General features: G+C 44.1%; 3 protein-coding genes, 1 long non-coding RNA gene and 1 pseudogene across 27 annotated transcripts; 2 read left to right on the forward strand and 3 right to left on the reverse strand.

Moving 5' to 3' along the window:
• Positions 1–13708: 13708 nt before the first annotated feature.
• LOC125096853 (uncharacterized) lies at positions 13709–20278 on the reverse strand. Its single transcript, XR_007126415.1, has 3 exons — positions 19920–20278; positions 18022–18115; positions 13709–13965 (listed from the first exon to the last, which is right to left on the reverse strand). It is a non-coding gene; the product is annotated as an uncharacterized LOC125096853 (long non-coding RNA).
• A 110-nt stretch (positions 20279–20388) lies between these two features.
• On the forward strand, positions 20389–194709 carry SCMH1 (Scm polycomb group protein homolog 1). Of its 19 annotated transcripts, none has more exons than XM_047723925.1 (16): positions 20393–20590; positions 54810–54890; positions 56716–56769; positions 72324–72392; positions 72820–72843; positions 81957–82027; positions 92266–92500; positions 110951–111039; positions 115488–115731; positions 151482–151714; positions 155249–155375; positions 174283–174483; positions 176192–176383; positions 185487–185681; positions 192429–192571; positions 193521–194709. In XM_047723925.1, exons 2-16 carry the CDS (start codon positions 54866–54868, stop codon positions 193644–193646), a joined length of 2028 nt encoding a protein of 675 aa, XP_047579881.1. In that variant the 5' UTR covers positions 20393–20590; positions 54810–54865; the 3' UTR covers positions 193647–194709. The 19 variants fall into 19 exon arrangements, 18 of the variants coding, with proteins under 18 accessions (XP_047579898.1, XP_047579892.1, XP_047579896.1 ...); XM_047723929.1 differs by lacking the exon at positions 20393–20590 and adding an exon at positions 62897–63026 and having other exon boundaries at positions 54808–54890; XR_007126414.1 differs by lacking the exons at positions 192429–192571; positions 193521–194709 and adding an exon at positions 185193–185411 and having other exon boundaries at positions 20389–20590; positions 176192–176372; positions 185487–185588.
• LOC125099166 (protein-associating with the carboxyl-terminal domain of ezrin-like) lies at positions 156382–158268 on the reverse strand (annotated as a pseudogene).
• A 4163-nt stretch (positions 194710–198872) lies between the features above and the next one.
• On the forward strand, positions 198873–208052 carry SLFNL1 (schlafen like 1). Of its 4 annotated transcripts, XR_007126746.1 has the most exons (6): positions 198875–200605; positions 202351–202821; positions 203050–203193; positions 203790–203919; positions 204840–206383; positions 207193–208052. XR_007126746.1 is itself a non-coding variant. In XM_047726665.1 (5 exons), exons 1-4 carry the CDS (start codon positions 200234–200236, stop codon positions 203910–203912), a joined length of 1110 nt encoding a protein of 369 aa, XP_047582621.1. In that variant the 5' UTR covers positions 198875–200233; the 3' UTR covers positions 203913–203919; positions 206685–208052. The 4 variants fall into 4 exon arrangements, 3 of the variants coding, with proteins under 3 accessions (XP_047582622.1, XP_047582621.1, XP_047582623.1); XM_047726665.1 differs by lacking the exon at positions 204840–206383 and having other exon boundaries at positions 206685–208052; XM_047726667.1 differs by lacking the exons at positions 198875–200605; positions 204840–206383; positions 207193–208052 and adding an exon at positions 201740–202008 and having other exon boundaries at positions 203790–204581.
• Positions 207261–239329, reverse strand: CTPS1 (CTP synthase 1). Of its 3 annotated transcripts, none has more exons than XM_047726662.1 (19): positions 239187–239329; positions 234369–234547; positions 233345–233515; positions 230612–230712; positions 229787–229903; positions 227121–227204; positions 226224–226304; positions 221458–221609; positions 220037–220169; positions 217064–217152; positions 216232–216326; positions 215488–215550; positions 213494–213537; positions 211949–212045; positions 210899–210954; positions 210702–210798; positions 209886–210030; positions 209295–209386; positions 207261–208153 (listed from the first exon to the last, which is right to left on the reverse strand). In XM_047726662.1, the coding sequence occupies exons 1-18, from the start codon at positions 239279–239281 to the stop codon at positions 209302–209304; spliced, it is 1884 nt and encodes a 627-aa protein (XP_047582618.1). In that variant the 5' UTR covers positions 239282–239329; the 3' UTR covers positions 207261–208153; positions 209295–209301. The 3 variants fall into 3 exon arrangements, with proteins under 3 accessions (XP_047582618.1, XP_047582617.1, XP_047582619.1); XM_047726661.1 differs by having other exon boundaries at positions 209291–209386; XM_047726663.1 differs by having other exon boundaries at positions 209291–209386; positions 239066–239319.
• Positions 239330–287672: the final 48343 nt, after the last annotated feature.

The following is a 287672-nucleotide window of genomic DNA, read 5'->3' on the forward strand; positions in this document are numbered from 1 at the left end:
GCAAGTTCCGACACATGGTCGCGCACGTACACCACAGATAAAGCAACACTAACGGTCATACTCCTGACATATGGTCTCCTCATAAGATCACTTGGATTACTGCTTAAATGATGCCTAGGACAAAATGAGATCCTAAGACCATTAAAGTACACTTAGTCTCATCCTTCCAGAGAGCTCGATGAAATCCCCTTTTATGGGCCAGGTGCTATGAGAGGTTTTCACACAGCTTAATCAGAACATAGTGTGTATTGACAAATGTTCTTGGGCTGGGTCATTGTGGGACAGGAGCCAGGGCTGGGCACTGGAATGATATGTCCACTCTATCCTATTCTGGGGGATCTCCTTCTGAACAGGCAGATGGGGAGGCTGGAGAGTTTGCTCTATGACAAGACAGATCCCTTCCCTTCTCAGAATCACAGGCCTCTGGAGCAGCACCAACCAACAGAACTTGCTGACACGAGAGGGCTATTCCATACCTGCGCTGTCCGGGATGGTGGTCCCTCGCCAACAGTGCATTTTGAGTACTTGAAATGTGGAACTAAATTTTAAATTTGATTTAATTTTAATGAATTTAAATTTAAATAGTACCCTGTGGTGGGGCACCTGGGTGGCTCAGTCGGTTAGGCATCTGCCTTCAGCTCGGATCATGATCCCAGGGTCCTGGGATCGAGCCCTGCATCGGGCTCTCTTTTCAGCGGGAAGCCTGCCTTTCCCACTCCCCCTGCTTGTGTTTCCTCTCTCACCGTCTCTCTCCTTGTCAAATAAGTAAATAAAATCTTTAAAAATAAATAAATAAACAGTGCCCTATGGCTCATGGCTACCATATTGGCTAGAGCAGCTCTATAGCCATAAGGCCTATGGCCATCTTCCTGGAGAGAAGAGGAGGTCATTGAGACACAAAGAGACTAAGTGATTTGCTTAAAGGCATCCAGTAACTCCACAACAGCATTGAAACCAGAACCCAAGTTTTTTATTATTCTAGGGCCATTTTTTCCCTGCATCCCCACTGCGTACCTGGAGACTTCCGCCATGCTTTCCAATGGCTGCACGCCTTCCTGTAGGTTAAGTAGCTACCCATGACTGCGATGCTCTTTTGCCCCACATCCTCGCTCTGAATGGTAAACTCCTACCCATTCTTCAAGATCCAATTCAAACATTGTGACCTTCTCTCCATTTTCTGCCACTTCCTGCCCTCTCCCCATCTTCCTGCAGTATTTTGTCTCCTGAGCTTCCAGAGCACTTATGATGTAAGTAGCTATTTATCTGTCTCCCCACTTGACTAGAATTCCCTAAAGGCACAGGCAGTGTTTTATTCTTCTCCTTGTCTCCAGAATCCAGCACAGGAGACTGCTCACCCAACATGTATGGGATCAGCATCCTGAATGTGCAACAACTGGCCGTCTTCAGATAAAACCCAGACGTTTTCCCAGAAGATAAAGAGGTGGAACTAGGAATCAGGATGCCTGGGTTCAGCTTGTGACTCATGCTTAATTGCGAGGTGACTCCGGGTAAAGTGTGCCCCCCTCTCTGGGCCCGAGGGCATTGGACTGGGTCATCTCTAGGGCAGGACCCAGTCCTCTCTAAAGGTCTGAGTCTGTGGGACTCTGGGCTCATAACTTGGGCAGAGCTGGAGGGGGTTGTAGGAAGCAGGGGTCGGACCTGGCTGCAGACTCTGGCAGGAGCTGCTGGAAATGAGGGCTGAGGTCAGTGAGACTGACGGGCTGCCAGGAGACACGGCCATGTCAGCACCTGCTGCTGGGCCACTGGGCTGGGGGAGGACGACAGAACCCTAGACAGGGCGGAGGGAGGACTGGGACAGCAGCAGAGGTTGGAACCGTCCAGACCAGAAAGAGGAGAAAGAACGAAACAAAACACTGACTGTAGAAAATCCATGTCTGGTCAGTCTCTCCTCCCTCCCTTCCTTCTTTCTTTCCTTCATATCACTCATTTACTCACTGTGAGCTCCGGAGCTCTTAGATCATTACACAAAGAAGCTGAGGCCCAAGGTCAGGAGGTGACTTACTCCAGGTCACATGGGGAATTACTGGTGAGTCTGGGACCAACAGCACAGGTGCCTGACTTCTTAGCTATACCAAACCACTGCAGGACTGACAGCAAATTGTGCATCTCGCTGGCCTGCCCAGGACTCCCTTTGAGCTGTCCCCTCCCTCGTGGGGGACGTGGAGTGCCCGTCAGTCCTACCAGGAACAGCATTCTCTTTCAGGGAGCACAAGAGGACTAGGGTGGTCCTTGGCCTCCTTGGGATCTGTGGAGTGGCTTGATTGGATGAGCCCTTGGACTTGGAGCCAAATGGTTCTGAGTTCAAGTGCCTAGAGATTATCTTTTTTTTTTTTTCCTGGATGAATTTAGAAAGTCACTCATCTTTCAGAATCAGCTTCTTCATCTATAAAATGGAGATAATTATCCATCCCAGGATTACGTGGTGAGGTTTAAAAGAGATGGTATGTGCCTAAGAGACTGCCTCCGTAAAGGTTCTATGAATGAATACAATGAGAAGAGAACTGGCAGCTCGGTCCGCAGCCTGTGGGCTTGGCACTCCCAATGAGGCGTGGCGTTCTCCTGAACCCCAGAGAGTTCACAGGACACCAACACCAGACAAGGTCACTGTAATCGTGACATGGCAAGGCAAAAATATAACACTCCATAATCATGTCTGAATACAGACAAAAACAAGAGCGCTGTGCAAAATCATAAAAATGACCCACATCCCCCTCTCTAAGGAGCATGAGAGATGGTGGTGGTTTCCTGACCAATTAGAGACTTAGTTCTCCTCCATTCTTCCCTGTCATAGATAAAAAGATACTTAATCCCTGGATTGCCTCTGCCTTCTGACAACACGTTAAGGCAGAGCTAACTCCTGCTTAAGGCCAGCCCTCCTAGCCCCGCCTCCTCTACCCCAACGCTGCCTCCCAGAGTGGGGAGCACCGTGTCCTTCAGGCAGCAAGTGACAAACCCAGGCTTGTCTCACTATGTGTGTATTCCTAGTGGTCTTTGCTGTGGGGCATTAACAAAGATTTAGGAGTTCAGCCCCCGTGGTAGCACAGTGGAGGGACATACACACACACATACCGTGTATGTACATGTTAATATATATACATTATAGATATCAATTTTTTGTCTGAGTGATCTTTCCCTCGAATCATACAGTATGGGTGACTTCCTATTCTGCTTATAAGTGAAATTGGCCATTTGATCTAACCAGGCTCTGGTAAAATTTGGAAAATAACCATCATAGGCAAGGGAAGAGACAGAGACAAGGAGAGAGATTAATATTCCTGGAAATCTTAGGACATGCCAGACTTTATCGCAGTTAGTCCTGCGATAGGTATAGTGTTATTTCCTGCAGTCTGCAGATAGGGAAACTAAGACTTACAGAAGCTTGGTAAGTGTTTGGCCAGGATTTAAAGCCCGTGGTCCATACACCCATCCTGTGAGCTCCTCTACCCTCCCAAGGAAGAAGGGATAAGCAGAGCTGGGTCCATTCTGTGCCCTTGTCCCTGAGCATCCTGGCAAAACAGGCCTCCTAAATGTGGCTTCTCTAAACCCACAGGCCCGAGTAAAACCTAACAATTAGTCATGAGTAAAGCATAAACCATCAGAGATCAGAAGCCCTTCTTGCCTTCTCATTTTATAAGTGGGCGAACGGAGGCCCAGGAAGTAATTCCCCTGCCCTACCTGGGCTTCCTCCCAACAGTTGCTGGAGCTGATTCCTACCAGCTTGCAAGGGGCAATGTCATGTTGTAACTCCTCCCAACTCAACGTCCGGTGACATCCCTTCCGGAGCTCACTATCAGCCCTGTATGAGTATTTACACCGTGGGTATTGGCGAACACTATAAATCAGAGTTTCTGTTTGTGTGTTTTTATTCCTTCTGAAGAAAGCCTGTTAAAACATTTACTAGCACACCCCTGGCTTCCTCCCTCCTATAAAGAAAAGGAACTCTGAACAGGAGTGGAGATGTGTTTGGGAACAGCTCCCACCAGAGCTCCCCACTGAACCTCCCCCTGGTGTGGCTGTGATTTTATCACTAATATCCATATGCCCCGTGATTTATTTGTGTCAGAATAATCTGAGGGTCTTGATAAGAATGTCTTCTGGGCCCCAATGAGTCAGACGCTGTGGAGGTAGGGCTCTGAGATCTGCATTTCGATAGGTCTCTTCAGGTGACATTTTTGGCTCCTGAGTTTGAGTATCACAGCCCTACATCCTCACAGCTATACCACACCCTGCCTCAGACACACTGGTCAGGGTTTAGGCTCACAAAAATACACAAGTCAGCCTCCATTCTTTTTATTGTTATTTATTATCATTATTATATATTTTATTACATGTTATTATATTATTATTATTATTTTATTATTTCTTCATCAGAGAGTGCACATAAGCAGGGGGAGGGGCAGAGGGAGAAGCAGGCACCCTGCTGAGCAAGGAGCCTGATCATGACCTGAGCTTAACTGAGACTGAGCCACCCAGGCGCCCGTTTCCCCAGCCTCCATCCTTGAATGCTCGCCATGTGCCAGCTGAGAGTGGATGAAGACAGGCCTGGGTCTGCTTCTGGCTCCTTTCCCCTGTCTCTGAGGTAACGTGGAGAGCTCATGGGCATGATGACACTGGAATCAGGCAGAATTCCACTCATATCACCTCCCAGAAAGTTCCACATAAGTCTGCCTGCTGGGAAGTTCCAGTAGAATCTAGAAAATGTATAGCTAATTTTCAATTATCCAGACAATTTGAAGCAGAAGAATTGGGTGAGAGTCCTGGATATGTTCCCCGTTAGGTGTGAGATCTAAGGCAAATCCCTTAACCTTTCTGGGGTTCAGCTGCCTCCTCTGTAAAATTAGCATCTTCCCTCAAGGTTTATAAGACTCAAATTTCATGGGGTGCCTGGGTGGCTTAGTGGGTTAAGCTTCTGCCTTCAGCTCAGGTCATGATCTCAGGGTCCTGGGATCAAGCCCCGCATCGGGCTCTCTGCTCTGCGGGGAGCCTGCTTCTCTCTCTCTCTCTCTCTCTCTGCCTGCCTCTCTGCCTACTTGTGATCTTTCTCTGTCAAATAAATAAATAAAATCTTAAAAAAAAAAAAGACTCAAATTTCGAAATTACTCTGGGAAGGCCGACTCATCCAGACAGTGCTAGACGCACATTTATCTCCTTAGCTCCCTCACCTTTGCAGGTGGCCCCTCCTCCACTCTGACACCATGGGACTGTCTCTCTCACCAGGCTGTGAGCACCTCAGCGAGGGCCCTGGGCTTCTGTGCATGTCCGTCTGTGCATGTCCTGCACATAATAAATACTTCCTGAAGGTCTGTGATTGAGTATGAATCTATGACTACTTGTAGATGTAGACAGATAAAGTCACCCACACACAGATGCACATAGATCCTGGTATGGGATTATTCACAGAGAGGGGACATGGAATTGTAAATAGAGCACAGGGCTTGGGGTCAGGAGTTTCAAGTATTAGGGTGGGAAACTGTATCTACTGCTGTATAATAGATTATCACTGACACAGAGGCTGAAAACCACATCTTGATGAGCTCACAGATTCTACAAAGCAGGAATCTGGTGTAGCTTAGTTGAGCCCTTTTCCTAGAGTCTCATAGATCTGCAGCCAAGGACCTGGCCAGGGCTGCGGTGTCATCTGAGGCCCGACTAGGGAAGGGTCTGTTTCCACACTGAGGTCATTAACAGAATTCAGTTCCTTCTGGCTGTTAAGACTGAGACCCTCACTTTCTTGTGGGCTGTCAGTCAGAGGCGGCCCCAACAACTAGAGTTGCCCACAGTTCCTTGCCACGTGATCCTCCCAATATAGGCATCCCATAAGATGGCAGCCCGCTTCTTCGGAGCCAACTAGGGACTTAGAGAGAGTTGCTAGCAAGATGGACCCTATAATTGTAAGTCATGTAACCATGTAACCATTTATGTAATAACGTACACACCCTCCATTCCACCACCTTTGTCATACTCGATGTTAGCAGCAAGTCCCAGACTCATTGCACACTCAATGGAAGAACTTACACAAAGCTGTGAAGGCCAGCACATCTGTCCATTGCAGGGACTCTGACGAACCCTCATGAAGGATCTGCCTTGTAAAGCTGGTGGAGAGATTTGGGGAATGGTAGAGGTCTGAGAGATCTTCTAACCATTTCACTTTCCACAGGAGAAAGCAGAAGCCCAGAGAGACTGAGTCAGCAATCAGTATGTGGCAGAATCAGACAGGACTCTAGACACCCCCCAGCCCCAACTTCCAATTTTCACTATACTGCTTCTTCCTCTGCTTATTGTCAAAACTTTGGGGCTAATAGACAAAAATTTAGGTGACACTTTGAGGATGTAGCTCAGTGGACATTGGAAGGTCTTAGAATAGCTACAGAGTTCATCCAAATTCTTCTCATGACATTCAAGGCCATTTGACTGCCTGGTCCAACTAAGCTCTCTTGTCTCAACTTTTACTATCTCCCCCTGGTTTGTCCCATCCCGGAGAACAGCTTTTCCACCAGGAATGACCTTCTCTTTCTATGCCTAGAAGATAAACAAACAAAACAGATCAACAAATAAATAAACCTATTTATCCTTTGATACCCGGCTCAGATGCCACCATCTCTGTGAAACCCACCCTAATTCTTGTAGGCAGAACTAATTCCTCCCTTCAATCCACTTTCTTGGATTTTGTTCAGTCTCCTGTATACCCCTTTTTATATGTATGATAGTTGCTTTCGAGTTGTTTCTCCTGTGAAACTAGGACCTTAGAGCGGGGTTATTAGAAGGATGTGAAACTAATTTGGCTTAAGCGAGTCTATCCTGCCAACTGGCCTTGTCAAGAGACCACCGCAGCCTCTCCTGCTGAGCTGAGACACCGGCAAGGTTAATGAGAGTGTTTATTTCAAAGTACATGTCTCCACCAGAAGCTCACTGCAAGTCGAGAAAAGGCTAGCGAGATCCCCACCCAATTACCTTCTCCTTGATAGTTCCTCTAGCCCTTTGCTCTGATCAGTAAATCTTAACTGACTGATTGAACGGAATTGGACTGTCATTCAACAATCGTAATTGATGTCTATCAAAGGCCAGGCCTATTCTAAGAGTTCAGGTCACAGAGACAAATAAGACAAGAAAAAAATCATAAAAAATCTAAAGCACATGGGCTTTAGAACCAAAGAAGTTTGATTCAAAGCCAGACTCAGCTACTTAAGATTTCTATGACCTTGAACAAGTCGTTTAACTTCTCTGACCTCAGATTCCTCAGCTAAACAGGGGATAATGAGATCCACTTCCTAAACACAGCTTCCTGAACATTGCTGTGTGGGTTACGTGAAAGGATATATGTGCCGGGCCCATGGCAGGTACTCTGCCCTTGACCCTAGTTAAGAATCACTAGTCACGCAGCAATACCTCTCATCCTCTATGATGAAAGCTGTCACAGACAGGAAACACAGGCTGAATGGAGGGACTCCTTCTATCATAGAGAAAAGGAGGAAAGGAAAGGCTTCAAACAGGATGTTCAGGAATGGCCAGGAGAACATTCCAGGCAGAGGGACCAGAAAGCATAAAAGCAAGCCATCTTCATACCTAGTCCTTATTTTGTCTGCTTCCTGCTTAGGTAGCATCTAGGCCCTGAGGTTAACAGAGAGATAGGACAGCATCTTCCCTCTGTGACAGATGACTGACATTTATATTTCTTTGCCATTCTGGAGAAAGCGTCTTCTTTCTCAACCAGAAATATGAAATAATCCAATTTGCAGCTAAGTTAATGCTGAGAATTGAAGTGCACTGGGTTTTGAAATTCTGATTCTAAGAAGAATATCAAGTAAGTCTCATTCCCAATACATGTGATACATTTTAAAATATGTTTTACGGAGCATGAGGCTATCAAATTGAGACATATTATGACCTGTGGGTGACAGAGTTGCTGCGGGAGCTCTTAGAACCTTCTAAGATTTTACATCCGTGATTTCATGATCTTAATATCTTCAACTCCCCAAGCCTAGAATGTTAGCTATGAAAGACCCCACAGAGTTCAACCTCTGCATCTTCCTGATGGAGAAACTGAGGCCAAGACACGGAGAATGAACTGCCTAAGACCATAATTTCTGACCCTGGGAAATAAACCTGTTAACGTCAAGTCCAGGACCCTTTCTGCTGTATGACAGTTACATACTCCCAAGGGACTGTTAAAAAGTTTGCGGTGGGTCTTCTCAAATTGTGTACGTCTGTACATTTTGAGGAGGATTCATTTCCTTTGCGTCCAATCGGCTGTTCAATACTAAAAGATTTTATCAAACCTCAGGCTCTTGACCATGCCCTTAGTACTTAGGTCCCAGAGGTGATAAAACCTTAAAGTAGGAAAGGATTTTGGAGGTTTATGTTGTTCATATGTTGTTCCCTTCCACCAGAGAAATATCCTCCCTGAACGTATCCAGTAATGCATTCATTTCTCCCAAGGGGATTTAGCCCACCGTGTGGCCAGGACTCCACATCTCAGTGAGCAGAATTGTTTTTCTGTCTACTCTGTCCATTAAGAGAAAAGGAAGGAGGGAAAGTGTGCTAACTTACTGGGCACCATTCAGGTACCAGGCACTTGGATGTATCACCTCATTTGGTTCTTAAAACATCTCTCTAAAGTGCATGTGATCATCCCAATATATGACCAGAAAAAAACAAAACAAAACAAAACAAAACAAAACCAGACTCAGAGAGTTTCAATAATGTGCTCAAGTTCATCCACAATAAGTGGAAGATTCAAGCCCATGTGTAACTCTTTGGAATGTCCCGCCTCCCCTGCCTTCTGTCTCTCTTCATAAAGCCTTTCGGCACACCGCACTACAGCATCCTTTCCAAATAAAAAATCCCCCGCTTAAATGCCTATGAGGACCCTTCAATGCCCACTCGAGGTAAATAGTCCGAGCTCTTTACCTTAATACCCAAGGCCCTTGACAATCTGGCTCCTGCCGGACTTTGCAGGCTCACTTCCCTCTGCTCTGCCAGGGCATCTGAGGTTTTCCAGGAGGCTGCCTTTCTGTCTGAACCTGCCGCACTTGCCGCCTGAATGCCCTTCCTTCTTTTTCTATCCAGAGCTCCATAATGGATGTCACCTCCTCGGTGGGGCCCTCCAGGATCTCTGCAGAATTCATTCTTCTCTGCCTTCCCCCAGCACATCCTACACACCCCCTTTTGCACTGTTCTGGTCCTGCATAGTCTAAGACCCTCTGGGGGCAGGGATTGCATTTTACTTTGCTTTGCACTCTAAGTTCTTGATGCGTAATAGTAAATACCATAAATATTTATGGACTAGAACAAAGCTTAATCTTTTTCTGGGTGAGAATCCTGCCATTGCTTGAAGACCTCTCTGAGGCCTGCCTATGCCATTCTTTTCCTAGTTATTTCTTCCCCAGGCCAGAGAGTCCCAGCTCCTCCAGCTGTTTCTTCTAAAGTCTGATTTCCAGATTCTCGGGGCACCTGGGTGCCTCAGTCAGTTAAGCATCTGTCTTCAGCTCGGGTCATGATCCTGGGATTGAGCCCCACAGCGGCAGACTCCCTGATCAGCAGGGAGTCTGCTTCTCTTCTCCCTCTGCCCCTCCTGCCCTGCTCCTGCTCACTCTCTCTCTCTTTCAAATAAATAAAATCTTAAAAAAAAAACTGATTTCAAGATTTTTATCATCTTGGGTCATTCGCTTCGGGGTGACACTTTGTCAATATCCCTCTTTTAAAATATGATGCCTAGGATGAAACTTAGGAGCATGGATAAAGTCTGGCTACAGCAGAAGAGAGTTAAGAGGACTCTGCTGCTGTCTGCTAGAGAGGTAACATTTTTTTAACCATGTCCGCGTGCCAGGTACCTCTGCCTACTTTGTCTTCTTTCACTACTGCAACAAACCAGCAAGGTAGGTGCTATTTTTCCTGCCTTATAGATGAGGACACTGGCCATCTGGTAAGGTCCTTTGAGAGCTAATCAACTTGAAGTCACAGCCCAGGGCACAAAGTGAGCTTGTCACCAACCAATACCTCAAGCTCATTTTGATGTCAGCAGCCAACCGATACCTAAGCTCATTTTGATGTCAACTGCTGTCAAGTTTTTTTTTTTTTTTTCCTGTTACCATCTAGTAACAGGCTTAAGAGTAACTAAGGACAAAAAAAAAAAAAAAAAAAAAAAAAAAAAATCTGTGCCCTTAGAAGGGTGTGGAGCCAGAGCACAAAGAAAAGGCAGGTGGGGTTAATGACAACTTCCTAACAATAATGGCCTTTATCTGGGACCTCAGACAGGGTCTGGAATTTCTCCGCCACATAGGTTCCTGGAACCATTTTTATTTGGCATTTTACAGAAGGAAAAAGAGCAGAAGTGTCTTAATAAACAGTGAGATTTGGGTTCAGCAATGCTCTGCAAAGCCCTCAGACCATCAGAATCTGAGCAGCCCGTCCAGGTAGGGCCTTGTGAGTTACAGAGTAGGCAAAAAGAGAGGAGACTGTCCCTCTTGCTATGCCTGGGCCTCCCAGGACCCCACTGCACACATCATCCCATAAATATCTACCAAGCATCAATGTGTTCCAGGTATGGAGTGAGGTGCTGGGCACATAATGAAGATTCTAGAGTCAGTTCCAACCTTCTGGAGCATATCATCAGCTGGAAGACAGGTGCAGAAGCAAATGATATACACGTGACCTGGGAAGTGTAATGATGAAAGGAAGCATGCAGGCTGCTAAGAGAGCAAGAGAAAGGACATTTAACCGGTCTTTGCCAAGGCTGGACGACCGAGGGATCTGGGGAAGATTCACGGATGAGTGAGAGTTAACCTGCTGAGGGTAGGAGGAAGAGACAGAAAAAAGAAGAAATTCCAGGTATGAGTAGAGGCTCGTAGGCATCAAGTTCCCATAAAGTGTGGAAAAAATTACAGGCAGTTTGGTACTTAATCACACTTCAAGAGGCTGGGGAGGTAGACAGGATTATCAAGTGTGTTGTGTGTTAGGTGCTGTGATACAACTCACATACAAAACAACTTACTTCAGATCATCAACTCACTGTGTGACCTTGAGTGAGTGACTGCAATTCTCTGGGCCTGAGTAAAATGAGGATGAGATGAATTCCAAGGCCCCACCTAATCTCAGCTCTGGCATAACAGAGGGGAAGGCATTCTCATCTACGGTCTGTCTACCATGTTTACAGGAATGCTAGTCAGAATGATGGAGCACCATGGCTCTGCTTCTCCAAGTTACAGGCTGAGTATTCCAGAGGAGGCGAATTCCGTTAGACTTGAAAATGTTTACCAAGCATCTAATGTGCACAGGATTCCAAAAAGACACAGATTCAAATTGCCACCTAGCAGGGCGGGTGATGAGAAATGCCATCGGCAAGGGTGGATGGTGAGCTGTGGGGAGCTCAGGGTTGGGAGAGATCCGAGCCAGCTTGGAAGACTGGAGCAAGGCTTCCTGGAGGAGAAGGCGTTTGCGATGGGCACAGGCTACACAGAATGTCAAGGAAGAGGCTGAGCAGAGGCATTCCAGGCAAAGGAAGCAGCAAGAACCTGGCAAACCAGTCCAAACTGTACTTCTGCTCCCCGACTGAGGCCCCATTCCCCCCTGCACGTCCTCTGCTCACCCCACCCTGCCTGCTCTCAGGATTCTTAGCTGACAGCTGAGACTCTCCAGAACTAAGCCTCCTTCTCTCTGCCCAGCTCGCTGACCCACGACACTCCTATGCGGACCTCTGCTCCAGCCACACAAAGCTCCTCGCCATTCCTTCCACGTCCCCTCAGTTTTCTGTCCCTATCTCACTCCACCTTCTCCAGACAATGCCCCATTCCCCTGATACTTCCTCGCCCCCCCCTCTAACTTTCCTACCCATCATTCAAGGTCCACCTGAAATACCACCTCCTCTATAAATCCCTCCCTGAATCTCTTCCAAACACGGCAACATTTTGACTTCCTTTCCCTCCTGGCACTTAGGACTTCCTGCCTTGCATAGGAATATGCTTCCTCATGGACTGTAAGCTCCGTAAGCAGAATGTCGTGCTACGTGAGCATCTCTCCCAAGGGTCTTGTACGGGGGCCCTCAGTAAAAGAGCAGATGGTTAGCTCCCCCAGTAAACATCAGCCAGAAGCAAAGTTGTCAGAGGGGAGAGGGTGAACAAACCCGCCCTTGGACCGTCATGGAAGGAGAAGGGGAGTTCTGTTGTCATGGGCTATCCAGAATCATTGCCCTAAACTCAGGAGAGGCATGGAGCTCACCTCTAGCTCCTGCAGCGCACCCTGTTGGCCCATCCTTGTAATTGCTGCTAGGAGGTTCGCCACTCCTGGCGAATCCAATCACAATATTTCCCACTGTTCTTCTGATGACAAACTTAGTATACAGATGAAATCTGTTCTGGGTGCCTGGGTGGCTGTCATTAAGTGTCTGCCTTCAGCTCAGGTCATGATCCCAGGGTCCTGGGATTGAGCCCCATATCGGGCTCCCTGCTCAGTGGGAAGCCTGGTTCTCCCTCTCCCACTTCCTCTGCTTCTGTTCCTTCTCTTGCTGTGTCTCTCTCTCAAATAAATAAATAAAATCTTAAAAAAAAAAAGGAAGAAATCTGTTTACACTGCCCATTTAATAATCTTAGGCAGCCTCGAAGCTGAAAAGGAGTCACAAAAGGCCAACAACCAGAAGGAGGTGTGAAAGGACAAATGACCACATCAGGACGGAGATGAAGGGTGTGAGAAGCTTCAGGTGCCCCACCCCACAGCAGCCCCACTGATTTTAAGTTCCAGAAGCCATCTTTTCTGTTTCCTACGCCAATTCTCCCTTGGTTTCCCTGTCCACCCAAAAGTGAAAATGAAACGTTGGACTATAAAAGTAAACTACTGTTTCCTTGATGATCAGTCCCCAAATAATCATTCTTTCTAGCTGTCCCTTATGATGGGCTCTGCCCGGTTTATTCCTTAATGTAATACGTAAAACAGCAGGCCTGGGGTTTACTGGTATTCCTTTTTAAACTTTATTTATTTATTTATTTATTTATTGCCTATTTTTTTCCCCTCTCTGTTCCCTCTGCACTTGTGAGCTGCCGTCCCTCTGCAATCCTTTCCAAGGGTTGCTTACACCCCATGTCCACATTCCATGTGCTTCTTGGCTTTAGAACTCCTTATGCCTCCTTTTTAGAAATTCGAGCATTAAATATTGCCATCTAGGATGGCCTGCGCTCTGGGACACTAAGTGGAAGAAACAGGAAGTGCTCTCCTCAAGGTAGAGACAGACTAAGCAAAGATGCTACCATGTGATATACATCATACAGAGATATGTACCAAGTGACAGCCCAGAGGAGGGAGCAAGGAACTCTTCCTAAGAAATGGCAGAGACTTTCTGACCTGGGGATGAAAGAGAAGCAGGAATTCAAAAGACAACATATACCCTTGTCTATTTTCTTAGCAAACCTGGAGGAATATGTCCTTCAGAAGAATGCCTTGTCTAAGACATTGGAGCTACAGGTGTGACCAAGGTTCCTGATTCCAAGAAACTTTCAGCCTAGAAAAGAAGTTTAAAAATGTACCCTAATAATGGCAGGGCAACACATAGCGAGCCATGGAGTTACAGAGCAAGAGATTGGGAAAGAGAACGTTTCTCCCTGGGTGTAGTAGGCAGAATTCTAAGAAGGTCCCCAAGATCCCTGGCCCCTGGTCTACGAATCCTGCATAATCCCTGAGACAGTGCAGATGATGAATTTTATTCTTGACATTAGATTTATGTAACATGGTACAGTTGCCCTCGAGGAGGGAGGTTACCTGGCTTGACTGGACCTAATTACAAGTTCTGTAAAAGTTCAGAGTTTTCTCTGACAGTTGAAGGGTCTTCAGAAAGATTCAAAGAGTGAGCAGGATTTGATGTGAGAGATTCTCTGTGGATGAGACGGAAGGCAGGGCATGAGGCAAGGACCTGAAAGTCGTTCCTGATTGATAGCCAGCAAGGCAATGGGGGTCTCAGTCCTAGAACCAAAGAGAAAAGAATTCTGTCAAGAAGCTAAAGGAGCTGGGAGCAGACATTTTCCTAGTCATGCCTCCAGATAAGAAGGTAGCTGGCCAACACGTTGACTTCAGCCATCTGATACCCTGGGTGGAGAACCCAGTCGTGCCTTGCCAGACTTCAGACCCACAGAACTAATCAATGGGGGTACTAAATTTGCAGTGATTTGTGGTAATTTGTTACAAAGCAATCAGCACTTACAACACTGTCCTCTTGTTGGCTATTAACATACCAACTTCCCCAACTGTGTGCTCCTTGGATTCAGGCCATATCTAATTATCCTCGTAACCTTAGGCCACTCGTAAGACAGGAACTCCCTGAAATTCCATCAAATAAATGTTTAAAGGAGACTCAGGGATGCAGACGAGGACCTGGAAGCAGATCAGGATCTGAATACACTCTGCCCATTCCCGCCTGGCAAAGGCAGGGAGACTGACACGGAGCCCAGCGCTCAGACAAAAGGAGGAGGCCTGGGATCAGTCCAGCGCCCTGAGGCCAATATATTCCACAGACAAAGCAAGTAGCCTGGACTTAGCTGTTCCAGCTGCGGCCCCAAACTTGGCTTAGGTGGACTTGCCTTCAAGGAGCGCTGTTCACAGAGACAATCCTTAATCAGGAGTCCCTGTGTGACCTGAGAATTACCATGTTCTAAATAATACCCATTACCATCTCAGTAGGGTTCTAGGGATTTATAGGTCATGGAAGATCTTAGCTATGGGTGAAAGCCGAGTGTATTTCAACCAGTCAAAGTAAAAGTAAACAAATTCTTGAATCTCATCTATTCATTTCTTGTGAAACATTGTTGTTTCTAATACGAGATTAAAAAAAAAAAAACACACAATGAACACGTGTACCCTCCACCTTGCTTGCAAAGAGTTAAAATCCCCTGTGTGCTCTCCCTGATGGCATTCCTACCTCCAGCCCCCTAGAGATAACCACTCCCCTGAACTTGTTGTTTCCATGTTGGTTCTTTATGTTTTCCTACATATGTATGTGTGTCCCGGAACCAAAGTTATAAAGATTTGCTTATTCTTAAACTTTATATAAGTGGCAACATGCTGCTTATCCTTTTCGGTTCAGTGCTACTTCTAAGATATTTTCATGTTATTACTTGTGGCTCTAGATCAGGGTTTGGCAAATTTTTCTATAAATGGCCAGATAGTCAATAATTTAGGCTTTGTAGGTCCTACGGCCCATTGTAACACAAAAGCAGCCATAGATAACCTGACTGGGTTCCAATAGACAGTTATTTTCATATAAGTTTCATCTGTCATTGAAATATTGTTCTTTTTTTAATTTTTTTTCAACCCTTTAAAATGTAAAAACCATGCTTAGCTTCTGGGCCATACACAAATGAGAGTTGGGGTAGATGTGATCCAAGGACTCATAATTTGTCAATCTTGCTTTAGATCACTTGTTCTTATTGCTGTAGAATATTCTGTTCATTTTACATCTTTTAAAAACATTCCTAAATATTTAAGGGCTCAAGAAATTTAGCTGACACTGTTTTAGATCAGATACTGGTCCTGCTCTTAAGAAATTTACTCTGGGGGCGCCTGGGTGGCTCAGTGGGTTAAGCTGCTGCCTTCGGCTCGGGTCATGATCTCAGGGTCCTGGGATCGAGCCCCGCATCGGGCTCTCTGCTCGGCGGGGAGCCTGCTTCCTCCTCTCTCTCTGCCTGCCTCTCTGCCTGCTTGTGATCTCTCTCTGTCAAATAGATGAATAAAATCTTTAAAAAAAAAAAAAAAGAAATTTACTCTGTAAGTAGACAAGATAAAACATGTTAACCGATAATGACATAGGAAGTGATAAAGACCCGAACAGACGTTTGAATGGCCTGCCATGAGAGCTAAGAGGAGTGGAGACAGGAGAGCTCATTTCATTTTGGCTCAGTGGTTGAAAAATGGGCTGTAGAGCCAGGATACCAGGGTTCCTATTCTGACTCCTCTATTTACTCGCTGTGTGACCTTGGACAAGTTACTTTACCTTCCTGTACCTTGGTTTCCTCATCTGTAAAATGCAGACCATAGTCATGCTTACTGCATAAATGTTATGAAAATAAAATTATCACAAGAATTAATTAAGATAGTACATGCAAAGTGTGTAGAAAAGTGTCTGGTTCAAAGTAAGCATTATATAAACGTTGGTTTTTATTGTTCGATCTGGAAGGAAGATCATGGAAGGCTTTGTGGAGGCAATATGAAATCAGAGTTTTAAAGGATTGGTGGGATTAGGACATATAGAAAGAGAGAAGAAGGAATTCTAGAAGACTCTGGAAAAGCCCAGAGTAGCAAAGGAGAAATGTAGAAAGGTACAAGCGAACCAAGTAAAGGGGAATAGAGAGAAACGAATTTAGAAAGGAAAGTTATGACCAGACCATGGAGAGCCTTGAGTTCAATACTAAGGCAATGGACTTTGTCCTGTAGGTACTGAGGACTTATTAAGTTTTAGGAACTGGGGACTCTTATGATGCTTTCAGCTCCTGGCAGCTGAGGGAGGCAAATTTGAGAGAAGAGTCAGAATTAGGTTACAAATCCAACAGTCCAGGGAATGGGGCCTGAAAAGGCAGAGTGCTTTGGAAATAGACAAGATGTGGAGGATAGGGAGGCATTTTAAAAAGCACACCATAGGGCACCTAGGTAGCTCAGTGGGTTAAGACTCTGCCTTCAGTTCAGGTCATGATCCCAGGGTCCTGGAATCGAGCCCCACAGGGAGTCTGCTTCCCCCCTCTCTCTGCCTGCCTCTCTGCCTACTTGTGATCTCTCTCTGTCAAATAAATAAAATCTTTAAAAATAAGATAAAAAGCACACCATAGAGTAAAGACTGGATGACTGGGAGGATGGCAGTGCCATTGTCTGAAATGGGGAACACAGCTAGAAAGAGAAGATTTAGGATGGAAAGTCATGATTTTGGTTTGTAACACATGAAGTTTAAGGACTCAGTATGGAATTATCTTATGGATTGGAGCTAAGAACAAAAAGGGTTGGGGAGGGGGTTGGTGACCTAGATTACATGCTTCGAGTTAATCCTTTCAACAACTTGATGAGATAGGTATGTGATTAGCCTCCCTCTATTCTAGAGAGGAAGAAACTGAAACCAGAATAGCCAAGGCTAACCCCACAGCTCATAATCAACCACCCCACTCTACTGCCTCTGCAGCTGGCTTCCTTAGGACTTTCCCTAGGACGGTCCTTCAGATCCTTACTCCCATTATCTGACACTCTGGGGAGCTTGGACTATTTATCTTCTTGGCTTTAGCAAGAAGCAGGTGTGAAGGGGATGGGCCTAATGACAGCAAGGTAAGTGGCAGGGAACAACCAGAAACTTGAAGAAACCATCATGAGAACCCCAAGCCATAGCATCCCGAGGACATTTGTTAAAGCGGAATACAGTCCTTCACTCTTCAGCAGCCCGAGAGGATTTCTTCATAATAAAGCCCAATATTGCTACCAGTTCGTATTTATAATGCATCAAGAAAATAATAAATCTATTTCCAGAAGTTCCAGATAGCTTGGAAGTTCCTAATACACCTTTGACAGATTTTCACCTGGTGTGGATAATTTATTTTAATGTTGAAGGAACAGACTCTCAGCACTCTGGGGGGAACTTCTCTTTAAAAGCAGCTTTCCAGACAGCAGTGATTTTACTCTGGTGTTCACCCCTCGCTGCCTGAAGAGCCCTAGAAGGACGTGGAGGCTAGCCTGGGCTGTGTAGCTTCAGAGGACGCTCTGCCAGGATTCCCAGGCCCACTCAGGCTGTCACTGGTAACTTCTTCCCTTCCTCTCATCTACTTCCTTGACTTGCTTCTCAGAAAAGAGGCAATAAGGGGGAACAGTGTGCTGGGGTCAGAAGAAGAAACAGCACCTACAGCAAACATGGGCACGATCCTCCGTACATGGGGCCCAGTGGAGATAAAGGAATAAAACACTCGCCCTGGTGCTGACCTGTCAGGTGGCCAGGCCACATCAAATTAGGAATAAAAAGACCAACATCATCTGTGTCATAGCTCTGTTGCTTACCTGTCCTGCACCTTCTGGTTTCTACCCCTCTGCCTGGAATGCCAGTGCCTTGTGAACATATCCCTCGTCCTGGCTTGGGTCTTAAGAGCGCCTTCTGAAATGTGAATCTGATTAAGTTACTCCCCCATTTAACTCTTCAGTAGCTTTTTAATGCCCAAGCAAGTGCATTCATAAATCCTTTTTTTAAAAAAATTAACATATAATGTATTATTTGCCCCAGGGGTACAGGTCTGTGAATCATCAGGCTTACACATTTCACAGCACTTACAGTAGCACATACCTTCCCCAATGTCCATCACCGAGCCACCCCATCCCTAACCCCCCACCCCCAGCAACCCTCAGTTTGTTTCCTGAGATTAAGAGTCTCTTATGGTTTGTCTCCCTCTGGATTCCATCTTGTTTCATGTTTTCCTTCCCTACCCACCCACAACCTTGCCTCTCAAATTCCTCATATCAGAGAGATCATATGATAATTGTCTAGTTCCAACCATGTTGTTGCAAATTCATAAACCCTTTGGTCTTAAGACCCCTTTCCAGGGGGGCACCTGGGTGGCTCAGTGGGTTAAAGCCTCTGCCTTCAGCTCAGGTCATGATCCCAGAGTCCTGCGATCGAGCCCCATATCGGGCTCTCTGCTCAGTGGGGAGCCTGCTTCCTCCTCCTCCTCTCTCTCTCTCTGCCTGCCTCTCTGCCTACTTGTGATCTCTCTCTCTGTCACATAAATAAAATCTTTAAAAAAAAAAAAAGACCCCTTTCCATGCAGTTTGTTCCTTCCATCAATATTTACCATATTAGAAATTAAAAACTGAGAGAGTTCTAAATTTTTATTCATTTAAAATTACGACAATAAACTCATTACATGTTATCATAAATACATCTTCAATGAAAAATATCTGTATTTTCTACAACAAAATGTGAAAGAGTAGCGTTTTATACATTTGTGCAAATCTCTTTAATACCTGGTATAAGAGAAGACAACTGGATCCTAAAATCTGTTTCTGTATTTAAGCTGTTGCAATATCATATGTCCTATATCCTATGGAAAACATCACTGTACGCTCGTGAGAGAATGGGTTAAAAAAAAAAAAGCAAAACACGTTTAGCATTATTCTGAAAATAATTCGGAGCTCACTGACCCCTGAAAAGATCGGAGGGACATCCAACAGTCCCAGGACCACTTGATGAAAACCGCTGGCCTACAAGGTGAATTCTAAGGTAGACATACAAGGACATTCAATGTCATTCTAGACCCTACAATACCTCCTCCCAGGTTCTGGCTTCCTTTCCCTGTCTAGCGTCAGCGGCATCATCACCATATCCATATGTCTCCCATACTCCCGCCACACCACTCACACCAGCCAGCCATACGGTATCACGTCTTTACACCTTTGCATCCATCCTTCTCTCTGCCTGAAATTAGCTTTCCCCTTGCAGGCTCTTTCAAGAGCCAGCTTGAATGCGTTGGACTCTCGGGTGCCTCCTTTGATCCAGGCTAACCAGAGATGACCGCTCCTTGCAGGCATGAGACCGGGCTTTTGAAGTCAAACAGGCTGGAGACTCAATCAGTCATTCCTGGCTGGGCGACCTTGGACAAGTGGTTTCACCCCCCTGCTGGGGATTATCACGGGGATGGGACGGTTAATCCAGGGGAGTGCTAGCGAGCACTGAAAGAATGGTCTTGTGTATAGTGCCTGGCACAGAGGGCTCAATGCGTACTTGTTGAATGGGTGAGCCATGAAGGGACCACGGGAGCTTGTACTTAACTGAGCATTTACTTACTAACTCCCTGCACTGTCCAGTCAGTTTTGCAAGCATTAACTTAGCCTCACAGTAGTCCCTTGGGTAAAGTACTATCACGTGAGAGAGGAGGGCCCTGGAGGAGAGGAACGAGGTCACTTACTCAAGGTCATCCATCACACAGCTGGTCAGCAGTGGGGCGGGGACTCGAGCCCCAGAGCGCCGGCTCTGAGCCCGAGGCGGCGTCCTGCGTCAGTCGGTCTGCAGGGCCGAGAGCTGACCGCTCTTGGCATCGCTGTCTCGCCCCCCGGTCCCTGCGCCTCCTCGGAGTGGGTGACTGGCGGCGGGACTCGAACCCTAGCCCCGAGCCCTCTCCAGGCCTCAGTTTACCCGTCCGGGAGACGAGGCGCAGAGAGCGGGTTTGGGGCGCGGGTCTGGACCCGGGCGGGAGGCGTTGGGGCTGACCCAACAGGGCCCGCTCGGTGGCGCCCCTCCCCGAGCAGCCCCGCCCCGCCCCCCGCGCGCGGGCCCAACGGCCGAGGCGCGCGCCACCCCCGCGGCTGGAGGAGGAGGAGACGGAGGAGGCCGCGGAGGCGGTAGGAGGGGGGGCGGGGCGGGGAGCCGCCGCTGCCGCTGCCGCTGCCGCCGCCGCCGCCGCCGCCCCCGCTGCCGCCGCGGTCTAGCCCCCAGCCGCCAGCCCCGCCGGCCAGCCCTCCCGCCGCCCTCCGGAGCCGCCCCCGCCCGCCCCCTTCGCGCGTCCGCTCGGGCTCCCTGCGCAGCGGAAACATGGCGGCGGGAAGGAGTGAGCCGCCCCGCGCCGCCGCCAGCCCGCAGGTAAGCGCCTCGGCTGCGCCTCCACTCCCGGGGCAAGCCCGCGCCCTGAGGGGCCTGGGCCGGCGGGGACGCCGCAAGCGAGGCGGCGGCGGAGGGACCTTGGCCGGCGGCCACCCCCCGCCCCTCGGGGCCCGCCGTCCGGCCGTCTGCCGGCTGTCGGGCCGGGGGCCTGTCTGCGGTCCGAGCGCGGCCGCGGCCCTTCGCGGCCGTGTCAGCCCGGCCCCCAGCCCCGGCGGCCCGCTGTGCGTCCGCGGCCGTGCCGGTGCGGCCCAGTGACCGGCGCGCGGCCCTGACGCGATAGGGGCGCCCCGGGGGAACCCTGCGGTGCCAGCCCGAGGGCGGGGGCGCGTCTGGAGGGTCGGCGTCGCGGCGGGTCCGAGCGGCGTCCGCCCTGTCCCGGCCGGCGGGGCTGGGGGCGGCCGGGAGGGTGGGCTTGGCGCGGAGGGCCGGGAGTCGTAGCGGCTGTCAGTGTGCGGCGGGTCTGTCGCTCCGCTCGGACGCGAGAACTGAGGGATGCCTGCGGGTCGGGGGCGTTTCGGACCGAGGCCGGCGGGCGTGCGGAGGGCCGGGAGCTGTCAGCCGCGGTCCTTGGGCTGGCTCCGGCGGCGAGAGCTGCGCCGGGACCACTCACGTGGGCCGCGGGAAACGGGCGGGGAGAGCCGCTTTCAAACCTCGGAGCCTCGGGGCACCGCGGAGGGCAAGCGGCCAGGCGGGATCCCGCGGCACAGCTGAGCGCCAGCCGGAGAGGAGTAAAAGGGGCTTCCGGGAGACGGGCGAACCCCAGAACATCTCCAGACTATGAATTTAAAGTCATCGAGGGCTCCTTTCTCCCACCGCACACGGAAGTCCCTTTGAAAATCCCAAATCCACCCTAATCATTTGAACTATCCGTACTGAACACGCCTCCAGTGGATGGGAAACCCATTTCTCCCCAAGGAAAACACATTCTGTTCTGGACGGCTTTGGGTTTAGAAATATTTTTGGTTCAGAGAAACCGCTGCTTCCCATTCTTCCTGGTTACGGAACAGCTGTTGAGAATCGGAAGATAGAATCATGTCCCCGAGTCTTGTCATCTCCTCGATAATTCCAGTTCCTTCAGTTGTTTCTTGCATGCTGAAGTATCTGATCCTTCTCAGAATGGCTTGCCATTATCCTCTTTAAAGCAGAGCTTCTTAATCTATTAAGTTTCTCCAAGAAGTTCCTTGGTCCCAAAGATTGACCTGCTTAAATGAAAAGTATTCCCTTCCTCCTTTCTGTGCTGTGTTTTGAACTTTAAAAAAAAGTCCAGTACTGTGTTCAAACGAACTAAGAGAGATCCTGTTTCGTGAAGATGTTTGGGTTTCCCCTCATTAAAAAAAAAAAAAAAAAAAAAAAAAAAAAAGTCTATAAACACGTAATCAGATGAGCTGATGTATATCATAGTGTGGCAATGCACCATGCACATAGGAGAGCTTATTATTTTTACTCTGAAAAAGGATTGAGACTCAGTTTGGGGCCGACTGCAATTTAATATTTAGTTGGAGAGGGAAATGCTTATTATATTGAACTCTTTGCTCTAACTGCCAGTAGAAGGCTCAAAGTTACTATGAAAAAGAACACTTTTTGTTGCTCACTTACCAGCATTATTTTTTGCTTGCTTTTTCATCACTTAGCCTTGGTATGTGAGGATTGAGTTTTTAAAAAGTGTCTTTTACCAACATCCTAAACTACCCTAAGCAACCCTGCAGGTTAGTAATTTTAAGCCCAGCAGAGAGGCTATGGCCTTATAGATAAAATGCCAAATTTTTGTATCTGGGACCCTGTTCAAATTCTAAGTAAAGTTTCACTGCTTTTATAACATAGGCAAGCACATGCCAGCAGTCAAAATTGGTTCTTTATCTTTGTTCTTGTGTCTTTACTTTTTAAAGTGGTCAGTGGTTTTGAAGATAGCAGCACACATGTCAAGTTTTGATTTCTGGTTTGTTTGTGCAAATGCTATTTCCCTTTTACATAAGTTGGGGTAAAAATTTGTATAGAACCATTCTGTGCAGAACCTGTACAGGCTCAGGAAAGGCTCTGGTTCCTTCCCTTCAAAGAACTTGAGGTTAATGATTGGAAATTACTGAAAACTCTGTGAGAAAGAACTGTGTGATTTAACCACTGCAGATTTAAACTCAGCATGTTCTAAGCTTTACTTTAAGCCTATCCATCTACGTTTTGTCAGGCACTATGCTTACGTACTGTGTTTAGCTGGGTATACAGAGATGAATAAGATACATTTTCAGTCCTGTGTGGAGCTGGTAAATTAAATTGCCCAAATAAGTCATCTCAGAATAAAGGTGAGAGGGATGCAGTTGATGCTGTGGTTGTCCCAAGGTAGGGCGTTTAGACTAGCCGAGGACTTGAGGGAAGGCTTTGGGAAGAGGTGACAACTGACCCAAATAATAAATGGTAAGAAGAAGACAGTCAAGCAGAGAATGGTAATAAGTGTGCTTCCAACAGAGAAAACAGCTAAAGGAAAGGCATCGATGTGAGAGAAGGAATGGCTTGCATAAAAAAATCACAAGTGGGGGACACCTGAGTGGCTCAGTTGGTTAAGTGCTGCCTTCAGCTCAGGTCATGATCTCAGGGTCCTGGGATCGAGTCCCACATCAGACTCCTTGCTCAGCCAGGAGCTTGCTTCTCTTTCTGCCTGCTGCTCTCTCTTTCTCCCTGACAATAAAAGTCTTAAAAAAAAAAAAAAAAAAAGAAAGAAAGAAAACCACAGGCAGTTTGAAACTGCAAAGAATATAACAATAAAGACATAGGGTACCTGAGTGGCTCAGTCACCTAAGGGTCTGCTTTCAGCTCAGATCATGATCCCAGGGTCCTGGGATGGAGTCCCAACTCAGGCTTTCTGCTTCAGTGGGGAGTCTGCTCCTCCTTTTCATTCTCCCTCTTTGTTCTTCCTCTCTTCTGTCTCTATCAACTAAATAAAATCTTTTTAAAAAAAGTCATAAATGTGAAGTTGTAAGACTGCAATATAGGCAGAGGACCATATCATAGTAGACTTTGTACTTGAAATTAATTCAGGGGTGATTTTTTTTTTACTCACTGAAAAGTTTTTATCAGACATGGTGGAAACATTTTTAAAATGTGGTCATAGGGATGAGAAGAAAGGGATAAAGTTGCGAGAATCTGGATGTGGAGCTTTATGATTGATTGGATGTGCAGATGAGATGGCCAGGAGTCCAGCATGACGCTCAGATTTTGGTTTGGGTGACTAGAGGGATGGCGGTGACATTAAACTGAGACAGGGAACACTGGATGATGAATTTGGTTTTGGACTTGAAGATTTTTCAGTAGCTTGAGTTAAATCAATAAACAAATGTAGTGGAAGTAAGCTAGAAAAGAGGAAGATTGTGCTCAGAAAGTGGAATATTGGAATTAACTTGTGTGGTATGGAGCTCTTCTAGGTGATAACTAGGCCTCTGTGTGTGGGTAGCTGAGGTGCCGCAGAGGTGAAGGTCAGTGAAGTGGGTGTGACAGAACTTTGAGGCTGTTGTATTGAATGGGCCATCTGTGTGGATAGAGAAGTGATTTAGGATGCTTGGGTGTGGGGAAGAGAGGATGATTGTGACCCAGGTGCGGCGAGTGGAGGGGATTAATCGGAAGGTTGGCAGATGACAGATGAGGAGGAGGGGTAGAGAGTGACATAGCCAGATGGCAGACACCTCAAAGAAGGAGTAGTTTTAAATGGAAGAGTGGAAAAGTAGTGTTTTGTTTTGTTTTTTTTTTTTACTTTTCCTTCTTGGGAGCAGGGTTCTGATCTCTTCCTCTTTATTCAGGACTCAGAGTAATCACTTTTGGCTCTGGAGAGTCTGTTCTTTCTTGTAAAGTAGGAGGGCAGGGGTGCCTGGGTGGCTCAGTAGGTTAAAGCCTCTGCCTTCGGCTCAGGTCATGCTTCCCCCCTCTCTCTGCCTGCCTCTCTGCCTACTTGTGATCTCTGTCAAATAAATAAATAAAATCTTAAAAAAAAAAAAGTAGGAGGGCAAGTACTGTCTATCACATCCTTTCTGCTGATACTTAACAAAGAAAAGTCAGTGGAGGGATGCCTGGGCTGGCTCGGTTGGGTAAGCCTCTGCCTTCGGCTCAGGTCATGGTCCTGGGGTCCTGGATTCGAGCCCCGCATCGGGCTCCTGCTTGGCAGGGAGCCTGCTTCCTCCTCTCTCTCTGCCCTGCTTGTGTGTACTCTCTCTCTCTGACAAATAAATAAAATCTTAAAAAAAAACAAAGCAAAGTCAGCGGAGGTTCCCCCCTGAGGATTGGTAGGTGGATCTGAAGCAGTCAGATGAAGCAGTGAGGTTACACCCATGGCTTCTGGGAAGAGCCTACATTTTGAGCTACAAAGACCAAGATTCAAATTTAGGCTCTGTCGCTGACTAACCTTAGGACTATAAGCAATTTATCTAACTAGTGTGATTTTCGGTGTCCTTACCTGTAAAAAAACAAATTCCTTTTACATAGGGTGTCACAAAGATTACATGAAATTATGTGTATAAAATCACTAGGAAGGAATTTAAAGGAAATGTTAGTTCTCTTCAGGACTCTTTTATGTGTATAAAATCACTAGGAAAGGAATTTAAAGGAAATGTTAGTTCTCTTTCAGGACTTAAGCTCTGCTGGCTGAACTTTTCTCATGCTTACTTAAATTATAAGGCAATAAGTACTCTTAAGAGAGGAAAAAGCAAAGGGATGCAGAGTTCAGAGGAGGGAGCCATCATTTTCAATATTTGGAAGCAAGGTTAGACTTAACACTCAAAATAAGTTTCATTTGGGCCTTGGAGAACAAATTTCAGTACATTAAATAATTTTGGTGGAGATACAAAGGGAGAAAACTATAGGGTATGTTTGTTAAAAATGTGTAATTGCCAGGGTCTGAGTATTGTGTAAGTCAGCAGTGAGCAATATGGCCAGAGAAATGGGCTGGGGCCATGGTATTAAAGACCTGGAATTATGGAGTTTGGACTTGATGCTAGATAGACTAGGGAACCATGGATTGTATATCCTCTTTCCCTACCTCAGTTTCCTATGTAGAATTTATAGTTTGAGAACTTGGGGTTTTTGTTTGAAGTAAACCAAGTAAGAAATTCCACGTTTGAAAACAAGGCCAGTTTTAGCTTAAAACAAAACAAAACAACAAAAAAACCCCCAACTGTTAAGATTTGTTTTATAGTTGTAGTTTAATCTCTGAGATAACCTTGTTTGGTAGATAAGAAACTTATAAGATCTCACTGGTAGAAAGTGACTAAAGATGCTCTGATTTCAAAATCTGTCTTTTTTATACTAAATGTCACTAAATATTAACTGTACAAGCCTAAGCTGGTCACTTTGCCTCGCTGGTCCTCAGTTCCCTCATTTTTGTTAGGTGTAAGGTTTAACTAAGATAGGAAGTTTAAAGTACTTTACATAATGTCAGTTACATAATAGGCACTCAGATCTTGCCCCTCCCCTCAAACCATTGCCAAGGCCTTAGTGCTAACTCTCTAGCCACCAGGGCACTGCTAGAACTAATTATTTTGATAACCTTATGGCCATATAAAGCCAGCAAGTCTTATCATCTTTTATCTTTGTCCTATCCCTTCCACTTACCTGTCTTCTCTACTGCTTTTCCCATGCTGACTTGGCTTCTACCTCCTCTCTGCCAACCCTGCTTGTTTGTTCCCTCTCATACCTTGCCATTTGCTCTCTGAAACCCCTATTTCATACCCTGTTAACCATCTTACTATCTTTTTGTGTGTGTTCTGGCCTTAAATGGAAGTCAGGCTCTCACCTGAGGAGTAATGGAGAGCACTATCACTTGCTCTGTAGTTCTTTTAAATGGGGACATCCCGTTCTCCCACAGTCTGTGCAAAATGAGAGAGACGAGGATGACCATGACTTTATGTGCACCACGATTTCCAGACCATTACTTGTTCATCTCCTTAAAATTGCTGTGTTTGGTGGTGCAGGGGCTATACCACTCTTGTCTTCTTGTATGTAGATCTTCTCCATCACTTAGGACCTAGCATGTACACTCTTCCTTTCTACCTCGGTTTCTGTCCTCACTGTTAGTAACTTCAGTATTCACACAGATGATTGTTTCAACAACACAATAGCTTCTTCAACTCAAGTGATCATAATAGTCATACCATAGGTCTTATCCCCCAGAGATGGCCTGTAAATGAAGACAGGTAGCATTGTTGAGAATGTCTTCTACCTGATCTTCGACAGTCCTCATCAGCTCTGTTGTGTCATCTCATTGAAGCCTGTCTTCACTTCCTTCCCTATCCAGCTTAGTTTCCTTAGTCTATAATTTATTTCATTCACTCTCTTGCCATTACCCCTTATCCCCTTGCTCCACTGTTCTTTTGTCCTTGTCTGGGCAAAATCTCAAACCTTGCTGAATCAAGCCTGTTTCTTCTTGGTGGTAGTACCTCTGAGCCCTGCTGGAGAAAATCATACACTTACACAGATTACTGCCATTGAACGTTTAGTAGCTAATCATTTCTTTGCCCTAGTCTCTATGAGGTCTTATGTCAAACCTGTTTCTTAAAACTATACCTATATTTTCTTGTTTCTTCTTCTTTCCCAAGGCTACATCTCTGACCTCCATCTTTTCATTGCCTTCAACCTCTTTCTCTCTTCCATCTCCTTTTTTTATTTAAATCTGCTAAGAAGTCTCCTATCTTTAAGTAAATCTCATAAATAAAATCTTAAGTCCATGTTTCCCTCCAGGTACCATCTAGTCTCCTACACTTTACTCAAATTTCTTGAGCTCTATACATTTAGTATATAAACTTTCTCATTCTTACCTCTACATTGCATTCTGGTTTTAGTCTCCAACGCTTAATAAGTTTCAGTTTCCTTATCTGAAGAGGAGAATGATAATAGTCCCTATTAAGTACTATTGTACCTTAAGATTTTTGTGATTTTGTGTGTGTGATTTTTTTTAAGTGAGGGAAACCTGTATGAAAGAGCCCTGCACAGTGTCCAGCACATTGTAACAATGCTGTGTCTGTTATGTTCATCTATGTTACTTTGTTATTGCTTTTATTTAATCTTCCAAACACTCATGAGGAGATAAGTCTTCTAATTTTGCAAAGAAAGGAAACTGAAATTTAAAGCTTCATCCCAAGTGTTTTTTGAATGAGAGCTTCCCTTCTCTTACCTGCCTCTGTACATTCCCTTAGCAATCTCATCCACTCGCTTGGCTTACAATAACACCTATATGCTCATGACTCAAATTTGTATTACAGTCAAGAGAATCTCTTCTGAGCGTTAGAACTATGTATTTAGCTACCTATAGTCAGCTTTACAAGTAGCTAGGTACCATATTTACTTTAAAATCAGTATATCCCATCACTCCAGATCTCAATATACTATGCGAAAACCTTCTGAAATTGAAATGGACCTAATAAAAAGGTATTTCATAAGAGATATTTCTTAAAACAAAGTCAGTATGTCCCAAACTGGGAAATCAGTGGCAAGATCCTTGCCACTTTTCTTGCCCCACCTCCTTGGTTTAAGAAAATTTCTCTTCCTCAAGAGTGATTGTGGTTTAGAGAAATTTATGTTTATTCATATTTAAACATTTTATTCATTTAGACGTATCAATATTATGTTTATTCAGTAAATAGTGATTGTTGGTCACTCAGAGATATTTAAGGCATAGTTGTTTCTCTCAGGGAGCTCACTGTTTATGAGGGGAAGGTAAGACACATACTTAGCTACCTCTAATACGTAACTCTGTAAACACCCCAGAAATTCAGTGGAGTGGAGGAGAGGTCACTGACTTCTGCGGTGGTCATATAAAGTCTCCAGGTTCATTACTTAAGGAAAGCTGAGCACATGTAATCCAAGAATAGAACCTGCGATGGAAAGGATGAGAATAGGGGAACAGAGTTGCTTTTAGAAATATAAAAGTGAAAAATTTGTTCTTTCTCTTAAATCATTTGTCCTGTTACAAATTCCATTTAAAAAAAATTCTCATAGGATAGATTAGTTCTAATTGTTCCTTCACAGAAAGTATCATAGGTTCAGTTATCAGCAGTTTATTGAAGCATTCTATTGAACATATACTCTGTGTTAGACACATGAAAGATAGAGATTAATAAGAAATACTCAAGGGTTGGGGTGCCTGGGTGGCTCAGTGGGTTAAGCCTCTGCGTTTGGCTCAGGTCATGATCTCAGGGTCCTGGGATTGAATCCTGCATTGGGCTCTCTGCTCAGCAGGGAGCCTGCTTCCCCCCTCTCTCTGCCCGCCTCTCTGCCTACTTGTGATCTCTCTCTCTGTCAAATAAATAAAATCTTTAAAAAAAAAAAAAAAAAAATATATATATATATATATATATATATATATATATATTTAAGAAATACTCAAGGGCAACTGGGTGGCTCAGTGGTTGAGCATCTGACTCTTGATTTTGGCTCAGGTCATGATCTCAGGGTCATGAAATCAAGCCCTACATTGGGCTCTGCCCTCAGGGGAAGTCTACTTCTCTCTCTCCTTCTGCTCCCCCCCCCCCCAATAAATAAATAAACAAAATCTTTTTTAAAAAGAAATATGCTGTGCAAGCATTCATAGTCCACTAGAGGAGACAAAAATGATAATTATATTACAGTACAGCAAGTGCTAAAGTAGTGGCAGATACGGTATGGTAGGATTTCTTATATCTCTGTTGGGCTGAATTATGTCGCTTATTCCCCTCCTCCTCAAAATTGTATTTGAAGTCCTAACCCCCAGTATTTCAGAATGTTACTGTATTTGGAGATAGGGCCTTTAAAGGTAATTAAGATAAAATGAGGTCATATGGATGGGCCCTCATCCGTTATGACTTGTGTCATAGTTTAAGAGGAGGTTAGGACACAGATACACACAAAGGAAAGACTGTGAAGAGAGATGGAGAAAACAGCTATTTATATAAGCAGGTGAGAGGCTTCAGAAGAAATCAACCCTGCTGACACCTTGATCTTGAACTTCTAGCCTGTGAAACCCTGAGGAAATGCATTTCTTGTTTCAGCCATCCAGTCTGTGGTCTTTGTTATGGCAGCCTGAGCACACAAATTTACAGTATCCATTCCGGAGGACTTTATATCTCCTTCTGCCTGGGAGTTTCAGGGATGATATAGATGACGCTGGGATGATGGGGAGGTGAGGAAGGATGGATAATGACTGTTGCATATTATTGAGGGATGTTACACACATTTTCTTACTTAATTTGAAGTACATAATAACCCTGTTAGGTAGGATTCTGGATCATTATAAACTCTATATACTGATAAGAAACTGAGGTGTACGTGGAGTAATGGAAAACACAAGAGCCAGTATACTTGTTCTTGGAGAGATTTAAGAATAGAGCAGACAACCATTTCACTTAGAGGATTTAGAATTTTAGACTTCCAACCTTGATATTTTGGTGTTCTGTCTTATCTCCAGTGACCTCCAGTTACCAAGGACTATCAGAAAGTCTTCAAACCAGATTAAATTTTTTTCTTTAAAAATAAATGAATTTTAAAGATGAATTTGGGAGTGTAAAAGTTTATTTTTTTTTTAAGATTTTATTATTTGAGAGAGAGTGAGAGAGCGTGAGTGGGGTTGGGGAGGGTCAGAGGGAGAGGTAGAAACAGACTTCCTGCTGAGCAGGGAGCCCTACAGAGGGCTCATTCCCAGGGCCTGGAGATCATTACCCAAGCCGAAGGCAGACACTTAACTGACTGAGCCACCCAAGTATCCTGGGAGTATAAAAGTTTACAAGGCCTAACAAGCATAGAGTCATAATTCCAAGTTAAGGGAATAGTTAAAACATATTATTTCTTTATGTATTTGTTCAATTTTTCATTCATTGATTCAACAAATATTTATTAATGTCTACTGACATTAATGTCAGTATTAATGTGCACTGACTGTGCTACATACAGTGACAAAGATGAATGCCATCATTTTTCTTAATATCATAATTTTTAAAATGCAAAGGCAAGCCACAGAATTAAACAATATATATGTGGTACATGTGTCAGCTAAATATCCTATCTGTAATAATAAAGGATTCCTACAAATAGGTTAGAAAAAGATAAGTTCATAGAAAAATAACGAAGCTTAAAGGAGGCAATCTAAATATTTATTAGTCATCGACCAATAATTAAAGGCAAATTACAGCTCTAATGAGATGTCATTTCAAACCTATTAGATTGGCAAACTTTAAGAAGTCTGAGAATATCAAATATTGTTAGGATGTGGAGTTAAGGGAATTCTTGGACACTATTGATGGGAATAGAAATTGTACAATCATGGCGAAGAACAATTTGGCAGTATCTATTAAAACTAAAGTACATATAACCTATAGTCCAACAATTCTAGGTCCAGAGTCATAAAACTGGAATCTCATTCTTTTGAGTCTTGGCCCAAGAAGTCTGTGGAGGAATCACTAAACATTTGAGTGGCTTCTCTATGTCAGGCACTGAATAGGTACCTGAAAAAACATGAAGGCATGTGAAATTGTTTCAGAATTTATTTATCCAATATAAAAAGTAACAACCACAACCAACATCTTCTGTGTTTCTTTATACATATCCCACTTTTTTCCAGAATGTATTTAAAGCATACCAACCCTGTGTCACATACCACACTAACAAAGGGAATAACTCTTTTCGAGTATCTTTCAGACACATTGCAACATGCAGATGTGTTGTTCTCACCCACCTGCAAAAAGGTATTACTAGTTCCTCTTTATGCATAAGCAAATGGAGACTGAAAGATACCTGGCCAAAATCATACAGTTTATAAGTGATGGGACTCCATTTCAAACCCAGACCAGTCTGACTTCAACCTTAGACCCCTTCACATGTCACCTTATGCACTCCCCACAAGCAGTGTTACAGAGTTCTGAGACTGTGTACAACAGGAGGCAAGGTTAACTTGTAAGAATTGGGTTTGTTTGTTTGTTTGTTTGGGAATTGAAACCCCGGTTAAGGGAGGACTACTGTATATTTTAAGCCTCCTGTGTGCACTTCCAGGATTATTTCCAGTCTTTTCTCCCCCACCTTCGGAGATGCCACTGTCCATATAAACTTTTTCACCTGAGTGCCTCACATAGGTAGATGACAAAAATATGCCAAATGCTACTCAACAGGACCTAGACAAATGTAAAAGATTCATACAACTTAATATTGCATGTTAATTGAAAGCATGATGCCATTATCTGGTAGGATTTTTATAGCCAAGTTCTCATATTTGCTTCTGAACAGAAGTGATGCCATTTATACAGAAATGTTATTTTAGGAGCGCCTTTGTGGCTGAGTGGGTTAAGCCTCTGCCTTCGGCTCAGGTCATGATCTCAGGGTCCTGGAATCGAGCCCCACATCGGGCTCTCTGCTCAGCAGGGAGCCTGCTTCCTCCTCCCTCTCTGCCTACCTCTCTGCCTACTCTCTCTCTGCCAAATAAATAAAATCTTTTAAAAAAAGTATAAAAAATGTTATTTTAGATGAGCTACTTGTGTGACACTAAAATAGTGCTAATACCTATTGCCATTACATATGAGTTGCTTACTTATATTTTCTGCAAATGCTTTATAAGGTTGATACGATTCTTGGCATGATGCTAATTTAGTAGTACTGGACTGAGTTTTTAAGAAAAAACTTTTTGGGAAGTCTCTTAATCACGGAGTTTATAGTACTTCTACTAAGTATATTTTCATTGTCAGTTGTAGTTGTACCTACATTTAAAGGAAACCATTCTTTGAAATCTATCTTCAAAGACATATTCTATGAATAATTATTAATGACCCTAGCTATCCTCTCTCTATATGGAAATCTTTGAAAATATTACTAAACAAATACCAGCAGAGCCAGCAGTTCTCTTGCTTCTGTCTTGCTCCAGAACTTACTCTCCAAATGATCCAGCTGTTACCCCTCTGACTTAATTACTTAATACAACGTTACCTAGTGAATAAACAAGGATTGTTTGGTAGGGTTGAATACGATTCAGTGCCTTAACAATGAGTAGATTTTTTTTATGCTGACCTGAACACTTAGGTGTCAAAGTTGTCTTTTTGAGAACTGCTATTTGAATTTGGTAAAATCTTAAGTAATGTTTTTGTTGACTTCTTTATTCTCAACACTAACAATTTTCTTTTGATATGTTAAACTCCTTAATGATGGTATTAAATAAACCATTAGGCTGAAAAGAGAAATGTCAATTCTGACAATTTACTATTTTGCTGGTGTTTCTGAATATTAGTCACCCACGAAAACCCGTATTTAGGTGTCCAATACACTAAATGTTTACATAGTAAGTGCTCAAATACATGTCGGTTAAATCCAAATTTGAATTAATGGGCTATTTTCATGATATATATTTTTTTCTTTTTCGTGCTCCTTCACCTTATATTAAGAGGGAAATGTATTTTACACTGATGAATAGATTTGTTGTCTGATGGAAAGGGATTTAAATCTTAGGTCTTTCACACCTAACGTACCATAATGGTACTCAGTTTATTCCATTGACTCCCGGATATATTTGTAGGTCTTGCCTTTTCCATGAATTAAAGGCCACAAGATCCTTGTAGGCAAGGCAGTGTCTTACACTGTCCATGCCCTGCTATATGCCTACTGTGGTGGATTCTGATATGGTGGTGGGCTCTTGGTATGTTTTCAATAAATATTGTTATAATTTTTTCCTCTGTATTGCTGGGAAATAATAATTTCCTCTTCATCAGCATGGGAGGAGACAACCAGACTTTTCCAGTTTTCCCAGTTTGTTTGACCCTCTGGAACACACACTGAGAATAAGATACCTGGACTTAGAGATTCAATTTTAATAGATTTGGGGTAGTGCCTCTGGTGATCCTTTTGGAAAAAAAACCAGAGCTCTAGCTTTTTTAAAATGTTGGTAGTGTATTAACACTTTTTGGTTATAAAGAACAGAAACCCAGCATAAATGGATTGAAGCAAAAAAGGAATGTATTGGCTCACTTAATTTGAAATAGGGCCTGGTGAAGGGAGTTATTAGTAAACTTCTTGCTTCTAGATTGTATCCCAACTTTATCAGGCAAGGAGTGCATAACAGAGGTGCTTAAAAGGACCCTAGCAGAATAAAGACTCTGTTATGTCTGTCTTATCCATGGTTGTAGGTCCTGCCTTTCTGCTTTTACTTGTACCATTTTTAGCCCTGGGTAATTTTGCAGTTCAGCAAGCCGCCTGTGCAGGCTCTAGGCAGCATGAAACTTCTTTAGAAAAGCCTTATTTCCTACCCAGTGTTTTCAGATTGACCAGCTTAACTCAGGAGTTTATATTCCCCATTATGCACTGGTATGGCCTTACAAGCTATTCAATATTTTTAATATCTGCCCTATTTCATATTAAGCAATTTCTTTTTTATAGGAACTGATTGAAGTCCACCTATATAGGCAATACACGTCACATCCTGCATTTTCCTTACCATGGCTCTGCAGTGTACCTCAGTAGTAGTGACTTCTGATACAAAACAGACCACAGTGGGATCAGCTTTCTCATACCACATATGGATGGCCAACCTCTCAGCATGAGTTAGAGGTCTGCACTCTTCTGTTCCTAACCTAAATCCAGTCAATTCTACATTTTAGGGACCCTTCTTCCAAATACCAGTTTCAGTATCATATGGATACTTGGGGTTGCAAGCAGTAGAAACCAACTCTGGTTAACTTTGTCTACAGCGGTGACTCCCAACCCTTACTGATTATCAAAAATACCTGGAGAGATTTTTAAATTAAAAATCCCATGGACACCAACCCACCCTCTCAAAAAAATTAAATTAGGTTATCCAAGGGAATGGAACACAGAAATTAGTATTTTTAAAAAGTCCTCCAGGTGACTATGATGCCCACTGTTACCTATTTCAGTGAACAACCTCCAAATTCATCTATTTGTCTTGGCCTAAAAACTTGATTATTTTTTTCCATTTTCGGTCCATTACTAATACCCATTAGGTCTGTATCCTAAATACCTAATGAGTCTTTCCACCTATATCTTTTGTTCTAGCCTAAGGCATCATAATTCTTTTGGACTGTCATATTAACCCCTACATGGTTTTCCTGCTTCTACTTTTGCATTTTACCCTCCCCCTTCACCACCATCAATATAGACAGATCCTGCCACCTCTTTGCCTAAAATCTTTCAGTGGCTTCCCCTTGTGCTGACAATACAAACAATATTTGTCCTGTGGTCTGCATGATACAGAGCCCGCTCTCTTTGCCTGTCTCACATGGTGCTTCCGTCCCCTGGCTACCCTCCAGTCACACTGGTACCCTTTTTGTTCCTTAAATATGTGAAGCTCATTCCTGTCTCTGAGACTTTGCACACACTGTTTTCTCTGCCTGGGAAGTCTTCTCCTGATGCTTTGTTAGCTCTTTCTCAGCTTGAAATCACATCCCCATAGAGGTCTTCCTGACTGCCCTGTTAAATAAACAGTCACTGTTTATTTGTTTTAGCACTGAATCACAAAAGGTAATTATTTATTTATTTGCTTGTAAGTTCCATGGGGGTGGAATTTTGCCAGTCTTTTATATTCAACATCTATCACAGTGCTTGGCATATAATAGCGTTCATTAAATATTTGTTGAATGTACAAGTGAATCTTCATTGCTACCATCCTGGTCCAAGCTTCTGTCCTCTTTCTCCTGAATTACTACAATTGCATCCTAACTACTCTGCCTACAGCTGTGCTGGCTCCCTTTAATACATTTTCCATGTTGTTTTCTAGGGTTAACTTTTTAAAGACTTGAAGTCTGAAAAAAAAAGTCTCGATTACACTAAAATTTTTCACATGCTTCCTGTTGATCTTAATGTAGCTTATAGAACTTTAAAAAATAATATTTTGGAAATTGTGGTAAGATATACATACCAAAAATTATCATTTTAACCATTTTTAAGTGTACAGTTCATTGGCATTAAGTATATTCAGACTGTGTGACCTTTACCACCATCCATCTCCAGAACTTTTTTCATCTGGCAGAACTGAAACCTGGTACCCATTAAAGAATAACTGCCCACTTCTCCCTCCCTCCTGCCCCTCCAACTACCATTCTGCTTTCTGTCTCTGAGACATCACATATTTTGACTCTTCCATGTGCCTCGTATGAGTGAAATACAGTCCTTTTGTGACTGGCTTATTTCTTTTAGCATGATGTCTTTAAGATTCATCTATGTTCTTGCTTATAGAACTTTCAGTGACCTAGCCCATCTATCTTTGTGACCTCTCTTCACTTTGCTCCTTGGTTTCTGTGCATTAGTGATACTTCCTTTCTTTCTGTTCTGTGGGCTGTCAACGCCCCATCTCACCTCACAATTTTTTCTCATGCCTTTTCCCTCTGCCATGAATGCTCTTCTCCCTTCCTTGACTGGTTAATTTACACTGATTCTTCAGAGTTCAACTAAGATTTCACTTCTTTAGGGTATATTGCCTTCATTTCCCAGAATCTCTTTAATCTCTTATGTTACAAGATTTCATAGTGCCACGTGACTTTTGTACTACTTATAATAGTTTGTTTTGTTTTGTTTTGAGAGAGTGAGAGAGCATGCAAGTGGGGGGAGGGATGAAGGGCAGAGGAGAGGGCAAGAGAGAATCCCAAGTAGGCTCCACACTCAGCACCAAGCCATGTGGGGCTCAGTCTCACAATCCTGAGATCATGACCTGAGCCAAAATCAAGTTAGATGCTTAACCAACTGAGTCACCCAGGCAACTCTGTTGTACTTATAATAGTTTTAAATGACACATTGGTTTGTATGTTTTGGTGGACTAATGTCTGTCATGATGGGGTTGCAAGCAGTAGAAACCAACTCTGGTTAACTTTGTCTACAGCGGTGACTCCCAACCCTTACTTATGTTCAGTAATGTATCCCCAGCACCTAGTATCTAGCAGGTGTTTCAGTAGACATATAGATATGTAATAAGGAATATTAAAATCATTGGCTTAATGAATTTAAGTCTGGAAATTGATGGCTTAAGGTTTTTCTAACCTCTAAAAATCTACTACCATGTCTAAGCCTTCCTTGACTACTATAGCTTGCAGAGATCTTCCTTTTCTGTGAACTTAAATATCCTTATTCATTTGCCAGATGCTTGACATTTACACAGGTAATCCTGGGTAATCATCTGGGCTGTTTTGTTTTGTTTTATATTTATTTATGCTTTATATTTACCAATTGATCTTCCTCTTCTAAACAGCCACTGGAGTTTTTTTTTTTTTCTTTCTCAGTTACAGAGCTGGTAAGTTGTGGAACCTCTAGGGCATGCTTCTTAAACTACACGTGTTGAAGGAGCCATCTTTTTTTTTTTTTTTTCAACTTTTTATTTAAATTCCAGCTAGTTGGGATGCCTGGGTGGCTCAGTCAGGTAAGCGTGGGACTCTTGATTTCAGCTCAGGTCATGGTCTCAGGTTTGTGAGATGGAGCCCCAGTGTGGAGGGATGGAGCCCTCCCTCCTCAGGGCTCTGCGCTCTGTAGGGGGTCTGCTTCCCTCCCTCTTCCCCTGCCCCTTCACCAGCTGGCACACTTTTGGGCACACTCTCTCTCTCAAATAAGTAAATCTTTTAAAAATAAATAAAAAATAAATAAATTCCAGCTAGTTAACATACAGGATAATATTAGTTTCAAGTGTATAATTTAGAAATTCAACATTTACATACAACACCCTGATACAACACAGACAATAACTGAAGGAGCAGTATTTTTCATTCATCTTAGACTAATAATTTTATAAATAAAAATAGATTATTAGATAAAAATTTTTGAAGTCCAAGTATGAACTTCAAAATTTTATTAGGTTGAAAAACATAAAATTATTCTGTTAAATTGTAGTACAAAGTTTCAGAGTGCTTACTCTCAATTTCTTTGCTTACTACAAACTGGGAACCTTTTGCTGATGAGGACTACACACTGAATACTAACTAGCATCACTTCAGATCTCTCTGATGGTGTGTCAAGGTAAGGCAGAATGTGTAGACTCATTCCTTGCTTCCCTTCTATCTGATAAGCTCTGTAGTTATCATATATTGTTGTGTTTTGCATAAAAAATGTGTCTGAAGATAGTTCTTTGACTAAAAAGGGTCTGAAAACTTCTAGGCTGCAGAATATAGTCCTGGATCTTTATCTAATTCTAACCTGGTTTTCTAATTAAGTCACTGCCTTATATCAATCCTCTGCTTGAGCTACCTATCATTTTCCATAGGACATCATACAAGCCCTTTGACTACTTACTACTTTTCTACTTCTCTTTGCTTAGTTAGAATTTCCTAAACTTCCTTCTCTGCCTGGAATAAGATGCATTCTCCAAATTCTCGTTCAGAAGTCACTTCTTCTATGAAGACTTCTATGAAGTCTTTCAATGCCTTTAGAGAAAATTGGTCTCTACTTCCACATACCCATAATAACTACATGTTACATTCCTTTGTAATGCATTTTGCTTATCTCTCCATTTCTAAATTAACATGGTTCAAGTCTTACCCATCCTTATATCTCTAGCCCAGGGACTGATAGAGTATTCAGTAAGTATTGATTGGATAGATTGGGAAAGTCATCAATATTTGGTACATAAGTCAGATAGAGAAGCTTTTTATTTGGTCTTGGACAAGCTGGATGATTTTCTTCTCACTAGGGAACCTATCCTGTATGTTGAGTATGACATATATAATAAAGGTTGAAATATTTGTCTTAGAAAATACACTTGATCTCAGCTCAGGTTTTGATCTCAGGGTAATGAGTTGAAGCTCTGCGTTGGGCTCCACCACCTAAAAAAAAAAAAAAAAAAAAAAAAAAAAAAAAAGATACAAATAAAAACCTCCTGGCCAGATATCCTGTATGGATATGCCTTGAATCCCCAGGGCAGAATGTGGGAGGTGTACAGAGGAGGAGGTTGTAGCTGAATTAGCCTTGAAATTGGTTTAATTGAAAAGTTTGGAATCTGAATTTTTATTTATTTTTTATTTTTTTAAAGATTTTATTTATTTGACACAGAGAGAGATCAGAAGTAGGCAGAGAAGCAGGCAGAGAGAGAGGAGGAAGCAGGCTCCCTGCTGAGCAGAGAGCCCGATGCGGGGCTTGATCCCAGGACTCCGAGATCATGACCTGAGCCGAAGGCAGCGGCTTAACCCACTGAGCCACCCAGGCACCCGGAATCTGACTTTTTAAATGGCACTCTTGTTTTATTGTATCTTAATTGTGTTTGTCTGTTCTTACAGTTTTATGAGTGACTTTTAAGTGATCTCTTACTGGCAAGAAAGACTGGCCTGTGGAAAAAGTACAAGATTTGAAGTCACGTGACCTAGATATTGTAATCCTGGATTTTGCAATTACTAGCTATGTAACTGTCACCAGTTATTTAAACTCTCTAAGTCTTGTTTTCATTTCTAAAGTACAGATAGTAGTATTTTCCATTTGTACCTCACAAGCTTTTAAGGACCATATGAGGCAGACAGTATGAAAGTGCAGGTAAACCCCAGCACATTTGCTGTTTGTTATCAGCTTCTTGACTTCAGGGAAGGTAAAATCTTTGTACCTCAAAACCTACTGACTGAAGTATGGGACCCCTATAAAATGAAACCCAATGACAGAGGTATGGGGCACAGTTAATACCATAACTCAATTATGGTATTCTGTTTTAACCCAATTCTTCTGACACCGGCTGGTATAATCCAATTCAATTCTGACACCAACCACCCAGTGCTAGTGTCAGGTTGCACAGGTTTAAGGGAACACGGTTCCCAAACAGACTGTCCCAACTTCACATGCCAGCCTCAATGAGGTCCTCAGGCCATCTACACTTCTAACTGACTGGCTGCAAATCTGATGGTTCCTATGACCTCCCTCTCAGGTTCAGTAATTCACTAGCACGACTCAGAACTCAGGAAACCGCCATATTTACGATTATAGTTGTATTATAAATGATACAAATCAGGTACAGCCAAATGGAGAGACATATAGGGTGCGGTCTGGATGAGTCCCAAACACAGAGCTTCCGTGTCTTCTCTCCATGGAATCAGGGCATCCTCCTGGCGCATTGATGTGTTTACCAATTAGGAAGCTGCACTGAGCTTCTGTGTCTAGAGTATTGATTGGGGCTTTATTAGATAGGCCCTGAAGGTGGGCTGACCCAAAGCCCCAATCGTCTAACCCCGTGATCGGTCTTTCTCGCAACTGGCCCCCATCCTGAGCCATCTTATTAGCAAAAACTCGTGTGATCCACGGGGCTTATGAATAACAAAGATATTCCTGTCACTTGGAAAATTCCAAGGATTTTGGAAGCTCTATGCCAGGAACCTGGGACAAAGTCAGGCAGATTATTATACAACAGATGGTACATGGGAGAAAATTTAGTATAGTGTTTAGAACAAGTATAATGGAAAGTTATTTTATTTCTTTTCCCCACAAGGTTTAAGGCACTTAACACAGTACCTGGTACGTAGTAATTCTTGAATATATATTAGTATTAAGGAGTATTTTAGTTTCCTAGGACTGCTGTAACAAAGTACCACACATGCGTGGTTGAGAACAATGGAAATTTATTCTCTCACAGTGTGGAGGGCAGAACTCTCAAATCAAGGTGTCAGCTGGGCCATGCTCTGTCTGGGACTGAGTAGAATCTCTTCCGAGCTTGCGGTGGCTGTCAATCCTTGACATTCCTTGGCCTGCAGCTGCATCACTCCAGTCTCTGCCTGTCATCTTGTGGTGTTCTCCCTGTTTGTGTTTATCTTCACCTGTTTTCCTCTTCTCAGGACACCAGACAGATTGGATGAAGGCTCACCCTGTGACCTCATTTAGCTTGACTATGTCTACAAAGACCATTTTCCAAATAAGGTCACATTCAGAGGTACCAGGAGTACGTAATTTTTGTGAACACAACCCATAACTTGATGAATAGTGAATTCAACACGTAACAATCCACCCTCTGGCCCCCCAAAATTTATGAACTTCCATTGTGTAGAATACATTTATCTCCTTCCAACATCCCCCCAACATCATAACCCATTTCTAGCATTAACTCTTAAGTCCAGAATCTCACCTAAATATAATCAGCTCAGAAAGTCTCAGGTATCATTTTCTTTTTTTTTTTTTTAAGATTTTATTTATTTATTTGACAGAGAGAGATCACAAGTAGACGGAGAGGCAGGCAGAGAGAGAGAGGGAAGCAGGCTTCTTGCTGAGCAGAGAGCCCGATGTGGGACTCGATCCCAGGACCCTGAGATCATGACCTGAGCCGAAGGCAGCGGCTTAACCCACTGAGCCACCCAGGCGCCCCTCAGGTATCATTTTCTAAATCAAGTATGGGTGAGACTGTGGTATGGTCCATCCTGGCACAAAACTCTCCATCTGTGGGCCTGTGAAACCTAGAATACAAGTTATCTGCTTCCAAGGTACAGGGAAGGACAGGCATAGGAAAGACATTTCCATTACAAAGAGAAAATGGAGGGAATAAAAAGGTCACCAGTCTAAAGCAAATTCACAACATCTCAAGGCCTGAGAGAATTCTCTGTGACTTGATGCTCTGGCCTGATAGGACACCTCCACCCTTTTACACCTAGAGGGACCCATTGGTCCAGGCCTCTACATGTGTGGTTTTGCCCTTCCTTCCTTTTATTACATCTTTGTTCCCTTCAGTCCAGACCAACAGCACTTCTGTTGGTATGAAATTCTCAAAAACCTCATCAGTCTTTCATGTCGTTCTTGGGGATCCAGACCTTCTGACAAGAGGCTCCAAATCTTTCTGGATAACCATATCTCTATTCCTAGCTTCTGAGATGGTTGACTGTATCCATGAGTCACAGGCAAACGATTGTCCAGCCACACCCTTGGCCCTATTTCCAGAGCATGTAGTCTGGTTAGGCAGCGAATTTTCCAAATCATCAAGTGCTGATTCCTTCTTGCTTAACAGTTCATTCCTCAATTTATCTTTGCTCATATTTTACTGTAAGCACCACGGAGAAACTAGGCCAGACTTCAACACTTTGGAAATTTTTTCAGCTGAATATGCAAGTTCACCCAATGACCAAACACAATTCAGACAAGTTTTCTGCCACTTTATGACAAGAATTGCTTTTTCTCCAGTGTCTAATAATGTGTTCATTGTTTCCTTCCAATACCTCACCGGAAACATCTTTAAGGTTCCTTTTTATACCAAACATCTCTTCAGGGCAATCTAGGTTTTTGAGATTAAGCCTCTACCCACTATCCAATTCCAAAGGCACTTCCCCATTTTTAACTATTTGTTAGAGCAACACCCCACTCCCATCAGTACCAAAATCTATTGGTTTCCTGAGGCTACCAGAAACTGAAAGAGGCAGGAAGGTATCTTCCCCTTCAAGGTTCAGAGAGAGCATTGACTCTGCCGAAACCCTGATTTCAGACATCTAGCCACTAGAACTGTGAGAGAGTAAATTTCCTTTGTTTATTACATCCAGTTGGTGGTACTCTGTTGTAGCAGGTTAAGAAGCCAAAACAGGGGCATTACTTGGCGGTATCATAGTCATTAGTGAAAGACAGTGAGTGAGTAGTATCTGCCTGTATCCACAAGATTTCTTGCTATTTCCTTCTCCTTTTTAAACCATATTTATGTCTAGTTGCACTTAAAGTTTATTTTTATATGTTAATAGCTTAAGATTTGCCTTTGTTCTGCCTCAGGAGAGCAACTTTAAATCATTGGTAGGAATGCTGTGATACTAAGAAGCCTTCAAACTTTTGGAGGAGTGGTAGCTTTAGTTTTACAGACCTGCCTTCTGCCAGAATGCCTAGTACCAGTTCTTGGCTCTCATGCATACTGCCTCCATCAGGGTGGAGAAAGAGGAACCCCAGTGGTGTTTCAGTTAACCCTTGGATAGGTAATTGACCCTTTAAAGTGATGAATTACATAATGATTCCTTTACCATCACTCTAATGAGCATCTGTGTTTTTCAGTTTTGAGTTATTTTTCCGAAACATTTTTTGCCTATGGTAGTAAGGACCGATACTTTTTTTGGATTCCCCTTAGTACCAATCACAGTGTTTGTAGGTTTCTTAGAAGATACTCTATAATTGTTTTGCATTGAAGAAGGCTTATCCATGGCACTGCTACTGAGAGACTAGCTCCAGTGATAAATAAGAGATGTTAGTTGCCAGGGCTGTCATTTCAATTTGTCTTGCTAGTGTTGAGCTCATTAATAAATTGCCACAGTGATAATATGAAAGTAATGAACCTTCTGGAGGCCCAGCTGGGGCACAGAGTGCTAGCAGGGACCTTCAGGGCAATTGCCATTGTTATACACAATTCTATTAAAGAGTTTTAGGCTCTTTTTTTCCTTTGAAACATTTATATTTTGGAAAATCCAAATCCTGTTTTAACACTTTTAAACTTTCTAAGTAAGTTTATTTGAATTCAGCTCAACAAACTTATATGTATCTGGTGCCTGCTACTTTCAGGCACTGTATTAGACCCTAGGGAAGGGTAAAGAAGTAAAGATGACCAAGACATCCCTTAGGGCTTTGCTGTCAAACAAGCAGGAGAGGTATGCAAACAAATAATTGTAATACAGTATTGAAATGCCGTAAGTATGAACCAGATGTAAACATAGAATAGAATAGGAAATTATTACCTAGGGAAAAGAGCTAAGAGGGCTGAGGAAGAGGAAATTCATTGATTTCTGAGTTAAATTTTGAAGGATGAGTTAAGTTGACAAGTTGAGTGCATTATGGGAAGAGGAACTTACAGATGAGTTGAGGGAGTACAGCTCATTTAGAATAAGTTAAGGAAAGAGGCTAAAGAAAAGAAGATGGGTAGATGAGGCTAGAGAAGTAGTCAAATCTCAAAGAATTTTGGCTTTGAGGGGCAATGTATGCAATGCCAAGGACTTTGGTAGATTTCATACCACAGGCTACATGGATCCATTAAAGGATTTTTTTTTAAAGATTTTATTTATTTATTTGACAGAGGGAGATCAGTAGGCAGAGAGGCAGGCAGAGAGAGATGGAGAAGCAGGCTTCTTGCTTCTCACATCAGGGCTCGATCCCAGGACCCTGAGATCATGACCTGAGCCGAAGGCAGAGGTTTAACCCACTGAGCCACCCAGGCACCCCCATTAAAGGATTTTAAGCAGAGAAGCAACATGATGGAATTTTTATTTTAGAAGGATTATTCCAGTTGCCATACATATGATAGAGTGAAGTAGAGAGAAACCATTTAGAAGGCCATTGACTAGTTGCGTGCAAGCAAATAACAACATAGGATACTGCAAAGAGCATGACTGAAGTTGTTTTAAATCCCAGTTCAACTACTTACTAAGTTTCCCAGCTCTGAAAGTTCCTCATCGGTGAAATGAGAATTATAGAAATCTCTCACTGAGTATTATGGAAAATCATATGAAATAACCTGTATATGTGGAATTGGTGCGAAGAGCTAAGTATGAATGTTAGCTGTTATATATCAGCTTCTGGTTTTGTTGAGTTTTAGGTAACCTGTAACAAAGTTTAGGATTTTCAAGAAGCATTTTCATTTTCTTTCATCACTCTCCTAATAGAAAGAAATCAAGAGGTTTACAAACCTTTTTATTTACATTAGGATCCATCTTTCAGGATTTCTCGAGCATTTAAAAAAATAACATACCTAAAGCTTTTTCCTTTGGATACTCTGCCAGACTCTGAGTTGGAGAATCAGGCTTAATGTCCTTTTTGAGTCAGTGGTGCAATAGGAAAAGACTGGAGCCCTAGTTCAACAAGTGAGCTTTTTCACGAAGAAATAGCATCAGAGTTTACTCTGCTTCTGTTTCTTCAAGTATTTAATATGTGAACAGGTGTCCTAGCTACTGTGTATATCTATTATGAAGATCATGTTTACTTCCTTTCCATAGGTAAACATTCACTAACTACTTGTATCTAATACAAGATGCTATTACAAAGAATGTAGAAATGAATCAGATATGGATCCTAATTTCGAGGAAATTATAGCATTAAAAGGACTCCAAAAGATATTTACAAATGACTTTAATACAAAGAAGATAATATGTGAGTCAGTTAGCATTGAACATTAAAAAGGATTTTGAAACTAGAAGTCATTTATATTTTATATAATACATTGTAAGAAGTATTGTTTTATAAAGTAAAACATTTTATGTGTTCTCACTATTTGTAAAGTGCTTCTCCAAGCAAAGGTCACTTTCTTGGAAACCTGTGGAAAATAAATGATAAGGGATCGATTAAGATTTTAGGTAGGTTTTTAAGCATATGTGTATATTTTGATATTCACGGATAATCCAAATAACTTTGTTAAAGTACTCTTTGAGCCTCGGGTGTTTGTGTGTGTGTGTGTGTATGTGTGTGTGTGTGTAGTGTGTGTAATGGAGATAATGTCATGTACCTCTCAGGTTTGTTGTGACGAATGATCATTATATGTAAGAGTGCTAAAAAAACAACATTCATTCCTTCCATTACATTACCCATCTTTTCACTATTGCCTGCTGTTAAGCTTTGAGACAGCAGTTTCTTTGGGATATTTTCAAGTTTATTTTTACTTAGGAAAAATTTCAAACATACAACAAAATCAGAAAGGTTTTGCAATGAAAAGCCTCATGTCCACCACCTAAATTTTGCCATTACTTGTAAATGTCACATATCTATTTATCTGTCCCTCCAACCCACCACGTTTCTCTGGTGATTCTTTAGGACTTTTCTGAAGGAGGTTTTTTAAAAGAGGTATTTTAACTAATTTGGAAGCCAGGAGTGCAAATACATTTCAGATATTTTTAATTAAATTACAGTTTTCTTATTTATATTGTTTTGCCCCTGTGAAGAATTTTATTTAGTTATTTGTTATTTGAATCTCTCTGTACTATTTGTGCTCCTACATTATCGTTTCCAACCTTACATAGTCCCATGGCATTTTCTAGAGAATGCCTTTTGTTCATCTTTTTCTCAGTGTCTGATTTAGAGTAGGCTCTTTGAAGTCCTCCTTGTTGTCTCTTTCCCTTTGAAAGTATCTTTAAAAATTTGTTAGAAACAATAGCATGCATTTAGTGCCTCTAGAAGCTTTTTTGCATGGAGTGGGGTGCCTGCGCAGGTCTATAGAGTTCGGGTATCTCAGCACTTCCCATCAAACTCCCACATTTTGTTTTAAAGCGTGGGCTTTTTCGCAGGACAGTTGGTCTATTTAGTGTGCCCTGCCAGGAAATACCCTTTACCTGTGTTGGTTATAGGCTCTCAGCATTGATTGATTTTCTCCAGTATGCAGCTGTATTTAGATTATATATGATAGAAACTCCTCAAAGTTTCTGATGCTCTGATGGTACTTTTACCTATTTTCCAGTGCTGCCAAGTGTTAGATGGATTTCCTTAATGAGCTATGAGGACTGTATTCAGAAAAGTCTTTGAAAAGCTAAGTTGTATTCACAATTATGTCTCTCAACTCCTTTCAGCCTCTCATTACTTGTTTGTAATGATCCTGTCAGATTTGAGGCTGACTTATAGTACCGAAGGACCCAGCTTGTTTTGTTCCATTTTGAGAGATTTGTCTTAAACTCTCATAAATCACCTGTAAGTTCTACTTACAAATCACCCACATATTTTTTAAATTCAGAAAGTAGTCACCATGTTCTGCTTATGTAATCTTAAAATTATATGCCTTTTTTTTTTCCTTAATGATTAGGACTCATTCATTTCATTCAAAAATACTTACTGAGTGCCTCTTCTGTATAGGCACCATTCCAAGGACGACTGTACATGATGCTAACTGTTGGGCAGAACTCAGAGCAGTATCATAGAGGGCATCTGGGTGACTACTTTAGATAGAGTGGTCAGGAAAGGGTGCTCTGGAGAGGGGATATTTAAGCTGGGACCCAAATGATAAGAAGTGAGCCATATGAATATGGGGTGGAACATTCTCAGCAGTGCAGGGGCCTCAGGTAGTGAGGAGTTTGGCCTGCATCTGGAGGAAAAAAGGAAGCATGGCTGGAGCGCGGGAATGACGAGGGCTGTAGGAGAGGAGGGGTCAGATCATGGAGGATGAGTGGGTAAGGGTGATAAAGGACTTGGATTTAATTGTAAGAGCTATGGGAACCTTTGGAAGATTTTAAGGAGGGGAGGGACATTATCTAACTTAACAAATAACCAGGATAGGGCCATCTGATGGAGAAAATCACCCAGTGCTGGGAGCCTCTAACCAGAGGCAGAAGATTGTTTATTCCTAGGGCATACTAGTCTACTTTTCCTGGAAAAACCCCCAAACCTCAGAGGCAAGAGATCAGCCAATTTACCTTGCTCTGAATCCCAGCTCCATCATTTACTAACTGTGTAATTTTGGGCAAATTCTAAGACAGCTCCCTGTATGGATTTTCTCTATATCTTCATATAGATATAATAATAGTACCCACCTGGGGTGCCTGGGTGGCTCAGTTGGTTAAGCATCTAACTCTTGATTTTGGCTCAGGTCATGATCTCAGGGTCATGGGATCAAATCCAGCATGAGCTGAGTGCAGAGCCTGTTTGAGATTCTCTCTCTCCCTCTCCCCCTACCTCCTGCTCACGTGCTTTCTCTCAATAAATAAATTAATAAAATACTAAATAAAATAATAGTACCTGCCTTACTGGGCTGTGAGAATTGAACAACTTAATGCAAGTAAAGTGGTTAGAACACATTAAGTACTTACTATTTATTTATTTTTTTTAAAGATTTTATTTATTTATTTGAGAGAGAGAGATCACAAGTAGACAGAGAGGCAGGCAGAGAGAGAGAGAGGGAAGCAGGCTCCCTGCTGAGCAGAGAGCCCGATGTGGGACTTGATCCCAGGACCCTGAGATCATGACCTGAGCTGAAGGCAGTGACTTAACCCACTGAGCCACCCAGGCGCCCAAGTACTTACTATTTAAATTTATAATTTATTTCCTCTAGATATGGATGGTCTAACATATAGCCATGTGGTTAGTGAACTAAAATACTGAACTGTAAATTTTAATTAATCTTAACTACATGTAATTTTTTTTTTCTTGAGAGAGAAAGTGAGGGAGTGTGGTGGGGAGAGGGAGAGGAAGAAAGAGAATCTTTTTTTTTTTTAAGATTTTATTTATTTATTTGACAGAGAAAGAGATCACAAATAGGCAGAGAGGAAGGCAGAGAGAGAGGCAGAAGCAGGCTCCTTGCAGAGCAGAGATCCCAATGCGGGGCTCAATCCCAGAACCCTGAGACTATGACCTGAGCCAAAGGCAGAGGCCTAACCCACTGAGCCACCCAGGCACCCCAAGGAGAAAGAGAATCTTAAACAGGCTCCACACTGAGTGTGGAGCCCAGTGTGGGGCTTGATCTCACAACCCTGACATTATGACCTGAGCCAAAATCAAGAGTTCGACTCTTAGCCACATGAACCACCCAGGCTCCCCTTGAATTATGTTTCTTTTGGGCGACACTGCTCTAGACTCTCTGTCAGAGGTGGGAGGGTGGTAGAAGAAGCATGTGGACTGAGGGAGGTGCTTTTCCTAATTACACCAATACCCTTGGAGATTCCAAAACACCTTCATCCCATGGAGCTTCTCTCTCCATCAGATAAGTCCGCTGTCCTACCCTGTTCTGGAAAACCAGTGTGTTTAATGAGCTGCTGTCACTGATAGCGTTTTGTATTCTTCAGATGTGTCAGAATGGGAAAAAAAAAGTAACGAATCACTGCCCTGTATTAGAGTGTTGTGCAGGCTTTACATCTGTCAGTGATTTTGATGAAATAAATTTCTGGGGTTCTCTGAACTATTATCACCATATAAAATTGTTCTCTGAAATAAAATCCACCACAAATCCTGGCCCAGTGAACCCCAGAGACTTAGAATGAAGAAAAATTAAAGTAGATCTTAATTAAGGAATGAATTGCTGGGTCAAAAGATGAGGAAGTTGAGAAAAGCATCTTGTGTCCCCAAAGCTAAATTTCCAGGATTTAAAAAAACAAAACAAAACAAAACAAAAAAAACACTCAAAAAGCTAAGCAAGCAGAAACTTATCTCTGAAGTGAAACTGGACATAAATTTTTTTCTTCTCATGCCTCTTGGTTCCTGCTGGCTCTCTGATTCTGTAGAAAGGTTTTCTGATTTGTTAGCATAAAGAAGGTTCCTAGTAAATATGGAATGACTTAGCAAATGGCACCACTCTTCTGCCTTTGCTGTTTGGAATGCGTATATTCTTCATCATACTCAAATAATTTTTAAAAATTTATGATATGAAAAAAATCTATGATATGCCTAAGCTTAATACCACATCTCAAATATTATCCATGCCCTCTCAGTCATCTTCTAGAGAAGAGAGCCTTTTCTTGAGATTGCTGTACTGTTTCAGACTCACACGGGACACATTTCACTGGAAGCCTCTTGGTCGTCTCTGGCCTGCCTGATGCAGAGAAGAAGGAGGTAGTCTCAAAGACTCCTAACCAGAAATAGGTGTCAGGGCAATTGCCTGAGTAGCTTGCAAGAAGACAACTGATATCACTTGATAAAGTTCCCATATTTCAATAACAGTGGGATTTTCCATGAAGCCATAAAATCAGACACTTGTGGAGGTGTATGATGAGGAAACAGGCATGCAGCTTGTTTCTAGTAAACATGGGACCTGCCTAGAAATGTACTATAGAGTTCTCACCTCCTAGTTTTCTGGAGAAGAATTTGAAGCCCTGAGGAAATGACTCTTTGGTGACCTGGAATGAACTAGCCCAAGTTTAGGCCTAAGTTGCAGCTCAGTTTCTTCTTATAAAGAAACCATAATTACCCCAAGTTTGTAATTCTGTTAAGATTCATGCAGGACCCTGGATAATGCCAGGGAGTCATAACTCACTTCTTTTAGGCTAAGAACCCGAGACTTGGGGGGATTTATAGAATGGTTTCTAGATGCCACTCTGTCGATGAGCCCAAATTACTTTATGTACCTGTCGTAGTGACTTAAGCAGGTGAGGATTTAATTTACTCTCAGGGCTCTATGTCTGAGGAGGTAGTTTTCTATACAGGACTCCATCTTATTAGATTCTAATTTTACTAACTTGGTTCTAAGTTGATCTTGAGATCTCTGGTACCTGGTAGCATAGACATTTTTCAAAGGTCTGCTTGGGCAGTCTGAACAGATAAAAGGTGGTAAATGGGTTAATAGTCTTACTGGTCCCCAAAGCCATATGAGGCTGACCTCAGATTTTAATTCTGTCACCATGAAAAGCTTTTATTAAGTGGTTCTTGTCCGCAGATGGTGACATGCATTCAAATCTTCACTCCAGGAAACCTTGGGGAAATAAGTCACTCTTAGAAGCTTAATGTTCTGGGTAACTACAGGTTTGTTCGATTATACATTAAATCTTTATTTTTAAGAATCGTTTTAGTTGGAAATTACTCTAAAATGAATTGTGCTGCCCTTCTTTTTAATTTAGTTTGTTGAGCCTAATTTAACCTTTTCTTAATGACCCAGATCCTTATGGGGGTGTGTGTGTGTGTGTGTGTGTGTGTGTGTGTGTGTGTAAAGAATACAAAGTTCCATAAGCTTTTTAGTCTATTCCTAACTCTGTTTTTCCCCCAAGACCATTTTTAGTGCATAATTTTTACAAAGTGCAAGGTTTTCAGGACTGCGTATTATTGTATATAAATGTCTGGTGTCGAGTCTATGGGTCACAGTCATAAAAGTTTTAAAAGCCATTGCACTAGGTAACTCTTTCCTCCTGCTGACAATACTTTCTTAATTTGCATGGTCTTTGACTGTTTGCCAAGCCTCCACACATAAACCAGGAAAGGGATTAATTTTTTGTTGTTTTAAAATACAGTTAGCAAGCATAATGGAACCAGAAAGAGCATGGACTTTCAAATTAGACAGTCTTTAATTTTAGCCTTTCTATTTAGTAGCTATGTGACCTTGAATGCCTTAATTAATCTCTCTCAGTTAACGTCAGAATCTCAGCTTTTTTTTTTTTAAACTAAATGGGAGTAAAGCTTGAAATCAGAACACACAGACTTCCCCGCTGCAATCTCCACTGAGCACTGCAGCTTCCCACAGGCGGTGCGCGCTCCCAGCCACCGTGTCAGTGGTCGCCCGAGGTCCCCGCTTGTCTCTGCCCCCCTGAGCCAAAGGCAGATGTTTAACTGACTGAGCCACCCAGGCTCCCCAGTTTCTGCATCTTTAATGTGGGAATAATAGTGTCTACTCCAAAGGGTTTGTGAGCGTTGAATAGCATTATCTATTTTAATGAATGGATATAAGTAAGTATGTGATAGGTAGGGGGTTCTCCTCCCACCTCCTTAGCTTTTTGTCACAGTACTAATCCCTAACAACGTCGGCCAGGTCCTCTTCGCTTCACTGGCATTCACAGAATCACCACCACAGCTCTCTGTGGATTAAAGGCCTTCCTAGTATCTCTGTCAGAAACCTTCTCTTTCAAAGTCCAAGTCCAAGTCTTCTCTCCAAAAGCAACAACATCCAAAAGACCAAAAGTAAATGTAGAAAAATTCATTTTCTGCCTTGATCACAAATCTCTCCTACAGGAAATCTATCCTCCCTGAGAACAGAGACTGTCATAGGCTTATTTTATATCCCACACACTGCCTATATTAGAAAAAAATAAATGAGTTTTTTTTAATTGGCTTTTCAACAAGTCTAAGTTTTTTTATAACAGGACCTTGCATAAATTTCCAACTACCTAAGTTCTGTTTTTATACTTGTAGTACAAAGCAATAAGGTAAAAACAATACCTACGGTTCTCTTTCAGTGATGAGAACCCAAGCAAAATATATGAGGTGTCACAGGGTGTGACCATTACTATTTCAAAGCCTACTATACTAAAACTGGTGTGTATTAAAAGTGCCAGAAATAAGAGAATAGGTCCAATGTTCCACCATTAAAAAACTCAATAATGAAGCTGATCTGAAATCAGGCAAAATTTAAAAATCACTTAATCGCCACTTAAAAAGCAAAATATCAAATCAAGTAATCGTCAGAGAATAACACCAAATCAGAATTCGTATTGCTGATTTACTCCTAAATCAGCGGTAGGACATTGAATTTTACCTTATCTGACTGATCTGAACTCTTTCAGGTATACCAGTTGGGATTACCACCATATATGTTTATTAAACATGCCCAGGTATAAGACTGGGACCAGGAGACAGAGAACCGTACCAGAAAAAAAGAAACTGAGAGGTTACAAAGAAAAGAGGCTAGAATCGTTTTGTTAAATAGACTTTCATACTGTTAACTTATGAAACCATGATAGGGGAAGGGAATCAACTACGTGCTAGTTTCTGTACTATGCACTTTAAAAATGACTTTGTAATAAAGTATAACATACTGAAAAGTGCACAAATCCTAAGTACAAAGCTCAATGAGCTTTTACAATGTGTCTCTAAACCAAGAAAGACATTGTTACCAGCACCCAAAGAAGCACTCCTTTGTGTCCTCTCCCAGTCACCACTCCACCCATGAGTAAACACTGTCTTGACTTTTGTCATTGTAGAACAGTTTTGCTTGTTTGGAACTTCATATAAACAAAATTTACCTCATGTACTCTTTCATGTCTGCTTCCCTCCACTCAAAATTTTGTTTGTGGGGTTCATCCATGTTGCCCCTAGCCCACTTCTACCTTCATTACTCGATTTAAAGAACCCAACAATTCTAGTATCGCAACAGCTGCCAGGATCAGGCTTCCCCCGACCAACATCGCTTGCAGGTCATGATCCCAGGATCCTGGGATCAAGTCCCACATCAGGCTCCTTGCTCAAAAAGGGGCTGCTTCTCCCTCTGCCTGCCGCTCCCCCTGCTTGTGCTCTTTCTCTGATAAATAAATAAAATCTTAAAAAAAAAAAAGATACAGGAACTGTGGCTCAGAGACATTTAGTAACTTGTCTAAGTTTACAAAGCTAGTGACAGAATTGGTATTCAGACTCAAAGCCCATCTCTACCACATGCTTTATATAGATAATAATGTTATCCAAAGAAAGGATGTATTTATCAGAGGATAGCTTGGAAGCCTGCAGAATGGGACATCGTAGAGAAAATTGATAGCTGGTTTCATCTAGGATTACTCAGGAAAGAGAATGTTATAACTCCAGAACTTAGTTTCTTTTAAATCCCTGTGAAACTTTGTCTGTTTCTCTTGTGAGATGGTTGAATGGGACTGTGATGCAGACCCACCTGTTACCTGTTCTTTTCTTTCTTTCTTTTTTTTTTTTGGTGGTAAAATATATGTAATATAAAATTTACCATTTTAACCACTTAAAGGCATTAAGTACATTTACAGTGTTGCGTAGCCTTACTATTATCTCCAGAACTTTTTCATCATCCCAAGCAGAAACTCTGTACCTATTAAATCATAACTCTCCATTCCCTCCTCCGCCCTGCCCCTAGTACTTTTAATTTCCATCTCTTGAGTTTGCTTATTCTAGTTACCGAGTATAAGTGGAATCATACAATATTTGTCCTTTTGTGTTTGGCTTATTTCATTTAGAGTAATGTTTTCAAGATGTGTCTCTGTTGTAGCAAGTATCAGAATTATATCCTTTTTATGGAATAAATATTCTATTGTGTGTATAAAGGACATTTATTTATCCATTCAATTACTGATAGACACTCGGATTGTTCCTCTCCTTTGGCTATTATGAATGATGTTGCCATGAAAATTAGTGTATAAGTATCTGTTTTAGTCCCTGCTTTCGGTTCTTTTGGATATATACCCAGGAGTGGAGTTGCTGGATCATATGGTAATTTTATGTTTATGATTTTGAGAATATCCACAGCAGCTGCATCACTTCTCGTTCCTACTACCTGTTCGCAAGGATTCTAATTTCTTCACATCATGGCAACACTTGTTATTTTTTTTGTTTGTTTTCTTTTTTTATGATAGCTATTTGAATGGGTGTGGTGTCTCATTCTCATGTTGATTGCATTTCTGTTATTGATTAATGATCCTGAGTAGCTTTTCGTGTGCTTATTGGTATCTGTATAGATAAACAGAGAAATGTCTATTCAGGTCCCTTGCCTGTTTTTTAATTGAGTTGTTTGAGGGTTTTTTGTTGTTGAATTGTTGGAGTTCTTTATATATTCTAGATATATATTCTAGATATATTTATATATTCTAGATATTCTAGATATTAGAATTTCCAATATATATTCTAGATATTAATCCCTTGTTGGATATATAATTTGGCAGTATTTTCTCCTACTCTGTATAGGTTGTCTTTCACACTCAGATAGTGTCCTCTGATACACAAATGTTTTTCATTTTGATGAAATCTAATTTATCTGTTTTTCTTTCATTGCCTGTGGTTTAGATGTTATATGCAAGAATCATTGTCAAATCCAGTGTCATGAAGATGTCCTTTGTGTTTTCTTGTAAGAGTTTTATAATCTTAGCTCTTGTGTTTAGGTCTTTGATGCATTTTGAATTAATTTTTGTATATAGTATAAGGTAAAAGTTCAACTTCATTCTTTTGCATATGGGTATTCAGTTTTCCCAACATTACTTGTTGAAAAGAATATCCTTTTCCCATGAATGGTCTTGGCACCTTTCCCAAAAATCATCTGACCATATATAGTAGGGTTTATTTCTGGGCCCTCAATTCTGTTCCATTAGGGTGTGTGTCTGTCCTTAAAAGCCAGTACAACACTGCTCTAATTACTCTAGCTTTGTAGTAAGTTTTGAAATCAGGAAATGTGAATCTTCCAACTTTAGACTTGATTTTCAAGATTGTCTAAGCTATTTGGGGTCCTTTGAAATTCCATATGAATTTTAGGATGACTTTTTATATTTCTGCAAAAGACATCATTGGGATTTTGAGAGGGATTGCATTGAGTCTGTAAATCTCTTTGGGTAGTATTGTCCCCTTAACAGTGTTAGTCTTCCAATTCATGAGCACAGAATGTCTTTTCCATTTATGTCTTTTTAAATTTCTTTCAGCAGTATTTTGTAGTTTTCAGCAGATAGTGTTTTACGTCACGTGACTGTTACATTTCTCACAATAAATTAGTAAGTTAACATTCTTATTTATCCATCATTGTTTGATGATCTGTAGAACTACCCTCAAGAATATATTCTGTTTTTAACAGAATCAGTGTTCTGAACCCACAAAACTGAGGGAAGGATCCTGGAAATCGAAAACTTACCTGAATCGCTGCCCTTGGGAACCCCGTTTGGGTGTCCAGACTGTTGGCTTCCTCTGATAAAAGCCTAATTTCACTGCAGTCTTCTTTGATCTACAGTAGTTCACGTTTCTAATTTTTTCTGTCTTTTGCTTCCAGATTTCTCCATCTTGCTAAGGAGGAACGCTTTCTTCTTTGATATAGCTGATGGTACCATGCAAAAATCGGATCCTCGAAAAGGTCAGAACCTGTATTTATATGTAATAGAAATAGAGAATCTTCCTCTATTAGGTTGTATATGAATCTGTGTCAGAAAAAGCGATTAGAATGAATAAAAGAATCTCACCGTCTCATGCCAACTTAACCCTGCAATTTTAACAAATCTTGAGTGTCGTTTATACAGCTCTTTATAGGTTGCGAAGTACTCTTCACATAATTGTCTTACCTCGTTTTTACAGTAGTCTTGTGGTGTATGTACTGTTTGCTATTCCTGTTTTATGGCAGCAATGAGGGGTTAAGAGACTTACTCAGAATCATGTACTATGGGCTGTGCAATTTAATTCTAGATCTTTTGCCTTTAAATCTTTTTCTTCTCACTGTATCACAAGTTGATGATCAGTATCAGAATTTAGAAGGCATGTAAGTATTAAATATGGCAGCTGTATGAACATTGGAAATTATGTAAAAGTCTGTTAAAAATGCTAAAATCCCTTTATGGATATAAAATATTAATGTCAGATCTTGATATGGAACATAATCTTTGAGATGATACGAAGTGCCTCAATATATAATATACCATTGTCTTGGTGTGGCAAATGAGGCTCTTTATTCGCAGCTTACCTACTTTTCTGTTCTCATCTCCCTTGATCTTTATAGCTTACCCTATGCTTTCCTATCTATAATAAACTGCTGGCTGTTGTCCAAATATGCTGTCCATTTTCATGTCTTAGTACCTTTGTACTATATTCCCTTTGCTTAAAATGTCTATTTATCTTTCTTCTGACAGTCCTAGCTCAACTTCATCTCTGCGAAGCTTTCCTCACTTCCCCAAATATAGTTAATTATTCCTTTCTGTTTTCCCAGAGCACTTTGTATAGGAAATCTCTGTGAGAGCAAAAATCACATTATGTTATGATTTTCTATTTGAATTGCTATCTGTCGTACTAATTTATGAGTTCTTTGTGAGCACAGGCTAGGACTTTGTCTTTGTGTCCTTAATGCCCCACGTTACTCCTAGGCTTAGATACATTCATTTAAAGAATTCAAGACTAGCTCTCCTTAAAGGATGTGTACACCAATCTTAGTAGGAGACTGACCACATACAGATACTTAGAAGCTTGTGAATAAATTTGGTACATGCTTGAAGTAGAACAGAGGGATGGTCATACCCAAGCAGAATTTAGGGAAGAATTCCTCTATATCAGGGATTAACAAACTGTGACTCGTGGGTCAAATCCTGTTGGCTGCCTGTTTTGTAAATAAAGGTGTTTTGGAACAAAGCCTTGTTTATTGTTAATGTGTTACCTATGGCTTCTTTCATGCTGGAGTGGTGGAGTTGTTGCAACAGAAACTGTGTGTCCCATAAAACTGAAATTATTTACTCTCTGGCTTTTTACAGAGGTTTTCCAAACCGTGTTTTAGGAGATGGGTTTTGAATAGAGGTATGAAAAAAAAAAAGGAACGTGAATTGGTGAGGCGTGAGTGTGTATCATAACGTAATGAAAACAGGCTGTAGTAGTGGGTACGCTAAGTGAGTTGGTTTCACTTCAAACAGGTTTGTCAGAGGGAGCTATATTGGAGTGTCAAGAATGTTTCGGATTGATAAAGAGGGAACATAAAAATTCAATAGAAATTACCAAGTAAACGCTTTGGGTGTGTAGTAAGACAGTTTCCTAATTAATAGCAGGGCATGAGGATGATGATGACAGAGAAGAAGGAATCAACAATGCACCTTAACATTGTTTGAGTGTCTACAATGGCCAGGTACTGGTCTAAGTGCTTCCTGTGTATCCTATTTATTCTCCTAGCACCTCAGCTAATTGCTGTTATTGTCTTTATTTTGCAGATGAGAAAACCAAAGCAAAGAGGCTTAAGTTACTTGGCCAAGGTTATACAACTAGTAAGTGATAGAACCAGATCCGAACCCTGGCAGTATTGCTGCAGAAGAGAGAAATCTAGGGATATTTGGTAAAAATACCCTTGAGCTTGGACTAAGATAATTAGTCTGAATAATTAGGACGTGTGCTAACCCATCACCATAAAGAGAAAATAACCAGACAGTAGAGGTGTAATGTTGGAAGGCAAAGTGTCCAGTCAGAATAGTATACTATGGATTAGGTGGAATGGGAGGGAATAAGAAGCAGATACATTTTACAGTGAGACATGTTACATAGCATTGAGTTTCACCTTGATAAGACCAGAAAGCAGCTAACTTTCCCTGCACACGTGAAAGCTGCCCCCAAATGCCTACAGAGCAGGCATACTCAATTGAGGTAGAGATGAGCAGTGATTTTCAAGGAGCTAGGTGACATTCAGCACCCACCCCTCCCACCCCGAAGTATGTTAGAATCCGTGGAGGTGTCACATCAAACACATGCCATTCTCTCCCTTTCTGTGTTGTTTCCCTGAGGGACCTTGTTCCTCTGTAACTCCCTGCCACTGCTGTGATAAAGATTTACTGCGTTGGACCACTTTCTTTTTAATGTATGTATGTGTTAAAATGATTTATATGCACTGTGAAAAAATTTGGCAACAGAAGAATACCGAATAAAAAGGGAAGGTATCTTGCTGTCTTAAGATATCTCTTTTAGGGGCGCCTGGGTGGCTCAGTGGGTTAAAGCCTCCGCCTTCGGCTCAGGTCATGATCCCAGGGTCCTGGGATCCAGCCCCACATCGAGCCCTGCATCAGGCTCTCTGCTCAGCAGGGAGCCTGCTTCCCCATCTCCCTCTCTCTGCCTGCCTCTCTGCCTACTTGTGCTCTCTGTCTGTCAAATAAATAAATAAAATCTTTAAAAACAAACAAAAAAAGATATCTCTTTTAAAAGTTCAAATGTAGATGAAACTACTGTTACTAATGGACGTATGATGGGATTCCCTCGTGGTTATTGAGATGGAAAAAATACTGAGAATCACTTTCCTAAGGCCAAGATCCACAGCCAAGAATGGAAAGAACTTCCTAGGGAGGTGCAGGATCTTTATCAGTGGAGGTCTAAGCTGGACTCTGTAGGGATGCTAGAAAGAAGATTCAGACTCTGGCTGGGGTTGGTGGAATTGGAGGCAGGGAAAGAGGAGACATTGAACTAAATGGCTTTTACTGTGTCTTCTAAACCTGTAGTTCTGTGTTATAACTTCTGACCCAATTACCAACCACAAAGGAGAAGATGCCGATTTGACTGGCATGGATGACTTGAGTAGACAACAAAATAATATAAGAGAAAAATCCAATGTATAAAATCCAAATTTATAGAACAGGTTATTTTGCAGTAAAACATTGAACTTATTTTAATAAAGGTTTCTTTAACCATCTTGGTGTGCTCAAAATAGACTTCATTTTTTTATTAAAAATTCCACGTACACTAAATTTTGTATTTATTGCATAAAATAAAAGCATCACACATTGTTCATTATTTCTTTTCTTTTCTTTCTTTTTTTAAAAATTTTATTTGACAGCAAGAGAGGGAACACAAGCAGGGGGGAGTGGGAGAGGGAGAAGCAGGCTTCCCACTAAGCAGGGAGCCTGACATGGGGCTCTATCCCAGGACCCTGGGATCATGACCTGAGCCAAAGGCAGCTGCTTAATGACTGAGCCACCCAAGCACCCCTTTGTTCATTACTTCAAAGAAAGAAGTTATCCCAGGTTATCCCACCTGGTTTTAAGTTGTAATGGATAAGGAGGAAATAATTGGCCTGGTACCTTGATGTTGCTTCCCATAGACTCACAATGTGATAGAACTTAAAAGGGATCTTACAGATCATGAATGAAGTTCAGCCTCTTTATTTTACAAATGAGGAAAGTAAAAACCAAAGATGATGTTTTCCTGGCTCAGTCTCACTGTAGCCTAGTTGGAACTTGCCTCTCAAAGACTAGTGAGAAGGTATGTAAAGTGCCTTTAGTGGTGCCAGTTCACAGTAGCTGCAGAAATAGAAGGGAAAGAAGATGATGCTGCTGTTATTTCTTCTGCTCACATCACATTTCTGCAAGCCTTCAGAGGAAAAGTCGGTATTGTAGAAATATATGCCGTCCGTGCTGTAAACCTAAAGTTGTGCAGTGTTGAAATGATGAAATCAGGAGGTCCATACCCCGATAAAATTGCAGGATATCATATTTGGAACCTTTTAAGGTTACCAAGTCCAACTTCCCTCTTCCTTCTCATGATTTAATACTTCCACCAAGAATTTATCTTACCTTTGCTTCCATACCCTCCATGATGGCAGATTCATACTTTTCCTTCTCAGAATTTATCTGATGGTTGGATACCTCTGGCTGCCAGAAGGTTCTTCTAGTAATGAGCTGAAACCTGTCTACCTGTATCTTCCACTCACTAGTCCCTAGTTCTGTCCCTCAGCATACTATTGAACAAGTACAGTGAGTCTCATCTCTCCTCTACATGAGGACATGCTGGGTATTTGCAAACAACTCTCCTGTTTCCCGAGTCGTCTTTTCTCCTGGTTAAGCCTCCACAGTTTCTTGAACCTTTACTCTCCTCATTGCTTTCCTTTGAATAGATTGTGTGCCTATATCTCATTCAGAGTGTAAGGTCTAGACTTGAACATAAAACTCCACCTCCAAAGTGTTCTGACTGGCAGAGTAGATCAGCCAGTACTGTTAGGTCCTTTTCTCTGGATAGTGACAGGAATGATGGTGCATTACTTAGTTCATGACATCAGATCCATGTAAGTCTGCCAGAAAGTATGATGTGATACCACTGGTTCACTAAATGTCTTCCTTGTTCAGGAAACAGGAGCCAGAAGATTTGTAGAAAGCATTAGCCTCGCTTATGCTCTGGATCCCACCTCTGTAAGCCTCTGGAAAGGGTACACATTATACATAGTTGAAGTCTTCTAGGACTGCCTGCAAGACAAAGGGAGTTATAGCCTTTCTGCATTTTCATTAGCCATTGCGTGCTGCTTTGCTTAAAGGAAATACTGATGTTATGTGGGGGTTCTTCTCTCTGTGTGCACGTGCAGAGATGGATAATTGCTACAGAGGGAGTGGGGGAGGGATGATTGCCAAGGAGAGATCTGTTCCATCTTCTTTGTTCACATCTGCTGCATGCACAAGACAGGATTTATTGCTCTCTTCGAGAAGGGGATTGCCTAGCTTGCTTCCCCTTCCCCCTCTTCTGGCAGATCATCCCAGAGGAATATTATCTCATCACACCTCTCTCTGAACAGAGTAAAAGTCAGTGAAGGAGAGCTGGAGGCAGAGAATCAGCTAAAAGGCACTAGGAATAGTTGCTAATAAGAGAGAGTGGCTAATCAGTGGTACATTCCAGACTAGTCCCTTGTCCTGCCTCCTCTGTAGGTTGTCCTCCGTGGCCACAGTGGGGCAGGTGTTCTCCTCCCAGCTTTTCCTTTTTGATCTCTGTGCTTATCGGCATAGGATTATGGTTTATTAAAATCACAACTGCTATCTAACATTGAAAGAGTTCTGTCTCAGTGGGTTTTCAGAAGTACATTTGATGTGTCTTTTTTCTATTTTCCAGTTTCTGAGAAAAACATCCCTTCTCTTCTGTCCCTTCTTCCCTTCCTCCTCACCCCCCCCCTCATTGATATGTGCATGTAAGCCTGCATTACTTCTTTTGTGTTTTCCAAGCTCTATGAATATTTAAAACATGGTACCTTTGGACATCCTCCATTTAATCTAGTTTTGCCTCATTAAATCCCAGACTGTGCTTAATATTAATTTGGTGTCCAGATCAAGCTAATAAGCCTCAGTGCTTCAGTTTTTACCTTAGTAAGGTGGGTAGAATATCTAAGTTAGGCTATTTTATGTTAGAAGCATTCGTAAGACTTCTTTCTTGTATTTTTGTCTTTTTTTTTTTTTTTTGGAGAGAGGCAGTGTAGTTAAGAGCATAGTTTAGTTTCAGATACTGGCTTTTCTACTCGCTATACCCTTTTAGAATGTTACTCAACCTTTCTGGGTATTATTTCCTCATTAGGTAAAAAGGAATAATGATACCATACTAAGTGGTATCACACTGATGATGACTTAACAAGACGGTTTTATTGAAATAATTAGTACAATATCTGGTACATAGTAAACACTTAAAAATAATAGCTATATAATGTTAATAATAAATCTTGTTACTATATAAGTAATAGTTTATAACTAAATTTTTTTCTTAACATATGAAGAATTTCTTTTACTTTTCCTTGCTTCAGGGGATGGACTATTATGATTGTTTTACCATGTGTTGAAAGGATACTTCCATTGACTTGTAAATTTTCTGCTACATATTTTTTTTCTCTCAAGGGTTTCTAGAAATACCAGAATCTTTACATCCTCTAGATCTTGTATTATCCACTGTAGTCACCACCAGTCACATATGTTCATTTAAATTTAATAAAAATTAAATACAAACAAAAATGGAAGTGTTCAGACACACTGGCCACATTTGAGGTGCGCAAGAGCCACATGTAGCTAATGGCTGCCCATTAGATGATACAGAACATTTCTGGCATCAAAGAAAGTTCTATGGGAAAGCACTGCTTTATTTTACTGGTCTGTTAAGTTGTAATCTTTTCTCAGAAATCAAAGAGGCTATATTTTTTAGGATGTTCCACAGATTTCCCTCTTAATGTTTCAGGGCTCCAGACATGCGTTTTGAGGATTCAGGTTACTCTTCTTATTCCAGAACCTTTTAATGTCATTACAGTCTTTTGGAATAAATAAATACACTTCTACTTCCCCCAAGAAGATTGCATTATGGTAATTTTTTAAAGGTTCCAGTCCACAGTACGAGGAAGCCAGGGGGAGAAAAGGAAAAGTAGAAGTAATTCTAGCAGATATTCCTTAGAGTCAATACTCAAAAACTAAGTATTTGAATCCTTAGAGACTAACTAGTAATAGGAGGCTCTAATGTCCTGTGTCCTCTTTGTAAATACATTGTATGACTTCAGGATCTTAGTTTTCCCTCTGAGAAAGCTAGCAAACAGCAAGTTTTTCCTTAATGCCTATTAACTGTATTATGTGCTTTTAAAGCCATTTTTTTCATTTATTCTTCACAAAAACCTAATAAAGCAAGCAGTTGGGATTATCATCCCTATTTTACTGATAAGAAAACTGAGGCTCTGTGCAATTACGTTAGTTGCCTAAACTTTTTAAGAGAACATAGTCTTTAAGGGAAAATACATTTGACATTCAAAACAGGGTAGAATTTTAACTTCCAATTTGGTATTTGTTTTGTTTTGTTTTAATTTTGTTTTGCTTTATTTTACTACCAGTCAGACTATGGTAAAAGAAAGAGTAAAGATTCTTTAGGGCAATGTGGAAACTGAATAGTGTCACATGAAGCAGGCCCTAAAAGAATGACTAAAGCCTCATTTGTCCTATGACTGTGTGTGTGTTAGGGCTAGGTAGCTTAAACAACAGAAATTAATTTTCTCACAGTTTCTAGTCTGGAAGTCCAAGATCAAGATGCTAGCAGGGTTTGTTTCTGGTCAGGCCTCTTCTCAGCTTATGGACAAGCACTTTTTCAGCCACGCCCTCACCTGGCCTTTTACTCTGTGGAGAGAGAAGGAGAGGGAGGAAAGAGAGAGATCTCTGATGTCTCTTTCTCATCTTATAAGGACAGGTTAGGGCCCCACCCTTATGACCTCATTTAACCTTAGTTACCTCCTTGCAAGTCCTATCTCCAAATACAGTCTCATTGGGAGTTAGGACTTTAACATAGAAATTGTGGGGGAGCACATTCAGTCCATAATACCATGTTAATGGATTTTTAGTATCTTTTGAGTTTTTGGCTTAACCTGGTTAGTTGGAAATTATATTTATATGCAGTGTTTGCATGGGACCAAATGTAGCAGATATCCGTATTCTTGACTTCTGTGAATATTGGGGCTTAGTTAAATTAAACCAGTGGTCCTTGGTATAAGGTACTGTCTAACCCTGAGATACTCTAATAACCAAGTAAGATTTATCTAAATGTCCTACTTTTTAAATAATGTAGCCAGTTTTTAACACTTACATCTCAGTACTTTAAGGGGTAATAAGTGTCCTCCTTCCTCCCACCCCCATTTTACAGATGGAGAAATTAACATACAGAGAAACTGACTTGTCAGAGGTCAGAGTAAGGTATTGGTGGATCCAGGGATAAATCCAAAACTTCTTAATTCCCTGACCAGTTTTAAGTCCATTGACTATGCAGCCTAGTGGTAAGTATCTTTTTACCCTATTCTGGAATTAAGAGGGATTAAGAGATTTAGTAAAGATTGGTTCTAAGGAATTCCTCACTACTAATTATATCATTCATTATCCATTTCTTTTAGCCACGATGTCTTTTGTCATTTTGTCATCAATTTTTCAGGTCATAGAAGGAATTGAAGTTTTGCGTTTTAAATTCCTAAGGATACTCCTGTAACAGCTCAGCCACACATGAGATTATTAAGAAAATAAAGAAAACTATTATTTAATGAATTTGTTCTCTACCATGTTAGACACTTTGTCTAGCGTTTAAGTATTTAAATGTCATTAAAACTTAAACATTTCACGAAGGTACGTATTCTTGCTATTTTTATAGTGATAGTTTTAATAGTATTAGTTAATAAATTTAATTTAATAAAAATAATTTAATAAAAACAACTTATAAATTTCAGAGTTTAGATTCTAAAGAAAATTTAGAAGAAACTAAGAACCTTATTGAGAATCTTTAAATACAGAAACTAAGAACCTTATCAAGAATCTTTAAATATAAAAATCTCTATTTTAGGCATAAGTTTCTGTTTTATTATATCTTATCCCTTTTTTGTCCTTTGCTTGGGATTTTCTGAGGTGGGATGATTTGTCTTATCTGAGATTAAGTTAAATTTGCTCTTCTACTCGCCACTAAAATCACAAGAGTTTCTCTAAAGCCTTTTCTTCTATCCCTACATCTAAATAGTTAGGATTCTTTTAATTACTAGAGAGGTTGAAAAACTAAGCCATGTGAAAAGCAAGGGTGTATTGAGCCTTCAGAGCTAAGGTCCCATAAGCCACTAGTATATTCTCTCCTCTGTTGCTCACCTCTACTTCTCTGCCGGTTGGCTTCTTTTTGCTCATTGTAGATCTACTTTCTCTATTATAGTAAAAAAAAAAAAATACAGTCACTGACATTGACCACATTTTACTTTTCTTAGCATACCCCCCAACATGCCTTCCGCTCCAGCCACATTGGACTACAGTTGCCCAGCATGGCACTGTCCAACAGAAATAGAACGCAAGTCACATATGTAATTCTAAATTTTCTAGTAGCCACATTGAAAAAGGTAAAGAAGAAACAGAGAAGTTAATTTTAATAATATACTTTATTTAACTTAGTGTATCCAAAATACTATTTTGACACATAACCAATATAAAAATACTTGATGAGCTATTCTACATTCCTTTTTTTCATACTCAGTCTTCAGAATCTGGTGTATGTTTTGCAGTTATAGCACATCTCAATTTGGACACCAAGTTATGTCAGAAATACTTGATCTGCATTTAGATTTCAACAATTTTCAATTGAAAAAGTAGATACTCATACCCAGTTTTATTCCAGACAAGGTAGGGGGTTGGGGTAACTGGGTGATGGGCATTAAGTAGGGCACGTGATATAATGAGCACTAGGTGTTATATGCAGCTGATGAATCACTAAATTCTACCTATGAAACTAATAAAAAAAAACTTCCCTATAACTGTATTGAGTGTCAGTTATGAATTTAAATTAATAAAAAATGAAAACAAAATTAAATATTCACTTCCTTAGTCATACTAACTACATTCAGGTGCTGCATATGGCTAGTGGCTACCATATTGGACAGAGCAGATCTAACATAATGCTTCATTGCGCCATTTCTTTCTTTACATTATTCCCTCTCTATGATATACTTTTCTTATTACTCCATCCCCAAGACTCAGTTCCTTTTCCATGGCCTTAATTTCTTCTCCCACCCTCTCCCCAGATAGAACTGGCTCCGCCCCTCTCCTTTATCTTCTTAGCCCCTGTATACTTTTAATGTAGCACCTATAATTCTTTATCACACTTACTTAGGTATCTTTCTCCCTCTTCTAGACTGAAGGGAGAGTACCTTGTTATTTTTTGAATCCCCCATTACCTGGCACAGGGCTGGAACCTATGTGTAGTCAAAGAGTTTTTGTTTAAAGAGTGAATGAATATAATTTCAATCTGGAAGTAGGAAAGGCCTTAGAGGGTTATTTTGAAAATAGCAAATTGGAGGGGCACCTGGGTGGCTCAGTCAGTCAGTGAAGCATATGCCTTTGGCTCAGGTCGTCATCCCAGGGTTCTGGGATCAAGCCCTGAACTGTCAGGTTCCCTGCTCATCAGGGAGCCTTCTTCTCCCTCTCCCTCACTTGTGTTTTCTCTCTCTCTCTCTAATAAATAAATAAAATCTTAAAAAAATAAAGTAGTAAATTGGAAATAGAATTTAAATGTCAAATTGAACAAGATTTAATTGGAAGCAATTCACTGTCTTTTAAATCTATGACATTATATTCATTCATTCATTTCATGGACTGAAACACATGAGATGTAAAGGAGAATGAGACATAATTTATACTGCTAAATAGTTCATAGTTGGGATGTTTGCATGTGCTCAAACACACATACACAAGGTGTGGATGCATTGCTATCTCATAATATTGTTTGTTCCTTAGTGAAATAGAACTCCAGGATTGAATAGGATCTTAGAAGTTTATGTAATTAATCCCTTTCCAACCCATAAATTCCTTCTCAGCTTGGAAAAGTTTCAGCATCTTTGGTGATAAGTGGCCATCTAGCCTTCTGCCTATACTCTTTAGAGAATGAGTAACTCGTCCTCTGCAGGATAGTTCTCACTGCCAGGAAGTCTCATTCTGAAATCTGCTTCCCTGCAATGAATGCTGTTTCAGATGCCTCCAGTCAAAAGATCACATTTTTGGAACCTCTGGTTTAGAATGTCAACTTCATGAGTAGGAGGAGTTTTTATCTGTTTAGTGATCTATCTTCGGTGCCTACAATAGTGCCTGACAAATAACAGATAATACATGTTTGTTGAATTAATAAGTTTATAGAAACAGGATTCAGGCATTAATTCAATTCAGTTTTTTATCTGTGAACTATTACTGCGTATCTTTCATTGCTGTTGCCTGACCAACCATTTCCCCCCATGGCACTGTTAAACTTTCTGAGCCCCAGAGTCTTATTCTTCACCTGCAAATAGATACTGCTAATACCTGAGATGATCTGTATGAAAATGCCTGGTGCTGGGCCTTGTATGTGGTAATGATAGGTGTTAGTTGAATCTGAGATGGATTTGGTATGGTAACCTCTGAGCCTCCTGACATCCCAGAAATGCAAGTCCATTTTTTTATTAATTGAGTTTTTAAAATTGTGATAAAAGGGGCACCTGGGTGGCTCAGTCAGTTAAGCATCTGCCTTCAGCTCAGAGCATGACCCCGGGGTCCTGGGATCGAGCCCCACTTTGCAGGCTCCCTGCTCAATGGGGGCAGAGATCTGCTTCTCCCTCTCCCTCTGCCCTTCCCTACCACTCATGCTCTCTCTCTTGCTCTTTTTCTCTCTCTCAAATAAATAAATAAAATCTTTTAAAAAATTGTGATAGAAGACATAAACTTGAAATATACCATTTTAACCATTTTTAATTGTAGTGGAATTGAGTACATTCACATAGATGTGCAGCCATTTCCACCACCCATCTGCAGAACTTCTTTCATCCCGCAACACTGAAACTGAAACTCTGTACTTATTTAATGATAGCAAACACATTTTTAATATTAGCCTAGGTATTGAAATAGTAAATCTGAATGGAAAAAATTCCAAAATCAATATGTAAATGACTACTCTATTATCTGAAATTTTCAGTGATCTATTTTAAATTATTCTTTATTTAGTATAAATAATTGATATCTAATTATAATGAATTCTGTATCTAAGTATCCATTTATGTGTCAAAATTGTCTTGGTGAAAGCGTGCATTTAAACATTGACTTCTTAATATGTGTGATTTTCTCACATTGCATAACTGTTTCTGAGTTTGGTAAAAAGACACTGTTCTTTTCCTGTTGTTTTTTTCCCCCCCTTTTTTCTTTTTTTGAGTGCTTGCTGTGTACCAAGCCCCAGGAATACTGACTAGGTTAGTAGCATTTAGCTCTAACACTGTGGAGCAGGTATAAAAGTGGGAGATAGAGATGGTGCTCTGCTTAGGGATGTTGCCAGAAAGCCATTAGAAGTAACATTTATCCTGGACCATGGTGAATAAATAGGAATCTTCCAAGTAGAGAAGTGGGGTGGGGGGTAAAGTCCAGATACAGAAAGTGGTATGGCATGTCTGTTATGGAGACAGTTTGGGGTTTGATCTTTGAAGACTTTTAAAGGAATAGTGACAAGTTTAATCTGTATTTTAGAAAATGAGTGCTTGAGTATGGATTAGAGAGGGGTGGGGTCCCACATGGGACTGAAGTAATTGTTTCTGTCAGGCAGGTGAAAGAGAATGAAATCTTAAACTCAGAATAGGAGCAGAGCAGACGGTAATTTCAGAGGGAGAACTGACAGATTTTGATAGCTGGTTGGATCCAGAGGACGAGAGAAGACAATTAAGGAGGACTCCAGGTTTCTGATTTGTTGCTGTTAACTGGGAGAAGGATGACCAGAGAAGAAATAAGAGAGAGCATATGCCTGAGGAGAGAAAATAAAACTGGTTATTTAAAAATAGTAGCTGCATATCATAATGTATTTTGAAACATGGCCATTAATCTTAAAATGTTTTGGGGGGAAAAAAAACGAGCTCCTTTTCTTTTATGTGTGGAATTCTATCAGAGGCAGCATTCTGTTCATTTAAGAATTTCATTCATTTAAGAATTGATTGAAGAATTGAATTTAAGAATTGATCGATTCATTTAATTCATTTAAGAATTGATACAGGAATGATTGCCTAATCTACTGAGTAATTTATGGTGATGCTTAAAAATTAAGTCATTTGTATTGAATGTAGTTGTTGTCTCCTTTTCTTCTCTGGGGGACTGCTTTCCAGGTTCCACTTGTTTGTGTGAGGAGTTTCAAATATTTTTTCTCAGAAGTTCCTTTTTCATTGTCTTGTGGGGCCTTATTTGATGCCTTTATGCCAGTTAAGTTTTTTAATTATTCTGTTCATTTTGCTTCATCATTGAGTCTGGTTTCTTTTTTCTCTTTACTAGAATGTTTTTTTCCTAAATTGTATTGGTTGCTTTTGAATTGTTTTATTAGTTTTATTAGTGATCTTGTAGCCTGCTTTCTATTTATTGTGGCTCCTAAATCTGTTTTGTGTATACCAGTAGCTCATCTTTACATAAGGAATAGAAGAGTGAAAACTTGTACATAAATGAAATATATATTGTATATTTAATTTTTAAGACTATGTTCTAATTATTAAAATAATTTTTGAAAATTTAAATATAAATTCAGTTATACCCTAATATCTTTTGTCTCTGTCAGCAATTTTTTAGCCTGATCAAGTTTGCAATCTTTATTCATGATTTAGAGAACAAACGTGGCAGTTACTAGAAAGACAGGGGACATCCAACTAGGAGAGAAGGCAAACACTTAGGGTGGAACACTAGCCAATGTGACTGGAGTGTAGTGGAAAAGGGAAAAATCTTATGGGCAAGATCAGCCAAATACTGCATAGCTGGGCAAGGCACCCTTAGCTCATTGGGGAGCTGTTGGGAAGCCATGCTTAAGCAGATGTTTTGTGTTTTTAAATGCTCACTCTGGGGCGCCTGGGTGGCTCAGTGGGTTAAGCCTCTGCCTTCGGCTCAGGTCATGATCTCAGGGTCCTGGGATCGAGTCCCGCATCGGGCTCTCTGCTCAGCAGGGAGTCTGCTTCCTCCTCTCTCTCTGCCTGCCTCTCGGCCTACTTGTGATCTCTCTCTCTGTCAAATAAATAAATAAAAATCTTAAAAAAAAAATGCTCACTCTGTGGGGATGTGGGTGACTCAGTCCATTAAGCATATGACTTGATTTTGGCTCCTCATGACGTCAGGGTCCTGAGATCGAGCCTTCCTTCCCCCTCCCAACTGGACTCCGCACTCAGTGGGGAGTCTGCTTGAGGTTCTCTCCCACTTCTTCTCCCCCTCCCTTCACTCTCTCTCTAAAATAAATAAATAAATCTTTAAAGATAAATAAATAAAATGTTCACTCTGAGCCCTGTATGGTGAATAGGTTGGAGTAGGCCAAGAGTGGAAGCAGGAATTCTAGTTAGCAGGCTGTCCTAATGGTCCAGGTAAGAGGGACAGTGCCCAGAACTGGAATGTGAGCCATGGGATGAGAGTGGTAAATGGGTTGGGGACATGGTCCAGCAGAGCTTACTGAGTGGATGTGAGTGTGAAGGAAGTAGAGGCATCAAGGATAATCTCAGGGATTTTTGGCTTGAGCAACTCAGTGATGGAGATGCTGTTCACTGGTTTGGAGAAAACAAAAAGAGGAACAGTCTTCCCCAAACCGATAAATGGCATCTCCAGCACATATAATTTCACTCATATGTGGAATTTAAGAAACAAAACAAATAAGCAAAAAGGAAAAAAAGAGAGAGAGACAAACCAATAACAGACTCTTAAATGTAGAGAACAAGGTGATGGTTACCAGAGGGGAGGTAGGTGGGGGATGGGTGAAAAAGATGATGGGGGTTTAGGAAGACACTTGTGATAAGCACTGCGTGATGTATGGAAGAGTTGAATCACTATACTGCACACCTGAAATTAATGTTACACTGTATGTTAACTAACTGGAATCTAAATAAAAACTAAAGAAAAAAGAAGAACAGATTGGCAAGAGATAGCATTCTGTTTTAGCCACGTTAAGTTTGAAGTGTCTGATTTGATAACCTTGTAGAGACAGCCTGTAGGTGGTCATATACATAAGCATGGAATTCCAAGAGGAGGCCAATATATGAATGATCTCAGAGGAGTAGTAAACAGAAAAACCCTGTTTGAATGAGGAGATAACGTGAGGAAGTGAGGAAGCAATGAGTATAGACAAATAAAATAAATTTCCCTGAGAAATTGAAGGATAAAGCAGGAGGGATATATGTGGGATTAAGAGAGGGGAGGTGTTCTTTTGTTTTGTGTGTTTGGTTTTTGTTTTGTTTTGTTTTTTATGTTTTTATTTTTTATTATGTCTAATTAGCCAACATATAGTACGTCATTAGTTTTTGATGTAGTGTTTAACGATTCATTAGTTGTGCGTAATGCCCAGTACTCATCACATCACGTGCCCTCCTTAATACGCATTCCTGGTTACCCCATACCTGTACCCCACTCCCTTCTGTAACCCTCAATTTTTTTCACGGAGTCCAGAGTCTCTCATGGTTTGTCTCCGTCTCTGAATCCTTCCCATTCAGCCTTCCCTCCCTTCCCCTGTGGTCCTCTGCACTATACCTTATATTCCACATGGGAGTGAAACCATATAGTGATTGTCTTTCTCTGCTTGACTTATTTCACTTAGCATGATACTCTTCAGTTTGTCTATAGATGATGGAGCAGTAAGGATGCAGGTGCAAATGGTCTATTAGAAAAGAAATACTTACAAAGTCCTTGAGAGGATGAGAGGAAATGAGAACTGGAGCATTCCCTTTTGATAAAAACTAGGCACTTCAATAAAAAACAAAATAAAATAAAATAAAATAAAAAAAAAAAAACTAGGCACTTCATCCACAGCAATAGGAGAGCAGTCAGATAGAATGATGGTGAGTAGATTTATTCATTCACTAAACACTAACTGAGGACCTGCTCCTATACGGTACACGGGGGATATAGGACTAAACATGATCAGGTCTGTACCTTCCTGAAAATAGTGGCATATAGAAGGTTCCTATCCCTTATTTCTGTTTTCTCAATGAACACTGAATTAACATCATCCCTAAGAGTAAAGGTGAGGGGGGGAATATTTGGAGTATGAGGTGAGGGAAAAATATATGAATTTTTTTTGAAGGTGGAAAAGCAAACACAGTAGGGAAATGTGGTATGATTTCTAGATGGTGTTAAGTGGCATTTGAGAATTATGGCCATGAGTTTAAAGTGAGACCAGCAAGCTTGCATTTGTTTGTCTTTAGTACTTGTGAGCAGTTGGGGTAGGCGTGGTATATAGGTGGATAAGTGGCTTTAATCAGAGTTAAGACTGAGGCTTTGCTAGGCAAATATGACCCTCCCCTTCCCCCCCCCCAAAAAAGAAGTAGTGGAAGGGAGTTAAGAGTGTTTGCCCAGGAGTGTTTTTAATGAGGGACGATGGGATCTAAGTTGGTTAAGAAGGGAAGTAAAAACGTGATAGGTAATTGATGGTGAGAAAGTGGTAGGGTCAGTAGATTAAAGTTTCAAACAAGGAAAATGTATTTACATTATATAAGTAACTTATCCTCTTTATAGAAAATGCAAAAATAAATGAGATTAGAAGATGGGGGGGGGACAAGACCATCCCCTAACGATAACCAGATGTTTATATTTGCTATGTTTGCTTCTTTTTTTTTTTTTCTAGTGATAACTTTGTAGGGTTGTATTAATTTGCTAGGGCTACAAAGATTACAGACCTGGTGATTTAAACAGAAATTTATTTTCTCATGATTCTGGAGGCTAGAAGTCAGAGATGAAGTTATAGGCAGGATTGTTTTTTTCTGAGGCCTCTCTCCTTGGTTTGTAGATGTCAGTCTTCTCCCTGTCTTCACGTGGTCTTTTCTTTGTCCCTGTATGTGTCCAAATTTCCTCTTCTTTTAAGGACACTAGTTTTATCAGATTAGGGCTCACCCCAATGATATCATTTTAATGTAATTACTTCTTTATAGGCTCTGTCTCCAAATACAGTTACATTAGAATGTCGGGGGGTGGTTGGACACAATTCAATCCATAGCAGGGGTGTACTTTGTTTTCATAACTACGATTATTTCATGAATATAATTTTTTTTTTAAGATTTTATTTATTTGTCAGAGAGAGAGGGAGAGAGAGCGAGTGCAGGCAGACAGAATGGCAGGCAGAGGCAGAGGGAGAAGCAGGCTCCCTGCTGAGCAAGGAGCCCGATGCGGGACTCGATCCCAGGACTTGGGATCATGACCTGAGCCGAAGGCAGCTGCTTAACCAACTGAGCCACCCAGGCGTCCCATGAATATAATTTTTGACCTGATATTTTATCAGATAACATCATATCTTAAACATTTTCCTATTTTGTTATGTCGCCTTTGTAAAAATTTAATAGCTGCAAAATATTTTGTCATGTGATTGATGTGATATCTTAATCAGTCTTCTGAACATTTAGTTGCCCCCCTTTTTGTTATTACTAAACAAAAATGAAGCTTTATAAATAAAACCTTTTTTTTCTGTATTTTGGAGCATTTTCTTAGTATACAATCTCAGAAGTGGATTACTTTATCAAAAACTATGAAGACCTACTCTTAACTTAGAGAATTATTGAATCTTGCATTTCCTTTTCACATGACTGTCTTCTCTCTTCCTGCAGAAATAGACTGGAATGATGTTAGAAAACACAAATATGGTCACCTTTCAGAGTCTGCATCCCAATATCAAGGTAAGGAAATAAAAACCTCTGTGTACATGGAAAAATTTAATCTGACATCTCTTACCATGAAACCTTTGTTGTTAGAGGTCTGTGGTACAAAACACTCACTGGCTAACACACAAGCAAATATTATAGTTTGTAGAGGTATCTGCCCAAAGCAGTTTGCTTTGTTTTAAACCAGAAGTCAGGAAACTTAGACTCTGAGTACAGATAATTCCAAATTATCTAAGACTTTAGCCTTGGGAGTGAGGCAGAATTGGGTGATATATTCCACAACTACTGTAACGCACTAATAACACACTCAGTATCTTTTAAAATGAGAGGGTTGGATTACACAAACTCTCAAGTCTTCATTTTACCCCAGAACGTCACCTTTTTATCCTTTTGGTATGTTTGTCACAATGACTTATGCTGTAACGTTTTTTTTCTTTAATAGAAGCTACTGACGTCTTGGAACTAGGTAAGATTTCTTTCTTGTATTTCTGTTGAATATGGGTACTAACCAAACCAGAGATTAGAGTGTGACTAGGAAAAGAATGCGGTGCTGTCTGTCCTCTGCTCGGCTGCTTCTGGAGCCCATGCAGCCAGTCCTCTCAGCTGTCAGGCCAAACCCTCCTTATCAGGAGGCGCAGAACAAGCGAACAAAGATGGGGAGGGGAGAGTAGTCAGTTACACAGAGTCCAAGGAGGCCCATACGGGAAGCTTCTCTTCACTCACCAAATCCACAGCTAATGCAAACCCTGACTGTCCGTAAATTAGAACTTGGAGGGATTTTCCCAAGAGAAATTATTCATGAGATATATTGCACTGAAGTTTAACCTAAAGATTTTCTAAATTTTTTAACTAAATACAATCAGAAATATTAACAGTTGAAATAACAAGAGTCAAACTGCTACTACATTTAATTTCATCCCTACAGGGTGTACCTCAGGACTAGGATTTGAGAAATAATGTTAATCATTCTTAATCAGCCTTCAGGATTTCTGCATAAACAAATGTCGGTCTTCTTAGTCCCTTAAAGTCTTTCTATATGTAACATAAGTATGACTATCCTAATGCCTTTATTGGTTTTTGTTCAGATATTTTTGTATATTTTGTTACTGCAACTTCACATGTTCAGCTCTATTATTATCAGTGTCTTTATGCTCCCTCTTGCCTTTTCTTCCAAGAACATTACTTTTATTGCCCACTGACAAAGAAGATAGCGCAGAACACTAGACTAGGAGTGAGAACTCCTGGATCTTTTGAAAGCCAGCTGCACTTTGGAACTTTGTGATGTTCATCCTTAGTTTTCTAGCTTGGAAAATGGGGATAATAATCCCATTCTCCCTACTTCACAGGGTTTTTAAGAAGATTACGTGAGCTAATGGATGTGAAAGCATCTTAAAATACTCTCAAATACTTTCCAACTTTGGAGGATTGTTATTTTCATTCTGTTGAGGGATTAGCCTCAGATACAACTCTAAGTCAAATCTTGGAATATTCTTGGAATATTCAGCTATGAATATGAGCTGAAGAAATGAATGAAATTAAATAATGCAGGTAAAGGGCTTAGCACTTGATAAGCAATAAATGAGAATCACTTTTTAACGACTTCAAACTTGCCTCAAGCTTTCTGAGGCACTGGTGTGTGGTAGAAAAAGCATAGACATGAGAATAAGATAGACCTTGGTTCAAATCCCTATTCCCCACTTACCAGTTTTGTGACTTTGGGAAAATTAGTCTTTCTGAGCCTAGTTCTTCGTCTTTAAACTGGGAATAAAACCTACTTTTCAGGTTATAATGAACGTGAGAGATAGTGAACATTGTATGGCATGGTGTAGGCATATGGAAGGTACTCAGTGAGAGCTGCCGCTGGTTTGGGTTCTGTTGCTAATATGAATGGTGACAATTCCATACGGTTCAGTGACAGGGGATGCTGTGAACAGTCTCTTTTGTTGATAGGGGATTGTGAAAAGTGGGTACCATAAAATTTGAAAGTATATTTTCCCTTGTGCAAGGAGTAGAGGCTGTGCTAACATAGCACAGGCGTAGGTAGGCATAGCTGCTGTCAAGTTAATCCTACATATTTCATTTCCCCATCAAGCATGGAGAGCAACCCCAAATATCAAATTGAAATGAAATTCAGTAGATTTCTAGAATTTCAGAGATTGGAAGAGGCCTCAAAATAATCTAACTTGGCTCAGCATTTCAAAATTGGACATTTTGAGTATCTTATAAAAATGCCTTGTCTCGAACTCCTCAAATTTGTTGGGGACTTATAGCCTCCTCAGGAACTTGCTTCATATTCAGAAAAATATTTATTGGGCCAAAATCTGTTTCTTTGTAAATTCTGTCTATCATACTTACAACTTTTAGGGAAATATAGAATAGTTTAGCCAATTTTTCACTCACCAGCCTCTAGTTATTAGAAAGTGTTAGGGACTGCCTTCTCCCTGCCATTCTTACCTTCCTAGTTGAAGTACCACCATCTCATACCTAGATTATTAGAATAGCTTCCTAACTAGTCTTCCTGCCTCCAGCCTTGTCTCCCTCTAATCCGTCCTTCACACTGCAGACAGAATGCCTCCTCCCCCAGAACCTTCCATGCTTCCTCTTCTCATTAATGTGGTGTAGGAGGTTCTCTGGTCCCTGAACACCACTTTGATCTAAAGCCTCTTTTCTAAACTACTGTTTTTTTTAACTCTACCCATTAGCCATACTAAAATACTCAGTTTTTAAAACTACCTTTCCTTACTTCTGGCCCTTTATACATGCTTTTCTTTTAGTCTGAAAAAAAATTCTTTTTTTTTTTTTTTTTTTTTTTAATATTCCCTCAGGGTGCCTGGGTGGCTCAGTCAGTGATAAGTTGGGGCGCTTGGGTGGCTCGGTCAGTTAAGTATCTACCTTCTGCTCAGGTGATGAGCTCAGGGTCGTGAGATTGAGTCCCACAGCAAGCTCCTTGCTCTGGAGAGTCTGCTTCTCTCTCTGCCCCTATCCCCTGCTTGTATTCTCTCTCTCTCTCAAATAAGTAAATAAATAAATCTTTTTTAAAAAAGAAAGGATTTTCTTTCTCCTTGACTGACTTCTGCTTATCCTTCTACACTTTAACTTAGAAGAGGAGAGGTTGCTTCCTCTGGGGATCCTTCCACAAGTCCTCCTGTAGCACCCTCCTAGCCAACCACAGCACTTAGCATAATTTATTACAGTTGGTAGTTTAGTTTCTGCCCCTCACTGAAGCTCTGTGAGGGCAAGAACAATACTTTGATCACAGTTGTATCTCTAGCACCCAGCACAGTGCTTTGATACATACGATAAATATATTTGCTGTATGGATAGATGGAAAAATGGCTCCAAGACTTTGCTTTTTTTCTTCATGCTGAATGTTCATCATTCTTTCAGCTGCTCCGTAGGTGATGGGGTTTTGTGTCCCTTCACCACTTAGGTCACCATTTAGGGTTTGGTTTATTCTGTCCTCTCAAAGTATAGCTCCCAGAACTAAATGTAATATCCTGGGTATGATTTCACTAGTCCAGAACAGAGTAGCACTGTGGCATACCTCCTTCTTCTTTTCACTCACTTTATTCACTGTACTTTTATGGAGCCTGTGTTAAGTGTCAGGCACTAATGAATCAGTGAAGATTTAAAAAACAGTAATAAAGATAGCTGCTATCTGTAAAGAACTTAAATAATAATGATGGTATGATGTGAAGAGTATGAAAATAAAAGGTGTGAATAGGATGTTACAGGAGCTGGGAAATGGTGGGATTTGTTCTGAGAAACAGGGAGAGTCAGAGGTTTTTTTTTTTTTTTGGCTTGGTGTTTTATCTTTAGTTGATTCATTAAAAATTATCAAATTCCTGATCTAAAAGGCTTATGGACACTGTTGTTTTTTTTTAAGATTTTATTTATTTATTTGACAGAGAGAGATCACAAGTAGATGGAGAGGCAGGCAGAGAGAGAGAGAGAGGGAAGCAGGATCTCTGCCGAGCAGAGAACCCGATGCGAGACTCGATCCCAGGACCCTGAGATCATGACCTGAGCCGAAGGCAGCGGCTTAACCCACTGAGCCACCCAGGCGCCCTGGACACTGTTTTGATAATGAACAGCACTGTGTATCTCATAAACTTAAACTTTGGACATTTTAAAATAACTTGGTTTTGTTAGTGCTGGCTATGCCATAACTTATTAATCATTTGAAAGTGCCAAGAAAGCATGGTTGAGGGTATGCCTTATGAAAAGTACTTGCTCTGTTTAGATTGGTTTTGAAATTACGTGAAACAAAGTGCTCCTCATGCTGGAATGGACTGATGAGAGGGACAGAACACAAATGTATATAAGAAATCAATATGCGACCAAAGTGACATTTCAAATCAATGGGGAGAAGGTGATTTATTCAATAAATGGCAGTGAGCACATTTATTGAATAGAGGTGAAGAGGAAATCAACATCTTTGTCTTATCTGTCTAACAAACTAAATTCAAAATAGAACAAACATTTAAATGAAACCTGAGAAATCCTAGAAGAAAACCTGGGTTAATATTTCTTATAAATTGAAGTAAAGAAAGCATGATATGAAAGCCAGAAGTCATAAAGAACAAGACTGAGAAATTGAAGGGCAAATCCTAGCAGACTGAGACAGATGTCTGCAACATACGTGACAGGCAAAGGACTAATATCTTTAATCTACATGGAACTTTTAGAATCTGAGAAAACTAAAGAATACCTCAGTGAAAAATGATTAAATAAAATACAAATAGACTAATAAGCCTAAGAAGATCTTTAACTTTATTAGTAATCAAAGAATTGCATATAGAAGTATAACAGCATTTTTTTTTCTTCTCTGGTAAGGTTTATCACAAGTGTAGAGAATGTTAAAGCAGTTTTAGCAAGAACGTAAGAAACAGGGGCTCCTTGGTGGCTCAGTCGGTTAAGCATTTGCCTTCAGCTTAGGTCGTGATCCCAGGGTCCTGCTTCTCCTTCTCCCTCTGCCTACTTGTACTCTCTAGTAAATAAATAAAAAAAATAAAAAAAATCTAGTAAATAAAAAAAAATTAAAGAAAAAGACTATAAGAAACATATTCTTATGCACTACTGGTAGGAATTATATTGTATCAAAATATGTCTGCTCTTTGTTCATTAATCCCCCCTTAGGAATTTGCCCTAAAGTGGTAATCTTAAAAGTGTTAAAAGATGTGTGTACAAAAATACTCATCAAAAATTAGAAAACACTCAAATAACCACTGAGATTATTTAATAAATATTTTTGTTAACTAATGTGAATTATGGCACATATAAACAATGGAAAGTTTTCAGACAGTAATCTTGGAGTAGGATTTCTGATCTAAAGACTATGATTGTCTTTATTTCTCTTAGGAATTTGGGTTCTGCACTTAAGGTGGAATGGGGTGGAGTCATTGTAGAGAAATGTGGACAGATAGTAACCAGCGCGGGTGAAGGTGCCTCATGTAACCAGATCAGATCAGCAGCATTTGAGGGGTTTGGGACATCTTTAGAAAGAGAGATTGTACGTATTATGCCCGGGACCAATGGGTAGAGGTTAGAAGAAGGCAGACTTCGCCCAACTCTAAAGGGTAAAGTCTATCCATTTGTACTGTTGAATAATAACTGAATAAGGGGGTTTTCAGCCTTGGAAGTATTCAAGCAAAGGCTGGAGGGAGCTTCAGGTCTCAACTTTTATACCGCTTCATCAAGATGCCTTTCTTAACCATCTGCCTAAAATAGTACACACACCCCTATTGGCACTCTTTCCCTCTTACCTTGCTTTCTTCTTTATTTGAAAAAGGCCATATAAAAAGTATTTCTGTTGCCCGCTAAACCAACTGACATATATTTATTTGTTTATTTATTGTTTTTCTTCCCCCTTAGAGAGTAAGCTCCCTGTGGACAGAGACTTTGGCTATTTTATTCTTTGCTATATATCACCAGTGCCTGGAACTAGGGTTGGTACATGGTAGGTGTGCAATAACTATTTGTTGAATGAATAAGTATTAGAGAAGAGGATTCATGCATTCACCTTGGTGGATCGTTGTGCTTTACATTTTGGGGAATTTCAGTTTTGGGGAATTTTACTTTTCTGTAGTGTGTAATTCTCTTCACGGCAGGGATTTTACTTCCTAATAATAACTATCAAGTGGTACGGATTAGAGTTTAAAGAAAACTTACATAAACATTATTCAGTAATATAAATGAGATGACTGGCTTTTTCTTACCTGTAACGTTTCAGTTCCATTGTTTCCTGTGTAGAGCATCTGTCCATAACTTCACCATTTAAGATAGTTACCAGCCTCTGTCTAGTACTATTTCTTTCAAATACTTATTACTCATTACTTTATTTATTTGGTTATATGTTAATTGTGCCTCATCATGCACCAGAATGTAAATTCCATAAGGGCAGGAACCTCCTGTCTTACCCCAGCACTGAGAATACTGCCTGGCACATAGAGAAATATTCAAACATCAATTGAATGAATAATTGAAATCACTCTGTAAACGATAAAACATTATACTTAAATGAGTTAATAATATTAATCTTCATAGTAATCCTTGACCCCTGTAGCAGATTAGATTTTTCCCATTCTGCATTCTCAAGGCAACCTGTACCACCTCATTAACTTACATTGGTCATAATTGTACCAGATTATTTGTGTTATTATTTATTTAATATTGCTGCTTATTACTAAACTGCAAGCTTTATGAATTTTAGGAGCCATGTCTATCTTGTTCCTCTTACATTTAACACAGTGCCTTTGTACTTGGAAGTTTAATATTTATTGAATGAGTGAGTACATGTACAATTTTGCATGATAGGTATTATCTCCATCCTGATGAGTAAACTAATGCTTGGAAGGATTAAATAACTTATCCAAGATGGTTATAGAAATAAGACTTTAGGGGCGCCTGGGTGGCTCAGTTGGTTAAGTGTCTGCCTTCAGCTCAGGTCATGCATGATCCTGGGGTCCTGGTGTCTAGCCTTGCATTGGGCTCCCTACTCAGCAGGGGTCTGCTTCTCCCTCTTCTTCTGCCCCTCCTCCCTGCTTATGTTTTCTCTTTCTCTCTCTCTCACCTGTAAATAAATAAGGTCTTAAAAAAAAACACAAGACTTTATCCAGCATCTTCTGACTCTGAATATTACATACTTCTAACTACACCAGTAATCTCGAGACACAGATGTGAATCAGAATTACTTAGGGAACCTTTGAAAATACAGATTTTTCAGACCACACTCAAAAGCCTACTGAATGAGAACCTCTGAAGCTGGGGGCTAAAACTCTATTTAAAGAAATGAGAAAAATTATTTAGGAGAGTCTGATGATAAGTAACATTTGGGAATCAATAATAATATGCCAGGGGTTGGCGAATCCAGCCCACTGCCTATTTTTATAAATAAAGTATTAGTGTACACAACCCTGTTCATTCATATATATACTGCCTGTGGCCATTTTCAGGCTACAGTACACAGTTGAGTATTTATGACAGAGACTGTGTGGCCCAACAGAAGTAACATTTTTACTGTCTTGTCCTTTACAGAAAGTTTGACAACCCCTCCCTGATCTGCACCTTGCTGCCCGTCCTGTTTGTGTGTATGTGTGTGTATAGTTGGAGATGTGGTAGATATGATGGCATTATGGGCATTACAGCAGGTGCTCAGGCATTCTTATGTGTCAGAAAAAGTCAGTTTATCTCAATTTACCTGAAATTAAGAGACAAAGCCTTAGGATGCCTAAGCAGTAAAATTTAAGAAAAATGCTTATCTAGGTGTGGTTCAATCACAGTGGGTGAACTGCTTTTAACAGGGAGATTCCTTTTCATTCTGTTGGTAATAGGGTGTTCTCTATAGGGAGAAAGATGTGAGGTTTCTTGCCTATATAACAGGGATTGATTACCATAATTGATGTGTAATAGAGAACTGTATTTAATATCCTAATTATTTTGGTACCCCTGATGCTGCCATTAATTTTTAAAACCAAAGTCTCTTGGGTGCTTGTGGTCAAAGCTCAAGCTACTACAAGTAATTACCCAGGACTGACCAAACCTCTAGACCTGCACTAATACAGTAGCTGTTACTCAGATGTAGGAATATAAATTAAATCAAATTAATTTAAACTTAAATTCCTCATTCACATTTCAAGTGTTCAGTAGTTACATGTGGCCGGTGGCTGCCTTAACTGGACAATACAGACACAAAACATTTCTATCATTACAGAAAGTTTTAGTGGACAGTGTTGCCATAGATGCCGGACTTTCAAGAATTACAGTTCACTCAAATCCCAGACTTGCTATTGGACTTAATCCTTTATTTGTAAGCATGGAATAGTAATTTGTAGTGTTTTACTTTTCCTAACAGCAAATAGTAATGAACTGTATTCATTCCTTGCTTTATGGATGTTTCAGCTAAGAGCATATACTCTTTATTACATTCTGATAAGCTCCTCAAATCTTGATTCCAGGGAATATCCATCTCATTTACCCTATGGACTCTATATTTTAGATAGTTAATCACCGGCGAGTTCATGAGGTGGTTCAGAACTGACTGTGAGCCAGCCAAATCTGTTGGGCTTGCTTAAGGATGGCGGGAAAGCTACCAGTTTTAAGATAGAAGCTATAAAGTCAATAGAGTATGAAGTCGTGGCAGCATCTTTGAAGTGATTTAGATTTCATCATTCAGCGAATCATTTTTATTCCCAGTGTCTACTGCTTTTTGTATGGTCCAAAGTGGCCCTGTGCTGCTCCACTGCAGAGGAAACTTCAAGAAATGTTGGTTTGCTATGGTGTTTTAGCTTGTGAGAGTCTCTGGGATCTTCCCTGCACCCTCATGGGGTCACCTCTAGGTGGGTATTAGTGTTCCTCAAACTTTGAGAGGCTCTAAAGCCCACTTCAAGAGGCTAAAAGATCCTGTAGACTCCCTTACTTATTCTTAGTTACTCTCAGAAATGCTACAAGGACCTACTTTTCTGTAAATTACCACATCTTTGTCATTTTGCAGCTCAGAGCAATGCAGTTGTGGCAAGAATGGGAGTGGTTTAGGGGTGCGTGAGAGAGAGCAAGGATTCAAGTATAATCTCACTCATTCCAGTTTTTGCTGCCATCCAACCATCTTACCCTATATCTCTCCTCCATTCTCTCTAAGCTGAGAGGGTGGGATCCAACCGTACTGGGTGTTAAAAGCTATCATTTGATGGTATTAAGGGATCTCTTCGACAGGAGACAGGGTGTTCAGAAGGATTCTCCTCACCCACTCTCTGTGTCTTCTGTTCAGCTGTCCAAAGCTTCCTGGACACTTGTGTGAGATATTGGTATATCTCACTCTGGCATTTTGGATCCCTTTAGGGACTAACATGAAAACCATGTGAAGGTCATCTTCAGACCATGATTTTAAAACGTTGATCTAAAATGATCCACTCAGGTTACCTAGATTTCTACCCCTAATACTCTTTTGAGCCCAATAGGGGAAAATAAGTTTTTTCTTACACTCAGAGCAAGTCCAAAAATGTCCCATGTTTAGAGTAGATTACATCCCAAAAGCACTTTTTAGGAAGTTGACTGTGATAGAGATTTCTATTTCCTTTACAGGTCATTTTACCTGGGACAAATACCTAAAAGAAACATGTTCAGTCCCAGCGCCTGTCCATTGCTTCAAGCAGGTAATTGATTCTCAACATCTTTAGTAGGTGGGAGGCAAGTAGGTTTGTTCTGATCCTGAAACAAGCAAAACAAGCGCTTGGACTTCTCACCTGAAGGCCCCAGAATAAACTTCTGTGAGAAGAAAACAGCTCAAGGCTCAAAATTCATGAATTTTGGGGCGCCTGGGTGGCTCAGAGGGTTAAGCCGCTGCCTTCGGCTCAGGTCATGATCTCAGAGTCCTGGGATCGAGCCCCGCATCGGGCTCTCTGCTCAGCAGGGAGCCTGCTTCCTCCTCTCTCTCTGCCTGCCTCTCTGCCTGCTTGTGATCTCTCTCTGTCAAATAAATAAATAAATAAATCTTAAAAAAAAAAAAATTCATGAATTTTGGCAGTAGACAGTCTCTCCAACTTCATCCCAAGTAACACCTTTTCCTTTCTTAACCTCTTTGAAGCTATGTTTTGTTCCTGGGAACAATACCTAATTTTTATGAAAGCTCTTAATTCAGACAGATAGGAAGCAGAGTTACAGCCTGTAGACAGTGTTTGAAAGTGGAGCAATATTCATTTCTCTTTATGCAACACCCCGGCCACAGTCTTCCCTTCCCATAAGAATACTGGTACAAGTTCCATTGGAGAGTATGTTAGGACCTTATTAGAGGTTTCTCAGACCTTCCCATATAGGGGTAAGTGTCCCACAGAATGCACAGATAATGTTGCCTATCTCAGCACATGATAAGCTGGTAAACAAAGTATACTGGTGCTAGGCAGAGCTAAACATCAGGAAGTTAATTTATACCTTTCTTCCTTTGTTAGTCAAGTGTTTATTTCCTCAAGTTGTCAGCATTTCACTTTGAATTGTGTCTGTGTTTTAAATAAAAATACAAATCCAGGACTTCTGCTCATTTGAAATAACAGGGACTAAATTCATATTTCCACCAGAAATAATGATAAAAGACAGTATATTATACAGTAGTTTTCAAGTTACTGAAGATCAGGCAGCCACGTACAGTGATATCTGAGCAATGAAAAACAATGAGTTAAGCCCCTTCTGACTTCCTAGCTTACAGCCTTAAGAGAGTTTTGAGACTGTGGCCCATAGAAGAGGAGCCCAGGTTGGGCCAGTGGCTCCCTAATTTGAAGAGACAGAACTGAGAGGAGAAACCAAGAAGGCTAGAATTTAGAGGACAGAGTGCCTAAGAGGAGAGAGCTGCACAGAAAGAAAAGCACAGAGATCTGCAGAAAACCCTCTTAAAGTGTTCAGCACTTTAAAAAAAAAAAAAAAAAAAAGTGTTCAGCAAAGTGATGTTGTTTCATGTATGCAGATGAGGAAACTACCCAAAGCCAGAGAAAAACCATCTGACAGGATTGGTATTGTAAGGAATAGAGCCTCACACTCCCACAGGACTGGGGATAATGCCTGATTCCACCAGCTAGACTGGAAAACCTCATAATTCATGTGTCATGGGTCAGAAAACTTAGAACAGTCTTACTCTGCAGTGGGAAATAATTAGCCTTAGAATGAGCACTTCTCTGGACCTGCCTAACAAATCATAAAAGCAAGACTCAAAATGATCAAAGTGTTTTCAGGTAACTTAAGTGCATGTAAGAACAGAGCACAAGAAGAAATGCAAAAATAACCAGCAACCAACAGGTAAAAGTCAAATGTCTGAGGCAGGAAAACATAATCAGTCATGAGCAGAATAATGTATCAACCAATTGAAACAGACCCAGAATCTATATAGATCTTAGAATAGCAGACAAAAACATTAAAATGTGTATTTTAATTGTATTCCATGTGTTTGAAAGTTAAGCAGAGATGTGAAAAATATAAAAAGACTCATATTGAACTGCTAAGTGCAAAATGAAAAGTATACTGGATGGGAGTAATGGCAGAAGAGATCAGTAAACTTGAAGGCATAGCAGTAGAAACTATCCAAAATGAAACACAAAGAGAGAAAAGAATCTTAAAAAGATGAAAAATAACATCAGTGAGCCAAAGGATGACTTCAGTTTCCGTGGGGTAACTTCATAGGCCGTGTAATTAGAGTGCCCAAAGGAGAAGAGATGAGGGACAGAAAAAAATATTTGAAGATAAAATAGCTAGAAAATTTCCAAAATTGAGGAAAACTGTAAATGCACAGATTGAAGAAGCTCTATGAATCCCCCCCAAATAAAAGACAAGAAGAAAACTACATTAATTCATATCATAAATGCTCAAAGTTAGCAATTGAGAACATCTTAAAAGCAGCCAGACAAAAAAAAGACACTTTACATAAAGGTTAACTAAGATAAGAATAACATTATATTTTCTTGTCAGAAACAATGCAATCAAGGAAGTTGAGTAACATGTTCAAAATACCAAAAGCAAAAACTCTCAACCTGGAATTCTATACCCAGTCAAAAGACCTTCCAAAAATAATACCTGGTGGAATTACAGATCTGTAAAAAAGAATGAGAGTCCCTGGTAATTGTTATGACAAGGGCAAATACATCAGGTGTTTATCCTTATTATTTAAATCTCTACAAAGATAATCATGTAAATAGTAATAATCATATTGTATTGTACAGGTGATAACAGATGAATAAGTAAAATGTATAACAAATAAATGCCCAGGAGAGGAGACATCTTAAAGATACTGTTGTAAGATTCTTATAAGATTCTTATTATACTTTTTACTTGAAGATAGACTGATAAGTTAAACTTGTTTACTATAAACAGCAGAGCAACCACTAAAATAATAGAAAATAAATAACAGATGTTAGACTTAAATCCAGTCATATCAGTAATCAAATTAATTATAAATGGTCTAAATGCCCTAGCTCAAAGGTTGAGATTGTCACATTAAATAAAAAAACAAAATTTAATTTCTTGCAAGAAATTATGCTTTAACTATAAAGACACAAACACGTTAAAAGTAAAAGGATAGAAAATGGTATACCTTGCTGACATTAGCCACAATAAACTAAAATGACAATGTTAATATCAAAGTTTATTTCAGAGTAGAGAATACTGCCAAAGATAAAAAAAGGTAATTTCATCATGAAAATGTTTCAGACATTTTTTTTTAAAGATTTTTTTACTTATTTATTTGACAGACAGAGATCTCAAGTAGGCAGAGAGGCAGGAAGAGAGAGAGAAAGGGAGGCAGGCTCCCTGCCAAGCAGAGAGCCCGATGCGGGGCTCGATCCCAGGACCCCGGGATCATGACCTGAGCCGAAGGCAGAGGCTTTAACCCACTGAGCCACCAGGCGCCCCTGTTTCAGACATTTTTACATGAAGCAAAAAATGATAGAAATGTAAGGAGAGGGGCGCCTGGGTGGCTCAGAGGGTTAAGCCACTGCCTTTGGCTTAGGTCATGATCTCAGGGTCCCAGGATTGAGTACCACATTGGGCTCTCTGCTCAGCAGGGAGCCTGCTTCCCCTCTCTCTCTGCCTGCCTCTCTGATTACTTGTGATCTCTCTCTGTGTCAAATAAATAAATTAAATCTTTTTTTTAAAGTTAAAAAAAAAAGGAAATGTAAGGAGAAATGAATAAACCTAAATTTACTTATGGATGGGGTTCTAATACTCCCGTCTATAAGTAAAGAACACATAGTAGGAAATCAGCAAGTGAACAGTAGTAGACGTTAATAACACTGTCAACCAACTGGACCTAACTGACATGTATAGAGCACCCTCAGCAACAGTAGAATGTACATTCTTACCAAGTGCACACAGAATATTTGCCAAGTTAGACCATATTCTGGACCATAAAGTAAGTTTTGATCAATTTAAAAGGATATAAGTAATAAAAAGTATGTTCTTGGGTTATACTGAATATAAATGAAAAATTAATAGCAAAAAGTTACTTGGAAAAATTAAAAATAGAGCTACCCTATGATCCTGCATTTGCACTGCTGGGTATTTCCCCAAAGATACAGATGTAGTGAAAAGAAGGGCTATGTGCACCCCAATGTTCATAGCAGCAATGTCCACAATCACCAAACTGTGGAAAGAGCCAAGATGCCCTTCAATGGATGAATGGATAAAGAAGATATGCTCCATATATACAGTGGAATATTACTCAGCCATCAGAAAGGATGAATACCCAACTTTTGTATGAACATGGACGGGACTGGAGGAGTTTATGGTGAGTGAAATAAGTCAAGCAGAGAGAGTCAATTATCATATGTTTCACTTACTTGTGGAGCATAAGGAGTAACATGGAGGACATTAGGAGAAGGAAAGGAAAAGTGAGTTGGGGAAATCGGAGGGGGAGACTGTGGACTTTGAGAAACAAACTGTGGGTTTTAGAGGGGAAGGGGGTGGGGGGAATGGGTGAGCCTGGTGGTGGGTATTAAAAAGGGCACGTATTGCGTGGAGCACTGGGTATAGTACATAAACAACAAATCTTGGAACACTGAAAAAATTTAAATTTTTTTTTTAAGTTATCTGGAAAATAATACCTCCAAATATTTGGAAACTAAGTAACACATTTCTAAATACCCTTTGGGTATGGAGAAATAAAAAGGGACATTAGAAAATATTTTCAACTAAATGGAAATGAAAATTTCAAAATTGTGGATTGCTGCTAAGCAGTCCTTACAATGAACTTACAGCACTGATACCAAAAAGAATTTCATCTAGTGACCTCAGCTTCCATTTTAAATAATGAGGGGGAGAAAAAGGGCACATTAACCCTAAAGTAAGCAGAGGAAAGGAAATAATAAAGATCAGAGCATAAAACAATAATAGAAGAAACAGAAAAATAATAGAGAAAATCATTGAGGCCAAAAGCTGATTCTTTGCAAATATCAATAGAAATGATAAACCTCTAGCCAGATTAATCAATAATAAAAGAGAGAAAACACAGATTACTAATGTCAGAACTGGAAGGGGTAACATCACTATTGATTGCACAAATATTTAAAGACTAATAAAGGAATATTATGAACAAATTTATGCCTTTAAATTTGACAACTTCATTGAAATGGATAATTTTCATGAATAACACAGATTACCAAAGTTCTGAATAACACTATTGCTGTTACAGAAGTTGAATTCATAGCTAAGAAATTTCTCATAAAGAAAATTTCAGGCCTAGGCCTAGATGACTTCACTGGTGAATTATTGCAAACGTTTAAGGAAAAGGTAATGCAAGTTCTATACAGACTCTTCCGGAAAGTTTAAGGGAAGGGAATACATTCCAGCTTATTCTATGAGGCAAGTATTACTCTGATACCAAAATCAGGTAAAGATACTGCAAAAAAAGAACCACAAGGCAACATCTCACATGAAAATACTTGTAAAAATTCTAAGGAAAATTCTAGGAAATTGATTCTAGCAATATGTAATCATGACCAAGTGGAACTTAATTCCAAGAATGCTAGGTTGATTAAACATTCAAAAGTCAATCAGTGTTTTACCATATGAACACACTAATGAAGAAAAACTGTGATCAACTCAGTAGATGCAAAAAAGCACTGACAAAATCCAATGTCCATTACTAATAAAAACTCTCAACAAACAAGAAATGGAAGGAAGGGCATTTTGGTGCCTGGGTGGCTCAGTTATTAAGCATCTGCCTTTGGCTCAGGTCATGATCCCAGGGTCCTGGGATCCAGCCCCACCTCAGGCTCCCTGCTCAGCAGGAAGCCTGCTTCTCCCTCTCCCACTCCCCCTGCTTGTGTTCCCTCTCTTGCTATGTTTTTCTCAGTCAAATAAATAAAATTTTAAAAAGAAAGAAAGAAAGAAATAGAAGGGCATTTCCTAAATCCTAACCCCTAAAAGGCAGCTATGTAAATCTTAAAGCTATCATACTTAATGGTAAAAGTTTAAATGCTTTTCCCTTAATGTCAGGAACAAGACAAGGATGTCTGTTCTTGCCATTTCCATTCAACATTGTACTACCAATGTGACCAGGCCAAAAAAAAAAAGGGGGAAAGGAGGAAGGGAGGCTTTTAGGGAGAGAAGAAGGAAAAGGATTCAGATTGAAAGATTAGAGCAACCGCCAAAGAAAATATGTGGGTGACAAATAAGTACATAAATTGACGGTTAACATTGTTTCATTATGGAAATACAAAGAAAAATGATAATGAGATATCTCTATCCATTTATTTAAATGTCTCTGACAAAAAGGACTCACCAAACTTAACAGTGGCAAGGATGTGGAGTAAAATGGAACTTTCATAAGCTACTGGTGAAAACATAAAATGATTCAATTACTTTAAAATATAGTTTGGCAAAAAACGTCAACAAACTACTCAGCCAAAAAAAAAATCACTAAATTAGGAATTGAATAATACATCTTTAACTTGGAAAAAAAATGTTTTTATATCTCAGTACTATGGTTAAAAGTAACTCAATAGAAGACAAAATGGAAGAGAAACTCTCATTTACAATAGCAGCAATATATGTATATTTTCCATACAAAGATTCATACATGGGTGTTCATAGATTAATTTGTAATAATCAAAAACTAGAAACACACCAAATGTTTATCAACATGAACTCAGCAATAAAAAGAAATGAATTATTGATTAATTCAACAATATGGATAAATATCAGTAAATATCAGAATAGTTATGCAGACTGATAATTTCTACAAAAATCCTATAGCCAACATCATACTTAATGGTGAGAAATGAGAAGCTTTCCTGCTAAGATCAGGAATAAGACAAGGACATCTCTTCTCACCACTCCTTTTCAATATCATAGTGGAAGTTTTGGATACTGTAATAAGACAAGAAAATTAAAGATATACAGATTGGGAGGGAAAAAATAAAACTCTCTTTGTTTTCAGATGACATAATCGTCTCTGTAGCAAACTTGAATTGACAAAAAACCCTCCTAGAACTAATAAGCAGTTATAGCAAGTTCATAAGATACAAGGCTAATATATAAAAGTCAATTACTTTCCTTTATAGTATAATGAACAAGTGGAATTTGCAATTAAAAACACAATTCCACTTAGCACCTCCAAAAATGAAATACTTAGATATTTATCTAACAGAATATATACAAGATTCGTATGAGGAAAACTATAAAACTCTGGTAAATGAAATTAAGAAACTTTTAAAAAACTGGAGCAATAGTGATGTTCAAGAATAGGAAGGCTTGGTGTACCTGGGTGGCTCAGTCAGTTAAGCATCCAACTCTTGATTTTGGCTCATGTCATAAACTCAGGGTCATGTGATTGAGCCCCACATTAGGCTCCACGGCTCAGTGTGGAGTCTACTTGAGATTCTCTCTCTCCACCTGCCCATCCTCCTGCTTGCATGTGCTCTCTCTCTCTCAAATAAATAAAATCTTTTAAAAAAAAGGATAGGTGTTAGTTTTATTACCAAGATGACAGTTCTTCCCAATGTGATCTATAGATTCAGTCCAAGCCTAATCAAAATTACAGCCAGTTATTTTGTAGAAAAAAATTGATTCTAAAGTTTATGTAGCGAGATGAGATCTAGAATAGCCAACATAATATTGAAGGAGAACAGAGTTGGAGGATTGGTTCTACCCAACTTAAAGGCTCGCTATAAAGAAACAGGAGTCAAGACAGTGTGGTATTTGCAAAAGAAGAGCCACATGAATCAGTGGAACAGAAAAGAGAGCCAAGAAATAGTCCCTCAAAATAAAGGCAACTGATCTTTGACAAAGGAGCAAAGGCAATACAATGGAGCTAAGATAGTTTTTTTTTTTTTTTCCCCAATGGATAGTGCTTAAACAACAATAGCCACACACACGAAAAAAAGGAATCTAGAGAGAAACCTTACACCCTTCACAAAAACTAATTCAAAGCTGATCACGGACTAAATGTATAACTTAAAACTATAAACTCCTAGAAGATAACATAGGAGAAAAACAAGATGACGTTGGGTGTGGTGATGACTGTTTAAATATAACACCAAAGGCATGATCCATGAAGGAAATAATGGAGAAGCTGGACTTCATTAAGATTAAAACCTGCTCTGGGAATGACACTGTCAGAAGAATAAGGAGACAAGCCACAGACTGGGAGAATATATTTGCAAAAGGCATATCTGATAAAGGAATGTTGTCTAAAATATACAAAGAACACTTAAAAGTCTCAAAAATAAGAAAGAAGACGACTTGATTTAAAAAAATGGGCCAAAGATGTCAATAAACACCTCACCAAAGACATACAGATGACAAAAAAGCATGTGAAAAGATGTCCCACATCGTGTATCATCAGAGAAATAGGAATTAACAGTAGTGAGATACCACAACACACTAATTAGAGTGGCCAAAATCCAGAAGAGTGACATAACCAAAAGCTGACAAGGATGTAGAACAAAAGAAGCTCTCATTCATTGCTGGGGGGAGTGCAAAATTATATGGCCATATTGAAGGATAGTTTGTCGATTTCTTACAAAACTGAACATACTCTTTCTATACAATCTAGCAATCATATTCCTTGGTATTTACCCAAAGGATTTTAAAACTTACATCTTCACAAAAACCTGTGCATAGAAGTTTATTGCACTTCTATTCATAACTGCCAAAACTTGGAAGCAAAAAAGATGTCCTTCAGTGGGCAAATGAAAAAACTGTGGTATAGCCAATAAATGGGACATAATCCAGCTGTAAAAAGAAATGAGCTATTGGGCCATGAACAGACACGGAGGAAACTTAACTTGCATATACTGAGGGGAAGAAGCCGGTCTGAAAAGGCTGCCTACTATATGATTCCACCTATATGACATCCTGGAAAAGGCAAAACTATGGAGACCCTAAAAAGATCAGCGGTTGAGTGGGTGAGGGATGAATAGGCAGAGCACAGAGAATTTTTTTTTTTTTAATCTCAAACAACATTTTATTTTTTTTTTCAGCATAACAGTATTCATTATTTTTGCACCACACCCAGTGCTCCATGCAATCCGTGCCCTCTACAATACCCACCACCTGGTGCCCCCAACCTCCCACCCCCCACCCCTTCAAAATTCTCAGATCGTTTTTCAGAGTCCATAGTCTCTCATGGTTCACCTCCCCTTCCAATTTCCCTCAACTCCCTTCTCCTCTCCATCTCCCCTTGTCCTCCATGCTATTTGTTATGCTCCACAAATAAGTGAAACCATATGATAATTGACTCAGCACAGAGAATTTTTAAGGCAGTTAAACTATTTTGTATGATCCTATAATCATGAATACCTGTCATTATACATTTGATGGAAACCACAAAACGTACACCAAGAGAGAACCCTAGTGTAAAATGTGGACTTTGGGTAATTATTGTGTGTCCAGATAGGTTCATCAGTTGTAACAAATGTACTGCTGTGGTGGGAGGTGTTGGTAATAGGGGAGACTGCACATGTATTCGGGGCAGGGTGTATATGGAAGATCTCTTCACCTTCTGGTCAGTTTTCTTCTGAACCTAAAACTGCTGTAAAAAACAAGATTCTTAGAAAAAAGAAATGAATTATTGATATATCCAACAATATGGGTGACTATCAGATTATGCTGAGTGAAAGGAGCTAGACACACACAAAAAGAGTTTATTCTCTGTGACTCCACTTAGAACTGGAAAATGCAGCCAATCAGTGTACAGTGATAGAAGGTGATCAGTGTTTACCTGGGAGCAGTGGTCTGGGAAGGGCTAGACAGAGGGATTATAAAGGGACCTGAGAAAACTTTGGGAATGTGTCCATGTTCATTATCTTTATTGTGGTTATGGTTCCTAGGGTGTTGTGCTGTGTATGGTGTCATGGGTATATATATATGTCAAGATTTAACAAAGGGTATAGTTTATAGTATGTCAACTTAAAATTGTTTTTAAATATGAATTGATTTGTAAGGTAATGGCAAAATAAGAAAACTTTTAACCCCCAATAGTGTGTGTGGTGAATATACAAACCAATACACTGAAATGCTCCATGAAGAGATACTGAGGATATGCAAGTTTAATAGGATGATTTCTAAGAAGAAAATGTTATGAATACCTGGAGATTTAGGATGTTGGAGAAGACAGGATAAGCAAGCATTTAAATCAGGACCATTTGAGACACTGCTGTGCTTTTCTTACTGGTATGAGTCAATATTTGATGCCTCTGTGGAAAGTAATTTTATCCCCTTCATCTTACCTTCCAACATTTCTTTTATATGAAACCCTTCCTAAGAATTAGGGAATAGTTCAAGGCAGTTGTCTTAGGCCCAGCTATAACCAATTTCAGTCCAAAGCATAAATTGTCAGGTTCCAGCTCAACATCCGTACAGAAAATGCCATTCACTCTTAGTCTTCCTAATCCCCATGGCTTGTTTTTCTCAGTCCTACACACCTCCAAGCAACGAGTTCAAGATCAGCATGAAATTGGAAGCGCAGGACCCCAGGAACACCACATCCACGTGTATTGCCACAGTGGTTGGACTGACAGGTGCCCGCCTCCGCCTTCGCCTTGATGGCAGCGACAACAAGAATGACTTCTGGCGGCTGGTTGACTCAGCTGAAATCCAGCCTATTGGGAACTGTGAGAAGAATGGGGGTATGCTGCAGCCCCCTCTGGGTGAGTAACTAGACCTAAGCTCTCCTTAGCCAATTAGTTATCTTTCCAAAATTGTACATCCTATTATGAAAAAGCCTAGGGTCCCCTGCCTATTCCTTCTTTTTCATATGGCTAAAAGAAAGGGCCCACCCAAAATGAAATGAGCTGTAAAATCTGGACAGATCCGCCTCTCCATTAACTTATAATATCCAGGCTTCTCTTAAGGTCTCTCTTTTTTTTTTTTTTTAAAGATTTTATTTATTTATTTGACAGAGAGATCACAAGCAGGCAGAGAGGCAGGCAGAGAGAGAGGAGGAAGCAGGCTCCCTGCTGAGCGGAGAGCCCGATGCGGGGCTCGATCCCAGGACCCTGAGACCATGACCTGAGCCGAAGGCAGCGGCTTAACCCACTGAGCCACCCAGGCGCCCCAAGGTCTCTTTTTTTTTTTTAGCTAGAAACCACACCTTTCATCCTTCCTTGTCAGTTCTCATTTACCCTGAAAGAGAGAATAGAAGGAGATCTTACCATTTAATCTGCCTCAAAAACCACAGAGCTTTTACCAAATCCTACAATGGTAACAAGAGGTGAGAGAAAATTTCCCAGTGGAGTTATGACTGTTGTAGGGATTCCTTCTTTCCTTTCTCCCAAATTCTCACCTGGTCCTTGTAATTTTCTCACTTTGAATTAATTTGCATTATTTTATTTAAACCAATAACCCCATTACATTTTTCTTCTCAAGATCAGACTTACCTTTTTTCTTCCCCCCTCGATATACCTCGGTGATGTAGCCCATCTCATCAATAGCTGTTAGTCACTGTTGCAGTGAGTCTCAACAGAGAAGAGACAGGTTATGAGCTATGGGCTGTGTTCCCCTCAGAAGATTATACTGAATTAACTGAGCATTACATAACAGGTATCATTTGCAAGATCTCCAAAAGTGGTTACTGAACATTATCCTCCAACTAAAAACTTTATTTGTAATGTAAAATTCCAAACATATACAAAAGTAGAAGGAATAGCACAGTTGAGGTCCTTGTATTCTTTATCCTTGATAATTACCAACACATAGTCTTGTTTTATTTGTTATCCGCATGTATTCCCTCACTCATCCTGCCCAACTGCCCAAACATTATGTCATTCTGTCCTTAAATATTTAGTATCTATGTCGCATAGATAATATTTTTAAAACATAATCATAATAACGTTATCACATATAAATTAATGATAATTCATTAATATCAACAAATATTTACTCAGTGTTTAAATTTTCCCTGTTGTCTGTCTGTTTCTCTCTCTCTGTTAGTTTCTTTGAATCAGGATCCAAATATCCACATATTGCAGTTGGTTGATATGTCCTTTAAGTCTCTTTTAACCTGTGGGTTCTCCTTCTCTCTTATTTTTGTCTTACAATTTATTTGTTGAAAAACCTAAATAATTTGTCTTTAATATCCCCCACAATTAGATTTTTCCAATTGTATCTCTGTGGTATCATTTGACAGGTTTCTCTGTTCTCTCTCTCCTAGAAATTGGCAGCTAGGTCTAGAGGCTTGATCAGGTTCAGGTTCAGTTTTTTATAAGAATATCTCATAGATGATGGTGTTTACTTCTATTAGGAAGCATATATGGTCTCGTTGTCTCTTATTTTATAACGTAGCAGCCATTACTGTTTGCGGCCTAGATCAAAGGTTGACAGATTTTCTTAAAGGGTTAGACAGCAAAACTTTCAGGCTTATTGGCCATACATTCTCGGTTACAACTAGTCAGCTTTGTCATTGTAATACAAAAGCAGCCAGAGACAATACATAAACAAATGAGCAATGCTGTGTTCCAATAAAATCTTACATCTATAAAAACAGATGACCAGCTTGCTGGCTATAATTTGCTGACCCCTGATTTAGATCAATCAATTCATTATGGTTGCAGAATGGGAAATTTTAATCTTATAAATAATTCTATCCACATAAATTAAATGGAATATGTCTATTAAAATAAATTTCCATAAATTATTTGGCTATTGTGAGGATATCATTCATGGAAGAAAGCTTAAATGCTTGATTCTTTTCTTTATTTACCAATTTACAAAATGATGAATTGGTTTACTACCATCCTCCAAAAATATTTAAGGATAGTTTTTTTTTTGTTACTGTAGTTTACTGTCGTAAGCCCAAGAATTCATACATACTTGACATGTTTCATTCCATTGCATTAATTATCCTTATAATTCCTAATTTGTCCATTCGTTGGCTATATAGGAGCCGCATCAATGGTCTCTTGACTCTTTATTGCTTGATAGCTCTCTTGGACTTTTGAAATTTCAAAATGTTCCAGGTTTATCTTATATATTATCTGCCCCAAATACGACTTCAGCTATTTCTTTTAGGTGCGTGGGTTCCTTTTAGTGGGAAATGATAGAGACTATAATCTGAACGCTAGAGCGCTCAGAGCTTCTGGGTTGGTTGTTCTTTCTATGTCTTTTTGGCAGAAATAGGAACTGCCTTACTACTATTATTAAAGATAAAATTGTTAGTTCTTATTGATACTTCCTACTAAAATTCAGGACAAATGGTGTTTTTATTTACTTTATCTTGGCTATCTTAAATTTGTATCTCCTTTGTACTACAACAAAACCCTAGTTCTCCATATCACTAACAAAATAACTCATTTGTTCTATTGTGTAGACACATACAATAGTCTCAGAATAACAGTAACACTTTACCACCATCCTCATTACTGACAGTGTTTGAGTTACTTGCATCTCTTTTTTTCTTACCCTCAAGTGAAGGATAGTCAATAATATGATATAAGGTTGTTTGTGTTAGTTTCTCTCTGGGTTGCAGTGCCACCAACTTGATATAAACTTAGGTTCATTTGTTGTAATTTTTAAAGATTTATTTATTTATTTATTTATTTGAGAGAGAGGGAGAGAGAGAGAGAGAATGTATATGAATGGGGGGAGGGGTAGAGGGAGAGGGAGAGAATCCTCAAGCAGACTCCCTGCTGAGCACGGAGCCCAGTATGGCACTCAATCCCAGGACCCTGAGATCACAGCCTGAGCCAAAATCAGGAGTCAGATGCTCAATTGACTGAGCCACCCAGGCACCCCTGTATTTTTTTTTTTTTATTTTTAGAGATTGCTTTTTAGAAATGTTCCTTTTTAAATATATATGTGATATAAATCATTCTTAAAGTCAAATCTATAGAGCAAGGTATATTGAGAGAAATTCCCTTCACCTTATTGCTTTCTTCTGCCATAGGTGCTGCTTTCTTTTAATTTTATAGTTTGTACTTCATTTTTTAAAAATACAAATATATTTGTGTGTGTGTGTGTGTACATATATACATATGTATTTCCCACTTTCTTATATAAATGACAGCATACTATGCATAATTGTCTTAACCTTGCTTTTTTCCATTTAATGAAAGATCCTTAAGTTGATTTCTTAGTAGTATGGAGATATTTCTCATTCCTTTTTATAGCTGCATTAAACGGTGTAGTTCTCAACCTGCTTTATGAATCACTATTTAGAATCATCTTGATAGGCTATTAAAAAGCACAATTGACCCTTGAACAACCCAGGTTTGCACTGCATAGCGCCATTGTACACAGATTTATTTCGATAAGTACAGTACACTATTATAAATGTATTTTCCCTTCCTTATTTTCTTAATAACATTTCCTTTGTTTTTTTAAAGATTTTTTTATATTTCTTTGATAGTGAGAGCACAAGTAGACAAAGCAGCAGACAGAGGGGCAGGCAGAGGGAGAGGAGAGGCAGGCTCCACGCTGAGCAGAGAGCCCGATGTGGGACTTGATCCCAGGACCCTGGGATCATGACCTAAGTCAAAAGCAGACGCTTAACTGACTGAGCCACCCAGGCACTTAATAACATTTTCTTTTCTCTAGCCTATTTTAAGAATACTCTATATAATACATAAAACATACAAAATATGTGTTAGTCAGGTCTTTACATTATCGTTAAGGTTTCAGGTCAACAGTAGGTTATTAGTAGTTAAGTTTTGAGGGAGTCAAAAGTTACACACAATTTTTTGAGTGCATGCGGTTGGGAGGGGTTCGTACTCCCAACCTCTGCATCATTCAGGGCTCAACTATATAAGGTCCCAAGGATAATGGTGACAATTTAAATCACAGTCTTTCAATAAATTCTCTAGAAAAGTGTGGATCAAAAAGGAAACCAAACCAATTTAAACATTACTGGGAGTCAAGAATACCACAGATTTCAATCACATATTGTCTACATGTTCAGGTATAAAGATCTGAAATCATTAGAGCTAGTACCTGACCCCCTGACCCAAACCAGAATGAATAGTTTTATGTAGGTAGAAATGGCATTTAGAAAGGTGAGGGCAGTGGGGGCCTAACACAGTCAAAATCACCTCCAGGAAAAGAGAGTTCAATTTAGAGTGGGAAATACTGAGAACAGAGCTAAGATCTACTTGATTAGAACATTGGCTACTGGAGAATCCAAAGGAAGAGAGTGGATTGAAAGTGTGAGGGACTAGAGATAGCACTCTTGAGAAGATAACTACCTTTGGGGGAGGACAGACATATGTTGAAGGAAAAGAAAGAAGCAGGGGTGTTGTAATTCAGAATTCTACAGAAACAGAAGAGAATCAGTCAAAAGACACACCAGTCTTCCCATTCCATCTCAACAGTCTCATCTACTAAAGAAACTGTGTTTCACTATATCAACAGAAATTCATAACCCAAGATTCCTGCCAAAACAGAACCTCCTGTATTTGTTGGTATAGGAAAATATAAGATATTTCACATGATTAAGAAATAGCAGTCAGTATCTACAAAAAGTTTCTGTATGATGAGAAACCAAAGATGAGGATAAAACCATTTTAACTACTGAAAATTCTGCCAAAATCAGTGACTAACCAGAAGAAAACTATTACACAACAGCACAACTTGAATTAAACAAGTATTGACAGATATGAAAAAAAAAACCCTTTAATCATAAATTTTAAAAGTCAGACTGGAAATGCGGAAGAGACAGGAAGGTGTGAAAATAGAATTGTCCAAACTCAAGAAAAAAAAATTGAAGAAAAACAAAATAATTGCAATTGCAGACTGAATTCCAGGGTGCCCAATGGATAATAGGCTTAACCGAAAATATAATAAGGGATATTGAGAAGAGAAAACAGCCAAGAGAATAAAAGTAAATATTAGGAAAGGTTAAAAAGTATCATAAAGGAACCATTAGATATAGAACATAATCAATAAAGATTGAATGTGTATATGTAAATATATGTATGCATGTATAATTGGAGTCCCTGAAGAAGATGAACAAAATAATGAAACAGTTGATACTTAAAATTATAAGAAAGCTTTCCAAAAATTAAAGAAGACATGAACCTACATATTGAAGAGGGCTTTTTCCTGGAAAGATTGTTTCAGATTGGTTACGCTAAGATGTATCCTAGTAAAACTATTACACTCTAAGAATAAAGAAAAATCCCTCTAAGCCTTCAGAAAAAAAGGCCAAGTTATTTACAAGGGAAAGAAAGTGAACTTTGCATCATACTTCTCTACAGCAAAGTACAAAGAAATAAAATAAGAACAGGGTATTTTATATCTATACAAGCTGTTTTTTCAGGTACTGAGCTTATACTGAAACCGTGTTCAGTGTGCAAGAACTCGGGAAGTACTATAACCCAAGCCCTACCTGAGGAATCAGTTACAGAAAGAGCTTCGTCCAAACGAGGAATGATCAATGATCAAGCTAAGAAAAACACAGGTGGAGATAAGAGTAGAATAGTATGGTATCAGTATGGATCCCATGAAGGGAAAGAACCCACACAGTAATTTGAACACAGAAAGTGTAATATAATTATTAGCTGTAACACAGGATTGAGGGATTGGCTAATCAAAAGGAAAGAACTTTAAAGAATATAAGAGCAGACTTAAGGAGAAGTCTCTACACTGGAGCTGAGATAGAGACCCCAAGGAAGGACCTCCCCTCCCCCACCCTCAGGGCAGAGAAGTCAATCTTGATGGAGGGGGCACAGCTGTGGCTCACTGGATGAGAGAAGTCACTGTGGTGCTACAGCAGGGAACTTGCTAGAAATTTGCCTTTTAGGGTACCTCTAAGGAAAGCGGTTCACGGAGAGCTGTCTCTCTGGAGTGCTACAAAACCATCTGGGGGAGGGTGGTGGCCGCGCTAACTACTGATACTGCTGGCTGTCAGGCACTGCAGGATATGGGCAATGGAGAAGGTGGGTGTACCGCAGGAACCCGCCACACAAACACGCTGTAACCAGGAAGCAAACCCCCTTCCTCCTGTAATATCCTTAGATGGGATCAAAGGATATCACCTGAAACTGATAAGCCAAATAGTAGAAACCAAAATGAGGAAAAGGTAAATTAAGGACATTAGAAAATATGTTAGTATAAAGGTAACCACAAAAACAAAATTCCAAAATTTCCTGCATAACAAAGGAACAAAAAGATCAAGGAACAGACCATACAGAGAAAGAAATGAACTAAATGTGGAAAGCACTGTAAACAAAACATAATGTGAGAGAGTTGAGACCAAATGTGTAATTTACATCAATAAATGTAAATGGTTTTAATTCACCTATTGAAAAAAAAATTTTCAGATTGGTGCTTAAAGTCAAGCCCAGCTTTATACTGTATACAGGAGACATACCTATAGTAAAGTGAAGGAGAAAGACCAAAAACAAAAGGATGGACAAGGGTATACAAAGGAAAGTCAAACAATATAATACCGGAGATTACAGTTTTGATATTAGACAAGGTAGAATTCAGACCAAGATGCATTAAACAAGAGAAGCCACTTTGTAATGACACAATTCACAATGAAAATATAATAGTTAAAAATATTTCAGAACCAGATCACAAAGCATCTGTCTTCACAAAATAGAAATGATGGTAGGTGCAAAGACGTAGAGAGACAAACACACTAATAGATTTAACACACCTCTCAGGGCAAGGCAGCCCAAGAGGACAAAAAGTAAAGGTATTAAAGACTTTCTTTTCTATAAGTTGAAACAAAACATCTACTTCTTTCATTTGTACCATTCCTCCAAATAAAGTAATTTGGTACCAAAAAAATAAATAGAAAGACTTTAATGAATAAGGCAGATCATATATGTGTATGCATATGAAACTTTATACCTGCTAAATGCCCTTCTACACTGAAATCTAAAACTCTAAACAGCTCTTATTTGAAATATAAACTAAAATTGCAAGATTTCTAAAAAGTAATGATAATAAACATCACATATCAGAATTTTGAGATCAATTAAAGCAGTAATTGGAAGAAAACTGATAGCCTTAACTGCTTGACAACAAAAATGAAAAGGGTAAAAATTAAGAATTTAAATTCCCAATTCAAAAGACTAGAAAAAAAGTCACAGTACAAAGAAGATAAAAAGGAAGAAGAAGGGGCGCCTGGGTGGCTCAGTGGGTTAAAGCCTCTGCCTTCGGCTCAGGTCATGATCTCAGGGTCCTGGGATTGAGCCCCGCATCAGGCTCTCTGCTCAGCAGTGAGCCTGCTTCCCCCTCCCTCTCTCTCTCTCTGTCTACTTGTAATCTCTGTCAGATAAATAAATAAAATCTTTAAAAAAAAAAAAGGGGGGGGAAGAAGAAAAATAAAGATAAAACAGAAGCTAATGAGGTAGAAAGTAAAAAAGCAATAAATCAAAATACTGGTCTTTGGGGAGAAAAGTACACAAAGTACACAAACCACTAGTTAGCCTATGAAAGAAAAAAAAGGAGTAAGTGCAGATACACATAGAGATGACAAAGGGAGGAAATAACTCATGTAAATAAAATAGAAAAGTGAGATAAAATAAGATAATACTATTGTCAAAATTGACCCGAATAACATTGTAATATTTAAACAGTTACATAGAAAACATATAAAAGATTTCAACAAATTGTACCTATAGCAGAGCACTATGTGCAGGTTATTTAACAGGAATCCTGCAAAACCTCTAAGACCAGATTTTCTCCTTCTACTTAAGTTGTTGTAAGTCAGTGATAGCCAAAAGAGCTTTCTGTGATGATGTTAATGTTTTGCATCTGTGCTGTCCAGTATGGTAGTCAGCAGCCACATGTGGTTACAGAATACTTGAAATGTGGCTACTACAACTAAAGACCTAAATGTTTAATTTTGCTTAATTATAGTTTAAAGTTAAAAAGCCTGTGTGGCTGGTGGCTACTCTACTGGACAGTGCAGTTCTAGATCATAGAAAAGTAGGAAGACATGCAGGTTCTTTTTATGAAGCAGGTAGAATTTGGATACCTAAGCCTGATTTATATCACACACACACACACACACACACACACACACACACACACAATTTCATGTATGAATATTGTTATAAAAATCTTAAAATATTAGGAATTAGAATTCAACATATTTAAAAACAATTTGTCAAAGCAAAGTAATGGGTTTTTTTCTGGGAATGAAAAGAAGATTTAACTTTAGAAAAATCGCTAGTGAAATTCATCATATTACGATAGCTAAGGAAGAAAGTCATCTGACCTTTGACAAAAATTAGCATTCTACCTAGGACTCACATTTTCTGATTTCACAACTTATTATACAGCAACAAAACTCAAGACATGTGTTACTGGTATAAAGATAGACATAGATCAGTGGATTTAGGTTTGAGAGTCCAGAAATGAACTCATACTTTTATGCTCGATTGATTTTCAACAGCAGTACCGAGATAGTTCAGTGGATTCCCAACAGTTGGTGCAGGGCCAACTGGGTATGCACATACAGAAGAATGACGCCGGACCTTACCTCCACACTAGGTACAAAAATTAACTCCAACCAGATGATAGTCCTAAATGTAGAAGCTATAAGTATAAAACTCCTAGGAGAAAATATAGGGGAAAAGCTTCATGACATTGGAATTGGCAATGATTTCTTGGAAATGACACCAAAAGCCCATGCAACAAAAAGAAAGAAAAAGTTAAATTGGACTACATCGCATTAAAAACTTTTGTTCATCAATGGACAATATCAGCAGAGTGAAAAGGGAACTCACAGGATGGGAGAAAATATTTGCAAATCCTGTATCTGATAAGAGGTTAATATCCAGAATATTTTTAAAAATTCTTTCAACTCAACAACAATAAAAAACAACCAACCTGATTTAAAAATGAGCAAAGGACTTGAATAGACATTTTTCTAAATGGCCAGTAAGCACATGAAAAGATGCCCAGCCTCACTAATCATTAGGAAAATACAAATCAAAGTACACTGAGATAATATTTCACACCTATTGAGATGGCTATTATCAAGTAGAAAAAAGTGTTGGTGACGATGTGGAGAAATTGGAATCTTTGTGCACTACTGATGAAGATATAAAATGGTGCAGCCACTCTGGAAAACAATATGGTGTTCCTTCAAAAAATGGAACATAGAATTACCATATGATTTAGCACTTCCACTTCTGGCTATATAGACAAAACAATTAAAAGCAGGGACTCCAGCAGATACTTGTATACCTATGTTTAGAAGCATTATTCACAGTAGCCAAAAGGTCAGAGACACCCAAATGCATGTCAGTAGAAGAAAGGCTAAACAAAATGTGACATATTCATACAATGGATTATTGTTGAACTTTAAAAAGGAAAGAGATTCTGACCCATGCTACAATATAGATGTTGTGGTAAGTGAAATAAGCCAGTCACAAAAGGACAAATACTGTATGATCCCACTGAGACAAGATACCTAATTTAGGTAAATTCAGAGACAGAAAATAGAATGGTGGTTGCTAGGAGCTGGTGGGGAGGAAAGAATAGCAAATTATTGATTAATGGCTACAGAGTTCCCTTGGGGAAGGTGAAGTTCTGGAGATGCATGGTGGTGATGGTTGCACAGCAGTGTGAATGTGCTTAATGCCTCTTTTGAGAAAGAGAAGGGGAAATATGTATACACACACATGCACATTTTATGCACAAAATTCCATATTTCGTATATTTTTATAAGAAGAAACATGGGAGTGTTAAACCAGAAAAAATGAAAAGGTCACCTACGGGGAGTATCTGAGAATAGGGTAGAAAGTATAGCAATGGGAGTGAGACTTCTCTGAGAATACTCTTATATTCTCTGAACTTTTGTGTTATGTAACTATTTTACTCAAATAAAATGAAACCAGAAAAAAAGAACAAATCGTAACCTAAAATGGATTACAAACAGAAACAAACTGAACTGTGTTATCAAATGGATATCATAACAACCTTGAAAAAAAGTTAATTCAAATAACTTCAACACAGAACCTTCACAGTATACCCTTAATGGGACATATTTCAAAGAAAAAAAAATGGAACTTCAAATAAATTCTGATGTTTTCTTAATCTTAGTGGTTTTACCTTAATCATCTGAAGCTATTTTACATTCCTTGAAGATAGAACCATTGAGTAAATAAGATAAAAATATGGGACAGGAGAAGATGAAGAACCCTGTAGTACAGAATTTGAGTTGCAGGTATCTATATGAACTGTTAATTCAAAAAAATTTATATAATTTTATATATACTTGTACTATAATTCTATAAGCTCTGTTCATTGAAAAGGTCTAGAAGGAAAGACACCTCAGTAGCAATGTGGTTTCTAAATCCCACTCTTCATAAGAAGGAATCATGGCTCCATGAAGAAATGGCTGATTTCAAGGCTGAGCAGAAGAGAAAACATGTAAGGTGAATTTGGAACATTCCGTCATTCCAGAAAGAAAAGAATTCTCAAAAGAATGATGGGGACCTAATAGAAGGACACAGGAGCCAGCTGGAAGGGGTTCTGACTCACCAAAATTAGAGTAATATGATCAGAAAGAATAATGAAAACAAAAGAACAATGGTATTGGCTTCCATGGGTCCCTAGTGTACAAAAACAAAAAAAAATTTACATTTGCAGGAAAAGGTCTAATTACAGAATGCCAGCTAATAAATATAGAAAGAATGATAGAAAATTACCATTTTGCAACCACCATTTTAATTGATTCAGTCAGGGATAATCAATGAATGCTAAAACGATTGAGTAAAAAAAAAAAAGCTTATCGGAGAATAGGATATTCACATAATCTCAGTGTTTTTCCCCACTGATTACCTATTAATTACAAAGGGAAATTATAATGAAGAAATCTGTCAGTCACTCCTTTACAAGTGATCAAATTTAGTATCATCAGTGATTAGATAAACAGACATTATGTGCTTCTTAAAGTAATGAAGTGAGAGGTATTCAACATCACTTGTATTTTTATCAAAACTGGTTAGTATGAGTGTAATCATAAGGAAACAATCAGAAATCCAAGTTGTGGGGTATTCTATTAAACAGCTAGCCCACACTTTTCAAAAATCTGTTTCATGGAAAACAAAGGCAATAGGACTGTTCTAGATTAAAGGAGACTAAAGGAACATGACATCTAAATGCAATATGTAATTCTCCATCAGTTCTTGTATTTAAGAATTAAACAGCTATAAAGGACATTTTGGGGACAATTAATATTTTTAATTAAATTTCTTGGGTATGACAGTATTGCAGTTTTAAAGGAGAGTGTCCTTGTTCTAAGGACAAGTGTACTGATGTATTTAGGGGTGAAATGTCACTGTGTCTCTGACTTTCTCATAGTTCAGAGGAAAAAGTGTGTGTAGATAGATGGAAAGCAAATATAGTGAAATGTTGCTAGTTGTTGAATCTAGGTAAAGGGTACGTAGTTGTTCATGTACTGTTTTGCTCCTTTAATCTAGGTTTAAGATTTTTCAAAATAAAAAGTTTTAAATAAATTATGTATATAATTATACATATATATGTGTGTGTGTTCATGTTCCCCAGGCCTCCTCTGGACTTCTCCCCAGAGTTGCTGAATCAGAATCTCTAGGTAATGGGGCTTGGGATTCTGCATGGTAAAATGACTCTCCCGAGACTCTACCGAAATTGCTCTTTATTTGGGAAACATTGCTCTAGAAGAGCATTCTTCTCCTGTAAAATCTTGTATGATTTGTGTGTGTATGTGTGTGTGTTCTGTTCACAAAGGAAATATTCATACTCCCTTGCAGAGTCCTCCAGGGGAAAGGTGGAAAGGTAGAATGATCCTCAGGTGACACTATTAAGTCAATGCTGCCAACCTTTTCCTCACACTCCCCTTGTTTCACTGACCTATTCTACTACTCAGAACTGTGATTATTTCTTACAAACAGGACTGTTTGGATCACTAGTTCTCAAACTTGGCCGCCAGTTAGAATCACCCAGAGAGCTCTTAAGAATTTCAGTGCCTAGGCCTTACCTCAGATCAGTTAAATCAGAATTTCTGATTCTCGGTGAGACCAGTGTAATCTTTAATGTTCCCTCAGGGGATTCCAATGTCTACTTTTGAGAATCTAAAACAGAAGCTGGCTTCTGGTGAGGCCCCTAGTCGAGTATGTCAGGATCCCAGTACAAAGTGCCTAGTCAGCAAACTTAGTCACATGGCCTGGGGTATATGTAGGTACCTTGACTTGAAAGGAACCCTTTGTATATTCCTATCACTGATCAGTCTTTCCACTTGCTATAGCTTCCCGGGCCTGTCAATAGAAAGGAGGTTTTAAAAAGATACACATCTCATTTTGTGATCACAGAATTTGAACTCTATAAAAACCTCTGGGGGTGGTCAACCCCAAAATTTGGAAGTCACTTTAACCATGGTGTCTTAAAAATATTCACTAAACTCCCTCTTCTCTACAGCAAGGACCCTGCCAGACCCAGGTATACCTATACTTATCTCAAGATAAGTCACGACCTCCACCCCCAATTAAATCAATCTGAGGTAACTTGTGTTTGTAAGTGTATATGGGAATGGAACAGCGATGTGGGGATGGAGTCCTATCAGAACTAAAAGGAATACAGTCTTCCCAAATAGGCCGGATATTCACTTCTTCCTCAGGGAAGACAGTGCGGTTGACATTTCTCTGCCAGTTTCACTTCTCCTTTCTATCATGCGCGGGGTAAAATTGAGCTCATCCACTCAACTCAGTTTGGAAGCATGGCTTTAGTTCTGTGTCATCATCTGACAAATACAGAAACAGGGAAAGGGAAGTAAGTTGTCCAGGGTTGTACGTTGAGTTAGTGGCATCTTTCTGTACATGACTTTGTAGATGTACATGTATGTAAAGCTCCTCTTGGAGAAGAAAAGGAGTTGGGAATCGTCTTGACAGCCATAGAGTCTAATAATTTCACAAAGCTTGGAATTATTAGATGGGACCATGGCTGGGTAGGGAGAGGAGCCCACTACCAGCTGGTTCCTGGTGTGCATGCGGTTCTGTTACTCGCCACCAGAGGGCATGAACTTTGGTTAAATCCTAGACCTGCTGATCCGCATCTAAGTCCAGAGCTTCCTCAGGTCAAGGTTCGTTTAAACAGCTGGATCCTAACTTATTCAGTAGTCCCCTGTCTTGGGAATATCAGGAAGCTCCTTATAATCGGTTCTTTATAAATATTTTTTTAAAAGAAATCCTAGGTAAGCACAGAACACTTGCAGCATGCCTGTGTTTAGAATTAAAGAGACCTGGCTTTGTCATATTAGCTCAGCTACTTAAAAGCTTAGTTATGTGGGCACTGGTGAGTTCCTCTTCCTTGACTTTTAACCTTGAATTTCAGTTGCCTCACCTGCCAGATCGTTCCTAAACTCTGCCACACCTGGTTTTCGTAAGTAGTTAATGGGATAACATGATAAAGTGTCCATCGATTCTTGGTATCTGTTTACTAAGTGGAGATTTTTCCTTTGTCCAGTAAAAACTCATGGAGTTTATATCATAGCTGGAAAAGACATACATATTACAAGGAAAAGAGAAAGAAAATTCAGACAATGATAAGGGCTAAGGACCAAAAGGAGCAGGATTTAAGAAGCTGTTTTAAGTAAGATGGCCTAGGAATGCCTCTCTGAGGAGATGATAGTTTGGCAAAGAATTAATAAACATTTGAGAAAGGGAAGGGTGTTTGAGGAAGAAGGATACAGCTTGGTGTGTCTGAGAAACAGAAAGATCAGTAAAAGGGGGCAGAGGAGTAACAGGAGGTGAGTTATGAGAAGTAAGCAAGTTCCAGACCATTTAAGCCTTGTTAACATACCTGAAGACCATAAATTTATTTTGTGTTATGGGATGTAAGCATAACAGTAATGTGATCTGATTTATATTTAAAAACACACACACAAACATACCATTCTGGCTGTTATGTGGAGTAGTAGGGAGGCAAAAGTAGAGGCAGAGAGTCTAGGTAGAGAGCTGATGGAGCATTCTAGGCAGAGTGTGACTGGGCCTTAGATTGGGGCAGTCATTGGCGGGTGAGAAATCTTGAATGGCGAGAAATGGTTTGAAGATGCACATGCTGTCAAGCCTTGCTGACTAAATGTATTTGAAGGGTGCTAGAAGGAAGGCATCAGAGGTGACTTTTAGGCCTTTTGGTCTGAGCCAGCTGGGTTTAAATAAATGGTACCAGTGAGCTGAGATGACTGGACAAGTTGGGGGCGGGCAGCAAATCCAGAGTTCTGCTTGAAACTTACTCATTTTGAGATCTCTTAGCATCCAAGTAGACTTACAGAACAAATTGGAAATATGAGCATGAAACTCAGGGCAGAGGTTTGAGCTGGGGATATAAATTGGCAGTCCTATTTTCCAGGAGGAGACGAGATCAAGAAGAGGACGAGTGGCCAAGCGCTAAGGTGCTCCCGCTTTCAGAGGTTGGGATTTCTGACCCACCTGTTCTTTTCTTCATAAGCACCCCAGGCCATTGTTTAATTCGGGGAGATCCTCAAATTACTATTTTTATTCTTCTTCTCTTCCCTCTTATACAAATTCATGACCCAAACTCCTTTTACCAGCAAAAACGTTACAATAGGGTTGAGTGATGAAATATTTGAAGACATTAATATTTGAAGATAATGAAGGTTCTGGAGACAGAAGAATTGGGCTGAAGTCCTACCTCTGCTATTGACTAGTTAGTGTAGTTCCCTCAGATTGTACTTCATTTCCCTAAGCTCAGTCTTTCCATCTGTAATGGCCAGCATTTATCTAACACCAGTCATATACCAGGCTGAGTTTTAAGTCCTTCACTTGTCTTTACCTATTTTAATCCTTAGAACAACCCACTAAGGTGGTTACCATTTCTTTTCCACTTTATTGTTAAAGAAACCAAAGCCAGAGAGAGTTTTTGTAATTTGCCATAGGTTGCGCATCAGGTAAATGGCAGAGCCAGATTTGAATCGAAGCACCTGGTTCCTGAACCAGTGCTACTATTCTCATACCTAATTCACAGAGTTGTAGTGATTAAATGAGGAAACCCACTTAGAGTGCACAGCACATAGAGCCTAGCGTTTCATATGTGCATAATATATGTTCTCTTTAGAAGGTGGCATAGTATGAAAGAGAACTTTCATGGAAGAGAACCCAGATGAAGGGTCCTAGGGCTCCAGGCTGATTCTACAAGAGCAATTTGTGTGACCACAGTTAAGTTTTGTAGCCTCCCTGGACTTCAGTTGTAGACTTCAGTTCAACCTGCAACATAAAATCTTTGTACTGTATGGTCTCTGGGGGCCCTTTCCATGGTAAAATGCTATCTGTGACTGCCCAAGACAGAATTGGGATACCTTTGAATTTGGAGGGGGGTCCCACATCACCGTAAGCATTGGGGAATAATGTACCTTGGTAATTCCTTGGGTTGGTAACATTTCTGTGTTACTTCTGTGCTGTTCTTGAAGGAGCTTGCTAGGAGGTAGAGAAACAGAATAGTTAAGAGCCTGAGGTCTAGAGTGGCACCATCATATATGGCAATCTTCATCACTTACTACCCTGGACAAGATACTTATTTTGAGTTTCCATTTCATCGTCTACAAACTAAGGGTAGTAACAGTGCATACCTTGTGGTATTATTTCAGATACCCAGAAGGAAATTGCATGTGAAAAATTTTATGCATAATAAGCAATCAATATGAATTAGCTATTATAATATTATTATAGTGTTCCCAGAGCTGAGAGGACTTTTTTTTTTTTTTTTTGGTTTTCAAGTTCCAGATGAGCTAGGAGCTCCAGAGTAACCTATTTCTAAAAAAATGGAATTGGTAATTACATGGCAAGGCACTCCTTGGGAACTGAGGACATGAATCTGAATGTTCTGATCATGCAGTCATTCCTCCTACTCCTCTTTTATCAAGGTATAGCAAGCATCTCCCTAGAACAGTTTTGCCTTGTCTCGCCTTGCCCAAAAGTGTGAACAATCCACGGCACATCTGCTCTAAGTTTGACTTGCCTCAGCCCTTGCCTGACCTGAGGAGAGTTGTTTTTCTCACACACAGACCAGGCCCGAATTTCTGAAGAAATTTATTTATTTTACTCTGATCAAAGGAAAAGTGTAGTCAAGACTCCTTTGAATGTGAGTAACAAAACTCCACTCAAACCAGGTGAAAGGAGGAAACAGGAATTACCGACTCTGTATGACCAAGAAGTTAAGGCCTGAAGCCAAGTGTATTTGGACACAGGGTTTTAAACACTCTCATGGCTCCCCATCTCTTGCTCTACCATGGCTTTATTCTCAGTTATGTTCTCCATGTAGTAGTGCCAAACCTACAGACATCCTTCTAGCCATGATCTCAGGGAAAGACAGACACTCCTCCAACATGCCTATCTTGTCAGAACACAGTTGACCCAACTTGGGACATACATACGCATTCTCAGTGGGGGGAGTCTGATGCCTTCACCTGGCATTATTTTCTGTTCCATAGCCGGGTTGGTACAGTCATGCGATAGGCATCCCCGCCAAATCACACAGAATTTTTCCAGAAGGAAAAAATACTAGGCAGGCAAAAAAGTAAACAGTAGCAGTTCTGGACAAAGGTATAGGAACATCCGCATCGCTGTCACCACTGCTGATATAAATGAGTGGCCTCAGGACCTCGCCTGACCTGGGGGAGCTTGGCTTAGCCCAGCCCGCTTTGAGACGAAACGTTTACATCATGTGGGGCGGTAACTCTCTAATCTTCACATTCTTCTCTCTTTTCACTTCCTCCCCCTTAACTACAGTTATTAATTAATACTTAATCCCCAGGGGCACCTGGGTGGCTCAGTGGGTTAAAGCCTCTGTCTTTGGCTCAGGTCATGATCTCAGGGTCCTGGGATCGAGCCCCGAGGGCTCTCTGCTCAGCGGGGAGCCTGCTTCCCCCTCTCTGTGCCTGCCTCTCTGCCTACTTGTGATCTCTGCCTGTCAAATAAATAAATAAAATCTTTAAAAAAAAAATACTTAATCCCCAAAGTTGATTCTTCGTTTTTCATTTTGCTTGCGCATTGATAGTCTAGCATACGTAGTACACAGTGTGGGCTGAAGGGTCCTACTGCCTGGGTTTCAATTCTGTCCTTCTCATTTGCTTACTTCGAGATCTTAAGTTTACTTTTTACCTCTCTTCTCTATAAAATGGAGATAATACCTACCTCCCTGGGTTGTCTTGAGTAGTAGATGGTCTGTGGAAAGCAATCGGCACAGTGTCACATACACAGTAAAGTTCTCAATAATAACAGTTGATATTTCCAGCTCTGCAGCTTTGATGCAGTCTGTGTTTTGTGAGGAATGGGAAAGCTGAGGTCGATGGGGAGACTTATCAAAAAGCACTAGTTTTGAATATCTCAGGTTAGAGAGTTGAAGCCAAATAAAGGGAAACATTCAGAGTTCTATTTGGAAGACCTAACTACGATAACAATCTTATTTTTACAATTTATTAATTAAGTGGCACATTTTTTCTGCTTTTACTTGCTGAATGACAATGGACAGTTAATCTCTCTAGGCTTCTTTCTACTCTCTGGGGAAAATGTGTATTTTGGGATAGGATTATCCCTTCCATCTTCATCATTGTCTCATCCTTAATTGTTTAAGGAAAAATGAGTATCAGAAAGTGTTTTGTGTGTGTGTATGTGTGTGAAAGGAAGAGAAAGTGAGACACAGAGAGAGAAATAATGAGTTAGTTTAATATGGAAAGAAACCAAAAAGATTTATGTGTATATTGGGTGTATCAGTTGACATATTTGGTTTCTTCTTAAGAGATTATCCTATCCCCTCTCACACTCTGCTGTCTAGATCATTTCTAAGAATTGGTTAATCCTATCACACGTCTATTTTGGACTTTTCAAGGAAAGCTTTTTAAACACTATAATATGTATTTTCTAATACTTGTTACAGAGTCAGAAAAGGTGGTTGGGGACTTTGTTCCACTTCTTATTCGGCAACATTACCTTGGGCAAGTTCCGTGTCCTCTCCCGTGCCTCATTTCCTCGGCTTCTAATGAGGCATTTCTTCTATTTCACCTTTAAGTCCTTTCCTAACAGCCTGTGGTTCTATAACTGCCACAGCATATAGGTTGTGGCAGGAGTAGCTGGATTCCCAAGGGAAAACTTGATCTCACCACTCCCTTTTGAAACACATTTTTTATCTGTTGCCCATTATGTTTGCTGCAGGATTTCGGCTGAATGCCTCCTCTTGGCCCATGTTCCTTTTGAAGACACTAAATGGAGCAGAGATGGCTCCCATCAGGATTTTCCACAAGGTATGGTGTCCTTCAGATATCACCACTTGCCTAAGGTCAGATGCTCACGTTCTTTCATTTACTAAGCCCCTAGTGTCTACTTTATGACGTGAGGATGCCTTCTCAGAAACTGGTTCAGAGGGAGGATTTTTTAGTACCTTAGGAAGCAGCGCCTGTCCCTGGAGGAAATTTCACTCTAAGTCAGGATTCCTAGGTTTGGGGTCCCCACTCTGCCAATAATAAGCACTGTCCTTTTGTCCTTATCTGTAAGTGGGGTTCTGTCTCACAGGGTCGTTAAGTTAAAATGTGTTTAACAGTAAAACACATAAAATATATTATAAATCTAAAGGAGCTGTTGTCATCCTAGATCTTGGAATTCCCGAAGGTCCATATGCTAAACAAAGAGAAAGAAGACTCTTTTTTGAATGTCTGCAGTGTGTTTGGAGTTGCTATACACCATCTCATTTAATATCCACAGTTAACTTTCTGAAGCAAGAATTACAATTTCCATTTCATAGTTAAGGAAACAAATACTTTTGAATAAAGAACTTGCCCAAGATCACATGGCTAGTAAGTGGTGGAAAAGGGATATAAAACCTGTACCCATTCTTACATGTTTCTTAAGGCAGGAAACTATCAGTCTGTGCTCAGCTGAATTCTTTAATGAGGTAAAGGAGACTAAATTAGTTTTGCCTATCCTGCTAGTTAAGTCTAAACCCAAAGAGCACTATATGGTTCCCAGAATATAGTGTACTGGGCAACTTAAAAACCCTTTCACTACAGCATATATCAAAATGGTGGGGTGGTGGGGAGGGAGACCAACAAATATTCTTTTACAGGCTTTGCCGAGCTACCAGAAAGTTAGAAACTCTGCAGAGGCCAGAATGAGGAAGGAGAACCAGTGGCAAGTGTATGTGGTGCACCTGTAGATGCCTTAAGGGGCATTCCCAGTCTTACTTTATAAGAACCTTATATTTTAACAGCCACAGTAGGATAGATGAGCACTTGTGGGCTTGCGCAAGGCAGGGAAACAGGCCTGAGACTGCAAGGTAGATGACCAGATCAGCTGGTTACTCCTTTGTGGAAAGGCTGTTAACGCTGATAAGGAAAGACTCTGCGTGGGTTCTAGGGAGGGGTGAAAATGGAGTCACTTCCTCCGATAAAGCGGTCTTGACCCCTGCAGGTCCACGGTTCAGATAGAGTGCCTGGAGATATTTCTGAGTGCCCGCAGAGGCAAACCCAAAGCCTTTCCAGGTGGTTTGGTTGCTTTCAATCCAAGGTCATAGATGTCCCAAAAGTGAAGCACCATTTCAGAATTCCAGAGTCCTCAAAAACTCTGAAAACAAATCCAACATGATGGGACATCGGTAGATCCAACAAACAGGCTATATGCCAAGGGCTTTCAGATAATAGAAACACCAGATAGAGATTATAAATGAAGTATTTTAAAATGATTAAAGAATGAAAAGAAGGACTTTAAAAATTGAGAAGATACAAAACCCTATTTCTAAAAATATTTGAAAAAAACAAGCTGAACATTCAGAAATGAAACTTAATGATTAAAAGAACAAATTAATGGGTAGGTATATAAGAAACTAGGACTTATAGAATTAACTGAAAGACATGTCTAAGGACTGTCCCCAGAACACAGTGCAAAGAGATAAAGAGATGGAAAATATTAAAGAGAAGAGACAGGAGAATAATATTAGAAGGCCTGATATGTGCTGATCATGAATTTCAGAAAGATTAATTAGAAAGAACAGAGAATAACGGTATTCAGGAAGATATTAACAGAATTTTCCAGAGTGTATAATAAAGACGAATACATACCTTAAAATGTCACGATATGACTGAAGTCCAAAGGAGAGATCTGAAGAAGTAATCACGCAGAACACCTTCCAAAGGATTACAGGTAGGCCGGCAGCACATTTCCAGACAGCAGCAGTACAAGCCAAAAGACAATAGAACAGTTACCTTCCAAGTATCGAGAAAAAATTGTTGTCCACTTAAAATTTTATATCTAGCCATATTATTATTTCAGAATGAATGTAAAATCAAGACATTTCCAAACAATTTATACAAGTAGTTACCAATATAGACACTGAAAGAACAGCTGAAAATTTATTTCATGAGGGAGAAAACTGAATTCAGAAAGGAAGAATGGAAGAAGTAGTGGTGAGGAAAAATTGTTTAACATGGGGATAAAGCTAATCAAGCAGTGCCTATAACTATATAAACTAAGTATAATAACAACGTGGAGCTAAATTACCAAACGCCTGTTAACTCAGAAGTAGTAAAACAGTCTAAGGTCCTTATATTGCTTGGGACTGTACATAAAGATGAGTTTAGATTTAATTATGTCAGCTGTACAGTTATAATCTTCAGGGATGATCCACTGGAAGATTATAAAGAAAACGGTTAACATCTGAATCAATGGAGCAGTGGAAAGGGAAGAAAATTCAATTAATTATAAAGGAGAAGAGGAAACCTGGAAAAATCAAGTTACATAGAAAGTCGGCAATATGATAATTGTAATAAATTTAAGTACACCAGTTATCACAAAAATGAGCTTAAACTCATCAGTTCAGACATACAATTAGATTGTTTTTAAATTTGACTACATGTTGTTTACAAGAGACACTGCTGAAATATGACACTAAAATATTGTAAGGAAAAGCAAAGACAACACTAGGCAAATCTTCATCATAATGAAGCCAGCGCTAATCATACTGATACTAGGCAAGGAGACTTTGTTGCTGAAAGACATTCTAAAGAGCCCTCTATCTACCAGTAAAAGAGTACACACCACTGAAAAACAGTGCCTCAGATATAAAAGCAAAATTTGACAGAATTTGGACAAATTGGAAAATCCACAATTGCTATGAGATATTTTAGTACATGTCTCTCAGTAATTGATAAATCAAGCACTCAAGGAAATTGACATATGAATCATCATAAGCTACTCAGTATTAAATCAGCTGATCAGTTTTAAAAAATCAGTTGCATTTCTATTTAATAGCAACAAGTGGCTTGAAAATAAAATTTTAAAAGATAGCACTTACTGGGGCGCCTGGGTGGCTCAGTGGGTTAAGCCGCTGCCTTCGGCTCAGGTCATGATCTCAGAGTCCTGGGATCGAGCCCCGCATCGGGCTCTCTGCTCAGCGGGGAGCCTGCTTCCTCCTCCTCCTCTCTTTCTGCCTGCCTCTCTGCCTGCTTGTGATCTCTCTGTCAAATAAATAAATAAAAAATCTTAAAAAAAAAAAAAGATAGCACTTACCATAGCAATGAAATTATAATATGCCTAGAAAAGTGTTAGTAAGCATGAGATATTTATAGAGAAAATTTGAAAATTCATATTAGAGAAGGAATCTACATTAAAGAATGCTTAATAAATGGAAAATACTATCATGTTCATGGATGAGAAGGCTAAATATCGTTTATACAAAGGTTATTTCTTCCTAAATTAATCTATAAATTCATTGGGATTCCAGTCAAAATCCAAATAGGGGTTTTCTGTAGACTTGAAAAGCTGATTCTATGAAATTAGCTTTCATATGAAAGATCATACGAAATTCATGTGAAAGATCAAGGAGAAAGAACACCCAAAGCCATACCAAAAAATGACAAACTAGGGGACTTTTTCTACCAGATATCCATTTAATAAGATGGTGTTATTGGTGCAGGATCAAAGTGTAAGGCCAGGGAAAGAACAGAGTGTACAGCACTTTTGGGGAATTTTATCCTTGCAACTGCATTGCAGATCCACACTGTTGGAGAAAGTGTATGCAATGCTACAACCACTTAGGAGGGCAATTTGAGAGTATTTAATAAAGCATAAGATGCATACATCTCTCCTATAGCCCAGAAATTCTACTCTTGCACACGCCCCCAAAAGTAACCCTCCCACATGTGTGCAAAGGAACAGGTACAAGAATGGTCATTAAAACTCTTGAAATAGTGGACAGTTAGAAACGATCATAAATGTCCGTCAAAGGGAAATGAGTAAGTAGTGAAATATACATATAATGGAATACTATTAGCACTTGAAATGGATTGGAGCCGGAGTTATCAATATAGGTAAATTTCAAGAACACAATGTTAATAACAAAATTGTAGAATATGTACAGTATGATATCATTTATATAAAATTTTAAAGTATGCAAATGGATGTGTGTATATATAGTAAAATACGAAAACGTGGAATGGGCGCAAAAGGGATTTACCTTTATCTGTTACCTTTTATTTCTTAAAAAAAAAAAAGTCTGAATCAAAAATGGTAAAATGTTAGGACTTAAGAAGTAATACTTTGGTACCCTTTGAAATTCATTCAAAACAAAGACTAAATCTTCCATTTAAATCTTATAGAGCAGCCGGTCACTTTGTCATCATCCAAATTTGGTAGCGGTCTTTTGGCGCACAGATGCCTCTGTCTTTGCATCTAGGTCTGCATATTTCTGTTTCTCATCTAGGAACCACCATCACCTTCCCACAACTTCTTCAAAATGGGAATGAAGCTAGAAGCTGTGGACAGGAAGAACCCTCATTTCATTTGCCCAGCCACTATTGGGGAGGTGCGGGGCTCAGAGGTGCTTGTCACCTTTGACGGGTGGCGAGGGGCCTTTGACTACTGGTGCCGCTTCGACTCCCGGGACATCTTCCCTGTGGGCTGGTGCTCCTTGACTGGAGACAACCTACAGCCACCTGGCACAAAAGGTAAAGGCTCATCTGTGAGCTCTTGAACTCAGGGCCCAAGTCGGGAAGGGGCATTGCTTATCTCCCATGGGTGGCGTCTCTTCACTCAGCCTCACTAGGAGGCACCTGAGATGAAGACCAAGGTCTACCTGAGAGTAATCAGAAACAAGAATTAAATGTCAAAGGGAGCTAGATGCAGAGGTTGGGATAAAGTAAAATTTCCTCACTCCAAATATCCTGGTTTATCCTCAGCACCTAGCCTCTCCTCTCTGTCAGTTTGGTTCCTGGCCTGTTTCAGAGTTTGAGGGGTATCTGTCAGGATGCCCCTCTGTCTCAGGACTCGGGCTTTGCACGTGAGCCGGACTAGCACCGTGTCACTGGAACAGTGGAGATGCGCTGTAGCTCAATGGGAAGAGCGTGAGCTCTACAGTAAGACAGACATAGGCTTGAGTCCCAGCTCTGCCTCTTTTACCAGCCACGTGGCTTTGGGCAGTTAGTTCACCTTTCTGAATCCCAAATTCCTTGTCCGTAAGAGAACACCTGCTTCATAAAGTTATTGTGAGGAATAAATGAGATGACGTGGGTTAAATGCTTCCCTAGTATGTGCTAAATACCCAGTGCTAAACAAATGTTTTTTTTCTATTACTGCTGCTATTATTATAGTTATTATATGCTATTACCGTATTTGTTAAAATTACTATATAATGTATATTATGCCATATACTTATGATTGTGCTATTATTATAAAAATAACCACTCCCGGTGGGAGAGTATATATAAAATACTGAAAGAGTACCACAGAGCAGTTGAACAATAAATTATATTTCTATTGACGATGATCTTGGGTGTCACCCAGGAATAGAGTTTGAGATAGCTGTGTCTCATCCCTGAAGTCTAAAAGTACTAGTGAATCTGAGGGAATAGAAAGCCGCCCTTCCTGTTGTCTGTCAGTCTCTCCTAAGCCTCCGTCAATTTCACTCATTCAGGGCGCCCGATATTTATTGAGCACTTAATCGTGAGCTAAGCTGAGGATATAGCAGTTACAAAGATGAAAAACATTTCTGCCCTCCTGGAACTACTGTTCTAGTGGGATGAGATGGTTGATAAGCATCAAAATCAAGAAATTAACAAGGTGGCTTCAGATTGTCAGTTTCTCCTCAGGAATAAAGTATGATGAGGCAGTGGCAGTGGAGGAGTGATCGTGAAGGGAGTTTTTGCTTAACAGCTTTATCGAAGTGTAACTGAAGTGAAACAAATGGCACATACTTAAAGTATGCCATTTGAAAAGTTTTGACACTTAATGTACGTATAGGAAACCGTAGCCATAGTCAAGATAATGAACATATCCATCATGGCCAAAAGTTTCCTTGTTCCTCTTGGTGGAGAGGGAAGATTCTTTAGATGCAATTTCTTTTCAGAAAAATATGTCTGAAAAGTGACATCCAAATTGAATGACAAGAAAGAGAATTCCAAGCAGGGAGGGGACATGCATGTCCTGGGACTGACACACAAATGAGCGTGTGTTTCAGGGGCAGAGAGAAGCCTGCTTCTACTGGAATGCACTGTGCAAGGAGGAAAGTGGCAAAACCTGCTAGGACCCCAAAAGCCAGAGTGAGAATTTGGACTTTATTCTAAACATAGTGGGGAGTCATTAGAGGGCACTGTCTGTAGGGGAGTGACAAGATCTGGTTTACTTTTAAAAAGTCACTTGGACACTTCTCTCCAGAATTCAACTCAACAATGAAAAAGATGACCCAGTTAAAAAATGGGCAAAGAGTTTGAATAGACATTTCTCCAAAAAGGATACATATAAAAGGCCAATAAGCACTTGAAAAGATACTCTACATCATTAGCCCTTAGAGAAATGCAAATCGAAGCCACAAGGAGATACCATTCACACCCGTGGGTATATCATCAAAAGGCAGTAACAAGTGTTGGTGAGAGTGTGGAGGAATTAGAGCTCACATTTCTAGTGAGATGGTGAAATGGTGCAGCCCCTTTGGAAACAGTTTGGAAGTTACTCAAAATGTTAAACATGGAGTTACCTGTGACCTAGCAATACCGCTCGTGGGTATACACCCAAGAGAGCAGAAAGCCTTTCCACACAAAACCGTGTCATGAATGTTCATGGCAACATTATTCACAGTAGCCAAAAAGTCGAAGTAGTCCATGTGTCCACCATGTGCCCAGAAGACAAATAAATTGTGGTATCTCCATATGAAATACAGTTTGGCATTAAAAAGGAATGAAGTCCCAAAATATGCTGTACCACAGATGTACCCTGAAAAACCTTATTCTAAGAGAAAACAAGCCAGTCACAAAAGACCACACACAGCATGACTGCATCCGTATGGGGTGTCCAGAAGAGGCGGAATCACAGAGAAAAAAGTCAGGTAGTGGTTGCCAGCAGCCTGGGGGAGAGGGGAAATGGGACGTGCCTTTGATGAGCGCAGGGATGATAAAGATGCTCTAAAATTAGATAGGGATGATGTTTGCCATTCTGTGTATCTACTAAAAACACTGATTGGTGCTCTTTAAAAGGGCGAATCTTATGGTATGTGAAGTACCTATCGATAAAGCTGTTCTTTAAAAAAAAAAAAAAAAATCACGCGGGCCGCTTATGGAGAATGGGTGGCGCCAGGGTAACTGACAAGGAAGAGGTAAGGGTTGTTGGGATGAGGTTGGTGGCACTGAGGTGGAGAGCCCTTGAGATGGGGGCAGGGCAGCGGGGAGACATACTTCCTGCCTCAGGAAAGTGCTCCTCCTCTCTGCTTCAAGGAACAAGTGCCAGGCAGTTGCTGTGAGAAATCCATCGCTGTGCACGCTGTAAGCCCCGTGAGGCAGTTATCTCTGGGGAGGCAGCAGGAAGAGATGTGCGGCGGAGGTGGTAGCAGAGTCATTTTTATTTATTTGAGACGAACAAGGTAACCCTCGGTGCTCCCGGCTGTGTTCAGTGAGTAGGCTGATTTTCTCACTTTCTTGCCTAGAGAATTGTGTTTGGATTGGTAAATCTCTTAGAGCCGTTAGGCCGTTCCAGTCCGTTCCAGTCCGTTAGGCCGTTCTCAAGAGCCAGGAGAGCTGGGAGTCTTCGTGCCCAGGAGTCGCAGGGCGGGTGTTCCTTTCTGACTGTGCACCCTGCGGATAAGAAATATGACTCACTCTGTGGTTCTTCCAGAGGTGTTTGCTGACTGTTTTTCATGCCCTTCTGCATGTCCATGGATAGCTTCGATTTGTAACAGAAGGTGACCAGAAGGACCAGGCTCAGAAGGTAGAGAGAGACCTTCTTCCAGTTGGCATTTCCAGAGCAGGTCATTCGGTCACCATTCCAACAGCCAGTGCTCCTCCAGTGACTCCCCCGCCCCCCTCCTCATACCCTCAGTAGGTTCTGTAATGTAGCTCTCAGAAACAGCAGAACGTCAGCCACCTCAGTGGCCTGGCTAGGGAGCAAGTGATCCAATGTGGAAAAAATGCAGTTACTCAATTCATTTCTCAAAACAAGATGTTCTCTCTGTGTAAGCCTGTTCTCTTTCTAATCGTACTGTCTCCTCCTCCCTTCCTACCTTCTTGGTAGGATAAGTTTTCTTGTTCACAATGAGTAGGAAAAGAAAAATAACAATTTTATTTAATGTTCTTTTATGTGCATTTATTTCATTTTATATTCCTGGTAACTCTGAACTAGGTATAATTATTCTCGGATACATTTTATTTATGAGAAAAGTGAAGTCCAGAGGGTTAAGTGACTTAGTTTTCTTGATATCTGAGTCTAGGGGACGAAGTCATGGAGATCTTCCAGGAGGGCCAGCTGTCAGGGCCATTTCGAGCCATATTGCCTTCACATGTCTCCCCTGTACTCTCCCCTTTCTTCTTCAGGCTTTCTTCAACGCTTCATTTGGGACCCTGGATTTTGGCTTCTGGATCCTGATATGAAATAGGAAAGAAGCCATGTTGTATACGATGAGAGCTTTGAAGTGGGGTCTTGTCACATCTGGGCCACAAACTTGTTTTATGTCTTTGAGCAAGTGATTCCTAACGTGAGAGGTTGAACAGGTGACCCTTGAGGGCCCTCCCACTGTGATATTGTCTCTTCCTCCTCTTGGGGATGGGTAACAAGTGACTCCTGCGACCGTCTCCAGCTTGATTCCTGGTCCAGCTCACCACCTTGCTGTGCCCTCCACCTGCCTAGGGCTCTATCTCTCTCAGACTCCTGCATGCCGGTGTTTCTCCTTTGCTAAGAAGTAGTAGAGCTAAGGAGTAGAGCTCCTGAACTCCTGGGGTCCAGCCAACTTTCATAAGCAGCAAATCCAGCTTGTAACTAATTCAGGGTACTTGGTTATAAAAGATAGAAGCTTTTTTTTTTTTTAACTCAATTGCTTTTGTGTGTGTGTGACTTAACATAAAACTGAAATAAAGGCAAGCTTTACTTTTTAAGTTTAAAAAAAACAAAGAGTGCAGTCCACTCAGCATGACAATAATGCTTAATTGGGCTTTCACCATCATAACCATCCACCTAACTCCCCCTTGCCCTGATTTCAGGCTGGGTGAGCCCATTTTAGATTATAGGCTATCTTCCTATGCAGTTTTACAATAGGAAGAGAACATGAGATACAAGCTATTTCATCTTTACATTTTTATTATAAATTAATGTATTGCTATCTGGATTATACTTCAGTCTGCTGTGACTTCACAGACTGTAAAACCGGGTCTGGCTGTTCTCTATATGCTGATACTGATATGGGAGTCCAGGAGAGGTTCTGCCTTTGAACACACCTGTTGGAGTAAAAGGTCAGCCAGGCCTCTTCTGCCCTTTCATCCCACTCTTTCTACCTGTGGCATCATACAAAGAGAAAACTTCAAAAGCTGACTCAGGGCTGGGGTTGAGGTGCAGGAATATTACTCTGGTCTAGAGAGTAAGAATTTGATGCTTAAAAACAAAACTTTCAGAATGTCTCTTCCAATTGTTTCTGTGAAACATTTAAAAGTATTTCCCGTACTTCATAGATGGCGTCTTCCTCTTGTAAAACTATGTTGGAAACTATACTATAGTCACTTTAGGATTCTGGGTTAGAAAAGGGGTTGGTTAAATTGTAATCCTAAACTATGCAGGGAAAAACTAGGGTAGAGGCAGGAATAACACAACCCAGGCCATACTGTTGGTAACAGGATGTAGGTCAGCTGATAGGCTGGTTTTCTTCAGCCATCCATCCATTCATTCAAGCTCTTCCAGGTCACAGCTGAGTGCTGGTCTGTGGCCTGATGGAGCTTCTCCCTTTAGAGTTTACAGTTTGGGGAGCATACAGACAAATAGAGAATTATAGCTTTTAAGTAATAAAGTATGGAAGGGCCAATAACCTAGTTTGGAGGATGGAAGGTAGAGGCCAGAAGAGGCTTCCAAAGGAGGTGACATCTGAGCTGAAACTGGAAGAGTGGGGAGATGGAGGGAAAATTCTAGCTAGCAGTAGGGGAGGCCCAAGACTGGAGGAAAAAAAAAAAGGTAATTAAAAAATTTTAAAAACAGTGTGCTGAGGACCTAAAAAATGTTTACACAACTAGATTGCAGAGTGTAAAGAGAGGACTAGAAAGAGGAAAGGCTGGGCAAGTAACACAGGAAGTACACAGCTCCCCTTTTACACTGTTTTAAAGATCGAGGTAGTTGTCCTAAAAGCAATGAGAGCCATTGAATGGGCTTTCATTGGGAGATTACAGGTCAGATTTGTGTTCTAGAAGAATCATTCTGGTAGCAGTGAGAGGACTGGTGGCTTCCAGAAGCTGGAGGCAGAGATGTCCGTTAACAAGCTGTTGTAATATTCCAGTGAAAGAACTGAAGGAGTGACATTGTGGTGAAAAGGACAGAAAGATTGGGGGGGCATATTCTTTGAATAAAGAAGCCAAAATATGAGTTCTTACAGTTCAACACCTATTTTATTTATGTAATGAATAATTACCCCTGCAATATGTAAAATATCACTAGTTTTTCAGTATAAGCATTAGTGAGAGAGCTAAAATTTTTCTTTTTGTTTTGTCTAGGAAGTTAGGATTCATTACTGCCTAGAGTCCTGGAGTTCCAAAATTACTTGGAACTAATTTATAATTTCATCTTTATATCCCCAGCACTTGACTCGGTAATAATTTGTTGAGTAAAATAGGTCATGCTGTGTTTTCTGATTCAATTTCTATTCATCAACTATAAAGCTACTATTCACTTAATTACAAAAGTGAGAGTACTACTCTCATTTTAACAGCAGACTAAAATCTATTTAAACTAATGTTCTGTTTTTTAAATTTGGGAAACTTTATGACCAAAAGTGAGAGTGGCAAGGGGCAGCTCAGTCAGTTAAGCGACCAGCTCTTGATTTCAGCTCAGGTCATGATCTCAGGGTTGTGGGATGGAGCCCCCTATCAGACTCTGCGCTGGGTGTGGAACCTGCTTAAGATTCTCTCTCTCCCTCTCTCCCTCCCTGCCCCCACTTGCTCACTCTCTCTGTCTCTCTAAAAGATAAATAAATAAATAAGAGTGGCAAAGGGCACTCATCTCCAGAAACATTTGTACGTCTGTCCACCTGCCCTTCTGGCCAACTTCCTTTGCTACTAAGCCACAGCAAACAGGAGAATGTCCTCTCTCTAGAGATTTCTGGCAACTAATATGCCCTGCTTGTCCCATGAGAAGGTGTATTCACTAACCATGTCAGAAAAGGTACAGGCACACAGATTAATAAGTGAAACAAATTCTTTGGTACCTTTAATGAGGACAGCCTCTTGGCTTTTTGGCTATTTTCCTTTTTACCCTCTCAGATATCGTAGTCCCAGGCCTTGCCTTTCTTTAATATACCATTTCCTCCCTAACACACTCACATGCGTGTACACATAATTTCTCATTATTCCAGCTTTGACCTTGTACTCGACTCACACTGGGCTCTGGCCTGTATCCATCCATGTGTCTGACACTTGTCGAGCGGCCTCCTCGCAGTAATGCTAGGCTCAGTGGAGGTGATAGAGAATCGCCCACTTCCCAGTTTGATAGAGTAATTGAAATGGGACAATGGGCGTGCACTCGCACAGCACCGAGCAGCACATGGCAGATGCCCACTAGATGTTAGTTCTATCTGAATTGAGATGCCTGGACATCCCAAGAAGGGGGAGCTTTGCACAGAAGCATTTAAATGCTCTATTTTGGTCAGAAAAGATACACATACTTAGGAGATGAGGTTTGTGCAATGAACCAGTACTCCCGTAACTGGCTTTCTCGTGATTGTGTGTTTACAGTACGCAAATAGAAATAGGCAAAGGGGGAAATGACTTGAGTGACACTAGATTAGGAAGCGGGGATCTGGGTTTTTCCTCTGATTCTCATTATATCTGCCTATGGGACAGAAATGTCCTGTCCCATGCCCCTCTTCCAGCTTCCTGGAGCTGCCCCTTGGCCTGCCCACTTCCCTGGCCTTCAGCAGCCGCAGATGCCTGGGAATGGTAGCCGTGTTCTGGCACATACAGTGAAACAGCTGGAGTCCCTCAAACTCCTGGAAAAAATGAGATGTTCATAGATTTGACCACACTTGCTGTTGTCTTCAGATTTCTTAGACCCATGTAGTTTTCTCTGGCTTTTATGACAGCACCTGCTGTGTGCCAGCATCAGTACACATCAGCTTGCAGAAGCCCCTCTTCTAAATCAGTGTCTGTGGTTTTTAGGAAAGCCATACTGGAAACCAGTAATATGAACATGAACTCTCTCTAGTTACATTCTCTCCCTTAATTAAAGAGATGATTTTTTGAGGAAATATTATAGTTATAATCTCACTAATGACTTACTAAGTAGGAAAAGCATAAACATTATTCACGTATACGAAGGAGATGAGGAAAACTTGGAAAACTCTTATACAGAGCAAAGAAAAACAAGATTTTGAGGGTGCAACGGCAAGAAGGCAGGAGTTTGACGATAAGCTCTTGGGACTCATTGTCTCACACTAAGAACAGCTGGAATATGCTAGCGCGACCGCGTGGCTGAGCGGCATCTGCTTCAGCACAGTGCACTCTCACGCTGCCTCCCAGAGGGCCCTGGGTCTCACCAGACCCATTCACAGGTCATCTTCTCAAAACACACAGAAACTCCACTCACAGAAACTGCTCCCAAATCCCTTTACCTGCTGCCCTACACAGCTACTGATACTGAATATCAGTAGTAGAAGGTTTTTAAATTTGGCTTGTGGTCCCACCATGCATGATTTTGTTATCCTCTCTTTTCCCCACTCTATAGATTTATCAGCCCAAAAGGTCCCCAAGAAAACACGAAAAGTCGTTATAGTTGCAGAGGTCTTCTCTCCATGCTATAGGAATTAGAGTCAGGAGGGAAACAAGGAGCTAGATCTGAAGAACTGGAAGTGTTAACTGAGCTAGATCAGAGCAAGAGGCAACCCATGCTTTATTAAGTGAACTTGAATTTAGAGGAGTGGAGTTTTAGCCTTGGCATCAACCCAGCTGGCAGCACACAGCTGAACCCAGCCAAGTTGAGCAAAGCTAATAAAGAATACATCCTCTAAGTAACTATGCCAAGGCCAATGATAGACTGCAGTGAATGGAAACAAGATCCCAGGCTAGGAAACTGATAAACCAAATGGGCTTCCCCCTGTTCCTTTTTTCTTTTCCATTGTTCCTGTCCTATGTTATGTAGACACACATACCCACATACACACACAAGCTGGACTTACTTACATTTTACAGATCAGGTTCCAATTCCATATAGTACATTTTGTTGGAGGGAGAAGAGAGCTGATAATGAATTCTTTTGGGCAGCTAAGACTCCTTACTAAGGATCATTGGAGAAACCTAGAAATCACCAAGACTCCGATGCCCTTCATTATTACAACTCGGCATGTTTTGTTCATTATCCTCTGTCCTTTCTTTGGGGATACACTCTTGTTTTGTTTATTGGTTCCAGGGTAAAATAGTAGAAGACCATGAACTTTAAAAACCAAAAGATCTACATTCAAATCCTAGCTTTAGCGGTGTGTGTTCTGGAAACTTCTGTGAGTTCGGTTTCTCCCGCTTTAAGATATCCAGGTGTAATGGTTGTCTCAGGAAGAGGCACTTGTGGGCTTGTTTGAGCTGCAAGCTCAAGTAGCCACTTTTTCACAGAACATCATCTTTAATTAAAAGAACAACTGACTTGTGCATTTGGCAGACTCTTTCTTCCAAATTAAGTGAGCTGGTCACTTCAAGGAAGACCACCTGTAAGCATTTGCTATAAATGAGAAATTTAAACTTTCAAGTGAAAATCAGATTTGGAAGAAACTTGTAGCCACCAACATGAGCTTATCTTCCCAATATGTGAAGACTTCACAGTCACCCTCACAGGGAGTAAAAAGGCATAGAATCCTAGGATCGCAGGATTAGAGGGAATTCAGAAGTCATAATTCAACTTCCACCTGATTCAGGATTCGAGATCATCCCCTGTAACTATGTGTCTAACCCTTACTTCAGTTCTTCCAGATACAGGGAAATTGTAACCTCCCAGAGAGGAACCTTTTCTATTTGTGATAGCTCTCATGACTAAAAACATTTTTTTTTTTTTTAATTTTGAACTGAAATCTGCTTTTCCCCAATATCTATCTTTTGGTCCTAATTTTATTTCTTATTTCACCTGAAGCCTTTTTCAGATAGCTCTTGATACTCTTTTTTTTTTTTTTTAAGATTTTATTTATTTATCTGACAGACAAAGATCACAAGTAGGCAGAGAGGCAGGCAGAGGGGGAGGGGGAAGCAGGCTCGGAGCAGAGAGCCCGACGCAGGGATCAATCCCAGGATCCCGGGATCATGACCTGAGCCAAAGGCAGAGGCTTTAACCCACTGAGCCACCCAGGTTCCCCAGCTCTTGATACTCTTGTTCCTCCAGGCCTTTTTTCTCCAGATATCTCTGAAATTGGATAGTTTTTAAGCCCCTCATCAGCTTAGAGTTCCTTCTGAACCCATTTCGGCTTACATTGTTGTGCCCAGAGCCAGCTCCACACATCAGGGATGGTCTGACTAGTGCAAAATGGAGTGGTACTCTCAGTTCCCTTAAAGGAGGACTATACTGTCTAGCTTCTTGAAGATAAGGGCTTGCATTGTCTTTCTTTTTATGTTCTTAAAATGGCTATAGTCAGTGCTTAATGTTACTCCTTATCTAGTCTCAGCACAAGTTGAAGCAAACTTCAGGACACAATGGCCATCTTGCAGAAGGGGATTTTCTGGTAGTTTGGTTTTTGTTTTTGTTTTTGTTTTTGTTTTTTCTTTACCACTAAAGGATAAGGATGGTAAGATTTGGAATGTGCTTTTATAATTCTTTTTTATCACACTATCCAGGTTGTGATATACCCAAGTATTTTCCTCAGGAAAAGTTTCCATCAGTTAAAAGGATTCCACTTCTTTCCCTAGGAGAACTTTTCTTCTTTCAAACCAGTAGGGATCATATAGTATCAGCTGTGTAGAAACATGGAAGCCAGTCTTAGAGCTGAATTCACTCATGTACCCATGGCCAATAGAATATACTTTAAAGCAGTCTTATTTGTAACTTTCCATAGAAAAGAATGTAGATCACAAAAATGCTTAACTTTTTGTGTATCTGCTATTTTAGTACTCCATTAAACTAACCACCTTTTTAATGTTGCTTGGAAGAATATTTAGTGAGCACCATTTTAATAAGAAAGAAAATTAACGGGGCACCTCGATGGCTCAGTGGGTTAAGCCTCTGCCTTCGGCTCAGGTCATAATCTCAGGGTCCTGGGATCCAGCCCCGTATGGGCTCTCTGCTCAGCAGGGAGTCTGCTTCCCCCTCTCTCTGCCTGCTTCTCTGCCTACTTGTGATCTCTCTCTCTCTCTGTCAAATAAATAAATAAAATATTTTTAAAAAAAAAGGGAAAAAGGAAATTAACCTTTTCAGTGCCCCATACAAAGTCCCCATCACAGCCAACGCTTTGCTACATTATCTTGGTAAATCCCCCAAAGCCCCTCCCCTTGCAGGATTTATATAGTACGGTAGTCCCCTCCTTGTCCACAAGGAGTATGTTCCAAGGCTCCCAGTGGATGCCTGAAGCCTCAGGTGATACTTATCACTGTATTTAATGCTTTTCCTTTACATACATATCTATGATAAAGTTTAATTTATATGTTAAACACAGTAAGAGATTAACAGTCACTAGTAATGAAATAGAATCATTTTAACACTGTACTGTAATAAAAGTTATATGAGTGTGGTATCTCTCTCTAAGTGTATTATTGTTCTGTACTCACCCTGCTTGTCATGATGTGAGATGATAAAATGCCTACACAATGAGGTAAAATGAGGGGAATGAGGTGGGCATTGTGATGTTGTGTTAGCTAGTGGACTTTCTGACGGTACATCAGGAGGATCATTTGCTTCCAGACTGCATGGGTAGCTTTTAAAGCAAAACCTGTGGATAAAGGGTGTGTTTAACCTTGTTTTACATATGGAGAAACTGAGCCTCAGAAAGTTTACCAGCAAGAAGTGAAATTTGTTAAGTCCCTCGGTCATCTCAGATGCAGTGCTTCTCATATCCATGTCCTCAAGCTTTATCTCAGTTAAACTTCATAATAACCCATAGCTCGGAGGGGTTAAATGATTTGCAAGGACCAGGACCTAGTTCCATGGATTTCTAACTTCAAAATCCATGTTCTTTCCACTATACCACACTTCTCTATGCCTCAGATGAGGTTTAAAGATACCCATTAGGTAAACAAGTCTGAGATGATTGTAAATAAGATTGAGTTAATGAATGTTGAAGTAATTTGAGAACTGTGAACCGTGGTTCTCATGTGAGAGGTTTCCATCAGTGATTTTGGAAATGCATGGTGAAATCAACCAGAAACTCTAGGGCCCTTTTTCACCCCAGCAGCTGGGGTGGGGATGAGTTTGAAGTGTGTGTTGAGGGTAGAATGGGAGGGAACAAGAGTGGAGCTAGGACCCTTCAAAGCATCAATAGCTAGTTACTGTATGTCTGGACAAAAGAAGGCCATTTTCCAGGCCAGTGTAGACCAACTGTTCAGCCGTAGAAAATGAAATACAGTAGCTCTCACAAGGGAAATCACTTGTTTTTGAGTAGAGCCACATGTATATATTATATAGTTGTGCAGTCAGCTATGCCAGTTGAGATGTTCCTAGGAAATTTAACATTCATGGAAGTAAAAGTGAAGGAGAAAGCAATCTAAGGACACTGGGTAGGATCCCCCAAGGATATTTTGAGTACATCCAAGTTTCTCTGCTTCCTTTTCCCACTCTTGCTATAACTGTCGGTAGTCTGTTTCTGCTTTATATGACGTGGAATCCTCTTTGGATAGGGGCTGATGGTGACTGTCTAATTACTTGTACTTTTTAATGACAGTGTATTACAATTTCTCTTCTTTTTGCTTTCATTTATTTATGCGCATCTTTGTTTTGAGAATTATGTTAACATATCTCAAATAAAATAATATTCTCATCTTGATTAACTTGGCAGGAGCTCACCCCCAACCCCATCGGAATCTTTAAAAAGTGTTAATTTTATTTAACACATTAACGTTGAGGAGTTTCTTTATCTTAGGATTTTCTTTATCTTATCTTTCCCAATAATGTCTGTTGACTTGTTGATGGCTTTTAGTATAATATGTGATGGAAAATTCAGTAATTCAAAAGTATTTATTGGGTTCCTACTGTGTTTTGGCCCATATACTAGGTATAACAGGGAATATAATTTCATTAGGGAGGATGAGATATAGATAAATAGAATGTGAAGTAGAAACAACTGTTGCTCATTTGACTTTCTTCTGCATTCAGTTTATTTTTTTCTTTTTTTAAAAGATTTTATTTATTTGTTGGAGAGAGAAAAAGCACACAGGCAGGGGAAGTGGCCGTCAGAGGGAGAAGCAGGCTCTCTGCTCAACAAGAAGCCTGATGCAGGACTCGATCCCAGGATCCTGGGATCATGACCTGAGCTAAAGGTAGACGTCTAACTGACTGAGCCACCCAGGCGTCTCTGCATTCAGTTTAGACTTGAGTATTTTTTAGAACCATGGAATTCTCCTCGAACTTTCAAAATGGAAGGGCCTTTTTAGTGATTTACTTGGTGTGTGACTTTGAACAAGTTATTTAAGTTCTCTTAGCCTTAGTTTCCTCATCTATGAATTGGTGACAGTAGTAGTTCCTATTCACAGCATTGTTGTAAGGAGTTAAATGAGCTCATATGTTAGAACAGTGGCTAGCTACATGATGATATGTGTCTTCCCTATGATGATAAATAAGGTGAGTCTTTCATGGGCCATATTAAAAATTTCAGTTTATGTGTCTTACGTAAATACTTGTAAGTTACATATTACATAAGCACTCGTAAAATAGTTGTCAAAAATAGAATGAAATATTTAAGAGTTACCCAGAAATAAATGAAGTTCAAAATCATATCATTCAGATTGAATCAGTGAAAAGAGGGAAGTTGGAGAGGGCCTCTTGGGATTTGTGTCATTTGGTGAAGGACACCTAGAATTGACAACCACCAACAGAAGCTCTTGGGAGGTGCATTTGAGGGGAACTCACGTGTACAAGACGCAAGCTAAGAAGAGTGTATATCAGAAAACGAAAATCTAATGAGGTAAGGTGAATAGCAGGGCCTGCTCAAGGGGCTTGACCCAGAAAATAAAAAGAGACCATTGGAGGATTTTAACCGAAGGAGTGACATGATTCTATTCGTGTTGTAGACTGCTCTCTATGACCTGTCATGTGAGGGATGGAGATAATGATGGGAACACATGAGAAAGAAGCAGGGAGACCAGTGAGCTGGCTGTTTCAGTGATTAAGACAAGAGATGATGAGAACGTGATTTAAGGTAGTGCCAGGTGGGATTGGAGTGAAAGAAATGCATTTGAAACATTCAGGGAACCGTTTCTCTGGGAAAAGCCATGCTCTTCTCGAGCCACATTCCTTTACTCTCTCAGTGCTACAGAATCTTAGAACTAGAAGCAGTCTAAGATAAGATGCTGGGAAATCATGCACTTGATGTCAAACTAAGTAAATGGAATAAATGCTGAGGTAGACCATGTTACCAGCAGAATATGCCAGATCTAAGCATAGGCAGATAGAAAGACTAGAAAACTGAAACCGAAATCAGGCAACAGTTGCAAATCAAGAAGACCAGTTGTTCAGATGAATTTGTGATGAAAGATACAGTGTCTCCTAACCTTAAAGGCACAGTACTCTCAGCCAGCTCCTGACAAGCTAACTTGATTTCTAGACATACTTTTTATTTCAAAGACACTAAAATAACGACTGTACATCTGTTGTTTCAGGTGAGGTATACTTGCCCTTTCCTGTACTTAGATGTACTACACATTGCCAGAGTTGGAGCAGAATTCAAAGTTCCCAGAGTGATTAAAAACTAACATGTGGGGGCGCCTGGGTGGCTCAGTGGGTTAAGCCGCTGCCTTCGGCTCAGGTCATGGTCTCGGAGTCCTGGGATCGAGCCCCGCATCGGGCTCTCTGCTCAGCAGGGAGCCTGCTTCCTCCTCTCTCTCTGCCTGCCTCTCTGCCTGCTTGTGATCTCTGTCTGTCAAATAAATAAATAAAATCTTAAAAAAAAAAAAAAAAACATGTGAAGAAATGGCATTTCTTTGAACCAGGTTAAAAGGGTGGAAATTGCTGCTGATGTGTGCATCCCCTAAAGCAGCTGGTCCCAGGGACTGCCCAAATTACTCTCTGTGAAGTAGAAAGCATTAGAATGGTTCCATGCTAATTATCAGCATAAGGGGAATAAGCACAAAAAACAGGGGAGAGGGAGACAGGACACAGGCCCATCATCCTCTTCAGCCTTGAGTGGGCCCACTTTGGTCTCAGGACAGGATTCCCATTGGCTGTATCTTCTGCTATACCAGTGATGCAGGGTCCCACAACCGTCAGGACCACAAGTACCATTCTGCCAGAGGTGCCCCTTAGATTATTTCCTCTTTTCCTTTCTCTATACAGCCCTTCCCAACCTGCTCTGCCCCCTACCCACTGTGGAGCAGCATAATAACAAACGGTTCACTAGAATCAGAAGGGAAAGAGGCTAATGTTTATGGAATACCATGTCTCCAGCACTGTAGTGGTCCCATTTCATGTTACCTTGACAGTAGCCCCTTAGGTGAGTACTACTGTCTGTTTTACAAATGAGGAAACCACAGTGCAAAGAAGTGAAGAAGTGACTTCCTCAAAATCACACATCGTGTTCACGTGTCCCTGGTTCCACTCCAGTGTTGCCATTAACTTCCTGGGAGATTTTAAGCAAGTATTTTTTCTCTATAATCTTTAGTTTCTCCTTCTTTAAAAGAAAAAAAAAAAGATTAAACTACATGATATGTAAACTCCCTCCCAGCTCTCAATACTCTAAGACTCAGTTTTGGGTAAATCATCCACTTAGGAATTAGAATAAGGCATAATAGGTTAGTGCCTGTTTGTTCACATAATTGTGTTTGTTATTGAACCTGGTCTACTCATCTGAGCTTCCCATCTTCCTCCTCTCTTTTCCCATTGTTAACAACTTGTATATTTTATTCTGATTTTATTCTTTATAAATAATTTTTTGAAATACAGTTCAATCACGTTTAAATATTAGATTTTAGAGTTTTTCACTTAACATGTCATCTGCCTGGTTCTGTTATTACACAATCTTTATAGCCATCATTTTTTTTAAGACTTTATTTATTTGACAGAGAGATACACAGTGAGAAAGGGAACACAAGCAGGGAGAGTGGGGGAAGCAGGCTTTCCCACCGAGTAGAGAGCCTGATGCAGGACTCTGATGCAGGACTCGATCCCAGGATGCTGGGATCATGACCTGAGCCGAAGACAGAGGCTTAATGAGCTACCCAGGTGTCCCTATAGCCATCATTTTTAATGATTACATAATTTGAATGGATATGCAGCTGTTTGCTTAATTATTCCCCTAGTTTGATGGTCCAAATTTTCTTTTATAATAATGCTTTGATAAACATATAAGCATTTTTTTCAGTGTTGCAGAACATATCCTTAAGTCAGCTTCCCAGAAATACAAGATTAAATCAAAGAATGAAACTATGTTTAAGGATCTTGGCTGCAGAGTCAAGTGTGCTCATTTTAAAAATAAACCTTTGCATGTTAAACCAAGAACCTTCTGCTTGAAAACAGCATCAGAATGGCAGTTTTTTCCTGCTTCCCACATGTTTCGGAGTAGGAAACACAGAGCCAGTGAGCTGAGGTCATCATTGCTATATACCAATTACAGTGTTTCCACAATAGAAATTGTTACAAATCAGAAATAGGTAGGTAAAATTTTTGCCAAATTTTCTGCAATTGCACATGTGTACTGGCTATACCCAAGAGTCGACTGTGGGACTACAGATATTCCCGAGGGAAGAGAATACACATAGCATGTCAAAGACAAGTGCCAGAAGCTTTGGGGACTGGAATACTCTGTTCTTGGAGTTTGTATTCTGCTAGGGAAATAAGATATGAACCACTGAAAAAGCAATCTAAGCAAGCCAAAATCCTAGTATCAAATGCTGGATATGAGTTACATTAATTGCTCAACTAAGATTTACTAAGTACCTGCCAACTATAAAGGATGATTCCAGGAGGTGGCAATAACAGCATTGCCCTTAGAAATTTCTGCGCTTGGGGGAGACGGAAAATAAATAGCAAGTGATATTTTCCCTGTAGAAAGTTAGAGAAAAGGGAAGGAGGGAAATCTAGTGTGCAAGGGGGCTGGAGGGCAGGGAGAGGCAGGGGGCGAGTGGAGGTATTATTTTATATAGGATGATCAGGGAAAACCTCACTGAAAGGTGCCTTATGGATAACTGTGCAAAAGAAATTCTTTCCAGGCCAAGGGAGCTGCAAAATTAAGTGCACAAAAGCAATAGAGTATTTAGTGCCACAGTTCTCAAACTGTCGTCCTTGGGGCCTTAGCATCCCCAAGATGCTTTCATGGGATCTGATGTCAGAAGTATTTTCATAGTAATACTGACACTTTTTTGCCCTTGTCATTGGGTTGATATATGCATTGACAGTGCAAACACAACGGTAAGTGAGAGTACAACTGCTGGCACCTTGGCACAAATTATGGCAATGGCCCCCCATGGGGGCAGGGCGGAAAAGCCAGGCTCACTAAGAGTGTTCTCGTTGAAGCAGTAAAATTTGTCTATTTTATCAGGTTCCGGTCTGTGAGTACATATCTTTTTAATATTCTGTATGGGGAAAGGGGAAGTGTGAAGAAAGCAGATGCACTGCACACCAGAGTACTTGGTTGCCTCTAGGAAAAGCACTTGCAAAATTGAGCTGTCAGCTGAATTATTTACTCTTTTTATGGAGCACTATTTTTCCTTGAAAGAATGACTAACAGGCAAACTGTGGTTATTCAGATTTGGTATTTGGCAGACATTTTCTCAAAAATGAACTAAGGGAGCCTGCCACTTCAGATGACTAAATAGCATTTGTTGACAGTGATAAAACTCAAGCTTTCAAGTGTAAATTTAAATTTTGGAAAACCTGTGTCTGCCACCATGATCTTGACAGCATCCCAATACTTAATACAGATTTTTCTGAGAGAATTAGAATGATGGGGTGCCTGGGTGGCTCAGTTGGTTAAGTGACTGCCTTTGGCTCAGGTCATGATCCTGGAGTCCCGGGATCAAGTCCCCCATCAGGCTCCCTGCTCGGCAGGGATTCTGCTTCTCCCTCTGACCTTCCCCCTTCTCATACTCTTTCTCTCTCTCTCTCTCTCTCTCTCTCTCATTCACTCTCTTTCTCTCAAATAAATAAATAAAATCTTTTAAAAAAAAGAATTATGTCAAGTATTATGAATTTTTGATATTTGCATAATAAATGTGCCAACATTGGGAAATCTGCATAACTCAGTGAAACAATATTTTCCAAATGACCAATACATGACGTTACAAAATCATGCATGCATACTTAAAGATGGAAGACCCATTCAAAGTATAAGGTTGACCAATGGATTTTAACATTACCAGAATATGAAAAATTCACCAGTAAGGTTTCAGATTCCATGTTTCAACTAACATTTAAGAAACTACCACTTGTTGAGTTTTGGTATAATATTAAAGGAGAATATCCACAATTAACTGAAAATTCTAAAAAAATAAAAATATAAAAAACACACTTCCCTTTTCCAACTACATATCTCTGTGAATCTATATTTTTTTCATATACTATACATACTTCAGCCAAAAGGATATACAGCAACAAATAAATGCAGAACTGGAGAATACAGCTGTCTTCCATATTCGGTTAGACTTTAAAGAGATTTTCAGGGTGCCTGGGTGGCTCAGTGGGTTAAGCCTCTGCCTTTGGCTCAGGTCATGATCTCAGGGTCCTGGGATCGAGTCCCGCATTGGGCTCTCTGCTTGGCGGGGAGCCTGCTTCCTCCCCTATCTCTTTCTCTGCCTACTTGTGATGTCTCTCTGTCAAATAAATAAATAAAATCTTTTAAAAGTAATAATAAATAAAAAATAAAGAGATTTTCAAAAAAGTAAAACGATGCCATTCTCACTAATTTTTTTCTTTTGGAAGACATTAATTTTCATAAAAATATATTGTGTAAACGTTTTTTGTTAAGTTAAAATTAATATGTTTAGAATGTCTCTGTTTTAATTTCCAATATGGTAGATATAACCCACATAAGCAAAAGTTCTTTGCAATCCTCCAAAATTTTAAGCATGTTAAAGGGTCCCAATACCAAACAGTTTGCAGATCTCTAGCTTAGAGTAGAATAATTGAGGGAGGGTGGTAGGAAATTAGGTGAGAGAAGTAATGAGGAATCAGGTCGTGGGTTGAGTAGGTCTGTGTAAGGACTTGGCTTTAACTCTGGGCAAGACAGGAAGCTACTGGAGGTTTTGAGCACAGGAATGCTGATACCTCAGATATGTTTTAAAGAGGGGCAGGGACAGACTATTGCAATAACCCAGGTTAGAGGTGATGATTACTTAGACTGAGGAAATAGAGGGAGTGGTGAGCAATGGCCCAAATTTGGACATATTTTGAAGTTACAGCTGATGGGATTTGCTGCTGTTAGGACATGGAATATGAGAAGGAGAAAGGAGTCAAGGATAATGGCAAGGGTTTTAGCCTGAGCCATTTGAGAAGATGGAATGAGGTGGAAAAAACTGAGAGGAACAGTTTGAAGGCAAGAGGTGGGGGAATCAGGAGCTTAGCTATGGACATATGCTCCAAATGCTTAATAGATTTTCAGATGATTGTGTTGTTTACATCTTCTTTATCCTTACATATATTTTGTCCTCTCGACCTGTCTTATTCTGAAAATGGTGTGTTAAAGTATTTTATTATTAGTGTTACTCTGTCTCTTCTTGCATTTTCTATAGTTTCTTCTCACTATTTTGGCGGGGGTATAGAACTACTTATAACTCAGTGTGACAAGTTTATTATGCTTATGTAGAATAGTACCCTTCCCTTATCCTGAAGAGAGACATATTAAAGGAATAGCAAACCATAAAAATGGAGCACATTGAAATTTGCCAAAGTGGTAGAACACATTAGTTTCAGAATTATGTTTGCTGTGTCCTGGGCCACTGTTCTTTATACTCTCCCACAGTTCATTGGAATGTGAATGCTGGGGATTTATTTTATTCCTTCCTTCCCTAATTTCTTTTCATCTTTTGGTTTGGGTTCTTCTAGAATAGTGGCCTTATGTAATAGTTTTCCTTAGACCCCAGCTCTCTTGGTCTTTTTCTCCAATATATTTGGCTTTATTTAATGTGTTGGTTATATAATACTAAAGGGAGCCATCACGTGTTTCCATGGAAACAGCTATAGGCTTCCATTCCTTGTGTCTTCTTCCTCAGGCAAGTGTTTGCGATTAGTTTTCCAGTTTCTGGACCAGTTTTAGGCTGATTCACACACTGACTTTACACATTGTCCTATTGCTGAGAGGCTGGGCAACCTTCACTTTAAGGTATACACCTTCTCTTCCTCCCCATCACCACCAATCTGATACATTTTAATGAACTACTAATATGTGTTTGGCGAAATTCAGGGTGCTAAGATACATGCCATGTAACTTTGGCCATAGGAACCTTTTGGGATATCAACATAACCAAGAGAGTTGTGCAACTGAAAACAAAATACAGGTCAAAATCAGACCCTAAGTACTCTAGGCCAGTCACCAAAGCTGTGTTGAAGAGTAGGTCAGAAAGCAAGCCAAGTACATGAACCAGGCATCAGCAAGGCCTAGAATCCAAGGGCTAATGACAAATTTCAAAGAATATGTAAAACATGGAGGAAGTACAGATAATACTGTTCTTCTGCTATGGGTCCAGTGGGCCTGCTATTGTAGATTTGAAATGGGTGGTGGTGCTTCTGGCACTAAAAAAGTATGCTCCGGTTAAATTATATAGCTAGTTGGAGAGAGAAGACTTAGTGAAATAGTGAAAGTAATTAGAGAATGAACAGCTCTTCTATTCCCCCAAGATGTGAAGTTATGTTAATGTAGTATTTAGCCAAAATACTATTAATGAGGCCATCATGCAAATTAAAGTTTGGAACAGTTAAAAGTTTGATTGATAAGAAACAGCTGGGAAGTTAAAAAAAAAAAAAAGCAGTAGAGTAGTTTTAGACCAAAGAAGAAATGTGTGCGTGCGTGTGTGTGTATGTGTGTGTGTGTGTGCCCACATGTGAGTGGGAAGAGAGTATTGGATAAGGAATCAAGAGACCTGAATTATCTACTCCTGCCATTTCTTCCCTCCTCCTAGAGGAAATGCCTAGTACTACCAATTTAAAAAAAAAAACAAAACACCAACTTGATTTTCATCAGAAGTCCAGGACCTCAAGAGAAAATAAATGAGAACATGTATACGTTTGTTCAGTTGCCCCAAGGGTTGAGAATCTTAGCTTCTAGAGGCTTCTTACATCCCCTGGCTTGTGGCCCCTTTCATCTTCAAAGTCAAAACAGAGGTTTGAGTCCTTTGCACACTTTGAATCACTCTGATCTCCCCCCTTCTGCCTCATCTCCCTCCTTCTAGCTGGAGAATGTCCTCAGCTTGTAAGAATTCTTCATGTGATTAGACTGGGCCCACTTGAGTAATTTATGATAATCTCCCTATTTTAAGAGTTCAACCTTAATTATACCTATACAATTTCTTTTGCCATGTAACACAGTTATAGTTTCCAAAATTAAGGTATGGAGTTACTGGAGGGCCATTCTGCCTACCACACATAGTAAAACTTCAGAAGGACGGTAGGAAGGAAGGAAGGAAGGAAGGAGAAAAAAAAAAGAAAACAGATCTATAATCACTCTATTTCTATCTCCCATTAGGTTCTCAACCCTTTCCAATAGCTCTTCAGTCGCCACTGTTCTAGTGTACTGCTCTTACCAAGAATACATTGATCTCCATGTTGACAAAGCCTTCTCTGACTTCGTTTTACACAGTGTCTCTGTAACTTCCAGCACAAGTGATCAATCCCTCTTTTCTCGGGGCACCTGTGGCTGAGTCGGTTAAGCATCTGCCTCGGGGCTTTGGTCATGATCTCAGGGGTCCTGGGATCGAGCCCTGAGTCAGGCTCCCTGCTCAGAGGGGAGTCTGCTTCTCCTCCTCTCTCTGACTCTCCCCCTTGCTCATGCTCTCTCTCTCTTTCTCTCCTCTCAAAAGAATAAATAAAATCTTCAAAAAAAATTTTTTTTAATTAATAAAAAGACTCCCTCCTTCTTGAACACTACCTTCTCTAGGCTCCTGGGATATTACACTCTCTAGATTTTCAATTCCTATTCCACTCACTATGCCCTGTCAGTCTCCTTTGGCTGGCCTTTTCCACTTTTCAGCCTCTAGATGGTGAAGGGCTCCAGGGCTCAGTTCTAGGCCCTCTCCTGTACTATTTTATATACTCTATTCTATAGTTATCTCCTCCCAAGTGATTTCAGTCAATACCCTGTCTTTATATACTGTCTATATGCTAATTAGTACCAAAATTATCTCTACCCTTGATCTTTCTGTAGAACTCCAGACTCATTTCTTTGACTACCTACTTGTTATCTTTACTATCAAAGTCATTTAGCACAAGATACCACCAGAACAGATTCTCAAGTCCCAATCTGCCTCCCAAACCTCCAATTCCTTGCCTTCATTTACCAACCATCTTCCCTGGTTGGTAAATGATCAAATACCTAAAATTCATCTTGAGCCATTCTTTCCCTCCCCCCCGTTCCATCTTTCAGGTCTGCTTACAAAACCTATCTTGTATTATCTACTTCTTTGTACCTTCACAGTTATCACGTTTATCTCCACCACTGTTAACCTCTTGCATGGACTTCTACAGTCAACATCCTAACTGATGTCTCTTCCATATTTGCCTTCCCATAATCCATTCTCCACAGAGCATCAGGGAGATCTTTCTCAGAAGTAAATTGGTCCTGTTCTTACTATGACCCAAAAGGCCTGCATGGTGTGACCCCATCTGTTTTCTGACACCCTCTTGTGCCATTATTTCCTCTATTCATCCTGCCAGAGTCTCTCTGGCCCTCTTTTTGTTTCTTAAACAAGTCAAGCTCATTATTTTCGTAGGGCCTTTACACCTACTGTCTGACTCCTCTGCTGGAACACTCTGCCCTAGATCCTCACGTGCCTGATTCCTTCTAGTCATGCCAGACTCAGGTCAAATGTCACCTTCTGTTACATTGTTTTTTCTTCATAACACTTACCACCATCTGAGATTAATTTGTTCACTTACACTCCTGGTTCATGCTGTGGAGCCTACCACATAATCTATTCTTGATACAAAATGTTTGCTGGATGAGTGAATGGTATGATGGAAAGCTGTGTGGTATGATGGAAAATGCAAGGATTTTAGAGTTAGACATTCTGGACTTGAATTCCAGCCTTGCCTTTACTTATGTGGCCTTGGCCAAGTTACTCAAGTTTCAGTAGCCTCATGCATTGACTAGAAATAATAATAATAATAGAATTATTATTATTATTATTACTTCATAGGCAAGGCTTCGCAGCCCATTGTTTTAACTGCCAGTATGTACCGGGTCATATACACCCTAGTAAATGTTATGGAGGATGATGGCTATCTGCATTGCCGTACTGCCTCTTTCACAGTAAGTGCCCAAAAAATAAATGCCAGTTCCTTTTAAGCAAATTTAACTCCATCATTAAGCGACACCCATTTGTAAACTACTTTTATTCATTCGTGGTCTTAACAGTTTGTCTGCCTTTTAGCAACATTATTAGTCATGATTATCACCAAGGGAAGAAGGAGTAGATACACACATATGCACAAAGATCAAAAGAAGTTTATCAAGGAGGGGAGACCAGTTCTACACAACTTTACGTACTACCATCCTGCCTTAGATGTGCTTTTGCCTTTGCAATGAACCTCACCCTTCCCTTTGCCATATGGAAGGCCATAGGACCCACCCTGTGTCTGTTGGCAGAGTCTTTGTATGTTAGACCTCCTTAAATGTCATATGGACTCTTCTCAAGCTGGCTTCAGCATCTCTCTCTAACCTTATCTGTTTCTCCTTCTGGACTTCAGCCACACACAACTGCCCACAGGTCTTCATGTAACCATGCTTTTATACCACTCTTTGCCTTTCTCTGTACTGTCTCCTCTGTTTGCAGTACCCTTGCTCACCCTCCACTTTTGCCCTTTTCCCAATGCAAGATCTATTTATTCTTCAAAGATTTGTTAAAATGTCACCTTGAAATCTTGCCTGACAAGTCTCACCTGCCTGTCTCCCTTGCACCCTCTCCCCTCCTTGCAGAGGTAGTCACTCCTTCATCCAGGTCCTTATAACCCCTGTGTACATGTACATTTTCGTACCACACTTATGAATCTCTTGTAAAACTTTGACCTAATTGCAGCCTTACAGAAAAATTATAACAGGAGTACAAAGAATTCTCTGAACATTAACATTGATCACATTTGCATTAGTAGTCTCTCTAGTAAACACATATTTTTTTCTGAACCATTTGACACATGACTTGTATACATAATGTCCCTTTACTATTAAAGATTTTAGTGTATATTTTCCAAAAATAAGGACATGCTCTTCTGTAAGCATAGTACCATTATTAAAATCAGAAAATTAGGGGCACCTGGCTGGATCAGTGGGTAGAATGTAGAACTCTTGATCTCCGGGTTGTGAGTTCCAGCCCTGCAGTGGATGTAGGGATTAGTTACTATCTTTTTAAAAATCAGAAAATTAATATTAATATATTATTTAGAACTAATCTATAGACCTTCTAATGTTATTAAAACTAGAAAATTAGTATCAATACAATACCAGTAGCTAATCTATAAACCTTACTCATATTTTGCCAACTGTCCCATTAATGACCTTTTGGGATAAGAAAATTCAGGTTCATGAGCTGTACTTAATTGTCATGTCTTCTTAGTCCTGGAGCAGTTTTTCCATCATTCTTCCTTATCTCTCATGACCTCAATATTTCTTTATAAATATTTGTCCAGTTATCTTATAGACTGGGTCTCACATGGGTTTGTCTGATGTTACCTCATGATCAGATTCAGGTCATACATTTTTTACATTAATGTTCTAGAAGTGACTTTCTTCTCAAAGCATCACATTTGGAGACACATGATATCTGTTTGTCCCATTACTGGAGTAACTTTGGTTACTTGGTCCCGGCGGTATTTACTAAGTTTCTTCACCTCGTTCTTTTGTAATTAATTAATCATCTTTTGGAGAAATAATTTGAGACAGTAAATATCCTGTGTCTCACCAAATTTTCACCCCATAGTTTTAGCATCTGTTGATGAGTCTCACCTGAATCAGTAGCCAAATGGCTACTTTCTAGTTCCCTCACTTCTTCCACATTTGTCAGTTGGGGTTCTACTATAAGCAACAACTTTCCCTTCTCTGTGTTTTTTAATTTATGCATTAGTTAATCAGTAGGATCCCACACTTTTTTGATTCATTAATAATTTCTTATTACCATTATTTGTTTTGATGTTCAAACTTTCCCAGATTTGGCCAGTTGACTTCCGTGCCCTCTTGACATGTCTCCATCACTCCTTGAGCATCCCCATTACTTTCTGACCACTATGTTCCGGGTTCATCTTGTACCTTCCCTACCTGAGTCCACACCCACTAAATTGTGATTGATTGTGTAAAGTTTACTAACCTTCTCAACATTGTGCTTTTTTTAGGACAACAGTGGTGTTGGGTTTTCACCATGATAACTGGCAAACCTTGATACTTAGCATTGACTTAATTTTCAACTCATGGTCAAACAAATTAACATAAGAGTCACCCCCTTCTGGCTCCTGAGAAAGAACGTTTGCTTCCATCCTCCTAGGCTACGTGACAGAATGTGTGCCCTGAAGACAACAGAGACTAGAATCTTGCCTGGCTCTGCCACCATCACGTCTCTGAGGCTTGCTCTCCTTAATTGTCAAAGGAGGATGATATGTCACCTTCACGGGTTTGTTACAAAGGCCACATGAATGTGCAAGAATTTTGTCAAAGGCTTGTTGATTAAGAGTATAATTCTGTCACACTTACTAGTGTCAAAATGTGTTGGAGAATATTCTGATCTTTCTCTCTGAAGTAGGACAGTCATTAAATTTTTTAATTATTTACATTTGGAAAAATAAGAAAAGATTGTGTTTAAATGACAGACTCAAGGTCACACCATAAGGGACAGAACTAGAATTAGATCCCCAGTCCCCTGACATCACTCCAATTTTTTTTCCCCAACTAAGATAATTAAGTTAGAATGTGGCAAAATAGGGCTTCCTGGTGGGAAGAACTTCCAAATCCTGGAATCCCTCAGGATAGCTTAAGAAATCCATTATTAAAAAGCTTTTAAATTAGTATGAAGCTTTAATCTCAGTGCTAGCTTTTCACACATGACCTGCATGCTCTGATTTTTTTGAACTATTAAATGTAACTTGTGAGTAGTTCTTCTGCCCAGATCTTTCAGGCCAGAGAGGTCAACCTCTTTGACAGTTGGCAACATGGATATTTTTGTCTAGCTTTAAGAGAAAAGAGAAGTAGGAGGAAAAACTATGTTCTGACTGTTGGAAGACCATGTAAAGACCTGTTCAGTTCATCTCTTATATCTGTTTTCTTTTTTTCTACAGACATGTGCTGGGTCTCTGCTAGGAAATTGGCACTTCGTCATGTGATGGCAGGAACTCCAAAGTAAATCCCTTACCTAGTTCGATTCCTGGTCTTACTAGAGATACAGGGGGCAATCTTAGGGTTTAGAGTAATCAGTTTAAGTATTTGGCATGTTCAGTCACTCAGGTTTGGGTGTGGAATAGGTAGAGAATTAAGTGGTTCTTTCCTGTAAGCATATTAGGAAAAACAGGGCAAGAAAGTGATAATTATAGGTCAATGGTTCTCAAACCCTTTGGTATCGGGAAACTTTGGTATCCTTAAACACCCCAAAGAGATTTTATTTATGGAGGTTCTTCATATCACTGTATTAGAAGTAAAAACTTAGAATTTTTTAAAACATAAGAATATACAAGTACACATCCATTAGCTGTCAGAATGATGATATCACATAGTCTCCGGAAAACTCCACTGTGAGAGAATGAGAGTGGAAAGAGGAGATAATGTTTTAGTAGCATGAAAATAGTTTTCTTCTTACAGACACACAAAAGGATTTCAAGGTCCCGAAGAGGTTCCCAGATCATACTTTGAAAACTACATTTTTAAGTGCATTTTACTAATAATGAACATTAGATCATTTCAAGTTTTCGGTTATCACAAGTGACACGTATGAGCATACATTTACACGTATCTGAGATATACATGTTCAAGAGTTTCTCTGGAGTTTATACCTAAGGTTGAAATTGCTGAATCACAGATTATGTACATCTTCAGACTTTTTTTATTATTAATTTTTTATTTTTTCAGTGTAACAGTATTCATTATTTTTGCACCACACCCAGTGCTCCATGCAATCCGTGCCCTCTACAATACCCACCACCTGGATCCCCCAACCTCCCACCCCCCGCCCCTTCAAAACCCTCAGATTGTTTTTCAGAGTCCATAGTCTCTCATGGTTCACCTCCCCTTCCAATTTCCCTCAACTCCCTTCTCCTCTCCATCTCCCCTTGTCCTCCGTGCTATTTGTCATGCTCCACAAATAAGTGAAACCATATGATAATTGACTTTCTTTGCATCTTCAGACTTTTAGATAATGCCTGCGATGTCTCCCAGGGAGTCTTCTGAAAAATGCTGCTGTGAACATTCTAGTACATGTCTTTTGGTGGTCAGGCCCCTCATTCTTCTTGGGTATATGCCCAGGTGTGGAATTGCTGGGTGAGAGTGTAAAGCTAAGTATCTTCTCAAAGTGATTTACATTCCCATCAGCAATGCACAAGAGTTCTGGTTGCTCCATATTCCTCGCCACTACAGGTGCTGTCAGTCCTTTAATGTTCGCAGTTTGGTGGAGATACAGTGTCTTGTAGTTTTAATTTTCATTTTACTGATAACTAGTAACTTTCCATATCCTTATCTGCTATTTGTACGTTCAGTTCTGTGACCTAGTTCTTCAAGTCTCATCTTTTGAAAATTGGATTGTCAGTCTTTTTATTACGTATTTTAGAAATTTTTTATATTTTCTGGATATTGCTTCTCTGACATATGTTTTGTGTATCCTTTCCCACTTTCTAGATTTCTTTTTCTTTTTCATTTTCCTAATGTTGTCTTTTGATGAACAGAATTTATTTTACTGATGTCATATATGTCAGTCTTTTTATAATTAATGCTTTGTGTGACCTGTTTGTTTAATCTTGCTTACCCTAGAGTTTTGAAGATAGTACCTTCTATGTTCTTGGAAAAGTTGGATGTTTTAGACTTCATGTTAATTGTTGTATCTGATATGAAATGCAGGGTTAAAGTCTCGTTTTTTTCCATATGGATATCTGTTTGACTCACCACAATTTTATTGTAGAAGTGATCCCTTCCTCGACCACCACCACAGAATTACAGGGGCACCTTTATTATAAATAAGATGACTGTGTATCTGTAGGTCTATCTCTGGACTCTGTTTTAATCCCTTGATCCATTTGACTACCCTCGACACCAATATCACATGTCTTAAGTACTCTATCTTTATAATGAGCCTTGATATCTAATGTTGCAAACACTCCCTCCAGCTTTGCTGTTATTTATCAAGATTGACTTGGCTATTCTAGATTCTTTGCATTTCCTAATAAAATTTAGAATTAACTTGTCAGTTTGGACATACGCACATTAAAGAAAAACTGCTGGGATTTTGATTGGAATTTCATTGACTCTTTAAGTCAGTTTGATGAGAATTGAGAGCATAACTTGAGTCTTCTGATCCATGAGTGTGATGATAAGTAGTATCTAGATCTTCTTTAATTTCTCTTAGAATGTGTTACAGTTTTTAATGTGGATGTATTGCATGTCTTTCACTGAATATTTGATTTGGGGTTTTCATTTTCTAATTGGTATATATAGAAATAGAATAAATTTTTGCATATTGAATTACATTTAGTGACCTTCCTAGGTTCATTTTTTTATTTTACTAGATTTTGTAGACGGAAAAGGGTACAGTTGATGTAAAAAGTCATGTCATGTGCAAATAATGCTTGTTTTTTACAACCTGTATTTGTAGCTTTCTTTTCTTTTTCATTCCTTGTTAAATTGACCTTCCATACAATGTTGAATAGAAGTGGTGATGGTGAATATTTTTATTTTTTTCCATAATTCAGTAAGAAAGTGTTTAATATTGCACCATTAAGTATGCTGGCCTCTACTGTTTTTTTTTTTAATAAATTACCTTTTCTATAAGGAAATTCCAAATTTGCTGATTTTTTTATGATGAGTGAGTATTGAAGTTTGTCAAATGCTTTTTTTCTGTATCTATTGAGATGTTACGTGGGTTTTCTTCTTTATTTTGTTTATGTGGTAAGTTTAGCTGATTTTTTTTTCTATTGTTAAGCAATCTTTGTATTTCTGGGATAGATTCCACTTAGTCAAGATATGTTATCCTTTTTATAAATTGCCAGATTGAATTTGCTAATATTTTGTTAAAGATTGTGCATCTGTGTTCATGAGCGATATTAGTCTATAGTTTTGCTTTCTTGTAATATCTTTGTCATGTTTTGGCATGAGGATTATGTTGGCCTCATAAAATGAGTTGGGGAGTGTTCCCTCTTCCATTTATCTGAACAGGTTTTGTACAATCAGGCATCTGAGCCTGGAATTTTTTTTTTTTTTTTTTTTTTTTTGCAGAAAAGTTTTTCATTGCAATTGCAATTTCTTTATTATGTATACAACTCTTTATATTTTGTTTGGTCTTCTGCCCATTTTAATAAGCCAATTTTTCAAGGAAGTTGTGCATTCCGTCTAAATTTTCAGTTGTAGTTGCATAAAATTATATATGATGTCCTGTTACTATCTTTTTAATACCTGAATCCTCTATAATGAAATCCATTCTTTCCTTCTTGATATTTATCTTTTTATATTTCTTAATCAGACTTGTTAAAAGGTTATCTTTTCAAAGAACCAACCTTTGACTGTTGATTTTCTCTGTAGTATGTCTGCTTTCTTTTTTCCATTGACTTAGCCACTCATCTCTATAATTTCCTTACACTACTTTTTTTGTTTAGTTTGCTGTTCATTTCCTAGCTTTTTGAAATAGAAGCTTAGATCATTGATATTTAACCTTTCTCCCCTTCTAATACAAACATTTAAAGCTATATGTTTTCCTCTGAGCACTACTTTAACTAAATCTCACATTTGGATCTGTCATATTTTCATTAATTTTAAGTTCAAAGAATTTTTTTATTTCTATTTTTATTTCTTTGGTATTTGAGTAATTTGCAAGTATATATTACTTAGTATCTTGGCATTTGGGGTTTTTCTAATTAATTTTCTGGTACTGGTTCCTATTTAAATTCCACTATGGTCAGGTAAGTGGGAGTGGGAGGTGCAGGCTTCCATTTGTGGAATAAATAAGTCATAAGAATAAAAGCTACTGCATAGGGAGTATAGTCAATGATAATATAATAGTGTTGTATGGTGAGAGATGTTAGCTACACATTTTGGGAGTATAGCATAACATGTAGAGATGTTGAATCACTGCGTTGTACATCTGAAACCAATGTAATACTGTGTGCCAACTATACTCAAATAAAAACTTTAAAAAAAAAGCCTCAAGATATCAAAGCAAAAAAAAATGTTAAGATTCTTCCTTTTGGAGTGCCTGGGTGGCTCAGTGGGTTAAAGCCTCTGCCTTTGGCTCAGGTCATGATCCCAGGGTCCTGGGATCAAGCCCCGCATCCAACTCTCTGCTCAGCAGGGAGCCTGCCTGCCTCTGCCTACTGTGATCTCTCTCTGTCAAATAAATAAATAAAATCTTTAAAAAAGAAAAAGAAAAGAAAAAAAAAAGATTCTTCCTTTTGACACTTTGTATTCTCTTATAAGACAGACACATAGCGGGGCACCTGGGTGGCTCAGTCGTCAAGCATCTGCCTTCAGCCCAGGTCATGATCCCAAGGTCCTAGGATCCTTTCGGGCTCCCTGCTCCTCCAGAAGCCTACTTCTCCCTCCTCCACTCCCTCTGCTTGTGTTCCCTCTCTCGCGGTGTGTCTCTCTGTCAAATAAATAAATAAAATCTTTAAAAAAAAAAAGCCACACATAGTTTATGCTTGACTATATTAACGTAGAGTTTTTAAGCAGTGATTAGAAAAAGTAAATGAATGCAGATGTGTAAATTGAATCAGCTGGCACAACAGAATCTTCAGATTCTTAAGTTCCTGGCTGCAGATCTTTGTTTTCAGAGCTATAAATATTTCTGTGTTACTGGTAGTGGAGCTGAACACACTAACTTGTTTATCTTCCTGCTGGATTAGAATTTATGAATATAGAGTGATTATAAAAGTTTTTTTAAAAACACCAAAGCAATAGAATTTTCTAAAAAATGTTGAAGATTGTGGCTGAGACGAAACAAATAAATTAATAAATAAACTCCACTGTGGTTAGACAACATGTTCTGTATGATTTCAGTTCTTCAAATTTTATTCAGGATTGCTTTTTCACTCAGCATATTGCATAAGCATTTGAAAAGAAAATGCATTCTATACTTATTGAGTATAGTGTTCTATAGATGTCAATTAAGTTGGTTGGTTAATTGGTTATTTATGTTATTAGTCAGTTAACTGAGTTATTCAAATCTTTCCTACCCTTACTAATTTTTTTTCAACTTCTTAACCTCTCAGTTACTGAGAGAGATATGTTAAAATCTCCAACTCATAATTTGGATTTGTTGGTTTGTCCTCTTTGTTATCTAAACTTTTGCTTTATATGTTTTGTGTTATTAGGTCTATGTAAATTTAACTATTTAATCTTGATGAAATATTCCTTTTTAGTCTAGTCATACTTCTTGCCTTAAAGATTGACTTGTCTGATATTAGTATAGTCACATGAGCTTTATTTTGGTTAATGTTTACAGAGTATATGTTTTTCCATCTGTTTGTTTTTATCTTTTTATCTGTGTTATATTTCAGGTGTCCTTATATTTCAAGGCCCTCCTATAAACAGATATAATTGAGTACTAGGGGGCAGGGTTGGTGCAGAATGTTAACTTTCCTATTAATTGTTTTATTTAATCCACTTTTATTTAATATAATTATTAATTTGGATTTAGCTGTTTTGCATTTTGCTTTTTGTTTTCTCTTTGTGTGAGTTCTTCCTCATTTCTCTATCCTTCCTTTCTTGCCTTTTGGATTAGTCAGGTATATTTATTACCCCATTTCTCTCTCCTTAGCTTTTAGGGATACGTTCTTATGTAATTCTTTTTTTTTTTTAAGATTTTATTTATTTATTTGACAGAGAGAGATCACAAGTAGGCAGAGAGGCAGGCAGAGAGAGAGGAGGAAGCAGGCTTCCTGCCGAGCAGAGAGCCCAATGCAGGACTTGATCCCAGGACTCTGGGATCATGACCTGAGCCGAAGGCAGAGGCTCAACCCACTGAGCCACCCAGGTGCCGTTGTATAATTCTTTAGCTAGTTATCCTGTGCAAATATGTATCCTGGACTTACCAAAGTCTTCTTTAAATAAGTACTTTGTAACCACTCCCCAAGTAATGCAAAATTCTTAAAAAAGTTTGGCTGCATTTGTCTCCTCCTTCTATCCTCTGTGCTGTTGCTTTCATATAATTTACTAATACATACATTATAAACTCTACAAATCATTGTACAAGTTTTTGTTCTAGTCAGTTCTTGTTCTAAATTCTTTTGTATCTAGCACTTTTTTATTTGCCCTTTCTTATGCTCTTCATTTCTTTCAGTTGCATCCTTCTGCCTGGGATTACTTTTCCTTCAGCCAGAAGAACTTCCTTTTTATTTCCTGTAGTTTAGATTTGCTAGTGACAAATCTTTCAGTTTTGATTTGTCTGAAAATATTATTTCACCTTCATTTTTGAAGGATTTTTTTCCACTGGGTATAGAACTCTAGGTTGGCAGTTTGTATATATTAACCCTTTAAATATATCTCTGCTGCTTCCAACTTCTATAGTATCTGTTAGGATGTCAGCCATCAGTCTTATTGATGCTCCTGTAAGAGTAATGCTTCTTTTCTCTGATGGAAAAAAAAAAAAAACTCTGTTTTTCAGTTCATTTATATTTTATCTTTTATTTTCAGCAGTTTAACAGTTATGTGTCTTGGTTTAGTTTGAGGGACTTTTTTGGAGGGGGGGATTTTTGCTGCTTGTAGATTGCTGAGCTCTTCTTTCATTGGTTTCTAAATATTACATTTGCCTAATTCTGTCTTCTCCTGCGATTATAGTTATGCATATTTTGGATCCATTGACTATGCCCACATGTCTCTAATGCCCTAATCTGGGTTTTTTTTCCCTATATTTTTGCTTCACTTTGGATGTTTTCTATTGATTTTTCTTCAAGTTCGTTAATCCTTTCTTCTGATGGATCTTGTCTTCCCTTAAATCCATCCAATGAGTTCTTAATTTCTCATGTTACATTTTTAATTCCAGGATGTTCGTTTAATTTTTTATATAGATTCCAGTTTTCTGTGGGTGTTATCTTCTCTTACATTTTGTTTATCTTTTCCTCTACTTTCTTTAACATATTAACTATGATTTTTTTTTATTTAACTATGATTATTTTAAAGTCTCTGTTCCATTATCTGGATCATATATGAATCTCCTTCTATTGTCTGTATTTTCTCTTGATTACCAATCACTTTTTCTGCCTCTTTTTACATCTAATATTTTTTGTGATATACTGGATATTTTATATAAAAGAACTGTTGAGGCTCCAGCTAGTATCTTCCATTAGAAAGAATTCTTCCTTTCCTCTGTTAGCTAATAGGATAAGGGCCTATTCCTCTCAGTCTAATCATGGATTGAGCTAGTCCAGGTCTGGATTATATCTGTGGCTTATACCTGTTTCTTGGGTGTGGGCCTCCGGGGCTCTTGATTGAGAACCTAATAGGTCTCTCTGTTTTCTCAGTCCTGAAAAATTGCAAGAGATTGTCCTACCTTTAGAGGTTAGGGGTTTAGTTCTTTAACCTTTTACTCCTTAACAATTTCAAAATATAGCATTTGTCTTGAAGAGGGGATATGTGTTTGAGGTAGACCTCCTCCATCTAGTGGGACCTTATTTATCCCTATAACCACAAGATTAAAGGAGATTTCATTCCACCTTGTAGAAGCTCTCAGCCTAGCTTCGTATATCCAATGTGCAGGCTCAGAACTTAGCAGGTGTCCCATGGGGAAAATTGGCCACACTTATGGAGCTCAAGTTCCAATCTGTCACAACAACTTGTTGGATTTCTCTCTCCTCCAGTAGAGGTCTTCTGCACGGACCACACCTGATCCTCAGTTCATGCCCCAAATTGGCAAATGTCCTCAGGAAAGAAAACAGTGTCAGCTACCTCAGAAGCCTTCCCCACTCATGTCTGGAATTCCAGTTCATCTAGTCCTTGTGATTTCTACAACACTGCATTGTCTCTTCAAAGAATGTATCTGACTTTTCCTAACTGTTGCACTAGCAACACCGCATTGCCATAATCTATTACATCCTGCCTAGACGCATAAGCAGCATTACCCTCTCCCTGCGCACTGTGATTAGTTTATAAGCCAGTCTCCCTAGTTCTTCTCACGCAGCTTCCCTTCATACTTAGAATGATATCAGATTCATTTTCACCATCTGCAGAGTCCTACCCAATCTTACTGCTACTCCTTTTTTTTTTAAGATTTTATTTATTTATTCGACAGAGAGAGAGAGAGATCACGAGTAGACAGAGAGGCAGGCAGAGAGAGAGGGAAGCAGGCTCCCCACTGAGCAGAGAGCCCGACGAGGGACTCAATCCCAGGACCCTGAGATCATGACCTGAGCCGAAGGCAGAGGCATTAACCCACTGAGCCACCCAGGCACCCCTGCTACTCCTTTTCTAACCTGATCCCCTGCTGCTCCTTTCTACTCACTCACTTCTAGCTAAACTGACCTCCTTACCATTTCTCAACTCCCCTGATATGTTCCCATCTCAGAATCTTTGCACTTGTTATGTACCCTCTACTTGAGAGGCACTTTTCTCAGGTTTTCATTAGGCTTTGCCTTTATTTCATTTGGGACCTGTGTGTAAATGTCACCTCCTCAAAGAGAACTTTCCTCACCCCTCTCTCTCCTTACCCTCCTTTAGTTTTCATCATAACACTTACCTGGTATTATACTGTGTATTTATTTGTCTGTTTTCTGTCTCCCCAACTAGGAGGTAAGCTCCATCACAGTGGAAACTATGTTTTGTTAACCTATAGTAAGTGCTCAGTAACTATTTGTGGAATGAATTAGATGTGCTTACCTTGAAGCATTCTCAATTTAAGGAGAAGATGAATGGTTGGGAGTAAAATTGAAAGTACCCTAACATAGATGTCTCCAGAATGCTTTAGAGGTAGGGTGGTACTGACTTCGTTGGGGAATGGTCAGACAAGACCTCAGTAAGGAGGTGACCCTGGAGCTGAGAGTTGGAATCTGAGTATTGATGTTTTCTTGATGAAGAAGAATAGGGAACTCAATATACATGAATGAGTTGGTGTTCAGAAAACAAGTGGGCGAGAACACAGTGGAGGTGTGTGTCAGGAAATGACATCAGGCATAACTGCAGAGTAAGGCGGGGATTAGGTACCAAAATTCCTTGGATATCAGGATAAAGAATTTGGACTTTACATTAAAGGTCATATGGAGCAAAGATTTTTGAACTAGGGAGAGATGCTGTCAGATATATGTATTTCCATGTGTTTCACTATCATTGCAATAATCACATGAAAATTTTAAGTAGATTGGTGTAGAAAATGCCTAACTTGCTTGTCAGGGCCCAGTGTCAAAACATAAGTCCTTATCCCAGTTCACTGTATAACCCGGAGAAGGCATCATTTCCTCTGCTAAGCCTTGGATCTGCATTCTTAGCAGGAAGGGATTGTAGGCTTCTAAAGTCATTCTGTCTCTGAGCCTATGATTCTGTTTATATGCTTTAACTAGATGCCTTGGGGAAAAAAAATTAATATTTTCTCTGCATCTGCCAGAAATAATTAAAACTTCCAATTCTAACCAATATAAATTCAGTTCTCCTCTGAGATTTTCTAACATTTAGGTCAGATACCAGGAAACCAGCTTCTTGGGATAAAACTACCCAAGCAGAAGTAACAAGTCTTCCCCACCCCCCCACCCCACCCCACCCCACCCCCATTGTTTGGGATGGGAATGCAGGTGGGAGGAGGGGGTGATAGAATGAGTCTTTTTCTTGCAGTTGTGATTCCAAAGAATCCCTATCCTGCATCTGATGTGAACACTGAGAAGCCCAGCCTCCACAGCAGCACCAAAACTGTCTTGGACCATCAACCAGGGCAGAGGGGGCGTAAACCAGGAAAGAAGCGGGGCCGGACACCCAAGCCCCTAATTCCCCACCCCATCTCTACCCCATCCAAGTCAGCTGAACCTTTGAAATTCCCAAAGAAGAGGGGTCCCAAACCTGGCAGTAAGGTAGGTAAAAATGTGGGTTTCCTAGAAAGGGATAAAGGGTTATAAAGGGGTAATGCACCTGTATCCATCCATCTTGGAAAGGGGCATGTCTGGCCCTATTTTCCACCTTGTGTATGCTTTTAACAGGAATTTCCTAAATTGTCATCCCTGCTTATCTACTTAACTGGGAGTTGGTAATACTAGAGATAGGATGGTGTGGATAAGAAACAAATTTTGACTTTGAAAGCTACTCACATTTGAGGGAATTCTGGTCTAATGTCTTCCCTAGATGGAAGACCCTGCTCCTAATTGTTAACCTCTCCAGAGTAGATGCCCAGGCGCAGGAACAGAAACAGAAACCTGACTCTATAAATGTATTTCTTTTTCTATCCCTGCCCCTTCTTTTCAAAAGAAAGAAAATTACCAAGTACCTAGTAAGTATCAGGCTCTGTATCAGACACCTTTACATACATATCACATGATGATCACAAAACTGTAGGAGATGGTAGTGTTAATGTTATCTAATAGTTAAGTAATTTAAGACTTAGAGATATTAAATGACTTCCCTAAGGTCACATAGCTAATAAACAACAAAGGCTCCAGAGATGGGGCTCCAGATGTTCTAGTTCCAAGGTCACTGCTGCCCTGCCATGGGTACCACAGGCACTCTCCCACATTTCCTGAAGGAGATAACACTTATCTCTCATGCAGGAAAAGACTGCTGAGTCAAGCTTCACTGAGCACTGTTAACTGCAAGTACCACCTTTTAGTCATGACCAGTTCTTCATTCATGTCTTCCCTAGGGAAACCATTGATAAAAAATTTCCTCAGCTATTTCTCTATGGCTTCCTTTAGCATCACCTTCTCCACTCACTTTTTGTTAAGGGATTTCTTTGCAACTCCTTCCTGAACTAGACTACCTGAGTTTCAGTATGGAAATGATACCTAGTTCTCCCTGGACGCCCCTTTTTGATGCCATGAGTTCTTCCGTAAGTTTGATTGGTTGGTTGGTTAATTGGTTTTGTTCTGTTTATTAATTTCAGCTGACTTCAGTTCTTCTAGAATATAAGCTCCTCAAGGTCAAGAACCTAATCTTAATCTTCTCTTTTTCTCCTGTAGTGCCTTCCATCTCAATCTCTTTGGAGATGTTCAATAAATGCAGGATGGATGGATGATTTTAGTTATGATGTTCTAATTGAGATTATCTCTTATTTATCGGCTTTGAATTCTTGGTGTCACATCCTGATCTTTCTATGTAACACATATGCTCCTGATCTAACCCTTAACCCAGGTCCTGGTTCATTTTTATCTCTACTACTCTCTTCTTATTCTTCTGCTATGGAGAGAGACTGAAAGCTCTAAAGATTCCAAGGTCAGAGAGGCCAGGCTTTTGATAATGTGAAGACATTTTAAGGACATCCAATTAAAGAGGAAAAAATCTTGTAAAGTTTCAAAGACAAAACCAGAACCAAAAAGTAGAAACTCAAGTAGACAGGCTTTGTCTCAACATAAAAGGAACAGTTAAATCTATCACAAAACGGATGTAGTGATCTGTCAAAAGAAAGATAGAAAGGAATGGAGGGAGGAAGGAAGAAAGGGAAGGAGGGAAGGTAGTGATCTGTCAATACCATCATTAGAGGCATTTTGTCAGGGGCTGGATGACTCATATGGGATGGATGTTTTCAGGAAGAGGGAAGTAGGAAAAGGATGGTTGGATTAAGTGGCCTTTAAGATCCTTCAAAACCTAAACACTATGATTCTACAATTGCCTCTGTTCTGCTTCCTCAGGCAGTCCTAAACATAGTAATAACCAAAATCCCCTTTCTTTCCAATCCTCTTGAAAACAATAATTCTCATGTTATCCTATATTTTATGGGCTGGCATTTGGCTCACTAATTCTCCCTCCTGTACTTTTGCCTACTTCTATAAATGTCTATGCCTTCCACTTAACTCTGACCCTTCTGTTCCTTTCTGGAGTAAAGTGGTCTCATGATGAGAGCAGAGGCTTCAAAGCTAGACAAACAGGTTTATATCTCATCTCCATTTGTCTTGTGTGACTGTGGGAAACTTTGAATAAGGCTCTGAGCCCCAGTTTTCTCACCAATAAAATAGAGATGAGGTAATATATGAAGAGATATAATACATGTAAATGCACCTATCTCAAACAGAAATGCCTTCCTTCTGTCTGCTTTCTGCTACAATATTTGGGCACCAAGCTCACCAGGCTTGTTCCTTCAGGGACCCCATGGAATCCTACCACCAACTCTGTGAAGTTGAACTGCTATTTCCTTTCTTCCCTGACTCCTTGCTTATTTAGACTTTGACTTTTAGCAGTATCAAAAAAATTTAAAAATGAGGAAGTGTCCCTGTCCCATGTATGATTTGAATGTTTCATAAGTGTTTGCATGATAACTTCCACAGACCAGGCCATTGTATCTATGCCTGCTGTCACTGGTGCTATTGCTTTAGATAATACTCTCCTAGAAGTCAGACAGGTTTATATAGCTCCCAGCAGTGGCCCCTACATGGGACATTTAGTAAAAAAGGGATTTCTGGATCTCAGTGATAATTACGTTTTCCTTGCTTTCAGAATGGCTTTTAGAAAACCATTTCTTGAGAAGAACCTTCTGAGATCTTTCTCCCCTAGAGACTGCCCTGAACAGCATAGAGAAGATGTTAGATCTTTCTCAAATCATTTTTATTACTTCCCTCAATATTGGTATTCTGTACTGTGTGCTTCATTGGAAATATTTATTGAGATTTATCATATGGCAATTGCCATTCTAGGAGCGGTACTCAGAATCAGACCCTCAAGGAGCTCCAGGCTAATAGAGGACACCAGTATGTAAATATTTATGACAATACATTGTGACAGATGCAACACAAAGTACAGACATAGCACAAAAGAGACCAACTGGAGGAAATCTAGAAAATTTTCCTGGATAAATAGATATTAATAAAGTTAAAAGGGGGGGGCATTCCAGGGAAAAGGGACAGTTTATTACTCTAAAGGAATGGCACAGGTAAAGCTGCAGGGTTTTTAGAGAAGTAATTTACAGATTTAGACCTTAGAGTATAAAGTTTAAGATGAAAAATGGCAGTTGATGAGCTGAAGAGGTAGGTAGAAGAATGAGTCTGCAGTTAGGGGAAGGGACGTTTCCCTTTTTTAAGAGAGAAGCAAAGTACAAAATAATGTCAAAGTAGGCTTAAGCCTCAGCATTTTTTTTTTCCTTTTTTGCTTTTGTCTGCCCAAATGATAAAGAACCTGGTATTTCAAATGATAATATTGAATCTAGTATAAAAGATATAAAAGACTGTGAGTTAAGCTCTGGCTCAATAGGAACCCAGAATCTTATACGCAGATTCAGAAAATATTTACTAAGCATCTACTATAGGTAAAGCTCTAGGCAAGATTCTGTGTGGAAAACAAAGATACAAGAGCCCCATCCACAGAGATATTTCCATCTCATGGGTGAATTGAGAGCTAGGAAGAGAGGAATCAGAAGACAAGTTACCTGTCACAGGTAGCAAACTTCTCCCCATCCGTTTTGACAGAGGAAGCCTCGGACTTTGCTGAACCCACCACCCACCTCACCAACAACCAGCACCCCTGAACCGGATACCAGCACTGTACCCCAAGATGCTGCCACCATCCCCAGCTCAGCCATGCAGGCCCCCACAGGTAAGAGCAGATCATGTATTAGCTGCCACAAGCCCCAGCCCCCCCCATCTCCTTTCTCTTGTTTTACACCAGTAGTTAGCAACCCCCCCACCAAACCCATCCATTTGTAAACCTAAATCCAATCTTTAAACAAATGTTTTATCTCTGGCATTTGAAATAGTTTCAGAGAAACCTTCATCATTTCAAAACAATGGAAGGAACTTGGGTAGATGTCCTATGACCTCAGAGTTGGGGAACTGGGACATGGGGGTGGGGTGGAGGTGGGGCCAGCACCAGGAACCTCCATCCTCCAGTTAGTATTAACTGGAGTGCATCCTTTCCAGTTCCGGGTGCTCCCTTTTTACTGATCCCTTCCAGAATCCTTCCAGCATCACAGTAATCCTGCCACCACTCAAATACGTGTGCAACTGCTCTGATTTTTTTTTTTTTTCCTCGTGAAAATAGTCTTTACCGGATATTTAGGAAACAGGATTGTCAGAGTTATTTCTCCTTAAGAACCTTCCCACAGGGCCGCTCACTCAGACAGCACAACTGTAAGCCAATAAGCTGCCCAGGAAGACCTTAGCAATTTAAAATCATTGAGATACTTTATAGTTAGACTTTTTTCTGTAAGTCCTAATTCAAAGTAGAGCTTACTCTTCTGACTGTTAAAGAAGTGGCACAAAATTACACTAATCAGCTTGGCTTTTTGTGTTTCTTTTCTTTCTTTCCTGGGGGGGAATTCAGCCTTTCTACAGCCACTTGAATTTCACAGAGCTCTTAGTCAAAGGCACACAGCTCTTCGTTGGAGAAACCAGGGCTGTGAGCCGCTTCACCACCTGGGGCTCCGGGCTGGCCCTCAAGGGCGCACACTTCAGTTAGCGCAGACTGGGAAAAGAGCTCCTGCTGTGGCAAGAACAGGACGCTCTAGGGGTTTTGTCTGCAGAGCCAGCTTTTGAGGTATTCATTTGATGTGGTTTTTTCCCTTAAAGAAGTCCTTTTTCCTGTAGTGTAACTGCCCCCATTGTCACCAGTCATTGTCTTCCTAGCTTGGCCCCCCTTCCCCTTCCCAACCTTCAAACTCTCCCTCAGTAGTTTCTGCTGCAGCAGATTTTGAGGAAAACTGCGTCAGTGGTGAGACATCATCCTTGGGAACCATCATCTCTGCCCTCAGTTCAGGTAAAATAAAAATAGTTGCTGCAGGCTTCATTTCTGAGATCATATCAACAAGCCAGTCCAAGTTAGGATCTTGTAATGGCTTCTTTTTTACTTGAACTGGTAAACTCTCCTAAACCCAGTTCTAATGGAACCTTAAGCCTCCTTCCTTGTGACACTTTTGGTGGCTTGGTTTGGTCTGGCTCATCCCCACTTTGTACAAGACTGGTCTTTAGAGATAGGCTTGATTTCAAAGGCTTGGACTCTTCAGTGAGTGGAAGCAGAGTAGGAATGGCCTTTTGCTCCCCTGAGGTAACAGGTCTTAGAGCTGTGGTTCCACCTCCAGGTTTATCTCAGAATTTTAGCTGCTGGGCTGTCATCCCACGTCTCTTCCTCAGCATCAGTTAGTGAGCAGGGACTTGACAGCAGCGCAGGCTTCTGTAGGACAAATAGGTACATTGACGGTTTGGTTAGAGACTCTTTTGGCTAGTAAGGTCGCTCTTCAGCCTTTTTAGACCTTAATGGGAAGTTTTCACTGTCTTCTGAGGTCCCTTTTACATATGAGATTCCATTCGTGTGAAATTTACCAAGTCGAGATAATCATTCACCTTCTGAGAAAGGGTCTGTAGTTTCCGTAGAACTTGAGGCAGTGCGTTCGAAGCTGCTGGTTCTTTCTCCTCCCACCATCACCTCTGGTCCCAGGAGAGAGCCCAGCGCTCGTAGGCTGTGAAAAGTAACCAGTACAAGGGAACCGCTGGTACTGTGCTGGCTGGGTGATGCCTGAGGCAAGGTGACTTTCTTCAGCCACTCCTGAATGAAGTGCTCCAGGGAGGCCTGGAGGTGAGACAGGAGCACCTTCCACATGTGCTCGCTGTGAACCTCAAACCTCTCGAGCAGCACGTGACCGGAACAGGGCCAGCGAGAGCAGGCGAGGGCTTCTGGGTTTCTCCCTGTGCATTGTTTTCAAGGGACCAAGAAAATGAGGAAGAAAACTCTTAAAGGCTACTGGCCCTGCACACAGCAACTGATGAAGCAGGAGAGGCACTGACCATGGCGCTATTCAGTCCTCTCACGAGCAGCTGAAATCAGAAGAATTCCATTTCTTTCATCTTTTCTCTTCAATGTTAAACTTTTCAAGAAATTCACAACTTCTAGAAAATCATTCCTGAAGAAGTCATGGGACAGTAAGGTGCAGAGTGCTGGCTGACATTTTAGAATGGAATTTAGCAAGATCTGTTGAAAGCTGGAGGGAGCGTCCACCAAAACTGAAATCCAGAGTTACCATTAGTTCCCAGTGAGTGTCGCCTTCTTTTCAGGACCTCTATGTCTGGAGATTGATGAGAGCAAAAACTAACCTATAAAATCCCAAACAAAGCCCTGGCTGATTTTTTTTTTTTTTTTAACATCATCGGTGGTGGCAAACCTTATTAATATGAGAGTGAACTTGATTTTGGAGACCAACCAATGAACATGTGATTCAAGGTACAATGTGGTGGCTGCGGTGGGCAGGTAGTCAACCGGGGCCATGCGTGTCTGCTTCCATTTCATAAACCAGCCATCTGGGAAGATAACTTAAAAAGAGCTACACCACTGGAATAGATACACAGTCTCCCCAGGGGAATACTAGAAAGAACAGTGCTCGTTTCTTATCTGAAAAGTAGAGATACATGTGTGAAACCTTACTCTGATTACTCTGCAGGTCTTCCACCTTGTTTAGAGAAGTTGAAGGTATGGGAATGATCCCCGGGGAAGTTAGCATAGTCTTTTCCGTAGGACTTAAGTATGTTTTCACCCAAATTCTAGAACACTAGTGCTTGAAGGGAAGGCCAACTCTAGTGTCTTCACCACATAACCTATAAAAGACCACATATAGCCTGCCTGTGATATTTATGTCAGCTCTAGTAAGGGTCCTACTACATGATTTCTCCAGGTACATCATCTACATCTAGCTCCAGCCAATTCCGGGGTTTGCCTAGTCCCAGAGTGTCATTAGATTAATGAACAGTGGCCTTTGCCCCAAAGCTCTGTAGATGAGGAATTAAAAAACAAATACACACCTTGGTAGGAATATTCTGTCTGTCTTCCCACTTCATGGCATACCCCCCAAATGCCTGTCTATTTGCTCAGGTCTCCCACATCATTCTAGATACTACTATGGTGCCTGTGTGCCTTTTCAGCAGAACCTGGAAGACCCACAGCAATGGGGGCGTCATGACTGTGCCACACCATTCCATTTAAATGTTGTACGTCCCGTTTACATCTGGCGGCCTCTGAGCTGGTATGCCTCCCTCAGCCTGAGTCTCAGAGCCTAGGAAAAATGGAAACTTACTTCGTGTCTCTGTTTCCTGCTCCTGGCCAGACTATGGCAGTTTTATTGACTTTTTATTGCGTGGCCATCCTCTGCCTGGGCCTTGGCTCATTTTGTGTGACCTTGATCTCACTTTGCTTTCTGAGCCTCAGTTTCCACACTTAATGCAATGGAAGGATTAGTTGAAGTTGCCTTTTACAGACCCTTCAAATGGTAACAGTAAAAGCTATCATGAATTGAAAGCTGCGTGCCACAGTGTGTCCTTCATACCTCCCTTGCATTTTTTTTACCTGCACAATACTTTTTAAGAGTTAATTTTATTTTTTATCAGTTATCTATATCCTCATAATTTAAAGGAACGACAGGTTTTTAAGAATTATGATGCAAAAGACAAAACAAACTGGCTCCCTTTTCCCCTGTCATTTACTTCGCACCACATGCAATCACTTTTTTTTTTTTTTAAGACTTTATTTATTTATTTGACAGAGATCACAAGTAGGCAGAGAGGCAGGCAGAGAGAGAGGGGGAAGCAGGCTCTCCGCTGAGCGGAGAGCCCGATGCAGGGCTCGGTCCCAGGACCCTGAGATCAGGACCTGAGCCGAAGGCAGAGGCTTTAACCTACGGAGCCACCCAGGTGCCCCTGCAATCACTTTTAATTCAACTGATTGTCTTATTTACCTCCAAACGTTGTTTTTATGCTTACATTTTATGTGTATTGTTTTTATGCTTCAGGCATTTTTTAACTGACAACCTACTTTAGAAGTTAACTCTTATTAATCTCCTTGTCCCTTACCCACCCACATATACTTCCCTATCTTAATACCATGGTATTATCATTTTGATTAGAGTGAAATTTAGTATTTTGTCATTGAAATTTATAGAATGCTATTTTCAGTTGAGCCAAGTAGTGTATTATGATTACTTTTCCTTTGTTGCACATTTTGTTTTCAGAGTAAATCTTGTTGATTTCTTTATGTGTTAATTTTGCTAGTACTTAATAATTCAACTTAAGCTCTGTTACTACTATGTACATCTCTGTGTTCAAGCACAATATATATTCTATCCATTTCAAACTCTCAAAAAGAAGTCTTCCGAAGCCTTCTGAGTTCCTTGACATGTTCTTCACCTCCCTTTTGTATTATTCCCAGTTTGCTCCTTCCCAGTCTTTGTCTTCCCATGTAAATCTTAAGATTTCATGTTTAATTTTATATGAAACCTGTTTGGGTTTTTGTGCTGGTTTTTTTTTAAGATTTTATTTATTTATTTGAGAGAGAGAGAGAGATAACATGAACGGGGATGGGGGAGGGCAGAGGAAGAGGGAGAAGCAGACTCCCCACTGAGCAGAGAGCGCATACAGGGCTTGATTCCAGGACCCTGAGATCATGACCCAAGCCGAGGGCAGAGGTTCAACTGACTGATCACCCAGGTGCCTCCTGTTTGTTTTCTTTGAAGCTTCTCTTCATCCCTACTGTTCGACAGTCTTACCTAGGATGAGACACTGCCATGCAGGACCCTGTATGTGCCCATCCATTCTTTAGTTTCTTGAAATTTTTAAAAATTCTTTCATCAGTGGTTTTCTCCCACTTCTTTGTGTCTCTGCACTCCTTCTGGTGCACATTATTCAGATGCTGGACCTCTTGAACTCATCCTGTTATATATATATTTTTAAAGATTTTATTTATTTTATGACAGAGAGAGATCACAAGCAGGCAGAGAAGCAGGCAGAGAGAGAGAGAGGGAGGGAAGCAGGCTCACCGCTGAGCAAAGAGCCCGATGAGGGATTCGATCCCAGGACCTCGAGATCATGACCTGAGCCGAAGGCAGAGGCTTAACCCACTGAGCCACCCAGGCGCCCCCATCTGTTACATTCTTAAGCCTCTTTATTCTTTCCCTATTCTTGTTGACTTTTTGTTCAACTTTATTCAAAACTTCCTGAAGTCTATCTTCCAGACTTTGTATTGAGCTTCTCTGTCTAGCATCTTACTTTTAAAGTATCATTATTCATTACTCCAGTGGCATGTCCCAAAGGGTGTTTGGTGGAAAACCAGCCCTGCAAAATGATCAGCATTAAAGAATTTTATATACATTTAGGAAAGGCTTATTCTGTACTTCCCCACTCTTGGATGTTTGCAACTGTAATGAAGTGCTCTTTTTTGTTTTCTGAATTTTTTTACTAGACTGTTTTTTTAGGTTCACAGCAAAATCGAGCAGAAGGTCCAGAGATTTTCCATATACCCCTGCCTCTACACATTCATGGGCTTCTCCATTATCAACATCCCCCACCAGAATAAGAAGTACGTTTGTTTCAAGTAATGAACCTCCATTGAAACATCATTAATGCCCAAGGTCCATAGTTTACATTAGGATTCTCTCTTGGAGTTGTACATTCTCTGGGTTTTCACAAATATACAGTGACATGTATCCACCATTAGAGGATATACAAAATAGTTTAACTGCCCTAAAAATTGCTGCCCTAAAATTCCTCTTCAACTGTTTTTGACCCCAACTCATGGCAACCACTCATCTTTTTACTATCTCTTCAATTTGGCCTTTTCCAGAATGTCATTTAGTTGAAACCATGCGGTGTGTAGCCTTTTCACATTGGCCTTTTTACTTAGTGATATGCATTTAAATTTTCTTCATGTCTTTTTCATGCTCATTTCTTTTTAGGCCTGAATGATATGCCATTGTCTGACTATACCACAGTTTATCTATTCACCTACTGAAGGACATCTTGAGTCCTTCCAAGTTTGGGTAATCATGAATTAAATGGCTATAAACATCCATGTGTAGTTTTTGTGTGAACATAAATTTTAAATTCCTTTGGGTAAATACCAAGGAATGAGATCGCTGGATCGTATGATAAGAGCGTGTTTAGGTTTTTAAGGTTTTGACAGTTTAGGTTTTGACAGTTCAAACTGTCTTCCAAAGTGGCTGTACCGTTTTGCACTCCCACCAGCAATGAATGAGAGTTCCTTTTTCCACATCCTCACCAGCATTTGATGGTGTTTGTTTTCTGGATTTTGGCCATTCTAATAGGTGGGTAGTGGTCTTTCATTGTTTTAATCTGCATATTCCTGATGACATACAGGAAAAAGCATCTTGTCATGTGCTTATGTGCTATTGGTGTATCCTCCTTGGCAATGTGTCTATTTAACAGAATTGGCCCAGTTTTTAACTAAGTTGTTCATTTTCTTACTGTTGAGTTTTTTCAATTCTTTGTATATTTTAGAAAATAGTTCTTTATCATGTGTGCCTTTTGCAGATATTTCTTCCCACTTTATAGCTTTTCTTCTCATTATATGGATTGTGTCTTTCACAGAACAGAACATTTTAACTTTCATAAGTCCAGCTTATCGATTATTTCTTCCATAGATCGTGCCTTTGGTGTTGTATCTAAAAAAGTCATTACCGGGGTTCCTGGGTGGCTGCTCAGTCAATTAAGCAGCTGCCTTCAGCTCAGGTCATGATCCCAGGGTCCTGGGATCGAGCCCCAATGTTGGGCTCCCTGCTCAGCAGAGAGCCTACTTCTACCTTTCCATCTGCCTTCCGCTCTGCCTACTTGTGCTCTCTCCTTCTCTGTCTAATAAATAAAGTCTTTAAAAATTAAAAAAATAAAGAAAAGTTATTGCCAACCTAAGGTCATCTTGTTTTTCTCCTCTATTTTATTTTCTAGGAGTCTTACAGCTTTGAATTTTACATTTAGGTGTGTGAACTATTTTTTTTTTTTTTAGATTTTTTATTTATTTATTTGACAGAGAGAGACCACAAGTAGACGGAGAGGCAGGCAGAGAGAGAGAGAGAGAGGGAAGCAGGCTTCCTGCTGAGCAGAGAGCCCGATGCGGGACTCGATCCCAGGACCCTGAGATCATGACCTGAGCCGAAGGCAGCGGCTTAACCCACTGAGCCACCCAGGCGCCCTGTGTGAACTATTTTGAGTTGATTTTTGTGAAGGGTGTAAGATCTGTGTCTAGATCCCTTTTTTTTTCTTTTTTTTGCATGTGGCTGTCCAGTTGTTTCAGCACCACTTTTGAAATGACTGTGTTTTTTCTCTATTGTTTTGTGTTTGTTCCTTTGTCAGAGATCAGTTAGCTATGTCAATGTGGGACTGCTTCTCAGTTTTCTCTCTGTGCCGTTGACTTGTCTGTTCTTTCATACTCTCTTGATTACTGCAGCTTTGAGGTTGGGTCCTCCAAACTTGTTCTTCTCCTTCAATATTGTGTCGACTATTCAGAGTGGGGGTTTGCCTCTCCATATAAACTTGACACTCAGTTTGTCAGTAGCCGCAAAATAACCTGCTGGGAGACTGGAATTGAATTGAATCTGTAGATCAAGTTGGAGAAAACTGACATCTTGACAGTATTGAGTCTTCCTGTCCGTGACAATGAGCTGTCTCTCTATTTATTAAGTTTTCTCTTTCTTTTTATTTTGTTTTATTTTATTTTATCATAAGTGTACTCTTTAATCCCCATCACTTACTTAACCCATCTCCCCACCCCTCTCCTCTCTGGAACCAAACTCAGTCTGTTCTCTATAATTAAGAGTCTGTATGTTAAGAGGTTTTTTTTTTTATTATTTCATTCATCAGTGTTTGTAGTTCTCCTTATATAAGTCCTGTACATATTTTGTTACAGTTATACCTAAGTATTTCATCTTCGGAAGTGCTAATGTAAATAGTATTGTGTTTTTAATTTCAAATTGCACTCATTTCTTACTGTTATATAGGAAAGCAATTGACTTTTCTATGTTAACCTTGTATCTTGCAACCTTATTGTAATTGCTTATTAGTTCCAGGAATTTTTTTTGTCAATTTTTTCACATTCTCTACATAGACATTTGTGTCATCTGTGAACAAAGAGTGTTTTATTTCTTCCTTCCCAATCTGTATATGTTTTATTTCCTTTTCTTATCTTATTGCATTAGGACTTCTACTATAATGATGGAAAGTTGTGGTGATATGCTTGGGTGGCTCAGTCAGTTAAGCATCCAACTCTTGGTTTCAGCTCAGGTCATGAACTCAGGGTCATGAGATCAAGCCCTGTATGAGGCTCCGCATTCAGTCTGGAGTCTGCTTGAGATTCTTTCTCTCTCTCCTCCCAACTCCCCCACCCCTGCTCACTCTCTCTGTCATAGATAAATAAATAAATAAATAAAATAAAATCAATCTTAAAAAAAAAAAGGAAAAGTTGTGGTGAGAGGAAACATGCTTACTTTGCTGCTGATCTTAGTGGGAAAGCTTCTAGTTTCCTACCATTAAGTGTGATGTTACCTGAAGTTTTTTTTCTAGATATTTATCAAGCTGAGGAAGTTCCCCCCTATTCCTCATTTGCTGAGAGTTTTTATCATGAATGGGTCTTGGATTTTGTTAGATGTTTTTTCTGCATTTGTTAATATGATTATGTCATAGTTTTTCTTTAGCCTGCTCATGTGACAAATTGCGTTAATTGATTTTTAAATGTTTTGAACCAGCCTTGAATACCTGGGATAAATCTCATTTGATTGTAGTGTATAATTCTATTTATATATTGTTGGATTTGATTTGCTAATATTTCATTGAGAATTTTTGCATCTATGTTTATGAGAGACATTGATTGGTCTATAATTTCTTTGTAATGTTTTTGTCTGGTTTTGGTATTAGGATAATGCCAGCCTCCTAGAATGAGTTGAGAAGTATTCTCTCTGCTTCTATTTTCTTTTTTTTTTTTTTTTAAGATTTTATTTATTTGTCAGAGAGAATGAGAAAGAGAGAGAGCACACAAGCAGGCAGAGGCAGGCAGAGGTGGAGAGAAAAGCAGGTTCCCTGCCGAGCAAGGAGCCCGATGTGGGGCTCGATCCCAGGACTCTGGGATCATAACCTGAGCCAAAGGCAGTGGCCCAACCCACTGAGCCACCCAGGCGTCCCCTCTGCTTCTATTTTCTAAAAGAGTTTCTAAACAGTTTATTGGGAAAAGTTTCTTTCTTTCTTTTTTTTTTTTAAGATTTTATTTATTTATTTGACAGACAGAGATCACAAGTAGGCAGAGAGGCAGGCAGAGAGAGCGGTGGGGGGGGCAGGCTGCCTGCTGAGCAGAGAGCCTAATGCGGGACTCGATCCCAGGACCTGAGATCATGACCTGAGCCCAAGGCAGAGGCTTAACCCACGAGCCACCAGGCGCCCCACAGGAAAAATTTATTTCTTAAATGCTTAGCAGACTTCACCAGTGAATTCATCTGAATCTGGTGCTTACTATTTTTGGAAGATTATGAATTATTGATTCAATTTCTTTAATAGATAAAGGCCTATTCAGATTATATTTTTCTTCTTGTATGTTTTGACAGATTGTAGATTCCATGGATTGGTCCATTTCATCTAGATTATCAAATCTGTGGGCCTAGAATTCTTCATAGTTTTCCTATGTTATCCTTTTAATGACCATGGATCCATAGTGGTATGCCCTCTTTTATTTCTGGTATTAGTAATTTGTGTCATCTTCTTCAAAAATTTAGCCTGTATAAAGGTTTATTAATGTTAATTGTTTCAAAGAACCAAATTTTGGTTTCATTGATAATTTTTTGACTTGTTTTCAGTGTCATTGATTTCTGCTCTAATTTTTATTATTTCTTTTCTTATGCTTACTTTAGATTTAATTGGCTCTTTTTTCCTAAAGTAGAAGCTTAGATTATTGATTTCAGATCTTTCTTCTTTTCTAATATATTACATTCAGTGCTGTATACTTCCCTCTATCCACGGCTTTTGCTGCATCCCAGAAATTTTGATAAGTTGTATTTTTATTTTCATTTAGTTCAAAATATATTTAAATTTCTCTGGATATTTGTTCTTTGGCCCATGTGTTATTTATAAATAAGTTGTATAACCTCCAAAATCCCTTGGGGGATTTTCCATCTACCTTTCTGTTACTGATTTTTTTTTTTATTTAGTTCTGTTGTGGACTAAGAGCAAATACCGTATGATTTCTATTCCCCATAAATTTGTTAAGGTATGTTTTATAGCCCAGTGTATGGTTTGTCTTCATGAATGTTTCATATGAGCTTGAGAAGACTGTATGTTCTGTTACTGAGTGATGTAACCTGTAGCTATCAATGATATCCAATTGATTGATGATACTGTTGTATTCAACTACATCCTTACTGATTTTTCTGCCTGCTGGATCTGTCCATTTCTGAGAGTGATGGTGAAGTCTCCAATTATAATAGTGGATCCATCTGTTTATTCTTGGAGTTCTGTTAATTTTTACCTCTCATATCTGATGGTCTGTTGTTAGGTGCATATATGTAAGAATTGATATGTCTTCATGGGTAAATGACCTCTATATCATTATGTAATGCCCCTCCTTATCTACAGTGACTTTCTCTACCCCTTTACTTCTTATCTATATGTCTCTTCATATTTAAAGTGGGTTTCTTGTAGGCAACAGGTAGGCAACTTGTTTTTTGATCCACTTTCAGAATCTCTTTTATTTTTTTTTTTGAAGATTATTGATTGATTGGTTGATTTGAGGAAGAGAGCAGAGCAAGCAAGAAATCGATTAGGGGACAGGGGCAGAGGGAGAGGGAGAATGATGCAGGGCTTGATCCAAGGACCTTAGGATCATGGCCCCTGCTGAAGGCAGACACATAACTAACTGAGCCACCCAGGTACCCAAGAAATCTGTCTTTTAATTGGTATATTTAGACCATTGATATTTAAAGTGATTATTGATATAGTTAGATAAATATCTACCGTATTTGTTCAGTCTTCTATTTGTTGCCTTTATTCTTTGTGCCTATTTTTGTCTTCTACTTTTTCTCTGCCTTGGTGGTTTTAATTGAGTATTTTATGATTACAGTTTTTTCTTTTTTTTTTTTTTTAAGATTTTATTTACTTATTTGACAGAGAGAGATCACAAGCAGGCAGAGAGGCAGGCAGAGAGAGAGAAGGAAGCAGGCTCCCTGCTGAGCCGAGAGCCCGATGCAGGGCTCGATCCCAGGACCCCGGGATCATGACCCGAGCCGAAGGCAGAGGCTCAACCCACTGAGCCACCCAGGCGCCCCTTTTTTCTCCTTTTTTAGCATATGTTATACTTTTTTATTTTTTAGTGATTACCTTAGAGTTTATAGTATACATTTATGACTAACCCAAGTCTGCTTTCAAAATCACTGTGTCACTTCACAGATAAAATAAAAAGTAATCCTAATTCCTCCTCTCCATCCCTCGTATGATTGCCGTCATTCATTTCATTTACACATAAGTGTATATATCCATAAGCATACACGATCAAATACATTGCCATTATTTTTATTTTGAAAAAACTATTATCTGTTAGATCAGTTAAGAATAAGAAAATTAAGTTTCTATTTTGCTTTCCTCTATTCCTTCTCTAGTGCTCTTCCTTTCTTTAGGTAGGTTTTAGTTTCTGATCTATATTATTTTCCTTCTCTCCAAGGAATTTCTTGAACCTTGCTTGCAACGTAATCTACTAGCAACAAACTTTTTTCCTTTTTTTTTTGGTCTGAGGAAGTCTTTATTTCTCCTTCACTTTTGAAGGATAATTTTTGCAAGGTACAGAATTCTAGGTTAGTGGGTATTTTCCTTCAACATCTTAAGTATTTCACTCCAGTCTCTTCCTGCTCACGTGGCTTCTAAAGATGTAATTTTTAGTGTTGCTCCTATGTAGGCAAGGGGGATTTCGCCTCTGATTTCTTTCTAGATTTTTTCTTTGTTTTTGATTTTCTGTATTTTTATGTAATATAAAATTATATAAATATAATTTAAATTATATAATATAATTTATATATAATATAATTTAACTTATATAATATAAATTATATATAATTTATATATTATATATAATTTATATATTATATAAATATGTAATATTATATTATACATAATAATATATATTATATATAATATTATATAAAATAATAAATATATATTATATATATTATATATAAATTATATTATATAATTTAAATTATATAATATAAAATTATATAAATATAATTTTTATGTAGTTGTAGGGGGTTTCTTGGTGTTTTCTGATCTTCCTGGGATCTGTGGTTTGGTGTCTGATATTAATTTGGGGAAATTCTCTGTCATTGTGTCTTCAAAAATTTCTTTTGTTCCTTGCTTTCTTCTCCCAGTAGTCTTACTGTATGTAGTGTTCCCACAGTTCCTAGATAGTCTTTCGGCATTTGTTTCAGTCATGTTTGTCCTTGCTTTCCAATTTGGGAGATTTCTATTAATATATCACCAAGGTCAGTGTCTTTCTTAGCCATGTCCACTAATGAGCCTACTAATAAGTCCATCAAAAGTGTTCGTTTCTATTACAGTGTTTTTGATCTCGATCATTTCTTTTTTATTCTCTCTTAGAATTTCCATCTGTCTGCTTACATTGCACATCTGTTTTGCATGCTGTCTACTTTACCTTTAGAGCCCTTAGCATATTAATCATAGTTCTAAACTCCCAGTCTAATAATTCCAACATCTCTGCCATGTCTGAATCTAAGTTCTTACACTTTCCAGTCTGAGGCTAGTTTCTTTTGTGTGTGCTTTAGTCTTGTGCTCTGTCTCTTAAAACTACAGTTTTTGCCTTTTGGTATACCTTGTAATTTTCCTCTTGATAGCCAGATGTGATGTACTAGGTAAACGGAGTTGTTATAAATAGGCCTTTAGTAATGTGATGGTAAGGTGCTGGGGGAGGAAAAATATTCTGTAATCCTATGATTAAATCTCAGTCTTTTGTGGCAGGCTCCGGCCCCTAGATGGTGAACTTAATCAGTATTTCTTATCCTCCCTGCCCTTAGGTGGGACAGGATGGCTGGAGGGGTCTGGAATTGGGTATTTCTCTTCTCCCAGATAGATTAGGCTCTGATCAAATCCTGGCAGGATTTGGTAAAATAGCTGTGGTAAAAACAGTTTTTCCTGAGGGCAGACTTTGTTAAGAAGAGTAGAACACCTGCGTGTTTTTAAATGGTTCCTTTCCTGCACTCGCTGCTGGAGGCATGAGGGGATTTTTCTCCAGTATTCACTATGAGAACATAGGCTAAGGTCCTGAAGGTAACTGACAAACTGTGGGACTCCCCTCCTCCATGACAGGGTCCCCCTGGAGTCTCTAACTCTCAGACTTGTCCACACTAAACTTGCAGCTATTCATCAGTTGCCGTTTAGATTTTCCTACCCTGGCACTGGTTACTATGGAGATTTAAGCTTATGGGTTTCTGCTTAGTAAAATGTGATTTTCATTATTCACCTATCTCTCCAAACTTGGGGGCGGCAGCACTTTACCCTGTGACCTCACTTCTCTGAAGGATCTAAAAAGGATTGTTAATCTTTCCGTTTGTTCAGCTTTTCACTTGTAATTAGGATGGAGTGACCATATTTCTAAGTTCCTTAAATACTGAACCCTTCTCTGATGTTTTGTTTTGTTTACAACCTTTGATTTCATGGCTGCAGTACAAAACTGAAACATGACAGTTATAAATATCTTTACAATCTTAAGATTAGGAAGAATTTTTAAAACAAGACAAAAGCATGAACTATTAAAAAAAGGTATATAACCTTTTATATGCCAGAAAAGGGCAATATCAGTATTTTCAACTGTTAATTTTAACATTAAGACAGCTCATCTCTCTTCCACGTGGCATCATTTGGAGTGGCTCAGTTGGGGCTGGAGGATCCAATTCCAGGATTCACTCACATGGTAGCAAAATTGGTGCTGGCTGTTGGCCTCTCCAAAGGGTAGCTTGGGCTTCCTCACACCATGGTTGCTGCATTCCAAGAGCAAGTGTCCCAAGAGACAGGAAGTAGAAACTTCCATTTTCATAAAACTTAAGCCCCAAAATTAGCATAGCATCATTTTCACCATATTCTACTGACTAAGCAGTCACAGAGCTCAGATTCAAGAAAACAGACCCTACTCCTCTATGAGAAGAGGAACATTTTATGAATTATGGAACATTTTAAAACCACTTCACTCTACTCCCTGGACATAAATTATTACATTTTTCCTACTTGGGAAATTTACTCTTCTTGCAAGATTCTTCATTAAAGTTCCATCCCCTTATAACTCTTGATCCTAGGATTGCATTATCTAAATCAGATCCAGGAGCAAATGAAACCTCTCGGGTGCAGATTCTCGAGTGTAATAGCTCCTTGAGTATAATTCTTCTCAATCTGAAGGTCTGTGAACTAACAAACAACATTGTCTACTTCCCACATACCCAGCATACAATGGTGGGACAGGCATCGGATAACTTATAGATAAACACTCGTTTAAGAGGGAGCAGTCGCTGATCTATAGAAATTCTGAAATCCAACTGGGCACATGTTGCCAGTTCCTTAACTATATCCAGTACTGCTTTCCTGGGGTGGTTTTCCATGGGTCTTAGTTTTGTCTTCTGAATCATCCTTCCTTTTCTATAGGAAAACTGAGATTGCTTTCTTGGTCTTCATCCCATCTTTGAAAGGTTTGGGTCTTAAAGGACTCTTTTCATTTTGTGCCATTTCTGTCCCTTTTAGTCTGAGCTGGCAGTGCTTCCACCAGAATGATTCTCTTAGAAACTTGAGGGGTTTTCTATGAATATTGTTGAGATTTGAGATTTCCTTCATTAGACAAAAGCCACACCTCAGATCTTTTGAAGATAAGCCCTTCTCTACTTCAGGCTTCCTATATGGCTGCTATGAGACAATGCACTTGAGATTCTTAAACTTACCGTTTAAGGGAAAGAATCTGCAAAACTGGCCCTTAAGATTCTTAAAGGGCCTTTTGGTCAGAAAGAGTATGAAGCATAGTCTTAATCATTCTGGCCCCTTTAAATATTTTATTGCCCCATTCTGGATTTGACCCTTTCTTAATTTAGAACTGTTTGTCTTCTGGAAGGACTGGAAATGAGAAGCACATGTAGACTCTTGAGTCCTGGGCTTTTTTATTTTTAATGTGGTTTTTTTTTTTTTAAGCTTATCTCTCTCATTTTGCATTTTTTATCATAGGCAGTCAGAAGCCACCTGGCACTTTCATTACTTTGTCTGGAAATCTCTAGCTTTTTTTCTGAGTCCTCCAGCTGCATTTACTTCCTGGTTCCAGGTTACTGAAGGTGACAGTTGTTGTCAGACTCTAACTCACTACCTAGCAAGTGTCTCCTGTCCTCCATCTTCCAATAAGGTTTTCCCACTTGCTTTAAGCTCTCACTGGCAGCCTCCCCAAAACCTGTAGGCGTCCATTCTCACATTTCTAAGAGAATCATTCTGGTGGAAGCGTTGTCAGGGTAGATAGACTAATGGGGATAGAGATGGTACAAAAGGAAAAGAATCCTTTGACCCCCAACCCTTTATAGGCTTCTCTTCAAGCCCCTCTATGCTTTCACTCATACCCTTTCTGGGGCCTTTATTGCTTCTTCCTGCCTCCCCAGTCCCAAAGCCAGTGCCATGTATGTTGGGCTTTTGTTAATTGGGCACCCTTTTTCTGGTATCACAACCCTTTCCAGTAATCTTTTGCTCCATGGCAAACCACCACCAAACTTCATGGCTTAAAACAACAGTGTGGGCTAGGTGGCAGTCACTTGTATCTTTTCCATGCCGTGTCAGCTGAGATGGCTTGACTAGGATTGGAGGACCCCCTTACACTGTGTGGCTGACAAGTGGGTTTTGGCTGTTGATTTCTCTCCACATAGGCCTCTCCACAGGGTGGCTTTGCCTCTTCACACATGGTAGTTGGGTTCTGAGAGTGGATGTCTAAAGAAAGAGGACATGGAAACTGTCAGCTTCTTAGTTAAACCTGGGCCCAAAAACTGGCACAGTGTCATTTCTACATAGTCTGTTGGTCAAGTGCCGCAGAGTTTGATGAAAGAGTTGTCAAAGGTTTGGGAGCCATGTCTTTATTTATTAATTTATTTAATTGTTGGTGGTGGTGGTGGTGGAGGGAGCCACATTTTTAAACTGCCACGGTCTTCTAAAGGTTTTATAGTTCAGGGGTGTCTGGGTGGCTCAGTCAGTAAAGCGTCTGCCTTCAGCTCAGGTCATGATCTTGGAGTCATGGGATTGAGCCCCACAAAAGTCGGGCTCCCTGCCCAGTGGGGAGTCTGCTGGAGATTCTCTCTCCCTCTGCCCCTTCCCCCCACTCATGCTCGCTCACTCTCACCCTGTCTCTCTCAAATAAGTCTTTAAAGAAAATAAAGGTTTTATAGATTGCCTTTTATATTTCACCCTTTAATCCATGTAGAATTTCTTTTTTATAGTCATCACTGGACTAGTTTTAATTTTTCCTTTTCATGTGTTTTAATTAAGTAAAATTTACATGCAGTGAAATGTACATATCTTAATGTATAATTAGATGAGTTTTAATCTGTGTAAGCACCATGTAAACACAACCCCAGTCAAGATAAAAGTCATTTCTACCCGCCCCCCCAGAAGTTACATCATGCCTCCTTATGGTCAGTCTTCTTTCCTAACTTTATTCTGATTTCTTTTTTTTTTTTTAAGATTTTATTTATTTATTTGAGAGAGAGACAGTGAGAAAGAGCATGAGCGAGGAGAAGGTCAGAGGGAGAAGCAGACTCCCCATGGAGCTGGGAGCCCGATGCGGGACTCGATCCCGGGACCCCGGGATCATGACCTGAGCCGAAGGCATTCGTCCAACCAACTGAGCCACCCAGGCATCCCACTTTATTCTGATTTCTATCCCTGGAGATTGTATTTTCCTATTCTTAAACTTAATATATGAATGGAATTACACTATATGTACCTTTTGTATCTGGTTTCTTCCACTAAAATTAACGTTTTGAGAAGCACGCTATCAATAGTTCACTCTTTAGTACCGCTCTGCTATTTCCATAAATGAATATACCATAATTTGTATATGTGTCCTCTTATTGATGGACATTTGGGGTGATTCTAGTTTTAGGCTGTTACGACTAAGCTGCTATGAACATTCTTATGGCTACGAACATTATTTTCGTAGATCTAGGTCTTCGTTTATTTTCACTACTCTTCTTAGCTCTTTGAGTTCCTACATTTTTACTTGTTCTGTTTTCAGTGAAGGAGTCATGTCATGACATGCAAGTCCTAGCTATTACTTAACAGAGGTCACCCAGTCCTTCTTTCATTAGATCTGCCTTCACACCCACCTCCAGGGACAAATGCCCATTCTTGGGCCTTTTGTGAATTAGAAGATGACACAGCTGGTTTCTCATCTTTGCCCATTCTTAGTTAAGGATTTGGCTTTCTTGGGTCTGCTTGGCCAATTGCTACTTTGCTTATCTGCTCTCTAGCTTCCAAAATTTTAAGCTGACTCCTTTATTGTCTTGCTCATTTTGGAGAGTTTTAGGAGAAAACGGAGTTGAAGGCGTATTTCAGTTCATCTTGCTTACCCTCTACTCTTTCCCTTTCTCACCTTCCACACCCTGCCTTTCTCTTACTATTTTTCATTTCCTTCTCTCCATCTTGCTTTCCCTTCAAAAGAGGTGAGGAGTCCTCAGACAGCATGTGGCTCAGCGCCGTCACTTTACAGAGGCTAAAGCCGTGGCCCCACGGACGAAGACGGCCGTCCGTCCCTAGCCAACACAGCTTCCGCTCTTAACTCTTTTGCCTTTAGTAGCAAGAAAGACCTTTTGCCCACCTGTTCCTCTTTCAATTAGTGATCCATGGCAGTGTGAGAAAGCAGAGTGCCCTGCTCGAGTGGGGCCTGGAAGGCCCATCAGAAGAGGGAATGTCATGGCTGACCAGGCTGCTGTGGGTCCTCTCCAGAGAACAAAGCAGCAGCTCTGTGGCAGACCGCCTCTCACTCCTGAGCCCCCTCTGCTCCCTACCTAGCCCCGTGCCAGGAAGAGGGCTGCAGTAGGAGAGCGACCAGCTGGCGTGACTGGAGGAACTACTAAAGCAAACGACACTGTCTAACTGGGCCCCTCAGGCTCTTTCTGTGCTTTTCTTCATTGCCATATTGGTCTGTTTTACTACATTCTTTGGGCTTGAGTGTTAATAAAGAAGAGAACAAAGCAACTCCAAGGCCCAGAACAGAAATCAAGGCAGGCGACCTGTGGTGTGACCATTCTAAGTGCAAGGCCAAAGACACACCAGCACGCCCTGGCTGACAGTGCCATGGACCCGACCTCTCCTTACACAACATGAGAGATCCAAGGAATGTGTGAGGTGACTGAGTCCTGAATATGAAAGGATGTACATCCGGGGAATTGTTTAGATGCCCTGTTCAGCGCAAGGAAGACAAAGTACAAGTTCTGTGCCTTGGCTTTTGGTCTGGGCTGTCCTTCCAGCAGGCTGTGTTCCCGGAGCCTTTGGTCATGCAACTTGGGCTGTTTGCAGCTGGAAACAGCCACCCTCTGCCCCCCTCCCCGCAGTGTTTCACCAGCCTGGCAGCTGGGAATCCTGCTAGGGACCAGAGCCCAGAGTGTGCGAGACAGAAGAGAGCACTGTTACGTCACTTCTGTACCCCAGGCGCTTTCTAAGCAGCTTTGACTCTTTGTCTCCTGCAGTTTGTATTTACTTGAACAAGAATGGCAGCCCCGGCCCCCACTTAGATAAGAAGAAGGTCCAGCTGCTCCCCGACCATTTTGGGCCGGCCCGCGCCTCCGTGGTGCTGCAGCAGGCCGTCCAGGCTTGCATCGACTGTGCGTACCACCAGAAAACCGTCTTCAGCTTCCTCAAACAGGGCCACGGTGGCGAAGTAATCTCAGGTAAGCCCCCTGGGGCTGGTGCGGCCACCTGGCCAAGGGGGGCAGGCCTTCTCCAGGGGGAGATTTCTGGCAAGGCCTCCTCGTTCCTACTTCATGCCTGTAGGCTCTGGAGACATGGGAAGGGATTCCATTCCTCCAAGAGTCCTCCTTTTCGACTCCCAGAACCCCTCTGAGCCTTATGCACGCCTGTGCCAAGTAGAATACCTCCTGTCCTGTCTCCCGGCTCGGCCTCTGCATACAGGAAGTAGATGTGTATTGCTGTAAAGGCATTCCAGAAGAATCCAGAGGGGCTGCACTGTGGCAACAGGAGGTTCTCCAGACTGCCACAGCCTCCCACCTGGCCTCCGGGGACCACAGGACTCTTATGTTCTTGGACTCTTTAGCCGTCCTGTCCTACGCCAGCCCTGTTACAAGGAAGTTGAATCCCAGGGCAGAGTGGGAAACACCATTCCCTCTGTCTCTCCTGCTCTGTCTGATTCAACTGCACTGTGTTTTTTGTTTCCACTGAGAATATCCACTTTTCCTGCCGTGTCCTGGTTCTGTTTCAGTGTTGCCAAGTCCAGAACCCCACTCCTTACCCGCCAAACCTACGAAGACTTGACCTGCAGCCCTTCAGTCTCAAGTGCAGGACACTGCTTGGTCTCCCACCCCTCCCCGCTAACGAGGTGTAGCATCCGGCCTCAGGAGCCCCACTGACATAGAAGACCCCAGGAGTCCCTGCATTCTTGTAGAAGACCCCATAAATAACTGTATTTTGTTAGCACACCTTCAGTGAGCCTTTATTATATGCCAGAGGCCGTTGCCAGGCCCTGGCCAGGGGAGGGGGAGGAGAGATGACAGGTGAGAGGTGTTCTGATGTGTGAGAAATGTGTACAGGTGGTGTGGGAACGCAGGCAAGGGAGCAGTTGGCTGTGTGGAGGATGCGGGCAGGCATGGAAGGCATTGTGCTAGAAGGCTGAGGACTGCTGGGAAATCAAGCCTGCCTTTCGTTGTGAGGCCAAGGCTTCTGTGCGGTAGTCTGCAGGGACCCGGCCTCCTCTGCTGCCTCTGTGGAGTTGCTGTTATACCCACACCTTCTCTAGGGTTCTTCTGCCCCAAAACTGGTTCCTGGGAATGGCCTATCTCCCCATTTCCTTGCTGCCCTCAGAGGCAAATGCGAAGGCCTTCTGCTTTGTAAGGATTATGCAGATACTTCTTGAATAGAAATAGATAAGGAGTAAAATAAAACCAAGCATGGAACGGTTCCAAATGTTGCTGAAACTCTAGTGCCCTCCTAAAGATCAGATCGTGCACCTAAACCATTGCTGGCAATGCTGTATTCTGCTTGTCTGCCTAGCTTCTCTGTTCCTGGGCAGTTCTTATGGAAAGAAAACCCAAAATGAGCAGATTTCCTGGAGGAGGCCCTGCCAACTGATGGAGCAGATAGAGTTATGTTCACAGTTGTTTTCACAAGTTGAGTAAAATCACTTCAGAGCCCCGGTACAACAGACCTGGCCTGGCCACTCCCATTACAGCAAGCCCTTTGGAATTGGAGGCAAAAATCAAACCCTTGAGGGAGGGAGGGGAAGGGAGGGAGGAACAACCTGGGTACTGATTGCTTTGTGTAACAAGGTAAGCCGGAGGCAAATGGTGGGCTGGGCTCCTCCTGCCCTGCGCTGCCCTGCACTGCCAGGCTGACGTGCTCAGCCCTGTTTCCTTAATTCCACAGCCGTGTTTGACCGTGAACAGCACACTCTCAACCTCCCAGCAGTCAACAGCATCACCTACGTCCTGCGCTTCCTGGAGAAACTCTGCCACAACCTTCGCAGTGACAATCTGTTTGGCAACCAGCCCTTTACACAGACCCACTTGCCACTCACCACCACCGAGTACGGCCACAGCCGCGACAGGTACCTACCAGGTAGGAGCTGGGATGGGGCCTGGGCTAGGAACGGGCCACAGGGCTGGTCGCCGCGCCAGCCAGGGCCCAGGGCCGGCCCTTACGCCTGCCAGCACGGGACTCCTCCATCTCTTCCCAACTCTGCTCTCTCCAGGGTTTTGTCTCCTCTCTCTAGGGTTAACCTTCTGTCCTCTGGATTTTTATCCCTAGAAAACAGTGGTTCACAGTTCCCTTTCTGAGCCCCACGCGGCCTGTGGAGCCACCCTGAAGTCACAGCACCCCTCCCCGTGTGAAGCCGGCAGCCAAGGCCTGAGGGAGCTCCCCCTTGCCAACAGGAAGGTTTAGTCTCAGGCTACAGATTGAGAAATGTGCTCCCTGGTGATTGGCCGTCTGCTCTTTCCTTTGGCGTGTGGCCCTAGCTCCACCAGCACTGCCTGTCTAGCAAGTCATTTCAAGTTCCTGCCATCAGGACCCGTGCTGGAAAATAGCTCTCCCAGTTAGCAGAGCGGACCCGCAGCGGGAAAGCAGCGGCCACGTGGCCGGGGCCAGATCAGTGACTAAGCACTTCCGAGAGGGGTACGGAGGGAAGGGAACCAAGCATCGCTCATCTGGAGCCCGGGACCCAGCACGACAGGGAGGGGAGCCGAGCTCAACCCTGCACATAGCGAGGTAGGTGGCTGTGGAGAGAGGGAGCAAAGGCCCTTAAGACGAGTCCCAGGGACCTTTCCTGGGCGGAGGAGCAGAGAGCTGGTGCACTCGGTGCTGGGGCCATGCTGCCTGTTGGTGAGGGAGCCGAAGTCTGATGGGTGTCCCCTCTGAGTCTTGTTCCCACACTGCCTCCTCCAGTGTCTTTTTATCATTGTCTTAACTCATTCCTTCTAGAAGTGCCACTTCTCGAGAACGTGCCTGGGGAAGTAACTGCTCACCCAGCTCCTCCGCATGGCCACTATCTAGACCTCTGCACCCCCATGAGCACTGCTCTTATGACTTGGTGCAGGGCAAAAAGATAACCTGAATTTCAAATACTCTTTGACAGGGCCACACCGGTCTGGTCCCGCAGATGTGTCTGTGTCCCCCTCACTGCTCCATTTCTTGGGAGGCAATTTCTGTAACCTGCTCTCCTGCTTGCTCTCATATCAGAATCTGAGAACAGAATAATACGTTCTTAACGTGTTGCACTGGGGGTCAGGGCTGGGCATGGCGGCAGTGGGGACAAAGGCAGGTGGCCTTCAGGAACTCTGAGCTGCACTCAGGAATAAAAGTGAGGCCTCCCTGAGCTTCTGGAAGAATGGATACACGAGAGGGGGTAGTGTACACTAAGGCTAGCTGCTAGTCTACAGACAGATTTCTCCAAGACCTGGGACCCCAGAATTCTTCAGTGGAGTGGCAGCATTAAGAACGAAGAGAATCGTACTGGTAGCAGTGTGCCGAGACCGGCAGGGCTGTACCCACTGGGCCTGCAGTCATGGAGGGAGTTTGGAATTGAAGCCTGAGGTTTCCTGGAAATTCTGTTGCAGCTTGCATCTCTCTGATTCAGCTACCAGATAGGAGGAAGCAAGCTTTAGCCACTCTGTCCTCTTACCTCACCAACTAAGAGACAAAGACCAGGTTATCACATTCCACCATCGGCTGCCCCTCTCCCTGCCCGCATTTTCAGACCAATTCAGCCAACTTTCTGGGCCTGCCTGTGCTCACTCTCTCTCAACTTCTGTGTCCCATCCTGGGTGCTAGCAACCTGGCTGCCCTCCCCCCAGTTTCTGTTTGCTTCCCTGAAGTGAGTGTTCTCATTGTGCCCAGACAAGCCAGAGCTTTGCCTAAATTTCTCACTCCTCTGTGCTTCTTAGCCTGTCTTTCCCACCTGCCTGCCTGGCTGCCTTCCTGACCCTTTGCTCCAGCTCTGATCATCTATCAATTCCTGTGCTTTCCTGATGACTTACCCCCGCCTCTGCCAAAGAGCCTGATCTGCACAGGACCCTCTTTTGCTTTGTCCCTCGGATCTGGGGTCTGTCAGTCCCACCCTTCTGCCCGGCTACACAGTTCTGCTAGTTCAGCATCCAAAGCTGCCTCTTCTCTTATCTGGATACTTATGGGGCCTCCCTCTCCCCTGCCCTGCAGCTTGTCTCCACACTTCCCGGGCCCTAGGGTCATGCACTTCTGGTATAGCAGATAGTGACCAAAGGCAGAGCCCATTAGACTTCCTCACCTAAGGTGAGATTGGACTTTTTCCTCCAGTGTTTTATTTTGAAAAACTTCAACCCTACAAGAAAGGGGTACAAATAATGGTAAGCAGCCATGCACTCTTCATCTAGAGTTACCACTTCCCTTTTTGCAATATTTACCATACCTGTTCTAAGTCTGCGTATTCTTATTTATTGAACCATTTGAGAGTTACCTGCAGATGAGAGACTCGATCCTTAATAAACTTGCCTGTGTATCTCCTAGGAGCAGGGAACACAATAACGTTCTCACACTCAAGAAATTTAACATCGGGGCACCTGGGTGGCTCGGTCGGTTAAGCCTCTGCCTTCGGCTCAGGTCATGATCCCAGGGTCCTGGGTTTGAGCCCCGCATTGGGCTCCCTGCTCAGTGGGGAGTCTCCTGCTCCCTCTCCCTCTGCTGCTCCCCCTGCTTGTGCACTTACTGTCAATCTCTCTCTCTCTCTCAAATAAATGAATAAAATTTTTGAAAAAAGAAATTTAATAAAATCTGCCAGTTGATATATATAGTCCTGTCAGGTTTTCCCAGTTGTCCGAATAATGTCATTTTAGCTGTTTTTCCCCTAATCCAAGATCTAATGAAGGACCATTCACTACATGCAGTTGTTCTCTTTACTTCCCTTTTATCTACAGCAGTTTTCCAGACTCTGTTTTCTACCTTCGATGACGTGACATGGGCATTTGGAAAGTGCAGGCCAGCTGTCAGATACTCCGTGCCAACTGCTGTGCTGGCCTCTGGGGAGCCAGAGGCACAACCGACTCCATGCCCGCTCCGAAAGCGCGTCTGCGGGGAGAGGGGTACAGGGTGCCGTGCGTGTGCTGTGAGCCAGGAGGGACGATGAGCAGGGTGAAAGAAGAGGTCTAGCAGTGTTCCTGGGGGACACAGTGTCAGATTAGGGTCGCTTCTTCAGAGCTCCCCGCAGGGCCGTGTCAGCTGAGAGGCCCCTGAGGGTTGGGCGAGAGCACGCTCCTTCCGGCCCTCAGAACTGACAGCGGGAGACGGAGACGGCTCATTTAGCTGGTCTCAGGGTCTCTGTAACTGAGACCACCCAGCATGCCCCTCCAGGTCTGCTGCCTGGGGCCTGCCCACATTCCTCTCTGCCGGAGGAACGGGTCCATTCAGCCCATGGCAGTAAGTTCCGCAGCCCTGTTGTTCTGGTTGCCAGCCTGGTCTTCTGGGCATATAAACTGGTTCTCCCACCCAAATCCTAAAATTCACAGGATTAAAGCCAAATAACAGTGAGATCTGTTAGGATGCCCCCTCTTCCCCATGCCGGGTTTCCTGGTAGAATGGTCAGAGTTCTAAGATGACACAAATGTTCATAATAATAGATGTTCATGAGTCCTTTATTCAGTCATCTGTCAACCCAGAATTTATTGGCTGCATGACACCAAGCTCTGGTTTACGCACAGAGGGTCCCGTAGTAAACTAGGAGTCCAGGTCCTTCCATGCAGACTTTACAGCCTGGTGAAGAGGAGCAAATAAGCAAACAGCTCATTTGTGGTGATACGTACTTTCACAGGACGAGTTCAGAGTTCAAAAGTTCAAACCAGATGTCAGGGAAGACTTTCCAGGAGAAAGTCTTGGACCTGAAGGAGCAGGATAACCAGGTGAAGATGCCACAGACCCAAGGCGATGGAGGGAGGGGTGTGATGAAGAATGCGCCAGCTGACTGAAGAGCCTGTGAGACCGGGAGGGACAAAGGGGAGCACGCTCCAGGTCAGAGGAACCGGAGGCTCGTGAGAGATGGGGCTGCAGTGCAAGCAGCAGCCCAGTGGGAAAAGCTAACTGACCACATTAGTGGCATTGTATCACTGAGCAGTGAGGACCCAGGGAAGGGCCACAGCCAGGCCTGTGCTTCCAAGAGGTGGCTCAGGGTCCCGTGCGGGAGAATGGATGGGTGTGGAGCGACCCAGTAGGCAGGGAGACCAGCTGGAGGTTTGTGTGGGACTCTGTGAGTCCTCTTAGATTTGGGGATAGTCCTTTCCTTCAGTATCCACATCTAAATAACAAAATGAATTCCCACCCCACATAATTCAGACTAGGTTTCCTGCTCTGACTCCGTTCTTATTCCCTCTTTCCCTGACCACTCTCCTAGCTGACCATCTCTCCCTAAGCTGCTTTACCCCAAACATTTGATCTGGTTCCCCGGCCTTCATTTCCCTAAGGAGAAACGAATACAAGGCTATCGACTGTGATAAACTTATACTGAAGTTTGGGCGGGGGAAGGAATTGCCACAAAGAACAGTAAGCATTTTAACGTTTTTGTTTTATCTTAAATTTGTCAGTGGGGTGCCTGTGCAGCTCAGTTGGTCAAGCTGTTCACTCTTGATTTCGGCTCAAGTCGTAAGCCCGGGTCATGGGATCCAGCCCTGCATCAAGCTTTATGCTCAGCGGGGAGTCTGCTTGAGATTCTCCCTCTCCCCCCTCCAAGTTGTGCACGCTCTCTTGCTCTCTCTCTCTCTCTCTCTCTCTTAAAAACAAACAAACAAAAAACAACAACTTTGTGTTAATGTTTATAAGCTGTTACAGGATATATCTTACCAGCCTCTTTCACATTGGACCTCAGCCTGCTGCCATTTCTGGGACCCACTCTGGGTTTGGGGCATTTTCTCCTCTGTTCTCTATTCCTTTCATCCCATACTTCCTCCTTTTCCAGCTACCAGCAGATAACTCCAAATTACTTTATCCTGTATAATAATTGTGTTCCCATTGGTCTCAGCTTTCCCTGACCTTGTCTTTCATAATCAAAATTATGTAAATATAACAGTGTAATTATATAAATGAAGGAACCAGATCTATACTTTCAGCAACTCAGAGAACAAAGACAAAAGCTATTGGTGGAGAGATTTGTTCCATCTTCCCTCTGTTCTCTTTTTTTCTGCCTTCCTATGGATTAATCCAGTTTTTTTATGATTTTGTTCTATTTCCTTGATGGCTTATAAGCTATAACTCCTTTATTTTAGTGATTGCTTTAGTTTATGTTATACATTTCTTACATATCACAACCTACCTTAAAGCCATAATCCTATCCCTTTACATATTATGTAAGAATCTTACACCAGTGTACTTTCACTATCCACCTCCTGGCCTTTGTACTGTTGTCACTGTACATTTTACTGTTCCACATTTTGTAAAACCCATTCTACATTGTTATTATTTTACTTTAAATAGATAATTAACTTTTGGGTCGGGGAGGAGAGAGGTAGGGAGGGGGCAGGAGAAGAGGGAGAGAGAATCCCAGTGTAGGGCTCGATCTCACGACCCTAAGACCACAACCCAAACTGAAATCAAGAGTCAGTCACCTGACCAACTAAGTCACCCACATGCCCCAATAGGTAATTAATTATCTTTTAAAGACTTTTTTTTAACATACAAGAAAAAACATTCTCAATATAAAAGAAAAGATTTTTTTTTTTTAATTTACCCTTTCATAGTTACCATTTCTGGTACTCTTCATGTTTTCAGTGTAGAGCCGAGTTTCAGATCCTCTTCCTGCCTGAAGGACTTCCCTTCACATTTCTCCTTTTTATGGCTCTACTGGACACAAAGTCTTTGAGCTTTTGTGTCTCTGAAAAAGTCTTTTTTTAACCTTTGCTTTTGAAAGATACTTTTGCTGAGTTTAGAATTGACTTTTTTGTTGTTCAGCACTTTCTTTAAAAGATGTCACCCCATTGTTTTCTGGTTTGCATTGTCTCTGATGAGAAGTCTGCTGTCATTCTTCTCTTTGATTATGTGGGTCCCCCACCCCCACCCCACGGATGCTTTTAAGGTCTTCTGTTTATTATTGGTTTTTAGCAATTTGATTATGCTATGCTTTGGTGAGGTTTTCTTCATGCCTGTTGTGCTTGCAGTCCACTCAGCTTCTTGGACATGCGGGTTTACAGTTTTTATCAAATTTGAAAAAATGTCTACTATTCTTTCTCCATGTATATTTTCTGTTACCTCTGTTTTGGAGACTCCAATTAAATATATATGAATTTTCTTGAAGTTTTCCCACAGTAATAATGTTTTTTAAAAAAATTTTAGCCTTGGGGTGCCTGGGTGGCTCAGTGGGTTAAAGCCTCTGCCTTTGGCTCAGGTCATGATCCCAGGGTCCTGGGATCGAGCCCCACATCAGGCTCTCTGCTCAGCGGGGACCCTGCTTCCTCCTCTCTCTGCCTGCCTCTCTGCCTACTTGTAATCTCTGTCAAATAAATAAAATCTTTAAAAAAAATTTTTAGCCTTTTTTTCTGTTTTATTTTGATAAATTCTGTAGCTATGTTTAAGTTAGCTAATCTTTTCTTCTGTATTGTCTGATCTACTCTTAATCTATCTCAATGTATTCATCTCAGACATTGTGTTTTCATGGACACTTCTGATGGTCAAAATGCCCTCCCTTTTGAACCAAAATCTGTCTTCTTGTAATTCCTGCCCTGTGTTTTACTCTCTGCTTTTCAAAAGACCCAGTCTACGGCCCATTTCTCTTCCTTTTCCATGACTGCCCTTGGGGTATTTGTCTCCCCTGACTTTTCTGTGGACTGCACATTCCCAGGCTCTTTCTCCTTTGCATAATTTCTAGACTTCTCCCCACCAGTTTTGCCATCCTCCCCTGGGAACTCTAGTTTTTAAGGTAGCCTTGCAAGGTGATAGAGAAAAATCTGTTTCTCACTGAAAATCAGTGCGTAAGGAAAGGTCCTTACCTGTCTCCTTCTGCGTACCCCTCCCTAGCATAGCAGCTAGTACATGAACGTGTGTTCAGTGAAGGAATGAGCTCCCTCTCATGCTGACTCTTCTCATATGTCTAGCACATCCACAGCAAATTTCATTTAAATTGATGTTTAATAAATGTGAAGTTAAGCATCTTGTTACAGATAGCCAACCTGAATCCCAGAAAAAAGGCAGTGATCACTGACCAGTGGTCATGCCAGAAATAGAACTCAAGTCTTTCAGCCCTAAGTTCTGACCCCTCGGCCAGTGGTTGCCAAGTTTCTTTTGTTTTAGCAGCAGAACTCCTTGTTGCAAAGATAAGATTATATTAAAACTCTGGAGCATAAAAGTTAAAACCAGAGCTCTTGTGCTAGCAGCTGGAATGAGGCCCAGAGCCCTATCACTTGGCTTCCCTGCGGAGGCCCTCGGGGCACCATGGAGCACAGCATGAAAGCACTGCAGTCTCCTCCACTGCCCTCGTCTCACTGAGGCAGCTGGGCCCTCGTCTCATCAGCCTTAAGGGCACTGGGACCTGCCAGAGCAGTGGGCATGATGCTGCATCTCTGTGGGAGAGATGTGATGACATTGCCAGTCCAGGCGCCACCCGTCCTGATTGCCAGGCCCCTCCACTCAGACTCCAGGTCTCAGCTGCCTTTCCTAGCATCGCTGAGAGCAAGACAGGCTGACTTGCATCAGCAGCCGGGGAGCCCTGGTACTATCGTGATTCTTCACGTCTGTGACCTCAGGTGAGGTGAGCGGTACTATCCCCAGTGTTTGCCAGGTAAAACGAGGTCTAGAAAGGTGAGGTCGCCCTGCCAGCACACACAGAAACTAGATCTCAGCTTTTCCTTGAGCTATTGCAGAGGACTCGGGTTTGCCCTCTAACTCTGAGTGAAGAAGAAATCAAATGACAGCTCCCCACCTTGGTAAATCCGTCTTCTCATTTGATTTCTCAGCAGGACAGAGGGTGATTTCCCCCCTATTTTACAGATGAGGAAGCTGGTGCTGAGAAAACAGACAACTTGCCTGGGATCAAAACTAGTGAAAGGCAGGAGCCCAGGCCTAGAATACAGGCCTCCTGTCGGCTGACTTGAGTGCTTGTTCTTGTCTCAAATGTGGGACCCTGCTGCGGTCATCTTTCCTGGAAAACAGGAATCTGAAAGCTCATCTGCAAAAAGGGGTGGGCTGTGGTTCAGGTGCCCAGAGTTCTCCCTTCAGAACCATTCCTGGGGAAGGGCTTCACCAGGCCCACTCCCTGAGAGAAGGGTCAGTAGCTGTCTCCTGCTTGACTTGCTTTATGCCCCTGGTTACCAGGCAAGATAAGGTGAGTATTAGAAACTAGTCCCAAAATCCTAAGCCATCTTGCCACAGAGGTCTTACTGTATGCCAGACAATGTTCTTGACCATAGTGTTGGATCACTTGACCACAGTGAGTCCCAAGCATGACCTAAACAGCCGGCCTTTAAGAAAAACCACAACGCATGCTGGTGTGGCCCAGGCCCCAAGACGCCCTCCACAGGCAGAGACGCTGTGACCAGGGCTGAAGAACTGACCGGATGTGGGTAGAGCCCAGCCATGAGAGGGAGCCTGCTTCAGGTTCTGGAGCGCTGTATTAGGGGCTGCCTGGTGCTGGTCTCCATGGCCCTGCTCTCACCATTGTACGAGCCCGGCTTCCTTGGGGCGTTTCTCTTGAATGAGGCAAATACCAAAGGAGGGAGAGAACATAGGAGCAGACCCTTCACTTACAGGCCTTTAGTCAGGCATTGAAGAGCATATCTGAAATGTCCTGCTGGCTGAGAGGGTCACCTTCTAAAGTGCCCTCACGCAAGCAATTGGATCTCTTCTCCAGAGTCTCTGTCCCCTGCGCTGGCATCTCGTATATAGGGGGGCAGCCTCTTCCTAAAATAGTTCTATTTGTTTTAAGGTTCGCCTTATCCAGAAAAAGCATAAGACATCCAGACCAGAAGAAACTCCAAAGACCATCTAGTCTGAAAGGAAGAGTCTCTAAGGAGACCCAAGCCCAGAGAGTGGCACTGGCCTTGACCAAGGCCACCTATTGAGAGCCAGAACCATGACTAGTATACAGGCCTCCTGAGACATAGCTGAGGGCTCTGTCCGGCTGCCTCTCGCTCCATCCAGACAGGTACCTGGGAGGCCAGTGCCCTGGAAGTCGTTCCAGGCTAGTTCCTGCTCTAACTCTGGTTTTCCTGTTTTCCAGGTGAGAGCTTTGTCCTGGGGAAGAGTCTGACCCGGTCTTTGGAGCCACACTCAGACTCAATGGACTCTACCTTGAATCCCACCAACCTTGTCAGCAGCTCCCAAAACCTTCGAACCCATGGGTACCGGCCTTTGGTTCCATCCTGCGGCCTCCCGCTGGGTACTGCCTCAGCTGTGCGCCGGCTCTGCTCCAGAGGTAGGCTTACCTGGGATCTCCCACCCTCCTTCCCTCCTTCCCTCCTTCCTCAGCGAGCTCTGCTTGCCCCCCGCCTGGGAATGGGAGTTTGGCTGGGCTCTAGACTTATATTTGTGCCTGGCTAGGTACCCGGAAGGCAAATGAAGCTCTGGGATTGGCTTGAGAATGGAAGCTGAGAGCCAAAGGCCTAGAGCCAAAGGGGCAGGGAAGGACTCCCCCATTCTTTATTAGCCATTGATTTGAACACCACCTGCCTTTGGCACGGGTAGCAAAAATCAATCAGTTCTTGTCCTCAAGGAGCTCAGTCTTACGGGAGAGAGAAACACTTCCACACATAATTGTAACCATCGTCTTGAGTACAGAGATATGACTTGGGTGGTAGGAAAAGGTGGCAAGAAGGAACACCTAACCCAAGCTGGGGCTCCAGGGGAAGCTTCCTTGAGAAAGTGACACCCTGCCTGCGATTTAAAAGCTTGGCCGTGTGAGTGGTGTCCAGGGGTAGTCGGGGAGGGAGCGCTGTCCAGGAAGAGCACACGGCAGGAACGAGAGCACAGGTAAGAACTGGTACGGATGGTCTGCATGGAACTCCACGCATTGTGCCATTGCTGAGCATAAAATGCCATAGTGGGACATCAAACAGAAAAGCCTGGAAAGGTCAGGGCTACTTCACAGAGGACCCAAATGCCATGGTAGAGTTTGGAGTGGATCCTGCAGGCAATGTGAAGCTGCTGAAAGGTTTTGATTAGAGGTGAGACCTAAGCAGGTATGTGTTTTGAGTAGCTACCTGACGACTGCGTTAAGGATGCATCTGAGGAAGGACAGCCCAGAGAGACCAGTTAGGGGGTGTAGAGTGGGCCAGACCAGAACAGATGAAGGCCTGGTTTGGGATAGTGGTAGAAGGTTTGTAGAAGAGTGAAGCAATTAAAACTATTCACGAAGTAGATTTAATCAGATTTGAGGATTGTGAGAAAGAAGGGAGCAGGAATATCTCCTCAGGTTCTAGATGGGGTGGCGGGGAGATGGTAGTGCATTCGCTGAGAGAGGGAACCAACCTAGAAGAGAAAGAAGGGCAAGGAGACCATGGGCCATCTAGGTGATCTCCAGCAGGCACTGGCTCTGCAGGGCTGATTCTCAGGGAAGAGGGCTGAGCTGAAGATAAACACTGGGGAGTCATCAACATATAGATGGTAGTTGAGGCTGTAGGGTAAATGACCAGGAGTGTATGTGTAGAAGGAAAAGAACAATTGACCAAAGATGGCGTCCTGGGGACCAGCAAAGTTCAGGAAGTGGGAATAGGAAGAGGATCCCAGAAGGAGACCAAGGAGTCGTCAAATGTGAGGAGAAACAGAATCTGATATTGTGGTGGCCAGGATCAGAGAGAGTATTTTAAGGAGAGAGCAGCATAACAGAGGTTTGGTGAGACGAGGACTGTCAGCTGTCCGTGGGATGTGGTGATGAGTGGGTGACTGACGACCCCAGCAGGAGCAGCTTCAGTGGCTGTGGAAGGCAATGAGGACAGATTGCATGGTGGGGTGTGAGGGAGGGTTTGAGAAAAAGAAAACTAGAGACCTTCCAAGGGAGGTCTTCAAGAGAAGGAGCACACTGGGCGTGTTTATCAGCAGACAAGTTGAGCCTTCCAAGGAGAAATGAAGCCTACCAGAGAGAGGAGAGAGTAAGGTGTGGCTGTGGTAGGAAGGCTTAGGGATCAAGGGCATAGAGAGATGGGTCAGTCTGAAGCCATATTCTCTGAGACCGGAGGGAAGACTGTTGGTGGCCATGAGTGAAAGGAGAGAGGGCCACGTAGGGAAGAGCCTAGGGGTGCTCGCAGAGTGGACTGGTCCAGAGAAGATGGGGGAGTGGAGTGAGAAGAAGGGAATGGTCTGCGGGAAACTCCAAAGCCCAGCTGTGTTTGAAGACTAGTTTGCCATTTTGCAAGAGACGTGGTTTTCTCCTCTGGTTCTTGGTAACCTAGATGTGGGGTGAGAAAAGACTGAGAATTAAAGTTTTCTGTTGAGCTAGATGGGCAAGAGGGCCTGGGTGGGGGAGCATGGGAAAGAGCGATGGAGCTGCGGGGACAGCTGTTTAGGTCATGGGCACTGGAGCTGGGCAGGCTGGGCTAGGAGCGCCACTGGGGCAAGGCTGAAGGATGGGGGAGACTGCAAGTCAGTCTGATGTGCTAAACCTCTCTGTGCAGTGATGGGTTTAGTGGACTGACGTCCAGGGCCGGTGCCCAGATGGGAGGTTGGGGTCAGAGAAAGGGATGTTTAAATGTCTGAAGTGGATTTGTTCCAAGTGATGACAAGAAGCAGACAGCAGCCTTGGCAGGAGGTATTTGAAGTAGAGTGGAGGTGAAGGTCACTAGAGGCAAGGTGGCTGACTGGCATGTGCCTCTCAGGGTGATGACGGGACCTGGCTGGAGCGCAAGGCAGTGACCAATGTACCAAATGGTCTTCATTTAACAAGGGGTAAAAGCCCAGAGATCTGTAGGCGCAGTGATCAGGAAGAGCAGATGGCTGGGGACTCATCTGGCTTCTGAAGAACATGAGCTTTCATAGGAGAATGGCCTAAAAGCAGCCTTGGAGAGACAGGAAAATGCCACCTCCACACCCATGCTGTGGCCTCCCCCTGCCCCAGGTTATGGAAGGGTAAGAAGATTCCTTTGACAAGGCCTGCAATGGAGAGAGGTGGTCTCAGGAGACACAATTTTCAGAGAGACTGAGCAGGAGGAGAGGGTGGGAAGAAGCCGGGATACCCCTCCCAGGCCTCACCCCAGCAAGGCAGCGTGGAGCGTGGGGAGCTCTGCAGTCCAGGCAGAGCTGTGAGTTGATTCCCTGCCTCGAGTCTTGAAGGAGTCCTCTCACCTCTCAGGCCCCCACCTTCCCCTTATGTACTAGGGACGTGGTGACAGTGGCCTGGTGTTTTCACAGGAGCGTGACAAGGCTCAGTTGGAAGCAGGGATGTGGGATTATATGGGAAGCTGAATCAATCCCCAGTGAGGACATTACTGTCCTCTCTTGTTAGGACTGCTTCTTGACCGCTGCCTTGTGAGGACTCAGAGCCACTATTGTCCTCAGGGCACTTCTGCTGTCTCTCTGGAATACGGGAGTCTGTTGGCCAGGTCATGGTCTAGATCTCTTTTGATCCTGAAGAACCTCATAAGGCTATGAAAGATTCTTTCTGTTTGGTGCTGGAAGTGTTCTCTCAAAGCATTCAGCTGTTGAGTCTGTCCGCTCCTGTTTCATTCATGGAGGATGAGTAGGCACCAGTTTGTGAGTCTGGCCTCCTGCCTTAGCCGTGCCGCTCCTGTCTTAGTCACTCTCAGACTGAGACCCTTGCCTTCCTTGAGGAGCAATGACCAGCTGCACTCATCTGGCATGAGGGAGAGTCCTGGTGCAGACCGTGCAGAAACCAGGATAGGAAAAGCCAGACTTGGGGCACTGACTTGTCATCTTCCTAGCTATGTGGTCTTGGGAAAGTCACTTCACTTCTCTGGGCCTCGGTTCCCTCATCTCTAAAGTGAAGATGATGCTGCCTCCTCCAAGGGCTATTTATTTTAATTTTTTTATAAACAAATAATGTATTATTACCTTCAAGGGCTATTTTAAGGGGCAAACAAGCTGCCAGTGGGAGGGTTTCCTTATAATGTTCACATGCCAGACCCCCTTCCCCACACTCACTGCTGCCACCTGGGGTGGGCCACAGCCGTCTCTTGTCTGGACAGAGAGAGCGGCGGACTGGTCTCCCTTCTGCCCTTGCCCAGAGTCTGCGTCTGTTTCCAGCACGGACTGAGAGTGCTTTCTTCCCTTGTAAGCCGGTTCAAGACACTCCTCTGCCCTCTGCTCCACGACCCACGGCACAGGAAGTCAGTGGTTTTTCAGTGGTACACAAGGTCCTCTGTGACCCACACCACCATGCCCCCCCACACCCCCACACACACCCTCTCAGATATTACCCCCTATCCCTCTCTCTCCTTTCGCTCCCTCTGGCCTGCTGGCCTCCTGGCCACTCTCATGCCTCAGGGTCTTTGCTCAAGCGTCCCCATCTCAGAGATGTCTCTCCCAACCCACCACCTGCCCTCCTAGAGTATGTGTTCTAACAGAAGAAGGCTGACAAACTCATTAAATATTTATGTATAAATATGTATAAATGTATATATTTTGTTTTATTTTTATAATTTTTTTATAATTTTATAATATTTTTTATTTTTTATATATTTTACTTATATATATTTCTATATAAATATGTATACATTTATACATATTTATACATCTACATAGATCTGTATACATAGATCTAGATACATAATAGATACGTAGATACAGATATCTAAAACATCATGGTGCGTGTGTTTGATTCATAGCTCCCCTGGGTGGAGGAAGTGCCTGAGATGGGCCAAGTGTATCTTCTCTCTGCTCCCCACCATCCCTGCCGCTGCTTCTCTGGGCACGTCACGGTGGACGGTTAGGGCCTAGAGAAGTGGCTGGCTCACAGAGCCCTCTCCCACTTCCTGTCGCCACTGCCCCTAAAAAGCCATCAGAATTTCTGTGGCTGTAAGCACCCTGCTTGTTCAAGCATCTTCCCCCCCGTCTGTCGGTGCCAGCTCTGAGTCTGAAATGTGATGTGCTGGAGTCACTTCCCCAGGGAGCAGGGCCGGGCCAAGGCAAGCGTGCTTCGACCTTTAGAGCTGGGACCCAGAGTGAAGGGAAATGGAGGAGCCTTTGCAAGAGACAGTTGAAGAGTACGCCCTGCTGCTTTTGTAGGCATGGTTCAGCTCACCGCTCAGCTGTGCACCTGGCGTCTCCTGAGTGGGGAGCATACAGACAGGAGCCAGGCAAGGTCCCTGCCTCAAGGCAGACGTAGTCCGGCCAGGGAGACAGCAAAGTGCACAAGTAGCTATTATGTGTGTGACCCTCCACTTAGAGAGCAAACCTGTTGGAACACCTTCCGTGGCAGACCAGGCAACCTTTGCATGTTGGGGACTGTGAAGGAGCAACCTGCCCCCTCCCGCGACTCAACAGGACCTCACCCCGACACCGGACAGTTGGTGTCTCCACACACCCAGCAGTTGTGCCACACCCCCTGGGGGGCTGACAGCTTAACTCCATCCTGAACCCATCTGGAGACAGCATCCTATCCCACCAGCCTGCCCCCCACCCCATGTCACTTCAGATGGGACAGTCTGTCACCTGGGCTTCTGACTGGCTGGCAGGCAGGGGTTCCCACCATCTCCTCCTCAGGTGCACTCAGGAAAATGGGTACTTACTAGGTTACCAGCTTTTTATGAGAGAATACAAGTCAGGAATGGCCAGTGGAAGAGCTGCCCAGAGCAAGGTCTATGGGAGGGGGCACGCCATGTCTAGGGGTGCCAAGCCCCCCACACCTCTGAGTGCTCACCAACGGGGTGCTCTCCAAACCCCATCCTTTTTTTTTTTTTTTAATGGAACCTTCATTACACAGGCACAATTGATGAAGTCATTGACGACTCTCTCCCAGGAAGATTGGCAACCAGCCCCCATCCTTAAGGGCTTTCTAGAACTCACCTCCTGAACATACTCAGGTGTGGCTGAAAAGGGCTTGTTATAAATAACAAAAGACCCCTTTATGTCTCTCACCATTTAGGAAATTCCAAGAATTTGGGGAGCTCTGTGCCAGAAACAGGACAAAGACTACATATGTATGTTTCTTATTAAAAACCATGATATCACAAGGAAATAGCAGGACAGAAAATAGGAGAATACAGACAATAAACATAAATACATGAAATTATTTTAGATAATGGTATGTGATGGGTAAAGGGGAGAGTAATTAGACTGAGAGTAGCTCTGTGGAGAATGGAGTACTTTTACTAGGAGGTCAGTGAAGGTTTCTGAGGAATTGATATTTGAGATAAATATTGAGAAGGAATCAGATATGCAAAGCCGTGGGGAAAGAACGGAGGAGATTGAAGGTCAAAGAATAAGGCATAGCTTGTTCACGAAGCAGAAAGAAAGCTAGTGTGTCTGGAGATGGCGAGAAAGGGATGGGGATAGGGGGTTAAGATGCGGTCAAAGGTAGAAAAGGCCGGATGATGGGAGAACCTTCTAGACCATGCATGGTAAGGAGTTCAGATTTCAGAGAGCCCAGATCACACAGAGGAAATGGGAGAAACTGGATTTGAGCCAAGAATGAGATAAAAGCTCTAAGCCAAGCCCTGAATTAACACTGAGATTCCTGGCAGCCCAGGCAAAACTGTTTTCTGCCTCTATGCATTATCAGGCTATCCCAAGGTTAGCTACTCCCCAGGCCTTGGATGAGACACAGGGTATCATCCACCACTTCTTTTCTCCCTCGACCCCAAGGATTTGGCTCTAATCTTGCCCATCTCCCAAAGTCTCTCCAGAAATGGTCCCCAGGGCCAAGACAAAAGCAGCCTTACCCCCCAGATCCCCACTGAACCCATGACATCCCCTTACTCGTTGTTACTGCTAACTCAGGTCCAGGCAGAACCACAGCCTTACTGTAAAATTCCTTCTGACCCTCTCCAGAATCAGATCTACTCCTAAAGAACAAAGATTTGCCTTCAGAACAGTCTCAGACCCGCATCCCTTTGTGGAAGAATGCTTCCCTCCCTCAGCCACCGCCAGTTCTCTGCTCTGCCCTGGCAGTTCCAACAGCTTCCCCCTAGGGCCGTGGGGACATGCCAAGGAGAGTGGTAGGTATGACAAACCAGTCCCCACCCGTTATGGCAGGTTCCCTCCTGTCCTACAGGCTCTGACCGCTACCTGGAAAGCCGGGATGCCTCTCGACTGGCTGGCCGGGACCCCTCCTCATGGACAGTGGAGGACGTGATGCAGTTTGTGCGGGAAGCCGACCCTCAGCTTGGACCCCACGCTGACCTCTTTCGCAAACACGTAGGTGCCTCTGCAGGACCTCTCCTGTGTCCACTGGGAGTCTTGCTTCCACAACTTGTAAACTCTTAGAGGTCCGTTTAAACTGAGCACAGGAGACACCCTGAAAACAGAGACAGAATCTTGGGTCTCAGGCAGCCCTCGCTGGGCACCAAATTCAGCCCACTCCTGTAGCATAGGCCTGACTTGGTCACATGCCTGCTGGGTGCATGGCCAGTGGGCTCAGGCCCAGGGGAAGGACTCTCCTCTTTTCCTAGAAGCTCTTGTTCTCCCATTGGCCTGTCTTGGCCTGAGAATCAGGAGCCTCAGCCCAACTTGGAGTCTCCGGCCAGGTGGCTTCCACCTTCCAGCCGCGTCAGCCCCCGTTTTGTCCTTGCTCTTCTGTGAACCTCCAGCATCTCTTCAAGTGACCGTTTGGCTGGGTGACCAGGCACTGCTTCTGACCCCCCTGCAGTGACCATACTCCTGATTTGGGGTGCAAACCCATTTCCCTGCAGCCCCTACTACTTGGTACTGTTCTGCCCTTTGGGTGCTAAGGCTGCCTTTCAAGGATCATTTCAGTCTTTCATGCTGGTGGGTTCAAGGGTGCCCTTGGGTCAAGCCCAAAGATCTCACAGCTGCTCTGAGCCTAGCTCACACAGAGGGGCCCTGACCACTCAGGAAGGAAGACAACTCACAGAGTAACAGTTGATGAGGGCCGGGGGTGGGGGTGCTTACTGGAAGAGATGGAAGGGAGCCGGACCTCAGCGATTGGAGGGTGGGGCCGCGGCGTCAGGCAGCAGGGACAGGAAAGCAGAGGAGCACTGGGAAGGAGCACCTGCTGGGCTCGGTAGTAGGTGTGGGGGTGGGAGGGGCGGAGGCCACAGAAGCTGTGGGGAGTGGGTCGGCTTTAGTGGTGCAGAACTTGCTGGCTGAACCAGCCAGGCCTCTGACAGCCCTCCCTGCCCCCCAGGAGATCGACGGCAAGGCCCTGCTCCTGCTGCGCAGCGACATGATGATGAAGTACATGGGGCTGAAGCTGGGGCCCGCTCTCAAGCTCTCCTTCCACATTGACCGGCTGAAGCAGGGCAAGTTCTGAACCAAGAGAGGCAGCCTGGACACCTGTGGGGTCCGCCACAGGGGGTCAGCATTCTCCCTGGAACAGGGAGCCAAGCAGCCCCCAGCTAGCGCCTCCATGGACTTCAGGGCCGCCTCAGGACTCCAGAGGCTGTGTGAGCCACCGCTGCTCCCCCTCCCTGCCATGATACGTCCTTCCATGAAGGACTGAGGAGGGGAGAGTGTGTGGCCCGGGGCTGGCGCTGCTCTTCCCCTCCGCCCGGCCTCGCCTCTGAGGTCCCTCCGTATTTATTTCTCAAGCCTGGTTGGCCTCTCACTGGGCGTTTAGACTGAACACCTTTCAGGTGATGGAGGAAGGGGCTGACCCCTGAAGCCTCAGAGGATAGGGCCCTGAACTGACACTTGGGCCCAGGCCCCCAGCCACCTGCTGGGCCCGGTGCGGCACCCCACTGCCCCCCAGCACCTGCCACCTCCTCACAAGAGCTTCAGACTCCAAACTCGTGGTGCAAACCTCTACCTTTTTTAAAAAAAGATCTTTTCTTATTGTTTAAATTTATTGTTTCTAGCACTAGGGCAAGCCCCCCAGTACATACTCCTCTCTCTCTAGACACTGGGTTTCGGGAGGAGAGAGTCTGTGCCGCCCTGGTCCCAGAGACATGTAGGCCCTTTACAAGGACATCGCCCGAAGGCACTTTCTCTGTGAGGTGGACAGATCCTTCAAGCCTTGACCATATCACTCAGCATAGGGAGGACAGAGTTCCTGTCACATTCCCCTCTTCCTCCGCTGGGCCTTTTGTCGCTGCAGGCCTCGTCTGTGGGAATGAGTGTCCCCTGTCCCACACTGCCCCCTACCACAGCTCCTTGCCTGGGCCGGGACTGCTGCCGAAGAAGGTTAGGCCCCGTGATTCTCAGCCACGAGGCTATAAGGTGGATGGGAGGAAAGGGTCTGCAGGCTGGAATCTGGTTGTACCCTCACCTGTCCAAACGCTTCCTTTATAAGCAAGTCAGCAGCACAGCTGCCCCCGCTGCCATCTGGACTTCTTTTATGTCAATTTGTTTATAAATAAAAACCAATTTAGATGCCAGTGTGGTTTGAATCAGTCAACAGAGCACTGAACCTCCAGTGGCAGATCACTCCCCCTTTCTTGGCCCTAGTTTCCTCATCCTTAAAGGAGGCATGTAGACAGGGTGATCCCCAGGGGTTCTTCTGATTCCAGCAAACCCTAAAAAGCAGGCTGGCTGCCAGATGCCCACTGGGAAGGCGGTGTGGAGTCTGTTCTCTGCCCTCAGGGGGCAGCGCTCTGGTGCAGCGAGACAGGGAGCGCGGAAGCTGCGTGAAGCCCGAGCAGGAAGCAGTTTTTGGGTCAGCAGCCTCGAGAGCCACCATGGCTGGGTTCATCCTCGTCGCCGTTGTCATGGGGTGAGGAGAGACACGGGCTTGCCCAGCTTGCGCCTACCTGGAGCCAGACATGCCAGGCCAGGGCCCCCAGACTCGTCTCTGCTGGAGGAGGTATGGGGACAGCAGCGGCGTGCAGGAAAATCTGTCATAATGGGCACTCTTGTGTCACCGTGGGCCCCATGAACTACTCCACAGGTATTAGAATCAGCTCATTAAATCTTCACAGCAAACCCATTGGATGGATGAGGACATGTAAGGTCATGGAAGACCTCACAGGAAGCACGAAAGCAGGCATTTGAAGCCAAGTGCTCTGACACCAAGGCCAAGGTGGAAGTTCTAGTCAGACTATTTATGGTGAGGCTTTGGGTGGGTCACTTCCCTTCTTTGGGCCCATGTGGCTCAGAGGGTTTCAGATGAGGAGACTTCTGAGCGTCCCACCAGCTCTTCCCTGGCTGCTGCCACCATGGTCCCTAAGGGATAACGTCCTTTGCACATGACCTCTGTGAGGTTCTCACCACGGCGCCCGTGATGCCGTCTGGGTCAGGGCTGCCCAACCAGAGCAGGGCTCGGTTCTCCACAGATTCCTGGACACTGGGCTGTGATGGGCTGTGCCGATCATTCACAGGACTCCCAAAGAGGGCCTTACGGAACCCTGACAATAAACCTCTGGATGTGATCCTTACCCAAGAGACAACACAGGGCCTGAAGGACCAGCACGCGGGGGCGGCCAGACCTGGCCTGTGGAGCCGGCCAGCATCCCCCTCAGCCACGCCCTCGTCACCAAGAGCATACAGTTTGCCAGCTTGCTTGTGCCGAGTTGTTTATGCGCATTTTCTCAGGCCAGCCTCACCCTAGTGGGAGAACTAAAGCTGGGAGAGAGTTGAGGTACTTGGCCCCAAACTCCATAGCTAATCCGGGGTGCCTGCAACACCCCGCAGGGGGCCTGCTCCCAGATCCTGCTGGCCGTTCAGACTCAAGACTTCCGCAGGCTACCCCGGGGCGGGGGCATTCACTTTGACGGCTGTCAGACAGAAACCCCTGCCCAGTAGACAGCATGAAAAGCCCCCCTCTTCGGTGGGGTAGTCCCTGCAGAGCCCACCGCCATCCATGGGACAGCTCGGGTGCAAGGGGATGGGACATATCAGGGAGCAGTGGGCTTCACCTTGGCTTCGCAGCAGCATGTCCTGAGGGAGCAATAACTCCCTGGTTCGTAGGCGTGATGACTCCGTAGGCGTCGCTTCCGGGTCCCTACAAGGGCCACGCCCCATGGAGCCTGCGCACTAAGGAGGCCCAGAGCTGTGGCTTTTAAGCTGTGCTCCTAGTCCTGATGATTCACAGCTCAGGTTCATCCTCACCATAAGCAACATTGCCTTGAAACACTTGACATTCCACTTTCATCTGTTTTCCAAGGGAACAGAACTAGAAAGGTAACCAAATGTCAGATTCTGTAGGAGGGGAAAGGATTCGTTACCCCTTCACTCTTACTGCCCTGACTCCTGGGGTCAGAACTGAATGTCTTCTCCGGAGGGGGGAAAAAAACTTTTGAAATTATTTCCCACAGCCAAGCCTTCTCATAGTGACCCACAGTCATCCAGAGAAGCTGAAGGGGCCTCTGGCAGGCCCGAGAGCACCAGCCGCGGCGCAGGGGAGACCACTCTGTGAACCCCCACAGTCCAGCCCCCCACAAAATGGGAAGGCATCTGGGACTGGGGGACAGACACCCCCCGGCACCAGCTTCACATGCCCCACCCCCAGTACTGTGACAAGGAGAGGACATTGACTCCAGCGCTGAGAAACATCAGGGAAGCCCGCGTGCTTGAGGAGATGACAGAAGAAGCCCGGCTCTACTTAGGCGCCACCGGCGATCTCTGCAGGCTGTGGCTCTGATGGTCCAGGTGGACATGGTGTCTGTCCTTACACCGATGCCACCATCCCTCCTCAGGAAGAGCTGGAAATTGGCCCCCGGCCTCCTCCCCACAACCAAAACTAAAAACTTGGAGAACCTTCATGCCTTAGCGAGCCCAGACACCCCTCTCCTCACCATCCCTCCTCACCTTTTTGCAGCCTCCTTACCCCGACACCCCAGTCACCCCATTCATCAGGGAGGCTCCACAGCTGGAAACCTGCAGTCCAGGGACCATGACCACCAAGGGTCACAACTCCATTTATGCCCCGCCTGCAACACGAAAGCCACTGAGGGTGCTTCCAGGAGCCCACAGCTGACAAGTCCCAGTGTAAAGACACTAGGCCCAAGACACCTGTGGGTGGCTGGGACTAGACCCTGGCAGAGGTCGGTGGGAATCAACAGGCAGATGCCCATAGGCCAGGGGTGGGCTCAAGACAGGCAGGAGCGCCATGGGGCCCAAATGGCAAAGGCAGCGTCCACACCACTTCGCCCCCAAGTTCCAGAGTTTGCCCTCCTGACCCCTCCCACACGAGGTCTGAGCTCAGTCCCCACCTCTGCCCCAGCACTCTGCTCCTCAGCCGGCCTCCCAGGGCAGTTCTCGCAGATATCCATCCTTGACGTGGTTTCAGGGATTGTGGCCACATGAGGCCACAAAGTGGACATCCCTCTCCTCCCTCCTCTTTGGGTTCGCCTCACATTCTTAACTTTAAGTTCGAGAGTTGTTTCCCTCTGGTGCAAAGCAGAGTTTGTCAGGAAGGTCACAGACATCCAGTGAGGGGATAAAGGGACTGCTTACCCCGTAACACTGAGCCTGTGTCTGCCCCTGCCCAGCGGCCTGTTAGAAAGCCCGATGCCCTAAATAACCCAGTTACACTGCAGTACATTTCAGTATTTGAAATATTATTGTGTAAACGTATTTGGTGCCTTCCAGTGACCGTTTCCACCCCTCCCCACAGAAGGAAGGGGAACTAACGTGCATTTCAACATGTGCTGGTTATAGGTCCCAGGAACACATGCATTTCAGGGGTTTGAGGACAACCCCAATAGGAGTGGGAGGAGTGTGGGCGGTCAGATCAGCCTGAAAAGCCTGGTGCACAAGGCGGCCAGACAGCAAGGCCTCAAGAAGGGAGTCCTGTTCTCTGGGGGTGCTTACATGCCTGGTCTGTCGGGGCCCCTCTCCTGACCTGCCATTTCGGGGCAACTCAGCCCAACTGCACTCCACCTGTCTTCTTGGGCAGCTACAGCCCCCACCTTGGGGTAGTCCTGAGAGCGGCCCGTGATGGCCAGGGCTGGACAGGCCTGAAGAGGGGTGTGGGGAATGCATGGGGAGCTCGCAGCCCTCCTCCTCCTCACTGCCTCTCCCAGAGCTGCACACCCCAGTCCAGGCTCTCTCTGCCTCGTCCCTAAGGGCAACAAAACTCCCTTGGCCTCTGCAGGTTGGCTGCCCAGAGGAGGGGGCAGCCCCCACGGCCCAGCAGCTTCCCCAGCCTGAAGCATCTGCCTCTGCCCTTCCCTCCTCCCTCCCTGCCTCAGGACTTCCAGAAGGACCCGAGCTCCCTGTGTCTGCCTAAGGAAAGCATTTCTCCAAGCCCCCTCCCTGACCCAAGAATGGATTTCTGTGTTAACAAAGGCTGTGTATCACCCATGTGCCCGTCCCTGTCAAGCAGCAGGCGACAGCCCTGTCCTTGAAAAGGGATGGCAGCTCTTGACTGAGCGCTCAGGGCTCCCCTGGCCAGCAACTTCGTCGCGGGCACAGAGCCAGGCCTGCTGCCCGGGGCAGCCCCGAGTCCAGCCGTGTGTGCTCAGATTCATCCTGAGAGTGTCCGGGCTGTCAGTGCTCAGCGGAGCCTAGGTTTGGTGACCGAAGGGGAAGGCGGGGATTTGTGGCACCAGAGGCCTTTCGTGGCCACAGGGGCCAGGAGAGACATTACAGAAGGAGGAAGTGTGTCCTTGGCCCCTGGACTCCGGAGCAGCCCCGAGGGAGCCACACAGCCAAGCTGTAGTGTGTGTCTCTACCTTGGGGTAGGAATAGGAATAGGATTGATTTCCCAGCCCTGGGCCTCAGCCCAGCCAAGAAGGCATTGTTGACTCCCGTGAGATCACAGAGGTGGTTGCACAGGCCCCGCCCACTTCTCCTGCAGCTTTTCTCCTGCTGGGCCCCCAGGGGAACACCCCCCCACCCCTGCTCCAGGGAGCTGCTGGTCAAGGGTCAGGGGTCCGTGGGAGCTGAGGGCTGGCATCTCCCACGCTGTCCCAGCAACCATCAGGATATGAGGGTCACAGGCCTCCCTTTTCCTCCTGTTCCTGCTTGTCCGGAAGGCCCCCACCCTGGCCGCGGTGGTCCCCAGGCCCTGACTATCTCAAGGAGCCAATCTGAAAAGATGCAGGCCGGTGGTCGCTGCCCCACAGAGCGGAGGCCGGGTGTGTGGGGGTGAGTGGAGGGGCCGCTGGTTGCCAAGGGCACACAGTCAGGCATGAGGCCCCCGGCCCGGCGGAAGGGGGCGCACTAAAGGGCCCTGGTTTGGCACTTCCTCACTTCTGCTCTCTGGACTCTGTCTAGACCAGACCATGAGCCTCTTCATATTAGCTGTAGACGTACAAAGGCCATTTTTCTGGGGGAGGGGCCGAAGCCTCCATCTGTCAGGGGGCCTCTGCTCTAAAACCCTCCGGCCCAGCCCTGCCTGGTTCAAAGCCTCCACTAGGCTTGCACCAGCTCGGACTGGGTGAAAAACAGCAGCAGAGTGGCCGCTGCCAGTCCTAAGAGTCCTGGGTGACACCTTCCTCACCAAAGACCCCTAAAAAAGGTTTCCCTGGGGCCTGGAGGCAGCACTCATCTCTGATGGGCAGGAAATCCAAAGCGTTTCCTCTCACCTGTGGACTGGTCAGGCGGGAAGACAGGAGGCCTGAGGCCCAGAAAGGGAAGTGGCAGGGCCCTCAGACCTGAGTCCTGGGCCCCTCTTCCCCTCTTGAGACACATTCCCTTCGGTCTTCCCTTCTGTGGAATGGAGGGGCAGGCCCCCGGGCTCTGTTGTCCACCTCAGCGCTGACTCCCCTCTTCCCTGTCCTAGGCCTTGGGTTAGTGGCAGGCGCCTTTGGCTGGCCCTCTACCCTCCCTCCCTCTCTCTGGCCCTGCCCAGCCCCTGCCCATCTGTGAACCTCCCAGGAGCCTCAGCACCTCCTGAGCCCCCTGGGAGGCCCCGGGAGGAACAGCCGGCCGTGAGGACTCCCAGAAGCCCTTCTGAGGGAGACCTCTCCAGAGACCCCCAGGAAGAGATCCCGCCAAACCCAGGTGCAGGAGCCCCTCATGGAGCCCCCAGGCAAGCAGCCCCCGCAAGAGTCCCCGCCCGAGGACCCAGCCCCTGAGACCACCCCCAGCACGCACATTCTCTACGTGGACCACCTGAACCCCCAGTTCTCGGTACCCGTGCTCGCCTGCCTTCTGCGGGACACGCTGGAGCGGCTGGAGCTGCCAGTGGCGCGCGAGCACATCGAGGTGGTGAGGCGCCCACGGAAGGCCTACGCGCTGGTGCAGGTGACGGCCCACGAGGCCACTCTGGCAGCCCTCCCCTGGCGCCTTCAAGTGGCCCTGGAGGAGCACCAGATCCCCAAGGAGCTGGCGGCCCGCGGGAAGGAGCTGGTGCTGGGTGAGGGCCCAGGGCCCTCGAGCGGCAAGGAGGTAAATGAGGCTGGCCCGGAGCACCCCGGCCAGTGAGCCCCAGAGCCTCAGGGAGCGGGAGCGGGAGAAGCCTGGGCCAGGTTGGCCTGTGCTGGGGGGGCAGGGCAGGGGGCGGAGGTGTGTGTCTGAGGGCTCCGGAACAGATGGGCAGACTGGCCCGCAGCTGCTGACTGCTGTCTGCTCACTCCCAGAAGCAGCTGCCACTTACGGTTCACCTCCAGGCTGGAAGCTTGGGAACGAAGGCCAAAGTGTGGGGCCTCCTCCCTGGGTCCTTCTGAATCCCATCCTCCGGGTCTGGGCCAGCCGGGGCCTTTCCTCCTCAGCCCCCCTCATTCCTGCAGTTGGCAACATCAGTGTCTACTACAGGCCAGGCAGCAAAGCAGAGAGCAAAGGCTTGGCCCTGCCCTTGCAGGGTCCGGCTCTCTGAGCAGAGCCAGGCACAGCCAGTCACTAAGCTGTGGGCTGCGGGGACAACTGCACAGAAGAGCTGAAATCCCAGCTAGGATTTAGGGAGTGGAAGGATGTACTAGACAAGTGGACACGGTGAGGGGGGTGATGGCCCATCTGCAGAAGGGCAAGCCATTTGGGGCCCTGGAGTTCCAGCTGAAGGCTGCTGAGGAGCTAAGGAAAAAAGCTGGGCCAGAGGGCAGGGTCTGGGCCCCCAAGGGCCACAAGACCAAAGCAGAGCAGGGAGGGTGTTGGAGGGGCCAGTGTGGTGGCCTCCATGGGGGATGGGAGGGAGCACCAACTCACTGCCGCTATGGTTGGGCCCTCCATGAGACAGGTGGTCTTGGTTTTCCTTTTCTTTTGGGATGAAAACTCTGTGGTGTTTAAATTGTTGCAGAACTGAGCAGCTCTGTGACTGACATTTCAAGACCTGTGAGCCTGACTTCATGTTTGTGTGACCATTTCCTCATGTTTCTGATAAACTGTCTTCTCTGGGAGGCATGGGGCTGGTAGGGATGGGCCCCTTGCCACCGTGCCTCAGCCCCCATGGCACCCCCAGCCCCCACAGTGCCCCCAGCTGCAGAAGCCACTGCTGGAGACTGGGAGGCAGCAAGGAGCCTGGGACAGCCGCAGAAAGCCCAGTAAGGGGGCAGTGAGAGTCATCCTGTCTCAGGGTCAGTGAGGAGAGTGGATGGGATGGGAGGAACCTGGAGGTGAGGAGGCAGTGATGAGGCCCAGATTCAGCCCCCATGGCCACAAGTCTGCTCACGCTCAAAGCCCAGGAACAGAGCAGAAACCATGGAAGGGGTCTCAGGAGGGCTGGAAGAGGGCTGAGATTCAGGAGGACTGGTCAGTGGTCTAGAAAGCGACAGGGAGGCGTTTCAGGGAGACCAGGCAGGGCATGGGTTTCTGGAATCCCGCCTCATGATTCAGAGACCTGCCACAGGCAACCTCAGGTGCTGAGATACGTCCTGCTGTGATGTGGCCCCGGGACTCAGAGGCCTGTCTGTAACTAAGAGGGAAGACATTGGCCACAGCAGTTGCAGCTCCCAGCCCTGGGAAGGAGAGTGTGTCAGACCCGCCATGCTTCCCACCACCCGGCAGGAGGGAGCAGTGGCGGTTCAAGTCCTTGGCTCGGCGGGTTTACCGCACTGGCCCAGGACGACGGGCAGAATTAGGCCCCTCCCCTGGGCGGGGCATCGGGGTGCCTGGGTGTGTGGGCCCCAGGCGGAAAGAGGTGTCCTGTCCCTCTCGCTGCCAGGCTCCGGGCTTCTGACTCTCGGTCCCCGTCCCGGCAGGAGGAGGATAGCGGTCCAAGTCCCCGCTCCAACCCCAGCCCCGCCCACAGCACCCCAGCGCGGACCCGGCGGGGGTCCCGGGGCCAGCCCGGCGGCACGCGCTCCGACAGCGCCATCGTGCGCCAGGAGATCCAGGGTCAGGAGCGCCTCTTCCAGGGCGCCTTCCTGGGCAATGAGACGCGCAGCGTGGAGTTCAAGCGCGGGGGCGGCGAGTACCTGAGCCTGGCCTTCAAGCACCACCTGCGGCGCTACGTGTGCGCCTTCCTCAACAGCGAGGGCGGCAGCCTGTTCGTGGGCGTCGAGGACAGCGGCTTGGTGCAGGGCGTCCGCTGCGGCCACCGCGATGAGGACCGCGTGCGCCTGCTAGTGGACTCCATCCTGCAGGGCTTCCAGCCCCAGGTCTTCCCCGACGCCTACACGCTCTCCTTCATCCCGGTGGTCAGCGCCTCGGCCGGCAGCACGCCCCTCAAGGTGAGCCGCCGCCGGGACGGTCTCGGGTCTGTCTGGTCCCCCGCACTCAGCGAGGGACGGCCAGCCTCTCCTCGGCCGAGCAGGGATGGGCGGCGCCGGGGGCAGGGGCACTGGGGGGAGCGACCGGAGGAGAGGCGGAAAGCCCCCTCGCCAGGCTGCCCCCAGGAGTGAGTGACGTGGGATGTGGGGGCCACGGTGCCTGCCAGAGCCGCTGTCGCCCTTACCAAGGTGATCCGCCTGAGTGTGCACGCCCCCAGGGCCCAGGCCGAGCCGCAGCTCTATGAGACCGACCAGGGGGAGGTGTTCCTGCGGCGGGACGGGAGCATCCAGGGCCCGCTGTCCGGCCACGCCATCCAGGAGTGGTGCAGGCAGGTGAGTGCCCGGGGCGGGGGCCACTCACTGCGCGGTCGGGGGCATGCCATCAGCTTTCCCCCACGCCCCCCCGCCACGTCCCCACCCCCCGCCGTGCTCCATCACCGGGGAGAACACCCCCGCGGCTGTGTGCCCGCCCCCACCCCACGCGGCTGGAGGACTGGGAGAAGACTGTGTGGAGAAGGTTGAAGACTTTGGGGGGAGCCCCTTATGATGCGGAGGCAATTAGCGCTAGACACGGTCCCAAGAAAAAGCTTCTTCCAGAGCGCCACACCAGGTGGCCCAGAAGCAGGGCAGGGCAAGGACGCTATGAGGCAGCGGCCAACCCGGTCTGCCCCTGGAACTCGAGGAGGCTGCAGAGAATGGGTCAGCCCCGGCTCTGGAATGCAGGCAGGCCTCTGGTCAGCCGGCTTCCCTCAAGACCCGGGGCTGACAGACTTGTCAGGGGTGGCCACACAGCCGGAGGCCTGGCTCCCATTGGCCTCCAGTAGCACCCCCTCCCCAGGCCCTCCTGGGTCTTGTCGTCCTCGGTGGATTGGACCCCGGGCAGAGGGGCGCGGCCCCAGCGTGGACCTCTGCCTCTGTGGCCCCCGCAGAAATGGGCGGCTGAGCTGAACAAGCTGGAGCAGAGACTGAAGGCGCTGACGGCGGAGAAGGAGCAGCTCCAGCAGCAGCTGCAGCAGCCCGCGCCAGTCTCCTGCACCTGCTGCGTCCTGTGAGCGCCCGGTGAGTGTGCGGGCCTGAGGGCTGGCTCCACCCGGCAAACATGGGACCGCCTCTTTTTGAGCCCGAGGTCTCCCTTCAGAGCTGTGTGGGCTGCTGGGAGGCAGATGCGAGCAGCACGTCCGTCCTCGCTCCTTCAACGACTGCTAGTGTGCGGGCTTCGATCCCGAGCAGGCCCTGGTCTATGGAGCCTGATCCCCCAGGAACCTTACTTCCAGAAAGAACTGGTAAAAGCTCGGCCAGAGCCCTCCTAGGGCCGAGCTGTCAGGGACTGCCCTACTTCCTCAGATGCCCATTTTGCCCAGGCTGGGGTCTCTGACCCAGTGGCGAGACAGGCCAGATTGGAATGTGTCCTCTTGGGAAAGCGCTTCTGCAGATGTCCAGACACACTCAGGTCACTGTGGCTATGGGGCAGACAGGCCACCACCCTGCAAACCCCACCCTGGGCTTGCTGGAATTTATGATTGTCAATAAATTACATGCACCTGGGGCAAGGATGGTTCTTTCTAGGCCTCTCGGTCAGCCAGCTGGATGCAGCTGAGTCCTGAGTCCCATGCCCAGCCCATCTCTCTGTCCAGGAGGCTTAGCCAGTCAGAGGTTCCTCCCACCCAGAGCTGTGGGGCCCAGACAGTTGCAATCTGTTCTAGCTCGGCCTTAAAGACCAGGTCCCTTGGGGGCAAACTGCTACCTTTTTTTTTTTTTTTTTTTTAAGATTTTATTTACTTGTCGGAGAGAGAGGAGAGCGAGCGAGCACAGGCAGACAGAATGGCAGGCAGAGGCAGAGGGAGAAGCAGGCTCCCCGCCAAGCAAGGAGCCCGATGTGGGACTCGATCCCAGGACGCTGGGATCATGACCTGAGCCGAAGGCAGCTGCTTAACCAACTGAGCCACCCAGGCGTCCCACATTGCTACCTTTTTGTTCAGTTCTTCGTCTAGGGGACAGAGAAATGGACAGGAAGCAGGAACACTCGGTCATCATCACCCTGACACCGTGTCTCCCCAGCACCCACCAGCACCTGCACAGGGTGTGACCTCCAGCCCAAGCACCCTCCAGCCACTGGTGAGGACTTCTGCTCTGGCCATTCCCCTCATCTCCACCAGCAGAAACAGACACACTCGAGCCAGTGTCTGATCATGCCATGCTGGGCTCAAAGCCCTGCAAGAGCTCCCCATTTCATCAGTGGCAAAGTCTGAACAGCAGCCTACACAGTTCTGCACAACCTGGCCCATCGGACCTCAGCCCCTTCTGCCCCTTGAGTGGGTGTGCCCCGCTACAGTGACCCACTGTCTCCTGGACACACCTGCTTCAGGGCCTTTGCACTGGCTGCTTCCCTACCTGGAAGGCCGCTCCCCCAGAGCTGCAGGATGGTTTCTTCTGGGCTCCACCTCCAAGTGGAGGGGATAGTCAGTTCTCTACCCGCCCTACATCACAGAACACGTCCCTCCCCTACTTTCCTGCTTCCAGCCTCGCCACACTCCGTGGCTTTCCTTGTTGTCCCCTCCCCGCAGTAGAATGCACCCTTCCAGGGGTAGGGATTTGGGTCTATTTTGTTCATTGCTGACGTTCAGAACCTAAAACGCGGCTGGCAGGTCATAGACGCCCTCAGCTAACTGCGGGGAAACAAGTAGGGACACTCAGCTTCGGGTCTGAGCCACTAAAAACCATGGAAGCTGGTCAAACGGGGCATTTCCCGGGAAGGCCCACAACACACCTGCGCAGACCTGCTCTCCCTCGTTGGTCTAGAGGTCCTTGGCCATATCCATGGAGTAGAGGGAGCAGCTCTGGCCCCACGGCCCCTGGTTTGTCAGCGAGGAGACCCCGCCTGTGTGTCTCAGCTGCCCGGCGACTTGCTCATCCCACTTACCCACAAGCTAATAAGGGAGGCCTGTCTTGTGACACGTTACCTATCCAAGTCCTGCTCCTCGTCCACTGGGCCCCTCAGTCACCCAAACAGGGCCCGAACCAAGTTTTCAGAGGCTCCGTGAGAACCGCACAGAGGATGTGCTGCTGAGGAAGTCAGAGGGGGCCAATTGTGGGCAATTTCCATGTGCCCAGCAAAGGCCAGATGCTGGTCTGGGCAGTGTAGTCCTCGGAAGTGCCCTTCCTGGGACACAGCCGATGGCGACAAAGAGCAGCCGTGTTGCTGAGCTGCTCCAGGCTGCTAAGCCTGGCCCAGACCAGCTGGCTTGAAGGGCTCCTGGCCCCCTGCCACAGCCCTCGGGGGGCAGGGCCGCTCAGGCTCTGCCAGCCCAGGAGAGCCAGCAGGGTCCCTTCTCCACAAGGTCATCCAAGTGGCCAGCACTTAGCAACAGGTCAGCTGAGGCCACGGGACATCCGCAAACCATCCCACACACAACCGAATCCTCACCGTCGTATGGAGCGCTGCTGTCACCCTCCTCAGTGTCCTCAGTTTGGGCAATGGCTTGTACAGAAACGATTCAGACTCTGTGACCAGCCAGGAACGGTGGTTAGAACCCACCCCATTAGCCGCATTCCAGGTAGCAAGACAGGCATGAAGAGCCCTGCGAGGGACCCACTTTACTTCAGTCCACAAGAAGCAGAGACAAAGGGGGCTCACTCGCTCTTGCTGGGTCGGGGCGGGCACCCCAGCTTCTGGGCCCCAGTGCAGATGGTGGCTTTGAGCCACGAGCACAGGCACACAGGGAAGCCTGCTTCTTCTCTGGATCCCCCTGACAGGGAAGTTGGGCTAAACGCTGAGAAAAACATTTTTCTCCCCACCCTGGTTTCTCGAATGTCCGTGAGGAAAGGCGGTTGACCATGGACAGACAACCCAGCCGAGCCTCCGCCTCGGACTGAAAGGAGCTGGCTCACGAGGAGGCGAGCTTGGCGGCCAGAGGGTGGGTGGGTGCCCACGGCAGCAACGGGCCCCTCACTCTGGGGAGAAAGCCCTCGGGACGCTGCCCTGGACACACAAGGCTGGGGGATGGGAGGACCAGCGGTGGAGAAAGTGGTCCTGCTGGCTGACAGTGGTCGGTCTGCCACTCCCAGGTCACATGTATGAGGGGCCACATCCATGGCCAGCAGAGGGAGGGACCCCCGTGAATAACATGTGCCACCGCCCCCCCAAGACCAAGCAGCCCCCATGCTTCTTTGTATCTCTAGATGTTGGGAATCTGAATTTGAAGCCTTCAGGGGGAAATTCTGGTTTCCCACGAAAAAGAAAGGCTCCTCTCAGGTTCTGTGCAGACGATCAGCTCATGCCCTTAAGGCCGTCCCACCGAGGACAGCCGGGTGCTGGCCACTGAGGTGACACAGGCACATCCCGGACCGCACGGACATTGCCCACCCGGCTGCGACATCAAGAGCACGACACACAGAGCATGTCTCGTTCTGCGTTATTTATTTCCTTAAGTTAGAGGATACACGGAGTCTCGGCCAGAGGACAGCGGGCCCACGGCAGTGCCTGTGGTGACACCACGGTAAGAAAATAGCTTTTCAGGTTGCATTTCAACTGCAGTAACACCATTCTGGAAGGACACACCGGCCTCGAGCGAAGCGGTCTGTGTAGCAGAGGCTTCGAGAGGCAGTTTCCCCAAAAGATTCTTTGTTCTTTTTTTTTTAAGCAACCCCTTGATACAAGGAGTACTTCCCAACCCGGGGAGGGACGCGCGGCTGAGGACAGGCATTTTGAAACCACACCGCAGAGGGACAGACTAGTCACCATTCACGGGACACCAAACAGACTGTTCCCTTTGGCCACCACATCCCTGCCGCCTGTGGGCAGCGAGGGGCCCTGGGGAGTGGATCCGTGCCGAGGCTGCTGCTGGTCTCACCACTCCTGGTGGCAGGCAGTGCCCTCAGGTTCCCAGCACCAAGCATCGCCGGCACTCACTAAACGACCCCTCCTCACACGCGGTCCATGGGGCACATGTCCTCCAGGAGGAGCGACGGGCTGCACGCTTCAATCCACGATGACGGGAGGTAGTTGGAGATGACCGACGGGCACTCCCCCGGCGTGTGCATCCCCCACCCCCGCCCACAGGCCCCCCTCCCTGGCATGGTGCCACGGGGACCACGTGGGGTATCGACACAGGGCGGCACCGGGTAGGGGCCAGCACACGGGATGGGACATGTGAGTCACAAAGTCTTCCAGATACCTTTCCCCCATAATAAAATAATCTTAATAAAAACATAATTTAAAGGAAGTGTCAAAAGCTGAGTGTAAAATCAAAGCTGTAAACTCTCAAAGTCCGAAGGCTCTCTCGAAGAGTCACGCCTGTTTAGGAAAAGCAAACAACACAGAGCAGTTACAGGAGGTATATGCAAGTGGGGAAGTTAGAGTGTATAGTTGGCTGCGACCACAAACGAGGCCACTTTCCTGGGAACACCAGCAGGAGGACCCGAATAGGATTAGAAGCTAACTTTGTAGTTCCTGCACAATCCTACACTTTCCAGACCATGCAAGGCTTCTTCCCCCACCCTGTTGTTGTCAGTGCACCCAGCATCCTCACAGGGCTCCCGGCAGGGCAAGATTCCAGACTTCACCGACTACCCGGGCCGATGGGAACATTTGCTTTCTCTTCCGGGCGCTTGCTCAGACTAGCAGGCAGCCGGCAGCAACGGGAGAGACGGAGGAGGGCATCCGTGCCCGCACACCGCCATGGCCCTCCTCCAGGCGGGAACCCACATCTCCCACCGGCCTGCTGGGACCCCCACCTATGGGATCACACCACATCCCCGGGTCTCCTTTTGGACCCCAAAGATTGGACCCCCCAACCCTCTCTCGGCACTGGCATCAGCAGGAGGTGAACACAGTTCACTCAGTTATCACAGTCCTACTGAATGTCATTTATGTCAGTGCCCGCAGCCCTGCGCCGCGTCATAACATACAATCATTATTACTGTCAAGACTGACATTCCAAGTTTGCCCGAGAACTGTTTGGAATTTAGGGGATTTCCAGAATAAACAAATCAACACAAGAGCTGTACATTGTGTCAGTTTTAAAGCACTTCCTGATGAAAGCCTGTGTTTCTCCTGCGTTTCTGCAAACATGACCATTTTGTCACACGGGTCGCCACCTTCAAGATCTCAAGTTTACGGCTGCATGAGATAACAGGGTCTGAGAGCCCAGCTCCCCCCAGAGGCAGTCAGACTGGCTCCTGAATGTCGCAATCGGCGACCAGACAACTGCCCCGTGGCTGCTGTCCCCTGCGTCCCGTACTGGAGGTCCCAAGGCCCGGGGACACCGATGTCGTAACTCAGGGCCCAGTCCACTGGGGGCCACACCGACCTTACCACTTACACACTCCGGCACGTAAAATCCTCAACATCAGACTTCCCTGCTATCTTACAATTCTAGCGTATTTGCCATTAAAACACACAAACAAAAATACTAGAACCGAGAAACGCCACTTACGTTCCCATCAGTCGTGATTTATTGACGGGAACTTCAGTTCAGTGATTTCAGAGTCCGGGGAGCTGCTTCCACTCCTGTCACTGTAGGTGTCCCTGTGGAATTCGGATGCTTTATTCATTGTCTCCCACCACAGACCCACTTTCCTTCTCTGTGTTCCTAGCCACCATCACCACAGGACCCTTGTCCGCACACAGCAGGAACAAGAGACGCTATCCTGCCTTATGAACTGAGCATAGAGCCCTAGAGGGATTTTCTTCTTCTAGTTAGAAAGGATATAGGTTCGCTTTATACTTCACTCCTGGAACTCTAACCCCCAGCTCCAAGTGAGGAACTGGCTCCAGAGGAAGGCAGCGGTGAGGCAGGGACACACTGGACCTGTGACCACCAGCCCGTGAAAGCCAGCACCCAACAGACCCAGGGCCCCACTGTCACATACGAGCCTAGGGTCAGGTGCTACAGTGAGGGCTCAGCCCCCACACTGGGGAAGGTCCTGGCACCACACAGGCAGCCTGAGGGGACCCCAGGAAGGAGCGCATGCCCACTGCGACGAGCCAGGGGGCCCCCCGACGGACTAGAGAGGAGTGACCGCACCTGGGCGAGAGCCTGCAGCCCTTCTGGAGGTAATGTGGGAGCCTCCCCACGGAGGCCAGCAGGAGGCCAAAGTACGGAGGTGAAGGCTTGATGGGCCTGGACAGGAACTCAGGGTGGTACTGAACCCCAACAAAAAAGGGATGATCTGAAATAGAAACACAAAAGCAGTACTTTGGTCATATGCATAAAATAAAGAAGAGCAAACCCTGTCACGTGTTTCATGTTTCTACAAACCCTAAAATTCTCTCAAAATAGCATCTTTTTTTTTTTTTTTTTAAAGATTTTTTATTTATTTATTTGACAGAGAGAGAGAGAACACAAGTAGGCAGAGGCAGGCAGAGAGACAGGAGGAAGCAGGCTCCCTGCTGAGCGGAGAGCCCGATGCGGGACTCGATCCCAGGACTCCGAGATCATGACCTGAGCCGAAGGCAGCGGCTTAACCCACTGAGCCACCCAGGCGCCCTCAAAATAGCATCTTAACCAGAACCTGGGTTAAGGCAGCCCCAAAGCTAGGGGGAGGAGATGCCCTTGCCCCGCAAGCTGTCACCCAGCTAGCTGATGGTGCCTCCTCCAGGGTTCCCACCTGGCCAGCCCTGCTCCCCCAGATCAGAAAGAGGGCCCAAAGACCAAGGGCGAGCCCTCATTCTGGAAAATGAGGACCAAGGCCAGAAGTGCAGCGCTGCCCGCAGGAAGAGGGGATCCCAGAGCTCCAGGCTCCTATTCCCCAAGAGCACCCCCAGCAGGGCAGGGCTGCTTCCTCCAGCCACCAGGTCAGCGCTCCCAGCCGCCCTGCTGCACCCCAACAGCTGTGCTCACCCTCCAGCTCCACAATCTCCATCCTCTCGCCCCCAACGTCTTGGCCAACGAACTTCAGGCCCTGCTCCTCCAAACACTTCTTCAGGACTGGATTCACCTGCGGACATGCCAAGAATAAAGCAGATGACCTCCCAGCCTGCTGCGGTTCCAGAGTCGCCAGGAGACAGGGTGAAAGGTCAATGAGCTCAACTCCTCACCTCAAACCTGTGGCGGTGCCTCTCTTCCAGGTAATCTGGATCTCCGTAGAGTTTCCCTGGCAAAAGAAAGCAGACTGATGCAAAGAATTCTGATTGCTTCCCAGTGTATACTGTCCAGTGCCGACGTGGCCCGGCCCCGAGGGCAAGCTCTGGGTTCTCCTGCCAACCACGGCCACTGGCGGCAGCAGCGCAGCACAGACTCGTTCCTGGGCTCTGACTTTTCTGACCATGCCAGGGAAGACCGTCACAGAGACAGATGTTTCCATCCCACCCCTCGCCCCCCCCAGCACACAATTACTGCGGTACAAAGCACCTTCCACTGGAAACTGCCCTGTAAAACCAACCAGGATGCACGGAACAGCTGAACGGAAAAGGACACTTGAAAGCTAGGGAGGTGGCCCACGGGGAGAGCCGTGCAGTTAAGTCACGGTCAGCAGAGCGCCGCGGCCCCCACGCTGCCAGGGGAGGGGGTTCCCCAAGTCTAAAGAACACAGAGCTGGGAGCACTGCACGGTCACCTACTCAACTGACTCAAACAACAAGACACGAGGGGCCCCACTTCTACAAAGAATTTTCCCCAGTGAGCAAGAGAATGAGACTGACCACAAGCATTCTCCTCAGGATTTTCCTGCCCTAACTTTCCCTACGTCTGTAGTACCTATTAGTACCTTCAGAGTAAAACCTATCTAGGTTGGACCGCACAAAACTGCCTTCCTGGGGACAGTGCTGACACTGGCAGTTTAATCTGGTTCACCGGAGCAGCCTAGGGAAAGGCCAGGCTGCGGGAGACTGCGTGTCCTGGCCTCCTCCCGGGGGAGCCCCGGGGCGCCCCCTCCACTGACTACGCAGCCTCCGGCCTAAGAGCCACACTGCTTCTTGGGCTATCCTGGCGCATCCTGAAAGAATGTGAGCAGGAAACAGGAAAAAATTTGAAAGCAAGAACGAAACCCAAAAGGCCAGCCCGGCTCTTCGGAGCCCCAGGAGTAGCCCAGGATAGGCTTTTGGACGTGCCCTGCTGTGCCGCTGGGGGGCAGGGGGTGGCAGCTCTTACTCATGACCGAGTTCTTGGTCTGGAACAGGGTTCTCCTCTTGCCCAGCCTCATGGTTCCGCCCATCTGCCCAGGGTTGTGTTCCGGCATGTCTATGACCTGGAGGTGTTGGGAAACAAGCACGCGCTACCACACGCTGCGTCCGTTAGCAGAAGGGTCGCCAGCGCTGCGGGACGAGGGCCCGTGAGAAGCTCTAACCCTGGCCCTTGCTCAGAGGGGATGGTCACCACTGAGCAACGGCCTCCCTCTCGTCGTTGAGAGCCCGTGCCGGGTAGGGCCTCGAGCCCTTGCCTTTGGCCGGTCATCCTGAGCTGCGGGAACAGCTGCCCCCAGCGCTCTGGGTCACGAGGGCTGCCAGACCCCAGCACGTTCTGGAGACTGACACAGCAGCGTGGATGTGAGACGGGAAAAGCCATGATGTGTGTCTCCCCCACCGGACTGAGGGGCTGCTCAAAGGAAACGGATGCTTCTCAGGGTTTGCCTGGTGCATGTGTGGGCGGCAGAGAGGCAGAGGCCCCGAGCCACGAGAGCCCAGTGCACCGCTCAGTCCCCGGCTCCTCTGAGCACCTCCTGGCCTCAAGGACCGTCTCGGACTCTGCTTTCCCACCACCGAGAGGAGGTGCCCCTCCACCCCTTCACTCCTCTCCTCCTGAGCAAAGTTCAGTTTCAAGTCAACAAGCATACACTGATGCCGTTCAAATGCCCTGGGATCAAGAGCTGGGTCCACCCTGTTTATCACAGCATCTCTGGTATCGAGAACAGACCTGTCACCTCCAGGCAGGAGAGCTGAAGATGAATAAAGGCGCCGTCCCTCCCCAGGAGCCACATTCCTCTGACAGGAGACACCACACAAGGGACATGGGCCTCCACAAGCTTTGGTTACTATTAAACACGTTTGTTCAACACCCATGTTCCACGGGTCTTGAAGAACAAGCCCATGTCCCCGGGCTGTCGGGGAGGAAATGAACGAGCATCTGTAAAGGGGTGAGGACGGCGTGTGGCACACAGCAGGGGCCCACGTCAGTGTTTCCTGTCAGCAGTGGGACGACGCTCCTGGGGACTGAGGGGAGTGCGGAGAGAGAATGATGCTAAGCGGGAACCACCCTGGCTGGCTGGGGTGAGGCCTGTCTTAAACATTTTCTGTTGCAAACTGGGAAGAGAAGTGAGAAGGTACGCAATGAAAAATAAAAGTTCTTCCCATGGGGCGCCTGGTGGCTCAGTGGGTTAAGCCTCTGCCTTTGGCTCAGGTCATGATCTCAGGGTCCTGGGATCGAGCCCCACATCGGCCTCTCTGTTCAGTGGGGAGCCTGCTTCCCCCTCACTCTGCCTGCTGCTCTGCCTACTTGTGCTCTCTCTCTCTCTCTGTGTCAAATAAATAAATAAAGTCTTTAAAAAAAAAAAAGTTCTTCCCATGCAGTGGGTCTGAGGGACCCATGGACAGACCCAGTGGTCTCCCTGAGTCCAAGCCCTGAGCGCCCTCACGAACGCCCCCCACCCCGCCCCACGTGCCCTTCTCAGCCCTGGGGAGGCTCCAACACTGGACTCACCACAGGATGGTTGGTCTTAGGGTCAAACTCTGTAGAATTGGCATCTGAAAAATGGAAATACTTACGTTAAGAAAACAGTTACAAATAACACTGATTATTTTCAAGTGTCGTCATTCTTAAGCTCTTAATTACAATTTCCCTCCCCAGTTCAAAGTGACCGTTCAGTGATTCGAACAAAAACCAGGAGTCACATTAATACGAGGTACTCGGTGCACACACACGGCTGAGTGTTTTCCATGTGCGAGCACCGGGAAGCCAAGCCGTGGAAAATGAGGGAATGGAACCAGGGGCACCACCTCATCATCTTTAGCTCGATATTGCCTCCTCGTGACAGCTCACACGCTGCTGCCTCAACTCCCCCTTTCTTGCTTCAGAGTGTATCTCTCCAGGACGGGCAACACATTCCTCTCCTCCTTGGCATCTTCTGTGTCACCCTGCCCGACCGCTCCGAGCAGGAGCTAAGTCAGGAATTCACTGATCTTGAGACCCGAACAGCTTCCTCTCGCTCACTGAACGGATGGTCTAGCCATAAGCAAAACCACTGAAGACTAAAAGGAAAAGAATCTTGTTCCTGGTACCGTCCGGCTCCCTATGCGTGACAGGCCTGGTACCTTCCCTCCTGGGCCTGACCAGAGCCAGGTCCCAGCTGAAGGCAGACTTATCGCCAGGTCACCCACGCACCTGGGGACCCCATTGGGTGACTGGTAGTGCCTGGGAGAGGGTCCAGGGTGCCCAGAGGGCCAGCTCCAGGGCCACGGGCAGCTAGGACAGTGCCTGCCAGGGCTCAGGGGCCAAAACTAAAGGGCATGCAGCCTATAGAGCAGCTAGAGTGCTGGGTGGGAGGTGAGTGGGTGAGTGAGTGGGAGGTGACCTCTCAGAAACACGTCCAAGGAGCCAAGCCCTAACAGTAAGCTGGCCACGGGAGGGCCACTCGTCCCTCATGGAGCCAGGCCGCTTTCACACGCCTCAGGATGCTCGGCTTCTTCTTCCTACAACTTCTGAGGTCTTCTTGAAAACGTGATGTTTGTCAGCTGGGCTACAGAGTCGAGAGGGGCTATGTGGGCTCTGCCATCAGTGGTCCCAGGGAGCCTTGCCCCCACCGTCGCACTGTGCGCTCCCCTCTCCCACCAGCTGCATAGGCCTCGGGACACGAGCAAGCTTGTTAAGTGTCCACACACTGGGCCTGTCGTTCTGGGAGGTCGCCCTGCTGTGAGACGCCTTGGCTGAAGTAGTGAATGATGAGCCTTGCTCCAGGGAGAGAAACATCTTGATGTCCCTGCTGGGCAGAGCTGAATGCACGGCAGGGAGATCTGATACACCACAGGGAGCAGAAAGCCAGCCAACCGGGTCCACTCGCCCCACAGCACTCCGAGACATGGTAAAACCCTGCTGGGAGCCATGGAGTGTCCAGGTAGTCTGGACAGTTAGCGAGGCACGGAGAATTTCCTACTGGCCAGGCACCGCACTGGGACTATTTACAAGCATAATTTCATTCGATTCTCACAACCAGGAGAAGCAGGTACCATCATCACCCCATTTTACAGAAGAAACAGAAGCCCAGAAAGGCTAAGTAACTTATCTAAAATCACCCACAATAAGGGAGGGTCAGAAGTTAAGCCCAGGTCTGAAGGGCTCCAGGGCCCAAGCTCATAGTAACTGCACAGCCTCAGGCCAGAGTTTCCTTGCTCAGCACCAGCTCAGGGATGGTGGCTACGGGGATGGGAGTGCGGGCATCTCTGAAACTGGAGATGCGGGGACAGAGACCCAGGATGCCTGGCCAGCTGTGACTTCTTATTCCTGCAATCGGCAGGGCTCAGAGGAGCTGTGCTTTCCCTTCCTGCACATGGCACTTCCCCCTACTGTGCCCCACGAGGTACCGGGAAGCCAGGCCTGGCCTTCTCTGGGGCCCCCTATCACCCAGAGGGGCGCCAGGCTCCACACCCTGCAAAAACACTTCAGCAAGAATTGTAACAAGGTTTGTAACGAACACTTACCTTGCCAGCCCAGCACATTTCTTGAAAACTCAACCACTGCCAACTGCATTCCTAAGCACACACCTTGCAGGTGGAAGGGAAAACACAAAGGAAGCTCTACTGAAAAAGCAGCTTCTATATTTCCCACCAGCCTGCCCTGACTCGGTGTCCCGTTTGCCCACAGAACGACAATCACAAACTCCTACTTTCCCTGCTACCCACAAGCACCCCCGCTGTGTTTTATCTGTTATCAGCTTTCAAAAAGTGGGTCTGAGCTTTCAAAAAGTCCTCATATGAAGGGTCCAAGTTTTGGGAGCCACTCAATTTTAGAAATACGCAGTAGCGTATTCATATTTAAAAATTCAAGTTTTCCTATCCTCTCTCATTAAGTTCCCATTTACAGATGATCAAGGTGAAAATTACTAAAATTTGCAGCTCCGGGAAGCATCCAAAATCACAAGCCAATGTGAAGTGAGGGTGTGAAACTCAGCGTCAGGTGTCCTGCCGACCAGCTGGGTCCACAAAAGGACCAGATTTCCTGACTGCTTTTCATTCTCCCCAAATTCCACGGCCTCTACATGCGGATGTATAAGCTCTTAAACTTTTCACACTAAGAAAGTCTGCATTTCTCCCAAACAAAACCAAAACGACATCTACTTGAGCTGCTACCTAGAAAGACAGCATCTGTGCTTGGTTCCAGTGACCTCCCTGTTTTACTCGCAGGCTCCCACGCGGCCCTTTTTCTTGCTCTTTCCTACTCCTTACCCAAAAAAGGCTTCTTCTGTTTCCGAGCCCAGGCGATGGCTTGGATTTTTCCTTCTGTCCCCCGAACACCAAATCCCCCCGGAACCAGCACTCCGCTGTACAAGAGAACACAGCACATGGGGATTGGCCCTTCCCACCAGCCTAAGACACTGATGCCACAAAGTCACTCCCCCTATATTTGGCTACTGGGGCTATGACGGTGACTTGGGAGACTGCCGGTGAGCTGTCTGTAAACACTATGGGCTCAGAAAATGTGCACTAAATGCTTACAAGGGAAAAAACAAAAAAAGATGGCACACATGGGTTCTTTCATTATTTTTAACATATGTTAACATAAATGCAACTTCTTACTTCTTGGCTTAAAGAGCTCCCTGGCGTGGGCAGGGAGCCTCTCCCTGTCAGCTCAGAGTGTCTGCCGAGCGGGGGCCTCGGTCATGGCTGTAGGGCTCTAGAACATCCCACTGCTCCAGGGAGCTGGAGTTTCCTGATTATTTACTATTATAAAGAACAGCTGCCAAAAACCCACAGAGAGGCTCTGCGGACGGGTCCTCATCAAACGTTCCGGAAGAGAATCTTTAAATAAGCCTCATCCGTCGGCGCAGGCAGGCAGCAAACGTCCGTGAAATCAGAACGTGTTTTCTTTAGATTCAACTATATTGATAAGCTGTATTTTTGTAAGGCTTAAATCTTACAGACTGTAGCCTTTCAACAATTAAAAGATCTTTAAAAAGCAGATTGCCAGCTACAAGCCCGAGAGCACAGGGCTCTGCTCAGTAAAGCCTCCTCCCACCACCGAAACCCCTGGAAACCCAAGGCCGAGGGCCCTACTCACTGCGCGCTACACAGCTTCTGCCAGGCTTCGTGGTAGCGCACGGGCTCCTCCTGCAACGTGCTCGGCTCCAGGTCCGTGGAATCTATGTACTGGGGACCATTCGGGCGGGGGAGACAAGAAGCAGTCCATGACTCCAGAGCCGCCTTCTTCCTAATTCCTAAATGATACTGTCAATGCCCCATCTTTCTTCACTTAAAAAGTTTTAGGGGCTCAGATGGTTAAGCGTCTGCCTTTGGCTCAGGTCAATGATCCCAGGGTCCTGGGATGGAGTCCCAAGTCTGGCTCCCTGCTCAGTGGGGAGCCTGCTTCTGCCTCTGCCCTTCCTTCCCACTGCTTGTGCGCACGTGCGTGCGCTGGCTCTCTCAGATGAATAAAATCTTTAAAAAAATAAAAAATAAAGCTTCAAAATTATAATCTTCATGTATTTAAACCCAATAATTTTAAAATAAACTTTAAATTCTTTCTTATAGGGATGGGTGGGTGGCTCAGTCAGTCAGTCTGCTGCCTTTGGCTCAGGTCAGGATCCCAGGGTCCTAGGATCAAGTCCCACATCGGGCACTTGCTCAGCAGGGAGCCTGCTTCTCCCTCTGCCTCTGCCTGCTTGTGCACGTGCAAGCAAATTAAATAAATAAATAAATAAAATCTTTAAAGGTAAATAAGTAAATAAATAAATAAATTCTTTCTTATATTTTAAAATACAAATGTTCCCTTCAAAAATCACTGGCCTCCCCAGTATGGCTCTCCACTGGCTCTACCCTCAGCCTGCTGGAGTCCAAAGTGTTCTCTCTGGGGCCCCTGGGTGGCTCAGCTGGTTAAGTGTCTGCCTTCGGCTCAGGTCATGATCCCAGGGTCCTGGGATTGAGCCCCGAATCGGGTTCCCTCATCAGCAGGGAGCCTGCTTCACCCTCTGCCTGTCTGTGCTCGCTCTCCCCCATCTCTCTGACAAATAAATAAAATCTTTAAAACTAAAATATAATGGAAAAAAAAAAAAGAAAAAAATAAAGTGTTCCCTCTGCTCAGAATGCATTTTCCTCCAGCCTGTCTGCTACCAAGACTAATTTCCATCTTCGCCTCTTTACTGCATTATAACTTACAGGCAATAAAACCCAAGCATTTTAAGTGTACACAGATGAGTTTTGTCAAACATACACACCAAGGTGTGACCACCACCTCAATCAAAAATAAGGAAAATGACTGTCATCCTAAAAAAGTCCCTCTGCCCTCCCAACCCCGCAAACAACCTCCTCTCGGCCTCCTGCCCTGGACACCCAGGCTCTGCTTTCTATCACCACAGATGCCCCTTTTAGAACTTGATAGAAATAAACACACAACACGCAGCTTCCGTGTCTGGTTTTTTTGGCTCGGGATGTTTCTGGGATTCATCCCCGCTGCTGTGCGTGTCACAGGTTTATTCCTTTTCGCCCCTGAGCCGTTGCCCACCAAGGAAATACAGTACAACGTGTACACGAACTCACGCTGGACATGTGGATTGGTTCCAGATTTTGGCTATTAAGTATCAGTTCTCTTGTATAAAAATATTTCTTGTGGACCTATGTCTTCAGTAAGTATCAGGGAGCAGAAGTGCTGGGTCACGGAGTAAGTGTACGTTTCCCTTTGTGGGCAAGTGCCAGGCTGTGTTCTCACCAGTCGTGCCATTTCCCCAGCCCACCAGCAAGGTACGGGGCTCCCCATCCTCTTCGGCATGCTCGGCGTCTCTGGCGGGTGTCTGGTCACAGTGGTTTAATGTGCATGTATTTCCCTGACAAATGAAGCTGCTGCCCTTGTCTGCCTTTCCACATACATCAGGGGCAGCTTCTACGGAAGTGTCCACTCAGATCTTCTGCCCTCATTCTTATTAGTTTGTTCATCTTTTTCCTACTGTTTCCTGCCCAGGACCCTGCGATGGCTTCCCTGAACCTCAGGGGAAGACCCAGCTGTGTGGCCCAGGTGACGGGATTCATGACCTCACAGGCTTGTCTCCAGACATCCTCCAATTCACACTTTCCCATCCACTGAGTTCCCAACTATTCCCCGTCTCCATGCCCTGGGATACACTCTACCTTCTGTCCGAATGCCCTCCCTTCTGCCTCCCCATCTTCCCAAACTCTGCCAGAGACCCTCTTGGAGGAAGTCTGCCCTCCTCACACGTCTACCCAGATAGGCTCCCCCACCCCTTTTGTGTGCTCCCCTCACACCTTCGAGACCCCACCTCTCGGCCCCCACCACCCACCATGAAAGAAAGGCACAGACTACGTCCACATGGAGACGACAGATGAAGGAGCCAAAGAATGAGCAAAAGACGGGGAAGTGTAATAAGATCCCATAATTCTTAAAATGTATACAGTAGGTCCTTCTGTAGGAAAGTGTTCCCCAGCACAAAGCCAACTAAATTACCACGTGAGAAACACCCGGAGGAGGAGAAGGCCACTGATGCCAGCAGTGAGGACAGCCAGAATCTGAGCCCTGAACCTCAAGGTTCCAGGCACCCACTCCGCCAGCTCGGCTTCTGCACGTCCTGTCATGGAGCGGAACACAAGCAGGACCGCTCACGGGTGCTGCACACGCTCCAGGCACTGGCCGGGCAACCAGACACACATTTCAGAGAAAACCTCCCCGCTCTCGGAGGTGGGTATTAGCCCTCCCACGTCCCAGACAAGGTAAGAGAACAGCAGTGTGCCTCTGGTCCACCAGGGCTCCCCCATTCCCCTGGCACAATTGTACTTGGCCACCTGCTACTCAGAATCAACCATCTGCACTTCCGCAAGCACTACCCTGACCACCTCTCCCCTTCACTGTCTCCTGAAAATGCCCTACTGCTCTCTCGCTAAGCCAGAAGCCAACCATGAATCCTTTCTAATCCAAAAAAGAAATTCCGAGTTCCAAGAACATATGGCAGATATGCCTACGGCATCTATGAGACCCCAGAAGCCCTCCCTGTCGAGGCCTTGCTATAGCCGTGCTGCCCCTCCTTACCTTGATTTCTAACTTGTGGTTGATGGCCAGCGCAGAATGCTCCAGGGCTTTAATGACGGAGGCGTACGAGTCTGAGAACTTGGTGTATTTGCCCACAAGGGCAATAGAGCAGGTCTCCAGCAAGCGATCGTATCTATCACACAAAGACCAAGAGACACTAAATTATTTAGAACATAAATACCACCATGAGATCAAAACTGCTTTCTAAAAAGAAGAAAACCTCTCTGGGAAGCATACAATGGGAGTGTGTATGATCTGAGTTCTCCGTACACAACAGTAAAGAGGAAGCAACTTTCAAATCCATGTGGCAGGCTTTGTAAAGAAAGTAGGATTTTAGAACCTGGCATGAAGAGATGGCTTCCAAATCCCACACAAATTCTTTCTTAAAAATTAAAATCCCAGGGACGCCTGGGTGACTCAGTGGGTTAAAGCCTCTGCCTTCGGCTCAGGTCATGATCTCAGGGTCCTGGGATTGAGCCCCTCATCGGGCTCTCTGCTCGGCAGGGAGCCTGCTTCCTCCTTTCTCTCTGCCTGCCTCTCTGCCTGCTTGGGATCTCTGTCAAATAAATAAATAAAATCTTTAAGAAAAAAAAAAATTAAAATCCCAAAGAGCTAAAAAAAAAAATTAACAGACAATTCTTAGAAGTTAACGCAATGAAGGGAATAGTCAAATAAACTATAGGACATTAACACAATGGTCTATATTCACCAAAAACCTTCATCATAAAGTATAATTAGTAACAGAGCAAAAATGTTTGTAATAGCGTATGAAAACGGGATCCTCGAGCTGTATGCCATTTTCATGGCTGCCTACGGATATATGTGGAAATGCACAAAGACTGGAAGGGCCAACAGCAAAAGGAAAATGCCCCTCACAGAGCAAGGTAGGAGTGCCCCCCACCCCGCAGAGCCAGCGCCGAGGCTGCGGAAACACCTCTGAAGTGAGGCAAGAGCATCACTGAAGTGTCTGGAGGAATGGGGACGGTTCTCAAAGCGAGCAGCTTCGGCAGCAGCAGTAACACAAGACCGGACACCCCGCTCATCCTCTTCTGGGCGGTAAGCGTCACATTCCCAAACAGCTCAGCTATCTGGGGGTGGGGAGGGGAACCTCAGGAGTGCCGGGCCACGGTCAGCCAGCAGGGCAGGCCTTGGGGACAAGAGCTCACCCACGGCCACTAGATGCCCATTAACATGGATTTCCTAGTGGAGGGGACATGAGGCCACAGGTGTGTGATCTGAGCTCAGCCCTGCCAGGACTTCCTCAGTCCTAATGCAACAAGGTGAGGGCTAAAAGCCTGTCCCTGCCTCTCTTACCACCGAGTCCTTCCCTAGCGTGAGCCGACAGCGTGAGCAAATTCCCTGAGACCCTCCCAAGAAGAGAAATAAAGCCCGGACTCCCAGCTCCTTATCATGAGGCAAACCTGTCTGCCATCTCTTTCCACTTCATCAGCATTTTTCGTGGCTGCCTCTCGATTGGAAGGTCAAGTCTCCGGAGAAAATAGTCTACGACCCCCTGCTCCTCTAGCAACAAGGGGACTCGGTAGATGGAGGAGACATCATGGACGCAGATCACCTGTGTAAAAACAGGCAAAGGTTATTTAATAAAAAACAAACAAAACGAACTGGGCTGGCAGCCTCCTACTGGCTCTATCACCTCAGAAAATAACTTCTACATCTGAAAATGGCAAGGGCAATTTTCTAGAAAAATATACATTACGAAAACTGACTCATGAACAGAATAAAAAATTAGAGGCTAATCTCTTATGAACATGACTGCAAAAATCCTTTAAAAAAAGAAGAAAAAAATCAGGGGTGCCTAGGTGACTGAGTCGGTTAAGCATCGACTCTTGATTTCAGCTCAGGTCATGATCTCAGGGTCACGGGACTGATCCCCACATCGGGCTCTGCGCTCACACTCAGCACGGAGTCACCTAGAGAGTCACTCTCTAAAATAAATAAATAAAATCTTAAAAAAAAAAATCACAAACCAAACCACAAATGTAGTTTAAAAAAAGAAAAAACTTCACGTCCAAGTAGGATTTGTCCCAAGAATGGTGGCTGCAAACTTGGCTGTACACTGGAGTCACTTGGGTGAGCTTTTAAAAATTCGCAAGCCCATACCGTACCCACCACCACACGGACTAGAACCTCTGGGGGTGGCAAGCAGGGATGTCATTTTTCAGGCTGAGTCCAAAAACCATGGCATTAAGATATATAACAGTGGAATTCACTATATGAACAGACAAAAAAAGGAAAAAAAAGTCACCTCAGTGGATGAAGCTAATAAAAATTTAAAACCAACCCACAGTAAAAATGCTTGGTGAATTAGGACTATTAGGGAAAATGTGAAAAACATAAAGAAGAAAAAATAAAAGCCCACAGCAAACATCATTTGGTTCTCAACATGTAATATTAACGTTTAATCTTTTTTTTTTTAATATTTTATTTATTTGACAGAGAGAGAGATCACAAGTAGGCAGAGAGGCAGGCAGAGAGAGAGGGGGAAGCAGGCTTCCTGATGAGCAGAGAGCCCGATGCGGGGCTCGATCCCAGGACCCTGAGATCATAACCCTGGCCGAAGGCAGAGGCTTAACCCGCTGAGCCACCCAGGTGCCCCAACATTTAATCTTTAAAGCTGAAACAAGGCAAAATTGGCCACTATTGTACATTCTATTCAGTGATGTATTAGAGATATTACCCATTACAATTAAATAAGAAACATATGAAATGGAAAATAAAAAGCAACTGCTCAGCCACTACATTCAGTATTACTTCTCACCCACAAAAAACCCTAGAATTTACATGTAAACAAACAGAACTAGCAGAATTTCAGTGAGGCTGCCAGGCTTGAGATCAATGAGCAGAGGTCAGCAGGGTTCCTATACATGGTCATATCTAATTAGGAAAATTAATTTTTTTTTAAGCAGGCTCCACACCCAGCATGGAGCCCAACGTGGGGCTTGAACTCACAACCCTGAGATCAAGACCTGAGCTGAGATCAAGATTCGGGCACTCAACCGACTGAGCCACCCTGGGGCTCCTAGGAAATGTAGTTTTTAAAATTTTCCCATTCATATAGCTACAAATATTACGAATACCTATAAATAAATCTAGAAAAAAAACTTTACAAATAAAGAAATCTTAAAAAAGCAACTTTATGAGAAAACACCATAGATTACTGTTGAAGGATGGTCTTTCCAAGGAAAGAAGCTGGGACAACTGGCTATCCACAGGCAAAAAGATGAATTTCAATTTTACTAGAAAGTTGCTATCCATAAAAGGGAACTCACAATGGATCCCAGGCCTGAATATAAGACCTAGAATTATAAAACTTCTAGAAGAAAACATGAAATCTTTTTGTAAGGTGGAGTTCTCAGGCAGAATACCAAAAGCACAACCAATACAGAGAGAAGTGGATACACGGGAGTTTATCAGAATGCAAAAGCTTTTGTGCTCCGAAAGATACCACTAAAAAGGTAAGACAAGCCACAGACTTGGAGAAAAATGTGCAAATCACAGATCTGAAAGGACTATTCTTCAGAAAATACAGAGAATTCCTATAACTCAGTAAGATAAGCAACTCAATTTAAAAATAGGCGAAAGATTTGAAATGCGAATTTAAATCTAGAAACACTTGTCATGTTCTTAACAGTATTTTTTTTTAAAGATTTTATTTATTTATTTATTTGACAGACAGAGATCACAAGCAGGCAGAGAGGCAGGCAGAGAGAGAGGAGGAAGCAGGCTCCCTGCTGAGCAGAGAGCCCGATGCGGGGCTCGATCCCAGGACCCTGAGATCATGACCTGAGCCGAAGGCAGCGGCCTAACCCACTGAGCCACCCAGGCGCCCCTTAACAGTATTTTTTAATAACCTATTCTTTTTGTTTTTTACGATTTTTTATTTATTTCTTTGACAGACACACAGCGAGAGAGGGAACACAAGCAGGGGGTAGTGGGAGAGGGAGAAGCAGGCTTCCTGCTGAGCAGAGAGCCCAATGTGGGGCTTGATCCCAGGATCCTGGGATTATGACCTGAGCCAAAAGCAGATGCTTAACAACTGAGCCACCCAGATGCCCCTTAATAACGTATTCTATCATGGAATTTAATTACCTTCACTTGCTGGGATAAAAATACCTCAAATAAATGAAATGCATAAATAAGAAGGCTGCTCATAACAACATAGTTATTCTGATGCTCTATACAGATAGTTCCTGACTTTGAGTGGTTTGATTTGATACTCTGCTTTAGGGTGGTGTGAAAACAACACACATTCAGTAGAAAGGATACTCTGCATTTTGAACTGTGGTCCCCAGGCTAGCAAACTGGCCGTACGCTCTCTCATGTTGTGGGGCCACAGCAGCGGGCCACAGCCTCCAGTCAGCCCCACGGTCACAGGGTAAACAACCGATAGCTTACAACGGTTCTGTACCCACAACCACTGTTCCCCACTTTCAGTACAGTGTTCGATGAATTACATGAGATAGTCAATACTTTACTGTAAAACAGGCTTTGTGTTAGGTGATTCTGCCCACCTATAGGCTACATTTAAAGTAGGCTAGGTGTATTAACACATTTTCGACTTAGGGTATTTTTTTTTCTTTTAAAGATTTTTTTTTAAAGATTTTTTAATTTATTTATTTGACAGACAGAGATCACAAGTAGGCAGAGAGGCAGGCAGAGAGAGAGAGAGAGAGAGAGGAGGAAGCAGGCCCCCTGCTGAGCAGAGAGCCCGACGTGGGGCTCGATCCCAGGACCCTGGGATCATGACCTGAGCCGAAGGCAGAGGCTTTAACCCACTGAGCCACCCAGGCGCCCTTCTTTTAAAGATTTTATTCACTTATTTATTTGACAGAGAGAGAGAGAGATCATAAGTAGGCAGAGAGGCAGGCAGAGGGAGGAGGAAGCAGACTCCCCGCTGAGCAGAGAGCCCGATGTGGGCCTCGGTCCCAGAACCCTAAGATCATGACCCCAGCCGAAGGCAGAGGCTTAAACCCACTGAGCCACCCTGGCACTCCGACTTAGGTATTTTCAACTTACAACAGGTTGCCTGGGATTAGCCCATCGTTAAGTCAAGGGAGATCTGTATTTAGTAGGAAGCAGAATTCCTGACACAGAGCTCCCAGCTTGGGAAGCACTGGGAACACTGATCTCCGGCCCCAGGCCACGCTCACAGCCGGACTCCTGAGTGCCCGCGGAGATGGGGGGTCAGAGGCTGCCCTGTTCTCTTCACTTCAACCCCAGTGACTTTGACTTTTTGACCCTCACTGCCATACCCCCTGTAGTCCTGCTCACGAACTGCTCTTTTTCCAGAGCTGCTGCTTCCTTCTCTGCCCCCAGGCCAGCCGGGCCCTCCTGCTTCACCTCTTGACCCTCAGTAACCCAGCAGCAAAGCAAACCACTCACAACCTCAACACAAATTCCTGGACCTCAACTTCCCCGCTCCCGCCCTTCAGTCGCTCTGACCGCAGCCACAGCCTCAACTTACCCGCACCAGGCCTTCCCTACCGTGCCCCACCCTGGACCTATGACAGGTCCCAAAAGTCTGAATTTCCTATTTAAGAGGTATCCTCCATAAGCACATGTAATGAAAAAGACTAAATCAGGATTAAAGCCTCTGCCACCTTAGACACCAGGCGCTAGTAATTTAAAGCTAGTTGAAGTGGTTCCTGCCTTTAAGGAGCCGAGTCTATGAGTAGAGACAAACACGGACGGATGGACAGACGGACGGACACACACACACACACACACACACTCTCTCTCTCTCTCTCTCATTCTCTCTCTCTCCCCAAGGGGCAGCAGAACATGTCTCACCATGTGAGACACACAGGTTGCCCAAGAAGTGTCAACCTTGAGGCCTGAGGGGGAAGCAGCTTGACAGGTAGAGCTTCTCAGGCAATATTGGGTCCCGGGGGAGCCCTGGAGGGTGAAAATGAATAGGAGACGGCGGGCCCGGCGGGGAGGACGAGGCCATGCAGCCTGGCTGGAGCCAAGGGTACAAGGAGTGGGGAGAGAAGAGGTCAGAGAGGTCAAGTACGTCCAGAAAACCAGAGCCAACAGCATCAGTTCCAGCCAAGAGACTCCTGTCTCGAACTGTGAAACAAGGAGCAAGCCTCACGAAAGCAGCCACGACCCCTCAGGATAACTAGAACCAAAACCCGACTGATGCGGAGATGGAATTTCGACTCACTTGTTCAGGTTCAACGTGGCAGAACATTGAGATTTTCTCTTTCACTGACGTGTCCAGAGGATTTGAGCACCTGCACACAATCTAGCAGGAAACAAAGAAAGGCGTTCAGACAGAAGAGGAAGAGGGATGACGGAGCTGGGGTACTTTCCTGACTGACATGAAAACAGACATCACCTCGTGAAGCCGGATGAAAATGTGAACTCCAGCCCAGTGCAGGCCAACATGAAAATAGGACCTGTTTTCAAAACTGAATTCCTAAAGTCCCACACTCTGGAGAAACAGGAGATGGGAGGCAGTGCAGATGAACATGCCGATGGTGAACTTCGGGAACCCAGTGGGTTTTCCTCAGGTGGAGTCTTGGGTAAGAGGGAGGGGACACTGAATGACGGGCGCAGAGGAGAGACAAGGCACAACCTCACACAGGCCCGTGAGGAAATCTTTGTAAAAGGCAACCCCCGCTCAAAGCACTCACCCTGTTTCCCCACCAGCATCGAAAAGCAAGCCAACAAAGCAAAGGTCTTATCTGCTGCGGAGCTGAGATTTTCTTTCTTTTTTTTTTTAACTGAACTACAGCTGACAGGCGATGTTACATGGGTTTCAGGAGCACAACGTAGCGACGGGACTCTATGCCCTACGCTGTGCTCACCACGAGAGCAGCCGTCCGCGCCTCTCACCTCCGGGGCCTTATTCTCTTCCTGACCCGAAGTCTGCGGCTCCCATTCTGTACCCCCCACCCCCTCCCCTTGGGCAACCACCAGTTTGTTTTCTCTCTTTGTGGATCTGTTTCCGCTTTTTGTCTTTCCGATTCCATATAAGTGGAGTCCCATGGTATGTGGAGGAGAGATTTTAATTAGATATCCAAGATCGCACTGAAACCAGGGAATCATAAAACCTTACCAGATCTGGAGAAAGTCCGAGGCCTCTGAGCTCCCGAACGCTATTCTGGGTGGGCTTAGTCTTCTGTTCCCCTGTTGAACTTGGCTATTTTACAAAAGGGGAAAAAAAGTTCATTTCTCTAGGATAAAGAATTTTCAGGCATGACTTTTCTCTGAATCCCTTGTATGGATTAGTGTCTAATTTAGTTTTTATTTTTGTCAAAGGCCCATGTGTATGTATTTTCCACAGGGTCTGTCCTAACAGCGGTATCGGCACCCAGACTCCTCCCCTTCCCCAAACCCCAGGGGCAGCCACTCTCCCATGATCCTTCTGGTACAATTCATGCTGCTTCTTGACATGTGGCCTGAGACATTTCCTACTGATTCCCCCGTTAGACGGTGGGAACTATAGTTAGAAAGCTACGACACATGCTCCTGTCCTGTGCCTACAGCCCATCTCATGATACCCCTCGACAGTTGTGTGTGTTTGAGTACTTAAATCCTGCCATCATAAACCATGGGGGCGCCTGGGTGGCTCAGTGGGTTAAGCCTCTGCCTTCAGCTCAGGTCATGATCTCAGGGTCCTGGGATCAAGCCCTACATCGGGCTCTCTGCTCAGCGGGGAGCCTGCTTCCTCCTCTCTCTCTCTCTGCCTCTCTGCCTACTTGTGACCTCTCCCTCTGTCGAATAAATAAATAAAAATTAAAAAAAAAAATAAATAAACCATGCACCACACTTTTCCTTTCTGTCCAAATTTGGTTTGTTTTCCTTGGTGGGTGTTTGTTTTGTTTTCTTGGCATGCTGAGTTTCCTAAGTACTAAATTAACCCTATCTCCCTCTCACACTTCACAGATTTGCTGGGTACAGTATTCTAGGCTGGAAAGCATTTTTCCCTGACCACTTGTAAAGAAACAGCTTCCCTGTCTTCTAGCTTCTAGTATTGCTACTAAGAAAATGTAACACCTTACAAATTCTTGGTTTTTCTCTTTACAGCCTTTTAGAGTGTCTGCCCCATAATTGGGAAATTTCAGTGATGTGCCTTGTTGGGGGTCATGTCCCATTCAGTATGCTGAGCATTTGGTGGGTCCTTTCAATCTAGAAGCTAATGTCCTGAAATCTCCTTGAATTATTTAGATCAAAGGATCAGAAAACTTTTCCTGTAACTGGCCAGGTAATAAGTACTTTAGGTTTTATGGGCCATACAGTCTGTCACAAGGACTCGAACTCTGCTGTTTCCCTACAGAAGCCTCCACAGACAACACATACAGAGGTGAGCACAGCTGTATTTCCAAAAGAGCTTTCCCGGCGAAAACGGGGTACACTGACTTGGCCTATGGGCATAGTTTGTTGATCCCTGGTTCTGATGACACATCCCTCGCCATTTCTCTATTATTTTCTGGAAACCCTAACCCTGTCCTCTCCTTCTCTTACCCCTGCTCTCCTATTTCCTCTCTCTTGATCTTCTTATGTATTTCCTGCAATAGTTCCTCTACCTTCTTTCTCTCAAGTTTTTCATTCCTGCTATCCCATTTTTAATGGAAATTAATATCCCATTTTTAAAATTTTCTGTTCTCTGAATGCCCCTTCCTTAGGGTATCCAATTCTTGTTTCACAGATGCAGCTGATCTCCCCTTTGACTCTCTGAGGACACAAGTGACAGGCTGTTCTAGTTCTGAAGTTTCCTGCTTCCTCTAGATCCCAAACTTCTTCTAAGTTCCCCTACGTCCCGCTGTTTTGATTTCCTGCACATCTAGGTGCTTTCTCCAAATGTCTGGTGATCTCTGGCCATGGGCTGACATTTCAAAGCCAACTGGAAGTTCTGAGTGAATAGGGTGGGCCTGTTCCCCTGTTCCCCACTGTTTCACTGGGGAGCCGCTGAGGGTAGTGTGTTTTCTCCTGGGCTGGTCATACACCCCATCGTGAACCTCACATGCACAGTTCAAGCCTGGCTGTGGTGATTCTGGGAACTGAGTGGCAGAAGAAGGCAGGGTGTCCCAACAGCATCCAAGTGCACTTACCCCCATGGTTTTACTTCCGTATTACTGCTCTGAACTACTGCTACTATCTGCTCATCTAGAATCTCTCTCTGGAGAAAAAGCTTCAGCCTTCTGCCAAGGTGGGAAAGGGACTGGCACCCAAAAGTGCACACATTAGGGAAGGAGATGATGGGTTCTAGCTGCTTCTCAAATGGCAGTTACCATGAGGTGCCCCCAGCTGTCAATGCATCTGGTGCAGCCCCTTCCTGAGCCTCTAAAGAGGATTGTGTAGGGCAAACACCGCTGCTTCTCCATCGGCCCTGCTGCAGGCTCAACGAGTCTGCTCTCTCACTTCCTACACGGCACCTGCTTTCTGGCTTCCTATGTTTCGTTCCCATTGACCCTTTCACATTACCTATGTGACTGTTTCTCTTTAAAAAAAAAAAAAAGCCCATTACTCTAATTGTAGCAGGGTTTCACCATGTAGTAGAGACAAATGGACATTTTCAATCCATCGTCTTCAAATGCACCTTCCCTGGCTAGCTTCTAAATGTTTTCTAACTGATCTTTTCAAATAGTACAATTATAATCATTTTAAATTCACAAAGATCTTTATTCCCTGCACCTCACATATCTAAAACACATAAGGGATGAAAACCATCCTCTTCTCTTTCTTCTCCATCCCCCACAAAGTAAAACTTGAGTGCCTTACCTGAGGAACAAGACTGACATGAATATTACAAAAGTTCTCTCTCTTGACCTTGAACTGGAACTGACGGAAGGCCTCAATAAAGGGCATGCTTTCTATATCTCCCACTGTTCCACCGAGCTATAAGAACAAGGTTATTATAGAAGTCAAGCACTAAATTCTCCTCTTGTGGTTTAGTTTTCTAACAACCACACCTCATCATCTCAGCCCGGTGACCAGAAACAGCTCTCTGAGCCCAGCTAATGTCCCTTAGCAGTAACCGACATTCCCTTATGCTGCCAAGTTACTTTTCTAGACTGGCTCTCCATTCCCCCAAGGTTATAGATCTGGCCAAGAAAAAGATCAGGTGAAAGATACACTAGAAATTGTATTTGTAATGTTAGGAAGCAAAGAAACCTAAATCTTATCTACTTAGTTAGCCATAAATAACTTTTGTATGAAAAAGTATCAGTTATAAAGAAACTGCTAGAATTTCTGAGTCCCCTATTTCTGCAGGAACACAGATCCAGCAGCTAGGACCAGCAGAACATGAACGTTCCTACCAGAGGAGAACGGACGGTCAGCGACGTTCTCAAGGGACAGAGAACGTGTCCTGCCACCATTACTGGCACAGTCCACGGTGAGTGAATATACACAGGCTGAAGAGGAGAATCGCTCACACGGAGGACTGCTTTGGATGGTGTGGGTGTTCCCATGACCGGTACTGTCCCCAGACCTGCCCCACCATGGGGAGGAAGCTTGGGCCTCACGGGGCATGGTCTTATCAGGTGCTGCTGGCTAAGTAAGGAGGTAAGTGTGTACTCTCTGTTAGAAAAGACTCGTACGAACCTCAATAACACACACTTGAGGTTCCAGGCCATCTTCATCCACAGGTATCAGCGCCTGTCTCATGACCCACTCCTGGATTGCGTCTGTGATGTGAGGGACAACTGGAAAAGAGAAAAGAAATACATACCTTACCCTTTTCTGTCAGCCCTGCTGGAGGCAGACATGCTTACTATGACAATTAAGTGCTGTAGTCTTTGCCTGGAGTAGTGATGGGGTCATAAATATATTGTTGAGATCACTCCTTTTTAAATTTATTTATTTATTTGAGAGAGGCAGGGAGAAAGAGAGCAAGAGTGAGAGAGCACGTGGGCACATGAGCAGCGGGGGGAGGAACAGAGGGAGAGGGAGAAACAGGCTCCTGGCTCAGCAGGGAGCCCGATGTGGGACTTGATCCCAGGACCCTGAGATCATGACCTGAGCTGAAGGCAGACGTTTTAACTGACTGAGCCACCCAGGTGACCCCGTTGAGACCACTCTTAAACGGCATTTAATAATCTCCGGGCTCACACTTCCTGTGGCCTCCCCTCCAGGTTTCCAGGTTTTGGCTGGACGCACACAAGGGTAAGGCCAAGAGTGTGTCCGGAACCCACATCAGAGCCCTTGCATCCCATACAGAGACGACCCCGGCTGCCCCCCACGCATCAGATCCCGCGGCCACCTGCACCGCTAACTGCTGAAGGCAGCCACTTCACACTGGGGGCTTTCCAGGCCCCTGTTCCAGTATGTTCCAGCTCATGAAAGGATGAACAAACCACGGGTAAGAGAGAGTACGGGAGGGCAGGGTGGTGAGGGGATAGCATCCAGGGCCAGAACGTCTGGATTCAAGCCTGAGTTCCACCACTCATCAGGTACGGATCCTTGAGTGAATTACTTAACTATTCTTAAGCTCAATTTCCCTATGCGCTCAGTGGAGATGACAGCTTCTACTGCCTCAAGCTGTGGGGATCTCCTGCGACACCACTGGGAAAATGCTAAGCAGCGAGCCTCACAGGCCAGTCCTCCAGAAAGCCAGCCACCACACCACGTGCTAAAATCCTAGTTGTAGGACTCAGGAGGCGAGCTCCTTGGGGGGGCAGGGATTACTGTTCAACTCGTTCCCAATTTAACCAGCAGTGCCTCAGGCACAAGGATATTCATTATTCCACACTTTTTAGGACCTTTTAAAAATGCAAAACAGAGCTCCCCTGCTCCCATGTTTTAAACTCTTCAATGGCTTCCCACGGCTCTGAGTAAAATCCAAACTCCGGGGCCACCGCCCAGAAGGCCCTGTGTCACCTGGCTGCAGGCTACCTCCTCCCCACTCCACGTATTGCCCTGGTCACCGTGCGCGACGCCCTCTGCTCCCTGAGGACCCAGAGGGACCACCCGCAGCCCGGGCCTCTGTGTGGCCTTGCCCCCTCCTCCACAGGCCCCCCACCGGCCTCCCAGCACAAACACCTCCTCCTGAAGACTCCCCCTAACCACCTGTCCAAACAGGCCGCCCCACGCTCTCTCCTATTTACTTCCCTCACAGCGCTCATCAGACGTCTTGCTTCAGCTGTTTGTTTGCGTGTCTCCCACACGGTAGCCTCCGTGGGGTCAGAAGACTCGCTGGTCTTGCTCATCACGTAGCCCCAGCGCCAGGGAGGGTGTGACGGCTGCTGAGTATTCGAGAAACACGGGACGGCTGAAGGCATACACAGATGACTGCACTGGAGGCCTAGACCAACAGACTGTGATCAAGTCTGATTCCTAACTGATCCCCTTCCTTTGTGTCAGGAACTCAGAGAGACTTTCTTGCCCTCCCGACAACCAAGAAAGGCAGGAAGTTATCTCCATTTGACAAAAAAGGGAACCAGATCCCAAAGAGGTTCAGTAATCTGTGTTCACAAAGCTGTAAGTGGCAGGGCTACGCTCTAAACAACCCCGTGCGTGGACAGCCCCAGAAGAGAGCTGAGTGTCGGCACGACCCGTGGCTCTCAGTTCAGCAAAATCTTAAGCCAAGAGTGGCAAGTTTCTCAAATGCATGCGGTGGGGAACCCCCAGGGCAGCAGAGAGACACAACTGAAGCTGGCTGGGGAAGGCGCAGGAGGATGGGAGCCCCACGTCTCCAGCTCCCCCAGCCCATGGGTGCCCTTGACCAGCCAGCAGGCCGCACAGGGGACATTCTCTTCCTGCTCCCATTGAAGTCAACCCCAGATGCACGACAGACACACAACACGGGGCTCGCTGCCCTGACCTGGCTGCCTTCATCAATCCACATTCATCCCTGCAGAAGGACAAGAGCCCTCTGGACTCACACCCTGCGAGGGGCCCAGGGAGCTTCAGTGCCTTTCATGGGGTCACAGGGGCTTCTCCATGCGAGCTTTTTTTTTTTTTTTTTTTTTTTTTAAAGATTTTATTTATTTATTTGACAGACAGAGATTACAAGTAGGCAGAGAGGCAGGCAGAGAGAGAGGAGGAAGCAGGCTCCCCGCCGAGCAGAGAGCCCAACGCGGGGCTCGATTCCAGGACCCTGGAATCATGACCTGAGCCAAAGGCAGAGGCTTTAACCCACTGAGCCACCCAGGTGCCCCCTTCATGCGAGCTTTTAAGCCAACAGCTGTACAGCTCTGAACTTTCGACCAAGGGCGTTTGTCAGTAACAATACCTTGACACTTTCAGGCTGAAATTGCATAGAAAGTAAATTTCTGTACTCCAAAGAAAGCAAACTGGTTAAGATTCTTTAGACTTTGAAGGCAAATCCAGTTCTACCTTGAACGGTTTTCCCCAAGTAATCGCCTTTGCGTTCCTTGTTAATGACGTACTGGTAGATCTTTCCCGTGGTCAGATTATTGTCCTTGGTGAGGCGGATGTCAAGGAAGCGCTCGTAGTTCCCCAGGTCAAGGTCGACTTCCCCACCGTCATCCAGCACAAAAACCTCACCTGTGACGAAAAGCAGACATGGTCAGGGGAAGTGGAAAACCTACGTCAGGGCAAACTTGAGTCTCAAAATGTAAACACTCGCATAGAATGAAGTCTGCGTTACCTTGATATAAAGCAGAGACATTTATTTCTAGAGAACTAAATATGACACAAAAGAAAGATAAATCACCAACCATTCTCTAAAAGGTAATAACACACTTCCAGCCTCTCCACAAGCTCAGTGTGGATCAGGAAGTACGAGAGAGCATGCAATGGAAGGAAATCATGGCCTTGGGGCACGGGGAGCTTTATAGGAGTGTCGTGTCTGCTGCCCAAAAGGAATTTTCAACAAAGCCTCCTAACTTGAGCAGAAAAAGGTTTCAGACGGGATAAAAGCATGATTTCCTTCAGAACTCACACTGGGTATTAAGGACCTGTTGGTTAGAAAAACCGAAGTCTGGGCTACCCTTTAGTCCCAAAGTTGTGAGACTCAAAGTTTCCCCCATTCCTCTGTTTCACATTCATTCCTTGAGACGTTATTCTTAGAAGTCTTGCCCAGGATGGTTCGTTCTTACCATCACAATAGGAGATGAGCTCAAAAATGGGAAAGGAGAAAAGGTCTTCTTTCCCCACCTCAGAGAGAGGTTTCTATTACAGAAACCTCTGGACTCTCATCACCACGATCACTGTCTGGATTTCTGCTCCCTCTCTGTCTAGGTGAGAAAAGCAAATTCTGCTACACTAAGGACTTTTTAGAAGGCAGGAAATACAAGTCACGTTATACAACACACACACAAGTTCCGAGGGCTCACCTGTCCTTTCACGTACTCCACAATTACTATTTTAGTAAAAGAAAGAAATGCATTGTGCTTACCATGTTCATATGGAGAGAATGTTCCTGCATCAATGTTAATGTATGGATCAATCTTAATTGAAGTTACGTGTAAACCACAGGACTTCAATATTGTGCCCACACTGCTGGCAATGATTCCTTTCCCAATTCCTGATATAACACCACCAGTAACTAGAATGTACTTCATTTTACTTTTTGACCTGGGAGGGGAAGAAGGAAAAATTACAAATAAGATAGATCTCCTCAAAGCACACATATCTGGGTTCAAAAGCTAGCTCTGCCCCTTACTACCTCTGTATCCCCCAGGAGCCTGTTTCCCTATCTGCTACACGACTCTAGAAGGCTGTTATGTGGGACCCTAACAAATACTTCTTGGGATCACTGAATGGCTTTAGTCAAACAGGAGTTGAAAAACAACTCGCTAATCAAATAATGCAGCTTTTGTTTAAAGCTCTGACAACGAACAACCTTGAGAGACAACCTAGGAAAAAATAAAACGTAAAAATTTAAAAAGAGCTCTGTTGACAGAACGCTCTGCCCCAAATGTTGGCTGACAGAACCACGGGACCCTACAGAAGCAGGTGCCTCATTATTTTCCCTGCACGGGGTTAAAAAAAAAAAAAAAAAAAAAAAAAAAAAAAAAAAAAGATTTCAATCTTAGGTGAACACCCTGATTGCCCATGAAAGAGAGAATGTCTCTGGTTAGCGTACAATGTATCACCAAGAACACACAGCTTCTCCCGGTTATGGAAGACAGAATAAAAGAACTTCAACATTTAAAAGGAGTTGTAATGAAGCCAAGAAATCCTTTAATTACAGGTCGTTGTCTCCTGTAATTAATAACAACTTACTCCTTGTCAGCAATCTCGCCCAGGTATGCCCCGAAGAGAAACTGTGTATATTGAAGGAGAATATCAGATACCAAACCAGCCTGAAGCACAGAATGGGGGCAGAACACTCAAAGAGAGGACAGATTCGATTAAATCCAGAGTAGTGCAGCTGTGGCAGGGGAGGCAGGAAGCAGATGTGGTGAGAGATAAAGGAGTGGATGGACACAGGACCAGAGGAGGGGACAGCAACAGGTTTGCCAGGGAGGACTGATCACCGGCCCCTAGCTTCAGAGGCCTAGACATATCAGCTGGTTGGTAAATCCAAACGGGACCAAAATGAAAAACACAATCTCCTTTGGCATGGTCAGGACATGTTCCTCCTCCGGGAACACTTCATGTGAAGCCAAATTATAATACAAATAAGCTAAGAAAGGAACAAGGAAACTGGGGAGTTCTGCTTCAAGCATTCCCCTGCCCTACTCCTCCCCAAGGCAGGAATGAATACACTTGGCAAAGGAAGAATGCTCAAAAGTATGTCCCCCTTGGACAGCAAGGAAGACACCAGACCATGACTTGCTCTTTCCATCCTGTTACAGCATTTCCAAGAGCACGCTCCCTGGTTTCTGCAAAACGTGTATGGGATTCCCATAAAGCCTTTTTACAGACATATAAATCAGACAAATGCTGTTAAACAGTGAGTTGGTTTAATGCCAGACCTCTAGTAGCCTTTAATAAGCTAATGCACACTGTGATCTCCCCAAATGGGAATACAGTATGCAGTTTTCCCAAACTTGTTGGACCCCAAGTCCCTAATATTGGGTAGGGAACACTACTCTTGTCACCTCACAGTCAAATGGCTCCTTAGGGACACATGAATATCAGACATGGCTACATTTTAGATGGGTTCTAATCAGGTATATCCCTGACACTACACCCGGTCTCAGCCTCAATTTTAGATGATCCTAGAAAGTCCTCAGCCTCCCCGAGTGGGTTATGGAGCAGGTTAGTTTTCCAGAAGACTCATCTCCTCCATTTGCATTTGATTTGCCCCAATATTACTCTAAGAGGGTAACAGCTCTCTTGAGGGAAGATTCCTGGAGTCTCCCACAGTGCCCGGCAGTAAAGATTCCACAGTGCCCAAAGACCAGGTGGGAGAGGCTAAAATGATTCACTCACTCACACTGATGGGCGACAACCAACCACTTTTTTTTTTAACCTGTATTTGCATTTATTTTATGCAGAATTTACTACCAGGCCATAAGTTTTTGTTTCTTCAATTTCTTCTGGGATATCTTTTTCTTCCATGCAACCTCCTTTTCTGGTTCAGGGACAATCTGCTCTTTCTCAGTAAGGACCATCTCAGTATGGCAGGGAGAGCTCAGGTGTGGGTTAATCCAACCATAAGCCCTGTGACACCACATCCTGGGGACTTTGTTCACCTGGATGTGCTCAATGATGACACTGAGGGAGGACACTACTCTGTCACTCTAAACCCTTACGTTCAGCATTACTCTCTGCATTTTTAAGCATGTGCAGTAAAAATTCAGCACTCTTCTTAGGCCACCGACCTGTGTGCAGCCCCACTGTTGGGCGTGGGCACACCTACCAATCCCACCATTGTAGTGACAGAATGGCAAATATGGCTTCTACAAAGTGACATCCTTCAGCTACCTGGTGGCTTTTTGCACAGGCACACCCTTGATGACCTGAGCAGTTTCACATGTGTTCTTACAGTAAACGTGAAGATTTGAACCTCCTGATTTGCATGATTTTGTAGGGCTTTCTGGGTCAAGTGAATAGCAAACCATTATCAGAGATCACCTCAGGCTGCTTTACAGGAAGAGCGGGGACCACAAAACGTAATCAGATCTGGGCTCATAACTCAAGCTGCTGGCAGTCCAGTTAGAGACAAAACATTTACAAATAAATGAGTAATCCAGTGATGGTGGGAAACAGGGACAACATATGAAAGGCGTACTTGGAGAAAAGAGAGCAGAAAGCTATCAATGACAAGACCAGGGTATAGATCATGGCCCAGCAAAAGGTGTGAGGAATGAAGGCAGGGAGAGGACCCAGACTGCTCCTGGTTTGTTGACCTGAGACTTGCAGTGGGTCTTCAAGAACACACTGAAAGACCTAAAGCATGGGGAAGGGAACAGAAGGGACAGGAAGGTGAAGGCCAGCCACAGAAAACAGAGGTAGGGCCAAGAAAAGAGATAGGGAGGGGCACCGGGGTGGTTCAGTGGGTTAAGCCTCTGCCTTCAGCTCGGGTCATGATCTCAGGGTCCTGGGATCGAGCCTCACATTGGGCTCTCTGCTCAGCAGGGAGCCTGCTTCCCCTCTCTCTCTCTGCCTGACTACTTGTGATCTCTCTCTCCCTGTCAAATAAATAAATCTTTAAAAAGAAAGAGAGAGATGGTGAAGACAGTAGGAAATGAGTTGGAAATGTAAGCAAGGGACCACATCATGGGGAAACTTGAGTGTCCTATTTGAACTTATTCTGAAGGCCACGGACACATCAGAAGGTTTTCAAGCACAGAAGTAACAAATTAAGACAAATCAGAGGCCCCTGGATGGCTAGGTAGGTATAGCAAGCAACTCTTAATGTCCCGGTTGTGAGTTCGAGCCCCAACTTGGGTGTAAAGATTACTTAAAAATAAAATCTTTAAAAAACAACAACAACAGGGGCACCTGGGTGGCTCAGTTGGTTAAGCAACTGCCTTCGGCTCAGGTCATGATCCTGGAGTCCTGGGATCAAGTCCCACATCGGGCTCCCTGCTCAGCAGGAAATCTGCTTCTCCCTCTGATCTCTCCCTTCCCATGCTCTCATTCTCTCTCTCTCTCAAATAAATAAATAAAAATATTTTTTTAAAAATTTTAAAAAACAACAACAAAAACAACAACAAAGAATTCTTAAAAAAAAAATAAAAAAGAAGGTGCCCAGCTGGCTCAGTCGGTGTAGCATGAGACTCTTGATCTGGGGGTTGTTGAGTTGAAGCCCCATGCTAGGTGTACAGATTACTTAAAAATAAAAAAATCTTAAAAAAAAATGCATCAGAGGAATTCAACAAAGATGGAAAGGAAAAAAAAAAAAAGCTTTTTTTGTTGTTAAAAATGTTTTGAGATCCACCTCCAGCCCTACAACTTGCGTAGTGAGACCTGTCAGGTCACTCAAGCTGCCCAAAGCCCGGGTCCTCGCATCTGTAAAATGGGATGAGAATCTCCCGCATCGCCTGTCACCAGGACTGCTGAGGATTGGACATTATAATGAGTGTGGACCTAAGTGTGCCACGCAAACGTAGTGAACTTCTATAAAACGCAGCATGCTCACTGAGGGCGGCCGGGAGGGGAGCCGGCCGGCTGTGGGGCCGGAGGGGCTGCACCCGGGGCCCGGCGGGGGGGCGGGCGAGCAGCAAGGCCCCTTCCGCCCACGGGAGTCGGGGCTCGCCGGAGGGGCCGTGGCCAGGCCGCCGAATCCATCCCCCACGCGGCGCCGCGTCTCGGACCTTGAGCCGCCTCCCAGCCAGGCCGAGGCCGTGCGCCGAGCCCAGAGGGATGACGGCCGGGGCAGTCCCCACCGAGCGGCGGCAGCCGGGGCTGCTCCGGGAGGGCTGAGCAGAGGGGCTACCGCGCCTCTACGGCCATCCCGGTCCCACGCGTCATCCCGGGCCCCCCGGCCAGCCGATCCAGGCAGCGCTGAAATGGGCATTGCCGGCCCCGGCCCCGCGGCCTTTCCCACCGCCCCACGCCCCTTGCGGCCCGGCTTCTCAGCGGCGCCCAGCCACGCGGCCCCGCGCGCGGGAGCCGGCTCCTCGCCGGCCTGGCCGCCCGCCCGCCCCACTCCCGTTAGGCACTCAGCCCATTGGTCAGGCCTGCGAGCCACCTCACCCTGATTGGTGGGAACGCTGTCTGTCAGCCAGCGGTGTGGCTGTCCCGCGCCGGGCTCAGCTGGAGCTGCCGATTCCTGCACGGGAGAACAGCTCCCCCGGGATCCCTGGAGTCAGCCTACCTGAGGCCGGCTTTCAGGCCTGCCGTCCGCCAAGGAGCTAGGGGAGTGACGCGCGCGCTGAGCCCGGGGCCGCCAGTGAACCAGCCCGGCCGCATGCGCCCGGCAGTCTTTCACGGAGGCGGGCTCCAGGCGGTGCGCACGCAGAGGTGGGGGGCGGGGCGGGCGCGCGAGCCCTCCCAGGGGCGGGGTATGAGTGCGCGGGACACAGGGCCCCGAGTGCGCAGGCGTGGGGCGGACACGTTTTCTCCTCCGGGTGGGCGGCAGTGCGGACCTGTGCCTGTGCAGCTGACGTGTTGGAGAAGGGGCAGTTCGAGACCAGGCTGTTGCGGCCTTTCTGCCTCGCAGCTTTTGTCCGCAGTCGGTGGTCCGGCTTCCTCTCCTGCAGTAGAGGCCGTTTTTGGACTCAAGCCTGGCAAATCTGTCGTCTGACTCCAGCCCCCTTCTACAGGAGGCTAGAGACATCACACCCTGTCTCTGAACCGTCGGACCTTGTGGGCACCGCGTTTGCGGCTGCTGGTGGTGCGGTCCCAGCCCATCTCTCCCGCCACGCCCTCAGGACCGAGGGACCGCGGCAGTGTCACCCCTGGCCTCTAAATGGGAAAGCCTGGAAGGATGGCTGGGCACCGACTCCTTCCTCTTCTGACTTCCTTGCCCCCGCATCTCCATCCAAAGGGGCTGCTTTGGATGGAGAAGACTCCAGAGACAGAGTTTCGTCCAGCTGACACTCACTGAGCACCCCCCGCCCGTGTGTCACACGCTATGCTGGGCTCCAGGGGACCCTATCCTGGGTGTAACGACGTTGTGGGGCAAAGTGATCAGCTAATTGCCCTTCATCGTGATTCTCTTAAGTTTTCGGGGGCTGGAGTGCCCAATGTGGGAACTGACCAAGTCTGGTGTAGATCGGGGATGCAGGCAAGAAAGTCTCCCCTGGGGGCGCCTGGGTGGCTCAGTGGATTAAGCCGCTGCCTTCGGCTCAGGTCATGATCTCAGGGTCCTGGGATCGAGCACATCGAGCACATCGAGCTCTCTGCTCAGCAGGGAGCCTGCTTCCTCCTCTCTCTCTGCCTGCCTCTCTGCCTGCTTGTGATCTCTCTCTGTCAAATAAATAAAAATAAAATCTTTAAAAAAAAAAAAAAGAAAGAAAGTCTCCCCTGGAAAAGTAGTTTAAAACTGACAACTGATGGGCGCCTGGGTGGCTCAGTGGGTTAAAGCCTCTGCCTTCAGCTCAGGTCATGATCTCAGGGTCCTGGGATTGAGGCCCGCATCGGGCTCTCTGCTCAGCGGGGAGCCTGCTTCCTCCTCTCTCTGCCTACTTGTGATCTCTCTCTCTCTCTCTCTCTGTCAAATAAATAAAATCTTAAAAAAAAAAAAACTTGACAACTGAAATTTACTGGCAAAGAAAGGGAAGGGAGAGATTGGAAGTAAGAATGAGTGAGGCAGAAAGAAAAGTCTGTGAAAGGGCTCTGAGGTCCAGAAGAGTCTAGCATAGACGAATGGGAAGGCCAGCATAGAAGAAATCATGAGATCAGGGTGGAGTGGTGGGCACGGCCATACCATGAAGAGCATTATAGACAAAATGAGAAATTTCGTTCTCCTACTGACAGTAGAAAGCCATAGAAATTTTTTTGAGGAGGGGATTTTGTTTTTCTTTTGAATAGTAAATACGTGCACATAGTTAATTTTTTTCCCTTCAAACACTACACAGGATACATTGAAAAATATCTCACCTCTCTACCCCAGTGTTCCTGTTTTCTTCCCTAAAAGCCATTTGTCACAAGCTCTTGCAGTCTTCATTGAAAGATTTAAAGGGAAGATGTGACATGATCAGGTTTGTTTTTCAGGAAAACGACTCAAACACATGGTTTCCAAGAAACCAGTTAGGAGGCTTCTGCTGTGGCCCAATGAGAGCTTCTGGCTTCTTCCAAATCTGGATCACCACTGCTCCTACCCTGCCAAGCTACCCAAGCGGCACTCAGCTCCAAATCTAAAACATGCTTGGGATGTGTTTGAAGATGTGCTATGGCCACACATTCTTTCGAGAAGCATTTGGTGTTTATCTTAGCTCTGAGACATGGTAGACACTGAGAACATACTTGCTGAAGGAATAGAGATGCTGTAGGAGACACAAGCATGAGCTAGTCAGTATTCTGATGATCATTTCACCCTTTCCTCTCTTTCTCTGAACCTCTGCCTTCTCCTCCCCCATACTCTTTCTCAGCAGTGGTCTTGCTTCCTCTTTCACTGAGAAAATAGAAGCCATCAGGAGAACTTCCTTGAGCTCCCTGTGTCATATCCATCGGCCTGCTTCTATCTCTGCTCACAGGCTCTGCCTTCTGCCCGGGCTGTGGACAAACGACCCTCATTGTTTCAAGCACTGTATCTTCTCATCAACTCGATAATGTCACTCTGGCAATTCTCCCCTCGTGCATCAGTTCTCCCTTTTCTACCAGATTATTCCCACCAGCATGAGGCAGTTTGTCCCATCTTAAAAGCCCTCTCTTGACGGCACGTGATTCTCTGGCTACTCCTCATTTCTCTGTGTCCTTTTCAGTACAGCTCCTAGAAGGTGCTGTTTGTACTAGTCTCCAATTCTCTCCCTCTTTCTGGAACTCATTCTGATCAGGAATTGCTCACACAATTCCACTGAAACTGTGCTTATCGAAAATTAAGGCTCTGTGTTCTTAGACCTCTGTGTCCCAACCTGGTCTCACAAGTCCCAGATAAAGATGCCAGTGTGGCTATACGTGCAACATGAGTGAGTGAGAGAGAGAGAGTGTGTGTGTGTGTGTGTGTGTGTGTGTGTGTGTGTGTGTGTGTGTGTTTGCATGCTTGGACTGCTCCTCTCCCCAACCCTGAGCTCACACACTCCCGGGCACACTGTCCCCAGGTCCTGCTCCTCAACTGACCACTTCCTATCAGCATGTGTCACAGCTGGTCACTCCCTCCTTAAAGCGTGTTCTTTCCCAGGCTTCTAGAAAACCATTTTCTCTGTTTTTCTCCTCTTGCAGGGCTCTCCTTCTAGGTGCCCTTTCCTGGAGCCGTCCCTGTTTCTGACCTGTAAACGTTGCTATGCCCCAGGGCTCAAAAGATCCCTTCTGCATCTATAATCATTCTCTACATGATCTCATCCAGACTTTAAGTACCATCTCTATTCTGACGACTCCCAAATTGATATTTCCAGCCCAGACCTGTCTCCTGAACTCCAGGTTTGGGGTTCTTCTAAGCTTGAACATCCCGGCATGAATAAACAGGCACCTCCTCTCCAGGTGGAACAATTCGGCAGTGCCGGACCTGCTCTGGGGAACCCCGGGGACCAGGCCCAGGCCTACACCTGGGGGGGTGCGGGGAAGCAAACTTTTCTGAAAAGGGCCCGATAGTAAATATTTCAGGCTTTGGGGGCCGTAAGGTCACAGTTCCTCAATTCTGTCTTGGTGGCGCAAAAAGTGTAATACCTGAACAAAACACGCGTCCCAGAAATAGAAATACGGATTTGATTGGAAGGCCAGAGTTTGCCAAACCCTGAACTAAACACACCTCTTGTCTGGTATAGCTCCTTCCCTGCCCTATGCTGCTTCCCCCTTTCAGGTTTCACTTGAGAGCATTACTCAACTCTTCACTTACACAAGAACCCCATCTCTGTCCCTGTTGCTAGGGAACGTGACCCAGGACAGCGCCATTCCTACTCGTCCCTCCTGCGGTGTGCTCCCTGCCTTCCCTAAGACATTTGTCACCAGGGGCTGGAATTGCAGGCCGTCTTGGGCGTCTCCTCCCCAGCCGATGGCAATCTCTTTGAGATTACTTCACGTTTCGATGTCTCAGATCCCTTATCAGGGATAATTCTCGTTCACCTTTTAATAACTTTAATTCCCACTACCACCCTGGGATGCGAATGCCATGCTTATTACTATATTCTGTATGATGAAGTAAGGAGTCCCTCCTGAGAGCCCCTGTGCACGTTCACTTTGAATCCTTTCTGTTCTACCCCGCTCACCCCCCCTGCTTTCTGCCATCACCAGATCTTGCTAATTGTTTCCCTGCTCAGGCTCCTTTGCGTGGTTTTCTTCACTTTCACATCACTGTGCTGTCCCCCTGGCCAGGTGTGCTAAGAGTTTCTCTGGGCGAGCCACGGAGCAGGAAGGAGCCCATGACTACTGACTTAAAGTTGTATGTTTTGCCCAGATGGGGGCTACTTATACTAAAATTTAAAAAAAAAATTTTAGTTTTTAACAAATATGTTAATGGTACAAAATTCAGAAGGTAAAAGGGAAAACACAGGGACGCCTGGGTGGCTCAGTCGGTTAAGTGTCTGCCCACAGCTCAGGTCATGATCCTGGGATCAAGTCCCGAGTTGGGCTCCCTGCTCAGCGAGAAGTCTGCTTCTCCCTCTCCTTCTGCCCCTCCTCCTGCTGTGCTTTCTTGAACTATCTCTGTCAAATAAATAAATAAAATCTTAAAGAAACACACACACACACACAGTAAAATCTTTCCAAATGTATCTATTCCCCAGCCACCTAGTTTTCCTCCCAGAGGCAACCAGTATTACCAGTTTCTTGTTTGTCTTTCAAGAGATACTCTGTACACGGTCTGTATCCTCTCTTATTGGTTATGTATTATTTAAGGACGAATACGTTAAACTGGGCTTGCCTCATTTGAGCCAGTTTTCTTTAATGCTGTTTACTGAATTAGTTGGTTATACCCTCACTTGGACATGAGAAGATTGAAAGGGGTGTGTGTGTGTAAAATATGAGAGAAAAAATGAGGCAAAGCGAAAATTGGGGTAGGAACTTTTTCTCCTCAATGACACTCCACTGCCTTCAGGATAAACTCAAAACCACAATTGGATTTAATGAGGTTATACACCAACTGGCCTGAGTTTGCTCCTCCAGTCATACGACACCCCCTATGTTCTAGCCACACCAGACTCTTCCAGTTGCCTAAACATGCTCTTTGTTCTCTTTCCCACATCTGGATCTTTGCGCAGACCTCTGTTGGAAAACACCCTTCCCTTTTTCTTCCTAATGTCACGTTTCAGCTTGGCCTTCACTTGCCCAAGTAACTTTCCTGGACAGCCTTCCCGGGGCCTAGCACCTGTCCTCCATTCCTCTGTTGCTGCCTAGACTTCAAGCACAGCACTCACGAGTTGTGTTTTGATGGCTCATTTCCCTGTCCAGATCTCGCCCTTATCTCTAAGCTCTGTGAGGTGTAGTAGGACCTCAGTTTATCTGATTTACTGGTGTATACCCAGTACCTAGCCGGTCCCGGCACACAGTGCACATTGGGAAAATATTTTTCCTCTGCAAATAAATAAATCCAGAAATTAAACTAAATCCCAAATCCTATAAGTTTTCTAGAGGTGAGTCACAAATTTTACTTTTAACTTCCTAGCAGCCAAAGTGAGAAGGATCACAGAAAACTATAATAGTTGCTCAGGAGAAAGATCATTTCCTCAAATAACCCTTCACTGACCCCCTAGTGCCCCTTATTGGCACTCTTAAGTGTCCCCACACACAATTTTTCCTTGGTCGTATTTATCAAAGCTGTAACAATGAATGGGGTGATTCGTTATTTGATGTCTGTCTTCTCTATCACACTGTATTTCGTTTATGAGTGTACCCCAGCACCCCTCACATTGCCTGTAGTTAGTGTTTACTGAATGAATTAAAAGGATCTTTATTCCTGTAACTGAGATCAGAAATCAATTTCTTCTGAGAGTCTTCCTGGAGAAGATGCAGGATATGTAATGTACAGAGAATGGTCTCAGTAACACCGGTACAGCAAACTGTGTGCTCACAGGGCTCCTGCCTGGAATGATTCTCAGTAAGGGCTGGAGGCAGTGCCACACAGGGTGAATCCGGCAAAGCAGTTCTGCTGAGAGCCAACAGGATGCCAAGTGTATGCAGTGTGGGGGAGAAGCCACCAGAAGCCCGGCATATACAGAAGCAAATTATGAGGCATCTTCTTGTGCTCCTCTATAAAGAAAGTTCTTTGGGGGCACCTGGGTGGCTCAGTCAGTTAAGTGTCTGCTTTCGGCTCAAGTCACGATCCCAGGATCCTGGGATCGAGCCCCGCATTGGGCTCTCTGTGGAGCCTGCTTCTCTCTTTCCCTCTGTACGCTGCTCCCCCTGCTTGTGCTCTCTGTCAAATCAATCAATCAATCAATCTTTGTAAAGAAACTTCTCTAGCCTGAGTGCTGGATAGATTGTGAGGGGTGGTGATTATTATACTCTGGGAGAGACATGGAATAAAACTATTCACGTTACATTCAAAGGCTTTCAACAGTTGTTGGAGCTTGGGGCAAAATTCGTATGTCATCTCTGAATTAATTGATGTCCTTCACCAGAACATGATGGGATGTTAGAATAATCTAAGAGAGACATCTGTCTCATGTAGGGCATATAATAGTGTGCATTATTAGTATGATATATGGTCCTATGGTATAATCATACACTAGTACCTCAATAACACATTGAAGGAAAAAACATAGTAAAAGACAAAGAATAAAAACACTGTATTAAAAACATGTTATTATGCAAGCATAAATGAATTCTTTGATGAATTATATCTAACATCACCACCTATCCCAGATTCAGGGGGACAGTTCTGATTTCTTGGAATTTTACTCTTTTTAATAAAAGTAATATATTTCATGTATAACTAAATGTCATTTTGTTATTATACTTGTGTAAGACTTTTAATGCAAATAAATAGGCAGATGAGAAAGGGATTACTTTTTAGATCATATATTTTGACTTTTGGGTTCAGAAAACCTGGCAAATAGGACTCATTTCCAGTAGCCTTGGAATTAAGAAGCCCTCCCCACTTCCCATGCTAGTTAACTATTACGCCTCTGATCTACAGAGCACTCTCTCATTCATCTGTTCCAGCACTTTCTGCATTAGATTGAGATTACCTGGATTTGCTTCTCTCTAGACTGAGAGAAAGAACGGCCTTTCTTCAGTGCCAGTAGCTTCAGGAAAGGGTCGCAAAGCCTCCCTCAAACGTCACAAGCCCCCCAGAACCACCGCAAACGTCTCATCTCCTTAAATACTCTGCGTTCCTTGTGCAAACAGCTTCAGGACAAGCTCCCACCGCTTACTTCCAACCAAACAGTGGCCCCTCTACCCTTCCCGTATGAAAATCCCAGACACAGAGCATTCTGTCCATGCCTAGCACAGTACTTGGCCTACAACAAGCCCTCGATAGATATTTGATGAACCAGATTAAGACAATGAAATTAACCTTGTGATGTTCAACTTTCTCGTGGTGTGGCTTTTTCCCACCTATTTGTCCAAACAAGACAAACAAGTGTTGTTGCAAGAAAACCAATTGTGGGGCGCCTGGGTGGCTCAGTGGGTTAAAGCCTCTGCCTTCCAGCTTGGGTCATGATCTCAGGGTCCTGGGATGGAGACCCACATCAGGTTCTCTGCTCAGCGGGGAGCCTGCTTCCTCCTCTCTCTTTCTGTCTGCCTCTCTGCCTACTTGGGATCTCTCTCTCTCTGTCAAATAAATAACTAAAATCTTAAAAAAAAAAAAAAAGAAAAAAAAAGAAAACCAATTGTATTTCAGTTGAGAAGACACCACGAAAGCAATCCTTACTTCAGCCCAACTCAGTAATCCGAGGGACTCTAATGTTTCCCGACAATGTTTCCTCAGGGTGATTTGTGGACTGAGGATCACCGGGGAGTCAGTATGTCAGTATTCTCCGGACCCCCAGTAGGCATCTAGCATTCTCCCAGCTGCCACAGGGTTGCGTGACCTAACCAATTGGCACAAAGAGGATGAACAGTCAGGAGATAGAGAGATTTGGAAAGATTTGCCTCCGGGAAGCACTCCGTGGAGCCATGGATGTATACAAAACTCCACAGTTATCATTTCAAATTCTGGGGCCAGGCTCCAGACATCTGTATCCCGGATCTCTCTCAGAGATCTATTTCGGTCTCCAAGAACGACTCATACTTCTGCCATTAGTGCCACGATCACTTGAAAGTCACCTTTTAAACCTGGGGGGAAATAGGGACAACTTGTGTAGGATCTCCAACAACTCCCACATTTGCATAATTAGCCCTTCAATTCCTGTCATACATGATTAGAGCGTTCAAAATGATTCAACCTTTTAAAATACCTGCATCCAACACATAGTTAACTAATCTGATCTCAAGGCACTATGGGGAAAACACCCATCTGTTTGCAGGTTTAAATAACTGGAAAGATGGATGAGGATGATAGGGTAGAGGTGATGATATTCTGGAGGAAGAAGTCTAAGGCTGGATTTTTGTTTGCTTTGAAAAATCATATTTTGGGACGCTTGGCTGGTTTGGTCCAAAGAGCATGCAACTCTTGACCTCGGGGTCATGAGTTCAAGCCCTACTTTGGGTATAGAGGTTACTTAAATCAATAACACCTTTAAAAATCTTTTCAAGGCCACCTGGGTGGCTCAGTGGGTTAAAGCCTCTGCCTTCGGCTTAGGTCATGATCCCAGGGTCCTTGAATCGAACCCTGCAACAGGCTCTTTGCTCAGCAGGGAGCCTGCTTCCCCCTCTCTCTCTGCCTGCCTCTCTGCCTACTTGTGATCTCTCTCTCGCTCTCTCTCTCTGTCAAATAAATAAAATCTTTTAAAAAATCTTCTCAAAATTATATTTTGTAAACCTTTTTTGAAATGTAACATCCCGCAAAAAATTGTAAAAATTTTAAATGCAAGACATGATGTATTTTTACCTATTGGCCACACCCAGGAAAGTAGCACCCAGACTAAGAGACAGAACATTACCAGCACCCCAGAGGGCCCCTCATTCCCCTCTAGCTACCACTTATACACCCCCCCACCTCCCTCCACATAACCACAGCCCTGACTTTTGACAAGGTAGATTCGTTTCCTCAAGGCTCTTTTTAAAAAATAGTATGGTCATCAAAGCTCTTCTTTCTTTCAAGAACAACATTTTATTTGGCTCCTTTAAATTGTAGTTGTCTCCTCTCTCCCCACTCCATGCCAGATCCTCTTCCTTTTTAGGTAAATAAGTCATCTTCCTCTGTTGCCTTGTATGCACACAAAGCAAAAGGGTCAGCAAAATGGGTATCTATTTCATTCATTCAATGATGAAACATGTATTGGTCTCCTGCCCACCCCCGCCCCCATGCCAGGCACTGTCCCAGGCGCCTGGGTCACAAAGACAATTACCATACTGAGGTCAGTATAAGACTAGGGAAAAAAGGGGAGGGGCACCTTGAAACCCCAAAGAGGGGCACCTAATGCAGCCAGAGAGTATCTCTAAGGATGGACAGACTGGCAAAATGGGGGACAGAAGGGGTTGGAGGAGGGGTTCATGTGCTGAGTCACAGATCCTGGTAGGAAGCTGTCAGCGGTCCCTGAGACCTCAGTAGTGAGAAAACCTCTGCGTTACACTGCTAGATTGAACAAACACGCCAAACTGTCCCTCCCCACTGAAACTTCATCAAAACTATAATAACGAAATGTTTTTTAAAAACATGTTAATCCAGGGGCATCTGTATGGCTCAGTTGGCTACGGATCTGACTCTTGATTTCAACTCAGGTCATGATCTCAGGGTCCTGAGATGGAGCCTGGCATGGGCTTTGCACTCAGCGGGGAGTCTTCTTGAAAATTCTGTCCCTCTCCCCCTCCCCCTGCGCTCGCACGTGCTCTCCTTCTCAGATAAATACATAAATCCTTAAAAATAAAAATAAAAGGGGGTGCCTGGGTGGCTCAGTGGTTAAAGCCTTTGCCTTCAGCTCAGGTCATGATCCCAGGATCCTGGGATGGAGCCTCACATCGGACTCTCTGCTCAGCAGGGAGCCTGCCTCCTTCTCCTCCTCTCTCTCTCTGCCTGCCTCTCTGCCTACTTGTGATCTGTCTGTCAAATAAATAAAAATCTTTAAAAAAATAAAATAAAATAAAAATAAAAGCATGCTAATATGTATAAAGTCAGGAGAGCAGGAGAGATGGCAGGAGTAAAGACTTGGGCAGTAAGAAATTGGGTGATTGAGTGAAAACTGAGAGACTCAAAGAACCAAAAGCCCGGCCAGCATGGGGAGCACTGAGAGCCACCTTGACTTGCTGAGGCACGAGGGATGTATTACAGTAATTAAACTGTGCACAAGTGTAGGAGTCACTGAGGAAGTGAAGGCCTGGGGTGGGGAGATGGGGATCAGAGAAGGGTCATTAACAAATCCTTGTGGAAACCCATCAAGGTGGACGCCAGGGAGTGGCTGGGGTGTTGAGAAGCCGGCCATGCCCAGCCACGGGGAAGGTCTGTGGGAGGTCTGGCAGCACCCCCTCAGGGGCCCAGGCCTCTGATGGAGCACCCAGGAGGCCATCGCGGTCAGCAGGGCCAGTCCTGGAGCTGAGATGCTGGCTGAGGAGCACAGGACAAGTGGGAAGCCACTCAGCACATTGGCATCCCTCTGTCACCAGAACTCCCTTCAAAGAACAGTGGCCATCGCTTTGCTTTCACTGCCGGGTCTTCAAAGGTGGTCCTCTGGGGGCCACCCTTGCAGAACCCTACAGGGAAAGGGGTGCTGGGAAATGCTGCTGCAGTTCAACCAAGTTGAAAGTAAACCTTGGAGCTTGGAGTGCAGGGGAGCAACGAATCAGACAAAGGCCAGACTCCAGCTCCTGGGAGCACGATTCCAGCCCCACACTGCTCAGGCCTGCATGACCGAGTGAAGGAAATTCTACCTTGGGCCAACTCCTGAGGCTCTGGGCTCTGCTCCTTCAGTGGAATGCACAACCCAGAGAAAACACCCCCTGCTTCTCCACTTGGAATTGTCACTTTATTTTTTTATTTTATTTTTTTTTTTTTTGGAATTGTCACTTTAAATGTTATCTTCCTCCAGGTTGTGGATCTGCTTAACTGCCTCATCGTCTCTCCCAGGCCCTGGTTGGCAGCCTCCACACCCGCAGCCACCCATGGTCCAAGGAGAGCCTTGCCCCCGCTCACTGTCAACCCTCTTCCCCCATGGCCTTTCCTCCAGGCAGAAGAGAAACTGCCGCCCCTGTAGAGGTCCTCTTTCTTCTATGGGAGCCCAGCCCGCCTTTCTTGCTTTCTTGCTTCTTCCTACACTGGTCTCAGTCTGCACTTTGCCTGCACTTTGCCCTGCAGACTCCCAGCTCTGGCAGAGCTCCCTCACCCCGGAGAACACATGCTTTCCCTTAGAGACCTCCTTCCCCACCAGCTGGCCCGTTGTGTGAAAGCTTTCAAGGGCTCCATCAGCTCTGGAGGGCCCTTCGTGGATTCTCCTGTCTTAATCAAGGCCTCCTCGCCCCAGAGCTCAGGGCAAACTAATTGCCCAAGGCAGAAAACCCAGAATGTGTGGCTTCCATAAGATTCATGTTTATCTCTCACCATGTAATGCCCTTGGGGTGAGTGGTCCTGGCTGACAAGCCGGCCATCCTAGACCCAGGTTCCTTCTATCTCGTTGCTCTGCCTTCCCACATGGCCAAGCCTCGCTTCCTGCCATGTCTGTATTCACACCGCCACAGGAGTGGAGAGAGAAAAGAAGTGAGGGAAAACGATTTCCTTTAAGGCAATAACGTAGACGTTGCCACCACCCCTTCTGTCCCGTTTTACGGATCAGAATGGAGCCAGATGGCCACGTGTGGGGTGCAGGGGAGGCTAGGGAATGTAGTCTCAAGCAGGTGACCATCTGCACAGGGAAGCTCTTATTACTAAGGAAGAAGCAGAGAATAGCTCTGAGGTGGGGAGCAGGGTGGGCGGGAAGTAGACAACCAAAAGTCCATCATGGCCAGGCTGCCCCCTAAGGCCTAGAGGATAATTACTGCTCACTTCTTGTAACATTCTTTCTCCATTCCAGGAAGAATGTAGGGTCCACGCAAACATTTTCCTCTAAAAACATAAAAAAGGCAACATGCAGTATAGCAGATATTGTCATCACCCTGCCCGTGTGCTTAGCGCTCCTGGTCACATTACCCTGACTTCCAACTGTCCGCTTACGAAAATCTTCACCTAGATCTTCTTGTGGTTGCTGGAGCCTCTGTGCACCCAGGGCAGACCTGAGGTTGCTGGAGAATTATCGTCCTTCCCCTGAGCTCAGTTCAGTCCTACTCATCTCAACCAACACTGAGGCAGACCCACCTGTTCAAGGCTCTGTGCTGGATACCAGGGGTACAGACAAATCCTGAGCCCCATCAGCCCGCGCTTTCCACCAGATGCAACACTGAGTGCTTGTCCCCCCTTCCTCATCTAATTCTCCTGGAAGCCCTTTGAGGTTCATTCTCTTCTCCCCATTTTACGGATGAGGAAACTGAGCCTTGGGAAGGATAAGTACCTGTCCAAGTCCCCAGCTTATAATCAGCAGAGATGAGGTTTGAACCCATGTCTGTCTGGCTCCAAGATGCTTCATTCAATGAGAGATGCTCCCTGCCCCGAAAGCCTGTGGCCAGGAGGGGAACAGGGAAGTGGGAAGGTTACTGACATCCCCTGATGAATGCAACAATGACAAAAGTAAAACTTATACCTTCTTACTGGCCAGCATGTGTTCAAGTGATGACCCAAGGAGCCAACATAGCATCCCGGACTGCTTACGTTTGAACTGTTACCAGACGGGGCAATACAACTCTGTATTTTTTTAAATTTATTTATTTATTTGAGAGAGAGAGCTTGCATGTGTGTGGGGCATGCAGAGGAAGAGAGAATCCCAAGCAGACTCCAAGCTGAGCTTGGAGCCCGCTGTGGGACTTGATCCCAGGACCGTCAGATCACTAAGATCGACCTAAGCCAAAACCAAGAGTCAGTCACTTAACTGACTGAGCTACCCAGGTGTCCCTACAATTCTGTATTTTTAAGCCCCCATAATTTGAATCTTTTTACAGCAAACTCTTTTAACTCAGTGCTTCCCAAACATTTTCCCCATTATGGGACCCGTAGGAAATGGCAGTATTTATATGGCATATTAGAATATACTCGAGATTTGGGGCTGTCTGCATTGAACTTGGTAAAAATACTAATTATACTTTCTTTCTCATACATAATTATGAAAGGAAACAAAATACAAAGTCTTTAGGCAAATAATAAATACTGAACTAGAATAAAACTTCCAAATAACCTCTTTTCAAATGTCTGATAGAAAATTTGCTTGCTCTCATGAACATTTTAGACTAGATTCTATCTCAGAAGTGGCCACAGTACTTCCGATTATGTTTTTCCAATTACGCTCCCTTCAAATTCATGATTCTCACCACCGACAAGAAATAGTTCACAAGTAGATACTGTGAATGGCAGCAATATCCACCATTTTCCCCCTCTAGCTGTCAGAAATGCCTTTCTTATTCTTAGTAGAATTAGAATCCTTTGGATTTTACTGTGATGAGACCATTGTTCTCAAACACTAACAGTTCTGTTTTTTCTTTCATGGACAACACGTAAGGTTGAAATTTCCAGTAGTGATAGAAAGAGCTTTAGAATGCCATTGTACTTTTCTCAAGTCAGGTGTTTTGAATTTATGATGCAATTTTCTCCCAACATACAGAGGCATTGGTCTGTCAGACTCAGCAGTTTCTTTTTAGGATTCAAATCATTACTCCAAGTTAGTTCACTGGTAATTTCACTTCTCCAAAGGCAAATTTTTTCTTTGTCCCTAAGTGTTGGTAGCATGTATTAATCCTGGGAGGCTAATCCCAAGACCGCCCCTAGGCTCTGATTTGCTAGGGGATTCATAGAAGGAAATCAGTGCAGGGAAAAGGTGCTTGGGTGGAGAAGTTCAGGAGAAACTAGGCACAAGCTTCTAATTGTCCTCCCGTGATGGAGTCACCCCGAGAGGTCCTAATTCTGCCAGCAATGGTATGTGAACTCAGCTACTTCATCTCCAGGTCCCCAAATAGTAAACTAAAGCCTCACAGTCCATGGCCTAAGGGCTCAGAGGTCATCTGCCAAGAGCTGGTCAAGGGCTAGTCCTGAATATCTTAGGAATGTGCAGAGTTTGGGCAACCCAGGCCTGCTGAGTTAACTCATGACTGCACGAATGTACTTTTGCCTAATTCTCCCAACTTTTGTTCAAGTTCGTGGATACTCAAGAAATGTCAACTAAGTAAGTGAGATTTTGAAGCCACTTACAATCCTTCCAAAAAAAAAAAAAATTGCGGGGTGCCTGGGTGGCTCAGTGGGTTAAATCCTCTGCCTTCAGCTCAGGTCATGATCCCAGGGTCCTGGGATCGAGCCAGCTCTGCTCAGCAGGGAGCCTGCTTCCTCCTCTCTCTCTGCCTGCTTCTCTGCCTGCTTGTGATTTCCGTCTGTCAAATAAATAAATAAAATCTTAAAAAAAAAATTGCACAGTGAGACTGGTGAACAATTCTTACATTTTATTTTTGTTTTTTAAGCTCACAAGCTCTTGACATAACCCTTCTTTAGGCGAGTTGATGTATTTCTGAACCAAACAGCAGAGAGTCATTTTATTGTCCTGTTTCTTCACATGAAGCTGAAAATGCACAGGGCTGACAGGCTTGGGGGTCTTTTTTGGTTTTTGGTTTTAGTTTTAAGGCTCCATGGCCAGCGTGGAGTCCAAGGCAGGGCTCGAACTCATGACCCTGAGTTCAAGACCTGAAGAGTTGGACGCTCAACTGACTGGGCCCCCCAGGCGGTGCAGGGGTTGGGTTTTGATTTATCATTTTGATCCCATTATTTCTTGTGGAATTCAGATCTTTACACATGGTAGCTTTTTGTGTACGAAAGAACATATTTTTCAAGTCTCAGGATTTGGGGGACGAACTCGTGAAGTCAAGCGTCTACATCCTTTTGCAGCAACCACCCCAGGAAAACACAGCCCAGGGTGCTTGTTTATCCCTGACTGCCTGCTCCTCACTGGCTTCTGAGAACTCTGCTTGCTGCTGCTTCTGGCTGAACACCACTGCTGATGACTGGAACTTCAGCATCTGCAATGGAAGGTTTTTTGAGCTTCTGGAATAGCTCTGGTTCTATATCCCCTGAGATGGCTTCAGTGAGTCCTGAGTATTGTTTGGATGAGGCAACTTTTCTAGACACTTCTCTTTCTTTCTTTCTTTCTTTCAAAAGAATTTTATTTTTTTTAAGATTTTATTTATTTATTTGAGAGAGAGAGAGAGAGACCATGAGAGGGGAGAGGTCAGAGGGAGAAGCAGACTCCCCCCCGCCCCCCACCACCAGAGCAGGGAGCCCGACGTGGGACTCGATCCTGGGACTCCAGAATCATGACCTGAGCCAAAGGCAGCTGCCCAACCAACTGAGCCACACAAGTGCCCCTCTTTCTTTCAAAAGAATTTTTAAAAGTACAATTTGAAGGAACCAATGTGACATTGGAATAACCTTGAATTAACAGGAGGAAAAAAAAAACCAAATAATCCTTTACCTGCATCTTGATAAAAGGGCAGGGAAATTTAGGATTATTCAGGAGAAAAGATGTAGCAGGCACATTGAGCAAACATATGCGTAAGGTATATTCCCATTTTTTACTTCGGGGCAGAGACTTGACATCAGAATGAGGTGAAATGTAGTCCCTGATGTCAGGAGGTTGTCTTAGGACAAGGAGAAGGGCCTATGGGCCTGCTTAAAGATCTGGTCTAACATGGACGGGGTCTGAGGCTTATTGTCTCAGGTAAAGAATGCAGGTCCTTGTTTGTTCATCGCCTGGAACCATATCAGTTGATCTTGAGTTCAAGCTTCTGCAGAGCCTTGAGTGAGTGAGTGGGGTCTGGTAAGGCTGTTGGGAACTCCATAAGTGAGGTATCAGGCCGACATTTCCAAGGGCCTTCCTTGGCTCCATAAAGTCAACCTTATTCCCTTAAAGCTGTCTGGGTCATATCTGATTCAATGCGTGTTTCTCTCAAATACGTGATTCTAGTCAAGGCTTTGGTAATATGGACAACATTTCCAATGGTGTCCTCTGTGAACAAGGATTCCTCCTCCAAAGCCGGGGGTTTCAATGACCGAAACCAAACCTCTATTTTCTTTTTCAGCCCCAAGCTCAGTACTGATAATTTTCATGTGGACTGGTGAGATGAATGATTGTGCACATGGGTGAGATATTTTGACTTTGGCTATTAAGTGCAGGAACTTGTAACCTGTTTCTTGAAAGTATTGTAACAAAGGACTTTGTTTCTTGCTTCGGACTGACAGACATTTACCAAAATCAATTATTTTCCTGCAGTAGCTGAATGGTTCACAGTCAGGTGTGGGCAAGGAAAGCCTGACCACCTTGCGTCACGTGATGACTTTTCCAGAGCATTAGACTTCTGGGTCAAGGAATAAAGCTGGCATGTCCCAGAGTCCAAAGGGAGGGTATCTTTGTGTATTTATTGACTATTGAATAACAAACATTTTTTGTAACTACTGTGTATGTGATCCTGATGGGATCCTGATCCCAGTTGTTTTTTTTTTTTTTTTCAAAGATTCATCTATTTCTTTTAGAGAGAGACAGAATATGAGAGCAGGGGCAGAGGGTGAGGGAGAGGGAAAGAGAGAGTCTGAAGCAGACTCTCTTAGTGGAGCCCGATGCCAGGGCTGGATCCCACAGCCACGAGATCATGACCTGGGCCAAAACCAAGAGTCTGACATTCAACCGACTGAGCCACCCAGGCTCCGATGACATCCCAGTTTTAATTAAAAAGTTTTTCATTATAATGGAAAAATAATTATCCATAAAAATTACACAATGAGATACCACCTCCAATAGCCATTGGAATGGCTAAAATTAACAACTCAGGAAACAACAGGTGTCGGCGAGGATGCGGAGAAAGGGGAACCCTCACATTCTTTGTTGGTGGGAATGCAAACTGGTGCAGCCACTCTGGAAAACAGCGGAGGTTCCTCAAAACATTGAAGATAAAGCTACCCTACAATCCAGCAATTGCTCTGTTAGGTATTTATCCAAAAGATACAAACATAGTGATTCGAAGTGGCACCTGCACCCCAATGACTGTAGCAGCAATGTCCACAATGGCCCAAATATGGAAAGAGCCCAGATGTCCATCAACAGATGAATGGATAAAGAAGATGTGGTGTATATATACACAATGGAATACTATGCAGCCATCAAAAGAAATGAAATCTTGCCATTTGCAACAACATGGATGGAACTAGAGGATCTTATGCTAAGTGAAATAAGTCAGAGAAAGACAATTACATGATCTCACCCATGTGTGGAATTTAAGAAACAAAACAGATGAACATAGGGGAAGGGAAGGAAAACTAAAATAATGTGAAAACACAGGGGGAAGCAAACTGTAAGAGACTCATAACTCTAGGAATCAAACAGGGTTGCTGGAGGGGAGGTGTGTGGGAAGATGGGGTAATTGGGTGACAGGCATTAAGCAGGGCACTTGAACTAATGAGCACTGGGTGTTGTATGCAACTGATGAATCCCTAAATTCTACTCTGAAACCAATAATACATTATATGTTAATTAAATTGAATTTAAATAATGTTTAAATTATATCTATTTAAATAAAAGGTAGTTAAGGGGGGCGCCTGGTTGGCTCAGTGGGTTAAAGCCTCTGCCTTCGGCTCAAGTCATGGTCTCAGGGTCCTGGGATTGAGTCCCGCATCAGGCTCTCTGCTCAGCGAGGAGCCTGCTTCCTCCTTTCTCTCTGCCTGCTTCTCTGCCTACTTGTGATCTCTGTCAAATAAATAAATATTTTTTTTTAAAAAAAGGTAGGGGGAGCCTCGGTGGCTCAGTGGGTTAAAGCCTCTGCCTTCGGCCCAGGTCATGATCCCAGGGTCCTGGGATCAAGCCCCACATCGGGCTGTCTGCTCCGCAGGGAGCCTGCTTCATCTTCTCTCTCTCTCTCTCTCTCTCTCTCTGCCTACTTGTGATCTCTGTCTGTCAAATAAATAAATAAAATCTTTAAAAAAAAAAAAAGGTAGTTCAGGTTACTAGAGGCCTCTATGCCTATATGTCTCCTGCAACTCTAAGAATGTTAAATACACACGGCATTAAATTTTTTAAAAAGAATTCAGGAGGCAAAATAGGAAGTACTAAAATGTTAATTTTCATTTAATTTAGTAATTAAATTTCTGAAAATTCGTGACATTAAGATGTTACTCCTATTCAAGCATAATGAAAATATTTTGAAAATCCATCTTCTGGCGCCATAACGTCTGGGTCTTTTAAATAATTGATTTGATTTTTTTCAATTACTTTCGTTTCTAGACATAACATTTTTATTGTTTCTTTTACATTATTTTTATTGAGCTTCAATGCATAGAGTGAGGTGGGTGGGTGAAGTACACACACCTAGAGGACACACTTGCTGTATCTTTCTTTTTTTTTTAAGATTTTATTTATTTATTTGATAGAGATCACAAGTAGGCAGAGAGGCAGGCAGAGAGAGAAGGGGAAGCAGGCTCCCCGCTGAGCAGAGAGCCCGATGCAGGGCTCGATCCCAGGACCCAAAGATCATGACCTGAGCCAAAGGCAGAGGCTTAACCCACTGAGCCACCCAGGCGCCCCACACTTGGTGTATCTTTCCAACTCTGTGTGCCAGCTCCAGGTAGAGACGACTGCCATCCTTCCAGGAGGCAGCCTCCTCCCTTCCCAGGGAAGCCCTGATCTGATTTCTCTCCCCATAGGTTACACTGGCCTGTTTGAGGACTTTACGTAAAAGGAATCATATGGTGGGTGCTCTTTCAGCTGGCTCTTTAACTCAGTATCACGTTTGAGAGATTCAGCCTTGTTGTGGGGAGATACCACGATTTCTTCATTCATCTGTTGATGAACATTTGGGCTGTTTCCAGTTAGTGGCTATTACGAACACAGCTGCTAGGAGCCTGCCGTGCAAGTCTCTTCCTGGATGCCCTGGATGCATGCTCTCCCTGCCATTGGATCAATCAGTCCTGAAGACTAGAAGCACAGGGACCGAGCAGGTTATGTTTATCTTTAGATGCGTTTTCTTGTCTTGAAAAGCCAACCACAACAAAAAATTAAAATGAAATAAAATAAAATCCAACAACAATTCATTCTGAAATTCCACCAAGAATCAGACTGTGATAAACATTCGTGCTAGAAATCAACAGTCATTCACTCAGTCAAGAAATGACAAGTGAGAAAATTAACACGATATGTTATTTTTAATATGGAAACACCATTATTAAATAATCATATCCATACTCCCACATTAGCAACATATGATAAATAAGAAAATTAAAGCTATGTCAATATTTTCTAGGTCCTCATAAAATAATGTTGCAGGTGCTAAGCAAACAGGAACTAGAGTGATAATGAACCTATCTGAGATGACTTTCTGTGCACCTCTGGGGGTGCTGTGGCATAACGTGGCCCAGACAGAGCCTTGCTGACAGCAGGGACTTCGCATAAAATCTTGGCCACAAAAATAATTATTGCCAATTACAGAGGGAGCCATCTGATAGCGTTCAAACATGTTTTCAGCTGCAGCCACTTTCTGAGGGGTCGAACAGATCAACATGCCCACAGCCCATTCGTGGCAAACTAGTTGGAATGCTCTGTCCTAACTAATAGCAAAAGGAATTCCAAGACCAAACATGTTCTGTGGTTATTTTTAGAGGATTCTATGCTAGAGTTAAGCTCCGGATTTAATACTACAGGAATTTTCAGAGCCTTTAAGATGCCAATGCCCAGCGTGAGTTCTTTGGGGTCCCCAAACGAAAACAGGCAAAGCACAAAGGCATGCAGTTCGTGTAAACATAAACATTCAGTAAACATATAAAAACCCTCAGCCCCACTCGTAACTAAATAAATGCACAATAAAACAAGATAGGATTAGTCACACCGAAGATCTGAAAAAGCTTTACAACATCCACCGTACTTGGGTGGGAACAGGTGATCTCACAGAAGGTAAGAGGCTGTATAGACTCACAAACTAATTGGAGGTGGTGTCACTTAGGGATGACGCTCAGCGGCACGTAATAGAAAGCCAATGACTTCATCAAATAGGAATTTATTACCCTCTTCCCGAAAAAGTTCAGAGATGGGCATCTAGGGCTGTGCAGCCACACTGCCACAGCCCCAACAACTTAGACCCCTTCTGTCTATCTGCTTCACCATCCTTAGCGTGAAGCTTTTATTATCACATTTGCATCATTATGACCTCTTGTTTACAAGGTGGCTGCTGAACCTCCAGTCTCAGGTTCACGTTCCAGGTAAGAAGAAGGGAACAGCAAGATGGAAGAAGTGGTGCTTCCATCAGGAAATCAGTGCTTTCTCAGAAGCCTCCGGCATACTTCTACTTAGATCTGTGTCTTGAACTGGCCACCTTTAGATACAAGAAAGGCTAGGAAGTATAGATTTTTAGCTTGGCACTTTGCCTCATTGAGCAAAATCAGATATTGGTTTACCTAATCTGGCCTTAGCCAACTCTTGGATCTCATTTCATAATTCTTCCCCTTGACTTCTGTTCTTCAGCCTCATTGATTACAACAGATAATGTTAGTGCTCCACTAATAATGTTCGATAATGTTGGGATTGCTTCAGATAACCCCCTTTCCTCTCATTGTGTGTATTCTCCAACTTTGGTACGCTTTTGTTTTCAACACTCAGTACTCATGGCTCTTTTGGGGGTAAGGCTGCCCTCAAGCTACTGGAGTCCACTTTGCCTGCATGAAGTGTCTGAGCATTTACATCTCCCTGGGGTGGCCCTAAATCAAGGAATGATGGGAGTCTGAAAGTCTCAGCAACCTTGCCTTAGCTTGGGACAAACTCTAAGGCATAACTCATGCACCAGATCTCCCTGCAGAATCAGGCTGAGCCCACCCCCTGCAGCATTCTGCCTGAAGCCACATCTTTGCTTGGACTCCTCTTCTCAGCCTTGCCTTCCCCATGACCTTGGGGCTCACCCAAAGGGAACACTTAATAAGTCACTTGTGCATATCCTCATCCCAGAGTTTGCACCCGAATTTCCCAATTTAAGACACTGGTCTTCTTGTTGTTCCTAGAATATGTCACAGGGCCTTTGCATGTCATCAGGAATGTCTTCTCCCAGATATATGCATGGTTCAGTTTCATTTTGCTCAGGTCTTTGCTCAAATATCATCTCATCCGTGAGGCTCTTTAACCACACTACCTAAAGCAAACTGCTCCATCAGTTTCTATCTCTTACCCTACTTTTCTTTATAACACTTATCACTACTTAACAATATATAATATATTTTGTTTATTATCTTTCTCCTCCACTAGAATGTAAGTTCCAGAGCTAGGAACTTTGTCTTTATTCTCCTCCATATACCCTGCACTAGGATTAATGCCTGCCAGAAGGCTTGCCTCAAATATATTTGCTGATTGAATTAACGAATGAATTACATGGAAGGATCTATGCAGCCTTAGAAATTAGAAAGTGATTTTCAGCTTTGAAAGGGGAGGGTTGAGAGAGTATTGGAGATGTGTGTGTGAGAGAGAGAGAGAGAAAAGCAGAAAAACAGACTTTTGGATTCTATAATTATTTATTGAGACACCAAAGCTAAGTCAGGAGCCCCAAAGAAGCTCCTGGTCCCAAAGAGGGCCCAGCCCCCACAAACTGGTACTTATAAGCACCATGGGGTCTCTATAGTGGCCTGTGCACAGGGCTATAAAAACAATTACTTCTGTCTGGAGGAGTCCAAGAGGGCTTCATGGAAGAGGCCACATTTGACATTAAAGAAAGAGTCCACTTCTAGGAGGAGAACGTGGGCAGCAGTCCCATTAGGAGAACTAGCATATGGGAAGGCATAAAAGCCACAGCCTGGCTGTGTGGATAAAACGGAGGGTTCTGGGGAGAGCCACAGTGTACTGAGGGGCCCGAGACAGGAGAAGAGGGGCCAGGCAGCAAAGGACCTTGAATGTTTAGCTTTGTCCAGAAGGCAGTAGACAGCCATGGGTAAGGTTCAACTTGAAGGAAGAACAAAAGGGAGAATAGTTGGAGCCAGGTTTCAGCAAGTTGCCTCACCAGGGGGAGAGGGAAACTCCATCTCTTCCGTCACCCAGCTCCTCCCAGCTCGAGACGCAGAGCTGAGCTGTTGCCACCAGAGGGCGCTATGACCTAGGACACAGGCCTCTTGAGTTCCCTGACCGCTTGGAGGGCTCCTCACCTTGAGCCTTCAGGCCCCTGACACTTCCAAGCCGGTCACCACTGCCGTATGGTTGTCAGCACACAAAATCTTGGGAAATCTTCCGTATTACATCTTGTTATTTGACACGGAGGAGTTGCTGCAGGTGCCATGGTATAAACAGGTGAGATCCTTGGATCTCCGTTTTAACAAGCCCTTCGTTTGGTTCTGATGCATGGTCAAGGTTGAGAATCACTGGTCTAAGAAAGCACCGCACACTATAGTGGGTGACCTCAGAGGAGTGAGCCCGGTGTGCTGGGGAAGGGCCACGGGAGACTTCCTGGAGGAGGTGTCCTGGGAGAAGTCAGGCAGGCAGAGAGCGGGAGAGAAAGGCTTTCCAAGCAGAGAGAACAATTGTACCAAGGCTCCTACGAGGAAAGGCCCAGTCTCTTATTAGACTCTGGCGGACAGAGAATTTACACTAAGGGGTTCAATCTTTGTCCCTCCATGTACGATCCTGATTTCTCTCTAGGGGTCTCATGTTTTGAAAGATGTTCTCCTCCAAAAAGCTGCTCTAAATAATTAATCATTCATTCATTTCCTACTATTTATTAATCAATATATATAGCTCCAATTAGAGTTTCTGATTAGCATGAGATGTCCAGACTTCCTACCCTGAATAAATAATGATAGTAACTACCATTTGCTGAGGGCTCACTCTGGGCCAGGCTCCGTGCCAAGTGCTTTACCTGTGCTAACTCGTTCCACGGCCACCATCGTCCTCTGAGTGGGGGACTCTTATCACCCCCATTCCACCAAAGAGGAAACTAACACTTGAGAGAGGCTGGCTTGGCCAAAGGCCCAACAGGATATGATCTAAGCTGGGTGAGCCCTCCTGCAGAGTGGGCTGGATCCAAATGCTTTCCTGTTCCTTGGGAGGAATGGAGTTCCAGCCCCAAAGAAAGATACCTGGCCTGTCAGCACATACAGACTCCTCCCGAGCCAATGCACAATTCCTGTTATGCATTTAGAAGTTCTAAAATAGCTCATGGTACCCATTTCTATCTTGAGAGCTCCCTAGGGTTCTGGGACTCCAGGCCAGAATCACTGAGCTAGTCCAACGTTCTTGCTCCCTCCCAACACCTGCCGTAGAGACAAGAATACAGTACAGCCTGTCCCACCTCCCACTCCATCCCCACTCACCTTTCTGCCTTCTCTTCCGACAATGGGCAAGCTCCATGCCCCAGGAGTCCTGCCTGAGATGTTTGGGTGGTGCTGGCTGCCTCCTCCCTTTTTCCCTTTGATAAACTGACTTACGGTATCTGCCTTTTCTCCCTCTGGCCCTCCTGCCATTGATGGCTCACGGCTAATGTCTTTTCTCACTTCTTTAGGTCCATTTGATAGCCAGCCATCACTACCTGCCTGGTGGGCAGGTCCTCTTTGTCTGTGTTTGTGTTGATAAATTAGGTCCAAATGCCTTTTCTAGGCTGGCCTCTAGAAATACAGACAACTGTGGGATGTGGGGTCTGTCCTGTCACAGTTTGGGGTGGATGGTATCGCCGTGCCGTGAAAGGCCAACCCAACAAAGTCACTTAGCTTTTTCAGGGTTTGCCTTAATGCCAAAGGTATGCACTTGGGCCACATTTATTATACCCCAGCAAGTCCTGGGCAAACACAAGTGGCTTCTTTGGCTCTCTCAGGAAAAAGGACAGCCCTTGCAAAGTCTAGCTCCAAAAGGGAGTCAGGGTTCATGGTGGGAAGTTTCTAAAGCCAGGGGAGGGAAATGTGATCTAGTAGAAAGCCCTACCTGTTCGCAGGATGGAAGTCTGTCCTCAGAGGCAGACTTTTAGCTGCCAACTCACAAACACTGATATATTAAGCCAAAAATGTCAGTTAAAATAGTTTTTTTTTAAGATTTTATTTATTTATTTGACAGACAGAGATCACAAGTAGTCAGAGAGGCAGGCAGAGAGAGAGGAGGAAGCAGGCTCCCCACTGAGCAGAGAGCCCTATGCGGGGCTTGATCCCAGGACCCTGGGATCATGACCTGAGCTGAAGGCAGAGGCTTTGACCCACTGAGCCACCCAGGCGCCCCGTCAGTTAAAATAGTTTTAATAAAATGGTTTTCCAACATTGTTATAAAAGTATTATGTGCTCACTGAAAAAATTTTAAAGGATACAGAATTTTTCATTTTAAGGGATATAGAAAATGTGAATTTCAACCTTTTCCTTCCATCTAAATCACTGTTAACACTTTGATGTGTAAATTTTCATATATGTAAAATCACATATAATTATATATGTGTGTGTATGTGTGTGTTTTATACAAATATATATGGAGAGAGTGAGAGGTCATTTAAAAATATAAATAAAAAATTAATAGCATTTGGATATATATGTTATAATATATATTAGTGATATGATAATATTACATATACAGATACTATATAAGCTATTCAGCTTGGTTTTTAAGATTTTATTTTTAGGTGATCTCTACACCCAACATGGAGCTCGTATCCACAACCCCAAGATCAAGAGTCACACACTCTACTGGCCAAACCAGCCAGGCGCCCTTCAACTTGGTTTTCTTTCTAAATAGAATACTAAGTTGTGGGTACACTTCCACATTGGCACGTATAGATAGATCGCTCTCATTCTTCAACAGCTGTATAATATGGACATACCATAAATTCCTCAATCATCTGCTGATACACAGACATTTCCAGTCTTCTGTTATTACAAACAATGCGGCAAAGAACTTCCTGTATATTCCTCTTTGGTCCCCCCACTAGAGTTTCTGGAAAATAAATTCTCAAAGTCAGAGTTAACTAGATCAAAGTCACAATCTAAAGTCTTGAGAGAAATGGATGAATTTCCCTCCAAAAATAATGCACTAATTTGCACTTGCCCAGCGGTCATGAGAGGGGCCTACAGATACTCTGTCCCAACACTGGGTACCTTTTAACTTTCACCAACCTGATGTATGAAAAATATCATCCCCCTGTTGTTTTCATTTGGATCTGTTCTTGCAGTATTCTTCGTGTGCATTTTGGCCCTTTGAATGTCATTTTCTATAAAATGTATTTTCCCACGTTATTTGCCTATTTTTCTTACTCATCTTTTCCTTTCTTACTTTTCTTCTTTGTCCTTTTTAAAAAATGTTGGGTGGTGAGAGTTCTTTGCAAATCAGTTTCTCAGTCCACCTCTGTCATGTGGAAAGGAAATCAATATTTTCTTCAGTTTAGTGTGTCATTTGCTTTGTGTGTATGTCCCTCCCCCATAGAAGTTTAAAAACATTTATGTAGTCAGAGCTGCCCACCTTTTTCTTCATAACTCCTGGGATTTGTGTCATGTTCTAGAAAGATATTCTCTACTCCATGATTATAAGAGCAAACATTCTCTGATAGTTTCTTCTATTATTTTTATGGTTTGGGTTTTCATTTTTACACTTTGGATTCATCTGGAATTTATTTTAGTGTATGAAATGAGTTAGGGGCACAGCTAGATGTTTTTCAAAATGACCCATCAATTGCCCTTAAACGCAATATACTGTCACATATGTGAAATGCCACCTTCTTTCATCATACACCAACTTTCTTTATATGTTTGCATCTGGCTGTGGCTTCTATTCCCTCCATTTATCTCTCCATCAGTTTCTGAGCCCCTTTTAATTCTTTTTTTTTTCAAATTCTTTTTTAATTCTTGCAACTTTTGGTACACTAATACTCTTTTCTGAGCCCCTTCTCTCTTTAAGACTTTACTAAATGGGCTGGTAAGCAGCACACCTTTTCCCTGGCTGTGTTAGTGTCTTTAGAATTAGGTCATGCTGTCCCTTCCAGGTGACTCTGCATCTCTCTGACTATGTTAATTAATTCATTCATGAGCATTGGCATGCCAGGGACAGGGGTGGGATCAAGAGAGACAGAGGGAAGAACACAGATGTGGCCCTACCTCAGGGACTGATTTGAGCCATTAACCCTCAAGGCCACTGTGACTTCGATGATTCCTGATTCCTGAGTTCCAGGGGGCGCTTCCCGGTCAGCCCAGGGATCGTCCCAGAAGCCAGGCCCAGACCTGGCTGCTGTTGGATGCCATTGACCCATGGCTCAGCCAAGGCCTATGGTAACAGGGCCATAACAAGTTGGATTTTAAATAAACCTGGCTCCCTCTCCAACATTGTTAGTGACCGTTATCTAGCTCACTCTGTTCCTGTCAGATAAGAAAAGGCCAAAGCAGCTGGAGTTGTGGGGAACTGTGGTGTGCCATGAGCTTTCAGAGATGAATTTGGCTGGGGGGCGGGGGTGTTGTTGGGAAACAGAAGAAAGAAACCGAAAAGACTGACTGAGTTGGAAATTATCTTTGAATCCCAGCAGTGAGAAGTCAGCATGAGTCACGTGACCTTAAGCATATCTTTTAGCATCTCTGGGCCCCATCTCACAAACATTCAAGGTCAACAGACAAGTGCTGGCCTGAGATCTTTGCTCAGATGGTTTTATCTGATGCTCAGACATCTTCGTTGGGTAGCATCCTTACACTCCGTTTATGCACAGAAATTCAAGGCTCAAAAGGGAAACTGAGGTGCCTGAAACCACCCCTTTAGAAGGAGCAGAGTTAGGATGTCAGGGGATTTGATTCTGAAGCCCCCATCCTTTAGGAGATTGTCCACCTCCTCTCCCACCCCATCTCAGGGTGCCCTGCTGTGCTAGGGGCACTTCTAAGGAGGGCAGAAGGGACTGGCCCCACCGGAAGTCAGGACTTACGAGGCAGCTGGGCTCTGAAAGCCAGATGCTGCATCGGGACAGATGGGCTGGTAAGAAGGAATGGAGAGACCCAGAATCAGACCTGCACAGGACTTTGGTCTCTGGACTTCTGTCTGTTCCATGGTGAACAAAAAAAGAAGAGGGCATAATAACGGGGCTACAAAAAAATGACTTCACCACGTAGAAAGAGGTCAGCTCTCCATGGATTAAGGGCTTGCATTTCACAAAGAAGACTTTAAAACTCCTTGTAGGAAATAGAAGTAAGTATCTTTCAGAGTTTGGGGTAGAGAAAGATTTCTTAAGTAAGGCCCCAAATGCATTTACCACAAAATAAAAGAGTGATAAACCTGACTGTATTAAAATTAAGAATTTATGTTCAGGGACTCCTGGGTGGCTCAGTTGGTTAAGCCGTTGCCTTCGGCTCAGGTCACGATCCCAGGGTCCTGGGATCGAGTCCCGCATCGGGCTCCTTGCTCAGTGGGGAGCCTGCTTCTCTCTCTGCCTCTGCCTGCCGCTCTGCCTGCCGCTCTGCCTGCTTGCGTTCTCTCTCTCTCTCTCTCTCTGACAAATAAATAAATAAATAAAATCTTAAAAAAAAAAAAAGAAGAATTTATGTTCAACAAAAGCCACCTTACAGGAAGTGGAAAGACAAGTGATGAGGTGGGAGGAGATAATCTCAACACACAGAGGTAACAAGGGAAAGATATGAAGAATATATAAAGGACTACATACAAGTCAGTAAGAACAACAACAACAACAACAACAACAACAAAAAAACCAACAAGAACAAAACAGAAAAATGGAGAGATACTGAGCACGGTATCAGAGAGGAAGAAACACAGAGCCACTCAGTGCGAAGAGACAAATGTTGTTAGTGATCACGAAAATGCAAATCAAAGCCTCCGCGAAACACCATTCTACATCCATTCGATTTGTGATAGTTAAGAATCCAATAATACCTGGGGCGCCTGGGTGGTACAGTCGGTTAAGCATCTGCCTTCGGCTCAGGTCATGGTCCAGGGTCCTGGGATGGAGCCCCGAGTCAGGGGTCCCTGCTCAGCAGGAAGCCTGCTTCTCCCTCTCCCATTCCCCCTGCTTGTGTTCCCTCTCTCACTGTGTCTCTGTCAAATAAATAAATAAAATCCTTTAAAAAAAAGAAAAAGAGTCAGATAATACCAAGTGTTAGAAAGGGCGTGGACCCATATGGGTCTCTGGCACATGGTTGGCAGGCATATATGCGGGTAAAACCACTCGGGTGGAAAGTCTCACATTATCTCCTGACCTCGAGCGTCCACGTAGCTTCTGCCCCAGCAGCTGGGCTGTTAACCGTGTCATAGCAGAGCTGCCCATGTAATAAAAGCCAGAAACCAGCTGGGATCGACTGCGTTCCTTATTCGTAATTGTTCATTCCTTTTCACCCTTTGCCAAGTCTCCCCTTTGGCAGAGACTCTTCCCCAGCAGAGCTGCGGCCGGCCCTCAGCCTCGCAGAATGAGGACTAGAAATAACTCGGGGCTGGAAGCCATTGGAAGCCATTGAAATATTGGAGTTGTTTGTTCCTGCAGGAAATGATGAAAAATGTCCATTTCAAATGCCCGTCAATGGGAGAGTGATGAATAGACTGTGATAGGCTCACACACGACATACAATAGGCAGCAGTGAAAATGAGCCCGCTCCAGGGACATGCCTCACATATAAATTAATTTTCCCAATCTAACACTAAGCAGGAAAAGTAAATCTCCAAGGAATACATGGAATGTGATAGCCTTTCGTGAAGTTAAAAATGACTAACATTAAAAGGATTCTTTAAAGGAACACATACAGGTGCAATCAATTATATAAAAAAGAAAAAGAAAAAGGATTGATAAGCGTAGGATCTGGGGCGATTGGTACCTCACTGTGGGGAATCGGGCCAGCTTGTCCATTGGGCATGGCAGACTCAGTGCCTTAGGTCCATAATATTTGTAGGGCCCATCAGACTGTTTCATTTCCCTTTAATCAGAAGCAGAGGTCAAAGGAATTTTTTTTATATTTTATTTATTCATTTGATAGAGAGAGACACAGTGAGAGAGGGAACACAAGCAGGGGGAGTGGGAGAGAGAAAAGCTCAGCAGAGAGCCCGATGCGGGGCTTGATGCCAAGACCCTGGGATTATGACTGAGCCGAAGGCAGGGGCTTAATGACTGAGCCACCCAGGCGTCCCAAAGGAAATGTTTTAAAGTATAATATTAATATATTCTTTATATCAATGCAGTCATATGATACACCTACATATGTGTGTGTGTGTGTGTGTGTGTGTGTTTAGGAAGAGACCCACAAAGGCAGAAACATCCAGATCCAGGCAAGTCAAAATATGATACTGGGTCACACAAGAGATGGGGTGGGGGAATTTAAGTTACTTGTAGATGACAGCCAAAGTGCTAGCTTGGGTTTTGGGTAACGTGTTATGTTATTATAAATAACTAAACCAAGTGTAATGTACCTGGGCCAATATTAAGCATGTACCATAGAGGCCCCTGGGTGGCTCAGTGGGTTAAGCGTCTGCCTTCAGCTCAGGTCATGATCCCAGAGTCCTGGGATCGAGCCCCGAATCAGGGCCCCTGCTTAATGGGGATTCTGCTTCCCCACCTACCTACCCCCCTGCTTGTCCTCTCTCTCTCTCTCTTTCTCAAATAATAAATAAAATCCTTAAAAATAAATACATACATACATACATGAAAAATTAAATAAAGAGTGTACCATAAACCAAGAATTATGACCATTTATTTCTGTGTACTTAGGATCCCCTGGAAAAACAGTTAGCAAAGAAACTAAATGTTGAATTTGTAAACACATTCCAACACAATATTTTTCAGAGTTTTTACTTAGAGATTTGAGCTCGCTTCTGTGAACGTAAATGTTTAGGTTAGATTTTGTATCTGCAACAGTTCCCCAAAATCCCCGCTCAAAACTTTCAAATAATTACCTCGACAAATGACTATCACCACCTTTTTGCAACCACAACAGAAATTTTATTTAAAGAATCTGACAGCCCTTCCTTTTCTGTCATTGATGAACGAAATGGCTTGAAATAAATGGGTGTTGAATTCAACAGGGCTTCATGGTACCAAGTATTTCAAACTACTCATGAGCCTCTCAGCTGCAGAACATTCACTGTTGGAGCAACCGTCCTCAGCCCCGGCCAAAGAGCTCAGCCACCCGAGGGATCAACCCAATTTGGGGAGAGGAGCTCTTTAAGGTAAAGATTATGACATTTGAGGTGTAAAATTAGGTCTGAACAGAAGATTGCATAATTGGGCCCAATTCTTTACCCCTCCTTGTGTATACATTTCTGCCCTGAGAACTTGCAGGTCAGGCTGCTAAAGACCAGAGTGTATTTCCAGCGTGCCTGACCCTGGGTGTGGCCACGTGACTTGTTTTAACCAATGGGATGGAGTGGAAATGACAGTATACCATTTCTGAGGCTGGGTCTTGCTGCCTTGCTTGTCACCGCCACAAGAAGGACATTCCCTGGGGCGCGTGGGTGGCTCAGTCGGTTAAGTGTCTGCTGTCAGCTCAGGTCATGATCCCAGGATCCTGGGGCCGGGTTCCCCACTCAGCAGAGAGTCTGCTTCTCCCTCTGCCCCTCTCCCAGCTCATGCTCTCTCTCTCCCTCTCTCTCAAATAAATAAATAAAATCTTTTTAAAAGGTGGTCCCAGGTGGAAGAGGAGACCCTTGGAGCAGAGCCATCCCCCTGAGCCTGTCCCAGGTCATCTCACTCCCCCTGCTCTAGCCTAAAGCTAGGGGTCCCCAGAGGATCTGCAGACCTATGCAAACAAATAATTATGCTTATAAGCCACTGAATTTGGGGGTACTATAACAGCATCACAGACATAGCTAATGACTTTAGGGGTAGGAAGATTTATTTGCAATGAGAGAATAAACCACAGCAGATTATAAAAGTTTAGCAGCCGATGAATGGCTCAACAGTAACAGAATCCACAAAAGCATATAGCACTTTTTTTTATAAAGATTTTTATTTATTTATTTGACAGAGAGATATCACAAGTAGGCAGAGAGGCAGGCAGAGAGAGAGGAAGGGAAGCAGGCTCCCTGCTGAGCAGAGAGCCCGATGCAGGGCTCGATCCCAGGACCCTGGGATCATGACCTGAGCCGAAGGCAGAGGCTTAACCCACTGACCCACCCAGGTGCCCCTATAGCACTTTTTTTTTTTATTTGCCCATCTGATGTGCCTTTCTGGTTTCCTACCTTTGGGGCTGCATTTTCTTTGGTTGCCTCTTCACACTCAGGACAATGATTTTGTAAGTCTGTGCTTCTAGACAGAGAAGAAAGGGACAATGGAGCTTTTCCTCTAGCCTGGTTTCTTTTCCAGCATGGAAAAAGATCATACGGATAATTCAGAAAACTTTCTTCCCATGTCACAACTTGCTACTGGTTACGTCGTGTACATTTTCAGGATTGTTCTCAAACTTGGGAAGACCTCTGTCAGGTTTCTGTCGGAATGCCTTATGTCTTCTCGTGTGATGACTAATGCTAAGTCCTCGGGGAATGGATGAAACTCCTCATTCAGTTAGCCACCGACGTCCGTTCGTTGGGGCGCGTTATAGCTTTTACGGTCTCCTAGTCAGTGCAGTAAAATTCGTGTGGAGTCCACAGAACCTGACAGCGTTTTTTTCCGAGGTGTCCCTGGGATCCACTCTCTGTATAAAGCGGACCCTGAAAGACCCCAGGAGCCTCTGCGTACCCTCTTTCCACACTTACCCATCCCTCTTAGGGAGGTACTGCTTTTGGAATGACTGGAAAATTTTTTTTTTAACTTTTTTTATTTTTTTTTTAAATTTTATTTTTTATAAACATATATTTTTATCCCCAGGGGTACAGGTCTGCTAATCGCCAGGTTTACACACTTCACAGCATTCACCATTGCACATACCCTCCCCAATATCCATAACCCCACCCCCCCTCTCCCAACCCCCCTCCCCCCATCAACCCTCAGTTTGTTTTGTGAGATTAAGAGTCACTTATGGTTTTTCTTTTTAACTTTTTTAAAGATTTTATTCATTCATTTGAGAGAAGGGAGAGGAGCAGAGAGAGAAAGAGGGAGGCGCAGACTCCCCATGGAGCAGGGCTCCATCTCAGGACCCCAGGACCATGACCTGAGCCTGGGGCAGACACTTGACCGACTGAGCCACCCCACACCCAAGAACATTTTTTTTTGTTACAATCTTCTTCATTGATTTCATGGTTCATTTTTATGGCTTTTATTTTAAAGTTCTAAATAGTTATGTCAGTTACTTAATAATATACATTTAAAGATGACAAAGAAAAATATGAAGGTAACCTTCCATATATTTCCAAATCAGAAATCTGTGATTTCTCAATGGTTTTATTGAAACCCAAATGCCTCTCCTTCAGACAGACTTGAATGCATCTCCACTCGACTCCGAGAGCTTCCCTTGTCCCCTTCCAATCTGCAGTCCTTCCTTCTTTGCCTTTACAGCAGTTGACCTGAAATGAGTTACACGCTAAAGCTTGTTGTCTGTGTCCCCTCGCAGAAGCTAAGGGATTTTTAGATTCGTTATACCCCTAATCTCTAGAAAATTGATAGATAAATAAACAAGTAAATGTTTGTTGAATGAATAAGTGAGCGAGTGACTCTCCTAAGTGACACCAAAGAGTGTCTGCACCGTGGCTCCTGTCTAAGTACTTCACCCAGTTTCAGGGCTGGTCAAAGCCCCCACCTGCTGGGAGCCTGCTGGGGTCCAAACCGCTCTCCGTGCACATCTCTGTTTAAAACATCTCCATCTGCAGCCTCTTCTCCATTAAAAAAAAAAAAAAAAAGCACAACAGGTCCATCAACCCAAAGCGTCTGTTCAAGCAATAATTACCTCGTCTGCCTTTATATTCTTCAAGTGGCATGATTTGGCATCATGTATTAATTTTACTCCCCTGAAACCGTTAACACCTTTCCATCCTCAAACTCAGTCTGGGCGCAGCCCGTCCCTCCACGTGAGAGTGGCTTGGTCGTCCGTTCCCCCGTCGCTCAGATCGAGAATCTCCAGACATCTCTGCCCCTCGTCTCTTCCCCCTGCTCCCACTCAGGTGCCCCTTCCTGTCCACTCTTTGATCCCCGAGCCTCTCCCTGTTCCACACACCTCTCCTTGGCCACAGCCCACACCCCAGTCTAGGTGCCAGAGACCAGTCTCCCGCTGATGTCCTCCACCACCTTCTGGAATGGTCTGTTGAGATGCAGGTACCATCACTGCCCTAGTCAAAACCTCTGAAAGCTTCCCAAAGCTCCTGGGATGAAGCCCCAGGGCCAGGCGTGACCCGCCCCACTCTGCACACTCATCTGTACCTCTGCCCCCCGTTCTCTGTACTTCCATTACCCTGGTCTTCTCGGAGTCCCTCCAAGATGCCAAGCTCCCTCCTGACTCTGTGTCTCTTCACATGCTGTTCTCTCTGCATGGAATGCCCTCCGCTTCCCACTTGGCCTGGCATCTCCTGCTCATCCTCGGTCTTGGCTTAAATGTCACGTCCTCTGAGAAGACTTCCTTGACCCTCTGGACAAGTCCGGGCCATCTGTTTTATACCCACATTGGGCACTGTTCTTTTCTTTCTTGATACATCTCATAAACAGTTATTTGTATAATTAGTTTTTCAGTGTCTGTCTTCCCTATAGTCAGCAAGGTCTGTGAGGCAAAAAAACATGTATTGCAATAATAATAGCCAACTTATACACGGGCCTTACTCTCTGCTGGGTAAAATTCCAAGTACTTTGCTTTTATCATCTCATTTAATCCTCACAGTAACTCCTTAAGATAGATCTATACCTTTCCCTGTTTTAGGAATGAAAACTGCCCAGAAAGGCACTGTTAGTAAATGGTGGAATCAGGATTTGAACCCAAGCTGTCTGCTTTTCCCCACTTCCTTGCTGCCTTCCATGTCTGTTATATTTCCCATTGTATCCCCCAGCACTCAGCATGGGCCACATAATAGAAGTTTTGTAAATACTGGCCAAATGTATGAATAAACATGCTTTCGCCAAGCACCTACTAAGTGCAAAGCACTGTGGAGAAATTAAAAATATGGATCCTGGGTGCCTGGGTGGCTCAATCAGTTAAGCGTCTGCCTTTAGCTCAGGTCAAGATCCCAGGGTCCTGGGATCGAGCCCCACATCAGGCTCCCTGCTCAGCAGGAAGCCTGCTTCCTCCTCTCTGCCTGCCTCTCTGCCTGCTTATGATCTCTGTCTATCAAATAAATAAAATCTTTTTTAAAAACTACGGATCCTATCCTCACTGAGCTTTTGCTCTAAAAACATGAGGAAAAGAGAGATTTTTCTCGACAGAAGCATATAGAAGAGGTTCTTAGAGGAGATGTTTTTGATGTTCCTTGGAGAACAGAGGACAGGTAATAGTACTCAGTGGGCTGGGGGGCAGGGGAAAGGGGGAGCAGGGAGGCAAATGCTGGGGAGCTGGGGGTGGGACCCGGCAGCCTGGCGGGGCACCCTCATGCGGGTTGGGGGGAGGGCAAAGGAAGGGGCCTATGCATAGAGCTGAGGGTATCCCAAGGAGGGGCTTACACTCCCAGACCAAGGGGAGTCTCCAATCTGGGCCTCCAGGGATTAGTAACTGTGTGCTGGGGAGGAAGCCTTCATGGGAAGCGAGACCCACCTACGCAGAGCATGCCGGCAGGAAATCGCAAAGGGTATTCAGGAAACACGAGCATGTTCTGTGGGATATTAATAGGGTTTCACAGTCAAACTAACTTGGAAAATTCTGGATTGAACAAGGTGAAACAGATTTCTTTCCTGAAGGGGCTTTCTCAGAACGCTTAATGTATTAAAGTGAATCGGGTCCACAGAACAGGGAGGCTCGTGCACCACCAGCTCCAAAAATGACCGCGGACTGGCTTGTTAACTTGACACCACCTTAGTTAAAAAAGATGGCAGAGTTGGGTGGGGGGATGGGGAAACGGGGGGGTGGGGGAGTGGGCATTAAGGAGGGCACATGATGAAATGAGCTCTGGGTGTTATATGCAAAACTGATGAATCCCTGACCTCTATCTTTAAAAGGAATAATACACTGTATGTTAATTAATTGAATTTAAATAAAATAAAATTAAAAAAGAAAATAAAGAGATGGCAGAGAAGGGGGCAGGTAGACTAGCCTGGGGTGTCCCAGATGTCCCGGGCTCCCTAGGCTGGGGAGTTTTGACCCTAAGTGGGAGGCCCTGGGAAGGGTGGAAGATGGGGGATCAGGGCTGTCCCCCAACCGTGGCTGAGGAGTAGGAGGCTGCCTCTGATGCTTGCGTGGGGAATGGAGCTGCGGAAAGAGGGAAACGAACATTTCTTGTCCGCTCACCACGTCCCAGCCATCGTGTTCACACTTGCATCATACACATGCATCTAATCTTTCCATCTCTGCGAAGCTACGTGCTGTTTGTCCTGTTTTGAAATTGAGGAAACTGAGTCTCAGAGAGGTTGTTGAACCCTCAGCCCACACCTAGGGAGCCCGGGAGCATGGCAGGGAGCCTGAGCCTCCCAGGACCCACACCAGAGCTATGTGCCACCAACCTGCGGGTGACCAGGCCAGCTCACACCCCCTCTGTGGGCCTCGCTTACCTCAGGAGTCCACACGAGGATTGCTGCCCTTCCCCTCAGGCCTGTACGCCCTCCCAGGGTGCCGGCTTGCAGGACCCCGGCTCCGGCCCTCTGTCTGGGGGGAGTCTGGGGACCGGCTACCATGTACCCATGGGACCAGCCTCTCAACTCCACACTCTTACCATGCACCTTCCCTCCTTTGCGAAGGGCTGTCCTTAGAGCTGCCACATGTTCTCTGCGAGGCAGAATCCATTATGGCCCCGTTGTTGCCCCAGGTCCTGCCCCAGGTAGGATGTGAAGGTCCATCTCTACCCCTGACAGCCCAGGGCCTGCCCACTCTGGTTTAGTGGCCGCCCATGTAAGCCCACGGGCTTGGGGGCTGGGGCCGGGGCCTCCAGAGCTGGGACAGTGATGGCGGGATGGATGGGTACCATGACCTCCCTTGAAAGCCGGTGGCATTCCTGGTTCTGCCACCTGCTGGCCGTGTTACACCACCCTGACTCTCAGCCCTGTCACCTGTGAGACAGCCCTAACAGCTCTCACCTCGTGGAGCTGCTGGGAGCATGAACCTTCCCCCCAAAAACCTACCCCTTCTCATGCTCACTCACGCTCACTCCCAATCCAGAAACAAGGAATGGACTGATTTCCTACAGTCCCTGAACTCTGGTGTTAGAAATGTGCTGTTCCGTGTGTCTGTATGGCCTGCGTGATATTGGCAATGACTAGGATTTGTTAAGTATATCATAGGCTCTACGAACCTCTCTCAGTGGTTTCTAGACCACAGCTATTATGGACCAGAGCCAGGACTTGAACCCAGACTATCTGACTCCATGGCCCCGCTAAGCACTCTGTCTTTTGTTCAGTATAAATCTTCATGGATTAGACTGTGGGCCTCCAGGGGTCATGAACCTGGCTTTGGCAGGAGCCAGGAGCTAGCTAGGGCCCAGCCCTGTGTGAGTTTCAGTAAATTCATTCATTCATTCAAATAGTCACTCATTCATTCAAGGTATTGAGCACCTTTGATAGGCCAGGTGCTGTTCTAGGAGCTGAAGATAAAGCAAAGAAGAAGGTAGAAAAATACCCCTGTTCCCATGGCAACGACATCCTAGTGGGGATCCAGGCACTAAACAAAGAAACAGAGGCACATGCAAGAAGAATGTCAGCCAGTGGGACACCCGGGTGGCTCAGTTGGTTAAACAACTGCCTTTGGCTCAGGTCATGATCCCGGAGTCCTGGGATCGAGTCCCACATTGGGATCCCAGCTCCACAGGGAGTCTGCTTCTCCCACTGACCTTCTCCCCGTCATGCTCTCTCTCACTGTCTCTCTCTCAAATAAATAAATTAAATCTTTAAAAAAGAAGAAGATGGGACACCTGGGTGGCTCCGTTGGTTGGACGACTGCCTTCGGCTCAGGTCATGATCCCGGGGTCCCGGGATCGAGTTCCACATCGGGCTCCCAGCTCCATGGGGCGTCTGCTTCTCCCTCTGACCTTCTCCTTGCTCATGCTCTCTCTCACTGTCTCTCTCTCAAATAAATAAATAAAATCTTTAAAAAAATAAAAAATAAAAAAGAAGAAGAAGAAAAATGTCAGCCAGTGACTCGGGTTATATGGTACCTAGTGACCAGGTGACTGCTTTGTTGGGTGGTCAGGCAAGGCCTCTGTAAGGAGTTGACCTATGAACTAAGATCAGAATCCTAAGAGCAAACTATCCATCTGAACATCAGCAGAAGAGCTTCCAGACAGAGGGAACAACAAGTGCAAAGGCCCTGAGGTGGGAACAAACTGGCAGTGTTCGGGGAACACAGAGGAGAGCCTAAAGCAGCTGGAGTCTATGAAGGGAGACAGTGAAGCAGGACCCCATCATGGAAGCTTCATTGGCTGGAGGAGGGGGTTTTATTATTTTTTATAATTTATTATTTTTTTCAAAATGCAATAGAAGCAGTTGTGAGAGTTTTAAACAGGGAAATGACATGATCTGACTTTTTTTAATTAATAGGCTTTATTTTTTTTAAGATTTTATTTATTTACTTATGACACAGAGAGAGAGAGAGCACAAGCACAAGGAGGGGGAGGGGGGCAGTTAGAGGGAGAAGAAGAAGCAGGCTCCCCGCTGAGCAAGGAACCCCAATGCAGGACTCAATCCCAGGACCCTGGGATCACGACCTGAGCCCAAGGCAGATGCTTAACCGACTGAGCCACCCAGTGCCCCAATAAGCTTTATATTTTAAAGTAGTTCTAGGTTTTAGGTTTAGAGTTGTTTTAGAAAAATTAAGGGGAAAGGGGGAAAGTACAGAGAATTCCCATATACCCTCTCACTCCAACACACACACAAACACACACACACACACGCACACAAATTTCCCCTATTATTAACCTCATGCATTAGTGTGATACATTTGATGCCGTTAATGAGCCAGTATTCATCTGTAGGTCCACAGTTTACATTAAGGCTTGCTCTGTGTGGCACAAATAGGGGATGAATGACACGTATCCACCATTACAGTACCCTACAAAATAATTTCTCTGCCCGATAAACCACCTGGGCTCTATGTGTTCCTCCTTCCCTCCTTGTGTAATCCCTGGAAACCGCTGATCTTCTTACTGTCTCGAGTTCCGCCTTTTCCAGAACATCATGTAGCTGGAAGCATACAGTATACAGTCTCTTTAGACTGGTTTACTTCGCTTGATCTGACTTTTAAAATTTTTTTTGAAAGAGAGAGAGAGAAAGCACGTGTACACCCAGGTGGGGGTAGGGAAGAGCAAAGAGAAAGAGAGACTCTTAAGCAGGCTCCATGCCCGGTGCAGAACCCCACTTGGGGCTTGATCTTACGACCCTGAGATCACGACCTGAGCCGAAATCAAGAGCCAGACATTAGCTGACCGAGCTACCCAGGTGCCCCTTGATCAGACTTTTTAGAAGATCATGTTGGCTGGTTTGTAGAGAACAGATTGGAGGGAAGAGAACATAACAGCCCGCAGCCGGCTGGTCAGGAGGCGAAGCATTTGTCGGGGCTCAGACAGACAAGCGGGTGGCCAGGCTGGTGGGCAGAAGTGGACGGCCTCAGACACCTGTCCTGGGCTGTCGGGTCTGCCAACAGACTGGCTGCAGAGGGAGGTCGGGGTCTAAAAGCGGATGGTTCCACCGCAAGGTTAGGGTCTTAGAGAGCGCGGTGGCGTAAAGTTTTCCTAATACTGCTGTGGGGTTTTTATTTACCTAAGTAAGTAAGGACTTTTCTCTTAGAATTGAAGAAGCAGGTCTGCAGAGATCGCCTGGTGTCCTTAGGATCACACAGAAAGCAGGTCTTTCTGGATGGCAGCCCTCCAACCTCTTCCTCCAGAGCTCTGCCATTGGCTGCCAGCTCCTGGTCCCTCTAGTGCCTTTCTTAAGTATTCGCTCTTCTCTGGTGGTCGTTTTGCTCCATAATCAATAAACCACTAACGAAGTAAAAGGCTTCCAGATTTATACACTGCTGAGTCCCTGCATGGAAAACCTTCCCCTTTGACCTCCTTAAAACCCTCCTGGCTTCTCATTGCACCTGGGGGAAATGCCCGCTTGGAATTGACTCTCAGCAAAACTGCTTGTTAACTTATCCTGACCCCTGAATTATTTCAGCTATTTTGGTCTCAAGTAGCTACCTTACGTCCAAAAAAAAAAAAAAAAGTGGAGGTGGGAGGTGGTTTGATGGATTTCCTGGGAAGCTATAGAGACAATCACAGATCAAAGGAAGAGGAGTTGAATAGACAATCAAGCTGAAGGGCGGGTCCAGAAGCCTGCTGCCTTCCGGGAACAGGGCTATAGTGACCAGATCCTGTGTCTCTCCACCCCCATTCACAATCCTAGAAGGCACTGTATGCTCCCAGCCTGGGTCAGGAGTGCACTTGCCCCTGCTCGGACCTCAGATCTTGGGGACGGAGCACAGCCCTACATGGTATGAACTGGGCAGCTCCCTGTGAAGACAAAATCTTCATTCGGGATGGAGCTGCAGATGTCCTGCCGGGTAGAATTGGGCTCCTGTCCCCAGTAATCCCATAACTCAATCCCAGCACTTCTCTGTCTTTCCATCATTTCTCGACATGTGTCTCCCTTTCACTGGATGGTGGGCTCTTCAAAGATGTGGCTCAACTTAGTTAGCTTGGCACGCTGCAGCAGAGGTCCCCCCCACCCTTGCCATCCTCCCTGCTTCTCCATGAGCTTGAATTTTTAGCTAGGCTCATGGCCTCCCAAAGTCATGCCATGTCCCAGTCTGCTCTGCAGCTTGGGGTGACCACATGACAAGGTTTTGGCCAATGCATAAGGATGGAGGTGGTATGAGCAATCGCCAGTCCTACCTTTCCTGCCCTCCCCTACCCCATCCACATCCTGCTGGCTGGCAGGTGAATGGGGTGGTGTGTCCTATGGGACCACCTGGAACCAACTTCCTAGAAATGGCAGCGTCATCACACAGAGAGATCAGGGGCCATATCAGCTTTCAACTCCTTGGCCCCCAGAATATTCTGAAAGGCAATAAAACCTCTTTTCTCTGTAAGCCTTCCTGCTAACATAATCCTAATATCATTCACATAGTGATGCTTAACGTGGTGGCTAACATTTAGCAAGTACTCAATAAATTACAGTAGAATCATTAAATCCATTGCAAAAGTAAAGAAATCCTTGATTCCAGCATTTAACACATCAGCTGTTTGCATGTTCCCTCTCAACCCTTCTCTACACTCAGGTGATAGTTTTAATAGAAGTATACTCAGAGGAGATACAGAATTTTATACCCAGCTTTCTCCCCTCAACAGTAACTGCATCATAAATATTGTCCATGTTAAGTCAGATTATCATCGTTTTAAAGAGATCAACCAGGGGCACCTGGGTGGCTCAGTGGTTAAAGCCTCTGCCTTCAGCTCGGGTCGTGATCTCAGGGTCCTGGGATCAAGCCCCACATCGGGCTCTCTGCTCACAGCAGGGAGCCTGCCTCCTCCTCCTCCTCTCTCTCTCTGCCTGCCTCTCTGCCTACTCATGATCTGTCTGTCAAATAAATTAAAAAAAAATCTTTAAAAAAAAAGAAGAAGAAAGAGATCAACCATAATTTACTAAATCACTTCCTTATTGCTTGAAACATACATTTTTCCTTTCTTTTTGGTAATGACTGATCATGCTGCAAAGAAGTTTCTTATGACTCTCATTTTTACCTCTTATTTTTGTCAGATTTCTTTTTGCCTTTTCTGATATCTTAGGACACCCTCGACCTTCACCAGCCACTCTCCAGCTTTTTAATTTCCAGTTCGCTTCTGAACGGGGGGGTCACCATGAGGCTAGTAATTGTAATAACAACAGGTGCACAGCTGAGCACCTGACTACATAACTGCACCACGCTGGCCGATGGTCCTGTGTCTGTATCCGCCTGTCTGCATAGACTTCATCTCGTACTTACCACCTGCCAGGCAAGGTAGCAAAAAAGCACAAACCCCAGAGTTAGACCGGATTCAAATCTCAGCAACGTTTCCTGTGAGACCTCGGGGAAACCACTCAACCTCTCTGTGCCTCCATCTCCTCATCTATAAAATGGGGATAGTGACCCTTTCTGCAGGGGTTGCTCCACTCACCGAACAGGAAGAGCCGTCATTGCATGAGTGCTTCGAGGTGCCAAGCGCGGTGCTAAAGGCGTTTTGGTGATGACCTCACCCGTTCCACGTCAGAGCATAGGACGTACGTGTCCCCACGCCCATTTTGCAGATGAGCCATCTGAAGCTCCAAGCACAGACACACGGCACAGAGCTGAGCTACTCTAACACGGTCAGTTGTTGGTCTCGAAGCCCCGAGTTCCTTCCGAAAGGATCCTTCTCTTTCCTGTGCTCACAGAGCCAGAGCAAGAGCCCGAAGCCCGGCTTCTGCAGCACAGTCTCTCCCTCCATCTGCCCCCCACCCCGTCCCACAATACTCAGCCTGCCTTTCAGACCTGCTGAGCCATCCACTGTCCTTCTCACAGTCGCCATTGAAGCCTGGAATGCCCCAGAAGCTCAGGTAGGAGCTATCACAGTTTACCAAGCACTTCCTCTGGCCAGTCCCCGTGCTTGGCGCCTTATGCCATTATCTCATTTAATCCTCAAAACAGTCCCAGGACATGGGCATCACCACCCCTACTTTATAGGTGGGGAAGCCCAAGCCCAGGCTTGCAAAGCAAATTGCCCGGTGTCCCAGAGCTATCGCATTCAGGAGCTGAGCGTCGCAGCCAGGCAGGGAAATGCGAGCCTGGCATCTTGCTGCCCTCACCCACCAGCCTTGCCTGGGGTGGTGGTTTCCGTGGGATGGGGAAGGGACGATGGCCCTGTGTGGCCACTGTCCACCCCAGACCAGCCACGCAGAGGACAAAGGCACAGTGCCCACCAGCCGCCCACCCTCCCGCCCCTGGCCTCTCAAGGCCCAAGGCGCCAAAGGCAGGGACGGGATCCAAGACAGAGCTGTTGGGTGAGCTTTCCGAGCCTGGGGCCCTGAAATAGCCCAGCTCTGCAGCTCCTGCTCTGGGAGGAGGCAGGCAGCTCCCGGAATAGCGCATTCCTACTGCAAGGCGACCTAGTTAGCAGGTTCCTCTTGTCCTGTGAGGCTGGCTGAGCGAGACATTACCTGCCTCTCTCGACACAGAGAAGGCCCAATCCAGCACTCTCCTCTCCCCCTTCCCCAGGGCGGCTCCAGCCTGACCCCCTGTTAGCTCATCCTGGAAGTCTGGGGAGCCCATAATAATACACTGGGCACGATGGTGCTTCGTGACCTCTAAACACGTTCACAAACGTCAGCATATTTCCTTCCCATAGCAGACAGAGAGGGGGACTTACCATCATCTCCTTTCTGCAGGAGAGGAAATGAAGGCACAGAGAAGGTAACAACGTGGGTGGGGACACACAGCTGGGAGGAGACAGAGCCAAGATCTGCCTGACACCCGGCCCAGTGTTCTTGCAACGTCCTGACCATCCCTGGCTGCAGTCTCCTCTCTGAGGAACCCCGGGAACTACACCTGCCCCCACCCCCGCTGCCCCCCTAGGACGGGTGTCCCCAACACCTGTGGCAGAATGGGCAGCAATGGCTGAGACTAGAGACTGAGGTCCACCAGACCAGGGGTGGAGCCGGAGGCAGCGTGTCAGCATTCAGTGGCTCTGTGACCTCAGGCAAGTTTCTTCACCTCTCTGAGACTCAGCTTCTCAGTCTGGGAGATGGGAACCATCCTCACGTCTGCATGCTGGGGCTGTTACAAGGGTTCAGTGAGATAATCTATGTGAAAGGCCCAGCAGGCTCCTTGCTTCTGCATGGCCTTGATAAAGTAGCTATTCTTGTTTCTTTCTCCTACCCTTGACATCTTGAATTTAACCAAACAAGGAAAAGTTCAAGATTGACTAGTGCCAGTAAGAGTTACTATGTTGAAGGACTTGATGGCTTTTCCCACACCATCATGCCATGTGCCTGGGAGAAACAGCTGTTATTTCCAATAATATATGACCCTAGGATAGGACTTTTCCAAAGCCTTGGGCCCTGGCTCCTGGGATGACTGAGTGGCCCTGGGGTGAGGGTGTTCGTTAGAGTGAGGTCTCTCCCTGACTCTCATGGCAGAAACCCACCGAAGAACGGGACAGGGAAGTGGTGGCGGGGCCCCTGCTTGGATGCCCCCATTCCAGGCCTGTGCATGCGCTCACTACTCTGCAAGTGGGCTGCCCGGCAAGGCACGAAGAGAAGGGCAGGGTGCGTGCCCCAGTGCTCCGCGGGAGCTCAGGGTCCCTGTGCAGAGAAGCTGGGGAAGGAGATCAGGCCGGGCCTGAAGAGCCCGGATTACCTAACCACGTTACCTCAGGGGAGAAGTGGCTGTAGGAAGAGAGCTGGACTGTGGGGTCAGAGGCTGTCCTTCAAATCCTGTTCCCCTCCTTAAATGTGAGGCCACAGTTAAGTTGCTGAACCTCTCTGAGCCTCATTTTCCCCATCTGTAAAAACTGGGCGTCGTATGAACCTCACGGGGATGGGGAGGTGGCAAGGATAGGATGAGTCACCTACATGTTCCAGAATCTGAACTTGACAAGTTTAGATAATTAAGCCCCAAGACCGGACAGGTATCATCTGAGGATTTCGGAAGTTGACATGATCGCATTCTGGAGGAAACAAGGAAGGTTTCGGAAAGATGGTGAGACTGGCACCGGGTCCTGGAATCCAAGCAGGACAGAGGCAGATGGAGGGGCCTGGGGAGAGCAGGTCGGACAGAAGACCAGTGGGACAAAGCCCGGAGGCAGGCAGGCACAGGACCCAGTGGCAGGACAGCAGCCCCCAATAGCCCTCGGAGGGGGGAAGATTTAAACTCTTCCCCGCAGCCACCATTCCTGGGTCCCCTCCCCGCCCCACCTCAGCAGCTGCCTCCTGGCTTCACACACTCTGTCCCTGCTCCCCAACCCCTTACCCCTTACCCGGGGTGGCCTGCTCTTCCTCAGAGCACGGACCCCACTGTCCCCTGCAGTATTATTGGCACATGGATTTACTGTCTGTCCTCCCCAAAGAGGCTGTGGGAGTTCGAGGGAGAGGACTCAGTCTACCTGTTCCCTGGAGCATCCCCAGCTCTGGACAGGCTCAGGAAACAGCACTGAGGTTGGGTGGGGGGGTGAGGAATAAGCAGTGGAGAGTCCAGGCCAGCAGAAGAAGGGGGCCCCCCAGGACGCAGGCCGGTAGGTTGATGCCAACCTGGGGAGCGCTGTGAAGCCAGGCTAAGTGGTCAGGGTGACTTCTAGGAGAATCAGCAGAGCTTGTGCCAAACTGGGTATTGGGCCGGTCAGGTTTCCGGCCTGGGTGACTGGGAGGCTGGCAGTGCCACCGACAGAACTCAGTTCACCCGTTCCTCGAGACTCTGATGGGTTTCTGCTGGGCCCAGCTCTGGGTTGGACGCAGAGCTTCGGATAGGAACAAGCCATGCTTTCTCCTCTCAGCAAGCTTCCCATTCTAGCAGGCATCTGAGCCAGGACCTTGAGAGGGAGGGAGGATGTGAGCACTGGGAGATCTGGGACGGGACCCTGCCCACCCCACCCCCACCCCCAGCAGCACCCAGCCACCACAGGGTGACAAGGAAGGGTGAAGAGAGCCAGGGAAATGACAGAGAGGAGAGAGAAGAGATGGCGGGACATGGAGGCCTCCTTTGGGAGCTAGGGTGGTGTTCTGTCCCTTACTTCCCTTTGGGGTCCCCCGCAGGAGGAGCTGTGGCGGGGCGGCTTCCTACCTGAATGCCTCTCCTGTGGGCAAGGACAAGGAGGAGGAGGGGGAAGTGCTCAACAAAGGGGCATTCTTCTAGCCACGACCCAGAATCAATGGAGGCTTGTTTGCCCCGCTGCCTGGGGAGTAGCCAGGCATGCTGGCTAGGGGACCTGGACAGCAGGGTGGGAACACAGAGTTCTAAACTGCGCCTGGAGCATTGTTCTGGCCCCTGAGTAGCCACACCCTTGTCTTTCAGCAGCTTAAAAAAAAAAACCCACCCGGTGTAGGGAAGTGAGGGAGGGTGCCTCCAGAGAACACCAGCGCCCATCTTAACCTGCAGGGGGAGCCCTTGGGATCAGAGAGTGTGACTTTCCCACGGTCCTGGGTCCAGTTTGCCTAAGGGCCTCGTTTCCCCCAGAGCAGCAGCCACTGGGCTTCATGAAGCCTAAGCCCCAGCTCTGTGATCTCTCCCAGCCTCAGTTTCCTTATCTGAAAGATGGAACTAATGATACCCTCATCCCAGGTAGGAATTACTGGGTGGATCCAAAGAGACAGTGTGTTCAAAGTGCTTTGAAAACTGCATGGTGTCTGCCTGCCTGAGGACGCTGGGAGTGGGGTCGCCAGTGAAGGACTCAGCAGAGAGAACGTGAGCCTCAGCAGGGGTCGCAGACCCAGGGGTCCACATGGACGTGTCCTGCTGAGCGCTCACTGCTTCGGGGAAAGGCAGCAGCAGGCAACCTACCTGTCTGGCCCTGTCTACTCTCCTTGTGCCACCAGCACGCATCCCCTATCTCCTAAGTATCCTTTCTCTTTTATACCAGATGTTTATTTCAAACTGAAATTTCACAGGATTGGAAAGAAAGGCAACAGCTACCACCATGGAGAGCTTCCTACCGCAAGTGTTAAGGAGCCAGAGCTCACAGAATCCCGCCGGCAGCCTCATGAGCTAGATCCAGCCGCCGATCTCATTTTACAGAGAAAGGAACTGAGGCTCAGAGTTGTAAATGAACTTGGCTGACGTCCAGCTAGAGAGTGTGCAAACCTGGAACAAAACACACATCTTCAGACTCCAAGGCCAACGAACGCAGCTCCTCCCCCACTCAAAAGTGCCCACTTCTGGGGAAGGCGAGGGACAGCTTCCTCCCTCCAGCAGCCTGTTTCACTGTTGGGACACCCAAGTCCACCCCTGGAGAGTAGACTTGGCTTGGACCTGGGGTGTGACACGGGATGGATGAGGCGACAGGAAAAGGGGGAGAGGTCTGTGGCCCAGGCCAGCAGGGCCCACCGAAGGCACTGGGAGAGTGAGCTGAAGGTGGTCCAAGGTGACCTTTACCAGACCCCCTGCACCTGCCCAGGGGGTCTCCAATTCTGCCTCTCCAGAGGGTGGGGCCCTCCTGAGGGAGCCAAACAGGGGACAGAAGGACCTGAGGCTGGATTGGCCCATGCTGACATGCCCCAAAGTAGTTCCTGTCTGCTCCTCACCATGGCCTTGAGAGGTAGACAGGAAGGGGGTTAGTGCCCTCCTTTCACAAATGACGAAACTGAGGCCCAGAAGTGAGGTGGCCTGCCGGAGAGCATTTGTATGTCAGACATTGGTTGACACCTGACCAGGTGCCAGTCCTGGGACACGGCTGAAGGAGGCCTGGCCCGAGGCTGAAGCCAGGCCACCAGACCAAAGCCAGAGCCCACCCCGCAGAAACAGGTAGTCACTTAATTCTCCAGCCTGGCCTCTCTCACCCTTGTCTTCTGCCTTGGCATTCTGGAGACTGAGTTCATGTTCAAGGATTCAGGGGAGGGAAAAATAGCATTTGTGTTTACTGATGTCAAAGGAAATAGAAAAAAATCTCCAGGAGAGGGGAAAATTATATCTTTCCATCCCCCACAACCAACACCAAGGAGAATAGATGATTAAGGTCGGAAAGAGGGGCTTCTGTTTGCTGGGAGGGGTCATGTTGGCACAGTGGGAGGGGCCAGGCCAACTCCACATGGCTCTGCCCTGGAGAGGGGGGGTGGGGGAGGACAAGGACCAGGGAGAGACGAGGGGGCAACAAGAGAAGGGAAGCCAGGGGCGCCTGGGTGGCTCAGTGGGTTAAAGCCTCTGCCTTCGGCTCAGGTCATGATCCCAGGGTCCTGGGATCGAGCCCCACATCGGGCTCTCTGCTCTGCAGGGAGCCTGCTTCCTCCTTTCTCTCTCTCTGCCTGCCTCTCTGCCTACTTGTGATCTCTGTCAAATAAATAAATAAAATCTTAAAAAAAAAAAAAAAAAAGAGAGAAGGGAAGCCAGTGGCTAAGAAGGAAATTTCTGAGGTGGGAAGAGAGAATGGAGGAGTCTGGCCAGCATTTGCGTCAGTTGTGCTCTGGGGAAAACAACATCATCCCGTCTTCCATCTTCTGATGCAATCTTCAGTAAAATCAGCCTCACTCGCTCTGCCTTCATGGGGTACTTGGATTCGCTTTGGGGGTCTTGGCCAAAGAGCTTGGCACTCATTACGGGTGGCTGCAAACTGCCAAGAGAACTTGTTCCTAGGGCTCTCAAAACTGCTTTCCATCTCCAGGTGATTTAAAAATGGTTCCGTACGAAGCAGAACAGAAAGATCTTTTGTCTTGAAACACAATGAATAATGAAAGTCCCGTTGTATTGCATGAGCGATCGTCAAATGTGATACTGCTCTTCCATGAGACTGGAGGTTTTTTGGTGGCAGGTTATTTTTCCTCCTAGACCTGTTTTTCCTGGCTTCAGCCTCATCAGTCGGGGCACTTCTCTCTGCTAACTCTGAGGACAGCGCCAGCCTAGGCCCTTGCAACTGCCCAGGCTCCGGCTGGCCACACACAAAGGGGCTTTGTGGGTTCCCGTGAATTAAGCACGGATGAGTGATGGGGACAAGACAAAGTTGGTGACCAGGAGTGCTGAGTCTTGCCAAGTCCCCCTTCCAGCAGTCATACTCCCCTGGAGGGGGGATGTGGCAGGAGGTCATTGTCATTCTTCTATAACTGGGAAAAAACTCGCAGGGTGTTACCATTTTCTATTCGAATTGAATTTAAATGGTCTTGAGCACCTGCCACGGGATTAACAGAGAGTCTAGGATCACCTTTTGTGGGCAATGCCTTCCCTCCCCATCACTCTGACCACACTGGGTCATTCGAGAATAGCCAAGGCTTCTAAAATCCAAACGAAATGAACCTACTTAACTTTCACACCCAAGATGGCAACAAGAGTCTTGAAGTCCAGATGCAGTCTCGAAGTCTCGTGATGGCCCTGTCCCTGGCCAGGGGTGGGGGGAATGTTGCACTACAGCTGAGCTCCCTCCCTGAGAGAGCTCTCCTGCCCCTCCTCCACAGGCTCCAGTGAGAGTCTGTGGGCACCACTCCCCCTGCACCAGGCAGGGCCCTATCACCTATTGGGCTCACCTGTTAGTGTCCCAGGTCACCCCCTGTCAGAGTCCTCACTTTGTTCTCAGTCCCAGGCCCCAAACATTTGGGGAACTCGTTTTTTTGTTTTTTTTTTTTAAGATTTTATTTATTCATTTGACAGAGAGAGATCACAAGTAGGCAGAGAGGCAGGCAGAGAGAGAGGAAGAAGCAGGCTTCTGAGCAGAGAGCCCAATGCGGGGCTCGATCCCAGGACCCTGAGATCATGACCTGAGCCGAAGGCAGCGGCTTAACCCGCTGAGCCACCCAGGCGAGTTCCCCATGGGGAACTCGTTTTAAAAGAGATTTTAAATTGCCCCTGAGTGGGGACCGAACTTAGAAACGCAAAGTAGTTCACCTGTAGAGGAAACCCCTTCCATCCCTCCTCCCCCTCGGAGGAGAGACTAGAAGGAATTGGGGGCATCTTTTATGCTGAAGCAGAATCACTCCCACTTTTATTAAAGAGAAGCCCTGTGTTTGTGGTTGTTATTGTTGTTGTTGTTGGTGTTGGTGGTGG

Source organism: Lutra lutra, chromosome 4 (assembly GCF_902655055.1).
Source record: "Lutra lutra chromosome 4, mLutLut1.2, whole genome shotgun sequence".
In the NCBI taxonomy this organism is placed as follows: Eukaryota; Metazoa; Chordata; class Mammalia; order Carnivora; family Mustelidae; genus Lutra; species Lutra lutra.

Coding starts and splice junctions, on each gene's coding strand:
- SCMH1 (XM_047723925.1), top strand. CDS start 54,866: ATGCAAAAATCGGATCCTCGAAAAG. Junction 111,040..115,487: donor CCATCAGGATTTTCCACAAG/GTATGGTGTCCT, acceptor TTTCTCATCTAG/GAACCACCATCACCTTCCCA. Junction 115,732..151,481: donor ACAGCCACCTGGCACAAAAG/GTAAAGGCTCAT, acceptor TTTTTCTTGCAG/TTGTGATTCCAAAGAATCCC.
- SLFNL1 (XM_047726665.1), top strand. CDS start 200,234: ATGGAGCCCCCAGGCAAGCAGCCCCCGCAAGAGTCCCCGCCCGAGGAC. Junction 200,606..202,350: donor GGCCCTCGAGCGGCAAGGAG/GTAAATGAGGCT, acceptor CCGTCCCGGCAG/GAGGAGGATAGCGGTCCAAG. Junction 203,194..203,789: donor TCCAGGAGTGGTGCAGGCAG/GTGAGTGCCCGG, acceptor TGGCCCCCGCAG/AAATGGGCGGCTGAGCTGAA.
- CTPS1 (XM_047726662.1), bottom strand. CDS start 239,281: ATGCGGCCGGGCTGGTTCACTGGCGGCCCCGGGCTCAGCGCGCGCGTC. Junction 230,713..233,344: donor CTTGGGGAAAACCGTTCAAG/GTAGAACTGGAT, acceptor TCTCTTTTCCAG/TTGTCCCTCACATCACAGAC. Junction 210,031..210,701: donor GGAGATTGTGGAGCTGGAGG/GTGAGCACAGCT, acceptor TTTCTATTTCAG/ATCATCCCTTTTTTGTTGGG.